This window comes from Somniosus microcephalus, chromosome 31 (genome assembly GCF_052327205.1).
Source record: "Somniosus microcephalus isolate GS21.2 chromosome 31, FLI_Smic_1.0, whole genome shotgun sequence".
NCBI lineage: Eukaryota > Metazoa > Chordata > Chondrichthyes > Squaliformes > Somniosidae > Somniosus > Somniosus microcephalus.
The window spans coordinates 25172776-25388236 of NC_141017.1; the positions used below are offsets into that span (position 1 = coordinate 25172776).

General features: G+C 49.6%; 1 protein-coding gene across 1 annotated transcript; it reads right to left on the minus strand.

The window, feature by feature from the left end:
- Positions 1-21311: 21311 nt before the first annotated feature.
- LOC147097658 (KN motif and ankyrin repeat domain-containing protein 2-like) lies at positions 21312-200392 on the minus strand. The gene is given in 17 exon segments (XM_085971654.1): positions 21312-23227; positions 27280-27384; positions 29781-29981; positions 32015-32157; positions 33221-33440; positions 34797-34884; positions 37817-38617; positions 39708-39819; positions 45543-45779; positions 49738-50140; positions 50142-50567; positions 50569-51102; positions 51104-51337; positions 51339-51637; positions 56876-56966; positions 118900-119117; positions 200302-200392. Coding segments are annotated over 15 exon segments (3888 nt in total). The 5' UTR covers positions 56913-56966; positions 118900-119117; positions 200302-200392; the 3' UTR covers positions 21312-23179.
- Between the last annotated feature and the right edge of the window lie 15069 nt (positions 200393-215461).

A 215461-nucleotide genomic window follows, 5' to 3' on the forward strand; every position in this document is an offset into this window, starting at 1 on the left:
AGACACAGCCTCGGTGGAACCCCCCTGTTCCTGGCACCTCGCTGGGCTCAAGTTGGCACCAACCCATTGATAACTGGTCGGAGGGAGTTTCTGGATGACTGTAATTCCACTGATCTCCGTGCCTATCGCACTCTGGTGTGGGATGTTCCGTGGGATGCAGGAATCCCCCATGGGAATCTGAACAGCCAGTTTTTAAACCTTCCATCCGCAATAAACAGAAATGGTTGCTGGGATTTGGTGTCAGGCTGGACTTCGCTCGTGAATAAGTTTGACGCTAACTCTTCCAACAACGGGGCCCCCTCAGTCCCTGAGTCACGGGTTGGTTTCGAGCTGAGGGTTTTGTGTTCTGTTCCGCCATGCAATCAGATCATGGTTGACCTGCTCCTCAACTCCATTTCCCCGCCTTTGCTCCGTGCCCCTTGATACCCTCACCCAACAAAAATCTATTGTTCTCAATCTTGAAAATTTCAATTGACCCCCTGTGCTCAGGTGACTCCTCGCCTCTGAAGGGTTCAGCACAGATGGGGAGGGGGAAGGCCAAGGTGATTGTGTATCCCAGCAGGGAGTTTGATCCAAATCAATTCTCCTCAATCCTTTTTTCATCTTTTGATGGTTTTGCGCTGTGGTGCCTGTCACTGTTACTCCCACGCATCCTGTTTTGACAGCATCAGCCGTTCTTTTCAAACGTTATTTTAAATTTAGGATGTTCTTGTGGATTGAAGAACAGCTTGTCTTTTCCGTGTGGGCGGCCCGACATTAGTGTGCGCTGATGGAACTGACTGACGGACACCTTGCGTCGACAACACGGCCTACAGGCAATGCGTCAGCCGCAGCCCCCCCCCCACCCCCCAGCAATGCACCTACCTCGCACCATCACCTCACCTGCTCTCAAATCAAGGTTCTCCAAACTCCAGGGGTCTCATTGGAAAAAAGACGGCATACAGAGTAAAAGTTAACCAAATGACCCACTCCCTTAGTGTTTCACACTGGGCCCTTGCCCTACTGAATAGAAGGCCTCATCAGCAACCTGTATGTAACCATGGTTACAGCCTGAGGCCTGGTCCTGGTAAGCACAGTGTCAACCAGTCAACTTTCTCTTGCAAAGTGGCAACCAAAGCAGAATTTGTGTTACAGAATGTATTCTTAGTTAGTAATGTACACTTAACCAACCGACTGTAATTACTCACTATAACCACCCTATACTTTACCGTATAAGCCAATACCTAACTATTAAATCACCCTATACTTAATTCATTTAAGATGTCACTCTATATTTAAATAACCGACTCGAGCTACTAGAAACACCCTGCCATTGGACCTTCTGAGGTGTTATGATTTAAGGTGGGGTTCAGATCTATAAAGGGATCATTAGCTTGGAATGTCTTTGAGGGCGGTCCTGGATTGAAGCGGAGGATTGTTTTGCAGTTTCTCCCCTCTGCTCCCCTCGTCCTCTCCATGTCCCACAGGAACTCGGTTCAGTGCACTCCGACTCCTCGCCTCTCCGAACCCTCGTTTTTCCGAACCCTCGTCTCTCCGACTGTCTGTTCTTCGTGTGTCTGATGTTAAAAGAAAGGCTTGCATTTCTATAGCACCTTTCACCACCTCAGGATGTCCCCAAGCGCTTTACAGCCAATGGTGTTTAGTCACTGTTGTAAAGTAGGAAACACGGCAGCCAATTTGCGCACAGCAATGTTTCCCCTGTTGTTCTTCGAATAGTGCCATGGGATCTTTTACATCTACCTGAGAAAGCAGACGGGGCCTCAGTTTAATGTCTCATCAAAAGACAACACCTCTGACAGTGTGGAACTCCTTTTAGTGCACTTGCCCACTGGATCAGGACCTCACTCCTGAGGTCGGCCTGCTGACACCCTCCTCCTGAGTATCTAGTAAAGGTCATGGGTACCTGGTCCTTGATTTGATGCGCGAATAGAGAAATATGGATGGCCTCGTGAAGAAGCTGTACAGTTCACTGACTTCACTGACTTCGTGCTGCCCACGCTGGGAAACAAGCTTCTGCAGCAGAATGCCTCAGGCACCCTTGGCTCCGAGCAGCATTCACCAGCTTTCTTCATGGTGCCAACGATCACACTAGTGTTGGTCGTGGACCCAGCAAAGTGGCAAACCCTCAAGCATCAGGGGTGTAAATCAGAGTGTCAGCCATGGCTCAGTGGGTAGCACGCTTGCCTCTGAGTCATAAATGGTTTATAGGTTCAAATTCTACTCCAGGGACTTGAGCACAAAAGTTCAGGCTGACGCTCCCAGTGCAGTGCTGAGGGAGTGCTGCACTGTCGGAGGTGCCGTCTTTCGGATGAGACGTTAAACCGAGGCTCCATCTGCTCTCTCAGGTGGACGTACAAGATCCCATGGCACTATTGTGAAGAAGAGCAAAGGAGTTCTCCCCGGTGTCCTGGGGCCAATACTTATCCCTCAACCAACATCACTAAAACAGATTGTCTGGTCATTATCACAGTGATGTTTGCGGGAGCTTGCTGTGCGCAAATTGGCTGCCGCGTTTTCTGCATTACAACAGTGACTACACTTCAAAAAGTGCTTCAATGGCTGTAAAGTGCTTTGGAACGTCCGGTAGTTGTGAAAGGCGCTATATGAATGCAAGTCTTCCTTTCAGACGGCTGCAACACCTGACCATTGTTCACTCTGAACTATTGCTCATGTTTGAAATTTTGTTTTTGTGCACTGTGATTTTTTTTGGATGGGTAGTTTTTGTCCTTAGCAAGAGGTAGTTGGCCAACTGACTGCTGGAAACACTTTGAACTGTGAAGCTTCTTCATGAGGCCATCCATATTCCTCTATTAGCACATCAAATCAAGGACCACTCTCTCTCTCTCTCTCTCTCTCTCTCTTGCTCGCTGCTGTTTCTCTTGGACTTCAACAGCCAAAACCAACGCGGGGGCCCTAAGTACACACTGGCTGAAAATAAAATTAAATGGCTGCTCACCGTTCCAGCGCCGCCCCCAACTCCTGTGATGCTCCCTGCTCGTCAGACGCACCACAATAGCTCAATTCACCGCTGGCAGTGCCAGCGCCTCACCCATTATGTGCCCCACAGTGTCAGTGTGACAGTGTGGCAGTAACTGGCGCACTGCACCACGCTTAGTGTGACAGCAACAGAACAGAAAAAAAAAGAAAGACTTGCATTTCTATAGCGCCTTTCACGGCCACCGGACCTCCCAAAGTGCTTTACAGCCAATAAAGTGCTTTTTGAAATGCAGTCACTGTTGTAATGTAGGCAGCCAATTTGCGCACATCAAGATCCCACAAACAGCAATCTGATCATGACCAAATAATCTGCTTCAGTGATGTTAGTTGAGGGATAAATATTGGCCAGGACACCGGGGAGAACGTCTGCTCCTCTTCAAAATAGTGCCATGGGATCTCTTGCGTCCACCTGAGGGAGCAGATGGGGCCTTGATTTAACTTCTCATCTGAAAGACGGTGCACTGTGCCACTCTCAGTGTGACAGTAACAGGTGCACTGTGCCACTCTCAGTGTGACAGTAACAGGTGCACTGTGCCACTCTCAGTGTGACATTAACAGGTGCACTGTGCCACTCTCAGTGTGACAGTAACAGGCGCACTGTGCCACTCTCAGTGTGACATTAACAGGTGCACTGTGCCACTCTCAGTGTGACAGTAACAGGTGCACTGTGCCACTCTCAGTGTGACCGTAACAGGCGCACTGTGCCACTCTCAGTGTGACAGTAACAGGCGCACTGTGCCACTCTCAGTGTGACAGTAACAGGTGCACTGTGCCACTCTCAGTGTGACAGTAACAGGCGCACTGTGCCACTCTCAGTGTGACATTAACAGGTGCACTGTGCCACTCTCAGTGTGACAGTAACAGGCGCACTGTGCCACTCTCAGTGTGACAGTAACAGGCGCACTGTGCCACTCTCAGTGTGACAGCAACAGGCGCACTGTGGCACCCTCAGTGACAGTAACAGGCGCACTGTGCCACCCTCAGTGTGACAGTAACAGGCGCACTGTGCCACTCTCAGTGTGACAGTAACAGGTGCACTGTGCCACTCTCAGTGTGACAGTAACAGGCGCACTGTGCCACTCTCAGTGTGACATTAACAGGTGCACTGTGCCACTCTCAGTGTGACAGTAACAGGCGCACTGTGCCACTCTCAGTGTGACAGTAACAGGCGCACTGTGCCACTCTCAGTGTGACAGCAACAGGCGCACTGTGGCACCCTCAGTGACAGTAACAGGCGCACTGTGTCACTCTCAGTGTGACAGTAACAGGCGCACTTTGTCACTCTCAGTGTGACAGTAACAGGCGCACTGTGCCACTCTCAGTGTGACAGTAACAGGCACACTGTGCCACTCTCAGTGTGACAGTAACAGGTGCACTGTGCCACCCTCAGTGTGACAGTAACAGGTGCACTGTGCCACCCTCAGTGAACAGTAACAGGTGCACTGTGCCACTCTCAGTGTGACAGTAACACGCACACTGTGCCACTCTCAGTGTGACAGTAACAGGCGCACTGTGTCACTCTCAGTGTGACAGTAACAGGCGAACTGTGCCACCCTCAGTGTGACTGTAACAGGCGCACTGTGCCACTCTCCGTGTGAACAGTAACAGGCGCACTGTGCCACCCTCAGTGTGACAGTAACAGGCGCACTGTGCCACCCTCAGTGAACAGTAACAGGTGCACTGTGCCACTCTCAGTGTGACAGTAACACGCACACTGTGCCACTCTCAGTGTGACAGTAACAGGCACACTGTGCCACTCTCAGTGTGACAGTAACAGGCGCACTGTGCCACCCTCAGTGTGACTGTAACAGGCGCACTGTGCCACTCTCAGTGTGACAGTAACAGGCGCACTGTGCCACTCTCAGTGTGACAGTAACAGGCGCACTGTGCCACCCTCAGTGTGACAGTAACAGGTGCACTGTGCCACTCTCAGTGTGACAGTAACAGGCGCACTGTGCCACTCTCAGTGTGACAGTAACAGACACACTGTGCCACTCTCAGTGTGACAGTAACAGGCGCACTGTGCCATTCTCAGTTTGCCAGTAACAGGCTGTGGTAAACCACTGTTTGTATTCCACTGTGTACATGCCTGGACATGCCTCGGCTGACTCCTCCCACAAGTCCTAGTATAAAGGTGACTGCTCCCCAGCCCTTTGTATTTCTGGACCGGTCGACCACTCGAGGCAGACCTTCATTCTTTTGTTAATAAAAGCCTTTAGTTACTCTCTTAACTCTCAGTCTTTTATGAGTAATTGATAGCGCATCACAGGCGCACTGTGTCACTCTCAGTGCGACAGGACCAGGCGCACTGTGCCACTCTCAGTGCGACAGTAACAGGCGCACTGTGCCACCCTCAGTGTGACAGTAACAGGCGCTCTGTGCCACTCTCAGTGCGACAGTAACAGGCACACTGTGCCACCCTCAGTGACCGTAACAGGTGCATTGTGCCACTCTCAGTGTGACAGTAACAGGCGCACTGTGCCACTCTCAGTGTGACAGTAACAGGCGCACTGTGCCACTCTCAGTGTGACAGTAACAGGCGCACTGTGCCACTCTCAGTGTGACAGTAACAGGCACACTGTGCCACTCTCAGTGTGACAGTAACAGGCGCACTCTGCCACTCTCAGTGTGACAGTAACAGGCGCACTGTGCCACTCTCAGTGCGACAGGACCAGGCGCACTGTGCCACTCTCAGTGTGACAGTAACAGACGCACTATGCCACTCTCAGTGTGACAGTAATAGTGGCACTGTGCCGCTCTCAGTGTGACAGTAACAGGCGCACTGTGCCACCCTCAGTGTGACAGTAACAGGCGCTCTGTGCCACTCTCAGTGCGACAGTAACAGGCACACTGTGCCACCCTCAGTGACCATAACAGGTGCATTGTGCCACTCTCAGTGTGACAGTAACAGGCGCACTGCGCCACTCTCAGTGTGACAGTAAGAGGCGCACTGTGCCACCCTCAGTGTGACAGTAACAGGCGCACTGTGCCACTCTCAGTGTGACAGTAACAGGCGCACTGTGCCACTCTCAGTGTGACAGTAACAGGCGCACTGTGCCACCTTCAGTGGACAGTAACAGGCGCACTGTGACACTCTCAGTGTGACAGTAACAGGCGCACTGTGCCACTCTCAGTGTGACAGTAACATGCGCACTGTGCCACCCTCAGTGAACAGTAACAGGCGCACTGTGCCACTCTCAGTGTGACAGTAACAGGCGCACTGTGCCACTCTCAGTGTGACAGTAACAGGCGCACTGTGCCACTCTCAGTGTGACAGTAACAGGTGCACTGTGCCACTCTCAGTGTGACAGTAACAGGTGCACTGTGCCACTCTCAGTGTGACAGTAACTGGCGCACTGTGCCACTCTCAGTGTGACAGTAACAGGCGCACTGTGCCACTCTCAGTGTGACAGTAACAGGCGCACTGTGTCACTCTCAGTGTGACAGTAACAGGCGCACTGTGTCACTCTCAGTGTGACAGTAACAGGCGCACTGTGCCACCCTCAGTGTGACTGTAACAGGCGCACTGTGCCACTCTCCATGTGAACAGTAACAGGCGCACTGTGCCACCCTCAGTGTGACAGTAACAGACGCACTGTGCCACCCTCAGTGAACAGTAACAGGTGCACTGTGCCACTCTCAGTGTGACAGTAACAGGCACACTGTGCCACTCTCAGTGTGACAGTAACAGGCGCACTGTGCCACTCTCAGTGTGACAGTAACAGGTGCACTGTGCCACTCTCAGTGTGACAGTAACAGGCGCACTGTGCCACTCTCAGTGTGACAGTAACAGACACACTGTGCCACTCTCAGTGTGACAGTAACAGGCGCACTGTGCCACTCTCAGTGTGACAGTAACAGGTGCACTGTGCCACTCTCAGTGTGACAGTAACAGGCGCACTGTGCCACTCTCAGTGTGACAGTAACAGACACACTGTGCCACTCTCAGTGTGACAGTAACAGGCGCACTGTGCCATTCTCAGTTTGCCAGTAACAGGCGCACTGTGCCACTCTCAGTGCGACAGGACCAGGTGCACTGTGCCACTCTCAGTGCGACAATAACAGGCGCACTGTGCCACCCTCAGTGTGACAGTAACAGGCGCACTGTGCCACCCTCAGTGAACAGTAACACGCACACTGTGCCACTCTCAGTGTGACAGTAACAGGCACATTGTGCCACTCTCAGTGTGACAGTAACAGGCGCACTGTGCCACTCTCCGTGTGAACAGTAACAGGCGCACTGTGCCACCCTCAGTGTGACTGTAACAGGCGCACTGTGCCACTCTCCGTGTGAACAGTAACAGGCGCACTGTGCCACCCTCAGTGTGACAGTAACAGGCGCACTGTGCCACCCTCAGTGTGACAGTAACAGGCGCACTGTGCCACTCTCAGTGTGACAGTAACAGGTGCACTGTGCCACTCTCAGTGTGACAGTAACAGGCGCACTGTGCCACTCTCAGTGTGACAGTAACAGACACACTGTGCCACTCTCAGTGTGACAGTAACAGGCGCACTGTGCCATTCTCAGTTTGCCAGTAACAGGCGCACTGTGCCACTCTCAGTGCGACAGGACCAGGCGCACTGTGCCACTCTCAGTGCGACAGTAACAGGCGCACTGTGCCACCCTCAGTGTGACAGTAACAGGCGCTCTGTGCCACTCTCAGTGCGACAGTAACAGGCACACTGTGCCACCCTCAGTGACCGTAACAGGTGCATTGTGCCACTCTCAGTGTGACAGTAACAGGCGCACTGTGCCACTCTCAGTGTGACAGTAACAGGCGCACTGTGCCACTCTCAGTGTGACAGTAACAGGCGCACTGTGCCACTCTCAGTGTGACAGTAACAGGCGCACTGTGCCACTCTCAGTGTGACAGTAACAGGCACACTGTGCCACTCTCAGTGTGACAGTAACAGGCGTACTGTGCCACCCTCAGTGTGACAGTAACAGGCGCACTGTGCCACCCTCAGTGTGACAGTTACAGGCGCACGGTGCCACTCTCAGTGTGACAGTAACAGGCGCACTGTGACATTCTCAGTGTGACAGTAACAGGCGCACTGTGCCACTCTCAGTGTGACAGTAACAGGCGCACTGTGCCACCCTCAGTGTGACAGTAACAGGCGCACTGTGCCACTCTCATTGTGACAGTAACAGGCGCACTGTGCCACTCTCAGTGTGACAGTAACAGGCACACTGTGCCACTCTCAGTGTGACAGTAACAGGCGCACTGTGCCACTCTCAGTGTGACAGTAACAGGTGCACTGTGCCACTCTCAGTGTGACAGTAACAGGTGCACTGTGCCACTCTCAGTGTGACAGTAACTGGCGCACTGTGCCACTCTCAGTGTGACAGTAACAGGCGCACTGTGCCACTCTCAGTGTGACAGTAACAGGCGCACTGTGTCACTCTCAGTGTGACAGTAACAGGCGCACTGTGTCACTCTCAGTGTGACAGTAACAGGCGAACTGTGCCACCCTCAGTGTGACTGTAACAGGCGCACTGTGCCACTCTCCGTGTGAACAGTAACAGGCGCACTGTGCCACCCTCAGTGTGACAGTAACAGACGCACTGTGCCACCCTCAGTGAACAGTAACAGGTGCACTGTGCCACTCTCAGTGTGACAGTAACAGGCACACTGTGCCACTCTCAGTGTGACAGTAACAGGCGCACTGTGCCACTCTCAGTGTGACAGTAACAGGTGCACTGTGCCACTCTCAGTGTGACAGTAACAGGCGCACTGTGCCACTCTCAGTGTGACAGTAACAGACACACTGTGCCACTCTCAGTGTGACAGTAACAGGCGCACTGTGCCATTCTCAGTTTGCCAGTAACAGGCGCACTGTGCCACTCTCAGTGCGACAGGACCAGGCGCACTGTGCCACTCTCAGTGCGACAGTAACAGGCGCACTGTGCCACCCTCAGTGTGACAGTAACAGGCGCACTGTGCCACCCTCAGTGAACAGTAACACGCACACTGTGCCACTCTCAGTGTGGCAGTAACAGGCACATTGTGCCACTCTCAGTGTGACAGTAACAGGCGCACTGTGCCACTCTCTGTGTGAACAGTAACAGGCGCACTGTGCCACCTTCAGTGTGACTGTAACAGGCGCACTGTGCCACTCTCCGTGTGAACAGTAACAGGCGCACTGTGCCACCCTCAGTGTGACAGTAACAGGCGCACTGTGCCACCCTCAGTGTGACAGTAACAGGCGCACTGTGCCACTCTCAGTGTGACAGTAACAGGTGCACTGTGCCACTCTCAGTGTGACAGTAACAGGCGCACTGTGCCACTCTCAGTGTGACAGTAACAGACACACTGTGCCACTCTCAGTGTGACAGTAACAGGCGCACTGTGCCATTCTCAGTTTGCCAGTAACAGGCGCACTGTGCCACTCTCAGTGCGACAGGACCAGGCGCACTGTGCCACTCTCAGTGCGACAGTAACAGGCGCACTGTGCCACCCTCAGTGTGACAGTAACAGGCGCTTTGTGCCACTCTCAGTGCGACAGTAACAGGCACACTGTGCCACCCTCAGTGACCGTAACAGGTGCATTGTGCCACTCTCAGTGTGACAGTAACAGGCGCACTGTGCCACTCTCAGTGTGACAGTAACAGGCGCACTGTGCCACTCTCAGTGTGACAGTAACAGGCGCACTGTGCCACTCTCAGTGTGACAGTAACAGGCGCACTGTGCCACTCTCAGTGTGACAGTAACAGGCGCACTGTGCCACTCTCAGTGTGACAGTAACAGGCGCACTGTGCCACCCTCAGTGAACAGTAACACGCACACTGTGCCACTCTCAGTGTGGCAGTAACAGGCACATTGTGCCACTCTCAGTGTGACAGTAACAGGCGCACTGTGCCACTCTCTGTGTGAACAGTAACAGGCGCACTGTGCCACCTTCAGTGTGACTGTAACAGGCGCACTGTGCCACTCTCCGTGTGAACAGTAACAGGCGCACTGTGCCACCCTCAGTGTGACAGTAACAGGCGCACTGTGCCACCCTCAGTGTGACAGTAACAGGCGCACTGTGCCACTCTCAGTGTGACAGTAACAGGTGCACTGTGCCACTCTCAGTGTGACAGTAACAGGCGCACTGTGCCACTCTCAGTGTGACAGTAACAGACACACTGTGCCACTCTCAGTGTGACAGTAACAGGCGCACTGTGCCATTCTCAGTTTGCCAGTAACAGGCGCACTGTGCCACTCTCAGTGCGACAGGACCAGGCGCACTGTGCCACTCTCAGTGCGACAGTAACAGGCGCACTGTGCCACCCTCAGTGTGACAGTAACAGGCGCTTTGTGCCACTCTCAGTGCGACAGTAACAGGCACACTGTGCCACCCTCAGTGACCGTAACAGGTGCATTGTGCCACTCTCAGTGTGACAGTAACAGGCGCACTGTGCCACTCTCAGTGTGACAGTAACAGGCGCACTGTGCCACTCTCAGTGTGACAGTAACAGGCGCACTGTGCCACTCTCAGTGTGACAGTAACAGGCGCACTGTGCCACTCTCAGTGTGACAGTAACAGGCGCACTGTGCCACTCTCAGTGTGACAGTAACAGGCGCACTGTGCCACTCTCATTGTGACAGTAACAGGCGCACTGTGCCACTCTCAGTGTGACAGTAACAGGCGCACTGTGCCACTCTCAGTGTGACAGTAACAGGCACACTGTGCCACTCTCAGTGTGACAACAACAGGCGCACTGTGCCACCCTCAGTGTGACAGTAACAGGCGCACTGTGCCACTCTCAGTGTGACAGTAACAGTGGCACTGTGCCACTCTCAGTGTGACAGTAACAGGCACACTGTGCCACTCTCAGTGTGACAGCAAGAGGCGCACTGTGCCACCCTCAGTGTGACAGTAACAGGCGCACTGTGCCACTCTCAGTGTGACAGTAACAGGCGCATTGTGCCACTCTCAGTGTGATAGTAACAGTGGCACTCTGCCACTCTCAGTGTGACAGTAACAGCCGCACTGTGCCACTCTCAGTGTGACAGCAACAGGCCACCCTCAGTGTGACAGTAACAGGTGCACTGTGCCACTCTCAGTGTGACAGTAACAGGCGCACTGTGCCACTCTCAGTGTGACAGCAACAGGCGCACTGTGCCACCCTCAGTGTGACAGTAACAGGTGCACTGTGCCTCTCTCAGTGTGACAGTAACAGGCGCACTGTGCCACTCTCAGTGTGACAGTAACAGGCGCACTGTGTCACTCTCCTGTTCTTGCTTAATTAAATGGATCTTGCTGCTGTGCTTTGCACTTCGACCCCAGCAAGAGTTCCTGGGATCTCCTGCTCTGGTCGTCTGCTCCAGGTTCCCCTGGTGTTGGCTGCTTTGATAAGTTTGACTACGAATATACAGCAACTTATTTCTCTTACAGTGTCAGCTGTGGCTCAGTTAGGAGCACTCTCATCTCTGAGTTAGAGGGTCATGGGTTCAAGTCCCCACTCCATGAGACTTGAGCACAAATTCTAGGCTGAAACTTCAGCACTGCACTGTTGGAGGTGTCGTCTTTCGGATGAGACGTTGAACCGAGGACCCGTCTAGCCTCTCAGGTGGACGCGAAAGATTCAACAACAATATTTCGAAAAAGAGCAGGGGATTTCTCCCCATTGTCCTGGTCAATATTTATCCCTCAACCAACATCACGAATAAAACACAGATGATCTGGTTGTGGGAGCTTGCTGTGCGCAGATTGGTTGTCGCATTTCCTAAATTACAACCGTGACTACACTTCAAAAACTATGCCATTGGCTGTAAAGTGCTTTGGGACACCCTGAGGTAGCGAAAGGCGCTACATAAATGCAAGTCTTTCTTTCCTTGCAGTGCCTTACTGGCTCAGCGTTGATCGTGGGGCCTGTGCCGTAGTCATGGAGCTACAGCTATAGCCTCAGCACCCCAAAGCAAGAGAGGAGGAAGATCAGCCTGAATTCCTGCTCCCAATTACTATCGATTACCCCTGGTGGAAAGTGCAACTGTGCTGCCTCCCATAGTTAAATAGCTCGCCAACAGTCACAGTTTTAAGTTTACAGGTGAAAGAACGGCCACTCGGATGAAGAACTGAATGTCCGTGCCCCGGCATCAGAGGAGGGGTAGAAACTTGGAATTAAAACTGCGTGAAAGCTCTTTTAAGAAAGAAATACAGGAGCAAAAGTGTGCAGGTTGAGGCTGGGATTAGGGAGTGAGTCTCGCATGTCATTTATTTTCCACTATTGGTACATTTGATGTGTCAGCCGTGGCTCGCCTCTGAGTCAGGAGGCTGTGTGTTTGAGTCCCACTCCAGAGGCTTGAGCACAATGAATCTAGGCTGACACTCCAGTGCAGTGCTGAGGGAGCGCTGCACTGTCGGAGGTGCCGTCTTTCGGATTAAACTGAGGCCCCGTCTGCTCTCTCAGGTGGATGCAAAAGATCCCATGGCCATTATTTCAAAGAAGAGCAGGGGAGTTATCCCCAGTGTCCTGGCCAATATTTATCCCTCAACATCACTAAAAAAAAACCAGATTGGGCCAGAAATTCGGGTCCCCACGGGTGAGTACGCGCTGGGTACTCACGCGTAGGCCCAATGAAAGTGCTGGTTTCGTGCATGCACTGTGCATGCGCGGGAAATCGGAACTTCTGTTCCCTTGAAAGAAGGGGTTCACAGGTCGAACGCATGCGCCGGAGAGGCAGCACGTACGCCTGGAACTTCTGTATTTTTTTTGCAGGTTTCTCCAGGAGGGTAAGTCTCCAGGAGCTACACTTGTAAAAAAGCAGTCGCAAGGCTTGCTTTTAACAAGGTAAGTGGTGAATTAAGTTAAATTAAAACATTTTTTCCACAGGTTTATTATTTTTAAATACTTTAAAGAAAGGTAAGTTTATTTTTAGCCCCGTTAGAAACTGTAATTAATTTTTTCAAAAATTTAAATTATTGTTTAAAATAGTTATTTTATGTAATTTATAGTTATTTTAAAAATGTGATGTTTTTTAAAAAAAATTATTTGAAATTTTAGTGATGTTTTGGGGCTGAATTGTATTCATAGATTTGACATTAATGAAGCATTCCCTGCTACCATTGGCTCTCCATGGCCCACGTGATCCCAGGGGACGCTTCAAACTAACTGCACCCCTGGGATACGCAAGCACTGCGCGCCGGCAGCTGGAGGAGGCCCAGGATCGGAATCCCACGTGGGCCCACAGCACAACGGCCGGCACGCTAGGTAAATGCAGGTTGGAGGCTTGCACCCGCGGGAAGCCCCCGACCCGAATTTCTGGGCCAATTATCTGTTGTGTGCTGTTTGTGGGAGCTTGCTGTGCGCAAATTGGCTGCCATGTTTCCTACATCACAACAGTGACTACACTTCAAAAAGTACTTCATTGGCTGTAAAGCGCTTTGAGACGTCCGGTGGTCGTGAAAGTCGTTGTATAAATGCAAGTCTTTCTTTCTTTCATTCTGATCAGAGGCGGATTGACTTGTTTCTGTGTCTTTGCTACTCACTGGGCCTATTTCCAGAGCTACAGTGCAACGTGACGACTTCCATTAAAAAGACGCTGCGATCCTGGGTCGTAGCCAGGACACTCTGCTCCGTCTAGGAATCAGCCCTGTATTTGGAGACGATGAATAGGCCATAGGGCCCCCCCCCCCCCCCCCCGACAGTGGAGGCGTGGACTTCACATCACACCACCAGCGAGAGGCGTGTTCTTGTTAAAATTAGGAAAGGTCTCGCCTCACCCTTGCGTCCCTCCCTGAGGCTGTGCGTGTGTCAGGCTGAAGGATGCCTTACCATAACCCTTGACAGCGACCTCCCGGTTGCCGGGGCAACCAGAGTGCCCTCGGCCTGGTTTGCTTCATGGGAAATTACAGCACACCAGAAAGGATTTTTTTTCTTCTCTGGCTCATTCTTAAAGCAGAAAACTACGGGGGAAAGCGTTTAGTTAGGATTGTATGGGGGGAGGGGGTTTAGTAATGTTTGTGGGGGGAGGGGTTAAAATGGATTATGGGGGCAGGAATGGAAAGGACTAAAGATCTTCAATCCAAGTGTAACGTGGAGATGTAAACGTGAATTTATTTAGTAACTTGTCAACATTTTTTAAGGTTCTTTTTGATGTGTTTTGTTCACCCTCTCCCCCACTCCTGTCAGCCAGAACACGCGTTGGCTGCTCTCAGTGTCAGCGTGTAACCAGCCTCCAGGAGCTCAGTGCCTGTGGTGTGTGTGGCCTCATGCCCTATTGCGCTGTGTTTTCCGCTTGCTTATCTCCCCTTAGTTTCCCCCACCCCGCCCTCTCCTCTCCCAGCACTGGAATGACGTTCCCGACGCAGAGGCCCAGAAGAGGGCGAGTGTTGGCAAGCTATTCCACTGTGAAAGGCATCACAGCTGCACTTAATCCTGCGCTCACCCACCCCGCCCCCATACACACGCGCCTGCTTTCTGGCAGGGGTCATTGGATGGTGATCACGAGGAGATATGTATTTTTTCTCTCCCCTCCCCTTTCTCATCCAGAGGCAGTGAGATTAATTGTAATTCCTACTGCCAAACCCGTCTTGAGGTCAGCTCACTCACGGAGGGTTTGAACCGAGGAGCCCTTTCCTCCGGGCCTGTTGGCTTCAATTACGCACTCATTCACAACCAGCTGAGGCAGCAGGGGAGGGGTGGGTGGGGAAGGTGGGGTGCTGCGATGGTTGGAACTGTTTCTCGAATTGTCAGATGATTGCGAGCGAAGCTGTTGGCATCGCCACCAGAAGGATGAGGTGAACACAAAAGATCCTTGATAGCTATTCACTATCACCATGGAAACAGCCTCAGCTTGCCCTTCCCTTAGCAGAGTTTGAATCGATGTGTCTCATCCAATAATGGGGGCCTTGCCGTGAAGCGGCAGCAATGCTAACTGTTATGAGGGCAGAGACTATTGAATCGCCCTCTTCACTGGGTGGTTGTTCTGAACAGTACGGACAAAAGGGTCAGGGTAGTCTTAAGCCTCCTGGCTGGAGTGACAGCGGGAGCTAGGCAACAGCTCAAATCAGAATCATTCCTCCTTTTATCCCTGTCCAGTCCAGAGGCAGTGAGGGTCTTGTTCACCCATCACCCCTGTGCTCGCTGACCTACTTCAGCTCCCAGACCAGCAACGCCTCAAATTTAAAATTCTCATCCTTGTATTCAAATCCCTCCATGGCCTCGCCCTCTCCCTTTCTCCGTAATCTCCTCCAGCCCTTACAAGCCTTCGAGATCTCTGCGCTCCTCCAATTCTGGCCTCTTGCGCCTCCCCGATTTCCTTCGCCTCACCATTGGCGGCCGCGCCTTCAACTGCCGAGGCCCTAAGCTCTGGAATTCCCTGCCTAAACCTCTCCGCCTCGCTCCCTCTCTCTCCTCCTTTAAGACGTTCCTTAAAACCTACCTCTTTGACCAGGCTTTTGGGCTCCTGCCCTAATATCTCCTTATGTGGCTCGGTGTCAAAATTTTGTTTGATAATCGCTCCTGTGAAGCGCCTTGGGATGTTTTACTATGTTAAAGGCGCTATATAAAGGCAAGTTGTTGTTGGGTTCCATGTGTCGGAAACAAACACATTAGAGTCATAGAGTCATACAGCACAGAAAGAGGCCCTTCGGCCCATCGCGTCCACGCCGGCCATCAAGTCCTGTCTATTCTAATCCCATTTTCCAGCACTTGGTCCGTAGCCTTGTATGCTATGGCGTTTCAAGTGCTCATCCAAATGCTTCTTGAATGTTGTGAGGGTTCCTGCCTCTACCACCCTTTCAGGCAGTGAGTTCCAGATTCCAACCACCCTCTGGGTGAAAAAGTTTTTCTTCAAATCCCCTCTAAACCTCCTGCCCCTTACCTTGAATCTATGCCCCCTTGTTATTGACCCCTCTACTAAGGGGAAAAGTTCCTTTCTATCTATCCCATCTATGCCCCTCATAATTTTGTATACCTCAATCAGGTCCCCCCTCAGCCTTCTCTGCTCCAAGGAAAACAACCCCAGCCTGTCCAGTCTTGCTTCATAGCTGAAGTGCTCCAGCCCAGGTAACATCCTGGTAAATCTCCTCTGCACCCTCTCCAAAGCAATCACATCCTTTCTATAGTGTGGCGACCAGAACTGCACACAGTACTCCAGCTGTGGCCTTACCAGCGTTTTGTACAGCTCCATCATAATCTCCCTGCTCTTATATTCTATGCCTCGGCTAATGAAGGTAAGTATCCCATATGCCTTTTTAACCACCTTATCCACCTATTCTGCTGCCTTCAGGGATCTATGTACATGCACAGCAAGGTCCCTCTGATCCTCTGTCCTTCCTAGGGTCCTACCATTCATTGTGTATTCCCTTGCCTTGTTAGTCCGTCCAAAATGCATCACCTCACACTTTTCAGGGTTAAATTCCATTTGCCACTGTTCTGCCCATCTGACCAACCCATCTATATCGTCCTGTAGCCTGAGGCTTCCCCCCTCGCTATTTACCACCCCACCAATTATCGTGTCATCTGCGAACTTACTGATCCATTGTCGTGATTCAGATGGGTGTTAAAGATCCCATTGCACTGTTTAAAGAGCCAACATTCCCACCCTCGACTAGCAGCACCAAAAATAGATGAAAATTCATTCATCTCTTTGCTGTGCGTGGGATCTTGTTGTGCGCAAAAAAGCTGTCACATCCACCTACTCGGTGACTGTAATTTAATGTATGCGAAGCACCTCAGGACAGAGATGCGATGCTATATAAAGGCACGCTCATTCTCTCTTGTTTCGCTGTTAGTTACTGAGTGTTTGGGCAGGGGAGGTTGTGGCAGGTGAGTAAGGCTCTGCCAGCAGTTAGTTTTGACAGGAGCTGGGCGTTGCCACCACCACCACCCCACTGAACAGCTTCCCAATTGGAAAGGTTGGAAGTCGCGAGACATGTCTCTCATTCCTCGCATTGTAGTCTCATTTTTCTCATTCCTTTGGGCCCACACCAAAGTATGGCCCATCCCCGGTTCCGCTGGGGCTGCAGTCGTCTCTGCAGCTGTTCCCCTGCTCCTTACAAATGATTCACTCTTCAGCTACTTTGTACTGAAATTCTCATCCTTGCTTTCAAATCCCGCCATGGCCTCGCCGCGCTCTATCTCTGTAACCTCCTCATGCCCTACAACAACGTTCCTGCTAAACAGCGCGGCCGCACAGCGGTCTGGAGGTCCCGCGCAGGCTGCTCACCAGCTTTTCAATGCAAGAAACCGCGCATGCGCGAAGATTTGAAGGGACAGCGCACCTAAAAAAAAATTACAGGAAACACTGCCCTTACAACCCTCGACGGGCCGAATGGCCTTCTTTCATGCTGTAACCATTCTATGATTCTATAAATCTCTGAGCTCCTCCAATTATGGCCACTTGAGCATCCCCGATTTTAATCGCTCCACCATTGGCGGCCGTGCCTTCAGCTGCCGAAGGAATTCCCTCCTTAAACCTCTCCGCCTCTCTCTCCTCCCTTGAGACGCTCCTTAAAACCGACCTCTTTGACCAAGCTTTTGGTCACCTGCCCTAATAGCTCATGTGGCTCGGTGTCAAATTTTGTTTGATAATCGCTCCTGTGAAGCACCTGGGGATGTCTTACTCTGTTGATCTGTCTCTCTGTATCTTTATAACCGTCAATCTCGTTCATCCAGTTCTTTATTAAATGTATCAATCTTTGTGGCCCTCACTCTATAGGATGAACGTTGCTTCAAACCTCTCCGCCTCGCTACCCCTCTCTCTTCCTTTAAGACGCTCCTTAAAACCTACCTCTTTGACCAAGCTTTCGGTCACCTGTCCTAATATCTCCTTATGTGGCTCGGTGCCAAATGTTGTTTGATAATCGCTCCCGTGAAGCGCCTTGGGACGTTTTACTACGTTAAAGGCGCTATATAAATACAAATTGTTGTTGTATTAGAAAAAGACTTGCCTTTCTATAGCCCCTTTCACGACCTCAGGATATCACAAAGCGCTTTGCGGCCAATGCTGGAAGAGGGGGGATGGTGCGGGTGGGGGGTGGGCGTGGGGAGGGACACAGTAGACCGGAGTGGGTGGGAGTGGGCCTATTGTATAGATTCCCTTACACCTTGTACCAGACGTGCAGCCCCAATCACCTGGTGCCAAGCTGCGACAGGATCTTAAAAAAAACAACCAATCTCTCCTTATATAAACCAGAAATTGTTTAGGGATGAAATGAGAAGAAATGTTTTCACACACAGCGTGAAATTCTTTAGCACAAGTGGCAGAGTGTGTGGGAGGAGGCTGGGGTGGAGCATAAGCAGCAGCATAGGCCAGCTGGGCTGAGTGTGCTGTAAAAGTCGACGTAACATCGTTTGAAAGGGAATTGGGTAGGTATTTGTAAAGAGAGAATATAAAACAAGATGGGGAACTGGGGTGACAGCCGAGTTGAAGAGCTAGCAAGGCCGCGGGGTGTGATGGGCTGAATGGCCTCCTCTTGTGCTGTAATATCTCATGGTTTAACTTTACACACACACAGTGCCAAAGCACGTCAAACACCATCTCCTTTGGCAGCTCTGCAAGACAGAGCCTCTACAGGCAGCAGGGCTCAAGCACAGCCTCAGAGCAACCCGTGTCGCACCACAGCATGACACAGCTCCCCCTGCTGTAGTTAGGGCCACTGTACACCATGCATTTATCCAGAGTCCCGGGGTTGTGTATCTGACTACTGGATACAAACTCCACGTGGCCTGCAAGTGTTTAGCCTGATGCTTTGTTCTGTAGGAGTGACTGTGAAGAGATTTATGGTCCATTAGGATTCAAAGGTTATATCGGGAAAATGGAGGACCCATACTGTCTTTACCAGGAATCCCTTGTACTACATCTATAGGTCTGCAAAAGAAAGAATTAACTTGCATTTCTGTAGCGCCTTTCATGACCTCAGGAAGCCCCAAAGTTCTTTACAGCCAATGAAGTATTTTTTTTTGAAGTGCAGTCCCTGTTATAATGTAGGAAACGCGGCAGCCAATTGGCACACAGCAAGCTCCCACAAACAGCAATGTGATAATGAGCAGATAATCTGTTTTAGTGATGTTGGTTGAGGGATAAAGGCCCAGGACACCGGGGAGAACTCCCCCTGCTCTTCTTCGAAATAGTGGCCGTGGGATCTTTTACGTTCACCTGAGAGAGCAGACGGGGCCTCAGTTTAACGTCTCATCCGAAAGGTGTATGTGTATATGTGCGTGTATACGTGCGTGTATATAGATATATAAATGTGTGTGTGTATATCAATGTTCCCTTTAAGTTGCGTGGTCGCACAGAGCTTCAGGGGACCCACGCAGCCAACTTGCCAGCATTTCACTGTAAAAACCGTGCATGCACAGTATTTTGAATGGCTCACGCTGCCCCTAAAAGGGGCCACGCAGAGCCAAGAAAAATTACAGTACACTGGAAATCCTCAAGACCAGTGTAATCTTCAGGTGAAGCAGGGTTAGAGAGTGGGAGATTGCAACGGAGGATGCAATCACAACTGCTCTACACTCGGCACTGAATCACCTAGATGGTAAGGAGACCTACATCAGAATGTTGTTTATAGACTACAGCTCAGCATTCAACACTATCGTCCCCAACAAGCTGGCCACCAAACTCCAAACTCTTGGCCTGAACACTTCCCTCTGCAACTGGACCCTGGACTTCCTAACAAACAGACCCCAGTCTGTCAAATTAGGTAACCACACCTCCCCCCCCTGACCCTGAACACGGGGGCCCCACATGGATGTGTGCTGAGCCCCCTCCTCTACTCCCTCTTCACCCACGACTGTGTGGCTGTTAATGGTTCCAACACCATCATCAAGTTTGCAGATGACACCACGGTAGTAGGCCAGATCACCAACAACGATGAGTCAGCCTACAGGGAGGAGGTCCAGCATCTCGTGAAGTGGTGCGCCGACAACAACCTGGCCCTTAACACCAAGAAAACAAAGGAAATAATCGTGGACTTCAGGAAGTCCAAAGGCGGAAGTCACACCCCCATCCACATCAATGGGGCGGAGGTGGAAAGGGTGGCCAGCTTTAAGTTCCTCGGAGTCCACATCACGGAAGACCTCTCCTGGTCCCTCAACACCTCCTCTCTGGTGAAGAAGGCCCAGCAGCGCCTATATTTCTTGAGGAGGCTGAAGGGATGTAATCTGTCACCCCCGATCCTCTCTAACTTCTACCGCTGCACTATAGAGAGCATCCTGACAAACTGTATCACGGTATGGTACGGCAGCTGTAGCTCCCATGACCGGAAAGCCCTGCAGCAGGTAGTCAAAACTGCCCAACGCATTACCGGCACCCGGCTACCGACCATAGAACATATATATCAGAAACGCTGCCTACGGAGGGCACGGTCCATCATCAAAGACCCTACCCACCCCAGCCACAGTCTGTTCGCCCTCCTACCATCTGGAAGACGCTACAGATGCATTCGCACCCGTACGACCAGATTTAGGAACAGCTTCTTTCCCAGGGCTGTCATCCTACTGAACTCCACAAATAAACACTAAAGCCTGCACATCTGCCGATGCACTTTATTATGGTCATATTTATGCTAATATATATGTACAAATGTATGTTGAAATGTTTAAGTGTCCTAATCCAAATTGTACACTCTCGGGAGCCGCAAGCCTACATTTCGTTGTACTGCACTTGTGCACTAACAATGACAATAAAAGTTGATTTGATTTGATTTGAACCTTGGTGAGCAGAGGTAATTCAGTCCACATTTTAAAGTCAGACATTCTGTCCTTATTTTTATATTTCTATTATAAATTCCCAGGCACACATTTACAATGAAAGGTGCAAAATTATTCAGATATATATTTGTTCCAAATGGGCTTGTGCTGTATAGTATATCTGTCCAAACAGACCCCGGCCTGGCCTACTGAACTCTCAACCCTCTCTCCTGCTACCGATCTGTCGAACAGTCACTGCCCCATCCGCCCTCTGATTCTCATCCTCCTCGCCTTTGAAATAAGAACATACATAAGTACATAAGACGTAGGAGCAGGAGTCGGTCATTCGGCCCCTCGATCCTGCTCCGCCATTCAATAAGATCATGGTTGATCTGATCTTGGCCTCAACTCCACTTCCCTGCCCGCTCCCCATAACACTTGACTCCCTTATCGTTCAAAAATTTGTCTATCTCCACCTTGAATATATTCAATGACCCAGCCTCCACAGCTCTCTGAGGAAGAGAATTCCACAGACCCTCTGAGAGAAGAAATTCCTCCTCATCTCCCCGTTTTAAATGGGCGACCCCTTATCCTGAAACTATGCCCCCGAGTTCTAGATTCCCCCCCTTTAACGCGATTTTGCTGCACTCTCGAAGCGAGTCGGTCGATGAAATAAAGCACAGGCCAGTAATAATCCCTTTTCGGTGTATTGCAATATGTGGATTACAAAACTCTTTGATAGATATTTCTGTATAAAGGGTAATACAATGGCGCCAAGGGGTGCGGCTGGTGTCGGTGACCCGCAGAGGGCAACGAAACCGACAGGGATGAAGTACAACAGGTTAGTAGTAAGAAGATAAAATGGAGAGCGGCAGGAAAGGGGGACTGTAACCAGACCTGTAAATATCAGCTTAGTAATACACACAAGAAATCCACTACATTTGGTTTATATATCGTGGTGAGGTGAGGCTATGGTGAGGGGGCAGGAGGGTGTATAACTGTGTATGGTGCAATTGCACCATCTTCATAGTCAACGCTGGGTACAGTCTGAACCTGGGCCATCCATTTCCTTCACACCCCTTTGAAACAAAACAAAAAGTGACATTTTAAATAAATGTTTTGAAATTTGAACCCAATGGGGTAGCGGGTTGGTTCTCCGTTTCCTGAACCCCGCCCAATTTTGGTTTCCATTGAAGTCAAATGGTAGTGAAAATTCGCCCCAATGTTTCCCCTACCCCACTCCCCCCAACCCCTTCCAATATCTACAGGCCACTGGTCTCCACGCTACGAGACTGTGCTGGGCTGGTCCACACTGATCTCTGGCTGGGTAGTCATTGTCTTCCTGCGTTCTCCACCCACCCCACCCTCACAAACTATTTGCTTGTTGAAGCATCACGCCCTGTGTATTGAGTGAAATTCTTTATTTCCCCTCAGGCATCCCAGGCTCTGCCAGTTCTGAGTTAGTGGCTGGGAGCAACCTCTGACCTTCCCCCCCCCACCCATCTCCAGGTACCACTTTCTCCCGGAGGCCCGGGTCAGACTGCCTGAGCCAGGGTAACATGAACACTGCATGATGTTCAGCGCCGGGATCGATCTCCACCGTCTTCCCACTGAACCCTGGGAGATATTAAAACAGGTTGTGCGTCTTGCTTACGGGGAGTTCAGAACCAGACTCCGGCCTTATCTCCGGGAGGTGTGAATCCGGCCTCGTCCTCAGCTGGGCTCTGGTTGGATTGGCGCCATTCCTAACATGGCCGTCTTAGAGTCCGCCGGAGCGTGCCGGAACACGGCAGTGTTGTGGCGTAGCCTGGTTGTTGTGTTTACAGCCCCCCCCCCCCCCCTCTGCCGTGTCAGGTCCCGTCAGGCTAAACTCTGCATCTGCGGGCCTGGAGATGCTGTTTTGACCGCAAGCGGTGTCATCGGGGCAGTGAGCTCGCCCGAGGACTGACTGACTGACAGAGGCATCGTTAGGGGCATAGCCCACGGCTGGGTGGGTGAGGAGGGAGGGGCTCCATTGGTCGGAGGCAGCTCCTCGTGACCGTGCCCTGAGAATCCTAGCAGCAGCGAACAGGCAAGCTGTCAACTGAGGGAGGTGGAAGAGGGGATGGGGGAGGGGTGGCGGAGGGGGTGGGTTGGGGCACCAGTGACAGTCACAATCAAACTGGACGGCCTGAAGCCATGATAGGCCAATTGTCCTTTACAACGTCTATATATTTTCTTCATATAAAAGGCCGACGGACGGATTGTCGTGCGGGTTGCCGCAGCAGGTTTTACAACCGGGAGAGTGCGAAGGTTTTCCTTCCCATTCGCCCCTTCGCTCCCACCTCATGCCTCAGCGTCATGTACAAGCGGTGCTCCAGTCCTCCGAGGGTTAATTAACACAGGCGACAGGAAACGCCACAGCGTCTCAGTGCCGTGCGCAATCTGGACCCACCCCGCACACCGCCCGACTGTGCCACTGTGGGGGGAATGTGGCTGCCCTCAGTCTTTTCGGGCACATCCTGTCGAAATTTCCACGGGTGCAGCGTAAGGAGCTGAATCGGGTGGCACTCGGGCCTACTGCTGGGCTTCGGACAGAGAGTGGTGAGCGTGGACAGGTGGGCCCTGTAATAAATAAATACAGGCATTTAATTATCTGCACAGTGCTCGCTCATTTACAATCGGACCGCACCCTGAATGTGAGCACAGAGACAGGGATTGGAAGCAATGTGCATCCGGTAGAGTGAGGGCCACAGATTTAATAAAGAACACATACACTTAATAAAGAACTGGATGAACGAGATTGACGGTTATAAAGATACAGAGAGACAGATCAACAGAGTAAAACACCCCCAAGTGCTTCACAAGAGCGATTATCAAACAAAATTTGACATCGAGCCACATGAGCTGTTAGAGCAGATGACCAAAAGCATGGTCAAAGTGGTAGGTTTTAAGGAGCGTCTTAAAGGAAGAGAGGCAGAGAGGTTTAAAGAGGGAACTCCAGAACTTAGGGCCTCGGCAGTTGAAGGCACGGCCGCCAATGGTGGAGCGATGAAAATCGGGGATGTGCAAGAGGCCAGAATTGGAGGAGCGCAGAGATCTCGGAGGGTTGTGGGGCTGGAGGAGGTTAGAGAGATAAGGAGGGATTTGAAAACAAGGATGAGAATTTTAAAATGGAGGCATTGCCAAACCGGGAGCCAATGAAGGTCAGCGAGCACAGGGATGATGGGTGAACGGGACTTGGTGCGAGTTAGGACACGGGCAGCCGAGCTTTGGATGAGCTCCAGTTTGCGGAGGGTGGCAGAGATGGGAGGTCGGCCAGAGGTAACAAGGGCATACGAACAATGACAGACAGGTAAAGACACTCTGGTCCATCCAGCTTGTCCCACACAATTGCGATAACTTGTGAATCACAATATGTACACACCACCCCACTCGAAACCATGTGATCTCCTGGGAGGGGCGAAAAGCCAGATAAAAACACAGGCCAATTTGGGGGGAAAAAATCTGGGAAATTCCAGAGGATGAACCCCCTGAAGGGGAAGGGAATGGAGCAACGCTCCCTATAAGGTGCGCGGCCGCGCGATCGCGCAGCTTTCTGCCGGTACCGTTATGCGCGAAACCGTGAATGGGCGGCGTAACCACTTAAAGGGGCTGCGCGCCCTCCAAAAAATGACTGGTAACTTTGGTATGGAGGTGTCCCTCAGGATTGTAACTGGACAAGGGCAGCCCTTTGTGCCCAGTCCAATAGCAGACCGGGTTTTAGTTTAATAACGACTGGACATATGGCAAGATGGGGAGGTGGGGAGTGGAGGGGGGATGGAAATGGGATAACCCGCCGGTGAGGGTGTGATCTATCTCTGTGATCAGGCCCACTCACAACCTATAAATAATAAATCCACCACTGGAAAACTGCCTGGCTTTCATCTCTCAAAATGATTGGGTGCGACCCACCTCCCTCTCCCCCTCCCTTGAAATTAGGCTGTCCAGTTCAAAGCCGAGTGAGTGGTCGCCCTAAACTGGTCAGAGGCTGGAGCGACGTTCTGGCCTATTCCACGATTGCCTGCGAGATGGGAGAGATCTCCCTGAACTTAAGCTCCTGAGGTTTAGCTGTGGTTGGTCCTCGTCCTCAGGACTGTGAGTGAGTGAGTGGGCGGAGTCCATGAGAGGGCAGTCTGTGAAAGGAATGGGCTTGTTAGGTTCCCTTAAAAAAAACCTGAGGCAATTCAAAGAATCGCCACCTGAGGGCACTGACTGTCCGGGGCTGCAGCACACCAACTGTTACATAGGGTATACAGCACAGAAACAGGCCATTCGGCCCAACTGCTCCGTGCCGGTGTCTATGCTCCACACGAGCCTTCTCCCACCCCTCTTCATCTCACCCTATCAGCATATCCTTGTATTCCTTTCTCCCTCATGTGTTTATCTAGCTTCCCCTTAAATGCATCTCTGCTATTCGCCTCAACCACTCCCTGTGGGAGCGAGTTCCACATTCTCACTGCTCTCTGGGTAAAGAAGTTTCTCCTGAATTCCCGATTGGATTTATTGGTGACTATCTTCTATTTATGGCCCCTAGTTTTGGACTCTCCCATAAGTGGAAACATTTTATTACCCTACGAAACCCCTTCATTGTCTTAAAGACCTCGCTCAGGTCACCTCTCGGAGTTCTCTTTCCGAGAGAAAAGAGCCCCAGCCTGCGCAGTCTTTCCTGATTGGTATAACCCCTCAGTTCTGGTACCATCCTTGTAAATCTTTGTTGCACCTCCTCCGGTGCCTCTATGTCCTTTTTGTAATATGGAGATCGGAACTGTGCCCAGCTCAGCACAGCACAGCACAGCAAGCCTGGTCTCAGCGCAGCAAGCCTGGTCCCAGCGCACCAAGCCTGGTCCCAGCGCACCAAGCCTGGTCTCAGCGCACCAAGCCTGGTCTCAGCGCACCAAGCCTGGTCTCAGCGCACCAAACGTGGTCTCAGCGCACCAAGCCTGGTCTCAGCGCACCAAGCCTGGTCTCAACGCACCAAACGTGGTCTCAGCGCACCAAGCCTGGTCTCAGCGCACCAAGCCTGGTCTCAGCGCACCAAGCCTGGTCTCAGCGCACCAAGCCTGGTCTCAGCGCACCAAGCCTGGTCTCAGCGCACCAAGCCTGGTCTCAGCGCACCAAGCCTGGTCTCAGCGCACCAAGCCTGGTCTCAGCGCACCAAGCCTGGTCCCAGCGCACCAAGCCTGGTCTCAGCGCACCAAGCCTGGTCTCAGCGCACCAAGCCTGGTCTCAGCACACCAAACGTGGTCTCAGCGCACCAAGCCTGGTCTCGGCGCGCCAAGCCTGGTCCCGGCGCGCCAAGCCTGGTCCCGGCGCGCCAAGCCTGGTCTCGGCGCGCCAAGCCTGGTCTCGGCGCGCCAAGCCTGGTCTCGGCGCGCCAAGCCTGGTCTCGGCGCGCCAAGCCTGGCCTCGGCGCGCCAAGCCTGGCCTCGGCGCGCCAAGCCTGGCCTCCGCGCGCCAAGCCTGGTCTCAGCGCGCCAAGCCTGGTCTCAGCGCGCCAAGCCTGGTCTCAGCACGCCAAGCCTGGTCTCAGCACGCCAAGCCTGGTCTCAGCACGCCAAGCCTGGTCTCAGCACGCCAAGCCTGGTCTCAGCACGCCAAGCCTGGTCTCAGCGAGGCTCAAAGCAAGTTTAACATAACTGCTCTGCTTTGCCTGTACAATGGTCACCACAGGGGGAAGGCGCCCCAGAGAAAGGGGAAACTTGGAGTGCTGGTCATTCTGTGTCACTGCCAGCCTACGCACAGCAGAACGAGAGAGAGAGAGAGAGAGGGATAGAGAGATAGACAGAGAGATAGAGAGATAGAGAGATAGATAGATAGATAGAGAGATAGAGAGATATAGATAGAGATAGATAGGTAGGTAGATAGAGATAGAGAAATATAGATAGAGATAGATAGATTGATATAGATAGATAGAGATACTGTAGAGAGATAGAGAGATAGATAGAGAGATATAGATAGATAGGGATATAGATAGATAGAGACAGATAGATTGATATAGATAGATAGATAGATTGATATAGATAGATTGATATAGATAGATAGATAGATAGATAGATAGATAGATTGATATAGATAGATAGAGTGATAGATAGAGATAGAGAGATATAGATAGATAGATAGAGAGATAGAGAGCTAGAGAGATAGAGATAGATAGGTAGAGAGATAGAGAGAAAGATAGATAGAGAAATAGAGAGATAGATTGATATAGATAGATAGATAGAGAGAAAGATAGATAAAGATAGAGAGATAGATAGAGATATCGAGAGAGATAGAGAGAGATAGAGAAATAGATAGAGAGAGAGATAGATAGATAGATAGGTAGATAGGTGGGAACAGGTTCAAGATGTTAATACTGTGGAGGAGGTAATGAACAAAGATTGGATTTTAAAATGTGGTGACGTGGAGCTGACGCGGTTCTGCGCCCACTCGACAGGCATCTCCTCCTGAGTGACTGGCGGTTGTCATGGAGACCCCTTCGAGCTGGCCTGTCCCAGCTGTGCAGTCGGAAGGAGACTTAGGCGGTGGGAGGAAATCAACGATTAAGAATGGAAGGAGGAGGAGGCGGCGCATGTGTTCCCGCAGGTTTCAGCGGCTCGGTAATTGGCGGCTTGAGGATGGGCTGACGAGCTGCTCACCGGGGAGGAGCTGGGAGTCTTGGAGCGATTCAGGTGATCATAGAGAAGGGCAGCAATATCATTCTGTCCGGTTTCAGCTGCGATAGAGAGTGCGGTGCTGCCATCCTGCAGATAGACAATTAACAGACTGTCAAAGAGCATCCCGCACGTTAAAAAACAGTCAGCACCCCCGTACCGTGCACACACTTTCTCCGTCCCCATTACCCCCCGTACTGTGTCGAAAAATCCGATAAAGCCCGGACACAGGCGGTGCCCCCGCCAGGTGAGGTTTGCCACCGCCAGGCGAGGTTTGCGCTCGCCCGCAAAAAATTCCTGAGGCATGATGGTCTTCTAAAAAGTGCTGACCAGCTGTGGTTTTGCCATTCTAGTTTTATAAGACGGCACCAAGATATATTCATCCATTTGTGCAATACCAGTGTCATGAATCTTACCATTCATGTAGAAATGACTCATGAGATAACACTGGGCGGCCAGCTGGTGGCGCCGTCCAAGGAAAGTATAAATACTCGGGAGTGGGCCCAGCTTGCTCAGGGCGTTTTTGTAACCAGGAACTAGTGATGTAACTGGAACTCATGGTTGTGAAACAGTTGATTAAAGCCTTGTTTTATACTAACACCAAGTGCTTAGTAGTTTACTTACGTCAACCAGTTTTTAAATATTGATAAATTCTGATTATTCCTTTACACTTCAACAATGGATTTTTAAATTGAAAAAAGTGCATGTTCCCTCAGCACTGACCATTTTTGCTGCCAATAGGATGTTAGTTTAAATCAAAATATTTGAAGTAAATGACGTATATCTTTAAGTCATGTTTCTTCCTGAGATGTTTGAACGTATATGCAGTTGAGCAACTCGGATCGAGTATTTATGACTTGAATGACTCTCAACAGTGACGTTTTTTTTATTATTGTGAATCAGCTACCATTGTTTCTCCGACTTTTACCTACTCGCTGCTGTAAAATTTATAACACATGCAGGGCGTGTGGTTGTAAAAACTGACCTTGCACTGTAGCAACTTACATTATCATGAGCAGGCATCTGGCTGCAGTTTATCTTCGAATTTTATTATTATTATCATTAATGTGGTGTTCAGCCCAGTGCTGGACTTTGGAGGGTAGGTCGGGGCTCGGGGCCAGGATCGGAGAGGGCTTGGAGCTCATGGTCAGAGATGATAATAGTAAGTACTTAGAATTTCCCCCCACCCCCCCGCCCCTTTTGGCGCTATTTAGCGTTTGTTTACTCCCGGGAAGACATCGCTGGTGCTGGCTGCCTCAGATGCAGGCCAATTTCGCAAGCGGGAGCAGAAGCAGACGTTCAACCCCTTATTTGAATATGTTAATGGTCTAACGTCTGCTTCAGATGAAGCTAAACAATGCCTCTTTTATGCCCTCACCAATATGGCATCCGGCGCGGTACATGGGAGGGGAAGCCATTTTTTCCCGCAAAACCAGTCTTAACAGCCGGCGCTAAACCCCCGAATTTCTAGGCCATTGTACACACTGTCCCTGTACCCGTTACCCCGCACTGTGCACACACTGGGGGCGATTTTGCCGGCGCTCAGGGGTCAGGTTTGGAGGCGGGACGCTGGCAAAATCAAAAAGATTGGTAGCGGGTCCCGAACCCGCTTCCAACCCGCCTCCAATCAATCTTCCCGGGAGTCGCATCCCCGATTTGTGCAGGGACCCGACTCCTAGCGGCGGGAAGAGGATTATAGCCACTTAACTGCTTGTTAACAGGTAGTTAACAAGCAGTTAAGAGGCTTTTTCCAATTTTGACACTTCTACTGCGGGCTTCCCGACGTAGTAAGTCTGCCAGGGTAAGTGTGGCGTGCTGTGGGTCTACTGTAATGTTTGTGTATAGATGACAGCTGCAGAAGTGGTGTGAAGGATCCAATGGGACACTGGTGAGTTGCAGAGGTAAGAAAATGTTGGGAAAGTCATTTTTAATGTGTTCAGAATTTTCTGTACGTGACAAGCTTTGAAGTGTTTGTGTAGTCTCACCTCATTGGGAGAACCTCTCTCACCAGTGACAGATCGCTTCTGTAACCTTACCTGCAGCTGCCATCTGTTTTAGCCTAAGGAGAGAGTCACTGGAGAGCCTGGGTGCAAGAGCTCACCTTTGTACAGTGATTGTCAGTGTTTGCAGCACCTCAATGCTGTCAAACACTGAAAAAATCATCTGTCAAAAAGATATGGTGGTGGCCCCTTTAAGAAAACCAGCAGATGAAGCATCATCAAATTACATCATCTGACACCAGCTTTCTCTTAATTGGCCGGCAAGCCCGCAGGGCGGGGCTTAACAAGACCAATCAGGGGAAAATAGCGTCTGTGCGTCGTACATCGCTAGGGGCGGGACTAGAACCCGAAAGGCAGCAGTCCCGCCCCCAACGCACCTCTTCAGGTAAGAACCCAGCCACTGTCTCTGTATCCACTACCCCCATACTGTGCACACCAAACCTGCACTGGTCTCACCGGGGAGCGGTCCCTCTTTAACACACTTACGTTGTCTGCCAGAGTTATGTCGCAGCCTGGCATCGCCAGCAGGAGCCGGACAATCTCTGCGTGACCGTGCTCGCAGGCGCACATCAGTGCCGTTGATCCGTCGTCGTCCTGGATGCCGACGTCTGCCCCGCACGCCAGCAGGGCCTTCACCATCTCCGCCCGCCCGTGGCTGACCGCCAACATCAGCGCTGTCTGGCCCGCCTGTCGCAAGAAAAGGGTAAATACTGTCAGCATTAACCCCTTCGGGATCAAGGGTCTACTGCAGCTTCCAAATTATGGGGCAAGGAAAACCCAGCAGGCACTGCCCATTGACAACTCAAGGCCACTGACAGCTCTTGTCCATTGACAACTCGAGGTCATTGACAGCTCAAGCCCATTGATAGCTCGGGTCCATTGACAACTCGAGGCCACTGACAGCTCGAGCCCATTGACAGCTGGGGCCCATTGACAGCTCGAGCCCATTGACAGCTGGGGCCCATTGACAGCTCGAGCCCATTGACAGCTGGGGCCCATTGACAGCTCAGGCCCATTGACAGCTCGGGCCCATTGATAGCTGGAACCCATTGACAACTCGGGCCCATTGACAGCTCGGACCCATTGATAGCTGAGGCCCATTGACAGCTCGAAGATGCCTGAGTCAGCATTTAATCTACATTAGCTTCCCTGCCAATTTTATCCATCCTCACCTCACCTGAGGGCCCTGGGAACATGAGTAGGCTATTCAGCCCCTCAAGCCTGTACTGCCATTCAGTTAGATCATGGCTGATCTGTATCTTAACTCCATCTACTCACCTTGGTTCCATAACCCTTAATACCCAACAAAAATCGATCAATCTCAGTTTCGGAATTTTCAATTGGTGTTCAAAATCATGAGGGGTCTGAACAGAGTAGCTAGAGAGAAGCTGTTCCCATTGGCAGAAGGGTCGATAACTAGAGGACACAGATTTAAGGTGATTGGCAAAAGAACCAAAGGCGACATGAGGAAAAACGTTGTTACGCAGTGAGTGGTTAGGATCTGGAATGCACTGCCTGAAAGGGTGGTGGAGGCAGATTCAATTGTGGCTTTCAAAAGGGAATTGGATAAGTACCTGAAGGAAAAAAATTTGCAGGGCTACGGGGAAAGGACGGGGGAGTGGGACTAGCCGAAGTGCTCTTACAGAGAACCGGCACGGACTCGACGGGCCGAATGGCCTCCTTCTGTGCTGTAACCATTCTATGATTCTATGAACTTAATCTTCGATACTCGAGGGAATACAAGCCTAGTCTATGCAACCTGTCCTCATCATTTAACCCTTTTAGCCCTGGTGGTTCTCCTGAGGGCCCTGATCTCTGCAGTATATGGTCCCCTATCTCAGTGAGACTAAGAATATCACAGGAGAGAATGATCTGTAGCCAGGCCTGTGTCTCAGTTCCCAAGATAATCATAGATGAGGAAGACCATTCAACCCAGCTTAATGCATCTATCCAGAAACACCCTGCACTCCCCCATTTCTGTGGCTTACTGCTCCATAAATGATTGCAGTTGTTGCCTCCACTACTATGCCCGAGAGCCCCATTGGAGTGTCGATCACTGTCTGTGTGAAGAACCTCGATATCAGCCATAAATTTCCCTTTTACTAGTTTGAATCCCTGTCCCCATGTCCTGCTCTTATCTCACTGCTCTGCCTCGCGATTCTCTGCCGGCTTTATTTTCAGGATGAATTTGTTTTACTGCAGCCAGTGCTCAGGGCCACATTCTGAGCCATCCCAGGATAGAGTGATCTAACTATCTAATTGATGACAGTTCGGTTTATAAAAGTGAGACTCGGCTAAGGGACGGCTGGAATCTCCGGCTGTTACATAGCAATCACGGTTGTGACTTTGGTAAAAGTTTTTCTAATTCCTTTATCTTGCTTGCAGCTACCGATAGTTTGGCCAGTACAGAGCCCTGATGGCCATGGGAGGAAGGAAGAATGCATTTATATAGCTCCTTTCACAACCTCAGGATGTCTCAAAATGCTTCACAGCCACTTTTTGAAGTGTGGTCCCTGTTGTAATGTAGGAAACGCAACAACCACTTTGCGCACAGCAAGCTCCCACAAACAGCAATGTGATAATGACCAGATCATTTGTTTTGGTGATATTGGTTGTGGGATAAATATTGGCCAGGACACCGAGAGTAACTCGGCAGAGACTCACGCCTGGGACAGCGGCAAGGGAATGGATGGAAAGCACTGATTTGACCTCTGACCCACCTGGCTGGCTTTAGCGTTGACGTTTCCAAGGCGGAAGAGCTGCGTTACTGTCTGCATGTCATTTTCAGACTGTAGAGCAGCCAGCGAGGCCAGCATGATGGCGGTGTAACCAGCCTTGTTCTGCTTATCCAAACTGCAGGCACCTGCAACAGAAGAGAGCCGGCACAGGTTAAGTATGCAACGCACGACCAGCAGATCTCCAGCAGCACAAGGTTTAACAAGGTGCAAAGCTTTAAAGCTTTATAGGGACAGAAACATTTGTGTAAAAAGAAAAGACAGACTTGCATTACAGCCAATGAAATACTTTTGAAGTGTAGTCACTATTGTAATGTAGGAATAGTGGCAGCCAATTTGCGCACAGCAAGCTCCCACAAATGACCAGATAATCTGTTTTTAGTGATGTTGATTGAGGGATAAATATTCGCTAGGAAACTGGGAAGAACTCCCCAGTTCTTCTTCAAAATAGTGTCATAGGATCTTTTACGTCCACCTGAGCAGGCAGGTTTAACGTCTCATCCGAAAGATGGCACCTCCGACAGTGCAGCATTCCCTCAGTACTGCACTGGAGTGTCAGCCTAGATTTTGTGCTCATGTCTCCGGAGTTGGACTTGAACCCACAACCTTCTCACTCAAAGAGCAAGAGTGCTACCAACTGAGCCAAGGCTGACACTATGTCAAGGGTAGCTTGGAGTTGGAACTAGAGATTCCAGCACAGCCATGGTTAGCCATGGCCTCAGACTGTTCCTGATTGCAAGGTTCATACTGTCTTGTTCCTCTCTCCCAGTGGAGGAACATGGTGTAGCAACGAGGAACAACAAGATGCACTGCAGCAACTCGCCGAGGCTTCTTCGGCAGCACCTCCCAAACCCGCGACCTCTTCCACCTAGAAGGACAAGAGCAGCAGGCGCATGGGAACACCACCACCTCCAAGTTCACCTCCAAGTCACACACACCATCCTGACTTGGAAGTATATCGGCCGTTCCTTCACTGTCGCTGGGTCAAAATCCTGGAACTCCCTCCCTAACAGCACTGTGGGAGCACCTTCACCACACGGACTGCAGCGGTTCAAGGAGGCGGCTCACCACCACCTACTCAAGGGCAACTAGGGATGGGCAATAAATGCTGGCCTTGCCAGCGACGCCCACATCCCAGGAACGAATATAAAAAAAACCTAAAGTTGCAGTAAGAGAGGAGGTGAAGGGTACCTGTGTCCAGCAGCAACCTGACAATGGGGAAGTTGGAGTGAGAGACGGTGTAGTGAAGGGCTGTGTTGCCATTCCCATCAGACATGTTGACGATTAGCTCCAGTAAATTCGGGGACATCGCCTTAAACACGGCCAGGTATCGGCGTACCGCCTCAGGATTTGCTGTCTTCGGGCTCGACACCAAAAGCCACTCCTGCTGCACCGTGAGATAGCTCACTCTCTGCAGGGCATTTCAGAAGAATTTCATCAGGAACAGATTACAACTTAACAATCTGTTAGCCAACCTGCTCAGCTACCCCCCCAGCTAATCTGCGCAGATACCCCCAGCAAACATATCCAGATACCCCCCCAGCCAACACCCTCCACACAACACCCCAGCCAACCTGCCCAGATACTCCCCCCAGCAAACATATCCAGATACACCCCAGCCAACGCCCCCTCACAACACCCCAACCAACCCTGCCCAGATACCCCCAACTAACATATCCAGATATCTCCCAGCCAACACCCTCCACACAACACCCCAGCCAACCTGCCCAGATACCCCCAGCAAACATATCCAGATACCTCCCAGCCAACACCCTCCACACAACACCCCAGCCAACCTGCCCAGATGCCCCCAACTAACATATTCAGATACCACCTCCAAATCAACCCACCCAAATACACTCTCAGCCCACGCTCCCATTTAGCCTGCTGACTATCCCCAAAACACCAATCCACCCAAACACACCTGCCATTGAATCCCTCTTCTGCCTCCCCCAATACATCCACATCTTAAGGATCACCTTAAAACGAGCTAATATTGATCAAGAAAATATTTCAAAATGAATACTAAACATATTTGGACAACAGTAACAAAGTTGAACTTGTCCAGCCAGAAACATAAGTAAGATTATGTTAGGCCTTGGAGAGGGAGCAGAGGAGATTCACCAAAATGGTCCCAGGGATGAGGGACTTCAGTTATGTGGTGAGACTAGTGAAGCTGGGATTGTTCTCCTTCGAGCAGAGAAGATTAAGGGGAAATTTAATAGAGGTGTTTAAAATCATGAAGAAATTTGATGGAGTAAATAAGGAGAAGCTGTTTCCAGTGGTAGGCAGGTCGGTAACCAGAGGACACAGATTTAAGATAACAGGCAAAAAATCCTGGGGGAAATTAAGATTTTTTTTTTAATGCAGCGAGTTGTTGTGATCTGGAATGCACTGCCTGAAAGGGCGGTGGAAGCAGATTCAATAGCAACTTTCAAAGGGGAATTGGATAAATACTTGAAAAGGGAAAAGAATTGCAGGGCTGTGGGGAAAGAGCAGGGGGGGGAGTGGGACTAATTGGAGATCTCCTATAAAGAGCCGGCACAGACACGATGGGCCAAATGGCCTCATTCTGCGCTGTGTGATTCTATGAATTTATAAGAAGCGTGTGTTGTCAACGTGCTCCCTCTCACTCTGCTTCTGGGCCTATGAAATAATCAGACACTTAACTAAAGGTCTGCAGGGGAGACAGACTGTGAGCTTTTCACTCGGCGTCACACGAGGGGAGAGCAACTGCGAACATTGATAAAAAAGCGAGCTAGCATACCACGTCTTTGTTTGTGGACCCGTCTGGATCATTTAGGTGTTTCTGCAGAGTCATGCAGGCCGACACCAAGCCCTCAGTCAGCTCAAACCTGAAAGTAAGAGAGTCGCGGATCAGTGAGGGAATACATGGGAGTCTGCGCCATCATGTTCTGAAACACAGCACCTTTCACCACCTCAGGCTTTGCAGCCAGTGAAGTACTTTTTGAAATGTAGTCACTCTTGTAATGTAGGAAATGGGGCAGCCAATTTGTGCACAGCAAGAACCCACAAACAGCAATGTGACAATAACCAGATATTCTGTTTTTCTTGCGATATTGGCCCAGGACGCCAGGGGAGAACTCCCCTGCTCTTCTTCTAAATTGTGTTTTGGGATCTTTTCCGTCCACCTGAGTGGGCAAACGGGGCTTCAGTTTAAGGTCTCATCTGAAAGACGGCACCTCCGACAGTGCAGCACTCCCTTGAAGTATCAGCCTGGATTTTGTGGACAAGTGGGACTTGAACCCACGACCTTCTGACTCAGGGGTTTGAGTTCCCTCTGCACCACTTCGGTGACTGATAGTATTCAGCACGTCACTAAAGGAACCTAAGTAACTTAATATTAGTTCCACTGGGAGGAAGCCTGTCACATCTGACCCAAAAAGAGACATTCCCCCAGCACAAGTCCTCAAAACTCGTTAGAATTTCCACCCAAAGTATAAGAAACCTGTGTTCAGACTGGGTTTGGGATTTACTCTGTATCTAACCCGTGCTGTTCCTGCCCTGGGCGTGCGTGACGGGACAGTGCAGAGGGAGCTTTACTCTGTATCTAAACATCTAACCCATGCTCTACCTGCCCTGGGAGTGTTTGATGGGACAGTGTACAGGGAGCTTTACTCAGTATCTAACCCGTGCTGTACCTGCCCTGGGAGTGTTTGATGGGACAGTGTAGAGGGAGCTTTACTCTGTATCTAACCCGTGCTGTACCTGCCCTGGGAGTGTTTGATGGGACAGTGTAGAGGGAGCTTTACTCTGTATCTAAACCGTGCTGTACCTGCCCTGGGAGTGTTTGATGGGACAGTGTAGAGGGAGCTTTACTCTGTATCTAACCCGTGCTGTACCTGCCCTGGGAGTGTTTGATGGGACAGTGTAGAGGGAGCTTTACTCTGTATCTAACCCGTGCTGCACCTGCCCTGGGAGTGTTTGATGGGACAGTGTAGAGGGAGCTTTACTCTGTATCTAACCCGTGCTGTACCTGCCCTGGGAGTGTTTGATGGGACAGTGTAGAGGGAGCTTTACTCTGTATCTAACCCGTGCTGCACCTGCCCTGGGAGTGTTTGATGGGACAGTGCAGAGGGAGCTTTACTCTGTATCTAACCCGTGCTGCACCTGCCGTGGGAGTGTTTGATGGGACAGTGTAGAGGGAGCTTTACTCTGTATCTAACCCGTGCTGTACCTGCCCTGGGAGTGTTTGATGGGACAGTGTAGAGGGAGCTTTACTCTGTATCTAACCCGTGCTGTACCTGCCCTGGGCGTGTTTGATGGGACAGTGTAGAGGGAGCTTTACTCTGTATCTAAACCGTGCTGCACCTGCCCTGGGAGTGTTTGATGGGACAGTGCAGAGGGAGCTTTACTCTGTATCTAACCCGTGCTGCACCTGCCGTGGGAGTGTTTGATGGGACAGTGTAGAGGGAGCTTTACTCTGTATCTAACCCGTGCTCTACCTGCCCTGGGAGTCTTTGATGGGACAGTGTAGAGGGAGCTTTACTCTGTATCTAACCCGTGCTCTACCTGCCCTGGGAGTGTTTGATGGGACAGTGTAGAGGAAGCTTTACTCTGTATCTAACCTGTGCTGTACCTGTCCTGGGAGTGTTTGATGGGATAGTGTAGAGGGAGCTTTACTCTGTATCTAACCCGTGCTGTACCTGCTGCCCCAGGAGTGTTTGATGAGACAGTGTAGAGGGAGCTTTACTCTGTATCTAACCCGTGCTGTACCTGCCCTGGGAGTGTTTGATGGGACAGTGTAGAGGGAGCTCTACTCTGTATCTAACCCCGTGCTGTACCTGCCCTGGGAGTGTTTGATGGGACAGTGTAGAGGGAGCTTTACTCTGTATCTAACCCATGCTGTACCTGCCCTGGGAGTGTTTGATGGGACAGTGTAGAGGGAGCTTTACTCAGTATCTAACCCGTGCTGTTCCTGCCCTGGGAGTGTTTGATGGGACAGTGTAGAGGGAGCTTTACTCTGTATCTAACCCGTGCTGTTCCTGCCCTGGGAGTGTTTGATGGGACAGTGTAGAGGGAGCTTTACTCAGTATCTAACCCGTGCTGTACCTGCCCTGGGAGTGTTTGATGGGACAGTGTAGAGGGAGCTTTACTCTGTATCTAACCCGTGCTGTACCTGCCCTGGGAGTGTTTGATGGGACAGTGTAGAGGGAGCTTTACTCTGTATCTAACCCGTGCTGTACCTGCCCTGGGCGTGTTTGATGGGACAGTGTAGAGGGAGCTTTACTCTGTATCTAAACCGTGCTGCACCTGCCCTGGGAGTGTTTGATGGGACAGTGCAGAGGGAGCTTTACTCTGTATCTAACCCGTGCTGCACCTGCCGTGGGAGTGTTTGATGGGACAGTGTAGAGGGAGCTTTACTCTGTATCTAACCCGTGCTGTACCTGCCCTGGGAGTGTTTGATGAGACAGTGTAGAGGGAGCTTTACTCTGTATCTAACCCGTGCTGTACCTGCCCTGGGAGTGTTTGATGGGACAGTGTAGAGGGAGCTTTACTCTGTATCTAACCCGTGCTGTACCTGCCCTGGGAGTGTTTGATGGGACCGTGTAGAGGGAGCTTTACTCTGTATCTAACCCGTGCTGCACCTGCCCTGGGAGTGTTTGATGGGACAGTGTAGTGGGAGCATTACTCTGTATCTAACCTGTGCTGTACCCGCCCTGGGAATGTTTGATGGGGAGCTGAGTGAAAAACATGGGATATTTTGCAGCACTGCCCTTGCTCATATAGTTCTGCAAAATTAAAAGTGAGAATTTATTTACGTACATGTTGCTGTCTGCTTCCTGCTCTGAACTCGCTAATTCATGATGAATGACTTTTGCTGCTTTGTCCTCTCTTTGTTTGACTGTTTCTTCTGGTTTTCCCTCTGTTCTCTTAGCTATCTGCTTCACATCCTCCTCACTCCTTACAATCTGCACCTGCTCCTCCCTTTTAGATCTTGCTGTGTGCTGTGCTCGAGTCCCCTCGGTCTCGGCTTCCTTCTCCGGCTCTGCTGGCGTCCGCACACTCTCGGTTTCCTTCTCAAGCTCTGCTGGAGTCCACACACTCTCAGTTTCCTTCTCAAGCTCTGCTGGTGTCCGCACACTCTCGGTTTCCTTCTCAAGCTCTGCTGGAGTCCGCACATTCTCGGTTTCCTTCTCAAGCTCTGCTGGTGTCCGCACACTCTCGGTTTCCTTCTCAAGCTCTGCTGGAGTCCGCACACTCTCGGTTTCCTTCTCAAGCTCTGCTGGAGTCCGCACACTCTCGGTTTCCTTCTCCGGCTCTGCTGGAGTCCGCACACTCTCGGTTTTCTTCTCAAGCTCTGCTGGAGTCCGCACACTCTCGGTTTCCTTCTCAACCTCTGCTGGAGTCCGCACACTCTCGGTTCCCTGAGCTGGCTCTGCTGGAGTCCGCACACGCGCGGCTTCCTGCACAGGTTCTGCTGCAGTCCTCTTGTTCTCTGCTTTCTCCATCTGCTCTCCTGGAAGCCTCTCACTTGCCTCATGGTAATCACTCTCAGCGCTCTCCTCATCCGACTCACTCGATGAACTCTCCGAACTCGATTCTTCAGAAGATGTTGACTCGTATCTAGGGGAAAGAAATTGATGCTCAGAGGAATCTTCTCAACTGATTAACCCCCCCCCCACTTATCTCCCCTCATGTCCCAAAGGAGCCACCTGATGCCAGAATATGGTTTCCTATAGACCTGCTGTCCTCACCCCTTGTCCATTGGACCATTCTTCATTTTCAAACTTAGACAGTGGGTGTCAGCAGATTATCAATGGGGAAGATCACAGTAAGCCCAACCCTCTCCACACATCCACCTGTTGCAACAGGAGTTTTTGACCAGGAGCAGGACCCTGGGATAGCGATGGGGAGAAGGAACTCTGGATAGCGAAAGGGAGAAGGAACCCTGGATTGCGATGGGAAGAAGGACCCCGGGATAGCGATGGGGAGAAGGAACCCTGGATAGCGATGGGAAGAAGGAAATGTGGATCACTATGTAACAGTACAGCGTCCCTGTTTATTCAGCAGGATAAGGATCACTCACAGTATAACAGTACGGTGTCCCTGTTTATTCAGCAGAGTAAGGATCATTCACTGTGTAACCGTACAGAGTCCTTGTTTATTCAGGAGGTGAGGGGTTAATAAGTTGAATTTTGGATTATTCGACAGTTTGCATGGTTTGTTCCCGGAGTGATTCTTTCCCTATCCATGAGCCTAAAGAGCCAGGTCCAGGCCTCTGACAGTACTGCTCTTTAACAGCTGTCAAACTGAGGTAGGTCTGCTACTTATTTTCCCTGCCCACACATTCCTCCTGCCCCACCCCCTCAGATGACTTGATTGCAGAGTGCAATCCCTGTGACAACACAGGCGAGATCAGGAGCTCGCTGTGCAGGGAACTCTGGGTATAAATTCAGGTCTAAGGGTGACGGTACACAGCTGTTATACCAGCTCGCCAGTATTAAAATGAACACTTTCTCCAGTTTTGCTCTGAGGCAAGGGTAGAAGGGGCTAATCAGTCAGAACCGACAGACTTCTCAGATGTCTGTTCAGAGTGAGAATCAGTGAGAATCTCAATAAGGGTCACTCTGGTGAATGGGGAGGGGCCTAGAGCTGGGAACCTCGACCAGCGCAGTGGGAATGTGCCGCCAGACTGCGGACCCTGGTTACTCACCCGCCATTCACTCCTATAAACTGAAGGCTCTTCTTTGTTGGAGGGCTTTCAGAACTCGCTCCGCTCTCCTTCTTTTTCATGATGGACTTTAGCTGTGCTCCCTGTGGGGAAACTGAGAAGAAACAAGAAGGAAAAAAAAAGATCTTTACATCAGAGACTCCTGCACTGCGAGGATCGCAGTCCCAACTGGCACCGAATCATGAATCAGAGAATGACACAGCACAGAAGGAGGCCATTCGGCTCATCGTGCCCGTGCCGGCTACTCCTCCTGAGACTATGCCCCCTAGTTCTAGACACTCCAGCCAGGTGAAACAACCTCTCAGCATCTACCCTGTCAATCCCCTTCAGAATCTTGTATGTTTCAATGAGATCATCTCTCATTCTTCTAAACTCCAGAGTATCGGCCCATTCTACTCAATCTCTCATCACAGGACAGCCCTCTCATCCCAGGAATCAATCTAGTGAACCTTCGTTGCACCGCCTCCAAGGCAAGTATATCCTTCCTTAGATAAGGAGACCAAAACTGTGCACAGTACTCCAGGTGTGGTCTCACCAAGGCCCTGTACAATTGTAGCAAGACTTCCTTACTCTTATACTCCAACCCCCTTGCAATAAAGACCAAAATGTCATTTGCCTTCCTTACTGCTTGCTGTACCTGCATGTTAGCTTTCTTTGTTTCTTGCACGAGGACATCCAAATCTCTCTCAACACCAACATTTAAAAAATATTCTGTTTTTCTATTCTTCCTACCAAAGTGAATAACCTCACATTTCCCTACATTATGCTCCATCTGCCACCTTACTGCCCACTCAGTCTATCTATATCCCTTTGCAGACTCTGTGTTCTCCTCACTAATTACTGCCCCACCTAGCTTTGTATCAACAAACTTGGATACATTACACTCGGTCTCTTCATCTATGTCATTAATATAGAATGTAAATAGCTGAGGCCCCAAAACTGATCCTTGCAGCATCCCACTAGTTACAGCCTGCCAACCTGAAAAAGACCCGTTTAGCCCTACTTTCTGTTTTCTGTCCTCTATCCATGCTACTATATTACCCCCAACCCCATGAGCCCTTATCTTGTGTAATAACCTTTTATGTGGCACCTTATCGAATGCCTTTTGGAAATCCAAATATACTACATCCACTGGTTCCCCTTTATCTACCCTGCTAGTTACATCCTCAAAAAACTCTAATAAATTTGTCAAACACGATTTCCCTTTCATAAAACCACATTGACTCTGCCTAATCATGTTATGATTTTCTAAGTGCCCTTATATCACTTTTTTAACAATGGATTCTAGCATTTTCCCGACGACTGATGTCAGGCTAACTGGCCTGTAGTTCCCTGTTTCTTCTCTCCCTCCTTTCTTGAATAGCGGTGCTAGATTTGCTACCTTCCAATCTGCTGGGACCTTTCTAGAATCTAGGGAATTTTGGAAGATCAAAACCAATGCATCCACTATCTCTGCAGCCACCTCTTTTAGAACCCTAGAATGTAGGCCGTCAGGTCCAGGGGATTTGTTGGCTTTTAGTCCCATTAGTTTCTCTAGTACTTTTTCCCTACTTATATTAATTACGTTAAGTTCCTCACCCTCATTAGACCCTTGGTTCCCCACCATTTTTGGTATACTTTTTGTGTCTTCTACTGTGAAGACAGATACAAAATATTTGTTTAACGTTTCTACCATTTCCTTATTCCCCATAATAATTTCTCCTGTCTCAGTCTTTAAGGGACCAACATTTACTTTTGCTACTCTCTTCCTTTTTCATACTTGTAGAAGCTCTTACAATCTGTTTTTATATTTCTTGCTAGTTTTCTCTCATTCTATTTTTTCCCTTTTTATCAATTTTTTGGTCATCCTTTGCTGGTTTTCTGAAACTCTCCCAATCCTTAGGCTTACTACTATTCTTCGCAACATTATAAGCTTCTTCTTTCAATCTAATGCTATCCTTAACTTCTTTAGTTAGCCACGGAGTTTTTGTTTTGCAATGGAATGTATTTTGTTGAGAATTATGAAATATTTCTTTAAATGCTAGCCACTGCTTATCTACCGCCATACCTTTTAATCTATTTTTCCAATCTACCTTAGCCAACTTGCCCCTCATATCTATGTAATTGACTTTATTTAAATTTAAGACTCTCGTTTCGGACTTAGGCAAGTCACTCTCAAACTTAATATGAAATTCTATCATATTATGATCACTCTGCCCCAGAGGATCCTTTACTATGAGATTGCTAATTAACTCTGTCTCATTATGCAATACAAGATCTAAAATAGCCTGTTCCCTGGTTGGTTCCATGACGTATTGTTGTAGGAAACTGTCCCGCATGCATTCCATGAACTCATCCTCCAGACTACCTTTGCCAATTTGATTTGTCCAGTCTATATGAAGGTTAAAGTCGCCCCCGATTATTGCATTACCTTTGTTACAAGTTCCTACTATTTCTTGATTAATATTTTGTCCAACGGTATAGCTACTGTTAGGGGGCTTATACACTACTCCCACCAGTGTTTTCTGCCCCTTGTTATTCCTTATCTCCACCCATACTGATTCTACTTCCTGATCTTCCGAGCCGAGATCCTTTCTCTTTACTGTCCTTATGTCATCCTTTATTATCAGGGCAACACCCCCCCTCCTTTTCCATTCTGCCTGTCTTTTTGAAACATCAAGTACCCTGGAACATTTAGTTCCCAACTTTGGTCACCTTGCAACCACATCTCTGTAATGGCTATTAGATCAAACCCATTTATCTCTATTTGTGCCACTAGTTCGTCCATCTTGTTACGAATTCTTTGTGCATTCAGATAAAGAGCCTATAATTTAAATTTTTTACTATTATTCCCTGCTTTGACCTTATTCTCTGCTGCACTGCTACCGTTAAACTCTCTGGCCTAGACAGCCTCGGCAGGGCGCCGGAAGTACCGCCCCGGAAGGAGTCGTGGCCGCCCGCTGCAAATTCAGTTTCAGCGCCCCAGAGGGAAGCGCGGCGCTACTCGAGGCACCCCGCATCCCTCTTGGGGCGCTGCAACTGAAAATCTCAGCGCAACGTGCCACAGCGCCACACACTGCGGCATGGTGCGCTACGGTACTGCAGGCCTTCCTCCCCTTCTTAAAGGGGAGGGGCCTGCTGCAGCGCGCTCGAAGAGCGCGAGTGCCGGCAAAAGAGCCCGGCACCGAGGAGAAGTGCCGGGCTCTTGGGACACAGCCGACACTACCCGGGGGGGGGGAGCTCAGGAGGCCGGGGATGGCGGCGCGGAGAGGTGCTGGCAGGCGGCCAGCAAAAAAAATGGCCGCCCCGCACCTCAGCGCCTCTACCGCCGCAGGTAGGCCCCCCTGAACTGGTCGCAAAAGCAGGGGGCGCTACTAAATTTCACGTTCGGGGCGGCAGCGGGGCGCTGCGCACACCGATGACGTCATCGGTAGCAGCGCAGTGCTAATGGCTAGTGCCGCCATTAGCGTCCTGCTAAATTTAGCGGGAGGCGTGGCCAGTGGCATAAAACCCACTAAGTGCCCTCTTAGGGCGCTAACGGGTGGCGCAGCCCACTGAATTTCTAGGCCTCTGTCCCTTCCTGTCACACTCTGCTTACTATTACCCAAATCGCTACACTGCTCTATTGCCTTGACCTTTCTCTTTAGATTTCTAAATTTCCCCTCTCCTGACCCCCCCACCCCCCCGCCCCATTTTTTAGTTTAAAGCCCTTTCTACAGCCCTAGTTATTCGATTCGCCAAGTGCTGGTCCCAGTTCGGTTTAAGTCGAGCCTGTACCGACAGAACAGCTCCCTCTTTCCCCAGTACTGGTGCCAGTGCCCCATGAATTGAAACCCCTTCTTCCCACAACACTCTTTCAGCCACGCATTTAACTCTCCGATCTGCTTGACCCTATGCCAATTTGCACGTGGCTCAGATAATAATCCAGACATTATTACCCTTGAGGTTCTGCTTATTAATTTAGACTCTAGCTCCTCAAATTCCCTCAGCAAAACCTTATTCTTAGTTCTACCTATGTCACTGGTTCCTACATAGACCACGACAACTGGATCCTCCCCCTCCCACTCCAAGTTCTTCTCCAGCCGCGAGGAGATATCCTTAACCCTGGCACCGGGCAGGCAACACAGCCTTCGTGACTCTCTTTTGTGGCTGCAGAGAACAGTATCTATCCCCCTGACTATACTGTCCCCTACCACTACCACATTCCTGATGCTACTTTGCTATTTTCAACCGAATGAGTATCACCCCCAGTTCCCTCCTCATCCCCAAAATCCTGGCTCAGCCCTGGCACCAAACCATTAATATTTTCCACCCCTCCTTTCCAGTTATTTTGTTCTCGATTTCTACAATGCCTGCCTACGTTACTCCCTATCCATGAGCCGAGAGGGCAGGGCCCAGGCCTCGGGTGTTGCTGCTCTTTAACAGTTGTCAACCTGGGCTAACTCCACTGATTATTTCCCCTGCCCACACATATGTGGAGATGAGGAGAATTTTTCTTTTCACGCAGCGAGTTGTTATGATCTGGAGTACCCTGCCTGAAAGGGTGGCGGAAGCAGATTCAATATCAACTTTCAAAAAGGGAAATAGATAAATAACTTGTGAAGAGAAAACATTTGCAGGGCTATGGGGAGAGTGGGGGGCGGGGGTGGGGCCCAATTGGATAGCTCTTTCAAAGAGCCCACACAGGCACGATGGGCCCAATGACCTCCTTACGTGCAGTATGATTGTCCTGCCCCCACCCCCCTCAGATGGTTTGATTCCGCCGAGGGAAATCCCTTCGATAACACGGAGGAAATCAGGAACTCGCTGCGCAAGGAACTCTGGGGATAAATTTATGCCCAAGCACTGTAGACTGACCATACACAGCCAGAATACCGGCATGCTAGTATTAAAATTAATGCTTCATTAATTGCCTAAACCAGCAATGATCTCAAGTAAAATATGCATTATGAATTTCCTCCCATTGCACTCCTGAAGGCACTGATACTGGGCTATGGCTCACTGGGCATCCCACCAAAGGTGACCAACCTTCATGTGTGAGCCTAGGAAGTGACCATCAGCAGGCTATTCGACTGCAGGAGTCTATCTGTGTCGGATCCTGTCGTCAGTCAATGTTGACACATGAAGTAAATGTTTAAACTCAGCATAGATCAGAGAGGGACCGGGGCCATTCTGATCGATATGGATCAGTCAGACAGACTTGTATTTATATAGCGCCTTTCATGGCCTCACAATGTCCCAAGGCTCTTTACACTTAATAAAGTACTTCTGAAGCGTTGTCACTGTTGTAATGTAGGAAACGTGCCAGCCAATTTGAGCACAGCAAGATCCCACAAACAGCAATGAAATAACTGACCAGATCATCTGTTTTAGGTGTGTGTTGAGGGATAACTGTTGACCAGGACACCAGGGAGAACTCCCCTGCTCTTCTTCGAAATAGTGCCAGGGGATTGTTTATATCCACCCGAGTGGGCAGACGGGGCCTCGGTTTAAAGTCTCATCCGAAAGGCAGCACCTCCGACAGTGCAGCGCCCCCTCAGCACTGCACTGGGAGTGTCAACCGAGATTATGTGCTGCAGTCTCTGGAGTGGGACCTGAACCCACAACCTTGTGACTCAGAGGCGAGAGTGCTGCCCACTGAGCCACGGCTGATACCTTAGTACCATAGCAGGCGGTGCAGTTATCAATTGAGCCGCTCGGGGAGCTATTTCTGACCTGCTGGGATCTTCCAACAATCCACTATGCTCTATGTGCGATACCAACCGTCTGAAATACAACACATCAAGAACAAAGGACTCACACTCGTGAAAGGATTAATGCGGAAGATCGAAGGGTTACCTGGCCGCATCGAATCGTCTGCAGATGGGATGGAGCCCTCCTGTCTCAACGGAGCCAGACACCCTGGCTCCGAGGGCTGGAGCTGGGCATCTGTTGGCTTCGGGGTGGCCAGTTGCTCACGGGGAATCTCCACAGCGCTACAAACATTGGAAGCCAAAAAATACCGAGGTGCCTCAACGACCCTGAGTGAGCGTCCAGAGGGGGCAGCGGCATCTGCTTTGTGGTCTTCTCGAGAGGCTTGAATAAAAAACATTATAAGATGAGGTCCCTCCCATCAGCGTCTAAGTCCTAGATCCATCTGGACTGCAACTTGCTTCACCCTTTGAGGTGACCTTTATGATGGATCTGTCTCTGTATTTACCTCTCCCATGTCAGTGCATGGACGGACAAACATCGCACTAGGGAAGCATTACTCTGAGCTTGATAGGACAGTGCAGAGGGAGCTTTACCCTGTATCTAACCCGTGCTGTACCTGCCCTGGGAGTGTTTGATAGGACAGTGCAGAGGGAGCTTTACCCTGTATCTAACCCATGCTGTACCTGCCCTGGGAGTGTTTGATAGGACAGTGCAGAGGGAGCTTTACCCTGTATCTAACCCGTGCTGTACCTGCCCTGGGAGTGTTTGCTGGGACAGTATAGAGGGAGCTTTACTCTGTATCTAACCCGTGCTGTACCTGCCCTGGGAGTGTTTGATGGGACAGTGTAGAGGGAGCTTTACTCTGTATCTAACCCGTGCTGTACCTGCTCTGGGAGTGTTTGCTGGGACAGTATAGAGGGAGCTTTACTCTGTATCTAACCCGTGCTGTACCTGCCCTGGGAGTGTTTGATGGGACAGTGTAGAGGGAGCTTTACCCTGTATCTAACCCGTGCTGTACCTGCCCTGGGAGTGTTTGATAGGACAGTGCAGAGGGAGCTTTACCCTGTATCTAACCCATGCTGTACCTGCCCTGGGAGTGTTTGATAGGACAGTGCAGAGGGAGCTTTACCCTGTATCTAACCCGTGCTGTACCTGCCCTGGGAGTGTTTGCTGGGACAGTATAGAGGGAGCTTTACTCTGTATCTAACCCGTGCTGTACCTGCCCTGGGAGTGTTTGATGGGACAGTGTAGAGGGAGCTTTACTCTGTATCTAACCCGTGCTGTACCTGCTCTGGGAGTGTTTGCTGGGACAGTATAGAGGGAGCTTTACTCTGTATCTAACCCGTGCTGTACCTGCCCTGGGAGTGTTTGATGGGACAGTGTAGAGGGAGCTTTACTCTGTATCTAACCCGTGCTGTACCTGCCCTGGGAGTGTTTGAGGGGACAGTGTAGAGGCAGCTTTACTCTGTATCTAACCCGTGCTGTACCTGCCCTGGGAGTGTTTGAGGGGACAGTGTAGAGGCAGCTTTACTCTGTATCTAACCCGTGCTGCACCTGCCCTGGGAGTGTTTAATGGAATGATATAGAGGGAGCTTTACTCTGTATCTAACCTGTGCTGTACCTGCCCTGGGAGTGTTTAATGGAATGATATAGAGGGAGCTTTACTCTGTATCTAACCCGTGCTGCACCTGCCCTGGGAGTGTTTAATGGAATGATATAGAGGGAGCGTTACTCTGTATCGAACCCGTGTGATACCTGGTCTGGGAGTGGGTCTGAACAATGGATTAAGAAAGTGTTCCCTTTCTTGGTGTTTGATGATTAGTAAATGTTCCTCAGTCCCACACTCAGAATAGTGCCTCCTACTGCAGCACTGTGATGCTTTCCCCAATCTTGGCCATCCTGTGACCTGCCTGAGTCAGATTTTCAGCTTAGTTTCGCTTTAAGGGCAACTCACCGCTGTGGGCCTGTAGTCAAAAGGAGTGGACCGAGGCTGTCCAATCTCCTTTTGCATGGGATCTCTCAGCAGGGAGCGAGGCACTTTCACCCACTGGTCTGGGCTGGATTCCAATGCAGCTCCCAACGTTGCAGAGTCTTTGTCTCACTCCCTACCGACCCAGACCCCTTGTGCTCTCCAATTAGAGAGAAAGGTTCATAATTCACTCCAGATGAGTACGTGCTCGATCCAAACATAAAATCCCACGAATAAAACCACTTCCTATTCACTTTCATTACACAGAATTCCTGTCCCAGTAAAACAGACAGTATAAATCCTGGAGCCAGCTGCGTGACCGCTGTCCAGCTGTTGATGTTCACCAGATCAGACATTCTCAACACAGCCAAAACGACGCTGGGGGAGGGGGGGTGAAGGGAAGCAGGACCCAGGGAAAAGGGGAGAGGGAGCAGGAGCCAGGGGAGAGGCAGAGTGGGAGCAGGGCCCAGGGGAGAGGGGGAGGGGAAGGGGACCCGGGGAGGGGGTGGTGGATTGGGGACCTGGGGGAGGTAGGGGTGAGCAGAACCCAGGGGAGAGGGGAGGGGGGAGCAGGACCCAGGGGAAGGGGAGCAGGACCCAGGGGAGGGGGGTGGGGAAGGGGACCCAGGGAGGGGGTGGGGGAGCAGGACCCAGTGGAGAGGGGGAGGGGTGAGCGGAACACAGGGGAGAGGGAAGGACGAGCAGGACCCAGGGAGGGGGTGGGGGATTGGGGACCCGGGGGACTGTAGGGGTGAGCAGAACCCAGGGGAGGTGGGGCTGGGGAAGGGGACCTGGGGGAAGGGGGACCCAGGGGAAGGGGGAGTGGGACTTAGGGAATGTGGGGGTGGGGAAGGGGACCCGGGGGAAGGGGACCCAGGGAATGTGGGGTGACCCAGGGGAGGGGGAGTGGGACCCAGGGAATGTGGGGGTGGGGAAGCGGACCTGGGGGAGGGGGGTCTGGGACCTAGTTGGGGGTGGGACAGCGGGATTCGGGTTGGAGCGGGGAAGGATGGGTGAGCTGGACTCCAGTAAAAGTGGGAGCAGCAGTACTGGAGGGAGAGCACCCGGACTGAGCTGATCCCTGTCAGAAAACGCTGATCTTTGGCAGATGTGATTGCTAATCCCAGCACCACTGTATCTCGACGATTGGTTATTTCTCAGGCTCTGACTGCAGGCTCGCCTGGCAGAGTGAGAAAGTGCTGAGTGGACAATGTGTCCATTTTCTCTCTCTCTCTCTCTTGTCTCTGCTCTCCTGTCTCTCCACAGCTGCTATTTTGGGAGAGCCAGTCACAGCCAGTGGTTCCGTGCACTCTGCCGGATCAGCACTGCTTGTCAGAACAAACATCCTTCCACTGGAAACCACATCTGCTGTTTTTTTCTGCGCTTTTTAAATGTTTTTCTCCTCACGTTCTCCTCGGGCTGCTGCTGAAGTTGCCAACCTGGAGCTTTGGTCTCACGGGAGAATCACCCTCCACTCCGGGACTGACGTGGGAAAACCTCCAACCGCTAACCTTTTGTATAAATGAAATTAAACTGACAGCTGGTAACAGCAACTCTTTTCCATCTTGTCCTACCTCTCCTCTCCTCCCTCTCTCCCCTTCCCTCCCCCTCTCCCTCTCCTCCCTCTCTCCCCTTCCCTCCCCCCTCTCCCTCTCCTCCCTTCCTCCCTCTCTCCCCTTCCCTCCCTCCCCCCTCCCTCCTTCCCTCCCCCCTCTCCTCCCTTCCCTCCCCCCTCTCCTCCCTCTCTCCCCTTCCTCCCCCCTCTCCCCTCTCTCCCCTTCCCTCCCCCTCTCCTCCCTCTCTCCCCCCCTCTCCCTCCTCCCTCTCTCCCCTTCCCCCCCCTCCCTCTCCCCCCTCCTGTCTTCCTCTCTCCACTTCTCTCCCCTCTCCTTGCCTCTCCTCCCATTCCCCTCTCCCCCTCTCCTCCCCCTTCCCCTCTCCTCTTCCCCTCTCTTCCCCTCGCCTCTCCTCTACTCCCCCCATCTCCTCTCCTCCCCTCTCCTGCACCCCATGGAGAGTCAGCGCCTTCAGGAGAGAGGGGGAAGCATGTACCCTAGGGGGAGTCAGTGGAGGAGTGGTGAGGAAATTGGGAAGAGAGAGGGTGAGGAAATATCTTTGAAAAGAGGTGTAAAGGGAAAACGTTATAGCATCGGTTCAATTGAAATTTAGAAAAAATGTGAATTTTGTATTTGCTTTGAATTAAACAATTGCTCATAATTAAAGCCAAACTTTCAAGAACTTGATGAGTTGTGAAAAAATAGCATTCGTTTGGTTTCATTTTTAAAGAGGAGTCTTAAAGGGGTGGCTGTAACTCTGATTTACTTGCAGGTACTGATTGCTGCACAGTGTACAGTCACTTTAATACCGTACCTTGTGTGAGCTGCTCTACAGCTTCCCGAAGCTCCGCCCCGCTCGGGCCCGTCTTCACCTGCTTCACACTCTTTGCTGTGGTCATCACCGAGTTCACTTCCTCGCACGTGGACGCGAGTGTCGTCACAATCGTACACGTCACCACCTTGGCCGTCACCTCCTTAAATGGTGCCTCGGAGGTGGGCCCGACCCTCTCCTCGCCCACCGCCACCTCGCCTCCATTACGCTCGCCGCTCCCCGGCTTGTTTGCGGGCAGAACCGTCATGCCGGCAGGGTGGCGGCTGCTGCTGGCCGCTGCCTGGGCCGAGTCCGCCTTAGCATAGGGCGTCTCCTTTGGCGCCACCTGTGGCTGGATGAATTGCGGCTGCTCCCTGTTCTGGACCAGATCCCTGCACGCCTGTTTCACCAAGAGAATGTCCAAAATGACTAACTTGCACGCCCACTGACCGCTGCGGCACCAGCTGAGTGAAGCGTTCTTTTCCACCACCACCTGGGACGATATCTCCCCTCTTGCCAGCCTTTCCCTCCAGTGGCTGAGATTGGAGATCTGCCCCGGGTGCGTCGCTCCTGGTCCTGGTTTGATCTGCTGGTTGCTTCCACCAGCCCACGTTCGTTCCTCCTGTGGCCCCCGTCACCGAAACGTCGGCCTGTTGCCCTTTATCTGCCATCTCTTTCTTCTGCCGCTCAACGCTCTGGTGGGCAGCCTGCAGCTCTCTGATGGTGTCCCGCAGTCGCTTCTCCAGCATCGCGATCTTCTTGGTCAAGAGCTCGGTGATGTGGCGATAGTGCTCCACCTCCAGCTGCAGTGATGTGGGAGATATGCCCAAGTCCCTTCTCCCTCACCCAAACACCGATGCTTCTGATCCCAGACAGGCTTCCATTTGTCACATTGACCTTCAGGCTCTCATCGGTTCCAACATTCCCTGGCCCTGAGTCTTTAGTTTGATTTGAACGGGCATGTTCTAGTTTCCCAGTGTTATCCTGCAGCGATTTCTTCAGTGCTGGAGATAGAGGCAATTCTGCTTTGCCCTGGTAGCTGTCTTCTTCGGGTATGTCAATGTAAAGCTCTCCTCTGGGCTTACTGGGCCCACTGAGCGATCTATGTGGCCCAAAGCCCATGCTGTGGCCAAGGAACTTCTGACTCTTCAGCTGGACGCTGAGTTGCCTCTTTTCTTCTTGAAGGACCGAGATCTTCACCTGAAGAACCGGAACCATCTTCACTTGGTCTTCCAGCTCCCGCAGCCTCCGCAGAGCCACGGCCATCTGCTCCCGGATGTTATGCAAGTGGGTGGGGTTTGGGGTGGAAGGCGTGGCTAAGCCCGAACTCACGGGTGTGAACTGGCCGGAAGGAGCGCTCTGCGAACCCGTTATACGAGGAGAGCCTCGAGAACGATTGGCCCTGCAGGCCCGTCCCGGCCAGGGAGCTGGTGGAACCCGCCATGCTACTGTGCAGGCTGCTCAGGCTGGTGTAGCGTGGCCTCCTGCCCTCCCCGCAGCCCAGGGGCTCCTCTTCCAACCGCCTCTTGGTTTCCAGCAGAGTCTTTTCCACCCTTGAGTTGTAGCCGCCAGGCACCAGCGGCGGTGGCCTGTTGTAGCTCCCCGGACAAGCTGCACGTGGGCGTGTACGCGCTCCGGCCGCAGTACGAGAAGGAGGAGCGCCTGCTGTCGGCACTGGCGTTGGAGCAGAGCGACTCAGTCGAGGTCCACCAGGACCCGGTGTAGCCGCAGCCTCTCGGCTTGCGGTGGATGTGAACCTTTTTGATTGTGTTCCCCTTCTCGATGTCATCCACGTACTTCACAAAATCCAGGTCCAGGTGGAAGCCATAGGGAGTTTCCACAGAGTAGGGCAAGGTTGGATCCTTACCCTTGATCTCTGAACCAGCTGGGAGGGCAACCTTACCTGGAAGATAAATAGGAGTGGGTTATGATTTAGAATCAAGTTTGACAGCAGTAAAACAAAGTCACAATTTCCTAATTGTTCAATGATAAAGTCATGGGTGGGATGGGACCTTCCCCAATAGCTCACCCTCCTCCATATGGGTAACGCTGAGTTACTGTGAGGGTCAGGCTGAAAGTGGAACTCCTGGTTTGGGGCAAAGAGTTTGAGCAACATTTGATATTGGATTTGAACTTGGCATCGGAGTGGAGTGCTCTATAGTCAGCTGCCAGGAACTCCTTGGAACAATGCACTCTTATATATTCAGAGAGAGAGCATCCCATACATCGTTGAGAAAGAGAGAGAGACAGAAACAGAGAGAAAGGGGGAGAGAGACAGAGAGAAAGGGAGAGAGAGACAGAGAGAAAGGGAGAGAGAGACAGAGAAAGGGAGAGAGACAGAGAGAAAGGGAGAAAGGGAGAGAGACAGAGAGAAAGGGAGAGAGACAGAGAGAAAGTGGGAGAGACAGAGAGAAAGGGAGAGAGACAGAGAGAAAGGGAGAGAGACAGAGAGAAAGGGAGAGAGACAGAGAGAAAGGGAGAGAGACAGAGAGAAAGGGAGAGAGAGACAGAGAGAAAGGGAGAGAGACAGAGAGAAAGGGAGAGAGACAGAGAGAAAGGGAGAGAGACAGAGAGAAAGGGAGAGAGACAGAGAGAAAGGGAGAGAGACAGAGAGAAAGGGAGAGAGACAGAGAGAAAGGGAGAGAGACAGAGAGAAAGGGAGAGAGACAGAGAGAAAGGGAGAGAGACAGGCAGAGAAAGGGAGAGAGATAGAGAAAACGGAGAGAAACAGACAGAGAAAGGGAGAGAGATAGAGAGAAACGGAGAGAGACAGACAGAGAAAGGGAGAGAGATAGAGAGAAACGGAGAGAGACAGACAGAGAAAGGGAGAGACAGAGAAAGGGAGAGAGACAGAGAACTGCGTTTATGTGTTCAACCATAAATGTATTTTGATGCTTTGGCAACATAAGATGTACCTTATCATGCCAATAAAGCGATTTGAATTTGACAGAGAGAAAGGGAGAGACACAGAGAAAGGGAGAGAGACAGAGAGAAAGGGAGAGAGAATGCACCCACATCAAGAGATTGCAGGCTTTAACTCTATTTACAAATCAGTAATTTCTGTTCAATTACAGGAACGTAAAAGATTTATTAATTTTAGAGTATACCCTGTTTAAGTGAGTGAGTGCCCCATGAGTGAGTGAGAGTACAATCCCCTGGTGTCACACTGTGTCTCTGGGGCATTGAACTCCTGGTGTCCTTCACTCCAGTGATTCGGGACATTTCAGTATAATACAATCTGGTGGGAATGACCCAAACACAAAAATATTTTGACCGTACTGACCGACACCTCGGCTCAGCTTAAAAAAAATTGTTTCCAACACAGTGAAGCTTAAAAAGCTGTACCTCGAGCGTATCGCCTGCTCTCCAGCCTCTGAGCACAGCACTCCACAGATCTCCTTGCCTTTCAATAACCACTCTCGCCAGGAGGTGCAAACAGACGCCAGGCTCTGATGGTCCAAATTCCACTCTCCCTCTCAGCCATGAACTGAGTGCACGAGTGTTTGCACCAACCAAACCTAACAGCTCATCTTGTTGACAGACGGAGTCACGCTGAACGGGTGTGACGGGCGGGGGGGTGGGCGGGCAGTGGTGCTAAGGGGCCTCCCAGCGAGAGCAAAGACCTGAGGAGAGTTGGGCAATAAATGTGTTTGGGAAATTGAGGGCAGCACGCTCGATGGCAGGGTCTCTCCGAAATATCGTCCGTTCCACATACACTGCACCACACTCAACGGGAAGAACAGCAAGAACAGATGAGGAGGCCCCTACACAAGAAATTCCGACAGGTTGGTGAAGTGGAATACCAGGACGACAGCGTCGAACCGCACCACCGGTTCGACATTACATTTGTTCAATAAGAGCGATAAGCCAGCGCCAACATGTTACTTCTCTCTAGAAAGTAACGTCAGCTGTGGCTCAGTGGGCAGCACTCTCTCGCCCCTGGGTCAGAAGGTTGTGGGTTCAAGTCCTACTCCAGGGACTGTAGCACAGAAATCCAGGCTGACACTCCCAGTGCAGTGCTGAGGGAGCGCCGCACTGTCGGAGGTGCCGTCTTTCGGATGAGACGTTAAACCCAGGCCCCTAACCCTAATGCGGGGTGCAGACTACATTTACCAGAACGATACGAGGAATGAGGGACTTCAGTTATGTGGAGACACTAGAACGGCTGGGGTTGTTTTCCTTACAGCAGAGAAAGTTAAATGAAGATTTAATAGAGGTGTTCAAAATGATAAAGGGTTTTGACAGAGTAAATAAGGAGAAACTGTTTCCACTGGGACAGTAACCAGAGGACACAGATTTAAGATCATTGGCGAAAGATCCAAGGGCAAGATGAGGAGAATTTTGTTTTAACTCAACTGAAAAGGTGGTGGAAGCAGATTCAACAGTAACTTTCAAAAGGGAATTGGATAAATACTTGAAAAGGAAAGATTTGCATGGCTATGGGGAAAGAGCAGGGGGAGTGGAACTAATTGGAGAGCTCTTTCAAAGAGTTGATACAGGCACGATGGGCCGAATGGCCTCCTTCTGTGCTTTAAGCTTCTATGATATTGTATGACATTCTGGAGGTGCTGATGGCTACAACATGTCAGACGTGGCAATCATTTAGTTTATTTCCCCCAGTTTTCTCTCCTTGGCTGCCTGGTCATTATCTCCTAATAGAGGACCAGGCTGGGACAGAGAGGATTACAGCCTGATCCTGTCCACACCCAATAGCCACACACGCACGCTCACACTTTCTAGCATTGGTCGCTAGTTGGTGAGCGGGACTGAGGGCACGAGCTGACCATCGCCCAGGGGTACCGAGGTCAGGGGAGGCTCTTCAAACACTCTGGCTCAGCAAACTCACCACGGACCAAGGATTGAAGTCGGGAACTTGCGGCCTTTGTGGCTCAGCACCACGCTGGGCATTTAGTCATAGAGCAAGGGAGCTCGGGGATCAGCTTAAGTAAATGTTGCATTCCAAAAGAAACGTGAAATCAGTTGGTTTCATTCAATGCAATGTGACCATTCAACCGTAATCTAACCTGGTCAAACATGCAAAGTCAGGAAGGCAAATGGCATGTTGGCCTTTATTGCAAGGGGGTTGGAGGACAAGAGTGAGGAAGTCTTGCTACAATTGTACAGGGCCTTGGTGAGACCACACCTGGAGTACTGTGCACAGTTTTGGTCTCCTTATCTGAGAAAGGACATACATGCTGTAGAGGCTGTGCAACAAAGATTCACTAGATTGATCCCTGGGAATGAAAGGGTTGTCCTATGAGGAGAGATTGAGTAGAATGGGCCTATACTCTCTGGAGTTTAGAAGAATGAGAGGTGATCTCATTGAAACATATAGATTCTGAGGGGATTGACAGGGTAGATGCTGAGAGGTTGTTTCCCCTGGCTGGAGAGTCTAGAACTAGGGGGCATAGTCTCAGGATAAGGGGTCGGCCATTTAGGACTGAGATGAGGAGGAATTTCTTTACTCAGAGGGTTGTGAATCCTTGGAATTCTTTACCCCAAAGGGCTGTGAATGCTCAGTCGTTGAGTATATTTAAGGCTGAGATCGATAGATTTTTGGACTCTAGGGGAATCGAGGGATATGGGGATCGGGCGGGAAAGTGGAGTTGAGATCGATGATCAGCCATGATCTTATTGAATGGCGGAGCAGGCCCGAGGGACCGAATGGCTGACTCCTGCTCCTAATTCTTATGTTCTTAAAATACGTGTTAATTCAAAATACATGTTAGAACTTAATAGCCCCCACACAATATTAATTGAAAGGGACTATTAATTGAATTTTCTACATTATGGAAAGACATTTGATTCATATCAAGTTTGCAAAGCGTAGCTGTGTAATTTGTGTAAGCATGTTTTTTTTTATTTTGCAGATATTTAATATATAGACCTATACAGGACATAAGAACATAAAAAATAGGAGCAGGAGTAGGCCGTTCGGCCCCTCGAGCCTGCTCCACCATTCAATAAGATCATGGCTGATCTTCTACCTCAACTCCACTTTCCCGCCCGATCCCCATATCCCTTGATTCCTTTAGTATCTAAAAATCTATCGACCTCTGTCTTGAATGTACTCAACGACTGAGCCTCTACAGCCCTCTGGGGTAGAAAATTCCAAAGATTCACAACACTTTGAGTGAAGAAATTCTTCCTCGTCTCAGTCCTAAATGGCTGACCCCTTATTCTGAGTCTGTGACCCCTGGTTCTAGACTCCCCAGCCAGGGGAAACATCCTCCCTGCATCTACCCTGTCAAGCCCTGTAAGAATTTTATGCGTTTTAATGAGATCACCTCTCATTCTAAATCTAAACGCTAGGGAATATAGGCCTAGTCTACTCACTGGGACCTAGACAGCTATAGGGTAATGGTTGGAGACTATGAGGGCAATTTTAACCTCACTCTCCGGGCGGGAAACCCACGGGATCAGGTGGTAGACTTGTTTTACATCCCACCCAATATTGATTTCATAGAATCATAGAATTACAGAATGGTTACAGCACGGAAGAAGGCCATTCGGCCTGTTGAGTCCGTGCCAGCTCTCTGCAAGAGCGCCTCAGCTAGTCCCACTCCCCCACCCTTTCCCCGTAGCCCTGCAAATGTTTTTCTTTCAGGTACTTATCCAACTCCCTTTTGAAAGCCGTGTTTTAGTCTGCCTCCACCACGCTTTCAGGCAGTGTATTCCAGATCCTAACCACTCGCTGTGTAAAAAAGTTTTTCCTCATGTCGCCTTTGGTTCTTTTGCCAATCACCTTAAATCTGTGTCCTCTGGTTCTCGACCCTTCCGCCAATGGGAACAGTTTCTCTCTATCTACTCTGTCCAGACCCCTCATGATTTTGAATGGAGAATAAAAGCAGTCTGGTTATAAAACTACTTCTGATGAAAGTTTATCGAGCTGAAACGCTAACTCTGTTTCTCTCTCCACAGATGCTGCCGGACCTGCTGAGTATTTCCAGCATTTCCTGTTTTTATTATAAAACCAGCGTTGTACAGATCCCGTCACTTTCCCGATGGGCGGATTAGGTTAAAATTGCCCCCGTGTGTGTCAGACTAAACTGATCAAACGCAGGTTCATGCCACGCTGGTTAATGAGTGCTGTAAGAGGTCATCGTAATAGGTGCCAGTGAGTTCAACAAATTGTACGTACCAGGGAAGTTAGTTTTCATCTGAAGCACCTCTGCCATCTTCACCTCTGATCTTCCGTCAGTCACTAGGAGATGAACTGATCACACGGGCGTCTGCGGCCAAGAAGAAAAACAAGTCAGAATGGCACAGCGATCGGACAGGACAGACCACTCGGTCGTGTTGTTCTAAGTGTCAGCCATGGCTCAGTGGGGAGCGCTCTTGCCTCTGTGTCAGAAGGTTGTGGGTTCAGGCCCCCACTCCAGATCACTTGAACACATAATTTAGGCCGACATTCCCAGTGCAGTGCTGAGGGAGTGCCGCACTGTCAGAGGCGCCGTCCTTCAAATGAGATATTAAACCGAGGCCCCGTATGCCCTGTGGTGGACGTAAAAGATCCCACAGCAATGTGGTTGACTCTTAACTGCCCTCTGAAACGTGCCAGTACCTTCACCTCATGGACTGCAGCGGTTCAAGAAGGCGGCTCACCACCACCTTGTCAAGGGCAATTAGGGATGGGCAATAAATCCCACATCCCATGAATGAATACAAAAAAAACCCATCAGCATATCAAGGGTAAAGGAAATTTGCCATAAACGGTGAGGAACAGAGATCTAGGGATGCAGACACATAGACTTTTAAAAGGTGGAACAGCAAGTACAAATTACCATAAAAAAACAAATGGGATTTTAGGTTTCATAAATCAGGGCCGTCCTCCACACAGATTGTTTACCGATGGCAACAATATAATAGCAACAGACGTATTGCCAGATGCCTCATTAGTTCACTTAGGGTCGAACCTAAATTTAGCTCCGTCCCCATGTGACAATCATCATAAACTTCGTGATGGCCTCAAAATTAAAATTAAATAAGAACATGGCTCTTCACCATTCGATACTTGGCCTCAACATCACACACACTCCCAGGGCCAGTACAGCACGGGTTAGATACAAAGTAAAGCTCCCTCTATACTGTCCCATCAAACACTCCCAGGGCAGGTACAGCACGGGTTAGGTACAGAGTAAAGCTCCCTCGACACTGTCCCATCAAACACTCCCAGGGCCGGTACAGCACGGGTTAGATACAAAGTAAAGCTCCCTCTATACTGTCCCATCAAACACTCCCAGGGCAGGTACAGCACGGGTTAGGTACAGAGTAAAGCTCCCTCTATACTGTCCCATCAAACACTCCCAGGGCAGGTACAGCACGGGTTAGGTACAGAGTAAAGCTCCCTCTACACTGTCCCATCAAACACTCCCAGGGCAGGTACAGCACGGGTTAGATACAGAGTAAAGCTGCCTCTACACTGTCCCATCAAACACTCCCAGGGCCGGTACAGCATGGGTTAGATACAGAGGAAAGCTCCCTATACACTGTCCCATCAAACACTCCCAGGGCCGGTACAGCATGGGTTAAATATAGAGTAAGCTCCCTCTACACTGTCCCATCAAACACTCCCAAGGCAGGTACAGCACGGGTTAGAGACAGAGTAAAGCTCCCTCTACACTGTCCCATCAAACACTCCCAGGGCAGGTACAGCACGGGTTAGATACAGAGTAAAGCTCCCTCTACACTGTCCCATCAAACACTCCCAGGGCAGGTACAGCACGGGTTAGATACAGAGTAAAGCTTCCTCTACACCGCCCCATCAAACACTCCCAGGGCAGGTACAGCACGGGTTAGATACAGAGTAAAGCTCCCTCTACACTGTCTCATCAAACAGACCCAGGGCAGGTACAGCACGGGTTAGATACAGAGTAAAGCTCCCTCTACACTGTCCCATCAAACACTCCCAGGGCAGGTACAGCACGGGTTAGATACAGAGTAAATCTCCCTCTACACTGTCCCATCAAACACTCCCAGGGCAGGTACAGCACGGGTTACATACAGGATAATGTTCCCTCTACACTGTCCTATCAAACACTCCCAGGGCAGGTACAGCACGGGTTAGATACAGAGTAAAGCTCCCTCTACACCGCCCCATCAAACACTCCCAGGGCAGGTACAGCACGGGTTAGGTACAGAGTAAAGCTCCCTCTACACTGTCCCATCAAACACTCCTGGACAGGTACAGCATGGGTTAGATACAGAGGAAAGCTCCCTCTACACTGTCCCATCAAACACTCGCAGGGCAGGTACAGCACGGGTTAGGTACAGAGTAAAGCTCCCTCTACACTGTCCCATCAAACACTCCCAGGGCAGGTACAGCACGGGTTAGATACAGAGTAAAGCTCCCTCTACACTGTCCCATCAAACACTCCCAGGGCCGGTACAGCATGGGTTAGATACAGAGTAAATCTCCCTCTACACTGTCCCATCAAACATTCCCAGGGCAGGTACAGCACGGGTTAGGTCCAGAGTAAATCTCCCTCTATACTGTCCCATCAAACACTCCCAGGGCAGGTACAGCACGGGTTAGGTACAGAGTAAAGCTCCCTCTACACTGTCCCATCAAACACTCCCAGGGCAGGTACAGCATGGGTTAGAGACAGAGTAAAGCTCCCTCTACACTGTCCCATCAAACACTCCCAGGGCAGGTACAGCACGGGTTAGATACAGAGTAAAGCTCCCTCTACACTGTCCCATCAAACACTCCCAGGGCAGGTACAGCACGGGTTAGATACAGAGTAAATCTCCCTCTACACTGTCCCATCAAACACTCCCAGGGCAGGTACAGCACGGGTTACATACAGGATAATGTTCCCTCTACACTGTCCTATCAAACACTGCCAGGGCAGGTACAGCACGGGTTAGATACAGAGTAAAGCTCCCTCTACACTGTCTCATCAAACAGACCCAGGGCAGGTACAGCACGGGTTAGATACAGAGTAAAGCTTCCTCTACACCGCCCCATCAAACACTCCCAGGGCAGGTACAGCACGGGTTAGGTACAGAGTAAAGCTCCCTCTACACTGTCCCATCAAACACTCCTGGACAGGTACAGCATGGGTTAGATACAGAGGAAAGCTCCCTCTACACTGTCCCATCAAACACTCGCAGGGCAGGTACAGCACGGGTTAGGTCCAGAGTAAATCTCCCTCTATACTGTCCCATCAAACACTCCCAGGGCAGGTACAGCACGGGTTAGGTACAGAGTAAAGCTCCCTCTACACTGTCCCATCAAACACTCCCAGGGCAGGTACAGCATGGGTTAGAGACAGAGTAAAGCTCCCTCTACACTGTCCCATCAAACACTCCCAGGGCAGGTACAGCACGGGTTAGATACAGAGTAAAGCTCCCTCTACACTGTCCCATCAAACACTCCCAGGGCAGGTACAGCACGGGTTAGATACAGAGTAAATCTCCCTCTACACTGTCCCATCAAACACTCCCAGGGCAGGTACAGCACGGGTTACATACAGGATAATGTTCCCTCTACACTGTCCTATCAAACACTGCCAGGGCAGGTACAGCACAGGTTAGATACAGAGTAAAGCTCCCTCTACACTGTCTCATCAAACAGACCCAGGGCAGGTACAGCACGGGTTAGATACAGAGTAAAGCTCCCTCTACACTGTCCCATCAAACACTCCCAGGGCAGGTACAGCACGGGTTAGATACAGAGTAAATCTCCCTCTACACTGTCCCATCAAACACTCCCAGGGCAGGTACAGCACGGGTTACATACAGGATAATGTTCCCTCTACACTGTCCTATCAAACACTCCCAGGGCAGGTACAGCACGGGTTAGATACAGAGTAAAGCTCCCTCTACACCGCCCCATCAAACACTCCCAGGGCAGGTACAGCACGGGTTAGGTACAGAGTAAAGCTCCCTCTACACTGTCCCATCAAACACTCCTGGACAGGTACAGCATGGGTTAGATACAGAGGAAAGCTCCCTCTACACTGTCCCATCAAACACTCGCAGGGCAGGTACAGCACGGGTTAGGTACAGAGTAAAGCTCCCTCTACACTGTCCCATCAAACACTCCCAGGGCAGGTACAGCACGGGTTAGATACAGAGTAAAGCTCCCTCTACACTGTCCCATCAAACACTCCCAGGGCCGGTACAGCATGGGTTAGATACAGAGTAAATCTCCCTCTACACTGTCCCATCAAACATTCCCAGGGCAGGTACAGCACGGGTTAGGTCCAGAGTAAATCTCCCTCTATACTGTCCCATCAAACACTCCCAGGGCAGGTACAGCACGGGTTAGGTACAGAGTAAAGCTCCCTCTACACTGTCCCATCAAACACTCCCAGGGCAGGTACAGCATGGGTTAGAGACAGAGTAAAGCTCCCTCTACACTGTCCCATCAAACACTCCCAGGGCAGGTACAGCACGGGTTAGATACAGAGTAAAGCTCCCTCTACACTGTCCCATCAAACACTCCCAGGGCAGGTACAGCACGGGTTAGATACAGAGTAAATCTCCCTCTACACTGTCCCATCAAACACTCCCAGGGCAGGTACAGCACGGGTTACATACAGGATAATGTTCCCTCTACACTGTCCTATCAAACACTGCCAGGGCAGGTACAGCACGGGTTAGATACAGAGTAAAGCTCCCTCTACACTGTCTCATCAAACAGACCCAGGGCAGGTACAGCACGGGTTAGATACAGAGTAAAGCTCCCTCTACACTGTCCCATCAAACACTCCCAGGGCAGGTACAGCACGGGTTAGATACAGAGTAAATCTCCCTCTACACTGTCCCATCAAACACTCCCAGGGCAGGTACAGCACGGGTTACATACAGGATAATGTTCCCTCTACACTGTCCTATCAAACACTCCCAGGGCAGGTACAGCACGGGTTAGATACAGAGTAAAGCTCCCTCTACACTGTCTCATCAAACAGACCCAGGGCAGGTACAGCACGGGTTAGATACAGAGTAAAGCTCCCTCTACACTGTCCCATCAAACACTCCCAGGGCAGGTACAGCACGGGTTAGATACAGAGTAAAGCTCCCTCTACACTGTCCCATTAAACACTCCCAGGGCAGGTACAGCACGGGTTAGATACAGAGTAAAGCTCCCTCTACACTGTCCCATCAAACACTCCCAGGGCAGGTACAGCACGGGTTAGATACAGAGTAAATCTCCCTCTACACTGTCCCATCAAACACTCCCAGGGCAGGTACAGCACGGGTTACATACAGGATAATGTTCCCTCTACACTGTCCTATCAAACACTGCCAGGGCAGGTACAGCACGGGTTAGATACAGAGTAAAGCTCCCTCTACACTGTCTCATTAAACAGACCCAGGGCAGGTACAGCACGGGTTAGATACAGAGTAAAGCTCCCTCTACACTGTCCCATCAAACACTCCCAGGGCAGGTACAGCACGGGTTAGATACAGAGTAAATCTCCCTCTACACTGTCCCATCAAACACTCCCAGGGCAGGTACAGCACGGGTTACATACAGGATAATGTTCCCTCTACACTGTCCTATCAAACACTCCCAGGGCAGGTACAGCACGGGTTAGATACAGAGTAAAGCTCCCTCTACACTGTCTCATCAAACAGACCCAGGGCAGGTACAGCACGGGTTAGATACAGAGTAAAGCTCCCTCTACACTGTCCCATCAAACACTCCCAGGGCAGGTACAGCACGGGTTAGATACAGAGTAAAGCTCCCTCTACACTGTCCCATTAAACACTCCCAGGGCAGGTACAGCACGGGTTAGATACAGAGTAAAGCTCCCTCTACACTGTCCCATCAAACACTCCCAGGGCAGGTACAGCACGGGTTAGATACAGAGTAAATCTCCCTCTACACTGTCCCATCAAACACTCCCAGGGCAGGTACAGCACGAGTTACATACAGGATAATGTTCCCTCTACACTGTCCTATCAAACACTCCCAGGGCAGGTACAGCACGGGTTAGATACAGAGTAAAGCTCCCTCTGCACTGTCCCATCAAACACTCCCAGGGCAGGTACAGCACGGGTTAGATACAGAGTAAAGCTCCCTCTACACTGTCCCATTAAACACTCCCAGGGCAGGTACAGCACGGGTTAGATACAGAGTAAAGCTCCCTCTACACTGTCCCATCAAACACTCCCAGGGCAGGTACAGCACGGGTTAGATACAGAGTAAAGCTCCCTCTACACTGTCCCATCAAACACTCCCAGGGCAGGTACAGCACGGGTTAGATACAGAGTAAAGCTCCCTCTACACTAGTTTGAATTCGGTTGGGTGGAATTGGATTGGATCGGAATAGATAGAGCTGAGCTGCGTTGGGCGGGATGGTTTTGGTTGGTTTGTGTCCGGCTGGGTTAGGGTGACTTGTATTGGCCAACGGTGGGTTAAATTAAATTGGATGAATCATTAACTGCATTGAAAGGAATTGCCTCATTCTGTGCGGTACTGGTTGTCTCCAGCAGGGGTCTCCATATACATAGCAACAGCTTCGCAATGTCTGGCCCTCAGGGTGATGTTACCCACTGATGGTTTAATGGATGTCATTTATTTGAAAGCTTGTTTATATTTTTGGTCCTCTTAGTTCCTTCCCCAACTGCTAATCCTTTCAGTGGCGGACGGGTAGCGGGGGAGCAGACTCCTGCACATGAACCATCAATACTGTGGCCGATTGATGTCCGATTGTGGGGGGGACATCACCGCTGTCGTACCTATTCTGGGATGTTGGTGCGTTAACTGTTCTTCCCCCAAACCCTCAACCATCCCCCCAACTGGCACCGGGTGGTGGGGGCACAGTAGCAGTGAATGAGAGTAGCTTTGAAGTGTGCTACACTTCCACCTGAACAAGGAGGAGTGGAGGAGAGAGAGCGAGAGAGAGCAAGAGGGGGCGGAGGGGCAAGGAGGAGAGGGAGGGAGAAACGGGAGGAAGAGGGTGAAATGAGGGAGGACTTAGAGGTGGGAGGGAGGAGAGAGAGAGAGGAAAAGGAGGGGGGCGGAGGTTCAGGTGGAAGATGAAAACGGAGAGGTGGAGGAGGAGAAAATAGGTAGAGGAAGGGAAGTGAGAACAAAGAGGAAGAGGGAGAGAGAGGAGAAGGAAGAGGGGAGGGAAGAGGATAGGGGTGGAGAAGAGAAGGGGGATGGGATTGGAGAGAGGAGAGAAGGGGCAGGGCGGTGTAGAGGAATACAGATTAAAGCTCCCACTACACTGTCCCATCAAACACTCCCAGGGCAGGTACAGCACGGGTTAGATACAGAGTAAAGCTCCCTCTACACTGTCTCATCAAACACTCCCAGGGCAGATACAGCACGGGTTAGACACAGAGTAACGCTCCCTCTACACTGTCTCATCAAACACTCCCAGGGCAGGTACAGCACGGGTTAGATACAGAGTAAAGCTCCCTCTACACTGTCCCATCAAACACTCCCAGGGCAGGTACAGCACGAGTTAGATACAGAGTAAAGCTGGAGATGCTGAGAGTGGGCACCAGCCTGCTGACCATGTCCCTGGAGATGCTGCGAGTGGGCACCAGCCCGCTGACCATGTCCCTGGAGATACTGAGAGTGGGCACCAGCCCACTGACCATGTCCCTGGTGATGCTGAGAGTGGGCACCAGCCCGCTGACCATGTCCCTGGTGATGCTGAGTGTGGCACCAGTCTGCTGACCATGTCCCTGGTGATACTGAGAGTGGGCACCAGCCTGCTGACCATGTCCCTGGAGATACTGAGAGTGGGCACCAGCCCGCTGACCATGTCCCTGGTGATGCTGAGAGTGGGCACCAGCCTGCTGACCATGTCCCTGGAGATGCTGCGAGTGGGCACCAGCCCGCTGACCATGTCCCTGGAGATACTGAGAGTGGGCACCAGCCCGCTGACCATGTCCCTGGAGATACTGAGAGTGGGCACCAGCCTGCTGACCATGTCCCTGGAGATGCTGCGAGTGGGCACCAGCCCGCTGACCATGTCCCTGGAGATACTGAGAGTGGGCACCAGCCCACTGACCATGTCCCTGGTGATGCTGAGAGTGGGCACCAGCCCGCTGACCATGTCCCTGGTGATGCTGAGTGTGGCACCAGTCTGCTGACCATGTCCCTGGTGATACTGAGAGTGGGCACCAGCCTGCTGACCATGTCCCTGGAGATACTGAGAGTGGGCACCAGCCCGCTGACCATGTCCCTGGTGATGCTGAGAGTGGGCACCAGCCTGCTGACCATGTCCCTGGAGATGCTGCGAGTGGGCACCAGCCCGCTGACCATGTCCCTGGAGATACTGAGAGTGGGCACCAGCCCGCTGACCATGTCCCTGGAGATACTGAGAGTGGGCACCAGCCTGCTGACCATGTCCCTGGAGATGCTGCGAGTGGGCACCAGCCCGCTGACCATGTCCCTGGAGATACTGAGAGTGGGCACCAGCCCACTGACCATGTCCCTGGTGATGCTGAGAGTGGGCACCAGCCCGCTGACCATGTCCCTGGTGATGCTGAGTGTGGCACCAGTCTGCTGACCATGTCCCTGGTGATACTGAGAGTGGGCACCAGCCTGCTGACCATGTCCCTGGAGATACTGAGAGTGGGCACCAGCCCGCTGACCATGTCCCTGGTGATGCTGAGAGTGGGCACCAGCCTGCTGACCATGTCCCTGGAGATGCTGCGAGTGGGCACCAGCCCGCTGACCATGTCCCTGGAGATACTGAGAGTGGGCACCAGCCCGCTGACCATGTCCCTGGAGATACTGAGAGTGGGCACCAGCCTGCTGACCATGTCCCTGGAGATGCTGCGAGTGGGCACCAGCCCGCTGACCATGTCCCTGGAGATACTGAGAGTGGGCACCAGCCCGCTGACCATGTCCCTGGTGATGCTAAGAGTGGGCACCAGCCCGCTGATCATGTCCCTGGTGATGCTGAGTGTGGGCACCAGCCTGCTGACCATGTCCCTGGAGATACTGAGAGTGGGCACCAGCCTGCTGACCATGTCCCTGGAGATACTGAGAGTGGGCACCAGCCCACTGACCATGTCCCTGGAGATACTGAGAGTGGGCACCAGCCTGCTGACCATGTCCCTGGAGAATCTGAGAGTGGGCACCAGCCCGCTGACCATGTCCCTGGAGATACTGAGAGTGGGCACCAGCCCGCTGACCATGTCCCTGGTGATGCTGAGAGTGGGCACCAGCCCGCTGACCATGTCCCTGGAGATACTGAGAGTGGGCACCAGCCTGCTGACCATGTCCCTGGTGATGCTGAGAGTGGGCACCAGCCCGCTGACCATGTCCCTGGTGATGCTGAGTGTGGCACCAGTCTGCTGACCATGTCCCTGGTGATACTGAGAGTGGGCACCAGCCTGCTGACCATGTCCCTGGAGATACTGAGAGTGGGCACCAGCCCGCTGACCATGTCCCTGGTGATGCTGAGAGTGGGCACCAGCCTGCTGACCATGTCCCTGGAGATGCTGCGAGTGGGCACCAGCCCGCTGACCATGTCCCTGGAGATACTGAGAGTGGGCACCAGCCCGCTGACCATGTCCCTGGAGATACTGAGAGTGGGCACCAGCCTGCTGACCATGTCCCTGGAGATGCTGCGAGTGGGCACCAGCCCGCTGACCATGTCCCTGGAGATACTGAGAGTGGGCACCAGCCCGCTGACCATGTCCCTGGTGATGCTAAGAGTGGGCACCAGCCCGCTGATCATGTCCCTGGTGATGCTGAGTGTGGGCACCAGCCTGCTGACCATGTCCCTGGAGATACTGAGAGTGGGCACCAGCCTGCTGACCATGTCCCTGGAGATACTGAGAGTGGGCACCAGCCCACTGACCATGTCCCTGGAGATACTGAGAGTGGGCACCAGCCTGCTGACCATGTCCCTGGAGAATCTGAGAGTGGGCACCAGCCCGCTGACCATGTCCCTGGAGATACTGAGAGTGGGCACCAGCCCGCTGACCATGTCCCTGGTGATGCTGAGAGTGGGCACCAGCCCGCTGACCATGTCCCTGGAGATACTGAGAGTGGGCACCAGCCTGCTGACCATGTCCCTGGAGATACTGAGAGTGGGCACCAGCCCGCTGACCATGTCCCTGGAGATACTGAGAGTGGGCACCAGCCCGCTGACCATGTCCCTGGAGATACTGAGAGTGGGCACCAGCCTGCTGACCATGTCCCTGGTGATACTGAGAGTGGGCACCAGCCCGCTGACCATGTCACTGGAGATACTGAGAGTGGGCACCAGCCCGCTGATCATGTCCCTGGTGATACTGAGAGTGGGCACCAGCCCGCTGACCATGTCCCTGGTGATACTGAGAGTGGGCACCAGCCCGCTGACCATGTCCCTGGAGATACTGAGAGTGGGCACCAGCCCACTGACCATGCCCCTGGTGATGCTGCGAGTGGGCACCAGCCCGCTGACCATGTCCCTGGAGACACTGAGAGTGGGCACCAGCCCACTGACCATGCCCCTGGTGATGCTGCGAGTGGGCACCAGCCCGCTGACCATGTCCCTGGAGATACTGAGAGTGGGCACCAGCCCGCTGACCATGTCCCTGGAGATACTGAGAGTGGGCACCAGCCCACTGACCATGTCCCTGGTGATACTGAGAGTCGGCACCAGCCCGCTGACCATGTCCCTGGAGATGCTGAGAGTGGGCACCAGCCCGCTGACCATGTCCCTGGAGATACTGAGAGTGGGCACCAGCCCGCTGACCATGTCCCTGGAGATACTGAGAGTGGGCACCAGCCCGCTGACCATGTCACTGGAGATACTGAGAGTGGGCACCAGCCCGCTGATCATGTCCCTGGAGATACTGAGAGTGGGCACCAGCCCGCTGACCATGTCCCTGGAGATACTGAGAGTGGGCACCAGCCCACTGACCATGTCCCTGGTGATACTGAGAGTGGGCACCAGCCTGCTGACCATGTCCCTGGTGATACTGAGAGTGGGCACCAGCCCGCTGACCATGTCCCTGGAGATACTGAGAGTGGGCACCAGCCCGCTGACCATGTCCCTGGTGATACTGAGAGTGGGCACCAGCCCGCTGACCATGTCCCTGGAGACACTGAGAGTGGGCACCAGCCCACTGACCATGTCCCTGGTGATGCTGCGAGTGGGCACCAGCCCACTGACCATGTCCCTGGAGATACTGAGAGTGGGCACCAGCCCGCTGACCATGTCACTGGAGATACTGAGAGTGGGCACCAGCCCGCTGACCATGTCCCTGGAGATACTGAGAGTGGGCACCAGCCCGCTGACCATGTCCCTGGAGATGCCGGCAGCCGGGTAGTCTGGGTCTCCCCCTTTGCTGCTGCCTCTGCCTCATATCCCCCAGTCCGGGTGCTGCACGGAGCGGGACTGGAAGTTGCGTCTGGCCGTGCTGTATGGCCACGGGGGCTCGGTACCACTGCACGCTCTCGGGCTCGAATCTGCTCTGGTCCATCGTCATTACAGGCCGAAGCTTCGGATTGTAGCCCCTCATTAAAACAGTGAAGGAAGAGAAAGAAATTGCATTTATATAGCGCCTCTCACAACCTCAGGACGTCCCAAAGCACTTTACAGCCAATGAAGTACGTTTGAAGCGTAGTTACTGTTGTAACATAGGAAAGAGGGACAAAAGGACCGAGTTTCTAAGCCACAGAGAAGTGTCCTTCACACTGCAGGGAATCTGTGGGTTATCACCAGCCTCTCCATCCACCAGTCCCCTTTGGCAAACCATATTGCTGCCTCCTTCCTATCTCCTTGCCCACCTAACTACCTGCCCCCTCCGCAGGCCTCAATGGGCCAATGTTGCTGCTCAGGTTCGTGCTCTGGACCCTGCAGGCTGCCTTTCCCTAGTTTAGCACTGAATCTTCTCCTTGTTTGGCATCAAAGCTGGTGCACTTGGCCTTGGAGATAAGTTGAGTGCTCAGCCCAGTAAAAGCGGGCAGCCAACAACACAGCTCCTGGCCGCATTCCATTCCTATTAACGATGTGGTTCTAATATTCTGGAGTGAGATAGCACTGTCCTGAGATAAACACTCACAGCTGTCAAGTGTGTGTTGTAGAGATAAGGGGGGGCGGGCGGCGGGGGGGGGGGTTGAAATTGGTGCTGGAGTTGGTGCTAAATCGGCGATAGCGAATTAGCAGTCCGTTTTATACCCCGCCCTATTCTCTGTTTAATTGAAGTTAATGGTAAAAAGAATCCGGCCTGGTGTAAAGCGGCTTTAGCAGCCAGCAGAATCGTTGGAACAGGCAGACGGGGGCCTCAGTTTAACATAAATCCTGAAGGACGGGGGCCTCAGTTTAACATCAGTCCTGAAGGACAGGGCCTCAGTTTAACATCAGTCCTGAGGACGGGGCCTCAGTTTAACATCAGTCCTGAAGGACAGGGCCTCAGTTTAACATCAGTCCTGAAGGACAGGGCCTCAGTTTAACATCAGTCCCGAAGGACGGGGGCCTCAGTTTAACATCAGTCCTGAAGGACGGGGGCCTCAGTTTAACATCAGTCCTGAGGACAGGGCCTCAGTTTAACATCACTCCTGAAGGACAGGGCCTCAGTTTAACATCAGTCCTGAGGACGGGGCCTCAGTTTAACATCAGTCCTGAGGACAGGGCCTCAGTTTAACATCAGTCCTGAAGGACGGGGCCTCAGTTTAACATCAATCCTGAGGACGGGGCCTCAGTTTAACATCACTCCTGAAGGACGGGGCCTCAGTTTAACATCAGTCCTGAAGGACGGGGGCCTCAGTTTAACATCAGTCCTGAAGGACGGGGGCCTCAGTTTAACATCAGTCCCGAAGGACGGGGGCCTCAGTTTAACATCAGTCCTGAAGGACGGGGGCCTCAGTTTAACATCAGTCCTGAGGACAGGGCCTCAGTTTAACATCAGCCCTGAGGACAGGGCCTCAGTTTAACATCACTCCTGAAGGACAGGGCCTCAGTTTAACATCAGTCCTGAGGACGGGGCCTCAGTTTAACATCAGTCCTGAGGACAGGGCCTCAGTTTAACATCAGTCCTGAAGGACGGGGCCTCAGTTTAACATCAGTCCTGAGGACGGGGCCTCAGTTTAACATCACTCCTGAAGGACGGGGCCTCAGTTTAACATCAGTCCTGAGGACGGGGCCTCAGTTTAACATCACTCCTGAAGGACGGGGCCTCAGTTTAACATCAGTCCGGAGGACGGGGCCTCAGTTTAACATCAGTCCTGAAGGACGGGGCCTCAGTTTAACATCAGCCCCGAAGGACGGGGCCTCAGTTTAACATCAGTCCTGAGGACAGGGCCTCAGTTTAACATCAGTCCTGAAGGACGGGGCCTCAGTTTAACATTAGTCCTGAGGACGGGGCCTCAGTTTAACATCAGTCCTGAAGGACGGGGCCTCAGTTTAACATCAGTCCTGAGGACGGGGCCTCAGTTTAACATCAGTCCTGAAGGACGCGGCCTCAGTTTAACATCAGCCCCGAAGGACGGGGCCTCAGTTTAACATCAGTCCTGAGGACAGGGCCTCAGTTTAACATCAGTCCTGAAGGACGGGGCCTCAGTTTAACATTAGTCCTGAGGACGGGGCCTCAGTTTAACATCAGTCCTGAAGGACAGGGCCTCAGTTTAACATCAGTCCTGAAGGACGGGGCCTCAGTTTAACATCAGTCCTGAAGGACGGGGCCTCAGTTTAACATCACTCCTGAAGGACAGGGGCCTCAGTTTAACATCACTCCTGAAGGATGGGGGCCTCAGTTTAACATCTCTCCTGAAGGACAGAGGCCTCAGTTTAACATCAGTCCTGAAGGACGGGGGCCTCAGTTTAACATCAGTCCTGAAGGACGGGGCCTCAGTTTAACATCAGTCCTGAAGGACAGGGGCCTCAGTTTAACATCACTCCTGAAGGACGGGGGCCTCAGTTTAACATCACTCCTGAAGGACGGGGGCCTCAGTTTAACATCAGTCCTGAAGGACGGGGGCCTCAGTTTAACATCAGTCCTGAAGGACAGGGGCCTCAGTTTAACATCTCTCCTGAGGACAGGGCCTCAGTTTAACATCAGTCCTGAAGGACGGGGCCTCAGTTTAACATCAGTCCTGAGGACGGGGCCTCAGTTTAACATCAGTCCTGAAGGACGGGGGCCTCAGTTTAACATCACTCCTGAAGGACGGGGCCTCAGTTTAACATCAGTCCTGAGGACGGGGCCTCAGTTTAACATCACTCCTGAAGGACGGGGCCTCAGTTTAACATCAGTCCTGAGGACGGGGCCTCAGTTTAACATCAGTCCTGAAGGACGGGGCCTCAGTTTAACATCAGCCCCGAAGGACGGGGCCTCAGTTTAACATCAGTCCTGAGGACAGGGCCTCAGTTTAACATCAGTCCTGAAGGACGGGGCCTCAGTTTAACATCAGTCCTGAGGACAGGGCCTCAGTTTAACATCAGTCCTGAAGGACGGGGCCTCAGTTTAACATTAGTCCTGAGGACGGGGCCTCAGTTTAACATCAGTCCTGAAGGACAGGGCCTCAGTTTAACATCAGTCCTGAAGGACGGGGCCTCAGTTTAACATCAGTCCTGAAGGACGGGGCCTCAGTTTAACATCAGTCCTGAGGACGGGGCCTCAGTTTAACATCAGTCCTGAAGGACGGGGCCTCAGTTTAACATCAGCCCCGAAGGACGGGGCCTCAGTTTAACATCAGTCCTGAGGACAGGGCCTCAGTTTAACATCAGTCCTGAAGGACGGGGCCTCAGTTTAACATTAGTCCTGAGGACGGGGCCTCAGTTTAACATCAGTCCTGAAGGACAGGGCCTCAGTTTAACATCAGTCCTGAAGGACGGGGCCTCAGTTTAACATCAGTCCTGAAGGACGGGGCCTCAGTTTAACATCAGTCCTGAAGGACGGGACCTCAGTTTAACATCACTCCTGAAGGACAGGGGCCTCAGTTTAACATCTCTCCTGAAGGATGGGGGCCTCAGTTTAACATCACTCCTGAAGGATGGGGGCCTCAGTTTAACATCTCTCCTGAAGGACAGAGGCCTCAGTTTAACATCAGTCCTGAAGGACGGGGGCCTCAGTTTAACATCAGTCCTGAAGGACGGGGCCTCAGTTTAACATCAGTCCTGAAGGACAGGGGCCTCAGTTTAACATCACTCCTGAAGGACGGGGGCCTCAGTTTAACATCACTCCTGAAGGACGGGGGCCTCAGTTTAACATCAGTCCTGAAGGACGGGGGCCTCAGTTTAACATCAGTCCTGGAGGACAGGGGCCTCAGTTTAACATCTCTCCTGAAGGACGGGGGCCTCAGTTTAACATCTCTCCTGAAGGACGGGGGCCTCAGTTTAACATCAGTCCTGAAAGACAGAGCTTCTGACCAATGCAGCGCTCCTTCAATTCAGCATTTAGTGTCAGCCTAGATTAGATTCTAGTGTGTACACACAGACCTCTGACTCGCCAGTTTAACAGTATCAAATCAGCCAAGCTTTGAGGAATCCATTCTACATGCAGAATTGCAAATACACACAGCATGTATTTACTATAGGGGGCCAGGATTAATGGGATAGCTCTACCAAAGAGCCGGCACAGGCACGATGGGCCAAATGGCCTCCTTCTGTGCTGTATCATTTTATGATTCTACGTTCACGTATTCAGTAAGAGGGAAACAGCAGACCAGAAAGGAAATGGCGCCCACAGGGGAGTGAAGCCTTTAACTCAAAGGGGAAACGGCTTTATAACTAACTGATCAGCACAACACGGAGGATGCTTCCCAGCCTGGGAGAACTACTTTTCCATAGATTTGTTGCTTGTGTTGTGGATCAACGTGTTAGAGGTCCCGTGTCAGTGGAATTTCCCAATTATGCGATGAGTATTTGCCCCGAGAGGGCAAGTGTTAAGCGGGGGAGATGCCGCGATGGGTCAGGAGCGACACCCATCGAGCACAGGGCGATGGTCTGATGATGGTTAGGGTCGGAGCTAGGCACGGGCGAACTGCCACTGGGTTACAGTAAGGTTCCGTTTAAAGGAGCCTCTGTCAGTCATTTAAAAAGTACCGCCTCAAATTTAAAATTCTCACCCTTGCGTTCAAATCCCTCCATGGCCTCGCCCCTCCCCATCTCTGTAACCTCCTTCAGCCCTACAACCCCCGAGATCTGTGCGCTCCTCCAATTCTGGCCTCTTGCGTGTCCCGGATTTTCATCGCTCCGCCATTGGCGGCCGTGGCTTCAGCCGCTGAGGCCCTACGCTCTGGGATTCCCTCCCTAAACCTCTCTGTTATGTATTGCGTGTTCTCCTCCCACCTGTGGTGGCGCTGTCACAGCAGATAAATGGTTGGGTGTTCTCTTGGTTAAGTTTAGCTCTCTTTGTTCGGAACTCTCCAGAACTTCCCTTTCCCTTCGAATAAAGCACTTCATGTTTGAATCTCTGAGTTCTGAGTTCTAATTGTGTCTAGGTAAAAAAGGTACCGACACAACACTCTCCGCCTCTCTTTCCTCTTTCAAGACGCTTCTTAAAACCGAACTCTTTCACCTGTCCCAGTATCTCCTTATGTGGTTTGGTGTCAAACGTTTGTCTGATAATCGCTCCTGTGAAACGCCTCGGGATGTTTTACTACGGTAAAGGCGCTGTATAAAATGCAAGTTGTTGCTGTAATGGGGGTTGGTGTGACCAGTGCATGGTACAATAGTTACCGCAATGATCCTCACTAACTAGCGGTTGGGCGGTGTCGGGGTCCAGGTGCTCACCCAATGGCTTAGTGAGCGAAGGCACCATGTGGTGTGGTGCCTTACGGATGAGAGGGTCACCCCTGGTTTGCACTGAGCTGTGGTGGCAGGAGGAAGCCAACTATTGGCTTTGGCGCCCCTGGGCTAGGTGAAGAAGATTAGCCTGCATTCCAGCCTCTGACCCTGCTGGGAGGTACATGTGTGTCGCCATCGGCTGAGGCCAGGACTGGCTGGGCTTTGATGCCCCCCACCCCCCATGATCAAATATCCTGCCAACACTCACTATCTGACCTCACATTGAAAGATGGTCATTAGGGTGAGGTACCAGAGAACAGCCAGTGACTGTGGAGCTGAACCCCAGCAAGGGTCAGCACCTTCAGTACTCAGGGGTCACTTCACTGTCCAGGGGTCAGCGCCTTCAGTACTGAGGGATCACTGTATTGTCCAGGGGTCAGTACTGAGGGGTCACTGTATTGTCCAGGGGTCAGTACTGAGGGGTCACTGTATTGTCCAGGGGTCAGTGCCTTCAGTACTGAGGGGTCACTATATTGTCCAGGGGTCAGTACTGAGGGGTCACTGTATTGTCCAAGGGTCAGTACTGAGGGGTCACTGTATTGTCCAGGGGTCAGTACTGAGGGGTCACTGTATTGTCCAGGGGTCAGTACTGAGGGGTCACTGTATTGTCCAGGGGTCAGTACTGAGGGGTCACTGTATTGTCCAGGGGTCAGTACTGAGGGGTCACTGTATTGTCCAGGGGTCAGTACTGAGGGGTCACTGTATTGTCCAAGGGTCAGTACTGAGGGGTCACTGTATTGTCCAGGGGTCAGTACTGAGGGGTCACTGTATTGTCCAGGGGTCAGTACTGAGAGGTCACTGTATTGTCCAGGGGTCAGTACTGAGGGGTCACTGTATTGTCCAGGGGTCAGTACTGAGAGGTCACTGTATTGTCCAGGGGTCAGTACTGAGGGGTCACTGTATTGTCCAGGGGTCAGTACTGAGGGGTCACTGTATTGTCCAGGGGTCAGTACTGAGGGGTCACTGTATTGTCCAAGGGTCAGTACTGAGGGGTCACTGTATTGTCCAGGGGTCAGTACTGAGGGGTCACTGTATTGTCCAGGGGTCAGTACTGAGGGGTCACTGTATTGTCCAGGGGTCAGTACTGAGGGGTCACTGTATTGTCCAGGGGTCAGTACTGAGGGGTCACTGTATTGTCCAGGGGTCAGTACTGAGGGGTCACTGTATTGTCCAGGGGTCAGCGCCTTCAGTACTGAGGGGTCGCTGCAATGTCAGTTTGGAAGGTCCTCTCTGTCGAGAATACATCGAGTCTACAGCACAGAAACAGGGCATTCGGCCGGTGTTTACGCTCCACATGAACCTCCTTCCACCCCTCTTCATCTCACGCTATCAGCATATCCTTCTATTCTTTTCCCCCTCATGTACTTATCTAGCTTCCCCTTAAATACATCTATATGCTATTTACATCAACCACTCCCTGTGGTAGCGAGTTCCACATTCTCACCACTCTCTGGGTAAAGAAGTTTCTCCTGAATTCCCTGTTGGATTTATTAGTGCCTATCTTATAGTTATGACCTCTGGTTCTGGTCTCCCCCACAAGTGGAAACATTTTCTCTACACCTACCCTATCAAACCCTTTCACAGTCTTGAAGACCTCTATCAGGTCACCACTCAGCCTTCTCCTTTCTAGAATAAAGAGCCCCAGCCTGTTCAGTCTTCCCTGATAAATATATCCTCTCAGTTCTGGTATCATCCTTGTGAATCTTTTTTGCACCTTCTCCAGTGCCTCTATATCCTTTTTATAATATGGAGACCAGAACTGTGCTCAGTGCTCTGTGGTCTAGCCAAGGTTCGATACAATTTAACATCACTTCTCTGCTTTTCAATTCTATCCCTCTAGAAACCTCAGTGCTTGGTTTGTTTTTTTATGGCCTTATTTGTGGTGTATGTAACCGTTCCACCTTTAAGAGAACTATTTTAAGAGATGCACTACTTTATCTTGGCTGCTGTATACTGTAATACCGGTGGTGACCACACCGGTATATAAGTGCTGTGTAATGATTTATTGGGCAGTTCAGCCTGACCTTCGACTAGTAAAGACCTGTTGAATTTATTCTTGTGGTCTGTGTGCAGTGATTCGTATTAACAATAACTAGAACACACAGACTTAACAGTGGCGACGATGACGATCTTACCCTGTGGCAGAGATATATCCAAGGCAGTTTAACGGGCGTCGAGAAGAGGCATCTGCCCTCATCATCCTGCTGAGAAAAGACTCGGGTCTGAAGAGCAAGGAAGAATCCTGACACGAAGCCTTCCATCAGCAACAGGCAGTGATCATCCCTTCTACCACGGTGGTGGGTAAGCCGATCAACGACGAGCAGCAAGTCGGCCACGTTGGCTGTGAAGTAGGGGAGGGAAAAACGGAGGATATAAGGGCGGAGAACTCGACCACGGCCGGGGAAAAGAGCCGGACAGAAGTCGGGGCCAGAGGCGCTGAGACTGGGGCAGCGTAAGGCACGGGAGCCGCGGTGAATGCAAACGCAGCCGGTGTAAAAGACCGGTCTGCAAGTGGGCTGGGAGACGCAACAGCGTCGAGAGAGAGCTCGACCGTGACCGGGGAAAAAGGCCGGGCAGCTACCGAGGCCGCGAGGCGCGGGAGAAAATTAAAATTAAAAAAAAAAAACGCGGAGAACTCAGCCGCAGCCGGGGGAAAGGACCGGACTGCAAGAGGGGCTGGGAGGCACGATTTGAGAACCGCTGGGGAGGGCGAACGCAGCAATACGGCAATCGCCATTACAGCCAGCGGGGGAGAAAGGCAAACGCGGGAAGCCGCCATTTTCGTAGGCGGGGGAAGAAGACAAGCGCGGGAAACCGCCATTTTGAAAAAAAAAAGAAAAGAAAAATTTCTTTTTGTTTCTCAAGAAGATTGCGAGGATGCCTAAGCGTGGTAACATCAACGATTTCGATGCTGATGTTGAAGATTGGGCCACGTATGTAGAACGCATAGAGATTTATTGTAAGGCAAATAAAATATCAGATGAAGATAAAGCACTAACCTTACTAAACTCAATGGGTGCGAAGACATACGGGCTATTGAAGCATCTTCTATCACCAGCTAAACCGGCGGATCAGGCTTTCGCTAATATTGTTGCTGTCCTGAGAAATCATTTGAACCCCACACCGCTGATGTTAGCAGAACGATTTAAATTTTATGCGAGAATGCAACTGAAAGAGGAAAGCAACGCGGAGTATTTAATTGAACTGCGTAAGCTAGCGAAATACTGTCAGTTTGGGGAAAGACTGACAGAGGCACTGAGAGACAAATTCGTGTGTGGATTGTCGAAAGAAGGAACACAAAAGCGGCTGCTTGAAGAGAATGATCTTACACTTGATAAGGCTGTCATTATTGCAGCATCGCACGAAGCCGCAGCGAGAGGCACTGCGGAAATGCAGCTGAAGGCAGCGGTACTCAACGTAGATCAAATGGCTTTGGGTACAGCGAAATGTTATCGTTGTGGAAAGACAACACACGATCAGAACCAATGCTGGTTTAAAAATCAGGAATGTAGAAAATGTGGCAAGCTTGGTCACATAGCTAAAGTATGCCGGTCAGGAAAGAAGACCACCGCAGGAAAAGTGCAGAAAGGTACATAAGGTGGCTGAGAAGAGTTCGGATGAACAGAATTCGGATTCAGACTCCAACAGCAAGGAACTGGGTAGTCTGAGAATTCACAATGTGAGTAAGGAAGCTGACCTACAAACTATCTGGGTCACACTTCAGATAGCAGGAGTCCAAGTGAAGATGGAATTGGACACCGGATCGGCGTTGACGGTCATGAATAAGCAAGGTTACAAAAGGTTATTCACACATATTCCCCTACGGGATACGGAGATAGTATTGCAGACATACACGGGGCAAAGAGTATACCCCATCGGAAAGATAAAAGTCAAGGTGGTACACAAGGGCAAAGAACACCAAGGAATGGACTTATATGTACTACCTGAGGGAGGTCCACCACTTCTGGGACGGGAGTGGATCAGGAAAATAAATATGGACTGGCACTCCCTAAAAGCAATAACGGTAGATTCCGGAAAAAAAGATGTCAAACCTGAACAATTGTCCAGAATATTGGATGAGGCTAAAGAGGTGTTCCAACAGGGACTGGGAACACTGAGAGGAATTACGGCAAAAATCAAGATTGCAGAACATGCAAACCCAAATTTTTCAAAGCCAGACCGGTACCTTATGCGATACGACCTGCTGTGGAAGCTGAGCTGGAAGGGCTAGAACGTTCAGGAGTACTGTCTAAGGTGGACTGGAGTGAGTGGGCCACGCCCATTGTTCCTGTCATGAAGCGTTCATCGAGTAACAAGCCAGGGGAACCGGGGAAGGTCCGCATCTGTGGAGACTTCAAGATCACGGTTAATCCGGTGCTTCACACGGTGCAATATCCGCTTCCGCGGATTGAGGATATCTTTGCTTCATTGTCTGGTGGGAAACACTTCACCAAGATAGACCTGGCGCAAGCGTACTTACAGATGGAAGTTGAGGAAGAGTTGCGCCAGTATCTCACAATCAACACGCACAGAGGCTTGTATCGATATAATAGACTGGTTTTTGGAGTGGCTTCGGCTCCAGCAATTTGGCAGAGGGCCATGGAGCAGGTATTACAGGGAATTCCAAGCACTCAATGTTACTTGGACGATATCCTGATTACAGGAGATGACGATGAGGAACACCTTGCAAATTTGAAACTGGTGCTCACCAGATTGAAGGAATATGGACTTCGAGTTAATCGCCAGAAATGTGAGTTCTTTCAGAAACGGATCTCGTACTGTGGTCATGTCATTGACCAGGAGGGGCTGTACAAGTCACCTGACAAGATCGAAGCTGTTGTGAAGGCTCCCGCTCCGGAAAATGTATCCCAGTTGAGGTCGTTCCTAGGGTTGATTAACTATTACCATAAGTTTCTGCCAAATCTATCCACGGTGCTGCACCCGCTGAATGCTCTTTTGCAGAAAGAAGTACCATGGAAGTGGAGCGAGGACTGTAAGAAGGCCTTTCGCAAAAGCAAGGCATTGATCACCTCAGAGGAAGTGTTGGCTCACTTCAACCCAACGCTACCTATTCGTTTAGCTTGTGATGCTTCTCCTTATGGTATTGGAGCAGTACTCTCACACAAGTTGCCAAATGGCTTGGAAAGGCCAGTCACATTTGCATCCAGATCATTGACCTCCGCTGAGCGCAACTATGCTCAGATAGATAGGGAGGCTCTCAGCCTTGTGTGGGGAGTAAAGAAGTTTAATCATTACCTGCAGGGCCAGAAGTTTACACTGCTGACAGACCACCAGCCGTTGGTATCCATTTTTAACCCTAAGAAGGGTGTTTCGGTGATGACAGCACAGAGGCTCCAGAGATGGTCCCTTTTCCTAGGGGCACATCAATATCAGATAGAATTCAAAGGTACAAAGCAGCATGGTAATGCTGATGGGCTGTCGCGCCTGCCACTACCTACTGAGGAGGAGGCACCGACGGTTGACCCGGTGGAGTTATTTCACTCGACCATCATCGAATGTTTACCTGTCACCAATGCAAATATTGAAAGGGAGACTAGGAATGACCCGACACTGTCCCGGGTCTACGAATTGACAGTAAAGGGATGGCCAGCCCATGGTGATCCACTGTTACCGGCATTCTCAGCAAGACGAGAACAGCTGTCCATCTGTCAGGGAACATTGATGTATGGAACAAGGGTGATTATCCCTCCTAAGTTAAGAGAGAGAGTTCTAAAAGAACTACATGAAGGTCATCTGGGGGGAGTCAAGATGAAAAGCCTTGCTAGGGCTTATGTGTGGTGGCCGGGTATCGACCAACAGATAGAGGATCTGACGAAAAGCTGCTCAGGGTGCCAAAAAGTCCAAAATGCACCTCCAATTGCACCGCTGCATCCATGGGAATGGCCTTCAACCCCATGGCAACGTGTACATATTGACTTTGCTGGTCCATTCATGGACTCCATGTTTTTAATTGCGGTGGACGCACATTCTAAATGGCCAGAAGTGATTAAAATGACTACCACTACCTCGGAGAAGACGATCGCGGTGCTAAGAACGATATTTGCAAGAAATGGATTGCCAGAGCAAATATGTTCAGACAACGGACCACAGTTTGTGTCAGAGGAATTCCAGAAATTCATGAAGAAGAATGGGGTGAAACATTATACCTCTGCCCCATATCATCCAGCTACGAATGGGCTGGCCGAGAGGTTTGTACAGACGTTCAAAAAGGCAATAAAGGCCATGAGCGAAGATCAGATTCCACTGCAACACAAGGTGGACAATTTCCTACTGGCATATCGAAACGCCACCCATGCAACAACAAACCAAAGTCCTGCCATGATGTTCTATAACAGGAGGTTGCGGTCCAGGTTGGACTTGTTAAAACCAAATGTGCGGAGGGAAGTCGAAAACAAACAGTTCCAGCATATCAATAACAAGCCCACTCGGAGTTTTGAAATAGGACAACCGGTGTTAGCCAGGGACTATAAAAACGAGAAATGGCAATCTGGAACAATTCGGGCCAGACAAGGACCCCTGATGTACACGGTAGATGTTGGTGAAAACGTAATGCGACGTCATGCTGACCAACTGGTGGGATCGAGAACAAGGGTCGAGCCCATGGTTACGACAGAGACAACCGTGGAGGAAGTTAGTGAACCTGAAGCATCTACCTCAGAAGTGAATATACCTGATGATGATGTCCTATCCATAGGGGATCAACTAGATGAGTCACCCCAGCAACGAGAACCAGAGACCCCTGAAAGGCGTTATCCGTCTCGGATCAGGAGGCCTCCTCAGAGACTGAATCTGTGAACTGTTTTTACATGAAGTTGTGTATATATGTTATTATGTTATGTTAAATGGGGAATATATACTGTTAAGCTAAAAAGGGAGGATTGTGGTGTATGTAACCGTTCCACCTTTAAGAGAACTATTTTAAGAGATGCACTACTTTATCTTGGCTGCTGTATACTGTAATACCGATGGTGACCACACCGGTATATAAGTGCTGTGTAATGATTTATTGGGCAGTTCAGCCTGACCTTCGACTAGTAAAGACCTGTTGAATTTATTCTTGTGGTCTGTGTGCAGTGATTCTTATTAACAATAACTAGAACACACAGACTTAACATTATTAACCTGCATCGCTACTTTTAGTGATTTGTGTATCTGTACCTCTAGATCCCTTTGCTCCTCTACCCCATTCAGACTCTTTCCAAGCAGTATGTGGCCTCCTTATTCTACCTACCAAAATGCACCACACACTCGAGGTGTTCGGCGCCTTCCCGGATGCTTCTCCTCCACTTTGTGCGGTCTTGGGCCAGGGATTCCCAGGTGTCGGTGGGGATGTTACACCTTTTCAAGGAGTCTCTTCGCTGGGAGCAAGCGGAAGCCAAGCGCAGGCAGCGCAAGGAGCGCACGCTAACCCAAGCACCCCACCCACCCGCAACTTCAACCACCGTCTGCCCCACCTGTGACAGAGACTGTAGGTCCCGCAGTGGACTCATCAGTCACCTAAGAACTCATTTTTAATGTGGAAGCAAGTCATCCCCGGTTCTGAGGGACTGCCTAAGAAGAAGAAGAAGAAGACCACACACTTATCTACATTGAAATCCATTTGCAAATTACACGCCCATTCTGCAAGTTATTTAAAGGCTTCCTGGGGGAAAAATTCAGTTGGTTGCGCCTCCCGTTAATGCCTTAAGAGGGTGCCAAGTGGGGCGCAAAGCAACTAGCGCCCGGGCGCGACGATATCTGCGCCTCTCGCGAAATTAACTAGACATTTTGTGGCAGCACTAAACACTACCGCCACGATCTCCTGCGCCGGCAGATCGTGACGTCAGTCGAGTGCGCAATGCCCCGGACCGGATATTGAGTGGCGCCCCCTGCCTTACCACCCGCCGCTAGCAACGACAGGTTAAGGGGTGCGTTCTGCAGTCAGAAAAGGACTGGGGGAGCGCTATTTAAAGGCGACCACTTCCTGCCTTTTTTTGTTGGTGACATTTTTGCACCACGCATTCTGAGAGAGAGAGAGAGAGACTTCTGGAGAGATTCAACGCTGTGTAAAGGAGTTTAGAGTACTGAGCAGCACTTTGCAGGTTCATTTTGATTTGCCCTTCCTTGTATCGATTTAGAAGAGACTGTGGAGGCTACACTCTCAGCTCTTTCCCTGGGTCTCTCCATTGTTCTTTCCAGCAGATTTGATGTACAGGTCTTTCCAGGCCGAGATTCAAGGCTGCAATGAGCAGGATGTGGATGGAGAGCAAGATCAACCCTCCCCTTTAAGAATTGGCCGGCGCCAGTGTGTCTGTGTTCCATTGCTGACTGACATCACATGAGCTTCGCCCGCCCTCTGAGGTAGCGCCTCGCTCCTCGGCCTTAGCGCCTTAAGAGAGGTGTGTAGCGCCTGATTTAGCGCTCCAATCACCTCCAGGGGCGATAAAAGCCAAGTTTGCTGTCGGAGGCGATAATTAGCGGCAGGCGCTAAACTTTGCGCACCGCCAATAATGGCGCCCCAAATGGGGCGATACCGAATTTTTCCCCCCCTGTATTTTGTCGCATTGGCGTCGTCCGCAAATTTTGAAATTGTACTTCCGATTTCCACCACCCCCACCCCCCCCTCCGAGTTCTTATAATTAATGTAAATGGTGAACAACAGGTGGATATTAAAGATCCCACATCACTCTCACAAAGAGGAACAGGGAGTTCTCCCGGTATCCTGGTCCAACATTCCTCCCTCAACCAACACCACTTAAACAGATTAACTGCTCTTTGATTCCACTGCTGGCTCCGGGATTTTCCTGTGTGCAAAATTGGCGGCTTCATCGGCCCATATAACAACAGTCCCTGCACTTCAAAGTAACTCATTTTATGTGAAGAATTTGAGACATTTCTGAGGGTCATGTTAACGGGCTGCGTACAAGCCGCATCTTTTCCCCTCCTCCTTTGGAGCCTTGGTAAAACAAACTAAACACAAGGGCTGGAGACTGCATTCTGCGCAGTAATCCTCGCCTCCTCCCCCCTCCCGACCCGATCCTGCCCAGCAGTCGGACAAAGGCCTGGTCTTTTCAGGGCTAGGCCCAGCCCTACATCTGGTCTTGTAAACAAGTGGAGAACTTTCGAACTCTCCTGCTGGGAGTGTGCAGCCTGGCGTATACCGAGCTCAACAAAACAGATACACCTCCCGCACCTAGGCTCTGTGCCATCTACTGTGTTGCTTGCTCGCAGGAGAAATAACAACAACTTACATTTATAAAGCGCCTTTCACGTGCGGACCTAATGAACCTTGCACTCAGGAACAGTCTGAAGCCATGGCTAACCATGGCTGTGCTGGAATCTCTAGCTCCAACTCCAAGCTGCCCTGGACAAGGTGTCAGCCTTGGCTCAGTGGGCAGCACTCTCTCGCCTCTGAGTCAGACGGTTGTGGGTTCCAGTCCCACTCCAGAGACTTGAGCACAAAAATCTAGGCTGACACTCCCAGTGCAGTACTGAGGAAGTGCCGCACTGTCGGAGGTGAAGGTTTAGCAGGTTGGGCCTATACTCATTGGAATTTAGAAGAATGAGAGGTGATCTTATTGAAACATATAAGATTCTGAGGGGGCTCGACAAGGTAGATACAGAGAAGATGTTTCCCCTCGTGGGGAAATCTAGAACTAGGGGGCATAGTTTCAGGATAAGGGGGCACCCATTTAAAACTGAGATGAGGAGGAATTTCTTCTCTTGAAGGTCGTAAATCTGTGGAATTCTCTGCCCCAGAGAGCTGTGGAGGCTGGGTCATTAAATACATTTAAGGTGGAGATAGATTTTTGAACAATAAGGGAGCGAAGGGTTATGTGGAGCGGGCGGGGAAATGGAGCTGAGCCCAAGATCAGATCAGCCATGATCTCATTAAATGGCGGAGCAGGCTCGAGGGGCCGAATGGCCTACTCCTGCTCCTATTTCTTATGTTCTATGTCTTTCAGATGAGACGTAAAACCGAGGCCCTGTCTGCTCTCTCAGGTGGACGTAAAAGATCCCATGGCCACTATTTGGAGGAAGAGCAGGGGAGTTATCCCCAGTGTCCCAGCCAATAGTTATCCCTCAATCAACATCCAAAAAAACCCAAGATTATTTGGTCATGATCACATTGCTGTTTGTGGGAGCTTGCTGTGCATAAATTGGCTGCCGCGTTTCCCACATTACAACAGTGACTCCACTTCAAAAAGTACTTCATTGGCGCTTTGAGACGTCCGGTGGTGGTGAAAGGCGCTATATAAATGAAAGTCTTTCTTTCTTCACAGGGTAAATTCCAGGAATCCCCGTGCTCCCAGCCTGCCGAGTGTGGCTTCCCCACAAGGGTGGTGAGATTTGGGAATTTACCTTAACCTTATTCCAGTCTAGTTCCCCCTGAATTGTGCCTTTCGGAATTGCTCGTACATGGGAAATGGAGCTGAGCAATAAATCACCTCGCTAAAGTCCACCAAACACAATTTCTGGTCTCCATATTATAAAAAGCATAGTGAGACACTGGAGAAGGTGCAAAAAAGATTTACTAGACTGATACCAGAACTGAGAGGCTATACCTATCAGGAAAGATTGAACAGGCTGGGGTTCTATTCTCTGGAAAAGAGAAGGCTGAGGGGTGATAGAGGTCTTTAAAATTATGAAAGAGTTAATAGGGTAGAGGAAATGTTTCCACTTGTGGGGGAGACCAGAACTAGAGACCTTAAATATCAGATAGTCACTAATAAATCCAACAGGGAATTCAAGAGAAACTTCTTTGCCCAGAGAGTGGTGAGAATGTGGAACTCGCTACCACAGGTAGTAGTTGAGGCGAACAGTATAGATACATTTAAGCTAGATAAGCACCTGAGGGAGAAAGGAATAGAAGGTTAGGCTGATAGAGTGAGATGAAGAGGGGTGGGAGGAGGCTCGTGTGGAGCATAAACAGCAGCACAGAACAGTTGGGCCGAATGGCCTGTTTCTGTGCTGTATGTAAATGAAAATATGTAACAAATTTTAGATTTGGGTTTAGAAATCAGCCTTGAAACAAGTCGACCGCAAACCCCAAAACTGAATATTACCGCGTCTTTCAGAATGCTACTCCCTCTCCCGACCATAGAGCCCAGATAAACACACACAGACAGACAGTAGTAGACAGATACACACACACAGACAGACAGTAGACAGACAGACACACAAACAGACAGTAGTAGACAGATACACACACAGACAGACAGTAGACAGACAGACAGACAGACAGACAGACACACACACAGAGTACAGACAGACACACACTCACAGGCACACACAGACACACATTCACACAGACACTCAGACATGCACATAAAAAACAGATATACACACACGCACACACAGACACACACTCAGACAGACAGACAGAGAGACAGACACACACAGACAGACACACTGACAGATATACACACACACATACACAGACAGACACACTGACAGATATACACACGCGCGCACACAGACAGACACACTTGACAGATATACACACACACAGACACACTGACAGATATACACACACGGACACACTGACAGATATACACACATGCAGACACACTGACAGATATACACACATGGACACACTGACAGATATACACACATGCAGACACACTGACAGATATACACACACGGACACACTGACAGATATACACACACGCACACACTGACAGATATACACATACGGACACACACACAGACACACTGACAGATATACACACATGGACACACTGACAGATATACACACACGGACACACACGCAGACACACTGACAGATATACACACACACATACACAGACAGACACACACACAGACACACACACAGAGCCAAGACATGCAGCAAAAAACAATCTCACCTCCGCACCCTGCTAGCCTGGTATTGAGTTATATTGTCAGCTGCTTTGCTTTCATTCTTCCGCAGCCCTGGGTGCTGTGACCAAGCCTGGCTGAGATAGCGAGGCTTTGAGACATTGCCCCCTCCCACACCGGGTCACACTCGGTTGCAGGCTGTGAAGGCTTTACTGCGAATGAGACTGACATTGTGCATCATGTGACAGTGTTTACAGTTTTGGGTTTAATGTTGACTGAAGCTGCTGATTCTCTTACATCAAAGACCACACGTTACTCTGGTCTCATTAACCCTGAGTGCGTCTTCTTATTTTTTCCCCATATATTTAGCTGATGTTTTGCTTTCCTCCTCCGCGCCCCACGCTGTTCCCCGCTCTCCTCCTGACGGTGCTGACTCTCACTGGGGGACAGTTCCACTTTCACCAGATGCCCTTCATCACCTAACCCAAATGCCCATCCCGCAAGTACGAGCCTAGACAATGAGTGTTACGGGCCATTTTATTGCGGGAGTTCGATCCTCTCCTCGCCCGACATACAATCATAGACTAGCAAAGCACAGAAGGAGGCCATTCGGCCCATCGAGTCTGCGCTGGCTCTTTCGAAGAGCAATCCAGTTAGTCCCACTCCCCTGCTCCTTCCCCAGATCCCTGCAATTTTTTCTTCTTCAAGTATTTATCCAATTCCTTTTTGAAGGCTACTGTTGAATCTGTATCCACCGCCCTATCAGGTCGTGCATTCCAAATTCTAACCACTCGTTGCGTAAAAGAGTTTTACGTCATCTCGCCTCTGGTTCTTTTGCCAATCATCGTAAATCTGTGTCCGCTGTTTATCGACCCTTCAGCCACTGAGAAACAGTTTCTCTTTATTTACTTTATCTGGGCCCTTCATGATTTTAAACACCTCCATCAAATCTCCTCTTAGCCGTCTCTGCTCCAAGGAGCCTTCACGTCCTTCCCAAAGTGTGGTGCCCAGAATTGGACACAATACTCCAGCTGGGGTGGTTTTTATTGGTTTAGCATAACTTGCTGGCTTTTGTACTCTATGGCTCTATTTACAAAGCCCAGGATCCCGTGTGATTTACTAACTGCTTTCTTAACCTGTCCTGCCACCGTCACAAATTTGTCACAAACACCTCCGGGTCTCTGTTCTTGCACCCCCTTTATAAGTGTACCAATTAGTTTGTATTGTTTCTCCTCGTTCTTCCTACCAAAATGTATCGCCTCACACATCTATACAACTACAACAATAACTTACATTTATATAGCATCTTTAACGTAGTAAAACATCCCAAGGCGCTTCACAGGAGAGGAATCAGACTGAAATTGACAGCGAGCCAAAGAAGGAGACATTAGGACAGATGACTAAAAGCTTGTTTGGAGAGGTAGGTTTTAAGGAATGTCTTAAAGGATGAGAGAGAGGTAGAGAGAGATAGAGAGGTTTAAGGGGGGAATTCCAGAGCTTTGGGCATAGGCAGCTGAAGGCACGGCCGCCAATGGTAGAGCGATGATAATCAGGGATGGTCAAGAGGCCAGAATGAGAGGAGCGCAGATATCTCAGGGGGGGGGTGGGGGAGGTTGTGGGGCTGGAGGAGGTTACAGAGATAGGGAGGGGGGCCGAGGCCATGGAGGGATTTGAACATAAGGATGAGAATTTTAAAATCAAGGTGTTGCCGGACTGGGAGCCAATGTAGGTCAGCGAGCACAGGGGTGATGGGTGAACAGGGCTTGGTGTGAGTTAGGATACGGGCAGCAGAGTTTTGGATTAGCTTAAGTTCACAGTGGGCGGAAGGTGCAAGGCCGGCCAGGAGAGAGCATTGGAATAATCGCGCCTGGAGGTAACAAAAGCATGAATGAGGGTTTCTGCAGCAGATGAGCGGAGGTAAGGGCACTTTTTGTAAGGTAATTGGATAGTGATCAGGAGCGGGAATCCTGCAGGGTTACCCTCCGCTCCCTGGGTTCAGGGCCGGTGAGGCAAATGGTAGCATCTTGTACCAGTCCCTGTGGAACTGTGCCCCAGGAACAATCGGATCATCCACAGAGAGAGGGGGAATAGAAGAGTACATGAGATATGCTGAAAGGCTGAAATGAGGTACAGGAAACTCTTTTTTATCCAGCACCAACGGGACCGGCGTGGTGCCGGTTTATCAAAAAGTCCGGATTACAGAAAGGTATAGTAAAAGGTACGAGAGCTCCGTACACAGCAACAAATCCAGGCTTCCCTGTTGCTTAGCAACAGGTGCAGGAACTCCGGCCACAAGATCCAAGCGTCCCTGTTGCTTAGCAACAGGTGCAGGAACCCAACCACAAGATCCACGCGTCCCTGTTGCTTAGCAACAGGGCAGGAACCCGGCCACAAGATCCAGGAATGGCCACTAATATGAATTAAAACTTACCTGAACCTACTCCGGAATTTTGCCGGTTAACAGAGATTTCCGGTTATTTAGGTGCCGGTAAATCGAGAGTTTCCTGTAGATGGAATGGGAGGAGACTCGTGTGGAGTATCTCCAACAAGCGAGAGTCTAACCTCCGCCCCTTGACATTCAACGGCATTACCATCACCGAATCCCCCAACATCAACATCTTGGGGGTCACCATTGACCAGAAACATAACTGGTTCAGCCACATAAATACAGTGGCAACAAGAGCAGGTCAGAGGCTGGGTATTCTGCGGCGAGTGTCTCACCTCCTGACTCCCCAAACCCTTTCCACCATCTACAAGGCACAAGTCAGGAGTGTGATGGAATACTAGAATCATAGAAAGTTACAGCACGGAAGGAGGCCATTTTGGCCCATGGTGTCCGCGCCGGCCGACAAAGAGCTATCCAGCCTAATCCCTAATACTCTCCACTTGCCTGGATGAGTGCAGCTCCAACAACACTCAAGAAACTCGACACCATCCAGGACAAAGCAGCCCGCTTAATTGGCACCCCATCCACCACCTTAAACATTCACTCCCTCCACCACCGGCGCACCGTGGCTGCAGTGTGTACCATCTACAGGATGTACTGCAGCAACTCGCCAAGGCTTCTTTGGCAGCACCTCCCAAACCCGCGACCTCTTCCACCTAGAAGGACAAGGGCAGCAGGCGCATGGGAACACCACCACCTCCAAGTTCCCCTCCAAGTCACACACCATCCTGACTTGGAAATATATCGGCCGTTCCTTCATCGTTGCTGGGTCAAAATCCTGGAACTCCCTCCCTAACAGCACTGTGGGAGCACCTTCACCACACGGGCTGCAGCGGTTCAAGAAGGCGGCTCGCCACCACCTTCTCGAGGGCAATTTGGGATGGGCAATAAATACCGGCCTTGCCAGCGACGCCCACATCCCGTGAACGAATAAAAAAAACCACCAGCACAGACCAGTTGGGCCGAATGGCCTGTTTCTGTTCTGTATATTCAATATAATTCTATGTAAGAATACTGGAGGTGGAGGTGGAGGCGGGGGCAGGGCGGGACAGGGGATGGGGTGTGGAGGGGGGAGTGTGGGTGGTGGGATTAATATCACCAGCCGAAGCGTGACAGATCCTGAAGAGTAGAAAGAGTACGTGAGCTAGGGAAGGGCTCAGCAATCGGTGGAACAAATGTATGAGAAAATACTGCAGAACTGCAATGGAAAAAACAGTCAAAGGTTTTCCAGCGTTAAACCCCACACATGTTTCTCATTAAATCCAGTTTAGCAAAATGACTCATGACCGAGCAGCAATTTGTGCAGTCAGGAGGATGTGAGGAAATATCTCCCTCGGGGAGCCCTTTATTCACGGCCTTTCCCTGTCTACTGGAATCAGTAGAAAATCGCATAACCCAAAACAGAGAGGCTCACAGGGTCCCAACGAGCAGCACTTGTCCAAGGGCTGGGTCAGCAATCTTCCTGGGGTGGGGTGGAGCGGGAGGCACATCTTTTTAAAATTCGGCCCCCTCCTCTCCATTTACTGGTATTTCCTTCACCCTTCCCATGTTCAGCCTCCTCGACGCCATTCGCTAATTAAAAGGGCCGTCAGGTAATGTGCTCCCCGGGCCTCTGCTCTCCTGCTCTCCACACTGAGGAACATATGCCGATCGTTCCAGGGCAGAACCCTCGCGTCCCCTGGTAGCACGGCTCTCGAGTGACGCTGCAGTCCACAGACAACCAAGAGTGCCTGGAGCCCCCCAGCAGCACGCGGCACCATCAGTAAACAGCGTAAAGCAAAACACACCGACCCTCAGAAATACAGACCCTCTGAAACACACACCAACCCTCAGAAATACAGACCCTCTGAAACACAGTCCCTCAAATACACACCGAGCCTCAGAAACAGAGCCTGAGAAACACAGAACCTTAGAAATGTAGAACCTCAGAAACACACAGAACCTCTGAGGGCCCGATTTTAACTCCAGGTGGATTCCCCACTCAGGCCTGAGTTAAAATTACAGTCGGGTCTCAATGAAGTCATCGGGCCGCAACGTGCATATATAAAGAAGGACCCTGTTGGCTCCGGGCGGGTGTCCTTGCTGCCTGCTCAGGAGAGCAGGTTAAAATTGCAGATGTTGGGATCATGGCGGCTTTCGGAGAGGTAAGAGCCAGGGGCGATTTTAACTGCCCGCCCGCCAGATTTCTGCTGATGGGGTCGGGTTAAAATCTCCGCCCTCCACCGCCCCCCCCCCCCCCCCGAGAGACACAGAACCTCAGGAACAGACCCTCAGAAATGCAGACTCTCAGAAACACAGGCCCTCAGAAACTTAGACCCTCAGAAACTGTAAGAACAGTTTAATGCTCCCCTCTCACTCTTCTCCCCTAAAGGTGCTGACACTTCCTGGGGCACAGTTTCATGGACACCTTCTGCCATCCAGTGCCTATTCTCCAGGTGTGAACCTCAGCGGCGTGTGTCAGCAGCTATTTGACCTGGGTAGGCATCACGGTTGAGCCCAGTCCTAAAGCTCGCCCGACGTCCACATGCATTCATCTTCCAGCAGGAGTCTATTCGCTATAGGTCAAGAGCAGGCACCCTAGCTGAGCTCCGCCGCCCCAGCCCAGGGCATTGAGGGTAATTGTAGCACCGCCACCACTATCCTAGCGGAGATCAGCAAAATCTGCACAAGGGCAACCTCAGAAACGCAGACCCTCAGAAACACGGACCCTCAGAAACGCAGACCCTCAGAAACACGGACCCTCAGAAACGCAGACCTTCAGAAACACGGACCCTCAGAAACACAGACCCTCAGAAACACAGAACCTCAAAAACACAGACCCTCAGAAACACAGACCCTCAGAAACACACACCCTCAGAAACACAGACCCTCAGAAACGCAGACCCTCAGAAACGCAGACCCTCAGAAACGCGGACCCTCAGAAACACGGACCCTCAGAAACACGGACCTTCAGAAACACGGACGCTCAGAAATACAGAACCTCAAAAACACAGACCCTCAGAAACACACACCCTCAGAAACGCAGACCCTCAGAAACGCAGACCCTCAGAAACGCAGAGCCTCAGAAACACAGACCCACAGAAACACACAGACCCTCAGAAACGCAGACCCTCAGAAACGCAGAGCCTCAGAAACGCAGAGCATGAGAAACAGACCCTCAGAAACACAGACCCAGAAACACAGACCCAGAAACACAGACCCTCAGAAACACAGAGCCTCAGAAACACAGACCCTCAGAAACACAGACCCTCAGAAACACAGACCTTCAGAAACACACCCTCAGAAACACAGAGCCTCAGAAACGCAGACCCTCAGAAACGCAGACCCTCAGAAACGCAGACCCTTAGAAACGCAGAGCCTCAGAAACACAGACCCTCAGAAACACAGACCCTCAGAAACACAGACCTTCAGAAACACAGAGCCTCAGAAACACAGACCCTCAGAAACACAGACCTTCAGAAACACACCCTCAGAAACACAGAGCCTCAGAAACGCAGACCCTCAGAAACGCAGACCCTCAGAAACGCAGACCCTTAGAAACGCAGAGCCTCAGAAACACAGAGCCTCAGAAACACAGACCCTCAGAAACACAGACCCTCAGAAACACAGACCTTCAGAAACACAGAGCCTCAGAAACACAGACCCTCAGAAACACAGACCTTCAGAAACACACCCTCAGAAACACAGAGCCTCAGAAACGCAGACCCTCAGAAACGCAGACCCTCAGAAACGCAGACCCTTAGAAACGCAGAGCCTCAGAAACACAGACCCTCAGAAACACAGACCCTCAGAAACACAGACCCTCAGAAACACAGACCGTCAGAAACACAGAGCCTCAGAAACACAGAGCCTCAGAAACACAGAGCCTCAGAAACACGGACCCTCAGAAACACGGACCTTCAGAAACACGGACGCTCAGAAATACAGAACCTCAAAAACACAGACCCTCAGAAACACACACCCTCAGAAACGCAGACCCTCAGAAACGCAGACCCTCAGAAACGCAGAGCCTCAGAAACACAGACCCACAGAAACACACAGACCCTCAGAAACGCAGACCCTCAGAAACGCAGAGCCTCAGAAACGCAGAGCATGAGAAACAGACCCTCAGAAACACAGACCCAGAAACACAGACCCTCAGAAACACAGAGCCTCAGAAACACAGACCCTCAGAAACACAGACCTTCAGAAACACACCCTCAGAAACACAGAGCCTCAGAAACGCAGACCCTCAGAAACGCAGACCCTCAGAAACGCAGAGCCTCAGAAACACAGACCCTCAGAAACACAGACCCTCAGAAACACAGACCTTCAGAAACACAGAGCCTCAGAAACACAGACCCTCAGAAACACAGACCTTCAGAAACACACCCTCAGAAACACAGAGCCTCAGAAACGCAGACCCTCAGAAACGCAGACCCTCAGAAACGCAGACCCTTAGAAACGCAGAGCCTCAGAAACACAGACCCTCAGAAACACAGACCTTCAGAAACACAGAGCCTCAGAAACACAGACCCTCAGAAACACAGACCTTCAGAAACACACCCTCAGAAACACAGAGCCTCAGAAACGCAGACCCTCAGAAACGCAGACCCTCAGAAACGCAGACCCTTAGAAACGCAGAGCCTCAGAAACACAGACCCTCAGAAACACAGACCCTCAGAAACACAGACCCTCAGAAACACAGACCGTCAGAAACACAGAGCCTCAGAAACACAGAGCCTCAGAAACACAGAGCCTCAGAAACACACCCTCAGAAACACAGACCCTCAGAAACACAGACCCTTAGAAACACAGACCCTTAGAAACACAGACCCTCAGAAACAGACCCTCAGAAACGCAGAGCCTCAGAAACACAGAGCCTCAGAAACAGATCCTCAGAAATGCAGACCCTCAGAAACACACAGCCTCAGAAACACAGAGCCTCAACATTCTGAGAAGAGATTCAGTTTACACGTAACTGTCCAATCTTTATCAAATTAAAAACATTACAGCCTGTGAGCCTCTCTGTTATAGAAATGATCTCTCCTCGCTCGCTAATGCACCGGGGGGAGGGGGGGGGTGGATGCTGCATGGCGTTAGAAGGCAATAAATCAATGAAATAAAAAGGCTGCAATAAGTAATTACCTTGTTGTCTCTATAAAAGCCTGTCCTTTTCCCTGGTGGTAAATCGCTCTAGACAATCTCAGATTATGTCTGCGTGTTAAACCTCCCCAAACTCTGACTCACTGCTTCTGAGGGCTGACTCACTTTCTTGTCTACCAAATCAGAGTGTACAGTATCGAAACAGTGGTGCAGGAATCAGGGAAATCATTCGTAACAAGAGGGTTTGAGATCAGCTGAAGCCGCCTTGTATTTAAGCTCCTGCATGACAGAGTTCAACACTGACCACTCTCCCTCTCTCTTTCCTGGGCTGTCTCCCTTTCAGTGAAAGCCCTGGATAATTATTTCTGGGTAAGAACAGTTTAATGCTCCCCTCTCGCTCTTCTCCCCTAAAGGTGCTGACTCTTCCTGGGGCACAGTTTCATGGACACCTTCTGCCATCCAGTGCCTATTCTCCAGGTGTGAACCTCAGCGGCGTGTGTCAGCAGCTATTTGACCTGGGTAGGCATCACGGTTGAGCCCAGTCCTAAAGCTCGCCCAACGTCCACATGCATTCATCTTCCAGCAGGAGTCTATTCGCTATAGGTCAAGAGCAGGCACCCTAGCTGAGCTCCGCCGCCCCAGCCCAGGGCATTGAGGGTAATTGTAGCACCGCCACCACTATCCTAGCGGAGATCAGCAAACTCTGCACAAGGGCAACCTCAGAAATGCAGACCCTCAGAAACACGGACCCTCAGAAACGCAGACCCTCAGAAACACAGACCCTCAGAAACGCACACCCTCAGAAACGCAGACCCTCAGAAACGCAGAGCCTCAGAAACGCAGACCCTCAGAAACACAGACCCTCAGAAACACAGACCCTCAGAAACTAGAGCCTCAGAAACGCAGACCCTCAGAAACGCAGACCCTCAGAAACACAGACCCTCAGAAACACAGACCCTCAGAAACACAGACCCTCAGAAACACAGCGAGCCTGCTCCGTGTATCTCAGCAACACACTGCCCAGTGCAATTATCCACCTAGGACATCTCAGAATGAGCCTATGAAGGTCGAAGTTCAGTTTCAGGCCAGCAAGTAATCCAGTTAGGGTTCCAACTGATCCTCTGACTGGATCCAATCCCTCGCTGATCCTTGGTAATTTGCGAGTCTATATAATAGAATGAAACAGAAGATGCTTTTGCCCCTTGGAATTAGGTAAAAACAAAAATAAATCTAGTAATTTAATACTTCCAGCCTTTTGCCATTATAAATTCCCTTGTTCAAATTTATAATGGAAACTAGCTATGTCAACTTGTCACGCTGTACTTACACCTTCTCGCCACTGGAGAACTGCAGCTCCCCCAGTGGCAAGAGAGTGTAATTACAACATGATATTGGCTGTTTCTGTTATAAATGTGGGCAAAGAAATTGATAATGAAAATATTAAATAAGGACACTGTCTGAGTTTGAAATTGAGTTGAAATTGAGTTACGTCTGTTTGTCCTGGTTCAATTATCCCCACCATCTAACCCGCCTCACCTTAAAAATGACACAGTCTTCACTCCCCATGTGCAACACCACGGCTGACTAACCAGTAAATAATAGTTATAAAGACACCTTATCACGTCAAAACTTTTGAACGTGCTTCACCCAGTGAATTGCCGTCTTTCGGATGAGACGTTAAACCGAGACCCCGTCTCTCAGATGGACGTAAAAGATCCCATGGAAACTATTCGAAGAGCAGGGGGAGTTCTCCCCGGTGTCCTGGGCCAATATTTATCCCTCAATCAACATCACTAGAAAACAGATGATCTGGTAATTATCACAGTGCAGTTTGTGGGATCTTGCTGTGCGCAAGTAGGCTGCCGCGTTCCCTACATTACAACGGTGGCTGCACTTCGAAAGTATTTCATTGGGTGTAAAGCGTATTGGGATGTCCTGAGGTCGCGAAAGGCGCTCTATAAATGCAAGTCTTTACATAATGGGTAGGACAGTGTGGGATTCTGTATGAGGAGTGAATGGGGAGAGTACTAGAGACACTATGACACTAATCTTTGAATTTGGGCAACGGCCAGATTGGCACAGTGGGCCTTTCTGGTTTCGTACATTCCTGCGTTTCAAAGTGGTTTGGCCCTTTGTAACGAGAGTGAATGGGATGTAATGATTCCACTGGGATTGTGCACAGGGAGAATGAAGGGAAGTGGTTTGACCCGTTTAGATTGCATATAATGGGAGTGGGACTGGCTCAGTTGGGGGGGGGGGGGGTGGGTCGCATTGCAGTGGAAGGCTATGATTTTCTCAGCTGTAACGCAATGCTCGGTTCTGAGCTCTGCCTGTATTTGGAGCGGGCATAGCTGCAGTCGCTTTTTAGCGAAAATAATTGGTTTGACATTTTCCACTGTGCAGAATACGCGCTGTGGGTCCAGGAGCACGATCAGATGGAAACAGGCAGGATAACAGGCAGGAAAGGTGGGGCCTGACCGTTCAAGGATCTATTTCCTGTTTCGAATCCCTCAGAGACTCGGCCGACCCTGTGCATTAAAAACAAGACCAGCTTTCCAAAAAATGTTATTTTTAAGACTAAATCTCTGCTTGTGTTGGAAATTCTTGGAGCAATGCATGGGGTGCTGAGCACGTCGCACCAATAGCGGTTGCCAACTCCAGTTGAGTGTATTCCTGGAGGCTCCATCACATGACACCCCCCCACCCCCCACCTCCAACTGCCCCTCCCGGTTAAACAGCCTTTTATTTCTCCGGCCCATCTGCAATCTTTTTATAGAACTAATAAACTAAAGTGTTCAAAGAAAATGGGGGATGGAAAGCACACAATTTTAACGCCTCGATGATATTTCTCCCGGGTTTGCTCACAGTACTTATTAATCTTTCATTCCTGGCAGGTTGGCAACCCTGCTGTCCAGCCGGCTAGGGTGGCACAGCCTGCAGCTCGCCGTCTTGTCAATTGTGCCCGGCCTGACGTAACGTCCTCCCAGGATCAAGCCCGCCGTGCCCGAGAGGCAGGAATGGGTCGCAGGCTGCAGACTGCCGGGCCACTCATCAGCACAAGACGTGGTTGTTCCCGGGGCCTTGTTTCATCGGCTGTTTCTCACTCATTCCGCAGGAAGCTACCAGCACTTGCCGCTGAGTCACGCAGAGCAGGGGAAGTTCCAGGGTTTCAGCCCCAGTCACTGCTGCTCTCAGCAGTGGTGTCAGGACATAGAAACATAGAAACATAGAAGATAGGAGCAGGAGTAGGCCATTCGGCCCCTCGAGCCTGCTCCGCCATTCAATGCGATCACGGCTGATCATCCAAATTCAGTACCCTGTCCCTGCTTTCTCCCTATATTCCTTGATCCCTTTAGCCTTAAGAAATATATCTAACTCCTTCTTGAATATATTTAATGATTTGGCTTCAACTGCCTTCTGTGGTAGAGAATTCCACAGGTTCACCACTCTCTGGGTGAAGAAATTCCGCCTCATCTCTGTCCTAAATGGCTTACCCCTTATCTTTAGACTGTGACCCCTGGTTCTGGACTCCCCTGCCATCGGGAACATCCTTCCTGCATCTAGTCTGTCTAGTCCTGTCAGAATTTTATAAGTTTCAATGAGATGGCATCCACATCCTTGGATAGGGCAGGGAGACACAATACATAAATCTGCCAGGGTTCCTGTCCCCTGATCCCTATCAGGTGACTCCTGCTCAAAATACATGTGTGCGGATGTTTGGACAGGCGTCAGCCGTGGCCCAGTGGGTAGCACTCTCTCATCTCTGAGCCAGAAGGTCGTGGGTTCAAGTCCCACTCCAGAGGCGTTCAGCATATAATCTAGGCTGACACTCCCAGTGCAGCGCTGAGGGAGCCCCGCACTGTCGGAGGTGCCGTCTTTCAGATGAGACGTTAAACTCAGGCCCCGTCTGCTCTCTCAGGTGGATGCAAAAGATCCCGTGGCACTGTTTCGTAGCAGAGCAGGGGAGTACGCCCCGGTGTCCTGGGGCTAATATTTATCCCTCAATCAATATCGCTAAGACACATTATCTGGCCATTAGCACATTGCTGTGTGTGGGAGCTTGCTGTGCGCAAATTGGCTGCTGCGTTTCCTACATTACAACAGTGACCACACTTGAAAAAAAATACTTAATTGACTGGAAAGCGCTTTGGGACGTCTGGTGATCATGAAAGGCGCTATAGAAATGCAAGTCTGTCGTTTATTGGGCACAGCTGTGATGCCTGCCATGGCGGAATACTGCGCCAACACTCACTGCGGGGGACAGGTCGGCGGCGAAAACTCAGCACCTTCAGGGGAGGAGGGAGGAAAGTGCCACAAAATGCGACCAGCTGTACTGCAATGGTGGAGGTGGGTTTCTCGGGAACCTATCGCACGCGTCCGCTGGTTAAGGGATGGGCGGGACTCTGCTCTCAAAGAGCCACTCCGTGTAAAGCAGGGGAACACAGGGCCAGAAACAGAGCGGATAACTGGCTCTCGACCTTCATTGTGTAAAACAAAGGAAGATGCAGAAACACAGGGCTTCCACCGGCCGGTTTATTTTAATTATTATTCATTCTCGGGACCCGGGCGTCGTCGGCTAGGCTGGCATTTCCTACCGTGGCCGACACCTCGCAGCTAAGCTCACTGCCGTGCAGGAGAAAGCACACAGTTCCATTTTTATTCTCTGGTGCCTGGGGTCAGCAAGCCAGCTGTCATTAATAGGGAGCTGGCACAGATGAGTGGAGCTGAATCGCCCAATCTCGCCGTATATGGAATTCATTTTTAGAAAAAACAAACAGAACGATTTTTTTTTAGCAACTGACAGGAGTATTTCCTCTTGGAATCACTGTACAGGAGAGGGAGATTCAGACAGAGCTCACGAGTTCTCCTTCCAGTCCATCAAGATGCTCGGGGTTGGTCAGATACCTGGTCGGGAGCGCGCGCAGCCTCCCAGTATAACAAACACCCTTCACCAACATTGACTGGCACCCCATCCACCACCTTAAACATTCACTCTCTCCACCACCGGTGTACCGTGGCTGCAGTGTGTACCATCTACAAGATGCACTGCAGCAACTCGCCAAGGCTTCTTCGGCAGCACCTCCCAAACCCGCGACCTCTACCACCTAGAGGGACGAGGATAGCAGGTGCATGGGAACAACACCAGCTCCAACCTCCCCTTCAAGTCACACACCATCCTGACTTGGAAGTATATCGGCCGTTCCTTCATCGTCGCTGGGACAAAATCCTGGAACTCCCTCCCTACCAGCACTGTGGGAGCACCTTCACCACACAGACTGCAGCGGTTCAAGAAGGCGGCTCACCACCACCTTCTCGAGGGCGATTAGGGATGGGCAATAAATGATGGCCTTGCCAAGCAACGCCCACAATCTATGAATGAATAAAAATAAAACACCCTTGCCCCACACCTCCCCCCCCCTTGTACAGTGGTCCGGATTAATGCAGCTGATTGACAGTTTCACCGAACAATCATGTAACTAAGGCGCCATCTTGATTCCAGCCAGCCAGCTTGAAGGGTGATGCAGTCCAATTAGGGTCGGCAACCCTTGAAGATTACCCTGGAGCCTCCAGGAATTGAAGATTAATCTCCAGGGCACAGCTGCCAGCAACACCCGGGAGAAAAATCATAGGGGCGTTAAAACAAGATTGTGTGTTTTTTATTTAGTTTATTTTGAACATTTTCATTTATGAGTTATAAAAATATTGGCGGTAGGGGAAAAAAAAAGAATGTTTCACTAACACTCAAGATTATTCCAATTGGGTAATAAGGGTCTGTTCCCGTTCGAATTGGCCGTGGGAAGGCAACGCGCCTGGCGGATGGACCAATGGCGAGAGTGTGATGGCGGAGTGGCTCGAGGCGGGAGGTCTTTTTTTTATTTGTTCCTGGGATGTGGGCATCGCTGGCAAGGCCAGCATTTATTACCCATCCCTAGTCGCCCTCGAGAAGGTGGTGGTGAGCTGCAGTCCGTGTGGTGACGGTGCTCCCACAGTGCTGTTAGGGAGGGAGTTCCAGGATTTTGACCCAGCGATGATGAAGGAACGGCCGATATATTTCCAAGTCAGGATGGTGTGTGACTTGGAGGGGAACTTGGAGGTGGCGGTGTTCCCATGCGCCTGCTGCCCTTGTCCTTCTAGGTGGATGAGGTCGCAGGTTTGGGAGGTGCTGCCGAAGAAGCCTTGGCGAGTTGTTGCAGTGCATCTTGTAGATGGTACACGCTGCAGCCACGGTGCGCCGGGGGTGGAGGGAGTGAATGTTTAAGGTGGTGGATGGGGTGCCAATCAAGCGGGCTGCTTTGTCCTGGATGAAACCTCCTGGAACACATCCAACACTAAGTCCAATCCTGGTATTTAATGTTTATTCAGGGAACTCGTCCTACAGGCAGGCAATGACAGCACTAAGCAGCAGGAAAATAAACACGGAGATTGTTTTGGTCAAGTTTATCTTCTGGGAAATGGAGATAAATAGCAGCCGAGATATGGAGTCAGAATGAAGTGAGAAGGACTGCTTAATGCAGCCAAATCATGCCAACCAACATTTCAATAATATTTAGGATATGTCGTTTTGATTACCTCTCCCTCTGTCATTATGCCACACATCTGGAGCCGCTGGTGGTGCACCCTCATCATATTTCTCACCCCTTCTCCTCCCACCGTTACAATTGCCTTCAGGGAAATGCTTCATTTCCACCCTCTACTGAGAGGGTGGAAATAGATTGTGTGAAGGGGGGCAGAACATTAGTTTTGAGACTAAATTAGACTCTCACAACATGGGAAGAAAAAGAATGTTAGATTGAAAAAGTTTGACCTTAACAGTCAGCCGGCATTTATACAACTCCTCGTCACATCGCTCAAAGTGCTTCACATATAGAGCAGGTACAGCACGGGTTAGATATAGAGTAAAGCTCCCTCTACACTGTCCTATCAAACACTCCCAGGGCAGGTACAGCACAGGTTAGATACAGAGTAAAGCTCTCTCTACATTGTCCCATTAAACACTCCCAGGGCAGGTACAGCATGGGTTAGATACAGAGTAAAGCTCTCTCTACACTGTCCCATCAAACACTCCCAGGGCAGGTACAGCACAGGTTAGATACAGAGTAAAGCTCCCTCTACACTGTCCCATCAAACACTCCCAGGGCAGGTACAGCACAGGTTAGATACAGAGTAAATAAATCTCCTTCTACATTGTCCCATCAAACACTCCCAGGGCAGGTATAGCATGGGATATATACAGAGTAAAGCTCTTTCCTCAATGTTTTAGCAAGCAGCAATATTTTGAATGGCAATTGTAGTGTATGTACCTTTAAGAGCCCCTGTGTACTGTAATACCGGTAGTGACCACTCGGGTATATAAGCCTGTATAGTGTCTTGTATCTTTTAGTTCACCTCCAGACTTTGTTCAGTAAACACCTGTTAAACCAACTCCTGCATTCCGTGTCTCCATTAACACATGGATACAACAGTGGCGACGAATTGGAAACGGACTTACCTGCAATTCGGCAGCACCTCAAGGAGATCGATTCCTCAGACGAAGGTCGAAGAAAAAAAATGAAAAAAAACAAACTGTGGTTTCACCAGCTAGCCAGGCTGGTGGCAGGTACTGCACTAATCCTTCCTGGTCGGCGGGCTGGGGCTCGATCGGGTGGCTCTGCAGCGGGGCCGAGCAGCGAGTCGGAAGGCGGAGGCAAACAGAGACGGAGGGTGGAGCACTCGGGAGACGGCCGGCGCTGCAAAGCAGGTCGGCGTTCGGACCAAGCAGAGGGAGGGAAAAGTCCCAGAGAGTCCGGCGGGAACGAGTCTCCAACTATTAAAAATATCTGTGTAAATAAAAACCGCGGAGAACAGCGTTGACAGCAGCGGCAGCGGCAGGAAAGCGCGGGAGGCGCCATTTTTTTCTCGGCAGGGAAGAAAGGAAAGCGCGGGAGGCGCCATTTTTGATTTTCAGGATGCCTAAGACTGGCAATATTACTGCTTTCGATAGTGATATAGAGGATTGGACCACATATGTGGAAAGAGTGGAGGTATATTGCACAGCGAATGAAGTAGAGGATGATAAAAAGGCATCGGTACTTCTAAATCTGATGGGCGCAAGGACATACGGGCTGTTATGAAACTTAATCACTCCAGCCAAACCGATGGACAAGAATTTTAAGGAGATTGTTGATACCCTACAGGAGCACTTAAACCCAACACCGCTGCTGATAGCGGAACGATTCAAATTCTTCAGGAGGAATCAGCACAAGAATGAAAGTAACGCTGATTACCTCACCGAATTAAGAAAGCTGTCAAAGCACTGCCAATTCGGGGCAGGACTGGCAGATTCTCTACGAGACAAATTCGTCTGCAGTCTCCTAAGCGAAGGAACACAGAAAAGACTACTTTCTGAGAAAGATTTGACACTGGACAAGGCTTTCAGTGTGGCTGTATCATACGAAGCAGCAGCAAGAGGAGCTGCAGAGATACAGCAAAAGCCACAGGACTTCGGCACCCATAAAATGACACAGGGTTTCGAGAGATGTTACCGCTACGGCAGATCCACCCATGACCAGAGGGACTGCTGGTTCAAGGACAAAGCATGCAGGCAATGCGGAAAGATGGGACACAGTGCACAAAAAATCCACTGACAGAAAAAAAAATCAATAAGGAAAAGTACAGAAAGGTACAAATGATGACGGACAGTAGCTCCGAAGACCAGAAGAGCGATAGTGACTCCGGAAACAAGAGACTAAGCTGTCTCAAATTACATAATGTAATTGCCAAAGAAGATTACCAGACCATTTGGGTTACCCTCACGATAGCGGGGTCCCCAGTTAAAATGGAGCTAGATACAGGATCAGCTCTGACCGTCATAAGTCGACGGGATTACGAGCGGCTATTTCCGCATATACCTTTGAAAGACACGTCCATTATCTTGAAGACATATACGGGGCAGAAAGTATACCCCAGAGGGAAAATAAGGGTGCCTGTTGTATACAACGGCAAGGAAATACAGAAGTTGTATTTATATGTTCTGCAAGATGGTGGTCCACCGCTGTTGGGATGTGAATGGATCAGGAACATACGTTTAGACTGGCACTCCATTCAGGCACTGACGGTGACCAGTAAGAAAAAAAATGATGATGACGTCATACCTAAACGATTAAAAGACATCTTGGCCAACGCCAAAGAAGTGTTTCAACAGGAACTAGGAACCTTGAAAGGCGTCACCGCCTCAATAAAAGTGGAAGATGCGGCAATTCCCAAGTTTTTTAAGGCAAGGCCGGTGCCATACGCAATTCATCCAGCAGTCGAGGGAGAGCTGGAGAATTTGGAAAAGGCAGGCGTGTTATCCAAGGTAGATTGGAGCGAGTGGGCAACACCCATCGTCCCGGTCATGAAGAAAACGTTGAATAATGATAAATCTGAAGAACAGAGAAAAATTTGCATCTGTGGGGACTTCAAGGTGACTGTAAACCCGGTCCTTCACACGGTACAGTATCCTCTTCCGAGGATAGAAGATATTTTCGCCTCACTATCCGGAGGGAAACGTTTCACCAAAATTGACTTGGCACAGGCATATCTACAGATGGAGGTTGAGGAGGCCTCTAAAAAGTATCTCACGATAAACACACACAAAGGCCTGTACCAGTACAATCGACTGGTTTTCGGAGTAGCATCAGCTCCAGCTACCTGGCAAAGAGCTATGGAGCAAGTCCTGCAAGGGATTCCTGGGACTCAATGCTACCTAGACGACATCCTTGTAACAGGAGAAAACGACAACGAGCACCTTGCCAATTTGGAGCAGGTGCTCACTAGGCTGAGAGAACGGGGCCTACGAGCAAATCACCCCAAGTGCGAATTTTTCCAGAAACAAATATCATATTGTGGCCATATAATTAACGAAGAAGGGTTGCATAAGTCACCTGAAAAAATTGAAGCGGTCATAAAAGCCCCAGCACCTGAAAATGTCTCACAATTAAGGTCGTTCCTGGGATTGATAAATTACTATCATAAACTTCTACCGAACTTGTCAACTGTTCTGCACCCTCTTAACGCACTGCTACAAACGGGAGTAATTTGGAAATGGAGCGAAGACTGTAAACGTGCCTTCCATAAATGCAAAGGCTTGATCACGTCCAAGGAAGTGTTGGCTCATTACAACCCATCACTGCCAATCAGACTGGCATGCGATGCATCCCCTTACGGCATAGGAGCGGTATTATCGCATAGATTCCCTGATGGCTCAGAGCGGCCGATAGCTTTTGCGTCACGCTCATTGAACTCAGCTGAGCGTAACTATGCCCAGATCGACAGGGAAGCACTCAGCCTGGTGTGGGGAGTGAAGAAATTCAACCATTACCTACACGGACAAAAATTTACCTTGTTGACTGACCATCAACCCCTCGTCTCCATATTCAACCCTAAAAAGGGCGTTCCCATTATGACAGCGCAAAGGCTACAGAGGTGGTCCCTTTTCCTAGGGGCACACCAATATGACATAGAATACAAAGGATCAAAACAGCATGGGAATGCTGACGGTTTATCGCGCCTACCGTTGCCAACGGTAGAAGAGGCACCTACAGTGGACCCAGTGGAGATGTTCCACTCAACCATAGTGGAATGTCTACCAGTAACAAATTCTACCATTGAAAAGGAAACGAGAAATGACCCGACTCTCTCACGAGTCTACGATTTAACGGTGAAGGGATGGCCAGCACATGGCGAACCACTGTTGTCAGCATTCTCGCAAAGAAGGGAACAGCTGTCAGTGTGCTGAGGAACCTTGATGTGTGGATCCAGAGTGGTGATTCCACCCAAACTCCAGGATAAAGTGCTAAAGGAGCTTCACGAGGGGCATCTGGGTGGAGTGAAAATGAAGAACCTAGCCAGAGCGTTTGTGTGGTGGCCAGGTATCGATGGAGACATCGAAGAAATGACCAAGAGCTGTCTAGGATGCCAGAAGGTCCAAAACGCCCCACCACAAGCCCCTCTACATCCATGGGAGTGGCCCTCATCTCCATGGCAAAGGGTACATATCGACTTTGCTGGTCCATTTATGGACTCAATGTTCTTAATCACGGTTGATGCACCCTCCAAGTGGCCAGAGGTAATAAAGATGTCCTCCACCACCACGGAAAAAACCATCACAGTATTAAGGACCATATTTGCCAGGAATGGGCTGCCTGAACAGATCTGTTCTGGTAATGGATCGCAATCTGTGTCCGAAGAATTCAGGAAGTTCTTAAAAAACAATGGGGTTAAGCACTACACGTCCGCCCCATACCATCCCGCCACCAATGGATTAGCTGAAAGGTTTGTCCAGACCTTCAAGAAGGCCATAAAGGCCATGGGTAATGAAGACATAAATCTACAACATAAGATAGATAACTTCTTGTTTGCGTACAGGAATGCAACACATGTGGTTACAAACCAAACTCCCGCCATGATGTTTTTCAATAGAAGACTAAGATGCCGGCTGGATTTGATCAAGCCAAACATCAGAAGGGACGTAGAGAACCGGCAATTTCAAGGCATGAATGAAAGGCCAACTAGGACCTTCCAGATAGGTCAACAAGTTTTGGCCCGGGACTACCGTACCGAGAAATGGCAGCCTGGAACTATTTGCACACGACTAGGACCGCTGATGTATACCGTGGACATTGGAGAAAGCATAATAAGGCGCCATGCTGACCAGATCATAGAGTCATCCGAAAAGGGACAACCTACACCACAACTCTATATGCCTAATGATGAAGCAGAGATACCCATAGTATCTACCTCCGATCCGGTGATACTGGAACCAGATGAACCCGACACTGGCATTCAAGTCGAATCGACCTTGCCAAAAGAACCTACTACACCACCGAAAACTACTGCACCACCGAAGCGTTATCTGGACCGAGTCAGGAAGCCTCCAGAGAGACTGACTTATAATTGATTAACTGCAGCAAATGTGTAGATTATTGTTCTTGTAAACATGTTAATTAATGATTACTTAAAATGTTATGTACCAATTATCTAAAAGGGGAGGAATTGTAGTGTATGTACCTTTAAGAGCCCCTGTGTACTGTAATACCGGTAGTGACCACTCGGGTATATAAGCCTGTATAGTGTCTTGTATCTTTTAGTTGACCTCCAGACTTTGTTCAGTAAACACCTGTTAAACCAACTCCTGCATTCCATGTCTCCATTAACACACGGATACAACAGCATTTAGATCTCAGTTCCAACCGTGGGAGACAGCTGACATGTTATATTTCTGACAATCTACAGTGTAAAGCAACAGAAAGAGGAGGTGGCTCAGTTTTAAAGAAACATATCTGAGATGTACTGAACTCCAAATTAATATATACAGTACCACAATTAAACACAGAATCCTAATGGACCAAACCTTTTCCCATTCACTCCCAGTGTGTAGAATCCCAATGGACAAAACAATTCCCATTCACTTCTGTTGTGTAGAATCCCAATGGGCCAAACCCTTTCCTGTTCATCCCCATTGTGTAGAATCCCAATGGACAAAACAATTCCCATTCACTCCCATTGTGCAGAATCCAAATGGGCCAAACCCTTTCCCATTCACTTCTATTGTGTAGAATCCCAATGGACAAAACAATTCCCATTCATTCCCATTGTGTAGAATCCCAATGGGCCAAACCCTTTCCCATTCATTCCCATTGTGTAGAATCCCAATGGACCAGTCCCTTTCCCATTCATTCCCATTGTGTAGAATCCCAATGGACCAATCCGTTTCCCATTCATTCCCATTGTGTAGAATCCCAATGCACCAAACCCTTTCCCATTCATTCCCATTGTGCAGAATCCCAATGGGCCAAACCCTTTCCCATTCACTTCTATTGTGTAGAATCCCAATGGACCAATCCCTTTCCCATTCACTCCCAATGTGTAGAATCCCAATGGAATGGACCAATTCCTTTCCCAATCATGCCCATTGTATAGAATCCCAATGCACCAAACCCTTTCCCATTCATTCCCATTGTGTAGAATCCCAATGGACCAATCCCTTTCCCATTCACTCCAAATGTGTAGAATCCCAATGGAATGGACCAATTCCTTTCCCAATCACTTCCATTGTATAGAATCCCAATGGACCAACCTCTCCCATTGACTCCCATTGTACAGAATCTGAATGGACCAAACCACTTGAAAGGCATAACCTTACCACATCAGGCAGAGTGCAAACAGAACTGGATCAGTCCTGTGGTGGTCCTTAAAGTTTTAGGTATCAACCTTGAAATTAGTGTGTAAGGTTAGTGTATGAATATGTTAATAGCACACACAGTCATTTCTCGGCAATACACAGTGAATCACAAACCTTGTGTCAAACACATGAAGAAAATTAACCTGGGCCGTGAGTATTTCATAGACAACACTTTGTAGGGGACCATGTAAATTCTATGAATGTAGGGGACCGTGTAAATTGTATGAATGTAGGGGACCGTGTAAATTGTATGAATGTAGGGGACCGTGTAAGTTCTATGAATGTAGGGGACCGTGTAAATTGTATGAATGTAGGGGACCGTGTAAATTGTATGAATGTAGGGGACCGTGTAAATTGTATGAATGCAGGAGACTGTGTAAATTGTATGAATGTAGGGGACCGTGTAAATTGTATGAATGTAGGGGACCGTGTAAATTGTATGAATGTAGGGGACCGTGTAAATTGTATGAATGTAGGGGACCGTGCAAATTGTATGAATGTAGGGGACTGTGTAAATTGTATGAATGTAGGGGACCGTGTAAATTCTATGAATGTAGGGGACCGTGTAAATTGTATGAATGTAGGGGACCGTGTAAGTTCTATGAATGTAGGGGACCGTGTAAATTGTATGAATGTAGGGGACCGTGTAAATTGTATGAATGTAGGGGACCGTGTAAATTGTATGAATGTAGGAGACTGTGTAAATTGTATGAATGTAGGGGACCGTGTAAATTGTATGAATGTAGGGGACCGTGTAAATTGTATGAATGTAGGGGACCGTGTAAATTGTATGAATGTAGGGGACCGTGCAAATTGTATGAATGTAGGGGACTGTGTAAATTCTATGAATGTAGGGGACCGTGTAAATTCTATGAATGTAGGGGACCGTGTAAATTGTATGAATGTAGGGGACCATGTAAGTTCTATGAATGTAGGGGACCGTGTAAATTGTATGAATGTAGGGGACCGTGTAAATTGTATGAATGTAGGGGACCGTGTAAATTGTATGAATGTAGGAGACTGTGTAAATTGTATGAATGTAGGGGACCGTGTAAATTGTATGAATGTAGGGGACCGTGTAAATTGTATGAATGTAGGGGACCGTGTAAATTGTATGAATGTAGGGGACAGTGTAAATTCTATGAATGTAGGGGACCGTGTAAATTCTATGAATGTAGGGGACCGTGTAAATTGTATGAATGTAGGGGACCGTGTAAATTGTGTGAATGTAGGGGACCGTGTAAATTGTATGAATGTAGGGGACCGTGTAAGTTCTATGAATGTAGGGGACCGTGTAAATTCTATGAATGTAGGGGACCGTGTAAATTGTATGAATGTAGGGGACCGTGTAAATTGTATGAATGTAGGGGACCGTGTAAATTCTATGAATGTAGGGGACCGTGTAAATTCTATGAATGTAGGGGACCGTGTAAATTGTATGAATGTAGGGGACCATGTAAATTGTATGAATGTAGGGGACTGTGTAAATTGTATGAATGTAGGGGACCGTGTAAATTGTATGAATGTAGGGGACCGTGTAAGTTCTATGAATGTAGGGGACCGTGTAAATTGTATGAATGTAGGGGACCGTGTAAATTGTATGAATGTAGGAGACCGTGTAAATTGTATGAATGTAGGGGACCGTGTAAATTGTATGAATGTAGGGGACCGTGTAAATTTTATGAATGTAGGGGACCGTGTAAATTGTATGAATGTAGGGGACCGTGTAAATTGTATGAATGTAGGGGACCGTGTAAATTTTATGAATGTAGGGGACCGTGTAAATTGTATGAATGTAGGGGACCGTGTAAATTGTGTGAATGTAGGGGACCGTGTAAATTGTATGAATGTAGGGGACCGTGTAAATTGTGTGAATGTAGGGGACCATGTAAATTGTGTGAATGTAGGGGACCGTGTAAATTCTATGAATGTAGGGGACCGTGTAAATTCTATGAATGTAGGGGACCGTGTAAATTCTATGAATGTAGGGGACCGTGTAAATTCTATGAATGTAGGGGACCGTGTAAATTTTATGAATGTAGGGGACCGTGTAAATTCTATGAATGTAGGGGACCGTGTAAATTGTATGAATGTAGGGGACCGTGTAAATTCTATGCATGTAGGGGACCGTGTAAATTGTATGAATGTAGGGGACCGTGTAAATTCTATGAATGTAGGGGACCATGTAAGTTCTATGAATGTAGGGGACCGTGTAAATTCTATGAATGTAGGGGACCGTGTAAATTGTATGAATGTAGGGGACCGTGTAAGTTCTATGAATGTAGGGGACCGTGTAAATTGTATGAATGTAGGGGACCATGTAAATTGTATGAATGTAGGGGACCGTGTAAATTGTGTGAATGTAGGGGACCGTGTAAATTCTACGAATGTAGGGGACTGTGTAAATTGTGTGAATGTAGGGGACCGTGTAAATTGTATGAAGTAGTCCTGATTTTCAGTTGAAATCACCTGACTCTTAAAATTAAACCAAGTTACACAAGGTGATGGATCTAACCTGACTGGTGAATCCAGCCTCGTAGCTGTTACAGTTAGCTTGTCTGTTACTCTGTACGCCTAGAATCTATTAACCCTGGTCAGGGGGTATCAGTCTCTCTTGCTCTGATGTGCTGTAGCTGGGATGCCCAGGAAAACAAACTGATTAAAAGGATTCCTTTGTAATAAGTGAGTTCATTTCAGTCCTTTGAGAATCGAGCTCTGACCCAGACAGAAAGATCTGCAGTCTTGAGGCTGGAATGTGAACACTTAGGACAGCATGTCTGGGGTCACAAGGGGAAAATAGCTCATCCTTATCGTAAAATAAATAAAATAGGCAGTAAAATAGTATTTAAAAACCCAATATAGAAAGGCAAGATTTCCAGTGGCTGGGTCACAGACGCTACAACACTGACCTATCACCTCTGGGGGCCTGGCTGGGAATCCAGCCCAGTCAGAATGATTTAAGGTCTCTCTTCTCTCAAGGGAGCTGTGTGGTGTAGTATGTTAGTGAACTCCCCTTTCACCTCTGAGATCTGGGCTTGCATCCACTGTGGACCAATGGGATGAGGATCTCTTGTCCTGGGTTCCATTATTTTTTTTTATTCGTTCCTGGGATGAGGGCATCGCTGGCAAAGCCAGCATTTATTGCCCATCCCTAATTACCCTCGAGAAAGTGGTGGTGAGCCGCCTTCTTGAACCGCTGCAGCCCGTGTGGCGAAGGTGCTCCCACAGTGCTGTTAGGGAGGGAGTTCCAGGATTTTGACCCAGCGACGATGAAGGAACGGCCGATATATTTCCAAGTCAGGATGGTGTGTGACTTGGAGGGGAACTTGGAGGTGGTGGTGTTCCCATGTGCCTGCTGCCCTTGTCCTTCTAGGTGGTAGAGGTCGCGGGTTTGGGAGGTGCTGTCGAAGAAGCCTTGGCGAGCTGCTGCAGTGCATCTTGTAGATGGTGCACACTGCAGCCACGGTGCACCAGTGGTGAAGGGAGTGAATGTGTTCTGCTGCCCTTGTCCTTCTAGCTGGTAGAGGTCGCGGGTTTGGGAGGTGTTATAAATCAGGGGCAGCCCAAGTTCGATCCCTGGTGGGCAACAGTTCATGGTTCCCCTATTTTCTTCATGTATTTTCTTCCCATTTCTGGGTCTGCCTGGTCTCACGTCATACCCTGGCTGAGAGGGTGGCTCCCGTACCGCTGGAAGCACTGCTACTCAAGGCTAGGGAAAAGTGCTTTCTTGGTACACTGTAGAGGGATCTCAACACCTCATCTGACCATCTGACCATATTCAAGGATGGAGAATTACAGCAGTCACATCTAGTAGCAGGCGACAACACTCCGAATGTCAGAGCCAGGTTGGCTAATTTTTAATAGTCTGGCAGATTATTACCAGGATAATGTCTTCCAATCTCTGTGGTTAAATGTTTGATGCGGAAGCACTCTATCATACTGAGGGATAGAAGTAACTGCTCTCCCACCTTATCTCTGAATGTGTGTCTCTCTGTCAACTCTCTGTCTCTCGCTCTGTTTCTCTGTCTGTCTCCCCGTCTTCCTCTCTGTCTCTCCCTATCTCTGCTTCTCTATCTCTATCTGTCTCTCTATCTCTCTCTGTCTGTCTGCCTGTCCCTCTGTCTACCTGTTTGACTGTATGTCTGTCAGACTGTATGTCTGTCTGACTGTCTCACTCTCTCACCGTCTCTCTCCCGCTCTGTCTCTCTCCCACATTATACTCTGAAAATGTTTCCTGCTGATCCTTTCACATGGGTTCACTCAATTATGTCTCTTTGATACTTTAAAATCTCACATTGCTATTCACTACATTTTATACTCAGTTTGAAAGGGTTAACATTCCCAGCTTTCTGCAGCCACTCCTCATAACTATCATATAGACTGGGCAAACCAAAGTTGCAGAAATAGTGCAGAGGAAGAGTTTGTGGAATGCACTCAAGATAGTTTTCTAGGTCAGTATGTCAAGGAACCTACGAGGGAATTGGCTATTTTAGATCTAATACTATGCAATGAGACAGAGTTAATTAATAACCTTGTAGTAAAGGAGCTTCTGGAGAGCAGTGATCATAATATGATAGAATTTTATGTTGAGTTTGAGAGTGATTTGGTTAAGTTGGAAACTAGGGTCCTAAACCTGAACAAAGCAAACTATGTAGGTATGAGAGGCGAGTTGGCTAAGGTAGGTTGGGAAACTAGATTAAAAGATATGACAGTAGAAAAGCAATGACAAACATTTAAAGAAATAATTCATAATTCGCAACGCATATACATTCCCTTAAGGAATAAAAACACTACGGGAAAAAAGGTCCAACTGTGGCTAACAAGAGAAATTAAAGATAGTATTAGATTAAAGGAAGAGGGTTATAATGTTGCCAAAAAGAGTAGTAAACCTGAGGATTGGGAGGATTTTAGAATTCAGCAAAGGAGGACCAAGAAATTGATAAAGAAAGGGAAAATAGAATATGAGAGTAAACTAGAGAGAGACATAAAACAGATGGTAAAAGCTTCTATAGGTATGTAAAAAGGAAAAGATTAGCAAAAGTAAACATGGGTCCCTTACAGGCTGAGACAGGAGAAATTATAATTGGGAATAAGGAAATGGCAGAGAAATTAAACAAATACTTTGGGCTGGATTTTCATTGAGGAGGCAGGACTACAACTTCTGGGGTTGTAGTCCCGCCTCCATCGAGTTCTAGCCAACCCACGCAATTTAGACTTGATTGACCTTGTTGAGCCCGCCCAGCAGGCTCAGCAGGCCAATTAAGGGCCACCCAGCAACAGGTGACGTCACAGATTGAAATTTAATCTGTCAAGAGCTTTTGACAGATGAAATATCAGCGTTTCACAGCTGTTTGAAGCCGTCAAACACTGACAATCTGTACTCCAGGTTAATTCCTTCCTCTCAGGATGATTTAGAGATCTCCCCGGAACAGAAAGCAGAGGCTGCAGATTTTGACAGCTCGCGGCCATTCTGCTTTCTGTGCCGGTGAGATGAGGGACTCCCGAGACCTGAAGGAAGGGAGGCTGTAAAGGTAAGTAAAGGTTAGTAGAACTTCTTTAAACACTTTACACACACCAAACACACTTACCTCTTCACTCATGCACCCATCACTCACCTGAACACCGGACATCTCGACCCCTCCAAGCCCTTCATCCCGATGGCCCGCCTCGCTAACTTGGCGTGGTTTGGAGCCGTCGGGAATCCCACATTTCAACAATGAAAATAGGGATTAGGCTAAAAACTGCCTGTTAACAGGCAGTTAATTGGCACTAATCCCCTTCCCGCCTCGGGGAGGCGGGTCGGGTACCCGCCTCCTTTGAAACTGGCATGAAGGCGGGTTGGGGGCGGGATGGGGTTGGGACCCCTGATTTCGGGATTTTAAACCCCACACGCCTCCAATTCCGACTCCACGGCCTAATGAAAATCCAGCCCTTTGCATCTGTCTTTATGGAATTAGATGCAAAAAACCTCCCGGGAATAGTGGAGAACCAAGGGTCTAGTGAGAATGAGGAACTGAAAGAAATTAGTATTAGTAAAAAAATAGCACTGGAGAAATTAATTGGACTGAAAGCTGATAAATCCCCTGGATCTGATGGCCTACATCCTAGGGTTTTGAAAGAGGTGGCTATAGAGAAAGTGGATGCATTGGTTGTCATTTTCCAAAATTCCATAGATCCTAGAACGGTTCCCGCGGATTGGAAGGTAGCAAATATAACCCCACTATTTAAGAAAGGAGGGAGAGAGAAAATGGGGAACTACAGACCAGTTAGCCTGACATCAGTAGTAGGGAAAATGCTAGAATCTATTATTAAGGACGTGGTAACAAGGCACTTAGAAAATAATAATAGGATTGGGCAGATTCAACACGGATTTATGAAAGGGAAATCATGTTTGACAAATCTGTTTTTTGAGGTTGTAACTAGCAGAATAGATAAAGGGGAACCAGTGGATGTGGTGTATTTGGATTTTCAGAAGGCATTCAATAAGGTGCCACACAAGAGGTTATTAAACAAAATTAGGGCTCATGGGATTGGGGGTAATATACTAGCATGGACTGAGGATTGGTTAACAGAAAGAAAACAGAGAGCAGGAGTAAACGGGTCATTTTCGGGTTGGCAGGCTGTAACTAGAGGGGTACCGCAAGGATCAGTACTTGGGCTTCAGCTATTCACAATCTGTATCAATGATTTGGATGAGGGGACCAAATGTAATATATCCACATTTGCTGATGATACAAAGCTAGTAAGTTGTGAGGAGGATGCAAAGAGGCTTCAAGGGTATATAGACAGGCTAAGTGAGTGGGCAAGAATATGGCAAATGGAATATAATGTGGAGAAATGTGAAGTTATCCACTTTGGTAGGAAAAATAGAAAAGCAGAGTATTTTTTAAATGGTGAGAGATTGGGAAATGTTGGTGTTCAGAGGGACCTGGGTGTCCTTGTACATGAATCACTGAAAGTTAACATGCAGGTACAGCAAGCAATTAGGAAAACAAATGGTATGTTGGCCTTTATTACAAGAGGACCTGGGTGTCCTTGTGCACCAATCGCTGAAGGTAAGCATGCAGGTGCAGCAGGCGGTTAAGAAGGCCAATGGTATGTTGGCCTTCGTAGCAAGACGGTTCGAGTAAAGGAACAAGGATGTTTTGCTACAGTTGTACAGGGCCTTGGTGAGACCGCACCTTGAGTATTGTGTGCAGTTTTGGTCACCTTACCCGAGGAAGGACGTTCTTGCCATGGAGGGAGTGCAGCGAAGATTCACCAGGCTGATACCTGGGATGGCAGGAATGACGTATGAGGAGAGATTGTGTCGATTGGGCTTATACTCACTGGAGTTTAGAAGATTGAGAGGGGATCTCATCAAAACCTATAAAATTCTGTCAGGCCTGGACAGACTAGATGCAGGAAGGATGTTTCTGATGGCCGGGGAGTCCAGAACCAGGGGTCATAGTCTAAGGATAAGGGGTAAGCCATTTAGGACTGAAATGAGGAGGAATTTCTTCACCCAGAGAGTGGTGAACCTGTGGAATTCTCTGCCACAGAGGGCGGTGGAGGCTAGTTCATTAAATATATTCAAGAAAGAGTTGGATATATTTCTTGAGGCTAAAGGGATCAAGGGATATGGGGAAAAGGCAGGGACAGGGTACTGAATTTGGATGATCAGCCATGATCACATTGAATGGTGGAGCAGGCTCGAAGGGCCGAATGGCCTACTCCTGCTCCTATCTTCTATGTTTCTATGATTTGAGTTTAAGAGTAAAGACATCTTACTGCAATTATATAGGGCCCTGGTGAGACCACACCTGGAGTATTGTGTACAGTTTTGGTCTCCTTACCTAAGGAAGGATATACTTTACTTAGAGGGAGTGCAACGAAGGTTCACCAGACTGGTTCCTGGGCTAGGGGGATTGTCCTATGAGGACAGATTGAGTAGACTAGGCCTATATTCTCTAGAGTTTAGAAGAATGAGAGGTGATCTCATTGAAACGTATAAAATTCTTACCGGGCTTGACAGGGTAGATGCAGGGAGGATGTTTGCCCTGGCTGGGGAGTCTAGAACCAGGGGTCACAGTCTCAGAATAAGGGGTCGGCCATTTAGGATTGTGATGAGGAGAAATTTCTTCACTCAGAGGGTGGTGAATCTTTGGAATTCTCTACCCCAGAAGGCTGTGGAGGCTCAGTCGTTGAGTATATTCAAGACAGAGATCGATACATTTTTGTATATTAAGGGAATCAAGGGATATGGGGATAGTGCAGTTGAGGTCAAAGATCAGCCATGACCTTATTGATTGGCGGAGGAGGCTTGAGGGGCCTACTCCTGCTCCTATTTCTCTATGTTCTTATCTCAGGCGCCCAATCCCAGCTATTCATTTATTTCTCCTTTTCTGACCCCCTCTCCGATGCCTGGGTGTCGCACCAGACAGTGGCCAGCATTGGACCCAGTCATTGGGTGGAGCTGGACCAGCAGTCTGTACACCTGAGAATCACTGTGAGCAGCACATGGCACATCCTAAACAAACTGGCAGCACAGTGGGTGACCCAACAAGATGCCAAGTCTGCCATACTCTTGCCAATCGTGCCATTTTTGGGAATTGAAGTAACTACTTGTCATGGCCTAATAATTATATAGTATTTACAGCACAGAAACAGGCCATTCGGCCCAACAGGTCTATGCCGGTGTTTATGCTCCACACGAGTCCCCTCTCACCCCTTTTCATCTAACCCCATCAGCATATCCTTCTATTCCTTTCTCCTTCATGTGTTTATCTAGCTTTCCCTTAAAAGCATCTATGGAATTTCAGAATGCTCAGCAACTTAGGAGCAGGAGGAGGCCATTCAGCACCCCCGAGCCTGTTACGCCGTTCAGTTAGATCACGGCTGATCTGTATCTTAACTCCATCTACCTACCTTGGTTCCATCTCCCTTAATACCCTTGCCTAACAAAATTCTATCCATCTCAGTTTTGAAATTTTCAACTGACCCCCCCAGGCTCAACAGCTTTTTGGGTGAGAGTTTCAGATTTCCACTACCCTTTGTGTGAAGAAGTGCTTCCCGACATCACCCCTGAATGGCCTAGCTCTACTTTTATGGTTGTGCCCCTTGTTCTGGACTCTCCCAGCAGAGCAAATAGTTTCTCTCTATCTACCCGATCAACTCCTTTAATCATCTTAAACGCCTCAATTAGATCGCTCCTTAATCTTCTATACTCAAGGGAATACGAGCCTTGTCTATGCTCAGGGTAGGATTACTGGCCACTTGCGGTGAAGGGTCACGCCAGCATGAATTGCAACAGCATGCTGCGGCCTGAACTGCTGCTACAAGTGTGTTGGAGACGGCCGTTTCAGACACAGTGTGAAGATTCAGGCGTTTGACGGATTCTTTCAGGATTTTCCATCTTTTTCTCATTGCACTGACATTTTTTTTAAGTTAACATTTTTCGGGCTCTCCAAAAATATCGTGGAGTTAGCACGAAGGACAGAGCGGCATATCGACATTGACGGTTGCACTGGGCCCCAATGAGGCATGGTGGGGGATTCGACCACCCAATGCCCCCGCCCCATAAAACTGGAACAGCCCCCCGATAGGAGGCTCCCACATATATCGACAGACCAAACGTCCCTTCTATTAAAGGATACAGTCTATTAAAACAATACAGGAATCGAAGTATCAGTTAATTATGCACCCCCAGAATAAATGTTAATTCATATAGAGATCTGACACTGATATAAAATTCAGAAGAGAGGTAAGAATACTCCACTCCCCTCTGGACCCCAACAAGGAATATGTTAGAGCCACTTTAAAACCTGAAATTATATTCATAGAATCATAAGAACATAAGATGTTGGAGCAGGAGTAGGCCATTCGACCCCTTGAGCCTGCTCCGCCATTCAATAAGATCATGGCTGATCTGATCTTGGCCTCAACTTCACTTTCCCGCCCGCTCCCCATAACCCTCGACTCCCCTGTAGTTCAAAAATCTGTCAATCTCCGCCTTGAATATATTCACTGACTCAGCCTCCACAGCTCTCTGGGGTAGAGAATTCCAAAGATTCACGACACTCTGAGAGAAGAAATTCCTCCTCATTTCAGTCTTAAACGGGCGACCCCCTTATCCTGAAACTGTGCCCCCTAATTCCAGATTCCCCCACGAGGGGAAACATCCTCCCTGCATCCACCCTGTCAAGCCCCCTCAGAATCTTATACGTTTCAATAAGATCACCTCTCATTCTTCTAAACTCCAATGTGTATAGGCCCAACCTGCTCAACCTTTCCTCATAAGACAACCCTTTCATCTCTGGAATCAACCTAGTGAACCTTCTCTGAACTGCCTCCAATCAAAGCACAGAAGGCGGCCATTCAGCCCATCGTGTCTGTGCCGGCTCTTTGAAAGAGCTCTCCAATTAGTCCCACTCCCCTGCTCTTTCCCCACAGCCCTGCAAATCTTTCCTTTTCAGGTATTTATCCAATTCCCTTTTGAAAGTTACTACTGAAGCTGCTTCCACCGCCCTTTCAGGCAGTGTATTCCAGATCACAACTTGCTGCGTAAAATATTTCTCCTCAACTCCCGCTCTGGTAATTGGCAATTATCTTAAATCTGTGTCCTCTGGTTACCGAACCTCCTGTCAGTGAAAACAGTTGCTCCTTATTTAGTCTATCCAGACCCTTCATGATTTTGAACGCCTCTTATTAATATCTCCCCTTAACCTTCTCAGCTCTAAGGAGAACAACCCCAGCCTCTCCACATAACTGAAGTGCCCTCATCCCTGGTACCATTCTGGTAAATCTCCTCTGCACCCCCTCCCCTCTAAAATTATGCTAATCATGTTTGTGAAATGTCTCTGTGCTGGGCTCCCTCGTGAGATCCATTCTCCCAGACCCTGGGTTATCAATGAGCTGCTGCAATTATAACGGGAAATGTTCATTCCCACAACAAAGCCAGCGGCTCCGCCTCCCCCAGTCTTAATTAAGGATGTGGTGTTGTAGCCATGGACACCATACTGGGGAGAGGAGGGTGGTGGTAGGCTGCGAGCTGCGATTACACAAAAAAAAACCCGAAGCACAGAAAACAGTCAGCTGTTCTGGGATAATTGGGATCATCTGCGGGATGGATGCAAACATCAAGCTTGGGATGGAACAACACATTCCCAACATCCACCCTGCACAACCCGATACTTTTCCAATCTGCGTGCTAAGAGAAACACATTGCTGCGTGCTCTGTGTGCTTTAATCTCTGGGTGCCGTGCCCTTCATTTTGATTTCGTGACACCCTCAGCAAGACTGAGGAGCCACCCATGAAGGGGGCAGGATTACAGGTCAACCATTGACGGGGGGGGGGGGTGTGAGGGAATAAGCCATGTTTCAGAAAGGTGCACCATAATAGGAACAGAATACTGATATTATTAATACATGATATATTGGGTTTAAAAATCTAAAGCCTTGGAGACACAGGCTGTAAACAGAAATACAGGCTCCTGAGATAAAGATCAGTTGATAACAAAGTTGTAAACAAGCTTTGAAATGGGAATTAGTTAAAAATACTAAAACAATGAAAGATTGAAGCAAACCATTGGTGCTTCCGAAAGGTCTACGGTTTGCAACCAACACAAATGAAAATGCCCAGTTTAAAGTGTTACCAGCTAACACGTAAAACAGAAACACAAACATTAAAACAACCAAGTGCCTTTGAAAAGAATGACATCAAGTAAAAGAAACACCTGCTGCTCAAATAGTTTTTATGTTAAACTTGGATGACAGGAAACACGATTAAATATGCAACCAATTGAGATAGCTAGAAATGCATGAAACACTCTGGTCAAAGTGTCTTTAATTTATAGACATAGTAAATATGATACCAACAAGGACACTTTGAAGATATAACTTCAATAGAGACACCAAGCAGTTACGTTGTGTTTGTATTAAACTTGGAGCAGCACGGAGTCACAATGTTTGCTAAAAACCAGTAAAGCCAATATTAAGAATTGAATGAAAGCATTTTATAAGAATGACATCAAATAAAGATAGCTGTCATATTGTTTTTATGATGGTTTTTGGAACACCTAAAGGTAGAGAAATAATTATGCATTCAATAGTTGAATTGATAGTAAGATAGAAAGCATTCAAACAGAGGTATCAATAAAGACAACTAGCTGACATCAGCAGAGAACATCAAAGAAGAAACCACTGCCAAAAGAGTATAAAACATAGACCTTTTCAACAGAAAGGCAGAACTCGCTGAATGGGCAAAGCATTTCTCAACTCTTCAGCGGCATCTCTGTAAGTCTTTAACTATGAGTCTCGGGAAGTCAAAGTAATTGATTTTGGTGGTTATTCTGGATTTAGAAATAAGTAAGAAATGTAGAAATGTAACGAAGTAAAGATTTGAGAATAAGGATCTCTGAGAAATAAGAAATGTAAGCTAATTGTATTTTGAATTGTTAATGTTGCGACTGATTCAACAGCTGTTAACTGAATGTCGGCTCGTAAATAAAACTATATATTTTTAGAATTGTCTCAAAGAGTAATTCTGTATAAACTCGCAAACCCAAATTCTGTACACTCTTTTGTAAGGAGTTGCAGAATTCTGGGGGAGTATTCTGGACCCTCATAATATCCGGAAGGTTACAGCCTAGTTCAACTTATTAAAAGTATTATCTGGAGGACGGTAACATCTTCAGTCATTCCTTTCCTTTAGGGAGAGATAGCCTGAACCTTTAGACCCATTTAAGCGTCTTATGGAATTCGGCTATTTCTAACTTAAGTTGAGGGTGAACGTCTGGGGAATACGCCTGATCTGGGATAGCCCAAAAGGGCTAGGACTGTAATTATCCCTTCGGGGGGAAGGGGGGAGGTCAAAGGTTGGCGATGTTATGAGCAGATTAATCATTTGATTCGGGTCTCTGGATTGCACTTACCACCTGACGGTAGCTCAACAGAGTGTACGAGACTCGCGGACGTCGCTGTTAATACTTTCGCGAATTTGCAGCTTTAGGTCTTTCTTACCGAGCTCAATAGTCTGCGTCGGTCTGGAGCACAAGAAAAACAGCAGCGTCTGTGAAGGTCATAACTTTGGAGCGTTCTGCGACAGTTCCGAGGGCGCCGACTCTGGTGTTAGTGCAGCTACTCCACAGACCTGGAGGAGCGAAAAAAAGAATTTGCATTTCTATAGCACCTTTCACGACCTCAGGACGTCCTAAAGCGCTTTACAGCCAATGGAAGTATTGTTTTTGAAGTGTTGTAATGTAGGAAACGCAGCAGCCAAGTTTGTGCACAGCAAGATCCCACAAACAGCAATGAGAATAATGACTAGCTCATCTATTTTAATGATGTTGGTCACGGGATAAATATTGGCCAGGACGCTGGGGAGAACTCCCCCCCCACCCCCCTTCCTTGCTCTTCTTTGAAGCGTGACGTGTTTTTTTTTTTACGTCCACCTGAGAGGGACAGACGGGTCCTCGGTTTAACGTCTCATCCAAAAGAAGGCACCTCCGTCACTGCAGCGCTCCCTCAGCACTGCCCTGGGAGTGTCAAGCCTATATCTTGCGCTCCAATCTATGAAATGACACTTGAACCCACAATCTTCTGGCTCAGAGGCAAGAGTGCTTCTACTGAGCCACGACTGACACCCGAGATCACTTTGAATGCTATCTGCCCCCCCATATATGAACTTACATCATTACTCATGGATACCAAAGGTTCTCACACTGGTGTACGTAAATCCTAGATGCTCCATGGTGGCATCCTAAGGGGCCTATGAGGTCATCAGACCCCTGTCCACCTGGGGCTGGTATACCACACACTGTGAGCACAGTCTCGAGAGAATTCTGTATTTGTCAACACATAATTTCTGTTGCTAAGCAATAATTTACAATAACTGCATCGTTTTGCTTTGAGTAGCTGACATTGGCCCAGAAATTCGGGTCCCAACGCATGAGTACGGACGGAGTACTCACGCGTGGACCCCATGGAAGTGCCGGAATCTTGCATGCACTATGCATGCGCGGGAAATCGGCACTTCCGATCCTCTGAACCAAGGGGTTCAGAGGTCGAACGCGTGTGCGCGGGAGTCTGTGCGTGCGCGTTGAACTTCCTTTTTTTTCAGGTTTTAACGTGCGGGTAAGTCTCTACATTTTAGAAATGTAAAAAGCAGGTGTAAGGACTTCATTTTCAAAGGTAAGTGGTCAATTATTTAAAATTAAAACATTTTTGCCACAGGTTTTTTACTTTTAAATACTTTAAAGCAAGGTAAGTTTATTTTTAGCCCTGTTTTTTTATAAAATTATTTTTTCAAAAATTTAAATTTTTGTTTAAAATAGTTATTTAATGTCATTTATAGTTTATTTACAAAGTGTGATTTAAAAATTTTTTTATTTGCAGGTAAAGTGCAGTTTTACAGCCTCAGCATTTATACGTTTTGACAGGTCCGTCTGTCAAGACTTATGAATGGAGCATTCCCTGCTCCGATTGGCTGCCTGTTGCTCACGTGATCCCAGGGGACGCTTCGCACTAACTACGCCCCTGGGACACGCCAGCATAGCGCGCTGGCCCCTGTGACAGGCCTCGGAGAGGAATTCCACGCAGGCCAAGAGGTCAACTGCCGGCGCGCTAGGTAAGTGTAGGTCGGGGGCTTGCACCCGCGGGAAGCCCCCGACCCGAATTTCTGGGCCATTGTCTTTTGCCGAGGAAAACAAAATCTAGAATGGATTCCCTGGTTGCGATGGGCGGAGTAGAACAGCAATATAGGAGCTGGGAAGTAGCTGTATGATCCAGGAAATATGGGCACTGGACTGAGGATGTTTCATCAAACCACTCCAGAGTTACACATTTCCAAACAAACAAAATATTTGGACATTAAAAAGGATCGGTTTTGACGGGACAGGAGTGTAGCATGTGTGTGAGAGATGTAACTCTTAACCCTTGTCCAAAAGTTTCATAAGGTTGGGGGGGGGGGGCGGGGGAGAGATGAGGGAAGGTCAGGGGACGGGGGAAGGTCGGGAGATGAGGGAAGGTCGGGGGATGAGGGAAGGTCCTGGCGGCAGTCTTCTGAGTCAAGTCAAAGGCCACTGAGGTAATGCAGAGGGGGAAATAAAACTCAACCCTCAATTAATTATCGGTTGCTTTCCTATAGTTGAAGTAAAGCTACACAAGGCCTTAGAGGGGAACATTTATTCTGTTGTGTACACTTTGGCACTGTTTATGCCTTGGAACTGGTGAGGCCACACCTGGAATACTGCGTACAGTTTTGGTTTCCATATTTAAGAAAAGATATACTTGCTCTTGAGGCAGTTCAGAGAAGGTTCACTCGGTTGATTCCGGAGATGAGGGGGTTGACTTATGAGGAAAGGTTGAGTAGGTTGGGCCTCTACTCATTGGAATTCAGAAGAATGAGAGGTGATCTTATCGAAACATATAAGATTGTGAGGGGGCTTGATCGGGTGGATGCGATGAGGATGTTTCCACTGATGGGTGAGACTAGAACTAGGGGGCATAATCTTAGAATAAGGGGCTGCCCTTTCAAAACTGAGATGAGGAGAAACTTCTTCACTCAGAGGGTAGTAAATCTATGGAATTTGCTACCCCAGAGAGCTGTAGAAGCTGTGACATTAAATAAATTTACAACGGAGATAGACAGTTTCCTAGCTGATAAGGGAATTAGGGGTTACGGGGAGCGGGCAGGGAAGTGGACGTGAGTGTAGGTTCGGATCAGCCATGATCCTATTGAATGGCGGAGCAGGCCCGAGGGGCCGTATAGCCTACTCCTGCTCCTACTTCTTATTATTAACTCACGCTATCAACAGAACAGTGAAAATGCGGGCCCAGGTGCCCATAGCAACCTGCAAACCTGACCATAAGTTTTATGTCCGTGAATGATTGAGACACGGACAGCAGGAGTTGAACAAAACAAGTCTTTACTGAATGAAGTCAATCGGGAAACTGAAACTACAGAGGCTCACTAGCGCCTTTTATACAGGGGTGGTCACTGCCGGTACTGCAGTCTGAGACCAGTTATTCTCTTAAAGGTACATACACAACAATTCCTCCCCTTTTAGACAAACAGTACATAACATTCATTTAACAACTAAATGATAACTAATTACAATCACAATTACGGTTGCTAGATACATTGGTTAAGTTTAAGCAATTATAAGTTCAGTCTTTGAGGAGGCTTCCTGATTCTGTCTGGATAACGCCTCTTTGGGGTATCAGGTTCTTCTGGCAAGGTTGAGTCGGGATCAATGTCGTTGTTTGGTTCATCTGCTTCCAATATCACCGATTCTGCGGTAGCTGCAATTGGTACGTCGATTTCATTGCCAGGTGTATCAGATCGTGGTGTGGAGTTGACGTTTTCCAGTGACTCTAGAATCTGGTCAGCATGGCGTCTTACAATGCTCTCTCCAATGTCCACGGTATACATGAGAGGTCCTTGCCGTGTACAAATCGTTCCTGGCTGCCATTTCTCAGTGCGGTAGTCCCGGGCCAAAACTGGTTGACCTATCTTAAAACTCCTGGTCGGCCTTTCATTCATATTCTGAAACTGCCTGTTCTCCACATCCCTTCGGACGTTTGGTTTAACCAAATCCAAGCGGCATCGTAGTCTTCGATTGAAGAACATCATGGCTGGAGTTTGGTTGGTAACCGCATGTGTCGCATTCCGGTAGGCAAACAAGAAGTTGTCCACCTTGTGTTGTAGGGGTATATCTTCATTACACATTGCCTTGATAGCCTTCTTGAATGTTTGAACAAACCTCTCGGCCAATCCATTAGTGGCTGGATGATATGGGGCAGATGTGTAATGCTTAACACCATTGTTCTTTAAGAACCTCCGGAACTCTTCAGACACAAACTGTCCATTGTCAGAGCAAATCTGTTCAGGCAGCCCATTCCTGGCGAATATGGTTCGTAATACTGTGATAGTTTTTTCTGTGGTGGTTGAGGACATTTTTATTACCTCTGGCCACTTTGAGTGTGCATCCACCGCAATTAAAAACATCGAGTCCATGAAGGGACCAGCAAAATCAATGTGCACCCTTTGCCATGGAGATGAGGGCCACTCCCATGGATGTAGAGGAGCTTGTGGTGGGGCATTTTGGACCTTCTGGCATCCTGCACAGCTCTTGGTCATCTCTTCGATTTCTCTATCGATTCCCGGCCACCACACAAACGCTCTGGCTAATTTCTTCATTTTTACCCCACCCAGATGACCCTCATGAAGCTCATTGAGCACTCTATCCATCAACTTAGGTGGAATTACTACTCTGGATCCACACATCAAGGTTCCTCTGCACACTGACAGCTGTTCTCTTCTCGGCGAGAATGCTGGCAGCAGTGGTTCGCCATGTGCTGGCCATCCCTTCACCGTTAAATCATAGACCCGGGATAGTGTCGGGTCATTTCGTGTTTCCTTTTGTATGTTTGCATTCATCACAGGGAGACATTCGACTATGGTCGAGTGGAATAACTCCATTGGATCCACTGCAAGGTCTTCTTCTTCCACCGTCGGCAACGGTAGGCACGACAATCCATCAGCATTCCCATGCTGTTTAGTTCCTTTGTACTCGATGTCATATTGGTGTGCCCCTAGGAAAAGGGACCACCTCTGCAGCCATTGCGCTGTCATTATCGGTACGCCCTTCTGAGGGTTGAAAATGGAGACAAGAGGTTGATGATCGGTTAGTAGAGTAAATTTTTGACCGTGCAGGTAGTGATTGAACTTCTTCACCCCCCACACTAGGCTGAGGGCCTCTCTGTCAATCTGGGCGTAGTTACGCTCGGCAGAAGTTAACGAGCGTGACGCAAAAGCTATCGGCCTCTCTAAACCATCAAGGAATTTACGTGACAGTACAGCCCCAATGCCGTAGGGAGACGCATCACACGCCAGTCTGATCGGCAGTGCTGGGTTGTAGTGAGCCAATACTTCTCTTGAAGTGATTAAGTCCTTACTCTTCTGAAAGGCCCGCTTACAGTCATTGCTCCATTTCCATGCTACTCCCGTTCGTAGTAGGGCGTTCAGTGGGTGCAGAATTGTCGACAAATGCGGCAAAAACTTATGGTAGTAATTCACCAATCCGAGGAATGACCTCAGTTGCGACACATTTTCAGGCGCTGGGGCCTTAACAACCGCTTCAATTTTGTCAGGGGACTTATGTAACCCCTCTTCATCAATCACGTGGCCACAATACGATATCTGTTTCTTAAAAAACTCGCACTTGGGGCGGTTGGCTCGTAGCCCATGTTCCCGTAGTCTAGTGAGCACCTGTTCTAGGTTGTTAAGGTGTTCACTGTCATCTTCACCTGTCACAAGGATGTCGTCCAAGTAACACTGAGTCCCCGGAATCCCTTGCAGGACTTGTTCCATCGCTCTTTGCCATATCGCCGGAGCCGATGCTACTCCGAATACCAATCGATGATACTGGTAAAGACCTTTGTGAGTGTTTATCGTGAGATACTTCCTAGAGGATTCTTCAACCTCCATCTGCAAATATGCTTGTGCTAGGTCAATTTTTGTAAAACGCTTCCCTCCAGACAGTGAGGCGAAGATGTCTTCTATCCTTGGAAGAGGATATTGTACTGTGTGAAGGACTGGGTTCACCGTCACCTTGAAATCCCCACAGATGCGAACCTTCCTTGGCTCCTCAGACTTATTGCTTAACGTTTTCTTCATGACAGGAACGATGGGTGTCGCCCACTCGCTCCAGTCGACCTTAGACAACACGCCTGCCTTCTCCAGATTCTCCAGCTCTGCCTCGACGGCTGGGCGAATTGCATATGGTACCGGTCTTGCTTTGAAAAACTTGGGAATTGCATTCTCTTCTATTTTTATCGAGGCGGTTACGCCTTTAAGAGTGCCCAGTTCTTGTTGAAATACCTCTTTGGCGTTAGCTAAGATTGTTGACAATTGTCCAGGAGTGACGTCGTCATCTTTTTTACCGTCCACTGTCATTGCATGAATGGAGTGCCAATCTAAGTTTATCTTCCTGATCCATTCACGTCCCAATAACGGTGGTCCACCATTTTGCAGTATGTAGAGATACAATTTCCGTATTTTCTTGCCGTTGTATTCGACAGGCACCCTTATTTTTCCTCTGGGGTATACCTTTTGCCCCGTATACATCGTCAAGATGATGGATGTCTCTCTCAAGGGTATGTGTGAGAATAGCCGCTCGTAGTCTCGTCGATTCATGACGGTTAGCGCTGATCCTGTATCCAATTCCATTTTAACTTGGGACCCTGCTATCGTGAGGGTGACCCAAATGGTTCGGTGATCCTCTTTTGCGATTACATTGTGAAGTTTGAGACAGCTTAGTCTCCTGTTCCCGGATTCACTATCGCTCATCTGGTCTTCGGAACTACTGTCCGTCATCTTTTGTACTTTCTTGTACGGTTCCTTAGTAGCCTTTTTGTTGTCGCTGGTCTTCTTCCCAGACCTGCAAACTCGTGCAATGTTTCCCATCTTTCCGCATTGCCTGCATATTTTGTCCTTGGACCAGCAGTCCTTCTGGTCATGGTTAGTTCTGCCGCAGCGATAACATTTTGCAAATCCCCGTGTCATTTCGTGGGTGCCGTATTCCTGTGGCTTTTGTTGAATTTCCGCAGCTCCCCTGGCTGCTGCTTCGTACGATACTGCCACGCTGAAAGCCTTATCTAGCGTCAGCTCTTTCTCTGAGAGTAACTTCTTCTGTGTTCCTTCACTCAGGAGTCCAGACAAATTTGTCCCGTAGGGTATCTGCCAGTCCTGCTCTGAACTGGCAGTGCTTTGATAGCTTGCGTAGTTCCGTAAGGTACTCAGCATTGCTCTCATCTTTATGCTGAGTTCTCCTGTGGAATTTAAATCTTTCTGCTATCAACAGCGGTGCAGGGTTTAGGTGTTCCTGTAGGACAGCAACAATTTTGTTAAAACTCTTCGCCTTCGGTTTGGCTGGAGTAATCAGGTCCCGCAATAGGCCGTACGTTCTAGTGCCCATTAAGTTTAGCAATACCGATGCCTTTTTCTCATCGGCTATTTCGTTTGCCTCGCAATATACCTCGACTTTTTCCACATACGTGGTCCAGTCCTCTATTGTATTATCAAAGGCAGTGATACAGCCAGTCTTCGGCATCTTGAAAATCTAAAATGGCGCCTCCCGTGCTTTGCCTTCTTCCCCGATTTAACAAAATGGCGCCTCCCGCGCTTTGCTTTCTTCCCCGCTGATTAAGATGGCGCCTCCCGCACTTTGCCTTCTTCCCCGCTGTTGCTAGCGCTGCATTCCGCGGTTTCCGTTGCAACCTGCAGCTCCTCACGGTTTCCTGCGCATTTAATATTTCTTTTTTTTATTATTTTCCTGTCGTGGAACAACCCTGTGGGACTCTTGCCTCCCTCTTCTCGGGTCTATACGCAGTCCGGCTTCGTAGCACCGGCCGCGCCCTGTGTGCTCCACCCTCTCTCTCTCCTCTTCCCGACAACGCTGCTCGGCCCCGTTGCAAGCCACCCGCTCGAGTTCGCGACCGCCGCAGCCCAGGAAGGATCAGTGTACTACCTGCCACCAGCCCAATTAGCTGAAGCACCGTCGATAGGAACTAGGCCCCGCTTTCGACAGCTTCTCCAGCAATCTTCAACTCCGCTAACACAGGGGCAGATGCCCACGGTCGACGCCCATTTCTACTGCTTCTTTCTTCCTTCTGGCCTCGACCTCTGCTCACTTCGCTGCAGGAATGGATCCCAGGAGGCGGTGCAGACTGTAGGTAAGTTCGTATCTGCTCGTCGCCAGTATTATGTCCGTGAATGATTGAGACACGGACAGCAGGAGTTGAACAAAACAAGTCTTTACTGAATGAAGTCAGTCGGGAAACTGAAACTACAGAGGGCTGTTAGCGCCTTTTATACAGGGGTGGTCACTGCCGGTACTGCAGTCTGAGACCAGTTATTCTCTTAAAGGTACATACACAACAATAAGAACCAAAATGGTCTGAATATATCGTGGCAGGAGATATGGGTCTTCAGGGCAGGGCTGCAGTAACCTCACAGTGACCTGTACTTGGGCCGCAAGTTGTTCAGATAAAGTGGCCTTGTACTTGTGCGCTGGTAGGAGGTCAGGGATGTGCAGAAACTCCACCAACACCTATTCCATCACTAAAGGCGGGGGGGGGGGAAATAACTCGGGGCCCCCTCCACTCTCAATTTCTGTCTCCATCCTCTTTCTCTCTTTATTTCTTGAAAGAAATTCCAGACATTCCTCACACTGAAATGTTGAGAGTCCACACTGGGCAGGAGAATCCCTGACTCCCACCCATCAGGCCCTCTGAAGCACCATTCAGCTACTGTGTGGGAGCCCAGCTGCAGAACTGTGTTTAGTTGCGACCTTTAGCCTCAAAGAATAGGGGCATTATTGCAACCAGATGCTAAATGTAAATGAAGTTTCTGGCTTGTTGACCATGAATCTGGACAGCCAGCAAATCTCTATCTGTCGTTGCACACAAGGGCTGCTCCACCCAGTCAATAAACAAGAGCGAGAGAACATTCTGATAGAAAGAAAGACTTGCATTTCTATAGTGCCTTTCACGACCGCTGGACGTCCCAAAGCGCTTTACAGCCAATGAAGTAGTTTATTGAAGTGTAGTCGCTGTTGTAATGTAGGAAACGTGGCAGCCAATTTGCGCACAGCAAGCTCCCACCAACAGCAATGTGATAATGACCAGATAACCTGTTTTAGTGATGTTGGTTGAGGGATAAATATTGGCCCAGGACACCGGGGAGAACTCCCCCTGCTCTTTGAAATAGTGCCTTGGGATCTTTTACGTCCACCTGAGGGGGCAGACGTTTAATGTCTCATCCGAAAAATATACTAGGCAACCTTCACCTGTCTGGGAAACTCAGTTGCAGCAACCAGGTAGAACACACTGTGCCATTGTTTTGATTTGCCCCCCTTCCCACAGACACAGAAAACGCCAAGTGACTCTGTCTTCACCAACAGTGCCTCCAACTCCCCATTAAGAGAGAAATAAACTCATTCAGTCACGCTGATCCCGCAAGGCAGTCGGGTTTTAAAAATGTTGTGTTCATTTCCAATTCCATAAGGCGTTTGGCCCCGTTGTTTACTGAATTTCTGCACAGGGTGATTCTGTTGGTGGCTATCTACAGGTACAGTTGACAACACTGTTCATTACAGTGCAGCAGGCTGGCCTCGAGTAGTGCTGGGCTCCTCTCTCCTACTGGGTGCACCCACCACTCTCACTGGTAGCCTCCAATGTGTCTCTCTCTCATAACTGCTCTTTGTATTTTTATCTCCATTTTACTGATACTGGTAAGGCCACTTCTCCACTGAACTTACCTCCCAAACTCCAAATTCTCTAGAAAAGAGAAGGCTGAGGGTGACCTGATAGAAGTCTTTAAAATTATGAAAGGGTTCGATAGGGTAGACATAGAGAATATGTTTCCACTTGTGGGGGAGACCAGAACTAGAGGACATAAATATAATATAGTTATTAATAAATCCAATAGGGAATTCAGGAGAAACTTCTTTACCCAGAGAGTGGGTAGAATGTGGAACTCGCTACCACAGGGAGTGGTTGAGGCAAATAGTATAGATACATTTAAGGGAAATGGCCATAAAAGATAACCAAAACCCGCTAGACGCCATAATAACAGAAAAAGAACTTCTTGAAAAACTCAAGGACCTGCGACCAGGAAAAGCTTGCGGGACAGACGGCATACTAAACGAGATGATTAAACACGCAGACGACAAACTGAAACTGGCTATCCTAAAACTCTTCAACTTGGTTCTGAGTGTCGGTTATTTCCCTGACATCTGGAACAAAGGACTCATAACACCCATATACAAAAGTGGGGACAAAATCGACCCAAACAACTATCGAGGCATCTGTGTAAACAGTAACCTGGGGAAGGTATTCTGTAGCATCATAAACAAAAGACTTATAAACTTCCTTGAAGAGCACAATGTCTTGAGTAAAAGCCAAATTGGATTCCTGCCAAACTATAGAACATCCGATCATATCTTCACCCTACAGACCCTAATTGACAAACACGTTCACCATAACAAAAGCAAAATCTACGCATGCTTTGTAGATTTCCAGAAGGCTTTCGACTCCATCTGGCATGACGGTTTATTCCTGAAACTTATCGAAAGCGGGGTAGGAGGGAAAACATATGATGTAATTAAATCAATGTATACAAACAATAAATGTGCAGTTAAAATTGGAGACAAACAAACAAAATACTTCCCACAGGGGCGGGGGGTGACGCAGGGCTCGCCAATCTCACCGACACTCTTTAATATTTACATTAATGGATTGGCAAAACTACTTGAACAATCTACAGCACCCGGCCTCACCCTATATGAATCCAAGGTTAAATTCCTCCTCTATGCCGACGACCTGGTTCTGCTGTCACCAACTAAGGAGGGTCTACAGCAGAACCTGGACCTGCTGGAGTCGTACTGCCAGACTTGGGCCCTGACAATAAATCCCCAAAAAACCAAAGTCCTTGTGTTCCAGCAAAGATCCAAACAACATGGACCCACAATAAATTTCACAGTAGGAACAACCAAAATTGAACAAACCACTCACTACACATACTTGGGCTTAAAAATCAGTTCTACGGGAAACTTCAAACTGGCTGTGAATGAACTGAAAGAGAAAGCAAGAAGGGCTTTCTATGCCATCAAAAAATCAATCCAAATAGAAATCCCAATTAGCATTTGGCTCAAAATTTTCAAATCAGTAATTGAACCAATTGCACTCTATGGCAGTGAGGTCTGGGGACCACTAACACAACAAGATTTTGCAAAATGGGACAAACACCCAATTGAGATCCTACATGCGGAATTCTGTAAAAGTATCCTCCGGACTCAAAGGAAAACAGTAAACAACGCATGCAGGGCGGAACTAGGCCAATACCCATTAATAATCACTATCCAAAAAAGAGCCACCAAATTTTGGAATCACCTACAAATGAGCAACCCCCAATGCTATCACTACGACGCCCTGAAATGCCAAGAGCTGACCATAAAGAAGAATACCCTCAGTCAACTAGTCCTGGGACTCAATAAAGTAACTAATAACAATACTAACAATAACCAGTCCCAGGACAGTGACAGGGTAACACAAAGAATTCGACCCAACACAATCGTCGCTAAGCAAAAGGAAAAATATCTGTCATATTGGGCAGAAACAACAAAAACCCAAAGCAAACTCAATTGCTACTTGGCCCTAAACAGACAATACAACATAGCTGATTACCTGACCATGGTAAAGGATAACAAACTGAGAAGAACCTTGACAAGGTACAGACTTAGCGAACATAGCCTAGCGATCGAAAAAGGCAGACACAGGCAGACCAGGCTGCCAAGAGAAGACAGGATATGCTCTCACTGCAGTCAGGGAGTAGTTGAGACAGAGATGCACTTCCTCACAGCCTGTGGAAAATATCAGGGCATCAGAGAGAATTTCTACCAAAAATTCTCACAAATATGCCCTGAATTCAGAAATCTGACTGACAACCAAAAACTCCCATTCCTACTGGGGGAGGAGAGAAGCTGTGTAACACTGGCGGCACACTATGTTACAGCTTGCCATGAACAGAGGGACAACCAGTAAACTAAGACAAGAGTATATTGTATATTTTTAAACTCAGGGATATACCTGTTTATACACTGTATGAATGGAACCGCGTTTATGTGTTCAACCATAAATGTATCTTGATGCTTTGGCAACATAAGATGTACCTTATCATGCCAATAAAGCGATTTGTATTGTATTGTATTGTATTATTGGAAGCTAGATAAACACATGAGGGAGAAAAGAATTGAAGGTTATGCTGATGGGGTGAGATGATAGGGTGGGAGGAGGCTCGTGTGCAGTATAAGCACCAGCATGGACCAGTTGTGCTGAATGGCCTGTTTCTGTGCTGTACATTCTATGTAAATCTATGTAATCCTCCTCGCAATCTCCTCCTTCATACATCCCGATTGTGTTAAAATTCTAGACTCATTGACTCCCACTCTAATTCACTCTCTAGGACCTCAAACCTTTAATTCCCTTCCACAATCTCCAGGCTTTCAATACTGATGTTACCTAATCTCCACTTCCCGATTTATCTTGTCTTCCCTTCACTTCTTTCACGCTTGGTGGTGTCCCTCATCATGGGCCTCGGCCATGCAAACGGGCTTCTCAACAATGCAATGATTGAAGCGCCTCTGACAATCGAGGGGGTGAATGCACCTTGGGGGCGTTACTGAGCCGTACAGACTAGTAGATAGCAGTCAGTGCTGAGTTAGCTGATCTGGGCCAGGCAGCAGTTGAACCAGTGCGAAGGAAAGAAAAATCAACCAGTGTTTCTGCTCTTGATTGCGCTCGAGGGATTAGGGCCGAGTTGTCTACCTCCTCCTCCTCCACCAGCGCATGCGTACAATCTACAGGATGCATTGCAGCAACTCACCAAGGTTGCATTGACAGCACCCTAGCCCTGCAACCTCAATTACTGAACACCATCACCTAAGGAAGGATGTATTTGCCATAGATGGAGTGCAACGAAGGTTCACGAGGTTGATTCCTGGGATGGCGGGGACTGTCATATGAGAAGAGATTGAGTAAACTAAGCCTGTATTCTCTTGAATTCAGAAGAATGAGAGGGGATCTCATTGAAGCACACAAAATGATTACAGGGCTTGATAGGGTGGATGCTGGGAGAATGTTTCCCTTGGCTGGGGAGTCTAGAACCAGGGGCCACAGCCTCAAGATAAAGGGTAGGTGAGATGAGAAGAAATGTCTTCACACAGAGGGTGGTGAATCTTTGGAATTCTCTACCCCAGAGGGCTGTGGAGGCTCAGTCATTGGGTATATTCAAAACAGAAGTCGATAGATTTCTGACTAGTAAGGGCATCAAGGGAGATGGCGTTAGGGCCGGTGAATGGAGTTGAGGCAGAAGATCAGCCAGGATCTCATTGAATGGCGGAGCAGGCTCGAGGGGCCGAATGGTCGACTCCTGCTCCTATTTCTTATGTTCTTATGTACCTTCAAGCTCTCCTCCAAGTCCCACACCATCCTAACTTGGACTTGTATCGCCGTTCCTTGTTATTAGGGGGGGGGGGTCACTATCCTGGAATTCCCTGCCTGCCATTTTCAGAGGCCAATCTTGTACAAGGACTGCAGCGGTTCAAGAAGGTCCCGTCGGGGTAACTAAGAGCCAGCAACGCTCACATCCCGTGAAGAGATGAAAGAGGAGGCTTTGCCACCAGCGGGGAGAAGGGAAGGGGTGAAGCCACCAAAGGCCAGAGTCGGAGGGCCGAGGGTTAGGAGAGGAGACGCGAGGCCACAGAGAGATCAGAAGACAAGGATTTTAATTCAATGTTGTTAATGTAGACTGGCAGTCGCAAACCAGAAACAGACACCAATTAAATAAACCTGATGACAAAATTGTTTACTAACCCCCCCCACCCCATCACACCGCCCCCCCCACACACAACATAAAAAGGCACAGTGCCTACCGTGACCACTTCAAGGGGTTTATTGTGTGTATACCAGAGATATGATCAACCAGGGAGTCACTGGCAGCGGACTCCAGCTTTAAATATCCTGGCAACATGTCAGTGGGCAACAAAAAGACCATTATACCGCGAGAGGCCAACAGCTGGAAAAGAATAAGCATCAGGGAGCCGGGCAGACATGAGAACGGCACTTGCCGGAGAAAGAAGGTAAACAGCAGCCTGTGCGGGTGGAACTGTGCTTATCCGGGAGCTGGCCGGTAGAGCGGGACTTATTCCTCATCTGTTCCGTGTCACAGCTTGGGGATGGTACACGGCTCCTGGCTCAGCAGCACTGTCGCTGTGATCAACACTCTTTCCACACGTCGGTTTCCCCCTACGAGTTTCATTGCCGCTCCTCTCTGCTTCTCTGGACAGTGGCGGTACAAAGTGTGCCAGCATTACTGGGAGGAGCCAAGATAACGTGGCCGTGGGGGATTAGGGGGACAGTGGGACGGAAGGACTTGTGAGTTTTCTTTCTAATCTACGGGGCAGGGGTGGAGCCCCCTCACTGTAATGCTGCAATATACCCCATGCCCCTCACTGTAACATTCTCTGATATACCCCACCCCCCTCACTGTAACATTCTCTGATATACCCCACCCCCCTCACTGTAACACTCTCTGATATACCCCACACCCCTCACTGTAACACTCTCTGATATACCCCACACCCCTCACTGTAACACTCTCTGATATACCCCACACCCCTCACTGTAACATTCTCTGATATACCCCACACCCCTCACTGTAACACTCTCTGATATACCCCACCCCCCTCACTGTAACACTCTCTGATATACCCCACCCCCCTCACTGTAACACTCTCTGATATACCCCACACCCCTCACTGTAACACTCTCTGATATACCCCACACCCCTCACTGTAACATTCTCTGATATACCCCACACCCCTCACTGTAACACTCTCTGATATACCCCACACCCCTCACTGTAACACTCTCTGATATACCCCACCCCCCTCACTGTAACACTCTCTGATATACCCCACCCCCCTCACTGTAACATTCTCTGATATACCCCACACCCCTCACTGTAACACACTCTGATATACCCCACACCCCTCACTGTAACACTCTCTGATATACCCCACCCCCCTCACTGTAACACTCTCTGATATACCCCACCCCCCTCACTGTAACATTCTCTGATATACCCCACACCCCTCACTGTAACACTCTCTGATATACCCCACACCCCTCACTGTAACACTCTCTGATATACCCCACACCCCTCACTGTAACACTCTCTGATATACCCCACACCCCTCACTGTAACACTCTCTGATATACCCCACACCCCTCACTGTAACACTCTCTGATATACCCCACACCCCTCACTGTAACACTCTCTGATATACCCCACACCCCTCACTGTAACACTCTCTGATATACCCCATCCCCCTCACTGTAACATTCTCTGATATACCCCACACCCCTCACTGTAACACTCTCTGATATACCCCACACCCCTCACTGTAACACTCTCTGATATACCCCACACCCCTCACTGTAACACTCTCTGATATACCCCACACCCCTCACTGTAACACTCTCTGATATACCCCACCCCCCTCACTGTAACTCTCTGATATACCCCACACCCCTCACTGTAACACTCTCTGATATACCCCACACCCCTCACTGTAACACTATCTGATATACCCCACACCCCTCACTGTAACACTCTCTGATATACCCCACACCCCTCACTGTAACACTCTCTGATATACCCCACCCCCCTCACTGTAACTCTCTGATATACCCCACACCCCTCACTGTAACACTCTCTGATATACCCCACACCCCTCACTGTAACACTATCTGATATACCCCACACCCCTCACTGTAACTCTCTGATATACCCCACACCCCTCACTGTAACACTCTCTGATATACCCCACCCCCCTCACTGTAACTCTCTGATATACCCCACACCCCTCACTGTAACACTCTCTGATATACCCCACACCCCTCACTGTAACACTCTCTGATATACCCCACACCCCTCACTGTAACACTCTCTGATATACCCCACACCCCATCACTGTAACACACTCTGATATACCCCACACCCCTCAATGTAACACACTCTGATATAACCCACACCCCTCACTGTAACACACTCTGATATACCCCACACCCTTCACTGTAATACTCTCTGATATACCCCACACCCCTCAATGTAACACACTCTGATATACCCCACACCCCTCACTGTAACACACTCTGATATACCCCACACCCCTCACTGTAACACTCTGATATGCCCCACACCCCTCACTGTAACACTCTCTGATATACCCCACCCCCCTCACTGTAACACTCTCTGATATACCCCACACCCCTCACTGTAACACTCTCTGATATACCCCACACCCCTCACTGTAACACACTCTGATATACCCCACACCCCTCACTGTAACACTCTGATATGCCCCACACCCCTCACTGTAACACTCTCTGATATACCCCACACCCCTCACTGTAACACTCTCTGATATACCCCACACCCCTCACTGTAACACACTCTGATATACCCCACACCCCCTCACTGTAACACTCGCTGATCTATCCCACCTCCCGCCGCCGCCCCCCCCAACCCCCCCGGGATGCTGCTGATCTGCTCTCCACACCCACAGACACCCTCTCACTATTTCATGAGAAATATTGAAATGAATCTGCTGTCACTCCCTCACACGCCTGCAGCCAAACAATCCCATTTCCCAAACAAGCTCCAATGTATTTAAGGAATTTGCAGACAAAGTGTGGGGATCGGATCCAGCCGGAAAATGTAAGGAGAGTCCCATAAATAATAAGCCTTCGAGGAGGGTCGATGCTCGAGGGAGGTGTGGGGCGGATGCATGCTCTCGCTTTCTACTCTTACATATTATCATTGGCTTGTCTGTCCATCGGTAACTGCCCTGCAGCCTCATTGGCTTTACCGGAATGTTCGTATTACAGTCAAATCTCAGAATAACAATAACTCCCTCACATAAATAACTGAGCTGCTATCAGGGCCAGCTCTTGAGTTTGGAGATCTTGCACAGACTGGAACACTTCTCCCGTAATTAGGATGAAATTGCAGCAAGGATTTAGTGAGAGACCGTAATAGGAAGAGGCTTGTAAGAAGAAAGACTTGCATTTATATAGCGCCTTTCACGACCTCAAGACGTCCCAAAGCGCTTTACAGCCAATGAAGTACTTTTTGAAGTGTAGTCACTGTTGTAATGTAGGAAGCGCGGCAGCCAATTTGCGCACAGCAAGCTCCCACAAACAGCAACGTGATAATGACCAGATAATCTGTTTTGGTTATGTTGATTGAGGGATAAATATTGGCCAGAGCACCGGGGAGAACTCCCCCTGCTCTTCTTCGGAATACAATACTGGAAAGTGTGAGGTTATGCACTTTGGCAGGAAAAATCATAGAGCAAGTTATTATCTTAATGGCAAGAAACTGGAAAGTACTGTAGTACAAAGGGATCTGGGGTCCTGGTGCACAAAACTCAAAAAGTTAGTATGCAGGTGCAGCAAGTGATCAAGAAGGCCAATGGAATGTTGGCTTTTATTGCTAGGGGGATGGAATATAAAAACAGGGAGGTATTGCTGCAGTTGTACAAGGTATTGGTGAGACCGCACCTGGAGTACTGCATACAGTTTTGGTGTCCATACTTAAGAAGACATACTTGCTCTCGAGTCAGTACAAAGAAGGTTCACTCGGTTAATCCCGGGGATGAGGGGGTGGTCATATAAGGAGAGGTTGAGTAGATTGGGACTCTACTCATTGGAGTTCAGAAGAATGAGAGGCGATCTTATTGAAACATATAAGATTGTGAAAGGGCTTGATCGGGTGGATGCGGTGAGGATGTTCCCAATGAAGGGTGAAACTAGAACTAGGGTGCATAATCTTAGAATAAGGGGCTGCTCTTTCAAAACTGAGATGAGGAGAAACTTCTTCACTCAGAGGGTGGTAGGTTTGTGGAATTTGCTGCCCCAGAAAGCTGTGGAAGCTACATCATTAAATAAATTTAAAACAGAAATAGATAGTTTCCTAGAAGTAAAGGGAATTAAGGGTTACGGGGAGTGGGCAGGAAATTGGACATGAGTCTAGGTTCGGAATGGTCATGGCCCTGTGGGTAGTGGAGTGGGCCCAGGGGCCGTGTAGCCTGGTTCTGCTCCTACTGTGTTCTAATTCTGTGTTAGATTTCAGGAGATGGTTTTATTCCTGTTCCTGGCTGGGGTGGAGATCGCCTTTACAGAAGGTAAGTACTGTAGAAAATATAGGGACAGAGTGATCTCCTGGAAGAATTTCGATCGCCTAGATGGGTCGGAGAGGAATTTCCCAGATTTTTTTCTCCCAAATTGGCCATTGGGTCTTTATCTGGTTTTTCGCCTCTCCCTGGAGATCACATGGGTTCGGGTGGATGGAGAGTGATAGAAGATTTGAGGTTAGGATCAGATCAGCCATGATCTTATTGAATGGTGGAGCAGGCTCGAGGGGCCGATTGGCCTACTCCTGCTCCTATTTCTTATGTTCTTATGTTCTTATGAAATAGTGCCATGGGATCTTTTATGTCCACCTGAGAGAGCAGACGGGGCCTCGGTTTAACGTCTCATTGGAAAGACGGCATCAGCCAACAGTGCGGCACTCCCTCAGCACTGCACTGGAGTGTCAGCCTAGATTTTTGTGCTCAAGTCTCTGGAGTGGGACTTGAACCTGTGGTGTATGTAACCGTTCCACCTTTAAGAGAACTATTTTAAGAGTTGCACTACTTTATCTTGGCTGCTGTATACTGTAATACCGGTGGTGACCACACCGGTATATAAGTGCTGTGTAATGATTTATTGGGCAGTTCCGCCCTGACCTTCGACTAGTAAAGATCTGTTAAAATTTACTCTTGTGGTCTGTGTAGTAATTCTCACTATAACACACAGACTTAACAGAACCCACAACCTTCTGACTCAGAGGAGAGAGTGCTGCCCACTGAGACACGACTGACACGATTACAATCTCCAGCAGTCTGTTTAAACTGGCTTGCAAGCTACTTGTTCGCAGCACAGGATATGTGACGGCTATGTGCACAATGATGTACAACAGGTCCCGCAATAACTTCACTGAAACATATGCTACTTTAGGTAAATATTCATTAAAAAAAACCCCGCTGAGATAGGTTTCTCATGGCTGCACTTCAGTACAGTACTGAGGAAGTGCGGCACTGTTCGAGGTGCCGTCCTTCAAATATGACGTTAAACTCTGCTCTGTCTGTCCTCTCGTGCATGCTAAATATCCCACGGCAGTATTTCAAGAAGAGCAGGGTAGTTCTCCTGGTGTCCTGGACAACATTTATCCCTCAACCAACAATCACTAAAACAGGTCATTATTATCACATTGCCATTTGTGGGGTCTTGGGGTGCACAAATTGGCGGCTGCACTTCCTAAATTACAGCAGTAAGTACACTTCAAAAGTACTTCATTGGCTGGAATGCGCTTTGGGACATCCTTAGGTTGTGAACGCAATTTCTGAAAGGGATTTCAAATCCCTCCATGGCCTCACCTCCCCCCCTCCTCCCTATCTCTAATCTCCTCCAGCCCTACAACCCCGCCGAGATCTCTGCGCTCCTCCAATTCTGGTCTCTTGAGCATCCCTGATTTTAGTCGCTCCACCATTGGCGGCTGTGCCTTCAGCTGCCTGGGCCCTAACTGCTCCAATTCCCTCCCTAAACCTCTTCACCTCTCTTTCCTCCTTTAAGATACTCCTTAAAACCTACCTCTTTGACCAAGCTTTTGGTTATCTGCCCTAATGTCTCGTAATGTGGCTCGGTGTCAAATTTTGTTTGATAATCGCTCCTGTGAAGCGCCTTGGGATATTTTACTACGTTAAAGGCGCTATATAAATGCAAGGCTTTCTTTTTGTTATGCAGAGAGGCAACATATTAGAGAGAGCATTACACAGTGACAGGGTATGTTATCGAGAAAGGGACAGTCCAGCTGCTTGGCTCATTTGGTAGCATGCTTACTTCTGAGTTAGAAGGTTGGGGGTACAAACGGCAGTATGGACAGGCACATACTCTCGGATAAGACCTCAGTGCGCTACTGCGGGAGCGCTGCACTGTCAATGGGCTGTCTTTTAGATGAGATGTTCATCCGCCTGTGGATGTAAAAGATCCCATGGCACTACTGAAAGAAGAGCAGGGAGTTTTGTGCACGTTCAATATTCAACCAAAAATAGGTTGCTGCTGCTTGTGGGATCTTGCTGTGTTCGCTTATATAACAGTGACTGCACTTGTAAAGGACTAATCCATCAGTAAAGCACTTTGGGACATGCTGAGGCGTATGTAAATGCAAGTTTGTTATTTTCATTAAATAGAGAAACAGCATGTTACACGGAGGACATTACAGGCAAAGGCGGACATATAGAGAAAGGGAGGTTATAGAGACAGAGGCACAGAGACAGAGGGCATGTATAGAGACACAATAACAACAACAACTTTATTTATATAGCACCTTTAACGTAGTAAAACGTCCCAAGATGCTTCACAGGAGCATTATCAAACAAAATTTGACACCGAGCCACATAAGGAGATTGTAAAGAGCGTCTTAAAAGGAGGAAAGAGAGATGGCGAGGCGGAGAGGTTTAGGCAGGGAATTCCAGGGCTTAGGGCCTTGGCAGCAGAAGGCATGGTCACCGATGGTGGAGCGGTTAAAATCGGGGATGCTCAAGAGGGCAGAATTAGAGGAGCGCAGAGGTCTCAGAGGGTTGTAGGGCCACAGAGGTTACAGAGATAGGGAGGGGTGAATCCATGGAGGGATTTGGAAACAAGGTTGAGAATTTTAAAATCAAGGCGTTGCTTAACCGGGAGCCAATGTAGGTCAGCATGCACAGGGGTGATGGATAACACTGGGCATGGTTATAGAGAGAGGGGCAGAGAGATAGGCATTTATAGAGAGGGGCACAGAGAGAGGGGCATTTATAAAGAGGGGCACAGAGAGAGGGGCACTTATAGAGAGGGGCACAGAGAGAGGGGCATTTATAAAGAGGGGCACAGAGAGAGGGGCATTTATAGAGAGAGGCACAGAGAGAGGGGCATTTATAAAGAGGGGCAGAGAGAGAGGGGCATTTATAGAGAGAGGCACAGAGAGAGGGGCATTTATAGAGAGAGGCACAGAGAGAGGGGCATTTATAGAGAGAGGCACAGAGAGAGGGGCATTTATAGAGAGGGGCACAGAGAAAGGGGCATTTATAGAGAGGGGCACAGAGAGAGGGGCATTTATAGAGAGGGGCACAGAGAGAGGGGCATTTATAGAGGGGCACAGAGAGAGGGGCATTTATAGAGAGGGGCACAGAGACTGGGGCATTTATAGAGCGAGGGGCATTAGACAGTAACAGGAGCAATGTTATAGAAAGGGGGATTACTTCCCAGCTATACCTTCGAGAACCACAATCACTGTGTGCTATATCAGTAAGTGTAAGGCTGAGTGCCTGATACGTGCTAACTGTTAAAGATGGAGATATGAGCAATGTGTTATGTCGGACGGAGTTACAGAGCGGGATGTTGGTGAATCTGCGCCGACACACCAGCAGGAGGCGCTGCTCAGTGTCTGGGAGAACGCAGGAAGCAGACTCGCCCGAGCAGAGGTTATGGGACTTTCTGACTGGTCTTCGCCTCGGTATTTATTCACAGGGCAATCTCCTTTAACCCTTTTTCCTTCAGAGGATCACTGAATGAGTCAGAGAGCTACCAGCCTGGAAACAGCTGCTTCCCTGGTTGCTGTTGCTGGATCATCTCTTAAAAGAAGACAGGATTTGAATTGCTGACATTTTAAATCAGTCAAACGACTTTAAAGAACTCAATGGCAAATGGGAGAGGGCAGCATTCCTCAACGCACATAGACACCATCAACCCGCATCCACTCTGCACAGCAGCATGGCCAGGGGCAGGAAGCAGCTCGGGTGCACAACCCTCATCATTTCTATAGCGCCTTTCACGACCTCAGGATGTCCCAAAGCGCTTTACAGTCAATGAAGTACTTTTTTTTTTTTTTTAAGTGTAGTCACTGTTGTAATGTAGGAAACGCGGCAGCCAATTTGCGCACAGCAAGCTCCCACCAACAGCAATGAAATAAATGACCAGATAATCTGTTTTAGCGATGCTGGTTGAGGGATAAATATTGGCCAGGGCACCAGAAGAACTCCCCCGCTCTTCTTTAGTGCTATTTTACATCCATCGGAGAGGCAGACGGGGCCTCAGTTTAACATCTTATGCTATTCGTCTCAACTACTCCACATTGAAGTGAGTTCCACATTCTAAGCACTGCGAGTAAGGAAGCTTCTCCTGAATTCTCTGTTAGATTTACTGGTGGCTATCTTATTTTATGGCCCCTAGATTTTATTTCAGATTTTCAGCATCCGCAGTCTTTTGCTTCTGGATTTTATTACACGTTTAGCTCAAACAGCGAACAGAAGAAATAGGAGCAGGAGGAGGCCATTCGGCCCTTCGAGCCTGCTCTGCCATTCAATAAGATCATGGCTGATCTTCTACCTCAATTCTACTTTCCTGCCCTATCCCTTGATTCCCACAGTGCCCAAAAATCTATCGATCTCAGTCTTGAACATACTCCACGACTGAGCATCCACAGCCCCCCTGGAGTAGAGAATTCACAACTCTCTCTGAGTGAAGAAATTTCATCTCATCTCAGTCCTAAATGGCCGACCGCTTAGCCGGAGACTATGCCCCCTAGCTCTAGACTCTCCAGCTAAGGGATACAGCCTCTCAGCATCTACCCAGTCAAGCCCTCTAAGAATTTTAGACGTTTCAATGAGATCACCTCTCATTCTTCTAAACTCCAAGAGAATATAGGCCCAGTGAGGTGTACGTCTGCTTGGTTTCCTCTGTTACTCCATCAGACACTAACTCAAGGCAAGCTGCAGCCAGCGGAGTCTGACCTGTTTTAGAATCAGTGTAATTTTTACTCATTTAATGCCACTCATTAGCACTCCCACCGGCAAATCAGAGCAGTCACAGGATGATTACTGATGTTACTGCTTAATTATAGAACAGATAGCAGGCAGTGAGACAGAGGGAGGGTAACCACATCAGCGGAGCTCAGAGCGTGAGATCAGTGTACTGGGCTTATCTCCTCAGTCCTAGCCTAGTGTATTGTATGAGAGAATCTGAAGAGGAGAATAGACAGGGGAAAGAAATTGGATAGAATTCCATAGTATTTACAGCACAGAAACAGGCCATTCGGCCCATCTGGTCTGTGCCGGTGTTTCTGCTCCTCACGAGCCTCCTCCCACCCCTCTTCATCTCACCCTATCAGCATGTCCCTCTATTCCTTTCTCCCTCATGTGCTTATCTAGCTTCCCCTTAAATGCATCTACGCCATTCGCCTCAACCACTCCCTGTAGTAGCGAGTTCCACATTCTCACTGCTCTCTGAGTAAAGAAGTTTGTCCTGAATTCCTTATTTGGATTTATTCATCACAATCTTATATTTATGGCCCCTAAATTGTGGTCTTCCGCACAAGTGGAAACATCTTCTCTGCGTCTAACCTAGTGAACCCCTTTTATAATCTTGAAGACCTCCATCAGGTCACCCCCTCAGCCTTTCCTTTCCCGAGAGAAAAACCCCCCAGCCTGTTCAATCCTTCCTGACAGGTAATGATAGATCCTGCTTCACACTCAATACAGTAGGAAACAGCGAGAGACAAGTTCTTTGAGGCTAAAGGAGAATATCCCATGTAATATACTTTAAATAAACCAAACTTGTTCTGATTATTATATATTTAAACCAAAGGCACATGCCAGTTATTCAGGTAACAAGCTACAGCCCATAACACTTGGGCGTTAACCAGACCAAATTAGCAGCGGGGCTACCTGCGCCTGATCTGTGCAGGCATTGGCTCCACTGCTAAATTCACGGAGCCCTCGTTTTTTAGGCGTGTTGGGCGGATGTCTAAAAAAGGCGGCGGGTCCCTTTAAATATGTAAATTAGGCCATTGGGCCTGCCCGGCTCAGGATTCTTCAGCAGCCGCCAACGAAAGGGAAGGTTAAAAAATTTTTTTTTTTTAAACCGCTCCTGTGGGGCCAGGAATGCCCACAGTGGTCATGATCCGCTCCGTCCCACACCAGCCTGCTCGAAAGGCCCTACCACCGCCCCCCCCCCAACAACAACCTGGGCCTTACCTGTGGGCCTCTGCCGGCGAGGCCCGGCATTGATCTCGGGCGACCAGCGCCGAGTCTGCTCCTGAGGCCCGAGGACCAGTTCCCATCGAGCCTCGGGCCTATCGGTTCGGGTGTGCGGTTCACACCCGCCGTCGAGTCCGCGCTTGAAAACGGGCCCGGACCAAAATCTACCCCAGGATGTCTTATGGGGAACACTATTGTGAGGGGACTTTTGGCAGAATTCCCCTCCCCACCTCAGCTATTCCACCAGGTTTAGTTCTGCCAATTTCGTCACTGACTCAGGCTGGGGTAAAGAAAGAAAAAGACAGACTTGCATTTCTATCGCGCCTTTCACGACCTCAGGATGTCCCAAAGCGCATTACAGCCAATGAAGTACTTCTGAAGTGTAATCACTGTTGTAATGTAGGAAAACGCGGCAGCCAATTGCGCACGGCAAGATCCCACAAACAGCAATGTGATAATCTGTTTTTTAGTGCAGTTGATTGAGGGATACATATTGGCCAGGACACTGGGGAGAACTCCCCTGCTCTTCTTCCAATAATGCCATGGGATCTTTTACGTGCACCTGAGGGGGCAGACGAGGCCTCGGTTTTAACGTCTCATCAGAAAGACGGCACCTCCAACAGTGTAGCACTCCCTCAGTACTGCCCTGGAGCATGCCAGCCTGGATTTTGTGCTCAAGTCTCTGGAGTGGGGACTTGAACCCACAACCTTCTGACTCAGAGGCGAGGGTGCGACCCACTGAGCCACTGGCTGACACTCCATGGCAACTGGCTGCCCTCCGGTACCTCACCACGTCTTTCACGTTGGAGCTCAAGAGCGTCAGCAGGATATCTGACCCTGCAAGGCATCATTGCCGACCCCAATTATATCCCCCGCCCCCAATGTCCAGACCGCGTGCACTTTGCATTAAGGGGGTCACAGGACAGTGATCAGGAGCGGGAACTCGATCTGATGTTTTTCCACACCCTACCCCAGAGGCACTGAGGCCAACTGCAGTGCCTCACATTCAGCCCAGAGGTGGAGAGGGGAGATCTGCCAAAAGTCCCCTCACTATATATGGAATTAGGTCACAGATCAGCCATGATCTCATTGCATGGCGGAACAGGCTCGAGGGCCTGAATGGCCTAATCATGTTCCTATGACTGATGCTGGCTAACTCAACATAGACTGGGAATAGGACCTGGTAACATCTGGTTTGTGTGGCTCAGTATCACGCTGCCTAGTACCTTTAACCCGGGTCACAGCTTTAGAAGATAGGAGCAGGAGTAGGCCATTTGGCCCCTCGAGCCTGCTCCGCCATTTAATGCGATCATGGCTGATCATCCAAATTCAGTACCCTGTCCCTGCCTTCTCCCCATATCCCTTAATCCCTTTAATCTTAAGAAATATAGCTAACTCCTTCTTGAATATATTTAATGAATTGGCCTCAACTGCCTTCTGTGATAGAGAATTCCACAGGTTCACCACTCTCTGGGTGAAGAAATTCCTCCTCATCTCAGTCCTAAATGGTTTACCCCTTATCCTTAGCCTGTGACCCCTGGTTCTGGACTCCCCCGCCATCGGGAACATCCTTCCTGCATCTAGTCTGTCTAGTCCTGTTAGAATTTTATAAGTTTCAATGAGATCCCCTCTCATTTTAATCTCTTGTTCTACCCATAGCTTTAATCTCTTGGCTACTGTCTTCCAACACCTCACTCCTCCGTCAACAACCCCTGGTTAGAAAGAAAGAACGAACTTGCATTTCTATAGCACCTTTCACGACCTCAGGGCGTCCCCAAAGCGCTTTACAGCCAATGAAGTGCTTTTGAAGCGTGGTCGCTGTTGGAATGTAGGAAACGCGGTGGCCAATTTGCGCACAGCAAGATCCCACAAACAGCAAGGTGAGATTGACCAGATATTCTGTGTTTGTTCTGCTGGTTGAGGGATAAATATTGGCCCCAGGGCACCGGGGAGAACTCCCCCTGCTCTTCTTCGAATATTGCAATGGGATCTTTTGCGTCCACCCGAGAGGGCGGACGTGGCCTTGGTTTAACGTCTCATCCGAAAGACGACTGAGATCAGCATTTAAGGTTGTGTGGCAGATGAACACTGTTTAGATTGGCTCGCATTAGGAGGACTTTGGTCCTCACTGAAATCATTGTATTTCCAGTAAGTTCCAAATGAAGACCAAACTTTGTATGAAACCCGAGACCAAATGAAAACTAACATTCAAATGAGTTCTGGAAGTAAAATCACACCAGGCTGTAACTTTTGGACTTCTGAAACAGAGGATGGAACAGACAAAATAAAGTGTTGCTTGTTATGCGAGGCTTGGGTTGCCAACTCTGGTCGGCCATATTCCTGGAGGTTTTATCACATGACCTCCTGCCTCCAAACGCCCCCCCCCCCCCCCACACACTCCCGCCATTGGTCGCTCGAAACGCCCATCCTCGCGGGAGCCCTGCCAATTGGACAGCGAACAGACTTCTCGTGATCCGATTGGATGATTCTCGACTGTCAGTCAAACAGCCCTTTCCCCCTTCCCCGCCATCTCCAATATTCTTACAACTAATAAACAAAAGTCTTCAAAAAAAATTGAAGGAAAAAAACACCATTTTTTAATTGACCCGATGATTTTTCTCCTGGGTTGTTGCTCCCAGCAGCGTCCTGGAGATTAAGCTTCAATTCCTGGAGGCTCCAGGGCCAATCCTGGAGGGGTTGGCAACGCTATGTGAGGTCGTGAACAACACACCCTGTGCCCTCATGAGTCCTGGGAGAAGTGAAACACCAATAAAGGAGGTTTCTGACACATCAAATCTGAATTTTGTTTGGTATAAAAGTCTACAAACAGGAAGTATTGACTTGGAAACCCTCCCCTCCCCCACAGTCACATCCTCCTCGTGCAGAGAAAACACAATCAAACTATGAATCACTTCTATTCTTGATTCTGGTTTATATCGGCGAACGTCCCAGAGTCACACTTTGTGGAGCAGAAAGTTCCCCCTGTGGTGTCTTTAAGGTCACTCCCCCAATGCAGATCGATACCGATAAGCGCTCTCAGTATGAACTCTTACTTCTCAACACTGCTCTCACCCTCGGCCTTTCCCAACAGTCATGGGACAATCACTGGATGAACACGTTAATGATGTTCTTAACAAAAATTGCAGGGAAAGTCTCCTGTTAACCTAGTAAAGGCGCAGGCTGATCCCTAGAATGTGCTACGTTAGCTGATTTCAGCTGGGATACAGTTCCACAGGCACTGATATTGGGGTACAGTTCCACAGATTCTGACTCTCACTGGGGTACAGTTCCACAGACAATGACTCTCACCGGGGTACAGTTCCACAGACACTGACTCTCACTGGGGTACAGTTCCACAGGCACTGACTCTCACTGGGGTACATTACCACAGACATTGACTCTCACTGGGGTACAGTACCACAGACACTGACTCGCACTGGGGTACAGTTCCACAGACACTGACTCTCACTAGGGTACAGTTCCACAGACACTGACTCTCACTGGGGTACAGTTCCAGTGACGCTGACTCTCACTGGGGTACAGTTCAACAGACACTGACTCTCACCAGGGTACAGTTCCACAGACACTGACTCTCACTGGGGTACATTTCCACAGGCACTGACTCTCACTGGGGTACAGTACCACAGACACAGACTCTCACTGGGGTACAGTTCCACAGACACTGACTCTCACTGGGGTACAGTTCCACAGACACTGACTCTCACTGGGGTACAGTACCACAGACACTGACTCTCACTGGGGTACAGTACCACAGACACTGACTCTCACTGGGGTACAGTACCACAGACACTGACTCTCACTGGGTACAGTTCCACAGGCACTGACTCTCACTCGGGTACAGTTCCACAGGCACTGACTCTCACTGGGGTACAGATCCACAGGCACTGACTCTCACAGGGGTAGTGTTCCACAGACACTGACTCTCACTGGGGTACAGTTCCACAGACACTGACTCTCACCGGGGTACAGTTCCACAGGCACTGACTCTCACTCGGGTACAGTTCCACAGGCACTGACTCTCACTGGGGTACAGTTCCACAGACACTGACTCTCACTGGGGTACAGTACCACAGACACTGACTCTCACTGGGGTACAGTTCCAGTGACGCTGACTCTCACTGGGGTACAGTTCCAGTGACGCTGACTCTCACCGGAACACAGTTCCACAGACACTGACTCTCACTGGGGTACAGTTCCACAGGCACTGACTCTCACTGGGGTACAGTACCACAGACACTGACTCTCACTGGGGTACAGTTCCACAGACACTGACTCTCACTGGGGTACAGTTCCAGTGACGCTGACTCTCACTGGGGTCCAGTTCCACAGACACTGACTCTCACCAGGGTACAGTTCCACAGACACTGACGCTCACTGGGGTACAGTTCCACAGGCACTGACTCTCACTGGGGTACAGTACCACAGACACTGACTCTCACTGGGGTACAGTACCACAGACATGGACTCTCACTGGGGTACAGTTCCACAGACACTGACTCTCACTGGGGTACAGTTCCACAGACACTGACTCTCACTGGGGTACAGTACCACAGACACTGACTCTCACTGGGGTACAGTACCACAGACATTGACTCTCACTGGGTACAGTTCCACAGGCACTGACTCTAACTGGGGTACAGTTCCACAGACACTGACTCTCACTGGGGTACAGTACCACAGACAATGACTCTCACTGGGGTACAGTACCACAGACACTGACTCTCACTGGGTACAGTTCCACAGGCACTGACTCTCACTCGGGTACAGTTCCACAGGCACTGACTCTCACTGGGGTACAGTTCCACAGGCACTGACTCTCACAGGGGTAGTGTTCCACAGACACTGACTCTCACTGGGGTACAGTTCCACATACACTGACTATCACCGGGGTACAGTTCCACAGGCACTGACTCTCACTCGGGTACAGTTCCACAGGCACTGACTCTCACTGGGGTACAGTTCCACAGACACTGACTCTCACTGGGGTACAGTACCACAGACACTGACTCTCACTGGGTACAGTTCCACAGGCACTGACTCTCACTGGGGTACAGTTCCACAGACACTGACTCTCACTGGGGTACAGTTCCACAGGCACTGACTCTCGCTGGGGGACAGTTCCAGTGACGCTGACTCTTGCTGGGGTACAGTTCCACAGGCACTGACTCTCACTGGGGTACAGTTCCACAGCCACTGACTCTCACTGGGGTACAGTTCCACAGGCACTGACTCTCACTGGGGTACAGTTCCACAGGCACTGACTCTCACTGGGGTAAAGTTCCACAGGCACTGACTCTCACTGGGGTACAGTTCCACAGGCACTGACTCTCACTGGGGTACAGTTCCAGTGACGCTGACTCTCACTGGGGTACAGTTCCACAAACACTGACTCTCACTGGGGTACAGTTCCACAGGCACTGACTCTCACTGGGGTACAGTTCCAATGACGCTGACTCTCACTGGGGTACAGTTCCACAGGCACTGACTCTCACTCGGGTACAGTTCCACAGGCACTGACTCTCACTGGGGTGCAGTTCCACAGGCACTGACTCCCACTGGGGTAGGGTACCACAGACACTGACTCTCACTGGGGTACAGTTCTACAGACACTGTCTCTTACTGGGGTACAGTTCCAGTGACGCTGACTCTCACTGGGGTACAGTTCCAGTGACGCTGCCTCTCACTGGGGTACAGTTCCACAGACACTGACTCTCACTGAGGTACAGTTCCAGTGACGCTGACTCTCACTGGGGTACAGTTCCAGTGACGCTGACTCTCACCGGAATACAGTTCCACAGGCACTGACTCTCACTGGGGTACAGTTCCACAGACACTGACTCTCACTGGGGTACAGTTCCACAGGCACTGACTCTCACTCGGGTACGGTTCCACAGCCACTGACTCTCACTGGGGTACAGTTCCACAGACACTGACTCTCACTGGGGTACAGTACCACAGACACTGACTCTCTCTGGGGTACAGTACCACAGACACTGACTCTCACTGGGTACAGTTCCACAGGCACTGACTCTAACTGGGGTACAGTTCCACAGACACTGACTCTCACTGGGGTACAGTACCACAGACACTGACTCTCACTGGGGTACAGTACCACAGACACTGACTCTAACTGGGGTACAGTTCCACAGACACTGACTCTCACTGGGGTACAGTACCACAGACACTGACTCTCACTGGGGTACAGTACCACAGACACTGACTCTCACTGGGGTACAGTACCACAGACACTGACTCTCATGGGGGTACAGTACCACAGACACTGACTCTCACTGGGTACAGTTCCACAGGCACTGACTCTCAGTCGGGTACAGTTCCACAGGCACTGACTCTCACTGGGGTACAGTTCCACAGGCACTGACTCTCACTGGGGTAGTGTTCCACAGACACTGACTCTCACTGGGGGACAGTTCCAGTGACGCTGACTCTCACTGGGGTACAGTCCCACAGACACTGACTCTCACTGGGGTACAGTTCCACAGACACTGACTCTCACTGGGGTACAGTTCCACAGGCACTGACTCTCACTGGGGTACAGTTCCACAGGCACTGACTCTCACTGGGGTAAAGTTCCACAGGCACTGACTCTCACTGGGGTAAAGTTCCACAGGCACTGACTCTCACTGGGGTACAGTTCCAGTGACGCTGACTCTCACTGCGGTACAGTTCCACAGGCACTGAATCTCACTGGGGTACAGTTCCACAGGCACTGACTCTCACTGGGGTACAGTTCCAGTGACGCTGACTCTCACTGGGGTACAGTTCCACAGGCACTGACTCTCACTCGGGTACAGTTCCACAGGCACTGACTCTCACTGGGGTACAGTTCCAGTGACGCTGACTCTCACTGGGGTACAGTTCCAGTGACGCTGACTCTCACTGGGGTACAGTTCCACAGGCACTGACTTGCACTGGGGTAGGGTACCACAGACACTGACTCTCACTGGGGTACAGTTCTACAGACATTGACTGTCACTGGGGTACAGCACCACAGACACTGACTCTCACTGGGGTACAGTTCCACAGGCACTGACTCTCACTGGGGTACAGTTCCACAGACACTGACTCTCACTGGGGTACAGTTCCACAGGCACTGACTCTCACTGGGGTACAGTTCCACAGGCACTGACTCTCACTGGGGTACAGTTCCACAGGCACTGACTCTCACTGGGGTACAGTTCCACAGACACTGACTCTCACTGGGGTACAGTTCCACAGACACTGACTCTCAGTGGGGCACAGTTCCACAGGCACTGACTCTCACTGGGGTACAGTTCCATAGACAGACTCTCACTGGGGTAGGGTACCGCAGACACTGACTCTCACTAGGGTACAGTTCCACAGACACTGACGCTCACTGGGCTACAGTTCCAGAGGCGCTGACTCTCACTGGGCTGCAGTTCCACAGGCACTGACTCTCACTGGGCTACAGTTCCACAGGCGCAGACTCTCAGTGGGGTACATTTCCACAGACACTGACTCTCACTGGGGTACAGTTCCAGTGACGCTGACTCTCGCTGGGGTACAGTTTCACAGGCACTGACTCTCACTAGGGTACAGTTCCACAGACACTGACTCTCACTGGAGTACAGTTCCAGAGGCACTGACTCTCACTGGGGTACAGTTCCACAGACACTGACTCTCACTGGGGTACAGTTCCAGTGATGCTGACTCTCACTGGGGTACAGTTCCACAGGCACTGACTCTCACTGGGGTACAGTTCCAGTGACGCTGACTCTCACTGGGGTACAGTTCCACAGACACTGACTCTCACTGGGGTACAGTTCCAGTGACGCTGACTCTCACTGGGGTACAGTTCCACAGACACTGTCTCTCACTGGGGTACAGTTCCAGTGACGCTGACTCTCACTGGGGTACAGTTCCAGTGACGCTGACTCTCACTGGGGTACAGTTCCACAGACACTGACTCTCACTGGGGTACAGTTCCAGTGACGCTGACTCTCACTGGGGTACAGTTCCAGTGACGCTGACTCTCACCGGAATACAGTTCCACAGGCACTGACTCTCACTGGGGTACAGTTCCACAGACGCTGAGTCTCACTGGGGTACAGTTCCACAGGCACTGACTCTCACTGGGGTACAGTTCCACAGGCACTGACTCTCACTGGGGTACAGTTCCACAGACACTGACTCTCACTGGGGTACAGTTCCACAGGCACTGACTCTCACTGGTGTACAGTTCCACAGGCACTGACTCTCACTGGGTTACAGTTCCACAGGCACTGACTCTCACTGGGGTACAGTTCCACAGACACTGATTCTCACTGGGGTACAGTTCCACAGGCACTGACTCTCACTGGGGTACAGTTCCATAGACAGACTCTCACTGGGGTAGGGTACCGCAGACACTGACTCTCACTGGGGTACAGTTCCACAGACACTGACTCTCACTGGGCTACAGTTCTACAGCCGCTGACTCTCACTGTTGTACAGTTCCACAGACACTGACTCTCACTGGGGTACAGTTCCACAGGCACTGACTCTCACAGGGGTACAGTTCCACAGACACTGACTCTCACTGGGGTACAGTTCCAGTGACGCTGACTCTCGCTGGGGTACAGTTCCACTGACACTGACTCTCACTGGGGTACAGTTCCACAGACACTGACTCTCACTGGGGTACAGTTCCACAGACACTGACTCTCACTGGGGTACAGTTCCAGTGACGCTGACTCTCACTGGGGTACAGTTCCAGTGACGCTGACTCTCACTGTGGTACAGTTCCACAGGCACTGACTCTCACTAGGGTACAGTTCCACAGACACTGACTCTCACTGGAGTACAGTTCCAGAGGCACTGACTCTCACTGGGGTACAGTTCCACAGACACTGACTCTCACTGGGGTACTGTTCCAGTGACGCTGACTCTCACTGGGGTACAGTTCCACAGGCACTGACTCTCACTGGGGTACAGTTCCAGTGACGCTGACTCTCACTGGGGTACAGTTCCACAGACACTGACTCTCACTGGGGTACAGTTCCAGTGACGCTGATTCTCACTGGGGTACAGTTCCACAGACACTGACTCTCACTGGGGTACAGTTCCAGTAACGCTGACTCTCACTGGGGTACAGTTCCAGTCACGCTGCCTCTCACTGGGGTACAGTTCCACAGACACTGACTCTCACTGGGGTACAGTTCAAGTGACGCTGACTCTCACTGGGGTACAGTTCCAGTGACACTGACTCTCACCGGAATACAGTTCCACAGGCACTGACTCTCACTGGGGTACAGTTCCACAGACGCTGAGTCTCACTGGGGTACAGTTCCACAGACACTGACTCTCACTGGGGTACAGTTCCATTGACGCTGACTCTCGCTGGGGTACAGTTCCACAGGCACTGACTCTCACTGGGGTACAGTTCCAGTGACGCTGACTCTCACTGGGGTACAGTTACAGTGACGCTGACTCTCACTGGGGTACAGTTCCACAGGCACTGACTCTCAGTGGGGTACAGTTCCACAGACAATGACTCTCAATGGGGCACAGTTCCAGTGACGCTGACACTCACTGGGGTACAGTTCCACACACACTGACTCTCACTGGGGTACAGTTCCAGTGACGATGACTCTCACTGGGGTACAGTTCCAGTGGCGCTGACTCTCGCTGGGGTACAGTTCCACAGACACTGACTCTCACTGGGGTACATTTCCAGTGACGCTGACTCTCACTGGGGTACAGTTGCACAGACACTGACTCTCACTGGGGCACAGTTCCAGTGACGCTGACTCTCACTGCGGTACAGTTCCAGTGACGCTGACTCTCGCTGGGGTACAGTTCCACAGACACTGACTCTCACTGGGGTACAGTTCCAGTGACGCTGACTCTCGCTGGGGTACAGTTCCACAGACACTGACGCTCACTGGGGTACAGTTCCAGTGACGCTGACTCTCACTGGGGTACAGTTCCACAGACACTGACTCTCACTGGCGTACAGTTCCAGTGACGCTGACTCTCACTGGGGTACAGTTCCAGTGACGCTGACTCTCACTGGGGTACAGTTCCACAGACACTGACTCTCACTGGGGTACAGTTCCAGTGACGCTGACTCTCGCTGGGGTACACTTCCAGTGACGCTGACTCTCACTCAGGTACAGTTCCATTGACACTGACTCTCACTGGGGTACAGTTCCAGTGAAGCTGACTCTCACTGAGGTACAGTTCCAGTGACGCTGACTCTCACTGGGGTACAGTTCCAGTGACGCTGACTCTCACTGGGGTACAGTTCCAGTGACGCTGACTCTCACTGGGGTACAGTTCCACAGACACTGACTCTCACTGGGGTACGGTTCCACAGGCACTGACTCTCACTGGGGTACATTTCCAGTGACGCTGACTCTCACTAGGGTACAGTTCCACAGACACTGACACTCACTGGGGTACAGTTCCAGTGATGCTGACTCTCACTGGGGTACAGTTCCACAGACACTGACTCTCACTGGGGTACGGTTCCACAGGCACTGACTCTCACTGGGGTACATTTCCAGTGACGCTGACTCTCACTAGGGTACAGTTCCACAGACACTGACACTCACTGGGGTACAGTTCCAGTGACGCTGACTCTCACTGGGGTACAGTTCCAGTGACGCTGACTCTCACTGGGGTACAGTTGCAGTGACGCTGACTCTCACTGGGGTACAGTTGCAGTGACGCTGACTGTCACTGGGGTACAGTTGCAGTGACGCTGACTCTCGCTGGTGCACTGACTCACAGAATGGAATGTAACCCTGCCTGAATAGTTTTTCCCCTTTCCCTAACTTGAGTGCTGTGATCAATTATGGTAGAAGAGACACTGTACCTCAGTGAGAGTCAGCGCCCGTGGAACTGTACCCCAGTGAGAGTCAGCGCCCGTGGAACTGTTCCCCAGTGAGAGTCAGCGCCCGTGGAACTGTACCCCAGTGAGAGTCAGTGTCTATGGAACTGTACCCAGCAAGAGTCAGTTATGGTGGAACAGTACTCAGCGAGAGCTAGCACCTGTGAAACTGCATCGCAATGAGCCAGCGCCCGTGGAACTGTACCCCAGTGAAAGTCAGCGTCTGTGGAACTGTAGCCCAGTGAAAGTCAGCGTCTGTGGAACTGTAGCCCAGTGAGAGTCAGTGTCTGTGGAACTGTACCCCAGTGAAAGTCAGCGTCTGTGGAACTGTACCCCAGTGAGAGTCAGCGTCTGTGGAACTGTACCCCAGTGAGAGTCAGCGTCTGTGGGACTGTACCCCAGTGAGACTCAGCGTTTGTGGAACTGTACCCCAGTGAGAGTCAGTGTCTATGGAACAGTACCCCAGTGAGAGTCAGTGTTTGTGGAACTGTACCCCAGTGAGAGTCAGTGTCTGTGGTACCCTACCCCAGTGAGAGTCAGTGTCTATGGAACTGTACCCCAGTGAGAGTCAGTGTCTGTAGAACTGTACCCCAGTGAGAGTCAGTGTCTGTGGAACTGTACCCCAGTGAGAGTCAGTGTCTATGGAACTGTACCCCAGTGAGAGTCAGTGTCTGTAGAACTGTACCCCAGTGAGAGTCAGTGTCTGTGGAACTGTACCCCAGTGAGAGTCAGTGTCTATGGAACTGTACCCCAGTGAGAGTCAGTGTCTATGGAACTGTACCCCAGTGAGAGTCAGTGTCTGTGGAACTTTACCCCAGTGAGAGTCAGTGTCTATGGAACTGTACCCCAGTGAGAGTCAGTGTCTGTGGTACCCTACCCCAGTGAGAGTCAGTGTCTATGGAACTGTACCCCAGTGAGAGTCAGTGTCTATGGAACTGTACCCCAGTGAGAGTCAGTGTCTGTAGAACTGTACCCCAGTGAGAGTCAGTGTCTGTGGAACTGTACCCCAGTGAGAGTCAGTGTCTGTGGAACTGTACTCCAGTGAGGGTCAGCGTCTGTGGAACTGTACCCCAGTGAGAGTCAGTGTCTGTGGAACTGTACCCCAGTGAGGGTCAGCGTCTGTGGAACTGTACCCCAGTGAGAGTCAGTGTCTATGGAACTGTACCCCAGTGAGAGTCAGTGTCTGTGGAACTGTACCCCAGTGAGAGTCAGTGTCTATGGAACTGTACCCCAGTGAGAGTCAGTGTCTGTGGAACTTTACCCCAGTGAGAGTCAGTGTCTGTGGAACTGTACCCCAGTGAGAGTCAGTGTCTATGGAACTGTGCCCCAGTGAGAGTCAGTGTCTGTGGAACTTTACCCCAGTGAGAGTCAGTGTCTGTGGAACTTTACCCCAGTGAGAGTCAGTGTCTGTGGAACTTTACCCCAGTGAGAGTCAGTGTCTGTGGAACTTTACCCCAGTGAGGGTCAGCGTCTGTGGAACTGTATCCCAATATTAGTCAGTACCTTCTGGGAAGGAGGGAGAAAAGTTTTAAAAATATTCTTATTCATGGACTGTGCAGAGAAGAGTTTTGTCCATCTTCCAGACAGCTCCTTTCTCAACTACTGTTGGGTGAGTTTCATTAATACTAAAGTCTGCTTTATTCCTTCCCTCGATTTTGCCTGCCTTTCCCTGCAGTCTGAGATGTTTATTCAGCTCTTCTTGTTGGGATGGGGTGATGTCCCGATGGTTCTAGTTATGAAATCCCTGGGGACTCAATTTTTTCCTTATCTATTTTCAGCAGCTGGGTTTTGGACAGTTTGTGTAACACAGGCTATGTGACAGAAGGGAGAGAGGGGACAATGTGCAGCCGCCATGGCAGAGGTCAGACCCAGGGGCGGAAGGCCAGAGTCTTTGCTCACCTGATGCCCACAGCTGGGCACATTTCAGGGGGGAGATCGGAGGGGGCACGCTGCTCAGTGAACAGGAGCAAGGGCCCTGGCGAATGTGCTCTCTTTCTGCTAACTGTAGCACCTCAACCACTACAGCAGCTGAGGTCATCAAAGTTAGCACAGACCCAGGATTGAAGCCTTATCTGAGGAAGGATGTTCTTGCCATGGAGAGAGTGCAGCGAAGATTCACCAGGCTGATACTTGGGATGGCAGGAATGACGTATGAGGAGAGATTGGGTCGATTGGGCTTATATTCGCCAGAATTTAGAAGAATGAGAGGGGATCTCATTGAAACTTATATAATTCTAACAGGACTAGACAGACTAGGTGCAGGAAGGATGTTCCCGATGGCGGGGGAGTCCAGAACCAGGGGTCACAGTCTAAGGATAAGGGGTAAGCCATTTAGGACAGAGATGAGGAGGAATTTCTTCACCCAGAGATTGGTGAACCTGTGGGATTCTCTGCCACACAGGGCAGTTGAGGCCAATTCATTAAATATATTCACGAAGGAGTTGGATATATTTCTTGAGGCTAAAGGGATCAAGGGATTTGGGGAGAAAGCAGGGACAGGGTACTGAATTTGGATGATCAGCCATGATCTCATTAAATGGCGGAGCAGGCTCGAGGGGCCGAATGGCTTACTCCTGCTACTATCTTCTATGTTTCTATGACACTGGCCCGGGTGCCTCAGTATTACGGCGGCGGGGTGCATTTAATAAACATTACAAAATTCTGACTGGGTCGATTGGGACGATGATGTTAATCCTATCGAGTGACAGGACATTAAACGCGTGTATTGTACCAGGTTAGTTTGTTACAAGGTACAGGAAGCCAGCTTTGTGTCAGTTTCCCTGTCCATTCTCCATTTAACTCGCCGCTAAGGAGAAGAGCCCATCTCACTGTTGTTGGGACTCAGAAAGGAGCATCATCACAGCTGACGCCCACAGCCACTAATTATTGCTTCCTGCAGTTTCAATAATTACAACCTTCTCCAGTGTTCAAGTGTAACTCAGCCCTCAGTCCTGTTCAGAGAACTTCCTCCTCACTGCCAGCTTCATGTTATCTAACATTATGTTTACTGACAAAACAATCACAAGTGGAGTAGGCAGTAAATCTCTCCAGACCTTAAAACAGCTTAAGAGAAGGGTAACTACACCAACAGAGCAAGTCCACTGCCTGATATAGAAATCAACAGACAGAGGTTTGGGCGAGGTAAATGATTGCTGCCTCCTACGATGGCAGTATTCCCACTACTTCACCCAAATTTACACTTGCCAGCGTTTCTCCCACTTTCCAAGAATAACCTCACCACTCCCGTTGAGATCCAGAGGTTCAGTGAATCTATCTGAGCACAGCCATGGTTCTACAGGTACTTGCTGGAGATAACACATAGGGTTAAGCCAAGTTCTCAACCACCTGCCCCACCACCATTGTTCAAGCTCCTCAAATGGTCTCCACAGACCTAGAATCGCGTTTTGAGGAATTGCTCCGGTTCTGAGCAACTGATTAAATCTGTGGTGGGATGGACTTAGAGATTCTCAGGAAGGATACTTCCCAGCCTTTCACAGGATGGACTTAGAGATTCTCAGGAAGGATACTTCCCAGCCTTTCACAGGATGGACTTAGAGATACTCAGGAAGGATACTTCGCAGCCTTTCACAGGAAATTTCATTCAGACGACGCAAATCTCAGTAAACTCATGCAGTGCTAGTCTGGAACAGAGCAGTGCCTCATTCTCAAGACAGGACTCCCTGTGTAAGGAGACTGTACTCACAGTACAATCACACACCCTGCATGAGAGGGCAAATCCAGAGACAGAGGAGGGGCAGCATCGAGAGCACCCTGGTCAAAGTCACCAATATAAGCTTTGACCCCCATTCAACAATGAAAACTTAAGATGGCTGAAGGCACAGTGGGGTGAAGGTTGGAGGGTGGGGGGTGAAGGTTGGAGGTTGGAGGGGTGAAGGTTGGAGGGTGGGGTGGGGTGGGGTGGGGTGAAGGTTGGAGGGTGGGGGGGTAAAGGTTGGAGGGTGGGGGGGTGAAGGTTGGAGGGTGGGGGGGTGAAGGTTAGAGGGGGTGAAGGTTGGAGGGTGGGGGGGTGAAGGTTAGAGGGGTGAAGGTTGGAGGGTGGGGTTGGGTGAAGGTTGGAAGGTGGGGGGGTGAAGGTTGGAGGGTGGGGCGAAGGTTGGAGGGTGGGGGGGTGAAGGTTGGAGGGTGGGGGGGTGAAGGTTGGAGGGTGGGGTGGGGTGAAGGTTGGAGGGTGGGGGTGAAGGTTGGAGGGTGGGGAGGTGAAGGTTGGAGGGTGGGGGGGGTGAAGGTTGGAGGGTGGGGTTTGGTGGGGTGAAGGTTGGAGGGTGGGGTGGAGGTTGGAGGGTAGGTGGGGTGAATGTTGGAGGGTGGGGGGGTGAAGGTTGGAGGGTGGGGGGGGGTGAAGGTTGGAGGGTGGGGGGGTGAAGGTTGGAGGGTGGGTGGGGTGAATGTTGGAGGGTGGGTGGGGTGAATGTTGGAGGGTGGGGGGGTGAAGGTTGGAGGGTGGGGGGGTGAAGGTTGGAGAGTGGGGTGAAGGTTGGAGGGTGGGGGGGGTGAAGGTTGGAGGGTGGTGGGGTGAAGGTTGGAGGGTGGGGGGGGGTGAAGGTTGGAGGGTGGGGGGGTGAAGGTTGGAGGGTGGGGGGGTGAAGGTTGGAGGGTGGGGGGGTGAAGGTTGGAGGGTGGGGGGGGTGAAGGTTGGAGGGTGGGGTGGGGTGAAGGTTGGAGGGTGGGGGGGTGAAGGTTGGAGGGTGGGGGGGTGAAGGATGGAGGGTGGGGGGGGGTGAACGTTGGAGGGTGGGAGGGGTGAAGGTTGGAGGGTGGGGGGGTGAAGGTTGGAGGGTGCGGGGGTGAAGGTTGGAGGGTGGGGAGATGAAGGTTGGAGGGTGGGGGGGTGAAGGTTGGAGGGGTGAAGGTTGGAGGGTGGGGTTTGGTGGGGTTGAAGGTTGGAGGGTGGGGTTTGGTGGGGTGAATGTTGGAGGGTGGTGGGGTGAAGGTTGGAGGGTGGGGTGAAGGTTGGAGGGTGGGGTGGGGTGAAGGTTGGAGGGTGGGGGGGTGAAGGTTGGAGGGTGGGGGGGTGAAGGTTGGAGGGTGGGGGGGGTCAAGGTTGGAGGGTGGGGTGGGGTGAAGGTTGGAGGGGTGGGGGGGTGAAGGTTGGAGGGTGGGGGGGTGAAGGTTGGAGGGTGGGGGGGGTGAAGGTTGGAGGGTGGGGGGGTGAAGGTTGGAGGGTGGGGAGGTGAAGGTTGGAGGGTGGGGGGGTGAAGGTTGGAGGGTGGGGTTTGGCGGGGTGAAGGTTGGAGGGTGGGGTGGGGTGAGGTTGGAGGGTGGGGGGGGTGAGGTTGGAGGGTGGGGTGGGGTGAAGGTTGGAGGGTGGGGTTTGGTGGGGTGAAGGTTGGAGGGTGGGGGGGGTGAAGGTTGGAGGGTGGGGGGGGTGAAGGTTGGAGGGTGGGGGGTGAAGGTTGGAGGGTGGGGTGAAGGTTGGAGGGTGGGGTGAAGGTTGGAGGGTGGGGTGAAGGTTGGAGGGTGGGGTGAAGGTTGGAGGGTGGGATGAAGGTTGGAGGGTGGGGGGGTGAAGGTTGGAGGGTGGGGTTTGGTGGGGTGAAGGTTGGAGGGTGAAGGTTGGAGGGTGAAGGTTGGAGGGTGGGGGGGTGAAGGTTGGAGGGTGGGGGGGTGAAGGTTGGAGGGTGGGGGGGTGAAGGTTGGAGGGTGGGGGGGTGAAGGTTGGAGGGTGGGGGGGTGAAGGTTGGAGGGTGGGGGGGTGAAGGTTGGAGGGTGGGGGGGTGAAGGTTGGAGGGTGGGGGGGGTGAAGGTTGGAGGGTGGGGGGGGTGAAGGTTGGAGGGTGGGGGGCTGAAGGTTGGAGGGTGGGGGGGTGAAGGTTGGAGGGTGGGGGGGTGAAGGTTGGAGGGTGGGGGGGTGAAGGTTGGAGGGTGGGGGAGTGAAGGTTGGAGGGTGGGGGGGCGAAGGTTGGAGGGTGGGGGGGCGAAGGTTGGAGGGTGGGGGGGTGAAGGTTGGAGGGTGGGGTTTGGTGGGGTGAAGGTTGGAGGGTGGGGGGGTGAAGGTTGGAGGGTGGGGGGGTGAAGGTTGGAGGGTGGGGTTTAGTGGGGTGAAGGTTGGAGGGTGGGGGTGAGATGCACAAGAGTCCAGAGGAGTCAGAGGGATGGAGAGTTCTGGGGATGTTGAAGGCTGGAGGAGGTTACAGAGATATGGAAGGGCGAGGCCACAAAGGGTTTTTAAACATGAAGGATGAGAATTGTAGAAATTGCAGATTTGGGGGACTGGGAGCCAGTGTAGGTCAGCGAGCATGCGGGTGAGGGTAGAGGGGGGAAGCTGACCGGCCATTGCCAGTTCTGGACCAGCTGATAGCAGAGGCGGCCTGTGAGCAGCCTCTGCTCTCGGGCAGAGCGGCCAAATCTCAAAGTCTGGGTTTTTTCCACTTACCTGGAGAGCGGGACAGACGCAGAGGGAATGCGTGAGGAGAGCTCTCTGCTGCTGCTCTTGTTGCTCTACCTACAGCTGGGAGGATTTACATTCCCTGCCAACAATACCAGTGCGGGATGCCAGACTCAGTAACCCTTTCACTGGCAGCAGTCTGAGAGCCAGCCCTTCTATTCTGCAAATTTCGCAGAGTGTTTACCTCCGATTTTCTCACCCTCTTCATAACCCACCCCCACCCCATGCAGGCGAACGACCCATTAAACCTGCTCCATGGTTGGCTAGCATGTGGACAGGTGGGTTCTGCCCTTCTCCCCAATGCCAGCTATGCCCAATGCCACAGCATAATCGAAGCGAGTGAACAATCAGGTAGTGACGGGAGACACAGGCCGAGTTCAGTTCATAACATTCAGCTCAGACATCAGACAGCGCAAATTAAGGGGTCAAAGGCCACCCAATGCAGGTCCTTGGCCAGGAAAATTGTCTGAAGTGAGCTATGCCAAGAGCTCACTCCAGGAATGGGAAGCTGTGGAGAGCTCTCTCCGGGAATGGGAAGCTGTGGAGAGCTCTCGCCGGGAATGGGAAGCTGTGGAGAGCTCTCTCTGGGAATGGGAAGCTGTGGAGAGCTCTCTCCGGGAATGGGAAGCTGTGGAGAGCTCTCTCCGGGAATGGGAAGCTGTGGAGAGCTCTCGCCGGGAATGGGAAGCTGTGGAGAGCTCTCTCTCCGGGAATGGAAAGCTGTGGAGCGCTCTTTCCGGGAATGGGAAGCTGTGGAGAGCTCTCTCCGGGAATGGGAAGCTGTGGAGAGCTCTCTCCGGGAATGGGAAGCTGTGGAGCGCTCTCTCCGGGAATGGGAAGCTGTGGAGAGCTCTCTCCGGGAATGGGAAGCTGTGGAGAACTCTCTCTGGGATTGGGAAGCTGTGGAGAGCTCTCTCTCTGGGAATGGGAAGCTGTGGAGAGCTCTCTCCGGGAATGGGAAGCTGTGGATAGCTCTCTCTGAGAAGAGGACACTACGGAGCGATTTCCATCTCTGGGAATGGGTGTTCCAGCACCAATTCAACGTGTGTACTTAGAGTTTGACAGTAGCCTTGCAATGCAGTGTGTGCATCTATCTCTGTGCCTCATCCCTCATACACCACACAATGCAGGGACCATCCTGTAGCAAACCTTGTGCACTCTCAGATATGGTGTATTCTCCTTAATACAGATATCCTTCTCTCAGGGCGCTATTTCGAAGAAGAACAAGGGAGTTCTCCCTGTCCCTTAACCAACATCACTAAAACAGATTATCTGGTCATTATCACATTGCTGTGTGTGGGAGCTTGCTGTGCGCAAATTGACTGCCGCGTTTCCTACATTACAATAGTGGCTACACTTCAAAAAGTTCTTCATTGGCTGTAAAGCATTTGGGACGTCCTGAGGTGGTGAAAGGCGCTACAGAAATGCAATTTATTTATTTCCTTCCCAAAGGTCTAAAATCTTTTTTTTAGTAAAAATCTGCTTTTAAAACCTACAGAGTTACAGCAAATAAAAGCTCCCCCGCCCTGAGATCAGGGCGTAATGTAAAAACCCTGAACATTCCATCACAATCATAGCATGGTGCACAGGCCTCGGGGCAGATGGGTCCTGATCTTCGAAAACGTTCCATTCCACTGTGGTCCCACTGGTCACCCATCTCCCACCCACCCTACCCCTCCAGAGCCACAGCTCTTTCGGTCCCGGCTAGCTCTGTACTGGATTCTGTGTAAATAATTCTTCAACTGTGCTGAGCTGCAGATGGGATGGTTTCCACAACACACTCGCTGCCAAAGCCTCAAACATTCATTCCTCTGAGCGCAGTCCCAGCTGTTCCAATTTGTAGCATGGCCAACAGCACGGCTACCTCGGTGGGCAAAGACCCAAGCCCCCGCCCCCGCCCTCCTCCATCTGACCAGCGAACCACACAGGTCCCCCCAACCGGCTTCCCCCTGCACCTGAAACATCCGGCGACACGGCGCTCAAGAGGCGGTGCACTGCCATCGTGTGTCGGCCCGTGCAGCGGGGACACGGGAGGAGCCGACAGAGAAGATACGGAGAACCGCTGGAGACTTTGGTCACGCTGCCATCACAACGGAGTTTCAGTCTCAGCAAGACCTTGAGCAGGACGATTAACTGAAGTAACATTTAGAGTAATGCGTTCAGTTCTGGGCACCGCACCTCAGGAAGGTTGTATTGGCCCTGGAGGGGGGAGCAGAGCAGATTCACCAGAATGATACCGGGGCAAAAAGGGTTAAATTATGAGGACAGGTTGTACAATTAGGCTTGTATTCCCTCGAGAACTGAAGATTAAGGGGTGATCTAATTGAGCTGTTTAAGATGATTAAAGGATTTGAACGGGTCGATAGAGAGAAACTATTTCCTCTGGTGGGGGGAGTCCAGAACAAGGAGGCACAACCTTAAAATTAGAGCCAGGCTGTTCAGGGCTGATGTCAGGAAGCACTTCTTCACACAAAGGGTAGTGGAAATCTGAAACTCTCTCCCCCAAAAAGCTGTCAATCAAAAATGTCAAAACTGAGATTGATAGAATTTTTGATAGGCAATGGTACGGAGGGATATGGAACCAATGCAAGTGAATGGAGTTAAGATACAGATCAGCGGAACAGGCTCGAGGGGCTGAATGGCCTACTCTTGTTCCTATGGCATCATCTGAGTGAACCACAGACTCCACACTTTAATTCTCTGAATGCCCCCACCCTCTCTCTCTCCGTTCAGTGGTGTGACACACGCCGATTTCCCCTGCATCCTCCTGGTGTCATGCAGCGATCCGGAACCAACTGAGTGGGAGACGGCTGTGCTACCCCAACACTTCTCAACATTTACACGGCCAGTACGGATGAGGGAACCCCTCCTGGTTCATCCATCCCAAAGAAAACTGCAGGCTGCCCATCACAGCTTCTGACAGTCTCATAAATGACTCGTGTATCTTTTGGCCTCCATTACCCTTTCCAAAACTTCATTCGACAGCCTGATTGCTCCAATGGGAAGAATTCCTCGACATCATTTGCTTTCTCCTGTTTGACCCCGCGCCCCTTGACCTATTCTCACACTTTACCTTGAAATAGTGTTCCAGAGTTAGCCTTCTTTGTACTGTTTACCATCGCAAACACCACTAGAAGGTCCTTCAGTCACTTCCTTTCACTCAGCTCATCAACAGGACTGAGGGGAAACACCCAAAAGTGATTGATGTAAGAAAACTACTAGGCACTTGGTCTAAGCGTTAAACAAAGCTTTAATCAACTGTTTTACAACATGGAGGTCTAGTTGTGTCCTTCACTTGTTCCTGTTAAGAATGTCCTGCGCAAGCTGGGCCCATGCCCGAGTATTTATACTCTCCCTGGACAGCGCCACCCGCAGGCTGCTCAGTATTACTTCATAAGTCTTTCTTTCATGAATGACTGATTCATGTCGGTGATCATCACTGAACTTATTCTTAACTACAGGGGTTCCTGGTGGGTGCCATTTCAAACCAAGGCCCTGACTACCCTCTCAGGTGGATGTATAAGATCCCATTTGAAGAGTAGGCAGTTCACCCGGTGTCCAAGCCAATATTTATCTCCCAACCAACACTGGCAATCCTTCATCTGTTTCAGACTCAACAATTCATCACCAATCTCAAAAGTCCCAAAGAACATTTCCGGGATATCACTGAATGTTAATATCAACATAACAAACTGCAGATTCAGTAAGCAAACCACCCCTGCTGGTCTCTATTTAGCGCCCCGGCAGACTAATGAGAATTCAAAAACACTTCTGGGCTCTGCTGAAACCAGTTACAGTGCGGAGCTCTGTGACAGATACGACAAATGCCAGACTCGCCCAGAGTTCGGAACACATCAGCTGAGATGATTTGTGTTCTTCCAAGGATTAATTCCCTGCATTCCACACATCCAGAGACTCGAGCACCACTTAATGTCCTTGCACGTATTCACTTCAACTCCTGACCATTAACCGAACCACACGGCAGATACGATCACCTGTATATGAACCAGAATAAACATTCACATACCCCCAGTTAGCTCAGTGTAGCACACTCTGATATACCCCAACCCCTCACTGTAACACTCTCTGATATACCCCACACCCCTCACTGTAACACTCTCTGATATACCCCACACCCCTCACTGTAACACTCTCTGATATACCCCACACCCCTCACTGTAACACTCTCTGATATACCCCACACCCCTCACTGTAACACTCTCTGATATACCCCACACCCCTCACTGCAACACACTCTGATATACCCCACACCCCTCACTGCAACACACTCTGATATACCCCACACCCCTCACTGTAGCACTCTCTGATATACCCCACACCCCTCACTGTAACACTCTCTGATATACCCCACACCCCTCACTGTAACACTCTCTGATATACCCCACACCCCTCACTGTAACACTCTCTGATATACCCCACACCCCTCACTGCAACACACTCTGCCCCACACCCCTCACTGCAACACACTCTGATATACCCCACACCCCTCACTGTAGCACTCTCTGATATACCCCACACCCCTCACTGTAACACGCTGATATACCCCACACCCCTCACTGTAACACTTTGATATATCCCACACCCCTCAATGTAGCACTCTCTGATATACCCCACACCCCTCACTGTAACACTCTCTGATATACCCCACACCCCTCACTGCAACACACTCTGATATACCCCACACCCCTCACTGCAACACACTCTGATATACCCCACACCCCTCACTGTAGCACTCTCTGATATACCCCACACCCCTCACTGTAACACTCTCTGATATACCCCACACCCCTCACTGTAACACTCTCTGATATACCCCACACCCCTCACTGTAACACTCTCTGATATACCCCACACCCCTCACTGCAACACACTCTGCCCCACACCCCTCACTGCAACACACTCTGATATACCCCACACCCCTCACTGTAGCACTCTCTGATATACCCCACACCCCTCACTGTAACACGCTGATATACCCCACACCCCTCACTGTAACACTTTGATATATCCCACACCCCTCAATGTAGCACTCTCTGATATACCCCACACCCCTCACTGTAACACTCTCTGACACGATCCCTGCTCACTAGATGAGATGTAACTTGCAGCACGGTGGGGGAGAAGGTCCAGTGTATTTATTAATTAGGAATCTGATTGGCCAAGAACCCGTCCAAAACCTGTGGGATTGTTGCATGTTTCTGCCACTGAACTGCAAAATTTAAATTAACAATAGAAATGAACAGGAAATGGATTGTGTGCCATGATTCCCCACAGGGAGTGATGTTGACCCTGGTGAGCTGTTCAAGAGTAGGCCGACCCTTCACTAGAAGGACAATGAGTGGAACTGCACTTCTCCTGTTCACTTGGGCCTATTCCAGAGGAGCTTTGATTGGGGCCAGGTCTGTAATTGGGTGGAGTGTGAAGAGATGTCCATGAGCCTGAGAATCTGCGTCATTTGATCCCGACACAAGCCCTGCCCGACAAACGGATCTGTGCTTTCCAAATATAAATGCCATCAGAAATAATTACATCCAAACCCATCATCACATTAAGTACTTGGACTCTTGCACCGATCTTATCAGGAGCAAACTTGGCTGCTCTTCTGTGCTCGCATTAAACTATCAAATGTCTTTAAGGAACTCTATCAGGTCTCAGGCTGCTTAAGGTAATTTATTGCCAGGTACCAGCCCCGGAGAGACACCATTTACACAGGCCGTGGCTGAGAACGCAGGCCATGGCTTGCAACGCGGGCTGTGACTTGGAACGCAGGCCTTGGCTTAGAACGCGAGCCGTGCCTTAGAACGCAGGCCTCGGCTTGGAACGCGGGCCGTGGCTTGGAACGCGGGCCATGGCTTGGAACGCGGGCCTCGGCTTAGAACGCGGGCCGTGGCTTGGAACGCGGGCCTTGGCTTGGAATGCGGGCCGTGGCTTAGAACGCAGGCCTTGGCTTAGAATGCGGGCCGTGGCTTAGAACGCGGGCCTTGGCTTAGAACGCGGGCCTCGGCTTAGAACGCGGGCTGTGGCTTAGAACGTGGGCCGTGGCTTAGAATGCAGGCTGTGGCTTAGAACGCGGGCCATGGCTTAGAACGCGGGCCGTGGCTTGGAACGTGGGCCGTGGGTTAAACACTATACAATTTAGCATCCCAGTGACTCTGTAGGTAAATGAACCCCGGGTGTGTACTGAGCCAGCTAGTTGATCTCAGCCAGAGCAAGGTGTGAGGGCTACAATTGGCCTCAGTGTCCTGGGTTGGGGGGCGGTGGTGGCGGGAGGGCTCCTATTCCTGGTAAACAGAACCAGACAAGCAGATAGTGGCTGTGGGATTGGGCTCTTAGTTAGGAAGGGTGGCTTGAATCCCTGCCCTCAATGCTTCACTTTGAAGTCTCCTTTAGGGATACTGTTCTGACTACTTTCTTAGGAAGGGTTGCATTGAAAGTTGGTCTGGACGGGGAAAGTGGTCTTCCTGCAGCAATCAGCCATTGGCACCCAGTGGATGGGAGGAGTGGCACAAATGGAGAGGCCAATTGTGTGGTGTCAGAAGGGCTCACTTTGAGTGAGAAATAACCAGAAGATAGAACGAGCCGCCCCTCCCAAAGGTCACTGCCAGAAAGCGTGCCGCTAATTTCCATTCCCATTCCAGCTCCAACACAGCAGGGCTCTTCAAAAAAGAATTGTTTCCCTCTCAAACAAGAATTCCCCAGCAACACACTGCCATGGTAAAGTTGGGCGCACAGGCGGGCCAACAAGTACTGCTGCCTCATGAGGGGCCTGGCAAAAGGCCGTGCAGTGGCGGGCCCGTCGCACCCTTACCTCAGCTTGCTCAGGGGGCCGTCATCTCCCCCCCCACCCTCTCCTGGGCCCACACTGTCTTCACGTAAGGAGCAGAGCCAGACTATCCATTCCTGCTGGCTCACAGATCTTCCATCGTGCCATAAAGTAATGGAATAAAACAGACATTTCTGGGCAGCGGATCAATCAGGCTGGTTCTGGCCATTTCTCTTCTCCAGGCCGCACACTCTTTATTGAAGACTCTGATTAACTCCTTGAGTGACAGGAACTTCCACATTATCCATCTGGAACTGAACGTACAGCACAGGTAAGAGCTGGCTGCAAAAAAGGAGATGGCCCCAACCTGCACAAGAGTCACGCACCGATTTTTTATTATTTGCTCTCAGAATTATGGGTGTCGCTGGCGAGGCCAACATTTATTGCCTGTCCCTCAATGACTGAGAATGTGGAGGTGGTCCTTCTTCTTGACGCGCTGCAGTCCGTGTGCACAATGGCATTAGGGAATGAGTTCCAGGATTTAGATCCAGTGACGAAGGAACAACGATGTATGACCCAAGTCAGGAAGGCGAGAGAACTTGAAGGTGATGGTGGGTCCCCAAAATTTCTGCTCTTGTCCTTGGCTGCAGGAGAGGAAGATGCTGCCCAAGTAACCTTGGTAAGTGGCTGCAATCCAACCTGTAGATCGCACATACTGCAGCCGGTTGGGGAGGGGGTGGACACTGAGTGTAGTGCCAGGACTACATGATCAAGTGAACTGCTCGTTCCTGGATAGTGTCGAGCTTCCAGAGTGGCTTCACTCACCCAGGCAAAAAGCAGTCGAGGCTGGGGGACAATCGAAAATTTCAAAATTGAGATTGATAGATTTTTATTAGGCAAGGGTATTAAGGGTTACGGCACCAAGGCGGGTAGATGGAGTTAAGAGACAGAACAGCCGTGATCTAATTGAAAGGTGGAACAGGCTGGATGGCCTACTCCTGTTCCTATGTTTCTATGAGTGATGAGTATTCCATCACATTCTTGACTTGGAGCCTTGTCGATGGTGAAGATACTTTGAGGGGTCAGGAGGTGAACCACTTGTCCAACCTCTACCCTGCTGTTGTAGCCACAGTGTTGATATGGCTGGTCTAATTAAGCCTCTGGTCAATGGTGACCCCCCAAGATGTTGATGGCGGGGGACTTGGATATGGTGGTGTTAATAAAATGCAGGGATACGGCTGAAGAGCACTGGGAGTACCTCAGAATGAAGAATCAACGTAGTGAAGTTACTACACGGGGCTACCTGCATGCCAAGCACCCAAAGCAGCAGGCTCTAAATAGAGTTAAGCGGTCTCACAACCGATAGATCAGAGCATAACTCTCTAGCCCCATCACATCCAGTCAAGCATGGTGGTAGGTATCTAAAAGGAAGAAAAGGGTCCATGAGATGCAGGAAGGATGTTCCCGATGGCGGGGGGTGTCCAGAACCAGGGGTCACAGTCTAAGGATAAGGGGTAAGCCATTTAGGACAGAGATGAGGAGGAATTTCTTCACCCAGAGAGTGGTGAACCTGTGGAATTCTCTGCAACACAGGGCAGTTGAGGCCAATTCATTAAATATATTCACGAAGGAGTTGGATATATTTCTTAAGGCTAAAGGGATCAAGGGATATGGGGAGAAGGCAGGGACCGGGTACTGAATTTGGATGATCAGCCATGATCTCATTGAATGGCGGAGCAGGCTCGAGGGGCCGAATGGCTTACTCCTGCTCCTATCTTCTATGTTTCCATGAACATCGCCATTCTCAACTATGGTACAGCCCACCATGAGAGAAGATCAAACGTTTGCAAATGTCTTCAGCTAAAAGTACCAAGTGGACAAGCTTAATCAGTCCCCTTCCGAGGGCCCCACCACCACCAACAATTTGCGTTTATATATCGCCTTTAATGTAGGGAAACGTCCCAAGGCGCTTCACAGGAGCGTAATCAGACTAAAATTGACACTGCGCCAAAGACTGAGATTTTAGTATGGATGACAAAAACCTTGGTTAAAGAGGTTCTAAGGAGGGTCTTAAAGGAGGAGAGAGGTTTAGGGAGAGAATTCCAGAGCTTATAGCCTGAAGGTACGGCCACCGATAGTGGGATGAAGAGAGTGGAGGATGCCAGAGTTGGAGGAACGCAGAGTTCCTGGAGGGTTGCAGGGCTGGATGAGGTTAGAGACAGGGCGGTAGGAGGCCATGGAGGGATTTCAACACAAAGATGAGAGTTTTAAAATCAAGGCGTTGGTGGACTGGGAACCAATGTAGGTCAGCGAGCACAGGGATGATGGGCGAATGGGATTTGGTGAGAGTTAAGACACGGGGCAGCCGAGTTGCAGATGAGCTCAAGTTTATGGAAGGTGGAAGATGTGAGGTGGGCCAGGAGAGTGTTGGAATAGTTGGGTCTGGAGGTCACAAAAACTTGGATGAGGGGTTCAGTAGATGGGCTGAGGCAAGGGCAGAGACAGGCGACGTTACGGAGGTGGAAGTAGGTGGTCTTTGCGATGGAGAGTATATGGGGTCGGAAGCTCAGCTCCGGGGCAAATAGGATGGCGAGTTTGCAGATGGTCTGGTTCATCCCGAGACACTGGTGGGGAGGGGGTTGGAATCAGTGGCGAGGGAATGGAGTTTGTGGCAGGGGCCAAAATACCATCCTAGATCCAGGTGTCCAGCCAATTCAGTTCACTCCACGTGATATTAAGCAGCAGCTGAGGGCACGGCACACAGCAATGCTACAGAAATTGCATTCATCCCGTGTTACTCTTGGGCTGAAGGGGGGGGGGGTGCGCGGTGGATGGGGGAAGTCAGTCAGGATTCCTGCCCCAGATAACCATACAATGTCTGTGGACCAGGTGAGCAGATCTTGGAGTGGTCAGGAGCGGGCTTGGCACTAATGTTAGCTGTGGCTCAGTGGGCAGCACACACTCGCCTCTGAGTCAGAAGGTTGTGGGTTCAAGTCTCACTCCAGCAACTTGAGCACATAAAGCTAGGCTGATACTCCCAGTGCAGTACTGAAGGAGTGTTGCACTGTCGGAGGTGCTGTCTTTCAGATGAGATGTAAAACCGAGGCCCCGTCTGCTCTCTCAGGTAGACGTAAAAGATCCCACGGCCACTATTTCGAAGAAGAACAGGGGGAGTTCTCCCTGGTGTCCTCAACCAACATAACAAAAACAGATGATCTGGTCATTATCACATTGCTGTTTGTGGGAGCTTGCTGTGCGCAAATTGGCTGCTGCGTTTCCCACATTACAACAGTGACTCCACTTCAAAAAGTACTTCATTGGCTGTAAAGCACTTTGAGACGTCCGGTGGTCATGAAAGGTGCTATATAAATGCAAGTCTTTCTTTTTTCTTTTCTTAATGCCCCTATGGTTGCTAGCTAGGTTCATGTGTGAAGGATGGCCATGTGGGTGAGATACAGAGGGTACCTTCCACGTATAGAAGCAGTACCCCGCAGGAGTCAATAAAAGAGCAGGGAAAGAGAACAAAGGGGGAAAATAAATCTTCAAACTCCCGAGTGGCAGAAATTCGTAGTCAGATTTTGCTGATTGTATCCAAACACAAATTAAAGACATTGCAAAAGGCTGTGGGTTCATCACTATCGTTTTATCTCCCCCCCGCAGACAGCTGGTACAAGGGTCTGTTCTCCTCAGCGCCAGTTAAAGACTCTCAACTAATCTGCGTTTGGCAACCTCAATTCAGATGCTTGTGGTATAAAGTACAGAGCACAAGATTCCCTTAAATCCAGTGGTAACAAAACAATGTTCCTCTGTGAGGTATGAGCAAGGCGAGTGTGGGAAACAGACAGGCCATGCTGATACAAGAGGCTTTTTGTTTTAATGTTGGAAAGAGGTGGGGTGGGGTGTGGGGGTGTGGAGGGGGAAAGAGATCAGGTGTACTGTCAGGGCAATGCACAGTGAGCACTGTAGTGTACCCAAGGGATTCTTGAAGCATCACTGCGGGGGGGAGGGGGGCAAATTTGATAATTGTTCACCAACGCCCCCCCGGGATCACCACTTGTCACGTGTGTGCACGCCGATCCTGGTTGCACCATGTTTTTAAAAAATTTTTTTACGGGAATGTGGGCATCACTGGCTAGGCCAGCATTTATTGGCCATCGCTAATTGCCCTCGAGAAGGTGGTGGTGAGCCGCCTTCTTGAACCGTTGTAGTCCGTGTGGTGAAGGTGCTCCCACAGTGCTGTTAGGGAGGGAGTTCCAGGATTTTGACCCAGCGACGATGAAGGATCGGCGATATACTTCCAAGTCAGGATGGTGTGTGACTTGGAGGGGAACTTGGAGGTGGTGGTGTTCCCATGCGCCTGCTGCCCTTGTCCTTCTAGGTGGAAGAGGTCGTGGGTTTGGGAGGTGCTGTCGAAGAAGCCTCAGCGAGTTGCTGCAGTGCATCTTGTAGATGGTACACACTGTAGCCACGGTATGCTGGTGGTGGAGGGAGTGAATGTTTAAGGTGGTGGATGGGGTGCCAATTAAGCGGGCTGCTTTGTCCTGGATGGTGTCGAGCTTTTTGAGTGTTGTTGGAGCTGCACTCATCCAGGCAAGTGGAGAGTATTCCATCACACTCCTTACTTGTGCCTTGTCGATGGTGGAAATGCTTTGGGGAGCCAGGAGGTGAGACACTCGCCGCAGAATACCCGGCCTCTGACCTGCTCTTGTTGCCACAGTATTTATGTGAGACAGCACTGAGTGGCACCAGTCAACTGGGGAACCTGGTGAAAGTAAACTGATGAAAATAGCAGGAAAGGAAGAATGAGAAACAGCAACTCAGCTGTACCAGGTCGGCCCATCGTGCAGGTCAAGGTTCAGCTCCAAAATAAACGGACAATCACATGTGGACCAAAAGGTTAATGGAAAATAAGAGAGGAATAGGGCGGGAAAGTGGAGTTGAGGTAGACGATCAGCCATGATCTCATTGAATGTTGGCGTAGGCTCGGGGGGCTGTATGGCCTACTCCTGCTCCTATTTCTTATCAATGGGAGGAAAAGGCTTCAGTGTGGGGGAACTGTAGCTGTAGAGTGGTGTGTTGGACTCCCAACCAGCGAGCTGGTAGTGGCATCCCCACCTCACGCTGGAGCTCACATCGCCTTCACTGGCTATCATCGAGGGGAAGACTGGAAAAAACCAACCGGGATCGAATCCAGGTATACGTGCTTCCTGTGACTGGATGGTGGAGCAGCACAGATAGCGATTTAGGACATTGATTGTGCAGCTGAAAGAAGCATTGGAACAGGAGTAAGGCCAATCAGCCCCTCGAGCCTCGTCCGCAATTCAATTAGATCACGGCTGATCTGTAGCTCAACTCCATTTACCCGCCTTTGTTCCATATCCCATAAAAATCTATCGGCCTCAGGCTTGAAAATTTTAATTGACCCCTCCCAACATCCACAGCCTTTTGGGGCAGGGAGTTCCAGATGAACATAGGAGGAAGGCCAAGGAGGGAGCGGGTTATGGCTTCTTGTGTTGGGAGTTAGGCAGAGAGAATGTAGCTGTTCCTCTTGACATTTTGATCTCAGATGTTGCTGCCACAGTGCACTGAAACAGCTGGCGGTCTGTGGAACTCCCACGGTGACCTCATTATGTGTAAGTGTCTGGCCTGCGCTGGAGACTGTACAGCACAAAGCAACAGCAACAAACACCAGCCCCAACCATCCAGCAATGAAGTAAACTGAAGCTCAACTTGGAGGGTTCAATGCGAGAACGCCTGGAGAAACCCAGATACCTTACGCTGCCAGGTGGTTGATACTGGGCTTGGAGAAGAAACTCTGCCTGCAATGGGCTGCCCAGTGAAGGTCCCACAGGGTGCAGGAGCCACCTGGATATTAACCCTTTAAGAACCAGAATTTTTTTTATTTATTTAAAGGGGAACAATTCCAGGGGAGGGAGGGAGGTCGAGAGAGGAGGTAGTCTCCCTCTTCTTTTAAAGCACGGCACGATGCTCGGGTCTTCCAGTCGTAGCTGGGGGCCGGGAGGTCCAGCTGCCAATAGGCCAGAGTAAGCATCTTGAACACGGACCTGAGCTCTCAATGCATGTGGTACAAACCAGATTATCAGTTACCCTCTGCAGCATTGCTGACTGCCGGATCAGAGAACCAGTCCCTTGTCAAGCTCAAACTCAGGTCTCTGATTCAGAAGGCTGTGGGTTCAATCCCCACTCCAGGGACTTGGGCCCATAATCGAAACTGACACTGAGGGAGTGCTGTGCTGCCGGAGGTGGCGTCCTTCGGATTAGATGTTGAATTGAGACTGTCTGCCCGTACCCGTGGCACTATTTAAAGGAGACAAGGGACTACTCATGATCTTCTAGACAACATTCCTCCTTCATCAACTTCATTTATATAGCAACTTTAATGTAGTAAAACGTCCCAAGGCGCTCCACAGGAGCATTTATCAGGCAAAAATTGACACCGCGCCAAAGAAGGAGACATTAGGACAGGTGACCAAAAGCTTGGTCAAAGAGGTATGTTTTAAGTAGCGTCTTATTAAAGGTGTGGAGATGCCGGAGTTGGACTGGGGTGGACAAATGTAAGAAGTCACACAATACCAGGTTATAGTCCAACAGCTTTATTTGAAGTTCATTGTTCTTTGATGTAATGTTTTCCTGACTGACCTGTTTGGACACCATTCACACCGTTGATTGCTGTGATTATCTCTCTGCCGAGGTGTGATAAATGGCAGTTAGAAAGATTACTTGTAAACATCTGACATTATTCTCTGACTATATAAGCTGTGTCTTTATGCATCTCTCCACTTCACCTGACGAAGGAGCAGCGCTCCAAAAGCTTGTGACTTCAAATAAAGCTGTTGGACTATAACCTGGTGTTGTGTGACTTCTTACATTCGTCTTATTAAAGGTGGAGCGGTTTAGGGAGGGAATTCCAGAGCTTGGGGGCCGAGGGGGATGAAGGCACAGCCGCCAATGGTGGAGTGAAGGAAGTGCAGGAATGCACAGGAGGCCAAAGCTGACCAAAATCAACCACAATAGATGAACTGATCATGAATCTCATTGCTGTTTGTGGGATCTTGCTTGGTCCAAGGTAACAGCTGCGCTTCTCTCTGCGACACTTGACCACACTCACAGTCATTGGGTGAAGCACTTTGAAGCGTTTCCCACAGATGTGCGACGGCTCCGGCAAAATGCAAGTGTCTTTTCTCGCTCTCTCTATCTGTATGTCAGCGCAGTCCTAGCTCCCAATCTACAGCCACTGCTTCTGGAGCTCTTCCCCCCTGCAATGGCCCCATGTTTACACAGAATTACTGGTTTGCAAGGTTTTAATACCTGAGGACTGGTGATGTTATCCAGCTCCTTTTGCAGGTCTAGTTAGTGACTCCGGGGTAATGGCAGCGGATGCAGTAGCCCTCTTAAGTTGACAGAAAGTGCAGCGTCAAGAGACAGCGGCCTCACGACCCACCTCTGCCATTACTTCCTCCGCACAGTTCAAACCCTTGCTTGTAGAGGGGGCCGGGACTGAGGGAAAAACAGCAGACGGGGGAGAGGAGGGCACTGTTCTTAAAGCAAATTAATGACATCACAGGCTCACACACGCACATATGGCATGAATTAGGCCTGTCGTCAGAACATGTGCAGCACATATGAGCCGCTCCCTCAGAGAGATGCCCATTGTGTACACTGCATACCTCAAGCCCACAGGGACACTGAGGAAGCCACTGACATACAAACACGAGCTGGAGGATGTGCCCTCAGGTTTCGGACCTCTCCCACTCTTTTTTGCAGCAAGCGCCCTGCGAATTGCATGCATGCAAGCAAGGAAATGGGCCTCCGTCGCTATGATGCAGTCGCTGATTTTGAGTGCCCGCGCTGCTGTGACTAACACAAGGCCAGCTGGCACGGTCAACAAGAGGGCCTCAAAACACGTGAGCCTCTGCCTCGCCTGTACCAGTCATCCTGCGCCCCTACGGGCTTCCTAACTCCAGACAGTGTTGGGCATGAATTGGAGATCCCCTCCACGGAGAGGGCAACCCAGCAGCTTAGACCTTCGCCCCGACAACAGCGCATGCGTATCAAGTACGGTCATTTAAATTCAGCCAAGGGGAGTGATGGGCAGATCCAATGAAGTGATGGGCAGATCCAATGGAGCGATGGGCAGATCCAATGGAGCGTTGGGCAGAGTCAATGGAGTGTTGGGCAGTGCCAATGGAGTGTTGGGCAGAGCCAATGGAGTGCTGGGCAGAGCCAGTGGAGTGTTGGGCAGAGCCAGTGGAGTGTTGGGCAGAGCCAGTGGAGCGATGTGCAGAACCAATGGAGTGATGGCAGAGCCAATGGAGTGATGGGCAGAGCCAATGGAGTGTTGGGCAGAGCCAATGGAGTGTTGGGCAGAGCCAATGGAGTGTTGGGCAGAGCCAATGGAATGATGGGCAGAGCCAATGGAGTGATGGGCAGAGCCAATGGAGCGATGGGCAGAGCCAATGGAGCGATGGGCAGAGCCAATGGAGTGATGGGCAGAGCCAATGGAGTATTGGGCAGAGCCAGTGGAGTGGTGGGCAGAGCCAATGGAGTGATGGGCAGAGCCAATGGAGCGATGGGCAGAGCCAATGGAGCGATGGGCAGAGCCAATGGAGTGTTGGGCAGATCCAATGGAGTGATGGGCAGAGCCAATGGAGTGATGGGCAGAGCCAATGGAGTGATGGGCAGAGCCAATGGAGTGATGGGCAGAGCCAATGGAGCGATGGGCAGAGCCAATGGAGTGTTGGGCAGAGCCAATGGAGCGATGGGCAGAGCCAATGGAGTGTTGGGCAGAGCCAATGGAGCGTTGGGCAGAGCCAATGGAGTGATGGGCAGAGCCAATGGAGCGATGGGCAGAGCCAATGGAGTGATGGGCAGAGCCAATGGAGCGATGGGCAGAGCCAATGGAGTGTTGGGCAGAGCCAATGGAGCGATGGGCAGAGCCAATGGAGCGATGGGCAGAGCCAGTGGACTGAAGTCACCGGGCTGATCTTTGCCACAGAAATCCACATCAATACCCATTTCACGGTGCCCAGCTGCTTATACCAATGGGGTTCCTGGTGGTACCCGCACCGCTTCTTTATTTTAAGGTTAGAGTGTTTACACACCTAGCTTTCAACTGAAACTTCTTTTTAAAAAATCCACAGGCTTTCAAAACCCCAGCTTCTCATCAATACACCAACGACCACTTGACTTATTTTGTCTCCTACTCGATTCAAACTTAACATAAGACGTTCTGCAGTGGGTTCCGTTAACCGCACTATGGGCCTTGGCCTCGGCACAAAAAGAATCCCAGTTACACTGCAGAACAGTGCGAGACACAAAGCCGCCGGTAGCAGCTGTCTCCATGGTTACACCACACCCCCAGTGCAGTGCCCGATCCTTATATAAGGATCGCTGGCATTCCCAGGCACACAGATTCAACTTTTCCTATCCAACAATCCTCGCTGTTTTCTCTGAGCCGTGGCTCACGCACGAGCAAGGAAGATTTGTGCGCAAATGAAGGGGAAGGAATGTTCCAGAACATTTTTTACTCGAGGTATTATGCTGAAGTAAACATCCCCTTTAACAGTTACCAGCTCTTGAGTTATATAAGCACCGCAGCAGTGAACTTCAGCTGAGGATTGTCAGTTAGATAACAATCCCTCTTTTGAACTCCCCAGTACGCTAACAGTCTCATGCATTAGCGTGATTTAATCAGGGCCCGAATCTATTCACAGACAAGCATGTGGAACGCTGTGCGTCAGAAGATAGCACTGGCTGGTCTGACTGGGGTCAAGTGCTCCCTTCATTTTACTGGGCCAGTCATAGGACAGTTATGCCTCAAAGGGATGTCATCAGCTCAGACTAAGCTGTCAGCCGTGGCTCAGTGGGTAGCACTTTTGCCCCCGAGTTGGAAGGTTGTGTGTTCAAGCCCCACTCCAGAGACTGGAGCACACAATCTAGGCCAACGCTCTCCGTGCACTCCCAGTGCAGTGCTGAGGGAGCGCAGTGCTGAGGGAGCGCCGCACTGTCGGAGGTGCCGTCTTTCAGATGAGACGTTAAACCGGGACCCTGTCTGCTCTCTCAAGTGGTGCAATAAATCCCACGGCACTATTCGAAGAAGAGCAGGTTGTTCACCCCGCTTTCCTGCCAATATTTATCCCTCGATCACTAAAATGGATCATTACCACATTGCTGTTTGTGGGAGCTAGCTGTGCGCAAATTGCCATGTTTCCTACATTACAACAGCGACCACACTTCATAAAACTACTTCATTGGCTGTAAAGCACCCTGAGGTCGTGAAAGGCGCTATATAAATGCAAGTTCTTTCTTTGTTTCTTTCCTTCTGTTGATGGGTATTGTTCCATTGCAGCCTACAAGATCACCCTAGTTTTCAGACCTGGGTGTATCTGCGCAGGTAGGAGGATCATTTAGTGACTCAGTTCCACCTTCTCCCTGGGTCACTATGGAGATGGTTGGACTGAAACATGAAGCACGATATCAAAGCTGTGTCTGCGATCTGCTCGTCATATTCTTTTGAGGTGCACCATAAAAACATAAGAAATTAGAAGCAGGAGTAGGTCATCTGGCCCCTCGAGCCTGCCCCGCCATTCAATAAGATCATGGCTGATCTTCGACCTCAACTCCACCTTCCCGTCCTATCCCCATATCCCTTGATTCCCCTAGAGTCCAAAAATCTATCGATCTCTGTCTTGAATATACTCATCGATTAAGCATCCACAGCCCTCTGGGGTAGAGAATTCCAAAGATTCACAACCCTCTGAGTGAAGAAATTTCTCCTCATCTCAGTCCTAAATGGCCGACCCCTTATCCTGAGACTATGACCCCTGGTTCTAGGCTCTCCAGCCAGTTTGTTGTGCTGATTACTTAGGCCAGTGGCAGTCAGTATGAGCCCAAGTCCTCGCTGTATAACAAGCTGGACCTTCTCCATCCACAGTGAGCAACCCCCCCCCCACCGCCCACCTCCCCTGTGGGCCCCAGTTACACGCACAGGAAAGAATACTTGAGTTTATACAGAGCCATATCACATTGTTGAAAGTGCTTCACACCATAAATGACCTTTTTTTGGAGGAGTGATTCATGTTATGAATTCAAACACAGCACTCAGGCTAAACCAGCAACGAGATTAAGGACCAGGTGCCCAACACAAACACTGCTTGCTCCTGGTACTCTGCAATCACACACAACAAATATGTCAGTATCTGAAGAGAGAGAGAGTTGGGTTAATGTTTCAAGTGGAGAACCCTCACCAAGTGTTAACGGCCTGTCCTCGTTTCAGACTCTACCCGACCTGCTGTGTATTTCCAGCATTTGTATTTCAGATTTCGAGCGCTGGCAGTATTTCTTTTAGCTCCTGATATCCCGCAAATGTGAAGCCCAGAAAGTAAGAGTGTTCATTACAAGACTCACGGTATAAAGCCCTTCCCTGTCCTTACAGCCCCTGAATGCAAGGCTCAGGTACATAATTCCGATTTTCCAGATGAAAGTTCATAGAATTTACCGCACAGAAACAGGCCATTCGGCCCAACTGGTCCATGCTCCACATGAGCATCTTCCCACCCTGCTTCAACTCACCCTATCTGCATATTCTTCTATTTCTTTCTCCCTCATGTGTTTATCTAGCTTCCCCTTAAGTGTATCTGTGCTATTCACCTCAACTACTCCCTGTGGTAGCGAGTTCCACATTCTCAGCACTCTCTGGGTAAAGACGTTTCTCCTGAATTCCTTATTGGTGACTGTCATATTTGTGACCCCTAGTTTTGGACTCCTCCCCTCACAAGTGGAAACATTTTCTCTACATCTACCCTATCGAACATATAGGAGCAGGAGTCGGCCATTCGGCCCTTCGAGCCTGCTCTGCCATTCAATATGATCATGGCTCATCCTCTATCTCAATACCATATTCCCGCTCTCTCCCCATACCCCTTGATGCCTTTTGTGCCTAGAAATCTATCTATCGTCTTCTTAAATATATTCAGTGACTTGGCCTCCACAGCCTTCTGTGGTACAGAATTCCACAGGTTCACCACCTTCTGAGTGAAGAAATTTCTCCTCATCTCAGTCCTAAATGTCCTACCCCGTATCCTGAGACTGTGACCCCTCGTTCTAGACCCCCACCCAGCCAGGGGAAACATCCTCCCTGCATCCGGTCTGTCTAGCCCTGTCAGAATTTTACACGTTTCAATGAGATCCCCTCTCATTCTTCTAAACTCTAGTGAATACAGGCCTAGTCGACCCAATTTCTCCTCATACGACAGTCCTGCCATCCCAGAAATCAGTCTGGTGAACCTTTGCTGCACTCCCTCTATGGCAAGTATATCCTTTCTTAGGTAAGGAGACCCAAACTGCACACAGTACTCCAGGCGTGGTCTCACCGAGGCCCTGTATAACTGTATTAAGACATCCTTGCTCCTGTACTCAAATCCTCTTACAATGAAGGCCAACATACCATTTGCCTTCCTAACTGCCTGCTGCACCGGCATGTTTGCTTTCATAATTTTAAAGACCTCTATCAGGTCACCTCTAGCCTTCTCTTTTTTGTGACATGAACCCTAGCCTTTTCAGTTTTTCCTGATACAGGTTGACTATCCCTTATCCGAAAACCTTGGGACCAGCTCTGTTTCAGTTTTCGGAAATTTTCGGATTTCAGAAGGTATTATTTCAGACTGGGAAACTCTGAACATTAAATTAATTTGGTAATTAGTATTTGTATTTAATATAAATTTTAAAAGTTCAGGCTACCTCTTGCGACTGTTCCGTGTTTCATTCCCCTTCCTGCTTCTCTGTGCTGCCGCTCACGGTCTGTTTACAGCTCCCCCTGCTCTGTATCTGAATTCCTTGACTTAGCGGGGGTCTGGGGCTCGACTGCCGCCGCCAGTTGTGGGAAAGCTGGATATCGGCTGACTCCTACGCTAAGCTGGCCCGCAAATCAGGTCAGAAATGCATCGGCCGCGTCGGGTCATGTTTGGTGCCACTCGGGTTATGTCGTGCGCACGACTTACGCTCCACAAAAAAACTTTCGGTTTTCAGAGGTTTTCGGTTTTCAGAAGTGCGGATAAAGGATAGTCTACCTGTAGTTATAACCTCTCAGTCCTGGTTTAATCCTTGTAACTCTTTTTTTTACTTTCACCAATTCCTTGATATCCTTTTTATCATATGGAGACCATAAATGTGCACAGTGCTCCCAAGTGTGGTCTAACCAAGGGTCTATACAAGTTTAACAGAACTTCACTACTTTTCAATTCTGTTCCTTAAGAAATAAACCCCAGTGCTTTGCTTGCATTTTTATGGCCTTGTTAACCTGCGTCGCAACTTTTAGTGATTCGGGAATCTGTACCACCCTTTGCTCCTCTACCCCATTTAGACTCTTATTTTCCAAGGAGTATGTGGCCGCCTTATTCCTCTAACCAAAATGCACCACCTCACACTTACCTATGCTGAAATTAATTTATAAATGACACACCCATTCTGCAAGTATATTAACTTCTTGCATTTTGTTGCTGTTTTCCTCAGCATTAACTAAACCCCCAATTTGGTGTCAGCTGCAAATTCTGAAATTGTACATCTGATTCCAGAGTCCAAATTGTTTTAGGTAAATGGTGAACAACAGTGGTCCCAACATTGATTAATATTTATATTAATGTTGATCCGCTGCAGCAACTCGCCAAGGCTTCTTCGACAGCACCTCCCAAACCCGCGACCTCTTCCACCTAGAAGGACAAGGGCAGCAGGCGCATGGGGAACACCACCAACTCCAAGTTCCCCTCCAAGTCACACACCATCCTGACTTGGAAATATATCGGCCGATCCTTCATCGTCGTTGGGTCAAAATCCTGGAACTCCCTCCCTAACAGCACTGTGGGAGCACCTTCACCACACGGACTGCAGTGGTTCAAGAAGAAGGCGGCTCACCACCACCTTCTCAAGGGCAACTAGGGATGGGCAATAAATGCTGGCCTTGCCAGCAATTACAAGAATGAGTTATTAAAAAAAATGCATTTAATTAGAAATGCATCTGTAAAATCCTCAGTAAGTTGTGATGTCCCCACTAGTGTATCTACCTGGCCTCACCCTGTACCCAACACTGTTTAACACAGAGCTTTAACAGCCATCAGACTGCTCATTCCTGGTTAGGTGGCAATAAACTCTGGGATGTATCTGGACTGGAGTCAGACCCCCCCAGACGCAGCCTGTGCTTATTGCGATGGAACCACTTGATGTGCTGGTTCTCACCACCTGTCACTGGGTCTAACTACAGCGAGCAAAAAGAGTGGTGGGAGAAAAGTAAATCAGCTCACCTTGGTTCTAGAGAGGAGATCCGGATCTCAGCTGCACACATTCCACCAACTCCTTCACCAATGAAGGTCATGCCCAGAGGCCTCTACACCCAGAAAAATGCCTCCTTACATTTCTCCCCTCTCGGGTACTCTGTGCACCCTCCCACCCCACCAAATCCCAACCCTTTATTACTCCTTGACCATCCTAATCTTGAGCAAGTGTCCCAAGCTTGAATCCCTGGATAAACCCACAGTTTGCATCCCCGATTTTCTTCGCCCCTCTATTGGTGGCCATGCCTTCAGCTGCTTAGGCCCTAAGCTCTGGAATTCCCTCCCTAAACCTCTCCGCCTCTCTATTCTCTCTCTCCTCCTTTTGTTATGTTCATAAATAAATAGACGTTTTCATTATGAACAGCTAGCTTGAGCTAGTCATTTATTCAGCCATGTGGACTAGTGTACAGGCATCCATCTTGACTACTGCCTTGTGGGTAGCCCCTTACTAAACATACAGCTCCACCTAGTGTACCATTCTAGAATGACATGTTACTGATCATTACACTTTAAGACGCTCCTTAAAACCTACCTCTTTGACCAAGCTTTTGATCACCTGTCCTAATCTCTCCTTATGTGGCTCGGTGTCAAATCTTATCTGAAGACGCCCCTGTGAAGTGCCCTGGGGAGGTTTTATTATATGAATGCAAGAAAAATGCCAGTGGGTGTGGGCACCTCATTTACATCCAACCAGCATCTGGTTCATTGCTCGCAACTTTGGGAGGTGGCGAATTTCCAAAAGCAGCCAGGGCGGGGTCAGGCCGTTCCCGGGCGGAGATCCTCAGTCACCGCAGCCTTCCCCCACCTCAGTTTAGAGCAACACTGGCAGAGGCCTGGGGGAAAACCTCTAATTTTCAGCTAGGAATGATGTGGGCCCCAGAGCCTGTGGAGTGAGGGAGGTCAGAGTATAAAGGAGGAGGAGGAGGAAAAAAAATAATATGGACGGAAAATAAATTGAAATGAGCAACAGAATAATATTGATAAAGGTTTTTAATTTTTACAATGGTTATATTAATACAATCTAAATCCTTGCAGGGCGTCTGTGCAGAGGGGTTGAGCTGATAGATACAAGGGCTCCTATAGGAATGCTCAAAGTCTGGGAGCAGTTAGCTGAACATGCTGCAGAACTTATTATATTAAAATGTAATAACACGAGGCAAAACTCGAGGCACATTCTCTGCAAATTCTTTGTCCTTAAATTTTTTTTTGAGGGAATGCTTTCTTCCCCACCCCTCCTCGCTGCTCGCTCAAATCCTTTCCCCGCTCACAGAGGGAGGGAGGGAAGAGAGGGAGTGCAGTGAAAACAAACTCCAGCTTTCCAAGGAAAACAACATTTTTTATTCTCTGCCTCGGAGCCGGGAGCCTTTCCAGACGGATAAATCACTTTCAGCCCTGCAGTCGAGGGTCTGTTCCAAACTGCACCTCCCTCCCTTGCACTCCCTCCCTTAAACATACAAATCCGAAGGGTTTCATGTGTGACTGTGCAGCGCGGGTGGGATAGCAGATAGCCTTTCAGGCATCGGGTTTTCTTTGGCTGGAGCCACTATTAAGAAGAAAAAACAAGAACGAGTTTGGTCCGCGCTGCCCTCAAAAGTTCAAAGAGAAAGTCTTGCAGCAGCACAGGACTAGGGTCAGGAGAATCCCTGAACAGCATGGGTCAAAAAATCAGATTGTAAATGAAAGCAGTGAATGTGGAAGTGCCTGGAGAGGAAGCACTGGCTCACGGTCAGCTCCTGGCCAAGGGACCCGTTTGTAATGTTGCCCCATTTTTTTCCCTTGCACTCTATGATACACACTCACACACACACACATAGCAGGAATAAAGGTTTGATGATCTGCCTATGCTGGAGTGAGGCTGATCTCAGTAGGAGGTAGAGATTGAGATGCTATGACTGGCCTCTGCACACTTGGGACTGGACAGGAGCCCCAATTTTGGCCATGGTCCCAGCGACTTCAGGCAGGGGGGTTTGGTGGGGGAATGTGTGACAGGACGACGAGATTGGGTTAGCCGGTGATGCTCTTCATGGCCGAATAACTGTCTGGCACTATAGCAAAATACTGCGGATGCTGGAAATCCGAAATAACAACAGAAAACGCTGGAAAAACTCAGCAGGCCAGGGCAGCATCCGTGCAGAGAGAAACAGAGTCAGCGTTTCAGGTCGAAGACCTGTTGTTATAACTGTCTGGCACTCATTGTCTAGACTCAACACATGAAGCATGTCCATTTGGGAAGGAAGTATCAGAGGGTGGACTACACCCATGGGCACCCATGTAGCCCAGCAAGACTCTGCCTATCTCCAGGACACTGTCTCTCTGGGACAGGACGACGAGATTGGGTTAGCCGGTGATGCTCTTCATGGCCGAATAACCATCTGGCACTCACTGTCTGGACTCAACCCATGAAGCATGTTCATTTGGGAGGAAGTATCAGAGGGTGGACTACACCCATGGGCGCCCATGTAGCCCAGCAAGACCCAGCACTGTATTCGCTGCTCACGATGCGGTCTCCTCTACGTTGGGGAGACCAAACGCAGATTGGGTGACCGCTTTGCAGAACACCTCCGTTCAGTCCGCAAGGGTGACCCCGAGCTTCCGGTCGCCTGTCATTTCAATTCACCGCTCCATTCCCACTCGGACCTCACCGTCCTTGGCCTCTTGCATTGTTCCACGGAAGCTCAACGTAAACTCGAGGAACAGCACCTCATCTTCCGATTAGGCACTTTGCAGCCTTCCGGACTCAATATCGAGTTCAACAATTTCAGATCATAACCTCGGCCCCTATTACATTTTAACGTATATTTTTTCCCACCCCTTTGTTTTGGGTCTTCCCTTCCCCCCCCCCCTTTCCTTTTTTTTTCTCTCCCACATGGCAGCTGTTTCTCATCCTGCCAGTACACTTCACACCTAATCTCAGCCGTCTTTTGTCTCCACTTGTCCTATTACCATTTCGTCTGGTTTTGAATACCTCTTAATGCCTCTTTTACTTCTTTTGTTCTATCGCAGCCCTGCCTTCGATCTATTTTATTTCCTTTCCAGTTTTGAAAAAGGGTTTCAACCCGAAACATCAACTCTAATTTCTCTCCACGGATGTTGCCTGGCCTGCTGAGTTTTTCCAGCATTTTCTGTTGTTATTTAAGACCCAGCACTTGTTTTACTGTCAGATACTGAACGACCTGATGTGAATTTGCAGCATTTGCTAACAGAAACCAGCAACGATTTCACACACTGTTCTCATTCCCTCCATGACACAGAGTTTCTGATCCTAAGGAGGAGTTTATATATATATGGTTTTTTTTGTTGAAGTAATTTGATTCCGTTAAACCAAAACATCACGAGTCCAGAATGCAGCTCACTTCACAGCCTGCACAGGGGCGTGGTGCGAGACAGTGTTCTCAGTGCTTGGCTAATGTGAGGAGAATTGTACTGGGATGCGAGGGAGAGTCAGCAGGACCCCACCCTCACTCTGGATTTCGGGAACTCCCTTCCTCATGGGGAAAAAGCAAAAACTGGCGCAACGCTGCGCTCCGAGAGAAGACTTTGCTCTCGTATTTCCAGGGGTCTGAGTCCAGTCTCTCCTCCCCACCTCCAGCAGGCTACAATCCCACTGCAAGGCCTAGACATTGTGCAGAAGTGGAAAAACATACATGCACACATTTGTGCAATCTCACCTCTTCACGTCCTGGACTCTGGGTGGCAGTGCTGCCTGTGACCATTTCATCGCCACAGTCCACATCACATCACTTGAATGCCCCCACAACAACAACAACTCGTATTTATATAGCGCCTTTAACGTAGTAAAACGTCCCAAGGTGCTGCCCAGGAGTATTTTAAGAGAAAAAATTTGACACCGAGCCACATGAAGATAAATTAGGGCAGGTGACCAAAAGCTTGATCAACGAGGTAGGTTTTAAGGAGCGTCTTAAAGGAGGAAAGAGAGGTAGCGAGGCGGACAGGTTTAGGCAGGGAATTCCAGAGCTTAGGACCTCATGTCATTCACTTCACATTGTAAAAGGGACACAGGAACAGGAGGAGGCCATTCAGCCCCTCGAGCCTATTCCGGCCTCCAATGGAATCAAGGCTGAGGCATAACTCGTGGTAATTAAAGCAGATTAGAAGCCCTTTCCCAGCTCGCATTAATCGTTTCCCAACTAAACCATTTCCATGTTCAGTTTGGAGGCCGTTTCTCTGGTTACTGATTCCTAGATCAGATTAAATGCCGATTCCTAGATCAGATTAAATGCCGATTCCTGGATCAGATTAGATACTATTTCCCAGGTCAGATGAGGTGCCACTTCCCAGCTCTAGACTGCGAGTATCCGACAAGTTAAAACAAGTTAAAATCTGCACAGAGTGACTCTGAAGGCCCTAACGTCATGTACAAATGCTTGATAGAGATAAAGTAATAATTTAAAATATTTGGTGCAGTATTTTCCTTTGTGCAGCTGAAACTGACTTTGAGAAGTTAGGACATGGTGGCTCAGGAAGTATGTCAACATTTGTAAAGGGGTCTGCCGCAGAGTGAGGTGTTTGAAACTGTCTGAATTCGAGGTAGATTAAGTGGCAAATTCCGAGGCCTGACCGCACGCAGTTATCTGCTCAAATCCTGCCATCTTCTACACACAGTGCCGAGGAGTGGAAATGTTTGTTTCTGAACGGATCTGAGCAATAGGAAGTCACTTGTCTTAATTACAGGCTCGGGGTTGTATCTAACAGGCAAACACTTGGCTCCCAGCTGGTCACCGCTCCCAGGGCGAGCTGTCAGAAACACACGTTCATAGTTAATCAGATAAATCAACACGGTCACCTACTTCCCAGTTACACCCTCCTGATGGTCAAAGAGGGGGTTCACGGTCAACCACCCTCCTCCCCGAGGTCTTGGGGCAGGTTCCAAGCAGCGGTGCTGAGTCTCAAAAGACCACACTGGAGCTACAAGGCCTCCCAGGTGACAGATTAGAGTGTAGCCCAGGCAGCAATAAAATATAAATAGTCCAGCCTCTCAACAGACCATATCACAACAGCCTTAGAAACATATTTTCCACTCTGTCTATTTCAGGCCACACAAGCATCATTACTCGCTTCTCTTGGTGAAGGCTCCCCTTTTTGCCAATCCCTCAACTTCTTCCCCATTTAAAACTCTATGCTTCAGGCTAGATTGACAGCTACAGCAGTCCTATGTAAAATGAGTTTGGCCAGCCGCATGTTCATGTTTAGTTCCCCGTGACCCTGTGAGTTCCTCTCGCCATTTGGTCAGTTCCCCATGACCCTGTACATTGCCCTCTCCATTGGTCAGTTCCCCATGACCCTGTGCATTGCCCTCTCCATTGGTCAGTTCCCCATGACCCTGTGCATTGCCCTCTCCATTGGTCAGTTCCCCATGACCCTGTGTGTTCCTCTCTCCATTTGGTCAGTTTCCCATGACCGTGTGCAGTGCCCTCTCCATTTGGTCAGCTCCCCATGAACGAATAGCTGTGGGCCCATTGAGGCAAAGCACAGAGCCATGGGGAACTGACCAATGGAGAGGGCAATGCACAGGGTCATGGGGAACTGACCAATGGAGAGGGCAATGCACAGGGTCATGGGGAACTGACCAAATGGAGAGGGCAATGCACAGGGTCATGGGGAACTGACCAATGGAGAGGGCAATGCACAGGGTCATGGGGAACTGACCAAATGGAGAGGGCAATGCACAGGGTCATGGGGAACTGACCAATGGAGAGGGCAATGCACAGGGTCATGGGGAACTGACCAAATGGAGAGGGCAATGTACAGGGTCATGGGGAACTGACCAATGGAGAGGGCAATGCACAGGGTCATGGGGAACTGACCAAATGGAGAGGGCAATGTACAGGGTCATGGGGAACTGACCAAATGGAGAGGGCAATGTACAGGGTCATGGGGAACTGACCAGATGGAGAGGGCATTGTACAGGGTCATGGGAAGCTGACCAATGGAGAGGGCAATACACAGGGTCATGGGAAGCTGACCAATGGAGAGGGCAATGCACAGGGTCATGGAAAGCTGACCAATGGAGAGGGCAATGCACAGGGTCATGGGAAGCTGACCAATGGAGAGGGCAATGCACAGGGTCATGGGGAGCTGACCAATGGAGAGGGCAATGCACAGGGTCATGGGGAGCTGACCAATGGAGAGGGCAATGCACAGGGTCATGGGGAGCTGACCAATGGAGAGGGCAATGCACAGGGTCATGGGGAACTGACCAATGGAAAGGGCAATGTACAGGGTCATGGGGAACTGACCAATGGAAAGGGCAATGTACAGGGTCATGGGGAACTGACCAATGGAAAGGGCAATGTACAGGGTCATGGGGAGCTGACCAATGGAGAGGGCAATGCACAGGGTCATGGGGAGTTGACCAATGGAAGGAGAAACACACAGGGTCATGGGGAACTGACCAATGGAGGGAGAAACACACAGGGTCATGGGGAACTGACCAATGGAGGGAGAAACACACAGGGTCATGGGTGGCGGAGCAATGGAGAGGGCATCGCACAGGGTCATGGGGAACTGACCAATGGAGAGAGGAACACACAGAGCTGAGCTGTTTTATCTGGTGCATTGATTTTCTGGCTACGAAGCCAAACCACAAATAAGTTTCTCATGAGTTGGTGTCAGCATTGGTGCCAACTGGACCAAAACCCACAAACCAAGCCTTCCATAAATAAATTTGGTCAGTTCTCTTTCGCATTACGTTAACCAAAATGTTGCCAGATTATTGTCTGTTACCATAAAAGGCAATCTTGTTAGGATTTTGTGTTTTGCAAGGCAGAACTTCTTGTAGTCAGGTGCAGCAAAGCCGACACTGTCTTTGCACCTAAGGAACCCAAGTCAAATCCAGGCCAGACTGAGCTGAGAGCCAGTCCCCCTGTCTCTGCTGGCTGCAAGGGTCCTAAGCAGAACGGCTTTGGGCAGCCTCAGCCCAGTTTCGAACACAAAACTGCCCTAATTTGGCACTCAGTTGGCATCAGACTACTAGTACCAGACCACACCCCATAACTGAGAGGCTTATAATGAGAGTGAGCTGTAACACCGAGAGCCGAGAGCTGTATCAGTGAGGATGGGACATGTCTGACATGGTGTTATAAGGGAAAGTCTCGGAATGATGCTGTAATGTAACAGAACATCCATCAGTCCTTTCTCTGTCCAGCCTCTCTCTCTCTCTCCCTTCCCACCCTGTTCAGTCCCCGTCTCTCTCTGTTGGCTGTACACTTTCTCTCTCTCTCTCACTCTCTCTCTCTCCAGACTCCTGGCACCATTCCGTCTCTGCCTTTCCTCAGCAACGCGAGGAAAATAATCAAAATCAGCCCCAGATGAAAAGCAAATTGAGGAAGAAGGAGGAGGGGAGGAGAAGGGGGGGGGGTCCGAAGTAATAATTAGAATAATGGCAAACATCTGCCGAGCCCAAAATAACAACAGCCTACTCTGGTTCTTGCCTTGGGAGCACAGACAGCTTCATCTAGAGACTGGGAGAGAAAGCCCAGCGGAAATTACTGCAAAAACATTAAAGTCTGAGATTTGCTGTTCAGGAATCCCAATAAATATTCTGAAACAACTTTTCAGTCTATTAAAAAAAATTGTTGGGCAGTTTTTTTCCGCTGCTTTATGGGGCAGTCCATTTGATTTGCTGATTTGAAAAGGGCGATGCGGATAGATAGATGTCCTGCCCTCCCCAGAGTGTGACTTCTGTACTGCGTGGGGGTGCGTCACTCAATGTGACTCAAATTCAATGATTCCATTTGCACAGATTCCAATCACCTCACTGCACAGTCCACAGACTGGCCCGAATGTCTGACCCATTGCCACTCCTCGAGTTTAACCGGGATAGCGAAGGTCCAGACCCTGACTCGTGTCACACCCCAGCACTTACGCCATCAACGCGCCCCACATATAATGGCGTAGAACTCTACACTAAATGTGGCTCGGTTGGCAGCACACTCGCCTCGGAGTCAGAAGGTTGTGGGCTCACGGCCCACTCCAGGGACTTGAGCGCATAAAGCTAGGCCGACACTCCAGTGCAGTGCTGAGGGAGTGCCGCACTGTCCGAGGTGCCGTCTTTCGGATGAGATGTTAAACCGAGGCCCCGTCTGCTCTCTCAGGTGGACGTAAAAGATTCCACGGCACTCTTGTGAAGAAGAGCAGGGGAGTTCTCCCCGGTGTCCGGACGAAGATTCACCAGGCTGATACCTGGGATGGCAGGAATGACGTATGAGGAGAGATTGGGTCGATTGGGCTTATACTCACTGGAGTTTAGAAGATTGAGAGGGGATCTCATCGAAACCTATAAAATGTTGTCAGGCCTGGACAGACTAGATGCAGGAAGGATGTTCCCGATGGCGGGGGAGTCCAGAACCAGGGGTCATAGTTTAAGGATAAGGGGTAAGCCATTTAGGACTGAAATGAGGAGGAATTTCTTCATCCAGAGAGTGGTGGACCTGTGGAATTCTCTGCCACAGAGGGCGGTGGAGGCCAGTTCATTAAGTATATTCAAGAAAGAGTTGGATATATTTCTTAAGGCTAAAGGGATCAAGGGATATGGGGAGAAGGCAGGGACCGGGTACTGAATTTGGATGATCAGCCATGATCTCATTGAATGGCGGAGCAGGCTCGAAGGGCCGAATGGCCTACTCCTGCTCCTATCTTCTATGTATCTATGTAACATCACTAAAACAGATTATCCGGTCATTATCATATTGCTGTTTGTGGGAGCTTGCTGTGCACAAATTGGCTGCCGTGTTTCCTACATTACAACAGTGACTTCAAAAGTACTTAACTGGCTGTAAAGCACTTTGAGACGTCTGGTGGTCGTGTAAGGCGCTATGTGAATGCAAGTCTATCTATCGATCAACCCTTCAGAACCCATCACTGCCTGGGAAGAGGTGCATTTAAATCGAACAGGCATTTGCATTATAACCTAAGCTGGCTTTTGATTAAACCTAGGTTCAATCTGACTCACCTGTCTTTGTGAAAATGGGATTAAACACAGTGAACTATCGGTGAATCATTTATTCCAGTTTACAACAGGGGATTAATTCCATGGGCGTACGCAGCCAAAAGAACGGGAAATTGACTGGTTTCAATTAGACACACCTCCATTGGAGCACAGCGGACTGACTGGCAGAACGCTGGACTCCTGCATTGGGTAGTATATTGCAGCCCAGCAGCTGCAGCAGTAATGCATTCGATGGCAGTGTTGGGCGATGCCTGCACTGTTGCCTGGGCTGGGGAATTTTAGCTATGAGGAAAGATTGGATAGGCTGGGGTTGTTTTCTTTGGAACAGAGGAGACTGAGGGGAGATTTAATTGAGGTGTATAAAATTATGAGGGGGTTAGATAGAGTGGATAGGAAGGACCTATTTCCCTTAGCAGAGAGGTCAATAACCAGGGGGCACAGATTTAAAGTAATTGGTCGGAGGTTTAGAGGGGATTTGAGGAGAAACTTTTCCACCCAGAGGGTGGTGAGGGTCTAGAACTCACTGCCTGAAAGGGTGGTAGAGGCAGGAACCCTCATCACATTTAAAAAGTACTTGGATATGTACTTGAAGTGTCGTAACCTGCAGGGCTACGGACCAAGAGCTGGAAAGTGGGATTAGGCTGGAGAGCTCTTTGTCGGCCAGCACGGACAAGATGGGCTGAATGGCCTCCTTCTGTGCTGTAAATTTCTATGATTCTATGATATGTTGCTTAGCAGGTCCCGGGTACAACTCAAGAGTCAAGCTATAGGTAATATTTGCGCTCCATTTCAGTCACTCACTCAATCTTCTTCCTTCAGCCTCACGGCAAAAAAGCAATTTCTCTCAGCAGTCCTGCATCTCCCGTGTCATGAAATTTTGCAATCTCATGTCTGACTTGAACAGAACAGCATGTCCCGAGACTAATCATTACCCTTCTACCACCACACTGCTCCTGCAGAAAGGACAACACTGGTAAGGCCATATTGCACTCACGCTAATATTAAGAGTCAAATTTATTTTCATGGCATGCGATTACATAGAAGCAAAAGAATGCAGTGAATAATCAAAAGTACAATCATTGACTTGCTTAAACTGCTCCAAAAAAAAATAACAGAGTTCAACATCTTGGCAGTTCCATCCAGAAGCTAGTAATGGAATCACAGATGAACATAACATGGGCGTTCGACAGCAACGGAGCTACTCCCAGGGCAACAAGGGCAGACGTCGATGACGAAGTCCAACTCCGCCTTCAGTGTGCCAGTGCAGCCTTAGGTCGCCTGAGGAAGAGAGTGTTTGAAGATCAGGACCTCAAACCCGGCACTAATCTCATGCTCTACAGAGCAGCAGTGATACCCACCCTGCTGTATGCCACAGAGACATGGACCATGTACAGCAGGCACCTCAAAGCACTGGAGAGGTACCACCAACGCTAACTCCGCAAGATCCTGCAAATCCATTGGCAGGATAGGCGTACCAACGTCAGTGTTCTTGCTCAGGCCAACATCCCCAGCATCGAAGCTTTGACCGCGCTCGATCAGCTCCGATGGACGGGTCACATTGTCCGCATGCCCGATACGAGACTCCCAAAACAAGCGCTCTACTCGGAGCTCCGGCACAGCAGGAGAGCCCCAGGTGGGCAGAGGAAACACTTCAAGGACACCCTCAAAGCCTCCTTGAAAAAGTGCAACATCCCCACCGACACCTGGGAATCCCTGGCCCAAGACCGCACAAAGTGGAGGAGGAGCATCCGGGAAGGCGCCGAACACCTCGAGTCTCTTTGCCGGGAGCAAGCGGAAGCCAAGCGCAGGCAGCGCACATCAACCCAAGCACCCCACCCACCTGCCCCTTCAACCACCGTCTGCCCCACCTGTGACAGAGCCTGCAGGTCCCGCATTGGACTCATCAGTCACCTGCAAACACATTTGTAATGTGGAAGCAAGTCATCCTCGGTTCCGAGGGACTGCTCAAGAAAGAGAAGATGTAGGGAAACAGAGAATAGGGAAAAACCAGCAGCACCCATACCAGCCCAAAGCAGGCGTCAACACACCTGATCAAAGAAACCCTTCCCCATTAGACAGATAATCATGTTATTGATACTGCTTGAGTAGATAGGCTACGAGGAGGAGAGTGGATTGCATGAGTTTTTGACTCCCGCCTGGCATTTCAAATAGATTCCTTGCTTTGAAATAGTCAAATTGACTCTCATATACGAGTTTGCAAACTTGGATGCATTAACATCTCAGAAACACAAAAGATTTTCTAATACAATTAGCTTGTACGGGACAATTTCCCTCTGGAGAACTGTAGGCACCAGACAGTCCTCAAATGTATATATCGCTGGACTGCATTTACCCATTGTCTTTTTCAAGAACTCTTAAGCATACATCTAACTGATGTCACCTTCTTAAGTATTATGGTCTGTCTAAAATTCGATGTGTAACAGATACAATGCAGAAATGTCTCAGTGTGAAACACAGCAAAGCTCATCTCCCATCACAACCTCCACCACAGGTTTGGCAGCTCTACTGATACTGCAGTCCTTCACTGCCAGCCGTGGCACAGTGGGCAGCATGTTCGCCTCTGAGCCAGAAGGTCGTGGGTTCAAGTCCCACTCCAGAGACTTGAGCACAAAATCCAGGCTGACACTCCAGCGCAGTGCCGCAGGGCCATGGCTGCGCATGGCATCATTCGAAGAAGAGCAGGGGAGTTCTCCCCAGTGTCCTGGGCCAATATTTATCCCTCAATCAACATCACTAAAAACAGATGATCTGGTAATTATCAAATTGCCTGTCGTGTTTCCTACATTGCAACAGTGACTATACTTCAAAAAATACTTCATTGGCTGTGAAGAGCTTTGGGGGCGTCTGGTGACCGTGAAAGGTGCTATATAAATGCAAGTCTTTCTTTTTCTTTGTCATGGGTAACTGGCAGTCTGGGGACTCTGCAAGTTGAAACTCCGCTCTCAAACCAAGTCAAAGCACCACTGCGGGATGAGCGCTTAAGTCTCATCCTGGGTATTCCCAGCTGAAAGAGGGCAGTGTGGAGGTAGAAAGGCCCACAGAGAGTCATGCAAGGGAAGACTGAATCAGCTTTATATAACAGCTGACACTTCTGTTCTTAACCATAACAGAACCAATAATACGATAGCAAAATACTGCGGATGCTGAAAATCCGAAATAACAACAGAAAAAGCTGGAAAAACTCAGCAGGCCAGGCAACATCCATGGAGAGAAAAACAGAGTCAACGTTTCGGGTCGAAGACCCTTCGTCAGGACTGAGAAAAAAGCAGGAAATGAAACAGATTAAAAGGCCAGTTTGGGGGCTGGGAAATGGGGGAGGGGATGAAAGAACAAAAGGGAAGGTCGGGGAGGTGAAGAGACATTAAGAGATATTCAAGGCGAGACGAGATGGTAATAGGACAGGTAAAGAGACAAAGGATGGCTCCAGATGAAGTGTGAAATGCGCTGGCAGAGTGAGAGACAGCTGCCATGTGGGAGAGAGAAAAAGGAAAAGGCACAAACCAAAGGTGTGGATAAAAAATATATAAAAATATAATCGGGGCCGAGGTTATGATCTGAAATTGTTGAACTCGATATTGAGTCCGGAAGGCTGTAAAGTGCCTAATCGGAAGATGAGGTGCTGTTCCTCGAGCTTACGCTGAACTTCCGTGGAACAATGCAAGAGCCCGAGTACGGTGAGGTCCGAGTGGGAATGGAGCGGTGAATTGAAATGACAGGTGAACGGAAGCTCGGGGTCACCCTTACGGATTGAACAGAGGTGTTCCGCAAAGCGATCACCCAATCTGCGTTTGGTCTCCCCAATGTAGAGGAGACCACATCGTGAGCAGCGAACCAATAATGTTGCATATTACCACTTAATGGCAGGAGTAAAGCAGAGGAGAGGCACGAACCCCTTTCCAGAATCCTTGACACCAGATTATTTTAGACATTCATTTGCTTTCACCCAAGTGTGCCTTTGCCCCTTCCTGCCCTCCCACCTTGTACTCTGATGCTGCACCAAATCCCTGCAAAACAAATCCATCCTGGAATCAATTAATATTATTACATCAAGAGCTCCTGACCCATAATCAATCTTTAAAACATTTAGTCACAATTCACAACAGCCTGTAAGATTAGGATCCTTGACACTAAAGTGGAAAACCCTATGGACATGGTACGCCTAGACTTCTAAACTGCATTTGACAATTTTCCACACAAACTGTTATTAAATTTAATGAAAGTCATGGAGCTGTCTTGGGAATGGATAAGAAATTGGCTGAAGGGCAGAAAACATCAGGTACTTGTTGGCGACGTTATATCGGCTGGAGGGGAATTCTGAGTGGCGTGCGACAGGGATCAGAATTGGACCTCTCTTGTCTCCAATTTACTTCAATGACTGATTGCCACGCCTTGGGTTTAACTGGGAGGGGCGAGGTCCCATCAGTGCAGATCCTGACTCCTGTCACAACCCAACAGTTATGCCACCAATGCATAACACACACAATGCCGTTTTGACAATGAAAAGTGGTCAAATTTGCAGATGATTCCAAAATGGGAGGGGCGGCGATGAATCAGAGGAGGCAAGCTCGGAAATTACAGAACGCGCTGGACAAAATATTCAAGTGGGAATGAGCAACGGCAGCTGAAATGCCTGAACAACACGTGAACTTCGTGAATGGTGTTGTAACAGCGAAGGGAAAGTGACCTGGGAGTGACTGGACGCTCAACCTGTCCAATCAACGCAGAGCAGAAATCAACAAAGCACATAGAAAGCTAAACTATATAGTCAAAACGGAAGAGTACATGTCTGAGGAAGTCACGCTTAAATTGGACAGAGCTCTGGTCAGGTCACAGCTTGCGCACTGCGTCCCGTTCCGGTCACTGAGCCACAAGGGAGATATTCAAGCACTGGAGGGAATGCAGAGAAGAGGCATGAGCCTGATAAGAACATAGGAACAGGAGGAGGCCATTCAGCCCCTTGAGCCTGTTCCACCAGTCTATTAGATCATGGCTGATCTGCATCTTAACTCCATCTACCCGCCTTGGTGCTGTAACCCTTAATACCCTTGCCTAACAAAAACCTATCATCCATATTGTTATGAGTAAAGATTGGATGGACTTGAGCTCTTCAACCTTGATGGAGCATCTGAGAGGTGATCTTATAGAGGTTCATAGGATAGTAAATGGTATCCTGAAAATTACTTCAAATTAAATTGTAGGAGCAGAGCAAGGTTCAAACAGGTGCTTCACATGGAATAGACTTCTGGTAGAGCAGTGGAGGTGAAAACTCTTCAATCATTTAAGCAACAATTGGATGCTGCAATTTGGCCCCTGATGTAAAAAGACTACTGAGCACTTGGTGTGAGTATAAAACAAGGCTTTAATCAACTGTTTCACAACCATGAGATTCCAGTTACATCACTAGTTCCTGGTTATAGAAACATCCCGAGCAAGCTGGGCCCACGCCCGAGTATTTATACTCCTTGGACGGCGCCACCAGCTGGCTGCCCAGTGTTACTTCATGAGTCATGATAAGATTCATGACATCCACTTTAGGGTCATTTTGGCTGAATGAACTAAATAGGCTGAATGGCCTTTTTCATCTATACTTATATACTGTGAGTGGTTTTGAAATCCCCTATATTTACCCAGTGTCAGCAATAATTACACAGCTTCGAAACAAGGACTGAAACAAAGACGATTAACAGTTGGTTCCTTTTTGTTCTAACCATAGTTTTTTTTTCTCACCATGCAATACATTCGAGAGCAAACTTACGATATTATGCGGGGTTTTGATAGAGAGAGAAAATGTTTCCATTGGCAGGAGGGTCGGTAATCAGAGGACACAGATTTAAAGTAATTGGCAAAAAAGCCAGGGGGGGGGGGTGGGGGGAGAATTTTTTTTTTTTAAAGCAGCTTGTTGTTATAATCTGGAATGAACTTTCTGAAAGGGAGCAGATTCAATAGTAACTTTCAAAAGGGAATTGGATCTCTACTTAAGAAGGAAAAAATTGCAGGGCTATGGGGAAAGAGCAGGGGAGTGGGACTGACTGGAGAGCTCTAACTATTTCCAGTTCTGATGAAAGGTCATCGATGTGAAACATTACATGGTCCATGTCTCTGAGGCATACAGGAGGGTGGGTTTCACTACTGCTCTGTAGACCATGAGCTTGGTGCCGGGTTTGAGGTCCTGGAGTACAGCAGGCACCTCAAAGCACTGGAGAGGTACCACCAACGCTGCCTCCGCAAGATCCTACAAATCCATTGGCAGGATAGGCGCACTAACGTCTGTGTTCTTGCTCAGGCCAACATCCCCAGCATCGAAGCTTTGAACACGCTCGATCAGCTCCGATGGACGGGCCACATTGTCCGCATGCCCGATACGAGACTCCCAAAACAATCGCTCTACTCGGAGCTCTGGCACAGAAAGAGAGCCCCAGGTGGGCAGAGGAAACGCTTCAAGGACGCCCTCATAGCCTCCTTGAAAAAGTGTAGCATCCCCACCGACACCTGGGAATCCCTGGCCCAAGACCGCACAAAGTGGAGGAGAAGCATCCGGGAAGGGGCCAAACACCTTGAGTCTCTTTGCCGGGCGCAAGCGGAAGCCAAGCGCAGGCAGTGCATGTCAACCCAAGCACCCCACCCACCCACCCCTTCAACCACCGTCTGCCCCACCTGTGACAGAGACTGTAGGTCCCGCATTGGACTCATCAGTCACCTGAGAATTCATTTTTAACGTGGAAGCAAGTCATCCTCGGTTCCGAGGGACTGCCTAAGAAGAAAGAGAAACGTTGACTCTGTTTCTCTCTCCACAGATACTGCCTGACCTGCTGAGTGTTTCCCAGCATTTTCTGTTTTTATGTTAGCTCTTTCAGAGGGCTGGTACAGGCACGATGGGCCGAACGGCCTCCTTCTCTGCTGTATCATTGTGTTGGAGGCTCACAGTGCCACGAGTGTGATACAAAAACTATCCGAACCATGGTTATGTCAGCATGGCTCATCGCTCGCACCTCTGTGTCAGAAAGTTGTAGGTTCAAACTGACAACAAGATTGCAGTACATAATTAAGGCTGACACGCTGGTGCAATACTGAGAGTGTGCTGCACTGTCGGAGGTGAAGGTCTTCTGGATGTGGTCCCAATCTGCCTTTCTAGTGGTTCAGGTGGTTGTTAAATATGCATCATTTGAGGATAAGTAGGGAATTCTCCCAATATTTTGGCTAACATTCCACCCTCGACCAAAAACAGATTAATTGGCCAATCATCTCATTGCTGTTTCTGGAATGTTGCTGGGTCATGTTTGCCGACACAACAATAGCAACTGCACTTCAAAAAATAAGTCAATGCGTGAAAAAGGTTTGAAAGATTTTGATGCGATAAGTTATGACATAAATACCAGTGTTATTATCTGTTATACTATAGCATCCTATGTGTACAGGTGCTATTAATGATCCGCTTTGCATAGGCACAAACGCATCTAAATTGGTCTTTAAGGTGTGCACAATTACAGTACAATAGCTGTACTCTTGTCAGAACTTTCACAAAGTAAGTACAGTTCAACACAAAGCTAAATAACCTGATAGCTTTAATCCCGGGAATACCAGGTTTAGAAACTGGAAACATATCATTACTCAATACAAACCAATAGAAATCCTGGCAGTTGGACCAGAGACACAGTCATAAATAAAGATATTGAGGAGGTGGGAATATCAGGGGAACTTCTGGGATTTGGAGATGGGGTGAGGAAAAGGGGCATGGGGTGAAGAAAGGGGAATGGGGTGAGAAAAGGGGGGATTGGGGGTGAGAAAAGGGGGGATTGGGGGTGAGAAAAGGGGGGATTGGGGGTGAGAAAAGGGGGAATGGGGTGAGAAAAGGGGGAATGGGGTGAGAAAAGGGGGAATGGGGTGAGAAAAGGGGGAATGGGGTGAGAAAAGGGGGGAATGGGGTGAGAAAAGGAGGAATGGGGTGAGAAAAGGGGGGAATGGGGTGAGAAAAGGGGGAATGGGGTGAGAAAAGGAGGAATGGGGTGAGAAAAGGGGGAATGGGGTGAGGAAAGGGGGAATGGGGTGAGAAAAGGGGGAATGGGGTGAGAAAAGGGGGAATGGGGTGAGAAAAGGGGGGAATGGGGTGAGAAAAGGGGGAATGGGGTGAGAAAAGGGGGAATGGGGTGAGAAAAGGGGGGAATGGGGTGAGAAAAGGGGGGAATGGGGTGAGAAAAGGGGGGAATGGGGTGAGAAAGGGGGAATGGGGTGAGAAAAGGAGGAATGGGTGAGAAAAGGGGGAATGGGGTGAGAAAAGGGGGGAATGGGGTGAGAAAAGGGGGAATGGGGTGAGAAAAGGGGGGAATGGGGTGAGAAAAGGGGGGAATGGGGTGAGAAAAGGGGGAATGGGGTGAGAAAAGGGGGAATGGGGTGAGAAAAGGGGGAATGGGGTGAGAAAAGGGGGAATGGGGTGAGAAAAGGGGGGGATGGGGTGAGAAAAGGGGGAATGGGGTGAGAAAAGGAGGAATGCGGTGAGAAAAGGGGGAATGGGGTGAGGAAAGGGGGAATGGGGTGAGAAAAGGGGGAATGGGGTGAGAAAAGGGGGAATGGGGTGAGAAAAGGGGGGAATGGGGTGAGAAAAGGGGGAATGGGGTGAGAAAAGGGGGAATGGGGTGAGAAAAGGGGGAATGGGGTGAGAAAAGGGGGGAATGGGGTGAGAAAAGGGGGAATGGGGTGAGAAAAGGGGGAATGGGGTGAGAAAAGGGGGGAATGGGGTGAGAAAGGGGGAATGGGGTGAGAAAAGGGGGAATGGGATGAGAAAAGGGGGGAATGGGGTGAGAAAAGGGGGAATGGGGTGAGAAAAGGGGGGAATGGGGTGAGAAAAGGGGGGAATGGGGTGAGAAAAGGGGGAATGGGGTGAGAAAAGGGGGAATGGGGTGAGAAAAGGGGGAATGGGGTGAGAAAAGGAGGAATGGGGTGAGAAAAGGGGGAATGGGGTGAGAAAAGGGGGAATGGGGTGAGAAAAGGGGGAATGGGGTGAGAAAAGGGGGAATGGGGTGAGAAAAGGGGGGAATGGGGTGAGAAAAGGGGGAATGGGGTGAGAAAAGGGGGAATGGGGTGAGAAAAGGGGGGAATGGGGTGAGAAAAGGGGGAATGGGGTGAGAAAAGGGGGGCGATATCCACAACTGAAAGTTACCCCTTGGACCCGCCAGCCCTAGTTGGGTGAATTTAATCAAGTTAAAGACGGGGCCAGTACACTCAGCACCATACGGATGGGAACTGGTGTTTGGGGTGGGGGAGGAATGAGGAGGACAAAAACAACATTACTTCTCTCAGACGCCCAGTTCCATGTCAATAGTGGAGCGGATCCGGTGCCTGGAGCAGGGACCTTACTCTCAGCTGGAAATTATATGATAGGACTAGAATAAAACAAAACACGGGGGGGGGGGGGGGGTGGAGGAAGGAAGGAAGCAAATCATTTAAAGTTTTGTTTAAGAAAATAAGCTTCAGTGCACCCAAAGGAAGATCATCTGAGAGCGTTCAACTCAAAACTATCACAATATAGAAATATGGGAGGATGGGGAGATGGTTGAACTGGCCACTCAATCAACGATTAGCACCAGGCTTTGGAACAAAACTGGAATGATATGGGAATGTGTTTTCTCTCCCGGTTCCTCAATCGGTGAATCCTTTCCATTCTGACTGACCCCACCGGTCCCAATAACTTCCGAGGATTCTGCCGGGAATTCCGAGCACATTCCCGGGCTGACAGGCCAGGATGGGAGGAGGGTGGGTGATATATACATCGACTCGTCGCGCGTCAGTTTCACTGTTAAGGGGGAAAAAAACTTTTGCAAACTTTTGAAAAAAACTTTTTCAAACTTTTGTCCCCCCGCAACCTCTCGGGAGCGTCTGAAACTTTTCCCAACTCCGGGAAAAATCAACAGCCCACCGCCCCAAAGGAACAATTCACTCCCAATGACATCTCCACCAAGGGGTTTAAACTCCAAACTAAGCTCTGGGCCGATTTAGACAAAAGATAGCAGTTTAATGTTGGAGGGAACTGTAAAGATTTTTTAAAAAAAATCATAGTTTGTAACTTTCGCATCAGTTTCATCCAATTCATCAAAATCACAACTGCACGGAAGCAACAACAAATCTTCTTAAAGAAAATGCAAAGATCATAATTAAAAAACTATCAGTTTATTTAAACGGTACTTGAAAACTTATATGACTTACATTAAAAGCTGACTCCCAGCTGTTCGCATCCAAATCCTCCTCCAGCTTCAACTGAGAACCAGAAAAGTTCAGAATCCCTGCTCCAAGCGGCCGAGGGATTGCTCAGGGACTCTCTCTAAATTGCCACTTCTGCAAGAAACGTACGCCCAGAGCTTCAGGAGCAATACAAACCTCTACAGGGACTGAGCAATCCGTATCTGTTGCTCCAGTACCCTAGGTAATTAAAAAAAAACTTAACTGCTAAAAAGTATTTCAAGGAAATAAATAGTTTCACATTAGATGCTGCACTCTAATATCGAACCATGCAGGACAGAAGGAGGCCATTCGGCCCATTGTGCCTGTGCCAGCTCTTTGATAAGGGCTCTCCAATTAGACTCTTTCCACAGAGCCATGCATTTTTTTCCTTTTCAAGTATATATCCAATTTCAATTCATTTTATTTATAATTATTAAACAATTGTTTTTTTTTTGTAACATTTTAGTTTTCCCCTCCTTCAGCCTCTCCACCTTCTGCATACAAAGTTTCTCAGCCCCAAGGGTCACGTACTCACCTCTCAGCAGGTCAAGCCTCTGCCACTTGAAGTGGATGCCAGGAGGTTGCTGAGGTTGTGCTTGCCGAATGGAGACAAGGGCCTCCACCCCATGGTGGGAACCATTGGGGTGTGAGCTGCCCACCAGTCTACAGGTTGGAGCGTTCATCCATTGACCCACTGTGCTTGGAACTAATTTTAATAGAAGGGACACCGCCGCTAAGAAGAACGTAAATTGGTTCCATCAGAAAACTCAACCAGGGCTCCTGCAGGAAGGCGGATGTACGAGGATGTTGGGTGGTGACAGGGTCGACAGGTGAGGATTGGCCACTTGGGTGAGATACAGGGGGGTGGCAGGTACCCAGGCAACTGTACCTGGGGAGGGGAAGAGGAGATATGGGCGGGTGGCTAGTACCTGGGGAACTGTACGGGGCGGCGGGTGGGGGGGGGGTGTTGGGGAGATAAGGGAGGGTGGCTGGCAATGTTTCCGCTAAGCTACATGTCCACACGGCGGTCCCGCGTAGGCCACTCACCGGCTTTGCAATGGAAATAACCGCGCATGTGCGAAAATTTGAATGGGCCGCGCAGCCAGTTAAAGGGACTGCGCACTGAAAATAAATTAGAGGGAATATTTGTGACTGGAACCTGGGGAACTGTACCTAGGAGGAGGGGGATATATGGGAGAGGGGTATCTAGGGAGGGGACGATACGAGAGGGTGGCTGGTACCTGGAGAATTGTATCTGGGAAGGAGAAAATGCATCATCGCTCGTACCCACTGGTCATGCTGAGCATCATTTTCACAGTGCATCACTATGAAGTCATGTAGGAGCAATGCATAACAGTTTTGCAATATGAGCCCAAGTCTCTGTGTTATGGATGAGCCGAAACTTCCTTCAGTTCAACATCAACAAAACTATCTTCTTTGGAAATACTGCTGTGGTTTTACAGAGCACTGCTTACGTACCTGTTTGGAATAGTGTGTTTGGTTTTGGAAGTTCTTGGAGAAAGTCCAGCAACAATTCACCAGGATGATATCTGCGACTGGGTTATATTCTCTGGAGATGAGGAGGCTGAGGGTTGGGAGTTTAAAACAATGAAGGGAATTGACAAGGAACAACTCTTTCCTCTGATGGACGAATCCAGAACAGGGGGGGAAATAACCTTTAAGCTCAGACAAAGACAGTTAAAAGTGATCTCAAAGTAGTTTTCTTTGCCCCCTCACTCAGGCTGCAAGAATGTGGAGGGCACTATGCCATGGGACACATGCAGAATCAGCTGAAGTTATTAAAAGGGAGGCAGAAACCAACTTGGGGAAGTAAGGTGATTAAGGGATATGGAGAAAGGACAAGGATTTGGATCAAAGAGATAAAGAGCTACCAAGGCTAACAAAAGAGACTAAAGCAAAATACTGCAGATGCTGGAAAGCTGCAATAAAAATATTTCCAGCGTTTTCTGTTCTAGCAAAATAGATAGCAGGCTCGATGAGTCCTACCCCTATGTTCTCACCAGCAGCTACCTGCCTCTGACTCCACCTTCACCAGCCTCCCAGGCTGAATCTGGTCGTGAGTAGCCTTAGTTTTCAGACCCTAAGCCCACCTTCTTACCCCACAACCAGTCAGATTATATTTTTGCTTTGCTCGTTTGTGGTTCGACCTTGCTCTGTGCACAAACCCCAAGCTGTGCTCTCAACAGCCTTCCTCCTTCACAAACTCCAGTTAAAACAGTGCGGGTCCAGCACTGCCAAGTTCCTCTGGCTCCCTCAGCGTATTGAATTCAGGATCTTCAAACCCTTCTTCAGTCTTGCTCTCACCTGACCTCAGCAATCTGCTCTCACCTGTACACTACAGTCCACACCCTCCACTCCTCTCCTCTGGATTACTGTTTGTTCCTGTCTCCCTTTGCTCTACCATCGCTCCTTGGAACACCCCCAAAACCACTTGGCCTTCTACCCCGCTTCCTTCAAAATCCCAGTAAATATTTCTCTTTAACGGTGACTTCAATTCTCCCCTCCTTTTCTTTCCCATCTCCTTTTCAACATCCTACTTCTCCCCCCTCCCTTGTCAAGTGTTCCGAGCTGTTCTACATAAATGCAAGTTGTTGTTGAATGGCCCTGCTTGACATAGAAGTGGGACTGATTTCTCTCTCTGTACAGTGCACCAGACCACACAATGGGCAATCCCAACTTTAATGGCTATGTTGGCATCTTCAGTCCCCTCCCTGTAGATGATCAGTCAGCATCTAGCCAGGGGCTTCAGCCACACTGTGCAAGTGTTTCTGATGCATCATCTGAGATTCGATCATCATGCTGTGCCAGGGATAGTGAGATCCACCCCTTCTTCACTAACTTGTGGAAAACCTCAGTAATTGCTGGTTGGCCGTGCGCCAGGCTGGAGTTGGCACTTTGACCATTGGCTCAAGCTTTGATTTATTTGAGAGGTGGCAGCTCAGCTTTGCAGCCTTTGTGTTTACTTGTTTGGGTTTTTCTGGGCTTCTTGCACCGCTAGCGTTTTCATGTCTGTCCTCTGCACGCTGCTGCCCAGTATCCTTGTGCACCTTGGCCCAATATCCCAGCCCAGTATCGTCACCCTCCTTGGTCTGGGTTGTATGTGGCGCTAGATACTCAATACTGCAGTTGTTGAAATTTGAGCCAGGGAGGGGTGTTTGTGTATATGTGTGTCTGTGTGTACTTTGCTTGATCATGGCGATCTATCAAGTATCTTTGTACCATGTATGGACCATGTACAGCAGGCACCTCAAAGCACTGGAGAAGTACCACCAACGCTGCCTCCGCAAGATCCTGCAAATCCATTGGCAGGATAGGCGCACCAACGTCAGTGTTCTCGCTCAGGCCAACATCCCCCAGCATCGAAGCTTTGACCACGCTCAATCAGCTCCGATGGATGGGTCACATTGTCCGCATGCCCGATACGAGACTCCCAAAACAAGCGCTCTACTCGGAGCTCCGGCACGGCAAGAGAGCCCCAGGTGGGCAGAGGAAACGCTTCAAGGACCCCCTCAAAGCCTCCTTGAAAAAGTGTAACATCCCCACCGACACCTGGGAATCCCTGGCCCAAGACCGCACAAAGTGAAGGAAAAGCATCCGGGAAGGCGCCGAACACCTCGAGTCTCTTCGCCGGGAGCAAGTGGAAGCCAAGCGCAGGCAGCGCAAGGAGCGCACATCAACCCAAGCACCCCACCCACCCGCCCCTTCAACCACTGTCTGCCCCACCTGCGACAGAGACTGTAGGTCCCGCATTGGACTCATCAGTCACCTGCAAACTCATTTTTAATGTGGAAGCAAGTAATCCTCGGTCCGAGGGACTGCCTAAGAAGGAGAAGAAGACTTGATAGATAGATAGATCAAAACGCAGATTGAGTCTTAGGTCAGCCAGGGACCCACCTACCTGAATCTGTGCGATGCAAGGTCACCCGTTCAGTCAATGTCTTTGGAATTCTCTACCCCAGAGGGCTGTGGATGCTTCGTCACTGAGACTGAGATCGATAGATTTTTGGGCACGAAGGGAATCGAAGGATATGGGGATAGCGCGAGAAAGTGGAGTTGATGTAGATCAGCCCTGATCTTATTGAATGGGGCGGAGTAGGCTCGAGGGGCCGCATGGCTGACTCCTGCTCCTAATTCTTTTGTTCTAATGTGCAACTCTGACAGCATCAATGGAGATGCCACCGGGTAAACTGTCCCATCGTCCTGGGGGGGAATTTCTATTGAGCGAAAATGACAAGAAAAAAAACATTAGGAAAGAAGAGCTCCTAAGCTTAATGGGTTCAGGTACTACCCAATATACTGAGCCGTATGGGGCAGGGAGGTCCCAGCTTTGATCCGATAGCAAAATACTGCAGATGCTGGAAATCCGAAATAACAACAGAAACTTTTCCTTTTTCTCTCCCACATGGCAATTGTCTTTCACTCTGCCAGCGCATTTCACACTTCATCTAGAGCCATTGTCTGTTTCTTCACCTGTCCTATTACCATCTCGTCTCACCTTGAATATCTCTTAATGTCTCGTCTTTCATCCCCTCCCCCATTTCCCAGCCCCCAAACTGCCTTTTGTTTCATTTCCTGCCTTTTCTCTCAGTTCTGTAGAAGGGTTTCGACCCGAAACGTTGACTCTATTTCTCTCTCCACGGATGTTGCCTGGCCTGCCCAGCTTTGATCCCTGTTTTGTGCTATGTTAGCTGATCGTGGCCAGGTCAGTAAATGCGTCACAATTTGCCTCAGTGTCTTGGACTAGGGAGGGGAAAAAAAAAATGAGCCAGGCTCCCTGCTCCTGATCCAGCAAGCCCCGCTGGAAAGAGCGGGATATCATATCGCATTAGGACAGGAGCAGGCTTGGTTGTGATGCCCCCCATTGGCGAATTGCCTGCCAACACACAGGCAGAACTGCAGCCTGGGTGAATACCACCGTAACCTGTTGAGTAAAGGATGGGAAATGTGCCAATAGACTAAACTCTGCACTGTAGGGAAGTAGGTATTTTGAGACGTCCCCCCAAGTGCAGGGACAGCCTGGGCTCTGTGTGGTTCACATTTCAAGCACTTTTATGGTAGATTATTGAGGTGATATTCCACAAATCGGTGGTCTGGATGGCTTCTGCGTAGTTAGGCTGCTGCTGCGATTTCCCACCACAGTATTTAACTCCTTTTTAAATTGTTTTATTCCTTCTGTGATAACAAAACAAAAAGCCCAAGCAAAATACCAGCTGTGCAGTGCCACAGCAAAACATAGGAGTCGCTCCATCGGTGCCCCTCCATCGGTGCCCCATCAGTGCCCCTCCATCGGTGCCCCTCCATCAGTGCCCCTCCATCGGTGCCCCTTTCAAAACACATCTTGTGCCATCGGTGTCCCTTTTTAAAAACACATCTCGTGCCATCGGTGTCCCTTTTTAAAAACACATCTCGCTCCGTCGGTGCCCCTTTCAAAACACATCTCGTGCCATCGGTGCCCCTTTCAAAACACATCTCGTGCCATCGGTGCCCCTTTCAAAACACATCTCGTGCCATCGGTGTCCCTTTCAAAACACATCTCGTACCATCAGTGCCCCTTTCAAAACACATCTCGTACCATCAGTGCCCCTTTCAAAACACATCTCGTGCCATCAGTGCCCCTTTCAAAGCACATCTCGTGCCATCGGTGCCCCTTTCAAAACACATCTCGTGCCATCGGTGCCCCTTTCAAAACACATCTCGTGCTATCGGTGCCCCTTTCAAAACACATCTCGTGCCATCGGTGCCCCTTTCAAAACACATCTCGTGCCATCGGTGCCCCTTTCAAAACACATCTCGTGCCATCGGTGCCCCTTTCAAAACACATCTCGTGCCATCGGTGTCCCTTTCAAAACACATCTCGTACCATCGGTGCCCCTTTCAAAACACATCTCGTACCATCAGTGCCCCTTTCAAAACACATCTCGTGCCATCAGTGCCCCTTTCAAAGCACATCTCGTGCCATCGGTGCCCCTTTCAAAACACATCTCGTGCCATCAGTGCCCCTTTCAAAACACATCTCGTGCTATCGGTGCCCCTTTCAAAACACATCTCGTGCCATCGGTGCCCCTTTCAAAACACATCTCGTGCCATCGGTGCCCCTTTCAAAACACATCTCGTGCCATCGGTGCCCCTTTCAAAACACATCTCGTGCCATCGGTGCCCCTTTCAAAACACATCTCGTGCCATCGGTGCCCCTTTCAAAACACATCTCGTGCCATCGGTGCCCCTTTCAAAACACATCTCGTGCCATCGGTGCCCCTTTCAAAACACATCTCGTGCCATCGGTGCCCCTTTCAAAACACATCTCGTGCCATCGGTGCCCCTTTCAAAACACATCTCGTGCCATCGGTGCCCCTTTCAAAACACATCTCGTGCCATCGGTGCCCCTTTCAAAACACATCTCGTGCCATCGGTGCCCCTTTCAAAACACATCTCGTGCCATCGGTGCCCCTTTCAAAACACATCTCGTGCCATCGGTGCCCCTTTCAAAACACATCTCGTGCCATCGGTGCCCCTTTCAAAACACATCTCGTACCATCGGTGCCCCTTTCAAAACACATGTCGTACCATTGGTGCCCCTTTCAAAACACATCTCGTGCCATCAGTGCCCCTTTCAAAGCACATCTCGTGCCATCAGTGCCCCTTTCAAAACACATCTCGTGCCATCAGTGCCCCTTTCAAAGCACATTTTGTGCCATGTGCCCTTCAAAGCTCAGCTTGTGCCCTGTGTCCCGTTCAAAACACATCTCGTGCCATCAGTGCTCCTTTGAAAGCTCAGCTTGTGCCATCTGTGCCCCTTTGTAAGCACGGCTTGTGCCATCAGCGCCCCTTTAAAAAACAAATTAAAGGCTGATAAAGTACTGCCATTAGAGAGGGGAAGACTAAGTACTTTCTGTTTATGCACTCCCTCCATCGCTACGACTCTACCCTTTACTAGTAAAGTACTGAAATGCTGTTGTACATTTTGTGCCTCCTCCCTCCAGAGCTGCTCTGCTCAAGTTAGGAGTGCGATGGAATACTCACCACTCACCTGGATGGGTGCAGCCACAACACTTAATAAGCTCCATGTCATCCAGGACAAAGTAAAATCTCTTATTCGGTGTCCCCTGAACACCATATCCACCCCCTCGACAGTCGGCACACTGACTCTGCAGGATGACCTGCAGCAACTCACCAAGGTTACTTTGACCGCACAGTCAAGTCCTATCGCCTCTACCATCGAGAAGGACAAGAGTAAAGATATCACGGCAACACTGTTTGACTCCAAATCACACATCATCCGTTCCTCCATCATCGCTGGTTCAAGGCCCTGGAATTCCCCACTCAAAGCCTTTGCGAGAGTACCGTCATCGCAATGGCTGCACTGGCTTGAGAGTCGCCACACCGTCCCAGGGTACTTTGGGATGGGCAACAAATGCAGCCTCACCAACGTTGCCCACATCTCATGAACCAACAAAAATATACAGGAAGGGGACGGGTGTGGGAGTGGCGAGTGGGTCAATAACCAGAGGTCATAGATTTAAAACCATTGGCAAACGTTCTAGAGGGGCGATGAGGGGAAATGTTTTCACTCAGATTGTTGTCGGGATCTGGAACGCTCGACCTGAAAAGGTGGTGGAAGCCGATTCCATAAACAATTTTAAAAAGGGAGTTGGACAGGTTCTCGAGGGTGAGGATGTTACAGGGTTACAGACAAAAAGCAGGGGGGGTTGTGGGATGAAGCGCAACTGCTCTTTTAAAGAGCCAGCACGGACACAACGGGCAGAATGGCCTCCTTCTGTGCTGTAAGTTTCTAGAATTCTATCTGGAGCTGCCTGACCCATGGAAGGAATCCCCAGCTGGTAGGCCATTTTTCTGGGGTCAGGCGGTTCAGGGTCCATTCATAACCAGTTGCAAAGTTCCAGGGAATTAAAAGGTTTGCCTTTATATAGCACCTTATAACATCTCTTACAAATGTCTTCAATCACAGCAATGTGCAAAGAATTGCTTTGAAGTATGGCTACTATTGTTATGCGGTAGCCATTTTGCACCCATCCACAATCTGCAATGAGATTAATCCACAAACAGAGCTTCCTTGGTAGACCATCATTTCAGCCTGTTCTTGCCCCACGGAACTAATTTCTTCCTATCTCGGCTCTTTTTTCTCCCCTTGTCCAGTCTCTTCCCACCTACATTCGTGACTCTTCCACTTTAACAGTTTCCAATTTCCTGGCCCCAACCGTCTCCTTTTCACTATGGACGTCCAATCCCTCTACACCGCCATCCCTCACCAGGATGGCCTGAAGGCGCTCCGCTTCTTCCTTGAACAGAGGCCCAACCAGTCCCCATCCACCACCACCCTCCTCCACCTGGCTGAACTTGTTCTCACGTTGACTCCACTCACTTCCTCCAAATTAAAGGTGTTGGTATGGGAATCTGCATGGGTCCTAGCTATGCCTGCCTTTTCGTGGGGTATGTGGAACATTCTTTGTTCCAGTCCTACTCAGGTCCCCTCCCTCACCTCTTTTTCTGGTACATTGATGACTGTATTGGTGCTGTTTCCTGCTTTCGCCCTGAATGAGAAAATTTCATTCATTTTGCTTCCAATTTCCACCTTTCCTTCACCTTCACCTTGTCCATCTCTGACTCTTCCCTTCCCTTCTTTGACTTCTCTGTCTCCATTTCTGGGGATAGGCTATCCACTATAAGCCCACTGACTCCCACAGCTACCTAGACTACACTTCCACCCACCCCGCTTCCTGTAAGGACTCTTCCATTCTCCCATTTTCTCTGTCGCATCTGTTCTGACGATGCCACCTTCCATACTAGTGCTTCCGATATGTCTTCCTTTTTTCTCAACCGAGGATTCCCCTCTACCGTGGTTGATATGGCCTTTGACTGTGTCCGTTCCATTTCCCGCACTTCTGCTCTCACCCCTTCCCCTCCCTCCCAGAACCACGATAGGGTTCCCCTTGTCCTCACCTTTCACCCCACCAGCCTCCACATTCAATGGATCATCCCCTGCCATCTCCAATGTGATCCCACCACCAAACACATCTTCCCCTCCCCTTTCAGCATTCCGAAGGGTCCACTCCTCTATCACCCCCAATGCCCCTTCCCGTGCAAGCGCAGGAAATGCAACACTTGCCTTTTTACCTCCTCCCTTCCCACAAACCCCAAACACTTCTTCCAAGTGAAACAGCGATTTACTTGTACTTGCAATTTAGTATAGTGTATTCGCTGCTCACAATGCGGTCTCATCTACATTGGGGAGACCAAATGCAGATTGGGTGACCGCTTTGTGGAACACCTCCGTTCAGTCCGTAAGCATGACCCCGAGCTTCCAGTTGCCTGCCACTTTAATTCTCCGCTCCACTCCCACTTTGATCTCTCTGTCCTCGGCCTCTTACACTGTTCCAACAAAGCTCAACGTAAGCTCGAGGAACAGCACCTCATCTTTCGATTAGGCACTTTACAGCCTTCTGGACTCAACATTGAGTTCAACAATTTCAGACTATAATCTCGACCCCTATGTTTTCTTTTTTCTCTCACGGCAGCTATTGATGATTCTGCCATTGCCATTTACACCTCATCTAGTCATCTTCTGTTTCTTAATTTGTCCCAATACCATCTCCTTTTGCCTTCCACCATCATCCATTTTGTCTTATAATCTTTCCTGCCTTCCATCCTATCACAGACCTTCCCTTTGTTCTTTCCTCCCCTCCTCCCTTTCCCGGCCCCACACTTGCTTAAAAATCTGTTACTTCTCCAACTTTTTCCAGTTCTGATGAAGGGTCATCGACCTGAAACGTTAACTGTTTCTCTCTCCACGATGCTGCCTGACCTGCTGAGTGTTTCCAGCATTTTCTGTTATTTTTTTTTGGTGTTGTTTGAGTGAGGAATGTTAGTGAAGGTAACATCCTGTTCTTGAGAAAATTGTGGGATCTTTAATATCCACCTGAAGCACTGGAATAGGTAGATGGAGCATCAGTGAGCAGTAATGCACTGTGTCACTGAGTGCAATATTGTAGCTGTAACACACTGATTCTGCACTGTGTGGCACTGTAACACTGTCAGGTAGTGCCTTGACAAGGTACAGACTTAGCGAACATAGCCTAGCGATCGAAAAAGGCAGACACAGGCAGACCAGGCTGCCAAGAGAAGACAGGATATGCTCTCACTGCAGTCAGGGAGTAGTTGAGACAGAGATGCACTTCCTCACAGCCTGTGGAAAATATCAGGGCATCAGAGAGAATTTCTATCAAAAATTCTCACAAATATGCCCTGAATTCAGAAATCTGACTGACAACCAAAAACTCCCATTCCTACTGGGGGAGGAGAGAAGCTGTGTAACACTGGCGGCACACTATGTTACAGCTTGCCATGAACAGAGGGACAACCAGTAAACTAAGACAAGAATATATATAAACAAGGCGAAAATATATTTATAAACTCAGGGATATACCTGTTTATACACTGTATGAATGGAACCGCGTTTATGTGTTCAACCATAAATGTATTTTGATGCTTTGGCAACATAAGATGTACCTTATCATGCCAATAAAGCGATTTGTATTGTATTGTATTGTATTGTAGTGCATTGTTGGTGCTGTAACACCGTCATTCAGTGCAGTGTTGGTGCTGTAACAGTCATTCAGTGCAGTGTTGGTGCTGTAACACCGTCATTCAGTGCAGTGTTGGTGTTGTAACACCGTCATTCAGTGCAGTGTTGGTGCTGTAACACCGTCATTCAGTGCAGTGTCGGTGCTGTAACACTGTCATTCAGTGCAGTGTCGGTGCTGTAACACCGTCATTCAGTGCAGTGTCGGTGCTGTAACACCGTCATTCAGTGCAGTGTTGGTGCTGTAACACCGTCATTCAGTGCAGTGTCGGTGCTGTAACACTGTCATTCAGTGCAGTGTTGGTGCTGTAACACCGTCATTCAGTGCAGTGTCGGTGCTGTAACACCGTCATTCAGTGCAGTGTCGGTGCTGTAACACCGTCATTCAGTGCAGTGTTGGTGCTGTAACACCGTCATTCAGTGCAGTGTTGGTGCTGTAACACAGTCATTCAGTGCAGTGTTGGTGCTGTAACACAGTTATTCAGTGCAGTGTTGGTGCTGTAACACTGTCATTCAGTGCGGTGTTGGAGCTGTAACACCGTCATTCAGTGCAGTGTTGGTGCTGTAACACCGTCATTCAGTGCAGTGTTGGTGCTGTAACACCGTCATTCAGTGCAGTGTCGGTGCTGTAACACCGTCATTCAGTGCAGTGTTGGTGCTGTAACACCGTCATTCAGTGCAGTGTCGGTGCTGTAACACTGTCATTCAGTGCAGTGTTGGTGCTGTAACACCATCATTCAGTGCAGTGTTGGTGCTGTAACACCGTCATTCAGTGCAGTGTTGGTGCTGTAACACACCGTCATTCAGTGCAGTGTTGGGAGCTGTAACACACTGTGATTCAGTGCGGTGTTGGTGCTGTAACACTGTGATTCAGTGCAGTGTTGGTGCTGTAACACTGTCATTCAGTGCAGTGTTGGAGCTGTAACACCGTCATTCAGTGCAGTGTTGGGAGCTGTAACACACTGTGATTCAGTGCGGTGTTGGTGCTGTAACACTGTGATTCAGTGCAGTGTTGATGCTGTAACACCCTGTGATTCAGTGCGGTGTTGGTGCTATAACACCGTCATTCAGTGCAGTGTTAGTGTTGTAACACCGTCATTCAGTGCAGTATTGGGAGCTGTAACACCGTCATTCAGTGCAGTGTCGGTGCTGTAACACCGTCATTCAGTGCAGTGTTGGTGCTGTAACACCGTCATTCAGTGCAGTGTTGGTGCTGTAACACCGTCATTCAGTGCAGTGTTGGTGCTGTAACACACCATCATTCAGTGCAGTGTTGGAGCTGTAACACACCGTCATTCAGTGCAGTGTTGATGCTGTAACACACCGATTCAGTGCAGTGTTGGTGTTGTAACACAGTCATTCAGTGCGGTGTTGGTGCTGTAACACACTGTGATTCAGTGCAGTGTTGATGCTGTAACACACTGATTCAGTGCAGTGTTGGTGTTGTAACACAGTCATTCAGTGCGGTGTTGGTGCTGTAACACACTGTGATTCAGTGCAGTGTTGATGCTGTAACACACTGATTCAGTGCAGTGTTGGTGTTGTAACACAGTCATTCAGTGCGGTGTTGGTGCTGTAACACACTGTGATTCAGTGCGGTGTTGGTGCTGTAACACACTGTGATTCAGTGCAGTGTTGGTGCTGTAACAGTCATTCATTGCAGTGTTGGAGCTGTAACACCCTGTAATTCAGTGCAGTGTTGGTGCTGTAACAGTCATTCATTGCAGTGTTGGAGCTGTAACACCCTGTAATTCAGTGCAGTGTTGGTGCTGTAACAGTCATTCAGTGCAGTGTTGGTGCTGTAACACACTGTGATTCAGTGCGGTGTTGGTGCTGTAACACCCTGTCATTCAGTGCAGTGTTGGTGCTGTAACACCGTCATTCAGTGCAGTGTCAGTGCTGTAACACCGTCATTCAGTGCAGTGTTGGTGCTGTAACACAGTCAGTCATTCAGTGCAGTGTTGGTGCTGTAACACCGTCATTCAGTGCAGTGTTGGTGCTGTAACACCGTCATTCAGTGCAGTGTTGGTGCTGTAACACAGTCATTCAGTGCAGTGTTGGTGCTGTAACACCATCATTCAGTGCAGTGTTGGTGCTGTAACACCGTCATTCAGTGCAGTGTTGGTGCTGTAACAGTCATTCAGTGCAGTGTTGGTGCTGTAACACCGTCATTCAGTGCAGTGTTGGGAACTGTAACACACTGTGATTCAGTGCAGTGTTGGTGCTGTAACACTGTCATTCAGTGCAGTGTTGGAGCTGTAACACCATCATTCAGTGCGGTGTTGGTGCTGTAACACACTGTGATTCAGTGCAGTGTTGGAGCTGTAACACCGTCATTCAGTGCAGTGTTGGTGTTGTAACACAGTCATTCAGTGCAGTGTTGATGCTGTAACACACTGATTCAGTGCAGTGTTGGTGTTGTAACACAGTCATTCAGTGCGGTGTTGGTGCTGTAACACACTGTGATTCAGTGCGGTGTTGGTGCTGTAACACATTGTGATTCAGTGCAGTGTTGGTGCTGTAACAGTCATTCATTGCAGTGTTGGAGCTGTAACACCCTGTCATTCAGTGCAGTGTTGGTGCTGTAACAGTCATTCAGTGCAGTGTTGGTGCTGTAACAGTCATTCAGTGCAGTGCTGGTGCTGTAACACCCTGTGATTCAGTGCGGTGTTGGTGCTGTAACACCGTCATTCAGTGCAGTGTCGGTGCTGTAACACAGTCATTCAGTGCAGTGTTGGTGCTGTAACACCGTCATTCAGTGCAGTGTTGGAGCTGTAACACTGTGATTCAGTGCAGTGTTGGTGCTGTAACACACCGTCATTCAGTGCAGTGTTGGGAGCTGTAACACACTGTGATTCAGTGCGGTGTTGGTGCTGTAACACCGTCATTCAGTGCAGTGTTGGTGCTGTAACACCGTCATTCAGTGCAGTATTGGGAGCTGTAACACCGTCATTCAGTGCAGTGTTGGTGCTGTAACACCGTCATTCAGTGCAGTGTTGGTGCTGTAACACCGTCATTCAGTGCAGTGTTGGAGCTGTAACACCGTCATTCAGTGCAGTGTTGGTGCTGTAACACCGTCATTCAGTGCAGTGTTGGTGCTGTAACACCGTCATTCAGTGCAGTGTTGGTGCTGTAACACCGTCATTCAGTGCAGTGTTGATGCTGTAACACCGTCATTCAGTGCAGTGTTGATGCTGTAACACACTGATTCAGTGCAGTGTTGGTGTTGTAACACAGTCATTCAGTGCGGTGTTGGTGCTGTAACACACTGTGATTCAGTGCAGTGTTGGTGCTGTAACAGTCATTCATTGCAGTGTTGGAGCTGTAACACCCTGTCATTCAGTGCAGTGTTGGTGTTGTAACACAGTCATTCAGTGCAGTGTTGGAGCTGTAACACACTGTGATTCAGTGGTGTTGGTGCTGTAACAGTCATTCATTGCAGTGTTGGAGCTGTAACACCCTGTCATTCAGTGCAGTGTTGGTGCTGTAAGTCATTCAGTGCAGTGTTGGTGCTGTAACAGTCATTCAGTGCAGTGCTGGTGCTGTAACACCCTGTGATTCAGTGCGGTGTTGGTGCTGTAACACCGTCATTCAGTGCAGTGTCGGTGCTGTAACACAGTCATTCAGTGCAGTGTTGGTGCTGTAACACCGTCATTCAGTGCAGTGTTGGAGCTGTAACACTGTCATTCAGTTCAGTGTTGGTGCTGTAACACCGTCATTCAGTGCAGTGTTGGTGCTGTAACACACTGTGATTCAGTGCGGTGTTGGTGCTGTAACACCGTCATTCAGTGCAGTGTCGGTGCTGTAACACAGTCATTCAGTGCAGTGTTGGAGCTGTAACACTGTCATTCAGTGCAGTGTTGGTGCTGTAACACCGTCATTCAGTGCAGTGTCGGTGCTGTAACACAGTCATTCAGTGCAGTGTTGGAGCTGTAACACTCATTCAGTGCAGTGTTGGTGTTGTAACACCGTCATTCAGTGCAGTGTTGGTGCTGTAACACCGTCATTCAGTGCAGTGTTGGTGCTGTAACAGTCATTCAGTGCAGTGTTGGTGTTGTAACACCGTCATTCAGTGCAGTGTTGGTGCTGTAACACCGTCATTCAGTGCAGTGTTGGTGCTGTAACACCGTCATTCAGTGCAGTGTTGGAGCTGTAACACTGTCATTCAGTGCAGTATTGGTGTTGTAACACCGTCATTCAGTGCAGTGTCGGTGCTGTAACACCGTCATTCAGTGCAGTGTTGGTGCTGTAACACACTGTCATTCAGTGCAGTGTTGGTGTTGCAGCAGTGTGTCGGGTAGTGCAGTCAGTTCCCAGCATTATGCATCTCCAATCTCAGCAGCACCATCGTGGGGAGACAGGGAGCCTCTTCCACGTGAGGGACATGCCTGGTCCGTTCTCTCACCTAATGGCCTGTCAGAGCAGCGCTTGTAAAGGTGTGCATGCATCCTCAAACCCAAGGAACAGTGCACACAGCGTAGAGACCCTCAGAAAATAAAGTGAAATGGAACAAACACTTTAACAGGC